This window comes from Schistocerca serialis, chromosome 7, assembly GCF_023864345.2.
Source record: "Schistocerca serialis cubense isolate TAMUIC-IGC-003099 chromosome 7, iqSchSeri2.2, whole genome shotgun sequence".
NCBI classification, from domain to species: domain Eukaryota; kingdom Metazoa; phylum Arthropoda; class Insecta; order Orthoptera; family Acrididae; genus Schistocerca; species Schistocerca serialis.
In genome coordinates, this window is record NC_064644.1 from 533,214,949 (window position 1) to 533,503,306 (window position 288,358).

Consider the following 288,358-nt stretch of genomic DNA (forward strand, 5'->3'; position numbering starts at 1 on the left):
AAAGTAATAGAAATCCTTTCTGTCCGTACAATGTGTATGATGTGAAGTCGTTATCATCGAACTAAATTTTGAGTTGAGGGCACAAGATCGTTCCTTTTATTATTCCTGTGTAGTACATTAGCACAAGGCGTCATGGTTATTCACTGTCACCTTCATGCAAAGTATATATAAGGGCGTTGTTAGTGTTGTTGCCCCAGATGATAATTAGACGGAATATTTGTCAGGATTTGTAAGCAGTGGGTCCTCGAGGTATGGCAATACGCGTACACGAGAAGTGAGTTTAATCAGTTTTATTAACAATGGCTGATTTTAAAAAACGCACGTCATGTGCATCCATCATCACTCTGTCTGACATCCTAATTACGGTCGTATCGAAAGGCTCCATGGTGAGCTAAGAAAAGAGACATACTTGCGCCTGAGGCCGCGCTAATTAATATGGCGTGCTGAGGACGGCGGCCAGTGGCTTACTCCCTGCGTCGCACTGCGGCCGGACACACGTGTACTGACCAAGCAGATTGTCAGCATTCTAGTTAGGTCGGCTGGCGAACACGTGTTACGTACCATACGGCTGCGTGCAACCCATAGACCCTTACATTAATTTAATTAAATGGATGAAATGAGCGAATTTTAAACGAAGAAATGAGATTCTCTTTTGATCTGTGATTATTAAAACCCAAAGAATACACATATTTTACATAGAAACAATAAGATTTATATTACATGAGTCATGTGCTACACACATCACTGTCATAGAAAGACTTGTTCTTCAGAGTAGTGATAGCAAAGATTGACTGTGCCTAATAGACAGATGAAACATAATGTATGGAAGCTGGCAATCTGTAACAGACAACTTTCATCAGACTCGCCTTGAATTTTAGAGCAGATTTGGTAGGTTTTCCATAGAATCAATTTGCAGAGCACGCTCCAGGCTGATCGCTTAAACAAGTCCAGTAGGCAGAAACGTCATTCTCATTCAATAAAATGTGAGAAAACATACTTCTTAAATCATCATAGCATTAAAATAGAGCTTAGGACACAGAGTCCTGATAACTAATAATATATCAGTGCCGAGAATAATTGTTTTTATGAAAATAGTTCCTTTTAAAATAAAAAATCTATTAAAGTGTTCAAACATTTTTCACATAAGAAAACACACGTACAGATATGAAATGCATACTGAATTGAAGTGGATGTATCCATAGATATCAGTCATTCAAGTCCACGCAGATCTATTAGCTTGTAACTTAGGTACGTACCATTCAACAAATAAAAGTAATCTGCACTCAAGATGTGACCATGATAGGGTCTGAATCGTTATACACTAGTGCAAAAACTGTCCCAAAAATTTCAGATTCAAAAAGTGTAGGAAAACACCTAAAATTTCCAATAAATTCGTTTTAAAATTCGATTATGATGTGGTCGAAATAGTCATACCTTAATTCAAGAGTCAGTGTAAGATATTATTTTAGCATATGGCCTCTCTGTGGCCTTGATGTCTGGAACCGCGCGACCGCTACGGTCGCAGGTTCGAATCCGGCCTTGGACATGGATGTGTGTGATGTCCTTAGGTTAGTTAGGTTTAAGTAGTTCTAAGTTCTAGGGGACTGATGACCTCAGATGTTAAGTCCCATAGTGCTCAGAGCCATTTGAACCATTTGTGGCCTTGATGAACACACAAGCTGGTGTGAGCACTCTTGAATAAAATATAGAAATTATATAGAAATTACAAAATTGAAGAAGTGTAGGAAATTATTTTAATACATGGCCTTGTTGTGGGCTTGATGGACACAGAAGCTGGTGTGAGCATCTTCGAATAACACTATGCAATAAAATAAAATTTTTTTCCTGCTACTCGGTTGAAAATATGTTCCTTATGGTAATTCATACGCACTGAATACAGAACTGCAGTCGTATTTGCTCTGGCACATAAGGAAAAAGGAATACGTACGTGTAAAGCTTATCAAGGGTAATGCTATTAACTATGATGAATTGTGAATGTCAGAAATTTTAGGGAAATTAATGTGAGTACATTGGGATGAAAACACTAAATATCATAATTAAGAAGTGAATTATAAATGTTTATGTACCTCTAAAATGAGTCACGGATCTTAGTTACACTAAGATTGACAATATCTGGGTTTAAAATTGTGTAGAGCTTCTTGCTTTCCGCCTGTGAACATCTTGCTTTCTGCAAGAAACCGACAGTAATCCCCCCATCATGTTCGGATTGAAGCGACCTTGATATCTAGCTTCCGTGGTGGACATCTCCTGGTGGAATCTTTCACGGCTCCCATATCTGCCGGAAAGAAGGTGAAATGTGAATGCAAGAAATGCATCTTTAGTGACATTCGGCAAACGAGGTTCTGGGAGACTGTTAGCAAGTTGTCTACAATTCCTTCATAGATGTTTGGTCTGTAGTTCTCAAGAAAGTTGTGCACCACAAGCACAAATGCGTCCCAGGCTGCTGGTTCTCTTCCCGTGAGCTCCAATCTGAATTGTGGATCTCGAGTCAACTTACGTATTTGTGGTCCAACGAAGACTCCTGCTTTCAATTCTTCATCAGTTTTCATCTTTTCAAACTGGACTTTTAGGAGTACTAAAAACCCACGATTTATTTTATTCATCGCTGCAACAAACTGTTTCATAAGACCCAGTTTGAGATGGAGTGGAGGTAGAGAAATCTTATTACGATGCACAAGAGGTACACGTTGAACATTGTGCTGTTCGACTACAGGTAGATTTATGGGTGGCCAATTTTTCACTATGTAGTGATTCTTGTCATCCCGACTATTTCACAGGCAAGGAAAGCACATGTGCTTTGTGTACTCAGTGCATTCCAAACAGAAGGGCTACAATCTTCAAATAGCCGCAAATATTACAATAACGCTCAGACTACTTAATCAGCATCAAGAGAGTGTTTATTGTTTCGTACTGGGAGATGAAGAAGCTTACACAGGACAGAGTAGCATGGAGAGCTGCATCAAACCAGTCTCAGGGCTGAAGACCACAACAACAACAACAGTGCCGGTACGGTGTATACAACCGCTGAAATGGTTTCTCCCGTCACGACCAGCCAATTACAACATTGTCATTCGTGGGGATTTCTAGCTTTTTTTTAAAAAAAAGTACCAGAACAGCAAGGCCATTTTGATTAGTGTTACAAGGCCAGATCAGTCAATCATCCAGACTGTTGCCCATGCAACATTAGTTTATAACACACAAATAACGCAGGGCTAAACTCGTTACAGTGAAACATAGACTTGGTGTATGGCAAGAGTGTTTTTGTTGTTAAACAGCGCATTGGAGAAATTGTTTAATGCTGGATGTTCATGTGGTTTGTTTAAATATTGCACTGAGGTAATTGATATATGTTAAAATTATCATATGTCTTTGTGATATTGGGATAAAATCGACAAAATTTTAATGAAGTACCCTGACATTGTAAATAGCAATGAAGGAAGGTGGTGTGCTTGGAGCACGTACGTAGCATGAGTATATTTGTTGTTAAATAATAAATTGCAGACATTTCTGTCAGTATTTGTTAAAATACCAACTGTGGAAACGTCGCTTTCTTGAAGAGTGGGAGAAAATCTGGAGAACTGTAGCAAAGAGCCCCAAATCCGTAAACAGTGTCACATGTTGACACGTATGCCAACAATAGTATTGGGTGTGATACGCTGCTGCAAATTGCGAAAAAGGAAAACGAAATTGCGAATATCAACTGAATTTGCGGTTTCTGCTGCTGCTAATGATCAACTGAGTGCCACATGTAGGCGGACTGTTAATGCGAAACCAATGGGAACGCACTACAGGAGTGGGGGAGTGGAGACCGACGTTTTTGGAAAATAAATAATGGCAGTAAATGACATTTACGGGCTGCAGCTATAGCAGCTAGCCCTAAATCTCGAAAAATGTAAGAACAAACCTGTAATGCTCGGATGCAGTGTCCATCTTGAAACAGTCAAGTCGTTTAAACATCTGGGGGCAACGTTGCAAAGCTATATGAGGTGGAACGAGCGTGTGAAAACTGTGGTAGGGAAGGAAAATGGTCGACTTGGAAAGGAGTCCGTATACAGGACGCTGGTGCAACCTGTTCTTGAGAACTGCTGGAGTGTTTGGTATCCGTACCAGGTCAGATTGCACGAAGACGTCGAAGCAATTCAGAGGAAGGCTGCTAGATTTGTTACCGGTAAGTTCAGGAAAGGCTCTAAGCGCTATGGGACTTAACATCTGCGGTCATCGGTCCCCTAGAACTTAGAACTACTTAAACCTAACTAACCTAAGGACATTACACACATACATGCCCGAGGCACGATTCGAACCTGCGGCCGTAGCAGCAGCGCGGTTCCGGACTGAATCGCCTAGAACCGCTCGGCCACACCGGCCAGCCCGGGAAGTTCGAAGAAAATGAAAGTGTTACGGAGATGGTTCGGGAACTCAAATGGAAATCCCTGGAGGGAAGGCGGCGTTCTTTTCGGGAAACGCTATTGAGAAAATTTAGAGAACCGCCGTTTGAAGATGACTGCCGAACGATTCTGCTGCTGCCGACATACGCCGCGTGTAAGTACCACGAAGATAATTAACGAGAAATCAGGGCTCATACGAAGGCGTACAGACAGTCGTTATCCCATTGCTCTGTTTGCGAGTGGAGCAGGAAGGAAATAACAAGTAGTGGTTACAGGGTACCCTCCGCCACGCACCGTTCGGAGGCTTGTGGAGTATCTATGTAGATGTGGATGTAAAGAATAATTAGATCCAAAACTAAGAGCCCAAACGAGCGGTTCATTTAAGTTGGGGTCATTAAATTAAGTTAGGACAATTAATCGGTTTGTTTACGTTAGAGTGAATATTTTATCCCAGAACTCACATACCTCCATTACACTTTGTTGTAATATGTCGTGTTGGGATAATGATTTGATTTGTGGGTCGTGTCTATTATGATTATTTGCTTGTTTCGTTGTTCTGTACTCGTCCGTTTCATATCTAGGTGTAAAAGTAAAACAGCCTGGATATCCTCGAAATTTAATGCCTGTTCGGCATTAATTCCCCATGTGAGGAGAAATACCTCCGAATTTCTACGACAGCAGTGTAAAACTTTGTGCGATGTCTAATTAAATAAGCCTAACCTGAAGTCCCTAGACGTGGACTAGAATAACCTTAAACATGCGCAAAGTAGTATTTTGAACAACTAGTTCAGGAGCCCAATCGAAGTATAAATGGTTGCAAAAATATACTTGACCACTTAGCAACAAATAATCCTGACGAAAGTGGCAACATCATGACATATACGGGGATTGGTGACCACAAGATTGTTGCAACTAGACCGAATATCTTAGCATCCAAACCAGCCAAAAATAAATGCAAAATACACGTATTTAAAAAAGCAGAAAAAATTTCTCTTGACGTCATCGTAGGGTCTGTCTACCCTCCTTACAATCTGACTACATAAGCCTAGACCAGACGTGTATTGGATTCGAAGAAATAGTATCGACGGCAGTTGAGAGATACTTTCCAAATAAATTATTAAGGGGTGGTACTGATCTCCTATAGTACACAAAACAGGTCAGGATAATATTGCAAAACGGAAAAAGTACGCCTAATTTAAAAAAGCGCAAGATCCTCATGATTGGCGAAGTCGTACGAAAGCTCGAAATTTAGAGCGAACTTCAATGCGAGATACTTTTCATAGTTTCCAGAACGAAACTCTGTCTTGAAATTTGACAGAAAACACGAAGAAATTCTGGTCATATGTAGAGTTCACCAGCAGCAAGATGTAATCAATACCTTCACTGCGCGATAACAGTGGTGATGTTATTGGTGACAGCGCAACTAAAAGCATAGTTACAAAACACAGTGTTCCAAAACTCCTTTACAAAAGAAGACGAAGTAAATGTTCCAGAATTAGAATGAAGAACAATGTCGCTATGAGTAACCTATAAGTAGATATCCTCGGTGTAGCGAAGCAGCTTAAAACTCTTAAGGATGGCAAGCCTTCCGGTCCAGATTATATACCAGACAGGTTCCTTTCAGAGTATACTGATACAACAGCTCCATGCTTAGCAATCATATACAACCACTCGCTCGTAGAAAGATCCGTAGAGAGTGGAAAGTTGCACACGTCACACCAATACCCAAGAAAGGAGATAGGGGTAATGCTCTGAACTAGAGATCCATATCACTAAAGTCGATTTGCACTAGGATTTTGGGACACATACTGTGCTCGAACATTATAAATCACCTTGAAGAAAACGATTTTTTGGCAAATAGCCAACACAGAATCAGAAAATATCGCTCTCGTGAAACACAACTAACTCTTTATTCTCACGAAGTAATTTTGTGCTATCGACAGGGACGTCAAATTGATTCATTTTTTTTAGATTTCCAGAAGGCTTACGGCACCGTTCCTCACAAGCGACTTTTAATTAAATTGCGTGTCTATGGAGTGCCGTCTCACAATCAGTTGTGTGACAGGATCGTGATTTCCCGTCAGAAAGCCATTGAGTAAAACAGAATTAATATCTGGCTGTCCCCAAGGAAGTCTTATAGGTCCTCAGTTGTACCTGATCAACATAAATGATTTATGAGACAGTCTGAGCAGTCCTCTTATATTGTTTGCAGGTGATGCTGTCATTTACAGGCATTTAATGTCACCAGATAATCAAAACGAATTGCAAACTGATTTAGACAAGAATTCTGAAGTGGCAGTTGGCTGTAAATCAAGACGTGTGAAGTCATCCACATGAGCACTAAAAAGAAACCTCCAAATTTCAATTAGACGATATATATTACAAGTCTAAAAGCTAGAAACTCAACTAAATATTTAGCGATTACAATTGTGAATAACTTAAATTGGTACGATAACGTAGATAATGTTGTGGCGAAAGCGAATCAAAGACTGATATTTATTTGCAGAACACTTAGAAAATGTATCTGGGATCCGCATCAGATAGGACTGACAGAAGATATTGCAAAAGTTCAGAGCAGGGCAGTTCGTCTTTTATTTTTGCGAAATAGGGAGAGTGCTACGGATATGGTACACGAATTGGTGTGGCAGTCATTAAAACAAAGGCTTTTCTCGCTATGGCGGTTATCTTCTCATGAAATTTCATTCTCCAACTTTCTCCTCAAAGTGTGAAAATATTTTTTTGGCGTCCATCTTCATATGGAGAAATGACATCATCATAAAATAAGAGAAATCAGAGCCCGCATGGAAATTTTTGAGTTTTTGTTCTTTTCCGCGCGCTTCTCGAGAGTAGAACGGTAGAGAGGTAGCTTACAAGTGGTTCGATGAACCCTCCGTCAAGCGCTTATTTACGAACTGTTGAGTAATGATGTACATGTAGATATACATGAATAAAAAACTAGATAGCCTCAAAATTATTTATGAAGAGTCACTTGTTTAGGTATCAAGATGCCTTCACGAGTTATCATCTCACTGTTTTTGTCATAATTTGTAATATGGATGATGCAAAGGGGACAAAGGAAAGTAAAAATTAGCTGAGACTTAGGCTAATAGACTCATTAGTACTGAAAGTAAGAGCTTAAACAATTGACAGAGTTAGCCAGAGTCATTTATTTCACCATTACAAACAGTCACGTAAAGTGGTAGCAAAAAGTTCAGACAAGACTGTAGCGGAAGTACTCTTGAGGCACCTCTCTGCTCTCGTAGATCTGCGATATGACACCTGCAGAAGCCTTCGGCGTCCTCGTTCTGTTCGGGCTGTCGAAATCCACCTCGTACAGCCCGAATTTTACTCTGGAAAGAAATAAGATTAGTAAGAACAAGCTACGACACATTTGCGAATAAAAACAGAGATCCGGGAAGTGTAGAATTCCTTTATGTCATTCTGATTGGTGATCAGAATCTTCTTTCTCTCCTTTGACACGGATTATGGTCAGTGGAGACCATTTTCAGATATTTTTAAAACATATCTAAATACGATAAAGCCAGGGTGTCATCATCAAACATACGAACAAAATCAGCTGAAATAAACGAAAAAATGAAAGGAAAAATGTAACCTATAGAAATGAAACCTGACGCTACAAAATATCATTTACCACAGATTTGTTAACCAGTATGAGGAAGAGTGTGTAATAACAGAGGAAAGGCAGCTGAAGAGACAACGAGAGGAAATCCAGTCTCGACACGAGACAAAAAGAAACAGAAAATGAAAGAGGTAAGGAGAGTCTTGATAGTGAAACCCCTGTACTGGTTTCTCTACAGCTACGGTTATACGTAGACCTACTGTCCGCAAGCCGATGCACATTGCATAGTGGAGGGTACTTTGAATCAAAATTAGTGATCTTCTTTCCTATTCCACTCGTGTATTGGACAAGGGGAACGTGTCTGCCTACACTACTCTGTGCGTTACTTAAACTCTCTTTATCTTGTTCTTATCATCCCTACGCGAGATATACCATACTGTAAGCACAATGCTCACCCGGTCTTCCTACAGTACCTGGTCTCTACAGTTACGCAACAAGTTTCCTTCAGAAGTAAGTCGACTTTCTTCCAAAGTTCCCATGTAAGTTCCCTGGGCATCTCTGTTATGTTTTCATATGAGGTGTACAGACTTGTTACAATCCTAACGGCGTGTCGCTGAGTTTGTCTGCTGTCTGTAGTCTTACGTGCTTGATAACGAGTCCAAACGGTGGTTCCAAATTATAGAACTTCTCCCACTAACGAATTCATTTATAGACGAACTGCATTTCCATAGGATCCTTCCAAAAGTGCACTGTTCGCATTTGGTAATACTGCTTTTACGCGCTCGTCCAAAATCACCTCGTTTGATTGTAACACTCAGAAATATTTATGTAATGTGACGTACTCAAGATGTTCACTGCTGACCTTGTAATCGGCTGCTACCACGTTCTTTGTCCTTGTTCATTGCCAGATAACAACAATCTATCTGCGGCATGATGATAACGAAATTAAACTGATGATAACGCAGAGAGCTCTGATTTCGTCTAACACGAAGAGCGTTTGTATCAGACACAAGTCACAGCGTAGACCTGCAGACCTGACTGCGTATATATATATATATATATATATATATATATATATATATATATATATATATATGGGAAAGGATTTATAGTTGTAACGGGACATCTTACTCTGGCATTACCTTTCCCCAACAGTAGTTGTCGATACCACCATTATTTTTCGAATTTTGGAAATATGAGTGTGTCAGTTGCTTTCCTGAAAACTTTCACATAATTTTGTACACAGTATGTTATATTTCAAGCTTAAATTTATGAAAAGCAAATTACTTTATAAAAAATTTTAGTTCCGATTTTGTAATGGATAAGTACTAGTTCATAATGTACAGTTAAAATTATTTTTCTTAGAAATATTTGCACACCTGAATGTTCTATTATTAATTACGCAATCCTGGTCTGTTTACTGTGTTTATTTTTGGATTCATTTATGAAATAATAATCGAAATTAAAGCTAGTAGAAATCCATTTGTTACGAAAAATTGTAAACCTTTTGGAATATGATTGTTTCCGCAGAGTGTGAGAGTTGTAAGCGTGCCTCTGATGTGATCGGACGTATTTTTGTGCGAATAATGTAATTTTGGCTTTGTTAATGTAAAAAATCAAAATACTGTATGATATACTATTCAGTGTGACGAGTCACGCTATAAACTGTGTCCCTGCGTTGGAGGACTTTTTTTGGTGAATTCGTGGAAAGCGATACCTACCATCATGCATAGTGCCAACAGGAAAAATTAGATGGGTAGATCACATAAGTAATGAGGAGGTATTGAATAGAATTGGGGAGAAGAGGAGTTTGTGGCACAACTTGACAAGAAGAAGGGATCGGTTGGTAGAGCATATTCTGAGGCATCAAGGGATCACAAATTTACCATTGGAGGGCAGCGTGGAGGGTAAAAATCGTAGAGGGAGACCAAGAGATGAATACACTAAGCAGACTCAAAAGGATGTCGGTTGCAGTAAGTACTGGGAGATGAAGAAGCTTGCACAGGATAGAGTAGCATGGAGAGCTGCATCAAACTAGTCTCAGTACTGAAGACCAGAACAATACTAAAATGTGAGAAAATATATTTACGTAAAAAATGCTGCAACAACAACCATCTATTTCGTGCAAACCAGCCGTGAGAACCTGATGTGATATTTTCACCCTCAAGAATCAGACCGCTAGACAAGAAGAACTGGAGCCATCTCAACATGACAAGCTAAGTAAACTTGAAAGTTTATTGTAATCTTCGCTCCTCTCAAATCTTCATAAAAGACTTTAATGTGGACAATATATGGTCGTAGGAAGGAGGATGGAGATTACATAATTACAGTATCTGATCAAAAGTATCCAGACAACCGTATGAAATAAGTGGTTGATCACTAGATGTCACGAGAGGGGGAGCCGCACTTATACATGGAGCCAGGAAGGGTTGCGTTGTTAGTCGAGAAACAGCCACAGCCGGATTGGTCGGTCAGAAGGCCTCAGTGACCCAGAACATAAACTAGTCACTGGGGGTCACCAGAGTAACATATCCATCGGCGACATTTAAACCCTTCTAAAGCTCATCAAGTCGACTATTGGTGATATGACAGTGAAGTGGAATGTGGAAGGAACCACCAAAGCTAAACCAATACCAGACAGACCTCTTATACTGATGGACCGTAGACCATTGCACAGGTTGGCTGTAAAAAATGTATGAAATCAGCTGGAAGAATCATTCGTGAGTACAGAAGTGCTACCAGCTGTCCAACTACAACAATGTCCGTAGAGAGTTAAAGAAAGTTGGGTATAATGGTCGAGCAAACTGCTCACATGTCACTTGTCTCTGTAGTCAATGTTATGAGACGCCTGAAGTGGTGTAAAGAGTAGTTCTACTGATCAATGCGTGACACGAAGCGAGTGATTCGGTGTGACTAATCACGCTATAAACTGTGTTCCTCCGTTGGGGGAATTTTTTTGGTGAATTCGCGGAAAGCGCTACCTACCATCATGCATAGTGCCAACAGGAAAGTGGGGAGGAGGTGGTGGTACAGTATGGGGGTGCCTTTCGTGGTCAAGGTGTGGTCCCCTTGCTGCACTTAAGAAAACGATAAATGCGGAAGAAAAAATTCCGGAACGATGACTGTACCAGCATGACAACCAACCCCGTCATAAAGCAGCAAGTCAGTGAGCTGCTGTCAGTAACATTCCTAAAACAGACTGTCACGCCCAGAATACCGACTCGTAGCAAATTCAGCACCTTTGGGATAAGTTAGAACATCGACTTTGTTACAGAATCTGCGTCCAACACGAATGCGTTTTCTGGTTTCGGCTCTTGAGTAGAATGGTCCGCCATTCCTCCACAGACATCATACATCTCATTGAATGTGTCCCCAGCTGGGTTCAAACCGACATGAAGACGCAGGGTGGACATACTCAACGATAATGCCCAGTAGTAGGCGTCCAGGTACTGTTGATTATATAGTGTATGCACAGGCGTAGCTGAGGTGCTGTGTATGCCAGATCTTGAGTTCTAATTATTGAATGAAGACAGGTATGTCACAAGAGGGTATACGTATTGCAAACTATTGATTAAGATGGTTTTGAAGCAATCAGCGGGTGTGGAAAATACCGACTCGGTTCCGCCCTAACCGAACATGTAAAAGAAAAAGATAATAAGCGAAAGTTAGTCAGTTCAAGAACCTTGAAATCCGAAGAATTCTGTACTGCTGATAATGTGCCAGTCACATGATGAGTTTTGATTCTCGTTCACACTCAATAGTATTTACCGCGGACGAGAGAGAGTTCTTTGCAAGACCTATAACAATAGTTTTGACAATGCCTATGTTTATCATTGCTTATTGCCGAAGAAAATTCTTAAGATGGCTAAAACACTACTGCTGTTTCCAAATTCCATTATGAGCAAATGCAAAGGAAAAAAATGCGTAAGCACTCACGTGAATCCACTGTTCCATTCCAGGTTGTCCATAAGACTCCATGCAGTGTAGCCGATTACTGGTATGCCGTCTGTGTTGGCAGCTTGTAGAAGAGCCGTTAAGTAAGACTGTAATGTACATCCCACATATTTAAAATGCACATTTTACGGAGGTAAACTGCTAATGTTAACTGCGACAGAAACTTACCGTATAGTAATCGATTCTGTCGGTGTCATTGAGGCCACCAGAATTTCCCAGGCCGTTTTCTGTCACAATGATTGGATAACCTGGGTATTCGTTAGCGATCCAGTTCAGCAGGTTGCGGAATCCCCATGGGTATTGCTGGAACCATAGAAAATGAAGCCTTATTTAACATAAATATGAACATGAGCGAAGCGGCTCTGAAATGGTAAGACCCCTAGACAAAAAATTTGTCGTCCCACAGCGCATACACAGATGATTTGTTAAGCCTTCACACGTGACGCAGCGGTCGAGTCACGCGCTCAAACCGCACGCGCACTGCCTCTACTTTTTTTATCCGAGTACACAGTAGTAGCGACCAGCGGGACATTTATGTTTCAAGCACCCAATGTATGTAAACATGCATAAACGTAAGAACCTGAGAGAGTGGCAAAGAGGGGCAATCTGTTTGGCCGTGCCCAAATCCGTACGTTGTGTGAAGTTGCTGGATTTGTTGGTTCTTTGCAGTGGACCGTTTATAACCAGCGATGTTACACACGGGCCCACGAAACGCGACGTCAAAATTGTGGTCGGAAGAAGATCCTGAGTGGGAGGGAAAGGATACCCGTTTCACAGCTTGTGAATTAAAATCGCTTCCAAAACGAGAGGAATTGCTGCAGTCAGTGAACGAAAGTCCATTCCTTGCTGTTAGCGAGAGGACATAGCGACGGGAACTGCATGCAGTGAACATTTAGAGTCCGTCACCGTGCTCACGTCGGTGCATAAAGACAAAGTTCATCGGTCTGTAAGTATATGTGATTCATATTGTGAACACTCCTCCACCCTATTACATCTCTATTGACCGGAAATATAATCTGGCTTGGATCCCACAAAAATTTCATGGAACATATTGGAACACCGGCTAAAATGCCATCAGCATTCCCGCAGTTTGGAGGAATTATGCGATCAAATCCTCAGCGAGTGGATTAATCTGGATGCGGCGTACCTACCAAACCTAACCGAATCCAGGCACTTACTAAGTCCTGGGGCGGAATTACACGGTATTTACTGATGCTTGTAATGATCTCTCTAGAGGTGACTAATGTTTTGACCGGTAAGATTATCAAATATTCGCCAAGTGATTCACAGAAAGTACATTACTAGCTTAACTAATCTAATAAATGCCTTAGAAGTGTGGTGTCCTTCTCTTTCTAGAATGAGATTTTCACTCTGTAGTGGAGTGTGCGCTGATATGAAACTTCGCAGGAGAGCTTCTGTAAAGTTTGGAAGGTAGGAGACGATGTACTGGCAGAAGTAAAGCTGTGAGGATGGGGCGTGAGTCGTGCTTGGGTAGGTCAGTTGGTAGAGCACTTGCCCGCGAAAGGTAAAGATCCCGAGTTCGAGTCTCGGTCCGGCACACAGTTTTAATCTGCCAGGAAGTTTCATATCAGCGCACACTCCGCTGCAGAGTGAAAATATCATTCTGGAAACATCCCTTAGGCTGTGGCTAAGCCATGTCTCCACAATATCCTTTCTTGCAGGGGTGCTAGTTCTGCAAGGTTCGCAGGAGAGCTTCTGTAAAGTTTGGAAGGTTGGAGACGAGGTACTGGCAGAAGTAGTATAGTTGTGAGGACTGCGCGTGAGTCGTGCTTGGGTAGCTCAGTTGGTACAGCACTTGCCCACGAAAGGCAAAAGTCCTGAGTTCCAGTCTCGGTGCAGCACACAGTTTTAATTTGCCAGGAAGTTTCATATCAGCGCACACTCCGCTGCAGAGTGAAAATCTCATTCTGCAAACATCCCTTAGGCTGTGGCTAAGCCATGTCTCCACAATATCCTTTCTTTCAGGAGTGCTCGTTCTGCAAGGTTCGCAGAATCTATGGCAAATCTGCCATACAAAAATAGATATAAGACCCTGAAAAACGTCATAGGATAGCACATTGCATTGCCTACCTGGATCTACAAGGCTGTTATTGTGCACGTACTTATTTCGTGGTAGGACGAGAGACTTAGCTAATCACAGCAAACTATCACACAGACCGACACACACAGCAGCATCAGAGGCACGAGAATAACTAATACATTCAGATGTAGACACTCAACTAGACTCAGGGAACTTTCTTTTGGTTTGCATTAGTCACAAATTGAGATTCAATCATTAAGGAGTATCTCCCGTAATACCAGCCGTAGAAGTAAGCCCCAGTCATTAAATTAAAGGCCGCAAAACAACGCACATTTTCATATACCATAGAGTTCTCTAAATCATTAACGTTTGTTAGTAGATATTTTAGATTTTGCTGAGGTTATCATCCAGTAAGAGGTGGAAGAATAGAGATGAACTATTTTCGCAAATTCTCGTATGCTCTCGTTAAACTGAACTCGCGTCCTGCCTTCCTATGTAAAATTTATTGCAGTCGTGAAATTCGATTTTATATATGCATGGGCTTGTCTATATCGGTAACTTTGTTCATACTGAGTGAAGTTTGTAGCGGAAATTGTTGTTCGTTCCATGTGAGTATTGGATGCTTGTGTTGTTCGTTAGTGCGTTTAATATGTGTGCTATTGTGCCTAAATATGTTATAAATATATATATATATTGGTTAGTCCTTTTTTGGTGCTTCTGTGAATAACTTTATGACCTTGTGAATTATTTATTGGGCAGGTGTTGTTTCTCTTTCGTATGTTTGCATTAGTATATCTGGATTGAAACCATTTTGTCGTGCTATACATCGCAATGTGTCGCGTTCTTCTTGTATGGAAACGTGGTTTAATGGTAGATTTTATACTCTGTTGATCATGGCTTGGAAATATTCCTCCTTGTGTCTCTGGGTGGCGTACTTCCAAGCTGAGTCGACGAGGAAAAAGGGTCTCCGTGTGATCGTTTCCGAACGCAGTTGTAGATGGCATCGAGTCTGCATTATTGCGGCGTAAAGTCAAGCACCGGGACGCGAGTCGGAAACGAGGGAGCAGAGGGCGCTGTGAAGAAGCCGTCAGCCAATCGCGCGCTGACCGACCCCTCTCCGTCTGCAGCTCGTGGTCGTGCGGTAGCGTTCCCGGGTACGATTCCCGGCGGTGTCAGGGATTTTCTCTGTCTCGTGATGACTGGGTGTAGTGTGATGTCCTGTGGTTAGTTAGGTTTAAGTAGTTCTAAGTTCTAGGGGACTGATGACCACAGATATTAAGTCCCATAGTGCTCAGAGCCATTTGAACCATTTTTGACCCCTCTCCAGGACGACAACGCGACGGCAGCGGCCTCTATGAGAAGAGGACACAAGCGCAGAGGCGACTGGTCGCGGCCCACTTCATCAGGAGCATCAAGATTAGGCACTTCAAGATTAGCGACATAGGAACTGCATACACCGAAGAATAATTTTGTCTGTAGCCCTTTGCTTACAACTCATCTGTGTAAATAAAAAGTTAAGTATTGTCATTATTTTCTGTAATAAAACTCATGAATATGATTTGCTTAAATTGTTATCTAGCGATCCGAGAAAGCAGGTTTTCTAGACTTCCCATACTTGACGACTAGGCAGGATTCAACATGCATGACATGCGAATTTTTTAGTGGACGTCAGCGCAGGACTTTAATCCTTGTACTGTGCAGTGGCGACTTGGGTATATCCCGCGAGTATCTGGAATAATGAATTTTACTTTTGCTAATTACATAATGCTAGAACTTTATTATTACATTGGGGGATGGAACTATATGGACTCCCGAATTTGAAAGAGCTTCGACGAATCTGGAACTTTGAATAATTTTTAGGTATGGTGAAGTGATTACTTGCTTATTTTTCTAGCTCCTTCACCTCGTAACGTTATCCGGATTTCAAACTAATAAACGTTACCTTAAGTAGCCTGCGTCCACAACCACCATTTCAAAATAAGATTCTATAGCCCTATATTAGAATTTCAGAAAGCAGTAGGAGAAATGGACTTGCAGGCAGCCGCTTCGATCGTCATGGTGGAGGAAATTATCAGCAGCGGTATATCCGCAGCGAGAGGAAGCAAAGTACAGATGCTGATCAGCAGACTTTGTACGAACGTCAAGGATTTATTTTGAAACCTCTCACAGTATCTGATGAAGTGCGGGAAGTGGTACAGTGGATGGCGATCCCTCCGTCGGATGTGGAAGTTAAACTCGACTGCCCCAACCGTATAACCCGAGAGACAGTTCGATACGAAACACGAAACCGCTACATTTTTTCCTTTTTTTTTGTGGGAATAGTTCTTGAATACTGTTTTCCGAGAACAGCAGTGCTGTAAGTAGGCTGCTTAGGTTCTTATATTGGTAACGCCACCGCCACGTAGCGCTCTGTATGAAAATCACTGGCTGTGCTGTGTGCAGTCTGTGGCTGGGTGGCATTGTTGGAATTTGCTATTGTAGTGTTGGGCAGTTGGATGTTAACAGCGCGTAGCGTTGCGCAGTTGGAGGTGAGCCGCCAGCAGTGGTGGATGTGGGGAGAGAGATGGCGGAGTTTTGAGAGAGGATAATCTGGACGTGTGTCCATCAGAGACAGTAAATTTGTAAGACTGAATGACATGAACTGCTATATATTATGACCTTTGAACACTAGTAAGGTAAATACATTGTTTGTTATCTATCAAAATCTTTCATTTGCTAACTATGCCTATCAGTAGTTAGTGCCTTCAGTAGTTAGAATCTTTTATTTAGGTGGCAGTAGTGCCGCTCGCTGTATTGCAGTAGTTCGAGTAACGAAGATTTTTGTGAGGTAAGTGATTTGTGAAAGGTATAGGTTAATGTTAGTCAGGGCCATTCTTTTGTAGGGATTATTGAAAGTCAGATTGCGTTGCGGTAAAAATATAGTGTGTCAGTTTAGTGTTGATCAGAATAGGTAAAGAGCGAAATGTCTGAGTACGTTCAGTTCTGATCAGCTGTTTGAAAATCAAATAATGTAAGAGGTTTATCAGCACAGTAATTGATTAATTTTTCTAAGGGGACGTATCAGTGCCACCACGGGTATTTCTGCACAGTTTTTTCACACAGACTGGCATGCATTTATTCATGTTTATTCCAACCAAAAGAAGTCTCCGAACAGTAGACTACCCTGTTCCCTCTTATCTTAAAACACAGCAGGTCCTCACAACGACGTCATTTTTTTGTAACACTTCCGCGTTCGATGATTTTGTTATAAATGAAATCAAGGGTTTCACAGCTGTTTTGAGCGGTATGCACCGAAACAGTCCTTCAGCCGGACTCCAGAGGAGCCGTCGCTTTGAACGGACGACCATACCGGAACACGTTTTGCAAATTTCACGAGACTAGGATTTTAGCCAAAGGCACTATTTGTCGTACGTGCTTTTATACAAGCAACTGAAAATCATGCACACTGTTATAAGTTTAACAGAAACGGAAACTGAGTTATAGCAAATAATTTTGGATGCCTACTTTGCGCAACGAGAAGAATTCCAACGATTGAATACTTGCAACCAGTAACTGTGGTTAATTATTGACTATTATTAACTGAAAAGAACTCATCTGCCAACAGAATGCTTACGACATCATCCGAGTAGTCGTAGCGGGCAATGCAGGGTGGTCAGAAAATGTCGGAAACGCATGTAGGGATGTTGCAGGGCAGGCTGTACTGAGACATAAATGTTAAGAAAAAAACTCGATACGTTGTGTCCTTTCCCAGTTATTTAGAATTTAATTTAGCCAGTCAGGTCGTCGAGGACGCAAATTAAATTTCCAGCTGACCAAGCAAAGCACTCTGTGGGCAGCACAGCCCCAGGCAGGCTGCTCTAAGGCGAGCGCGCGACGCCCCGGCCGACTGATTTCAATGATAAATAACTCGGAAACGGCGCAAAATATCGAATTTTTTTGTCCATTTTTATGTCTCAGTACAACCTGCCCTGCAACATCCCAGCAAGCGTTTCAAATATTTTTGTCGACCCTGTGTAGAGACAATATACGAAATTTCTGGCTTCTACTTGAGCTTTCTTCATAGTTGCCAGTGTTTCATCTCAGAAGTTTCTCGCAGATAAGGATGAACGAATGTGTATAGCTTCATGCCACGATGCTTTAACGCGGTACTGATTATTACTATCATTTTTATTTCAACGTGAATCTGACGATAGTAATCTACCAAAACGCATAACTTACAGCTGATGTGAACAAATAACGATCTAAACAATGCTTTCATTTTATAAAAATATGCTTATTGCTATATATACAAAAATCCAATAAGGAATTTACTTTAAACTATGTGATCAAAAGTATCCGGACACTCCCCCAAAACATACGCTTTTCATAATAGGTGCAGTGTGCTGCCACCTGCTGCCAGGTACTCCACATCAGCGACCTCAGTACTCGAACGTGGTCACTTGCGTCATACGTCTCTACGAGAGATTTCCACACTCCTAAACATCCCTAGGTCCACTGTTTCCGATGTGATAGTGAAGTGGAAACGTGAAGGGACACTAAGCACCACAAAAGCGTACAGGCCGACCTCGTTTGTTGACTGACAGAGACTGCCGACAGTTGCAGAATGTCGTAATGTGTAATAGGCAGACATCTATTCAGACCATCACACAGGAATTCCAAACTGCATTAGGATCCACTGCAAAGACAGTTAGGCTGGAGGTGAGCGTTTGCTCATAACCCACACATCACTCCAGTAAATGCCAAACGACGCCTCACTTGGTGTAAGGAGCGTAAACATTGGACGATTGAACAGTGGAGAAACGTTGTGTGGACTGACGAATCACGGCAAACAACGTAGCGATCCGATGGCAGGGTGTGGGTACGGCGAATGCCCGGTGAATGTCATCTTCCAGCATGTGTAGCGTCAACAGGAAAATTCGGAGGCGGTGGTGTTATGGTGTTTTGCGTGGCACTATCACACCACAGGCCTACATTCATGTTTTAAGCACATTCTTGCTTCCCACTGTCGAAGAGCAATTCGGGGATGGCGATTGCATCTTTCAACACGATCGAGCATCTCTTCATACACGGCAATTATATCCCTGTAATGGACTGGCCTGCACAGAGTCCTGACCTGAATCCTATACAACATCCTTGGGATGTTCTGGAACGCCGACATCGTGCCAGGTCTCACCGACCGACATCGATACCTCTCCTCTGTGCAGCACTCTGTGAAGAATGGGCTGCCAGTCCTCAAGAAACCTTCCAGCACCTGATTGAGCGTATGCCTGCAAGAGTGGAAGCTGGACTAAGGCTAAGGGTGGACTAACACCGTATTCATTTCTAGCATTACCGATGGAGGGCGTCATGAACTTGTAAGTCATTTGCCGGCCGGTGTGGCCGTGCGTTTCTCAGCGCGTCAGTTTGGAACCGCGTGATCGCTCCGGTCGCAGGTTCGAATCCTGCCTCGGGCATGGATGTGAGTGATGTCATTAGGTTAGTTAGGTTTAAGAAGTTCTAAGTTCTAGGGGACTGATGACCTCAGTCGTTAAGCCCCATAGTGCTCAGAGCCATTTGAACCATTTGTAAGTCATTTTCAGCCAGGTGTCCCGATACTTTTGATCGCATACTGTGCTTGATCTAACCTCAGTTAGAATTACTGAAAGTCGCACATCTGCCGGAAGGTCTTGTACAGCTTACTTACCCCACCGCCGACACTGATGACGCCCGAGTCTCTGCTCTTGGATGGGGATATTCCAGCTTCACCTGACGTTACGATACTCGTGAAATAATGATTCACTCCAAAGAAGTCGGATGAACCTACAACAGAGTTTTATTTCTGCTATGAATAAACATTTCGGAAGAGAGCGTTTCCTTGAGGGGTACACATATTAGCATTCAGTTAAAGCTAGAATCTATTTTCATTATGCTTAACACTCTGTGAGATAGTCTGCACTTTGTACCTGCACAGCGAGTGAACTAATGTGTGCGAACTTAGCTTACCACTTTGCGCGCAAATGGACAAAACATCTGAACTGCCTTCTCAAGCCCAGGGTGTTAAACAGACATTATATATAAATATAGCCCTTTAAGGCAGGTAATATCAGGTGCGGATCGTAACAAAATTCATTAGAAATGCTGCTGTCACGTAACTAGGAGGCATGAAATAATAAAAGTGAAAGTTAGGGGTCTATTATAGAAATACAAAACAGCTATACCCTTTTTTCTACATATAATTTATCAACTGTGCTTTCAGGTGTCTAGTGATACACAACAATCACGTTCAATTACTTTTGACACTCAAGAACAAAATATTTAACTCTTGGACATTCGAACTGACGATTGTTAAAATCGTTATCTCAATATACGAAAAAAATTTTATCACATGAAAGAATTATTAAAATCTTCATTAGCTCATTTAATCTACAATGTCGTAGCTGGTCAATGCACTGAGTGAGTTGGAGGAGAATTAATTTACTTTTTGAACCAATGAAAAAACTCCCATGTACTCAATGTGAGGGTAGGTTAGTATCCAAGCGTTTGATATTCAATGGTAAAAGCGTATGCAAGTTGGAGTGAGCAAAATCTCGACTCAACATTTACTGTGGCCTAATGTATAATGGTACTTCACCAAGCGGAATCTGCAACGGCGTTGTCTCTATGCTGGATCTGAAACGCTAATTCCCTACTTTGGCCTTCACTGGATTCACTCAGTCTCAACTTTACTGCGTTGCGTAGAACGTTAATTTTTCCCTAGTTGAAATAATGGCTATTGCACACTCGCTAACGGTTGGAGCGACGTGCACAATTTCTTTGCCCGCAAAAATTCCTGCAGCAATAATTAACTACCTCTTTTCTATCTGTCGCCACGATAGCAAAGCTCTCTACGTCCTCGCTATTTTCCACACACTTGTACGATCCGCTGTGAAACGAGAGATATATCTAGAAATTTTCGTTCTCAAAATGCTTTTATATAAAAAGGATCTCTCCATGGCGTCACGTCTGCGTCGCCCAGTATTGCTTCAGCCAATCGCCGTCTCGTTAGAGGTGAATTTTATTTTTCTTGCTGGGCCGCAGCCTAGCCCTGTTAAAGCCGTCCAGCCACTTATGGTCGGTCCCTGCCGTATTTACGTTAAAAGGAATAATATATTGTTGTGGCCTTATCCGTTTTTGCGCTGAAGCTAGCCGTTCTCTTGTTAAGTGGTGATTCCGATGCCATTAACCAGCTGCTCGGTTCGTTTCAAAAATGCATTTCACTTTAAGCTGTTTATTTATGCGCCTGTCCATATTGGTAGATATTGTTTTGTTAGTTTTCGGTACATGAGATTAATACAATTGCCTTATGTTGATATTGATGTGTTGGCAGAAGAGCCAACACCGTGTTGCTAGAGGAGGCCGAAATGCACGCGTTTAAGCTCACGCAGGCTGGCGTGGGGTCTGGAACAGTTAAAGGAGTTGAGTCTAAGAAATAAAGTAGGGAGCTCTTCGAATACTTAACTTTAATCCATAATTGGAGAACATCGCTCTTGATGATACGTTAATTACAATCTCAATATAAACTGGTAATGGCGCCTTGCTAGGTCGTAGCAAATGACGTAGCTGAAGGCTATGCTAACTATCGTCTCGGCAAATGCGAGCGTATTTGTCATTGATCCAACTCTGGCAAAGTCTGCTGTACAACTGGGGCGAGTGCTAGGAAGTCTCTCTAGACCTGCCGTGTGGCGGCACTCGGTCTGCAATCACTGACAGTGGCGGCACGCGGGTCCGACGTATACTAACGGACCGCGGCCGATTTAAAGGCTACCACCTAGCAAGTGTGGTGTCTGGCGGTGACACCACAGATATAATATAATTATTATTTTCTGAGGATCTCATGCTGTATCGTACTGTCGTTATGGATCAAACTCATGTAAGGTCCGTGAAAGCCGGACGCCTTACAACTCGTATAGTATCAGGCGGTTACAGTAATGCACTCCCAGTTCACATAAAGACATAGAATCGTGTTAGTTTTAAGACAACATGAGTAATAGTGAATGTTGGCAAAAAATATACGTAACATCAACAATCAATACATGAAGTTCATTCAGAATTTTTTTTGCTTTGACTGCACTTACAGCTAATTGATGTGGTAAGTACAGTTGATTCTTAATCATTTTAAATTATATTAAATTAAGCAGCTGCAGGCACATTTGCAATGAGTTCTTTTTGTATAAACAAGCTGTGATAACCTGATTCTCAAAATCTTTGGAATAATGCAATACATATCTAACGTAACACTGTAATAGAGTCGGAGAAAGAAAATCCCTAACAATTGGCACCGCTGTTGTTAGGTTTCGACTATGAAACGCAAATGCTACAGGCGAAAACAGTAGCCGCATATACATCGAGGCGCAAAAAACTGATAAGCAAAATACTATGACCACTGCCCATTGGACATTAGACCACCTGGTGGCGTTGTGGGGACGTAACGTGGTAATAAAGGTATATAATCTGAGTAGACACCTAGCGAAGATATTGGCTGCCAATGGGGAAAACCATAGAGATAAGCGACTTTGACAAAGCGCAGATTATTATTACGCAGATCCTGTGAACTAGTATTTCTGGTCGAATTTTACGTGCTATTGACGTGAGCATCTACGGAGAGAGTGGAAGGACAGTGAAACTACCACTAGGCGCTAAATGGTCGGACGTCGAGGCATGTTTGCTCTGTAAAGTAGGATAGATGGCGATCTCCGGCATCTTTGCTGAAAAAGCACAATGCTACTGCATGCAGAAGTGTTTTGGAGCACATCGTTCATCGGACATTGTTGAACATGGAACTCCGCAACGGACCCACTCCCCCACCTTCCGTGTCCACACGTTGACCCAATGACATCGTCAATTACGACTGCGCAGGGCACCGTTGGGATTCGACCGTCGACACGTGGACGCTCTTCGGGTGAAACACATTTTTTCTACCCTACGTCGCTGTGGAGACGTCCAGAACGCCGTCATCTTGGGGAACGGCTCGAAACGTGCAGCGCACCACGGGAGCAGGCTGGTGGGAGCAGTGGTATGCTATGGGACACATATCCTGCACTTGCGTGAGACCTGTGGTAGTAATCGAAGATACGCTGACAGCTGCTAACCACCTGAATCCATTGATGCTTGGTGTCTTCCCCGACGGCGATGTCATCTTTCAGAGGTATAATTGCCCATGTCTCGGAACCAGAACTGTGCAACAGTTGAAGAGTATTATTGTGAACTAACGTTGATTTCTCGGTGACCAAATTCGCCTGAAGTAAATCCTGTGGAACTCATTTGGGCCGCTATTGGACGCCATCACCACGTACGCAAATCAGCTGCCCGTTATTTACATGAATTACGTGACCTGTGCGTAGACATCTAATGCCACACGCCTCCACAAATCTAAAAACAAACTGTCGGATCCCTGATAGGAAGAATCAGTGATGTATTTCTTTCCAAATACGGACAAAGAAGCTATTAAGCAGGTGGTCATAATGTTTTGGCTCATCATTGTAGAGTTGCGATGAAACCGAGCGGTATCCATAGAAACGTACACAAAATAGCGTTACGTGACAGATTAAGGTGTAAGTGCGAAGTAGCCACATCAAGCCCACGACAGCCGTCAAGGATTATGTTTCGCCGACTCGCAGTAGACGAAATCATAACTGAACCCACTATTTTTGCATTCTCCACTTGGCCCAGTACTCTTGCAATCACCATGATTACTCAGAGGACGAAGCAAAGTTCAACAGCCAAGAAGAACTGTAACTGTGAACGATTTTGAATTTTCGTTGGGATAACATGTACCATTCCAAAATTCCCTCAGGTATAAAATTGGAAATAATCCTTAAAAAATGGGTTCCTGGCAGGAAAATAAACAGTGTGAGCTCTATGAAGTCATATTCAAGTCTAGAAGACTGGCATGACGTGGTGAAGCAGCGGAGTTGTGAGGGACCCATACCAGTTTGGACTTACACGAGACATCAGATACATCTGTAGGCAATAGAGTGCAGCGCCAAAGATTAGTGGCCTGCTTATGTCACGGGAGAGCATAGGAAGAACTTCTTCAGGAACCAACACATCGCTTCTACGGTAATCTTGAGGGATTCCACTATCTGCTGCCTCCTGTATCTCATGAATGAACGGAGGAAGACGGATTCCCTTCCGTTTGAGCCCACACAAGCAACATTGAATTCTACACGGAGTTGTTCGATCTTCAGCCCTTGTACGAGTACATGAAAGTAACATCACTGAAATAGTGCATAGCTCTGCCCACTAGTCTTGTTATCCTTCGTTTGGAATGGAACGACCTGCGCCTTATTCCTCCTGCATGCCACCCTCCGTCGCTACGACAATCAGCAAGAAACTGATGGTAGAGGAGGGACCATTTTCTTTGCTTACCATTTTCAAACAAACCGTGCAGTATTGCAATGTTACCAGTTCTGCAAGCATAACAACAGTAGTACAAATTGGTTCCAATGGCTCTGAGGACTATGGGACTTAGCTTCTGAGGTCATCAGTTCCCTAGAACGTAGAACTACTTAAACCTAACTAACCTAAGGACATCACACACATCCATGCGCGAGGCAGGATTCGAATCTGCGACCGCAGCGGTCGCGCGGTTCCAGACTGTAACGCCTAGAACCGCTCGGCCACCCCGGCCTGCCAACTGTAGTACAAGCAGAGAACTTATCGTTGACAATAACAAAGGGTATGTGATTCTTCGTCCTGTGTCACTGGTAATAACGAATTCATACAGGTACCCCATAGCATTATCAAAACGAAGTTTGTGTTTGCTGGTGCATATTCTTGAGACATATTTTTGCTGATAGCCAGTCCTCAGAGCCTTATAGACATCACGTATATATAACTGATTTCCTGTCCATTCCAAATTTGTCAGTAAAGCTGTGACTTTGAAAATGCATCAAGGCTACATAGAGATCCATTTTATTATAAATTATTTACTGCGTCACGAATTGCGTTACGAAACGCCATTACATACTTCACTTTTATACTTTATTTACAAAGCGCGGAAAATGAACTTTCTCTAATTCAAGCAGATTTTTTTCCTTGGTGCTGTGATTTTCACAAAAACTAGTATGTGTGTTTAAAGCAATAGAATAGTATTTGTCCAACGCTTGATATTTTCTCGACACTTGTTTCGACAACAGAAGTAAAAACTTCATCTGTTGGGTCTCATACGAAATTTCACACTGCTGTTCAGTTGGTTGCAGAAACTCATGCTGACATCGTGACATTCTCTTGCAACCCTCAATGTAAAGTTCATTGACCACAAATTATTCATGGCTTCTTCCACATCAACGCCGACAGCACGCTATGAAGAATGATTGGAAGTTAACAAGGGATACTGGCGCATAGGGTGTCGATCTCTCATTTTATGGTTGTCAACCAAATACTGGCAGAAACAGTTTCTTCCAAAATTGAGAATGGACAAAAGGGGGTTGGATATTAGTGACCTCGGTTATGTGGGATGTGGCGATACGTGCAATGAAGATCCACATGTGCCAAATGTTAAGCACGAAGTATGCTTGAACTATATGAAAAATTTGCTTCTACTTTTCTAAACGAAATAACAAGAATGGGAAGAGTAAAAATAGTACTTACATTATTATATCTGATGCTCTGTAGAGGAAATCAATACGTTGAGCATCGAGGGAAAATGAAGACGGTAAAACAGCACATGCTTACCCCTGATGTATGCGATCTCCTCTTGAGTGAAAGTTGGCAACCGTGATCGGGGTCGCCCCTCTGCTGCACTGTTTGCATCTACCCTCTGACGCACTACAGCTGGGTAGTCGCCGTCTTGACTGTAGATGGGATGTGCGTAGAGTCCAGCCTGATCAACACCAAGGAATATAGATGGTGAAATTTGGTAAACATGCCAAATATTGCCAATTATTATTTCAACCACAGAAAAGGATTTGTTTATGAAAAACCAAATGCTATGGTATCAGCAAAGAATTTTATGTGACATGACAGCTTATGTGTAACCAGTAGATAATCAGCTATTGGCAGTTAGTATGGTTTCCTCTCCTGAAGTAAGAGTCCAAGACTTTCAGCTGGAAACATTTTAAATTAATACATTATGCTGTGATATTCTTCTCAGGTTTGCAACCAGATCTTCAAGTCAAGCTGAGACGATATTCCAGTGTTTCACCAAGCTGTCATCTTCAGGTGAAATCCTGCTGATGCTGCTGTGCAACCAGTGTTCCTAAACAGACCAGCAGAGAGTAATCTGCACATCTGCCAAATGCTGTTAGTGCTGCCTCCACTGCAAAATATACAGTAGTCCTGTCAGATTATGAGGATCCCTGACAGTTGGCAGCGCTGTTGCTGGCTTTCAGCTGCTTAGTGCTGCCTGCAGGCGAAAACAATAGTCATCTGTAGAACTACGACGACACTGAGGAGCTCCATAGAGACGTTTACGAAGTCGCCTTATGGGATTGGTTGACTTAAGCGGGCCCCACTGCAGCAGCTGCCAGCGATTCTCTTATGCCGATTCGTCTATAGCAGTGCTACCAGTCGTGAAGGCAAACAAAAACGAGGTATCACTACCACAACTCATCCTTAGATCCTTCTGTCAATGAAGCACGTCGTGTTTTAATGTATGTCAGCACTAGGTCCCACGACTTGCTGGGAGTATACAGCCCTTGACCCAATAAATATGTTCACTAGCCAGACTAATTTCAATAGACTGTCGCAGAACACAGTCCGAGATAAGAGAAGTGGCAGCAATCATCTGAGTCACATTAACTTTCATTGTCTTTCCCTTGGGTAACCAATGCTCTACCAAGCGGATTTTTTTGGGTTTTTGTAACATTGTGTGGTGGTACTGGTACATCCACCTGTACTCAACAGTAGGAATCTTACCACAGTGGCATGGAATCTTACAAAAACTGGACTTCTTTGACACCAAATCACCTGTATCAGAATCCAAAAAGACATTTACGATGGCTGGTGGGCGAAAGACAGTCTTGTTAAATTTCTTAAAATTCTCCGTATTTTAGCTGGTATGCTCCCAGTATATGGTAGGAAAGCAACTGATGTCGACTCACCTCGCTACAGTGAATATATGAACATGGAGGCATGACGGATCTGCCTCTCAGAGAATCTCTTCCACTTAAATACCGAATTTAGGAGTTCAATTTCCTGTGTAAAGCTTCCCGTGTGAGATATGGTATATGCTGTTTGTAGCAGCGACCTAAGAATCCCATTGCGTTGGTACGGTGTGTGATAGCTATACTGATCCAGATAGCGATCAGTATGTACAGGTTTGGAATATATACTATGTCTCAGAGTGTCATCATTCTGTTTGCAGACGAGAACGTCCAGGGATGGGAGCTTTCCATCAGTTTCCACATCCAGGGTTAAGGGAATTAAAGTGTTCCAAGGAACAATTAAGGACATCGGATCTATGTGGCCAAACTAGGTCCTTAACATTTCTCTAGAAATATCTTGGTTTTAAGGTTGCTGCCCTCCATAAATTAATTAGAATGTGTGGGCCATAAGGTACTACCCGTAGCGAGTCCCATGATGCAACACTGAGGACTCCCTGCTGACCCATCTGTAGGGGCCCCGGCTCCAGAGCAGCATTAGTTGGACGACACTCCGCAATACCAGCGTCTCCCCTGAATACGACGCCCAGGTGGGCCGTTGAAATACTGTGTCAGCTTGCCGTGAAGATCCGGCTGCAGAAGCCAGAAGACTAAGTTATAACGCTGGGAAAGCTTACGAAATCACAATGTGCAGGGTGGTTATAAGGTCTCAATCCATTTCTGATTGTAAGGAGTAACGGGTGTATTTATGTAATACATGATTATAATCATTTAATGTGATAGCATGGCCTGATGTATTTTTCCAAGATAATCAAGAAGACTACTTATGATAGGAGAATGTGTGGCTGTTGTTAATGCATGATTGCGACATGCGTGATTGTGCAGTTTATCTTATCTAGTCCGCCCCCGGTAGCTGAGTGGTCAGCGCGACAGACTGTCAATCCTAAGGGCCCGGGTTCGATTCCCGGCTGGGTCGGAGTTTTTCTCCGCTCAGGGACTGGGTGTTGTGTTGTCCTAATCATCATCATTTCATCCCCATCGACGCGCAAGTCGCCGAAGTGGCGTCAAATCGAAAGACTTGCACCAGACGAGCGGTCTACCCGACGGGAGGTCCTCGTCACACGGCATTTCTTTTCATTATCGTATATAGAGGCTCAATAGGAGTTCACTAGAAAATTTCATAAACAAACACCAACGAGGGCAAACATCCGGTTATTTGTTAACAAATTCCAAAGAAATGGAAACCTTCCCAATGAATCACACTACGGGAGAATTCTAGTTCCCCAACAGACTATTCAGTTAATCAGAAAAGCAATCGAAATGTGTCCTAATGCATCAAAACGTCGTTTAAGCAAAGATTTAAACGTTGAATTTGACAGTTTAGACTTCACGCTATAGAAATGCTTCACAAATTAGATAATGAAGATTATCCAGCTCTCAAAGCTTTGTGTTTTAATTTGACAGAAGGTGCACACAATGAACTTCTCATGGATCACAGTTTGTTTACTAATGGCGCCACATTCCACATCTTCGCAAAACGTAACAAATATAGCTGCCGTTAATGGATAAGGATCCACCTCAAGTTACCATCGAACGGGAAAGAGACACGAGTAAAGTGAATATGTGGTTTGAATTCACAAAGACTGTGATTTATGAACCCACCATGTTTGCAGAAGAGACAGTTACAGGACACATTCATCTTGATACGCTGGAACAACTCCTGTAACCTCAGTTCCAGCAAGAAAGCAATGCTGACACGGATGCAGCCCGTGATTTTGCTCTCATTGTAAGCGAGTACCTAAATCGAAGATTCACCTGAAGATGGAGAGGCAGAGGCTCAGCAAGGCTGTGGCCATCACGTTCATCTGATTCCGGACTCTTGGATTTCTCCCCTTGGTACTTCAGAGTGTATTCAAGTTAGGAGAGTTAACAAAAATATTGATCCTCCCACGTATGTGTCGCGAAAAGATCATCAACGTAAAATAAGAGAGATTCAAGTTCAGGTGCAGTCTTACCAATAATCGTTCTTTCAGTGAAACATTCGTGACTGGAACGTAAAAACGTGGGGGGTGGGGGTGGGGTGGGAGGGGGGTGGCGTGATAAAGAAAGTACACTCTGCCAAGCACCGCAGAGTGGCTTGCTGGGTACAGATGTAGATATAGATGTATGGTATGGTAGTCCATAATTAGAACTTGACAGCGACAGACTGAAAGTTCTGAACTGTCCTCGGGCATTTAGCCGAGTGACTATCCCAGAATATTTCAAAATAATTTTTCTCTCTGAAAGCCTGAAATCACACAACGGTCAACTTGTTTTCGAACTAGAAACACAGCTGTAGCAGATACCGTACTTACATCAAACTGTAGCTGTCTGTCTGCGGCTTCCAAGTCTTCTGTCGAATTTGATGCCGGTTCACTTCCCCCGATACTCAGCGTGATTCCTACGCTACCTGAAACAGATTGCCATTTAGATAATCACTGAAATACACTATGCAGAAATTCTCGGCTTCGATCTCAGGTTATCACCAGGATTTTTTCTCTTGCCATTTTCACTTTTTTCTCCTCTCGCAGTATTTGTTAAAGTGAAAAATATCTTTACGAGCCCCGTAGACGAATCCACTACTCCATGCTCGGAGTAAAGCTCAGACTGGTGCAGACCAAGTGTACAAAAGGCACAAGCTGGGAGAACAGACAAAAGCATGGAATTCATGGATTGTCTTGTCTCCAAAAGTGGATCATGGACTGCGTCCAACAGCTTTGGAATTTGGTCTTCCGTCTTGCTATCTATAAGATGTTGCTTGCCTCTATGTGCTTTTGTAGGCCCTCAGATCCAAGTCAATAAAGCCTTCAAACTATCCAAACACGCTTCGACTTTTACGGCGGAGATAGTGGCAAGCACACAGGTCTGTATCTTCAACTTCCTGCTTAAAATATATTAATCGTGTCCTACTCACAGTGTCCTTAAAAATATTCACCACCAGAGATACAATAAAGCAACCAACACTTACAAACAGCGTATGCTAATGGAATATGTCCAGCTGCATCTACATTGCCATATATAGACCACCTGATTGCTTGTGATGTTTGGAGTCACAGAAAATATCAGTGGCAAGAGATGTGGAATATGCCCCAACAAACGAAATGTGGAGATAATGCAGCATTACAACCTCAAGTTCCTTCAAGACCATTGTTTACGAGGACACACTTGGAGCGGTCAATGATTTCTACCATCATTCGACAGCACTTTATCCACGCATATTTTCTCTACATAGAAACTACTTTACCGGTTCTCATGTCTGTGAGTGTGATTCTGAGTTGGAAACTGATGTAAATCACTTCTTCCTCTCGTGTCTCAAATATGACTGTGGAAGACTGGTATTTTTGAAGACCCAGATGAATGTCAGATACCGTCTCAGTGAGCGTCTTCTATTTCGCTTAGTAAAGACGTTCACCTTTATAAAATGCAACATTTACTCTGCAGCAGAGCGCACCCTGGTATGAAACTTCCTGGCAGATTAGAGCTGTGTTGCGGACTGGGACCCGAATTTGGGGCCCTTGCCTTTTGCAGGCAAGTGTTCTTCCAACTGAACTACCCAAGCATGACTCGCGACCAGTCATCACAGCCTTGGCTGTTAATCTGCTTAAAAGTATAGGAAAAATGTTCAGGTTGTAATGGTAGTCATATTTTCATTAATGATTAAGATATTGTGTGAATTAATAATACAAAAATGCCTAATTTACTTATAATTCTATTTGTTAAAAATTTACTATGGAAAACATTGTGACACCTTGAGCCTTTAAATCTGTAAATATACATTAATGTATTTTCTCCACATACATACAATGGTTTGATACGCATTTGAGAGACGTCTTTGTATGTATAGGCCAATATCTCCATTTTGCATGACGGAGTGTATACGTCTTTAGGAAGTCACGTGTTTATATCATTGTGCAAAACGATCAATGGATGAACAAAACTGTTATTATTATTATTCTTGATTAAGATTATTATTATTCTTGAATAAGAACATGCATTTCCTGTAACTCCCCACCAGTCATTAAAACTTAAACTAACAATAAAAGCCTTGTGATTACTGGGTGTTGTGTGCTGCCCTTAGGTTAGTTAGGTTTAAGTAGTTCTAAGTTCTAGGGGACTGATGACCATAGATGTTAAGTCCCATAGTGCTCAGAGCCATTTGAACCAATTTTGAACAATAACATTTAGTTTAGGAGGATCCTAAAGATTAATTGGAGCTCAACTCCTTCTACTCCACTGATGAAATTATTAGCAGAACCTCCTGATGTGTATATAGTACTAATTATATCAAACAATGAGTGTCGTGTACAACCTGAATTCTATTCAAATTCAGAGCAGTAATGCCATCCTTGTAAATATGAGTTGTAAAATGATTTTTATGTTTCACATCTACATCTACATTTAAATACATATACGCAATCCACCATACGGTGCGTGGAGGGTACCTCGTACCACAACTAGCATCTTCTCTCCCTGTTCCACTCCCAAACAGAACGAGGGAAAAATGACTGCCTATATGCCTCTGTACGAGCCCTAATCTCTCTTATCTTTGTGGTCTTTCCGCGAAATATAAGTTGGCGGCAGTAAAATTGTATTGCAGTCAGCCTCAAATGCTGGTTCTCTAAATTTCCTCAGTAGCGATTCACGAAAATAACGCCTCCTTTCCTCCAGAGACTCCCACCCGAGTTCCTGAAGCATTTTCGTAACACTCGCGTTATGATCGAACCTACCAGTAAGAAATCTAGGATCCCGCCTCTGAATTGCTTCTATGTCCTCCCTCAATCCGACCTGATAGGGATCCCAAACGCTCGAGCAGTACTCAAGAATAGGTCGTATTAGTGTCTTATAAGCTGTCTCCTTCACAGGTGAACCACATCTTCCCAAAATTCTACCAATTAACCGAAGACGACTATCCGCGTTCCCCACAACTGCCATTACATGCTTGTCCCACTTCATATCGCTCTGCAATGTTACGCCCAAATATTTAATCGACGTGACTGTGTCAAGCGCTACACTACTAATGGAGTATTCAAACATTACGGGATTCTTTTTCCTATTCATCTGCATTAATTTACATTTATCTATATTTAGAGTTAGCTGCGATTCTTTACACCAATCAGAAATCCTGTCCAAGTCATCTTGTATCCTCCTACAGTCACTCAACGACGACACCTTCCTGTACACCACAGCATCATCAGCAAACAGCCGCACATTGCTATCCACCCTATCCAAAAGATCATTTATGTAGATAGAAAACAACAGCGGACCTACCACACTTCCCTGGGGCACTCCAGATGATACCCTCACCTCCGATCAACACTCACCATCGAGGACAACGTACTGGGTTCTATTAGTTAATGATACATGGCTACAGTGGCCTAAGAATTGTCATGTGCAGCTCAGTGTATTGAACATTTATAAGGGTTATAACAAATTTGATATTACCTTATAAGTAAAACACATTTACGATTTTTGCGCTATTGCACATCCATGAGAAGTATTTAACTTGAGATCTTATTAGATACATTAACATGGTTTTTCTTCGAAAATGTTTTTTGCGTAATATTGTTTTCTGACGTGTTCAGCTTCCTGAAGGATCCCTTGAGTGTGGATATATTGAAACGAAATGTACATCTAACCTAATTCAGTGTATCAGGCAAAGCGTAGCGATGTTTAAAATCATACCATTTTGCGTGGCCCTGTACTGTTCGTCGTACAGGCGATAGACGAGTCCATGGGCCCTGATCACGGTGTGGGAGGCCAGGTAGTCGCCGATGCCAGACGCGTTCTGCGAGGGCGCCTGACCGCCAGAAGAGGCGTAGCCACCGGTGAAGACTGCCGGCTCGTTGAACGTGATCCACCATTTCACCTGAAGAATCACGGCTGTCAGGGATGTGTCACAACAGGAAGAAACCCGTGTGACAATTAGTGGAGGCATGGGTACTCACTCTGTCGCCAAAGTTGTCAAACAGCACCCTAGCGTACTCCACGAAATAGTCGGCAAGGAGCGGGTTTGGCCATCCGCCGATGTATTGCAGTGCTTGTGGTAGGTCCCAGTGATACATCGTCACCTGTACAGCAAATGCTTCATAATTAAATTTATAGTTTCAGTCTCATACCATATCATATTTTGATTACGTTTCTCCAGTCATAAAATTGGCGGCTTTCTAATAAAACTAAAGCCATGCCTCTATACACAAGTTTTACAGTGGGAGTACCTATTTTCGATGGACTTTAACGAAATGTCCATGTCTCAGTAATGGCTGGCTGATCATGCTGTAGTTATTATTGCGTTAGGGCCTGACAGAAATTTCGATTTCCCAGCAAAAGAAGGTTCGGGGTTAGCAGTTTGAAATGTGCGCACTGCCACACGATGCGGTCACGTAGCCAGGTCAGACACACGGGTATGGGCCTTAATGCTGCAGCGCTGTGCTCCTCAACTTCACGTCGTGTACTTGAGTACCTTCTCTACAACGTGTTTTATGATTCCTGAGAATAACTTGTGTTATAGACTAGATTTATTACGGACTCTCTATTGCTGTGATAAACTACCGTGCGCTTACCTCGTGAAAGTAAATTCCACTAGCATATGTGGCTGTTCAGTTACTGGATATTAGATCCAAGTGAGCTTGTTCATTTGTCTGATTTAGTGACTGTCTGATTCTAACGCTTATCTAAACTCCTGACTGGTCCTATGCGGCATATGATCGATTCCTCTCTCGTGTCTACCTCTTCTTATCAGAGAAGCACATACACTCAACGACGTCAAATATTTGCTGTGTTTTGTCTTTTCCTTTCTCCTGCAGTTTCTTCCCTTTATACGAGGGTCACTCCAAAAGAAATGCACACTTTTTTTTTTAAATCCATCTTTTGTTCTACATGTTTGAAAGTTTTACAGTGTGTAGATACATCCTTGAGGAACAATATTTTCATTTCGCCACATAACTTCCATCCCTCTCAACTGCCTTACGCCATCTTGGAACCAGCGCCTGTATACCCGCAAGGTAAAATTCTAGACCAACCTGTTGCAGCCACTGTCTGGCAGCGCGCACAAGGGAGTCATCATCTTCAAACCTTGTTCCACGAAGAGAGTCTTTCAGTTTCCCAAAGAGATGATAGTCACATGGAGCCAGGTCAGGACTGTGAGGCGGGTGTTTCAGTGTTGTCCATCCGACTTTTGTGATCGCTTCCATGGTTTTTTGACTAACATGTGGCCGTAAATTGTCGTGCAACAGTAAAACATCCTGCTTCTGCCGATGTGGTCGAACACGACTCAGTTGACCTAGACGTTTCTTCAGTGTCGTCACATATGCATTAGAATTTATGGTGGTTCCATTTGGCATGATGTCCACAAGCAAGAGTCCTTCGGAATCGAAAAACACCATAGCCATAACTTTTCCAGCAGAAGGTGTGGTTTTCAATTTCTTTTTCTTGGATAAATTTGCATGATGCCACTCCAATGACTGCCTCTTCGTCTCTGGGGAAAAATGATGGAGCCATGTTTCATCACCTGTCACAATTCTTCCAAGAAATTCATCTCCACCATTCTCGTACTGTTCGCTGCATACCGTTTTTCTTGTTTCTTTGTGAACCACTATCAACATCCTGGGAACCCACCTGGCACAAACCTTTTTAACGCCAACACTTTCAGTATTCTGCAAACACTTCCTTCCCCTATCCCAACGTAGCGTGACAATTCGTTCACTGTGATGCGTCTGCCAGCAGTCACCAATTCGTTAACTCTCTGCACATTGGAGTGTGTGCAGTACGAGGCCTGCCGCTGCGAGGACAATCCTCAATATTGCCGTGCCCGCTTTCGTCACGCAACCTGCTTGCCCACCAACAGCAGCATCTCCATACACCTTTTTCAATCTCTTGTGGATGTTTCCCACTGTCTATTTTTCACAGCACATTAATTCTATGACAACACGTTGCTCCTGACGAACGTCAAGTGTAGCAGCCATCTTGAAGACATTCTGTGACGGCACCACTCACGGGAACAGGTTGAACTAAGTTTGAGAACAAGCGGGAAGCATGCATCTATTCACTGTAAAACTTTCACACATGCAGAATGAAAACTGTATTTTTACAAAAATAGTACAAAAATAGTGTGCAATTCTTTTGGAGTGACCCTCGTAAATCCCTCTGGTGATATGGAAGCTATTAACTGATGTTTGAACACTTCTCCTGCATCTCCTTTTAGTTAATGTACTACGTGTTCTTCTCTCTCGCCGATTCTGCGGAAAGCATCCCCATTGCTTATCACTACACTTAATTTTTAGTGTCCTTTTCCAGCACCACATTTCACACTCTTCGATTCTAATCTTTTGCGTTTTCCCCACAACCCCTGTTCCATCCCCAGACGTGCATTCTCATAAATTTCTTTGTCAATTAGTGGCTGTGCTTTACTATACTTGCCTTCTTTATGGAATGAATACTGCCTTTGCCTGTGGTAACCCAATTCTTGCTTCATCCATCATGCACGGCTTTGTTTCCTAGTTAGGTGAATACCTTCATGTCGCCTAGTAAATAGTCTCTAGTTTTGATGTTAATTTAGCTGCTAATCTCATTTCTGCTGCTTCTTATAACTTTTGGCTTTCTCTGGCTTACTCAGAATCGACATCTGTGCTCAGTAGCCTGTTCATTCCTTGCAACAGGTCCTGACTTATCCGCAGATTGGCTACAGGCGGCAATGTTGTAAATGAATCTTGACCTCCTTCACCCAATATTTGAATTAAATCTCTGAATATTTCTCTTTTTTCACTCATTACTTCTCCTCTGAAGATTTCTCTTATGTCACTCATTACTTCTTTGACGTACACATTCACCCGTGGGGAAGAATAGCTTCATTGTCGCTTTGTTGTTCTGGTCTTCAGTTCTTCACTTAACTACCGCAACCTGTATCCATGTGAAGTAGTTTACTGTAGTTAAAGCCTTGGTGTGCCTCCGTAATTTTTATCACTCGCCTCTTCCTCCCCACCCCCACCGTTCCCATTACCAAAATGACTATTCCATAACGTCTCAGGATGTGCTCTATCAACTGAGCTTTCAATCAAATTGTGCCGTAAGTTATTTTTCCCCCAAAAACAATTTAGTACCTCTCCATTAGTTATTTAGTCTACACACGTAAGCTTCAGCCTCATTCTCTGGCACTTAATTTCATATGCTTCTATTCTACTTGTTGCAAGAATTTACTATAAACGTTTCACCTCAGTACAGGTTACAGTTCAGACTAATACAATGAGAAAAGACTTACTACAACTTAATCTTATATTCGATGCTAGCAAATGTCAGAAACGCTTTTATCACTGGTGCCAGTCTTCGTTTCATATCCTTTCTACTTCGACTAACGTCAGCTGTTTGCTGCCCATACAGTAATACTAATCTACTACTTACAGTATCTGATTTTCTAGTCTAATTCCCACAGCATCGACTGATTTACCCCATTACACTTCTTTCAATTTTATCGATTGTCTCCTTATAATATCTTTTCAAGACACTTTCCATTCTGTTCGACTGCTCTTGCAAGGCATTTTCCGTCTCTGAAACAATTAAGTGGCTATCGGCACACCTCAAAACATTAATTTCCTCTCCCTGTAGTTTAATTCCCTTCCTTTACCGTTTGTTCAATGTACACACTGAATAACATCGTGGGTAGGATACAACCTTTTCTCACTCCATTCTCAACTACTGCCTGTCTTTCTTCGGCTCATGTAACTGTTATACAAGAACTTTCATCCTCCGTATTTTATCCCTGTGTTCTTCATTATTTAAAAGTGTGTATTCCAATCAGGATTGTCCAGTTTTCTCCAAATTTACAAATACTATAATAGAAGGTTTGCCTTCCTTCACTCTACCGTCTAAGATGACGCATTACCCTGGAGGTTCGTACATTTCGCCCGACCCCAAACCGACCTTCCCCAAGGTCAGCTTCAACAATGCTTCAGCAAATAATTCTTGTCAAATTTTGCAGCTATGTCTTATTAAACTGATTATTCTGTAATACTCAAACCTGTCGCCACATCTTTCCTTCGGAACTGCTATTATTACATTCTTCTATAAGCCTGAGGGGACCTCATCTGCCTCATGTGTTTTACACACTAAGTGAAACGGTCCTGACATGTGTTTCCTCAAGCGCCTCAGTAATTCTGAGGGAGTCTTGTAAGCTAAAGGTGCCTTGTTTCGACTTATGTGTTCCGTCAATTTTTTCTCTCAATATCGTATCACCTGCAGCATAGTCATTTACTGCCTCTTCGCTTTCCATAATACTATCTTCCAGTTCTCTTCCCTTGTGTAGCTCTTGTGTATATTTCTTCCATCTTTGTCTTTTCCCTTCTTTTCTTAGTACTGGACTGCCAGCCGAGCTCTTGGCACTCATGCAGCATTTTCTTTATTTCAAGGGCCTCTATAATTTTCCTTCAGGTGGCACTTATTTTTCCCATAATCACGCATGCTTCTGCAACCCTGAATTTCCCTCCGCCCATTCCGATTTTGTCACTTAATTGTCGATCATATTCTTCACAGGCTCTCCTCTGTCAACTTCAGCGGCTGCATTTTTATGTCTCCCCTTTCCCCAATTAAATTCAATACCTCGTGCGTTATGCGGAGATTTCCACAGGGTTATTTTTGACTTTTTTATCCTCACCTGCCGTCAGAAATCACTGCTCATAGCGACCAATTCGTTTTATATTTCTTTCCTCTGTTTCAGCTGATCGTTGCACAATGCTCCCTTTGAAACTAGAAACAAACTGTATCTTCCAATTCACCCAAGTCTTGATTTACTACTTTTTCAAATATAATCTCCAACATTTATGGTCGGAATCGTCATCAGCCCCTGGGACTGTTTTGTTGTTTAAGATCTGGTAGCTGAAAACCCGGTAGTTTAAAACGTGGTTTCGAAAGCACTTACTTTACATAACGTAACTAAAACCCTCTAGTGGCTAGAGCTCTCCTACACATGAACAACATTGTTTCAAGATTTTTAAACACAGTGTCTAATCATTGTGCTACATGCAAAATTCGTCCAGGAGGATTCACAGCATTATTAATGCCATTTTGAACTACAGTCATGTGCAATGAACACTAACGAACTTCTTTTTAGGTGTACCGTTGTAATTATTCATATTCTTACTTCCTTTGAACTGGGCTAGTTTATTAACAACAGATGACGTTGGAAGGGTTGTACTGTCAAACTATTGTTAAAATAGCCAAGGCTTACTGCAGGATGAAGGTCGTGTATTACTCTTAGGACAAGATTTTTTGGAACGATATCATCACTTATGGATATACTGACATCCCACAAACAACTAGCAAATAAGACTTGTAATATAAGTTAACGTATTTATTACTCGGTTTGCAAGACTTCCCAAGACCCACCATGTAAGAAATTTTGAGTCTAGTTGAGCATGAAACTTGAGTAGACTTCTTTCATTTTCAGTGCAAGTTCACGTGCGCATATACATGAAGAAAGAAACACTTTGCCCCGTTTATGAGTTCTTGATTACACACCAGCAACGTTTTGTTTGCTCAGTCCTATACCTATGTGTGTCCCTCTTACCATGGGCTGTATTCCGTTCGCGAGCAGCTCGTTGATGAGGTTGTTGTAGTAGTCGATGCCTGGCTGGTTGATGACGTCAAGGTCTCCAGTGGGCAGGATGCGTGCCCAAGAGACGGAGAAGCGGTACACGCCCGCCTGTTAGAAAATAAGTAGAATAATGTAAGCTAAATCGTGAAACCAGCATCACTATTCCTAAATACTAAATTGAAAGAGTACGGTAACGGTCTGTTAACTTCATCGTATGTGTCCTTCAAGAGTTGTTCTGCAATGTACAATAAACCACAATATGTGAAAAGTAACGGTAAATACTGTGTTGAGAGTAATAAATACACATCATTGTGTGTTAGAGTATGATATAGAGGTTTGTAATGAATGGGTGTAGTTCTAATTCGAGTGCTGAATTTACCGAAATATCACCGAAAGGAGCTATTTTATTACACAAAATTAGAGAGAATCATTTTTCAAAATTCCGCAGTAAAATTAAGAGAAGTAGTAAGTACACTACTGATCCTTAAATTTGCAACACCAGGAAGGAGAGCAAAACACGAAATTTTACGTATTGTGAACACACAGCAGAGCAGGAATGATACATGATTAAATTTGTAGATGATTTGGATGAATACAGATGCGAAAATTTGTCCACTAAGCTGACAATTCAGGCAGCAACATTGATTCTAACCTGGTTAGGGCATCCAGTTGACATAATCTAGGACATGTCATTTCATTCTGTCTCAGCCTTACGCTAGCTACATTTCACAGATTCGTGTTTGCTGGTCTGCTAGTCTCTCAACACCCCATGATCAGATGGTTTGCGTAGGTGAAAGATCTCAGGAATGTGCTGGCACATGAAACAGCTGAATAATCTTTGTATGGAGTTAATAGTGTCAGAGTTGTCACAGGCTCTTTTTCTGGTGGTCGCTCGAAATCACACATTGATTTTCAGATGGCAAGCTAGCGCGTTCGGCTTGTGGTATGCAAGGATTCCAAGGAGGTTGCATTCTCTGCCACAGCGAAGAGAAGTGGCAACAATCCCTGTTGAGTCATGAATGACATTCGGTGACAGGTAAGCCACGTGCACAGGTAGAAAACAGCCAGCTATTTCCCTAGACAGTTAGGCACTTGGCGCTCTGGGCCAGAACCAAAGACGGCCTACAGACGCCCAGAGACCCCTTGGAGTCACCCAAGAGGCAGCCCCATATGTATGGCACTAACTGAAGCACCGGCAGCATCAGATTTCGCAGTGGTGTGTAGACCAACAAGTAGTGGAGCTATTACCTAAATGTAGGTGAGACTTTGTGACTCTTCTGCTTCAACAGAGTACGTCTCAGGGTTAGTAGCAGTCGAAGGCAACATACTGCTTTGTCTGGGCTGCAAATGTTTATGGTACCTTTGCTCAGTTTTGATGTGACTTCATACCACTTCTGCTACATAGGGACTGAGGCAATGTGACATCAGGTGTGGCCTGATATAATGGAATTTGCCTCTGTGGCAGACTGAAATCTTGTACCATGCCACCTCAGCAATTTTCCAGCCCTGGCAGAAAAATTACTTGCAAAACTAGCTGGTCCATCTGATTACGAGTTGTGAACTCTGCCACAGGGGTGTTGGCATAACACTCCTTCCCCCTTTAGAAGATTTGGTCCATCAGATCCCAGTTTGCTGCTAAATCTGTGGTGTGTTAGAAACTACAGTGTACTGTTACATTTTTCTGTACACTTATTCACACTTTACTACCAAATGTCTTTCTTCTTAGTCCATTAGAGCTAATATTGTACTACTTAAACACTAGGGGTGAGCCACTCCGTTGCTTTACAATGAACTGGGAGTTTGGAAGCACTGTAGACAGACAAAGATTGTGTAAGCAAGGACAAGGATTACGACGGCGCCTAAACACAAGGATCCTATCACTACGACTTGATGTTGGTATCTACTGTGGTACTGCTGAATATGTTGGAATATTCTTTCTATGCTATGAGCTCATGCCAAGAGCTGAGTAAGGTTTGACTCAAGGTAGCAGACAAGAAGGTCAAGATCCTAAGAGTAGTACTTCTAAAAGGACTGTCAGGCAGTATTGCAAATGTTAAGTTTGAAGCTATAATCACTGTTATTGTTGCCAGAAGCCGAGAAGTTGGTACTGCGATACCACGCTGCATACCATTTGGTAGTAACTCGTTGCCTCACAGCTCTACACATTCTGTGTCTTTTGCCTGCTCTTGTTCATAACTGTTGCTGTTCATAACATAGCTGTACCACATATAGAGTACACCAAGTGAAGTCCAACCTTCTGAAAATAAGGTTGTGTAGCAGGCATGTATGATGAGGATCACTCCGCACCAGTCCCTCCTAGAAGTGACAGTATGGACTACTGTTGATGGGCGCACAGTTATTTTGATCTCTCTGACATCACTCCAATTCGTCTCTTGACATTAATGTATCTTTCTTCTCATCTTGTGTAATCCCAAAATTTCTTCACTCTGGCTTTTACAAATTTTCTAAAATTTCTCCATTTTATAGGCTTCCATGAAACATCTGCCATTGGTTTCTGCTAGTGTTACATATATTAAGACTTGGAGGTTTTTGCAGTCAGTATTGACGTCCATGTTGTGAGATGGCTATGTTTCGTCAGAATTTTTTCTTCGAGAGGTATAACCAATTACAGTGTAGTTGGCAGCTCCTCCCATGCCTGTTGCAGACCATCCAGAAATTGAGTCAGTGTTAGCAGGGTAGATGTAAACTGTCCATGGTGTATCACTTGCTGTAGGTTAGCTGCTTTATGCAAGCATCCTCAACACTATTGACAAAGGTATACAACAGACTTGCCATGTCCAAACAAGTGTCTAATATGTCTAACCAGACTTGTACCTTGCTCACATCACTATTCATCAAAGTGGTCGTTCTCCTTAACTTATGAATGTACAGTAACTGAGAAACTGTTTCATCAATTCTGATATAAAATTGGTGGCCTGGTCCATTATTAACGTTTCTGAACACCGATCCCCAACAAGGAACTATTCACAATGGTGTGAGTTACTGTTTAAGACTACTGAGTTGGAATAGCTGCCATTTGCACATTACATAAAAAATGTTCTACTATAGTCAGACTATTGCAAGTCCGTGCCAGTATGTAAGCAAACAGATTCAAGATTCCAGAATGAGATTTTCACTCTGCAGCGGAGTGTGCGCTGATATGAAACTTCCTGGCAGATTAAAACTGTGTGCCAGAGCGAGAATCGAACTCGGGACCTTTGCCTTTCGCGGGGAAGTGCTCTACCACTGAGCTACCCAAGCACGACTCACGCCCCGTCCTCACAGCTGCAAGGTCGCAGAAGAGCTTCTGTTAAGTTTGGAAGGTAGGAGACGAGCTACTGGCAGAAGTGAAGCTGTGAGGACGGGGCGTGAGTCGTGCTTGGGTAGCTCAGTTGGCAGAGCACTTGCCCGCGAAAGGCAAAGGTCCCGAGTTCGAGTCTCGGTCCGGCACACAGTTTTAATCTGCCAGGAAGTTTCAGACTCAAGATATCCGTACCAATCATTTCAGCCTCCATTAATCTCTGAAGTGGAATAGTCAGCTCAATGTGTACACAGTACACAGCTCTTCAGATACTGAGCCACATCCTTTTAACACATTCAATATCAGTACTGTTTGGCCACATGCCATTCCATGGTTCTCTGACCGTCATGCCTTGATAACACATGATCATGTACCTGGCTTGACACCTCCCCATGCATCTTTTTCGGAGCCATAACATGTATCTTGTCGCATAGTACATTGTGGAACTGTCACTGCATTGTAGAGAGTTTACAGTCTTCATCAGCTGTTTCCTCTGCCTGACACTCCACAATGGTATGTCCCACTCTCTGTAAAAAATAAACCATCCAGCAGAGTCCATCTGCATTCATGTGACTGTTCTCAGGTCGATGGACTATCTCGAATTCGCTAAGCTTCAGTGCCAATTGCGATTTCTGCTTCATAGATCAATCAACCACAGCAGCCATTAATAGTGACATGATCCATTATTAGAATAAATTTTCTACCATTCAGATATCAGTGGAAATATGTTACACCATAAATGGGGTTTTAACAGTTGCTTTCTTCATAGTAGAATATTTCCACTTTACTTAGCTAATGTGAGGCATAGGATATCGATTGCCCCACTCCAATTACTTCTTGAGTTAATACACAGCCAAGCACACAATTATTTGCATCACTAATCAATATGGACTTTTTTTCTAAGTTTGGAATGATTAACACCTGTCTAGTGGTCAACAATTCTTTCAGTCCTTTGAACATGTCTTCATACTCTGATTTCATTGAAATTTTATTGTGCATTTCTTTCAATAAGTACGTGAGCAATTTCTGCAAGTTTTGGGATAAGCTTTGTTAAGTAACTCGCTAAATGTAAACATGAGTGTAAATTTTTCCCTGTGTGAAGTGTATGGAAACCTTATTTAACATTCAATAATGTAGAATCCGTCCAAACTCCATCACAACTAATCATATGGCCCATATACTGTATTTTTTGTAATCTGAAGTGAGACTTCTTTAGTGGTAAGTGTGCTGCATGCAACATCTGGAACATTTCTTTTAGTCATAGCACAGGCTATCCTTTGCAAAGACAATTATGTCTTCCAAATACTGTTACTTTAAATCCGTCTTGTTTGCAAATTTTTTATTATTCATATGACCGGTTTCGGTTCATTCAGAACCATCTTCAGATCTGATATTTAAGTTACAGGAGTAACCCGTCCAATTTAGCAACTTTCACATGCTACTTTCGTTTTTGGTCAGTCCTCCAGAGCTGCTTCCAACTCCCCAGATTTATGGTGGAAAAGTATGTGCACTGCCCCAAATTGTCATAAGTTTCTTTTATATTTGGTACTGGATATGTGTCTTTAATCAGATGACTAATAAGATATCTGCAGTCACATCTTAAATGCTAAGCTTTGGTTCCATCAATACCTTTCTTCCCTGTGCTCGCCAAAGATTACAACTTTCCTCGATAATACTGTTCCGTAAACATTGGTTATTGAACTCCATCACCGGCTGTGGGTTATGAGGTAGAAGTACGGCTTACGATGTGCATTGACTAATTCCCAATTTGGATTCTTTGTTGTGTTACTTTTGGCACTGGCGAAGCCAAAAAACGATTAAACAGGTCTTTAAACTCCAACAAAATTACTCAACTGATAATTTTTCCATTCCTTTTGAATTTTTTATTTTCTTCCATAATTATACTGGTGACTTTTTTATAATTAGCGTCCGAATTCATCTTATCAGTAATATCTTCCTCAAGAATCTCCAAATTGGCGACCATGAAATCTGTGACAAGTCCATGTCTTCAGTCTCCAGATTATCTAGTCTGATGGACACCACCTGCTCACTATCTACCTTCTACATCTACAACTATTCTTATGACGCTGCAATAAGCCTCTCCAAGGCTGTCAAATGTATGAGCATTCCTTAATTCTTCATGATACATCACATACATTTTCGCATCTCCTGCATAACATAATTTAGCCATATCTAACAAGTGAGCCTCTGATCATAAACTCAGCTCCCGAGTTGTCGAAAGGTTATTCACAAGTGTCAACACACCCTCTCCTGCTTTACTAGCTGCACTAGTTTCTAGGTGGGATACTGATAAGTTGTACAAGGCTCTGGTCTCTTGTAATCACTCTAACTTCTTATGCTAGTCTACATTATCTGCCCTTATCCGAGGCACTTGCTCAGACTGAACCGCTCTGTAGTGGTGACCCCTTGTTCCCTACATTTACTCATTTCAAACCATGTGTATACAACAACAGGACAAAATAGAAGCACAAATATAGGAAAAACGTAATACTCATATCACATCACAATTTTGCCTACTAACGTTGCTTAATCCCTACATGTGAATACTAACCATGCACACTCTCTGGATTCTTCAGCAAACAGCCGATGGGTTTTGCATTTGAAACAGGACACTGCTGAAGATTGAGTGAATGGGGCATTATGCTCCAGGAAATTGCACTTCCGCACCTATCTAGGCACAAACCAGTATATCTTCCTCTAGTATTTTCTACCGATTCAAATCAATGCTTAGATAATTTTCATGACTCACTCTTTTAACATAACTCTTCAATATAATTGCTTCCCTATTGTCAATCACTGGAGCAAATAAAATCAGTTTGCCCTCATTCATCCCACTGAAACGAAGATGCTGAATGCTTACACACACGTCGATGGCTGTAATTGGCTATTTCTGTCAGCAGAGTAATAGTGTCAGAGTTGTGGACACTGTTATATGCCTGGATGATCGACTGTAGATGCCATTCAAGATATAAGGTGCGTACTACGATTTTCTTGGAAACACTCCATTAGCAATTAAAGTTTTTACGCACTGTGACTCTCGCACAAAAGCTGCTGGTGACAATTCGAACTCATGCTTTGAGACCCAGGTGGCCATGGTAACCTAAGCAAAACACAATGGATTATTCCAGAATGAGATTTTCACTCTGCAGCGGAGTGTGCGCTGATATGAAACTTCCTGGCAGATTAAAACTGTGTGCCCGACCGACACTCGAACTCGGGACCTTTGCGTTTTGCAGGCAAGTGCTCTACCATCTGAGCTACCGAAGCACGACTCACGCCCGGTACTCACAGCTTTACTTCTGCCAGTATCTCGCCTCCTACCTTCCAAACTTTACAGAAGCTCTCCTGCGAACCTTGCAGAACTAGCACTCCTGAAAGAAAGGATACTGCGGAGACATGGCTTAGCCACAGCCTGGGGGATGTTTCCAGAATGAGATTTTCACTCTGCAGCGGAGTGTGCGCTGATATGAAACTTCCTGGAAGATTTGGAAGGTAGGAGACGAGATACTGGCAGAAGTAAAGCTGTGAGTACCGGGCGTGAGTCGTGCTTCGGTAGCTCAGATGGTAGAGCACTTGCCCGCGAAAGGCAAAGGTCCCGAGTTCGAGTCCCGGTCGGGCACACAGTTTTAATCTGCCAAGGAAGTTTCACAATGGATTATGCTCAACATGCTGCAGGCAAGGACGCCGTTTCTGTGCGATACCTCAGTGAAGAACAGTGACAAGACACCTTGCTGAGTCATGAATGACGTCAGGCACCTGGTAAGTCACAGGCATAGGTATAGAACAGCCAGTCACTTCTGTGGGAAATCACATGTGTGGTGCAATGGACCCAAAACCAGGACCCATGGACACTCACGGAGGCCGGCTGGTGTCACCCAGGTGATGGCCTCGGCTGGCTGGTACTAGTTCAGGCACCACAGCACCACGTCTAGCAGCAGCCCAGCCCCTACACCAGCAGCTAGCAGGTATAGTGGGTAGATATGTAGACAAGGCTGGGTGGTCTGTCGCTGGTGGGGAGTACACCTTGGTGTTGGTAGCAGTCGAGGACAACGTACTGCTAAGTCTGGGCTGGTGGTAGGTTTTCCGAAATTTGTTATCGCCAGTCCCTACCTGCAGCATGTAGGGACCATGGCAATGCAACATCAGACCACAGAATGAGGTAATTATGTTCGACACTGTGGCTAGATGAGGTCTTGCCTCAGCAATACTCCAGCACTGGAAGCGAAGCTAAACTAGCCGCTAACTGTCGTATCTGACCAAGGCTTGCGAAGCTGTCTGGAGGGGTGTTGGTGCAGCAGGAGGTGTCACAATCGTTTGAGAAACATGCAATCTTTTATTATCTATGTGAAATATGTCACACAGTCCTCGAAAATTGCCCAAAACTAAGGCCCTTAACAAGTCAGAAGGTAAAGGCTACTACCGCCTCTATGAACCAGAAGCGTACCAATACCTCATACCGTCACATCAGGTGCTGGGTTGATAAGACTATAAAAAATGCAGTCTGGAAACGTTCATTCTCATCAGAGACACCACACAGGAATCCGTCCATCGTGAAGTTTACACACAGCGCTGACATTCGTCTGGAAACACGACGCATTGTTCCTCATGTGCCCACTCTTGTTGTTGCTCGCACCAGTGTTGGCCCACTTCTCTCTGGTGCAGGCAAGTGAAGCTACAACGATGACCGCCGTACTGACACTCCACAGTATTCCTGACGTCGTCGCACTGCCCTTGTGGATACTATCTTGCCAGAAACGATGCCGTTTCCTGAATCAATGTGGCTGTACGATCCAGCACGCCCTAGCAAACTACACTCATGCTCGCAAATTAAGAATAATTGCAGAATGTGGTGCCACACAACGTGGCACTACACAGAACTGGCGCTAATAGCGTACGCTCATAGGGAACATACATGACACAGATCTGTAAGTCCACGGTATTCGTGATGAGAAAACCGTCCTGAAACACATGTGCTACAAAACGCCACTGTTTCCTGTGCATGTACCCCGACATCAATATGGCACACGATCACCACGTACAGGTACAGAGGTCGCGCGACGGGTTGGCATACTCTGGATCACGTGGTCGAGCAGCTTCTGGGTTATAGCCTCCCATTCTTGCACCAGTACCTGTCGGAGTTCCTGAAGTGTCGTAGGGGTTTGAAGACGAGCAGTGATATGTCGACCGAGAGCATCACAGACGTGCTCGATCGGGTTTAGGTCTGGAGAACAGGCAGACCACTCCCTTCGCCTGATATCTTCTGTTTCAAGGTACTCCTCCACGATGGCAGCTCGGTGGGGCCGTGCGTTATCATCCATCGTGAGGAAGGTGGGACCCACTGCAACCGTGAAAAGGCGGACATGCTGGTGCAAAACGGCGTCCCGATACACCTGACCTGTTACAGTACCTCTGTCAAAGACATGCAGGGGTGTACGTGCACCAGTTATAATACCACCCCACACCATCAAACCACGACCTCCATACAGGTCCCTTTCAAGGACATTGTGGGTTTGGTATCTGGTTCCTGGTTCACGCCAGATGAAAACCCGGCGAGAATCACTGTTCAGACTATACCTGGACTCGTCCGTGAACATAACCTGGGACCACTGTTCCAATGACCATGTACTGTGTTCTTGACATCAGGCTTTACTTGCTCTCCTGTGACCAGGGGTCAGTGGGATGCACCTTGCAGGTCTCCGGGCGAATAAACGATGTCTGTTCAGTCTTCTGTAGACTGTGTATCTGGAGACAACTGTTCCAGCGGCTGCGGTAAGGTACCTGCAGTACTCCGTGGCTGACTGCGGACACTGATGGTGAGATATCGGTCTTCTTGTGGTGTTGTACCTGTGGACGTCCCGTACTGTAACGCCTGGACACGTTTTCTGTTTGCTGGAACCGTTTCCATAATCTTGAGATCACACTTTGTGGCACACGGAGGGCCCGTGCTACGACCTGCTTTCTTTGACCAGCCTCCAGTTGCTATAGTATTCTACCCCTCATAACGTTATCAATATGTGTTCCTTGAGCCATTTTCAATACAGAGTCACCATTAGCACGTCTGAAAACGTCTGCACACTTACTCGCTGCACCGTACTCTGACATCCACCAACACACCTTTGTGTATATGGACTGCTGCCAGCGCCACCGTGCAACGACTGCAGGCGAAATGCACCGCATGGTCATACGCTGAGGTGATTTAAACCCGCAAATAGCCCACCAGAGTATTGTTTCACCATGTATCAGTATTATCCTTAATTTATGAGCATGAGTGCCCTCACTCGTGAAAGTGAGGTGAGATACTGCTCCTGAACGCATAGATTCCACATTCGCATGACATTCGTAGGATTCCATCCACTAACAGCAGAAATACTGCAGACTATAAACCATGTGCCACAGCCGAATGCCGACACGTACTGGTAGACGCTTATCCTTGGACGAGGCACAACATCATTTATTCACAAATGGTTCAAATGGCTCTGAGCACTATGGGACTTAACTTCTGAGGTCATCAGTCCCCTAGAACTTATAACTACTTAAACCTAACTAACCTAAGGATATCACACACAACCACGCCCGAGGCAGGATTCGAACCTGCGACCGTAGCGGTCGCGCGGTTCCAGACTGTAGCGCTTAGAACCGCTCGGCCACTCCGGCCGGCATTTATTCACAAGCAAATAAGTTTCAAATGAGTGACTTAATGGGTTTTTCTTCTTTATATACAGAATGTAGATGGTGTTACTTTTACCTGTTTTGTGCGGTTGCTTTTAAATTCTAATCATTTGTATGTCCAAAAATGTACAGGTTGGACAAAGTGAAACTGGCCGGGATGCACCTTAAGACAGATAACCCATCTTAATAGAAATGCATCTGGCGTTAAATAGTGTAAACTACTTTGCTTATCTTAAGGCGCGTGAAAAGTTTTCCGGGCGTTTTATTGTTGACACCCTGTAGCACACTTCATGTGAATTTTACGTTTGTTGCATGCCTCGCCCTGATGCTGCATTTTTTCTAAGCGGCGGTGTACTTCATTAATGTGAGACTGAAGAATATCTGCTACGAGTGAGTTGCACCACAACACGGTACATTCACCGAGCACCACACCTGCGCAACGCCAGCGACTACTCACGTTGAGCGCCTTCAGCATCTGCACGTCCTCCTGGTACTTGTGGTACGAATCGCAGGCCACGTCGCCGTTGTCGCCATTGGTGCCGTACTCTGGGTGTTCGTGTAGCATGTGGTCCCAGATGTTCTCGCCCTTGCCTGCATACACAGCGATGTCTCATTGCAAGAAGAGAAGCGGATTTTTTTATGGCATGAGAGAGAAGACACTGGACTACTCGACACAGCAAGAAAGAACATGTAAGATAGCTGCCTGAGGCCATTGGAATTTATGAAGCTTTCTAAACAAGTCAGCTGCGTGAGAGGGACCGAGAAATGGCAGATACAAAAAGTGGGAAGCAAAAGCCTGAGATATAAATAGCGGATCTTACGCTTGATGGAAAACAATGCGAAATTATGCCAATCAAAAGCAGAAGTTAAGGCAGAGGGTCTCTTGTGTGCTTAAAATGGAAAGTGCCAGGAGTCACAAAAATCTGACGCGTGGGAGACAGCCTTTCACTGCTATTATGGCTTGTTTTAAACAACCGGAGTTATCATTACTTTGAATGTGGCTACGTCGTTTATTTTTCGCCCTGCTACGACAGTGAGCCGAAACTGTGTTACTGTATTGTTCTACAGACTCAGGTCGGAGCACATACAGTGTTCTTGGGGTGAGTGAGGAACAAGTGCACGTCAGAGCACTCCACTCTCCGTCTTTGCGCCTGAAACGACCGCTCTCAGCCCAGGTCCGTTGTTAGCAGTGGATTTCGTATCATCACGACCTTCACGTACATGGCTTCCCAGTTCTTCTCATCGCAGGATCTCTTGTGTTAGAGAGCCCACTGACTGCACCTCGTTACCAAGTTGCAGTCTCGGCCTGAGTACTCCAGCAGTAAAGATCGCGCATGGAAACGAACTGAAAGTAGCTCAGCGATGCGAGGAACAGCCAGAACCAACACATCGTTCGGATTCCATGTTGAACTGTAGCCGTCCTTTCTCCGGTTTGATTACGGGCGTAGGTTAGGGACACGCAGGACGCAACAATGGCGCCCAGTTGGTTCAAATGGCTCTGAGCACTATGGGACTTAACTACTGAGGCCATCACTCCCCTAGAACTTAGAACTACTTAAACCTAACTAACCTAAGGACATCACACACATCCATGCCCGAGGCAGGATTCGAACCTGCGACCGTAGCGGTCACGCGGTTCCAAACTGTAGCGCTTAGAACCGCACGGCCGGCGCCCAATTCAAAGACTTTTAGCAGCCCATCCACGCATACAAAATTATTATTATTATTATTATTATTATTATTATTATTATAGTGTCTCGGCTACCCTAGTACATTCCCCAGTCTCTTACGTGCCTCATGTTTATCATCGCAAAGTGAGGCACTGAAAATAAACAACATGTTTTTTTATCATTACGTTATACTTGCCTTGCTGGATGTGAGGCCCTAGGATTCATTTGTCATATGTTTGTCTCAGAGACAGAAGACGGTCTATTAAAATGAAGTGAGCTTGTCAGAAGTAAATGTGTAAACCCTTCTGAAAAGGTACTCATACTCACTGTAAACTCTTTTTATTGCCAATTATCTGTCAGTTTAAGCACCAACATTGCTGTAAATTTTCACATTCACGTAGTGCAGCCATTTTCCTCCTTTTTCTTCCCACATAAAGTGCCACACTGCACTCACGAAAGCTTTTACATGATTTCAAAATTTATGTCACTTTTTAATCTGAACATTGCTAAATATATACTTTATAATTTAGAGCGAAAAGTCGCAAATACACCACAAAATGGTGCAGTCAGGGGTCTAAATTTTCTGAATAAGAAGTTGTTTACTAAATGAACCTGCTTCAGTGAAATTTTTTGTTGCTGGATAATATTACATGTTCTTGAAAGTAGTTCCAATAAATTAGTATTTAAGCATTAGGCAACGCAATTCGAAAGTAAACATTTTCATGTCGAAATGTCTCTTTTACTATACCGCAGGATAAGTTTCGAAGGTATGAGCACTGCTAGTGAACGAAGTCTGCTATCGGTTTTCATCAAATCTACATTAATTTCATCAGCTATAAATTCGTACTGAACCCGACATTTGGACGGGACTTCGGATAATATTAAAAGGAAGAGACGCATGGGTTCGTAGACACTGTTAAGTAAGATCAATTCAGCATGAGGGTTTGTTGTAGATAAACTGAGAATAGCAAGCGAGCACACGTATAGTGAAGTTTTCTCAAATGAAGAGGAATTTAGAGAAATTTATTTAGAACACCCAATGATACAGAATATGGTAACGTAGATGTTAATTCACACTCACCATCCTCATTCCAAGCCCCTTCGATCTGGTAAGACGCAGTGGCGGTCCCTAGCAGGAAACCTTCCGGGAACTGGTTTACTGCCGTCTGTGCCGCAGCAGCAGCGAACAGTCCTGCCAACAGAGTTAGCTGCAGCATATTGTAAGGTCAATAGTGTCATGCAGCCTTTGGAGCTTGTGTGTGTGTTTTTATATATACATAGGCTCTGAAGTACCTCATTACAGTACTCAGCGACAAACAAACAAACTCGTCTATCACTGATTATCACTGGGTAAATCAGATAATTGACTCTTCTACAATACCTGTTTTTCGATTATTGGTCAATGTTATCAATAAAGGAAGCACGGCAAACGTGACTAGCAACAGTACGCACTGCGCAAGAGAGAGGCTAAAACAATCGATAGCAGGAAGTCTGAGGAAGACTTCGATTAGCAACTCTGTACTGACGTTTGGTTTGTGGGGCGCCCAGCCGAGCGGTCATCAGCGCCCGTACAAAGTCCCAATTTTATCACACTTCCAATTGGTACACGGTCCAATCTATTCACTGTCACGAATGATGATGATTATGATGATGAAATAATGAGGTCAACAAAAACACCCCGTCACCGGGCAGAGAAAATCCCCACCCCGGTCGGGAATCGAACCTGGGCCCCGTGATATAAAGGCAGCAACGCTAAGCACGTTTTTTTTTTTTTTTTTTTAAAAAAAAAAAGATCTCGTTTTGTTCCCTTTTGTTCGTTGCATCTTCTCGGGGCGGACGTCGTAAGACATCCATTGAAGTTCGTTGTTGATCGATTAACTCAGTTTTTTTTATTACAGAGGACAGTTAACCCTCTGACTGAACACGGTGAGCTACCGTGGCGGTAGACCACAAGCTGCGGACAACATCTCTGTACTGCTGGAGAAGTAGACTTTGGGTCGTCGTCCAATTAACTTGGTTTTGGTGTTCATTTCTTATCACCAATCACTTGAGGCTGATATCCTGTTCATATCCTAGTGTCTGCCCTTATTCCTTTTACAGGACGGTAGTTCTGTTTCGGAACTTTAAGCCAGTTACTTCGAATAGGTCATCGGAGGACCACTTCCCAATTTCAGTTCTTCATTCTTTCCTTTTCTTCCAGTATGCTTTCATCTGTCCACTATGTTTCTTCCTTCTGTCATCAGACCATTTTGAACGACTCTTTATCTACCCAGTCTTAGAATCCTTCCATTTTCAATACCTCTTTCCCGAAAGGCTTCTCTGTTAGTTATAACGTCTGTTTATATTTTGTTTCTTTCTAAAACCTTTTTCACTTCATTGACCCAGCATGTTGTTGACTTCTTACACCACAAATATTTGAAAATCTTATTAGTTAATCTACTGTCTTGCATTCGAAATAAATGTCCAAAAAATATGACTTCTTTTTCTCATTATGTTTGATATATTTTTGTATTTTGATATCTTTCATCATTACTTCGTAATATCCAACCCTCTGTTGTGTTTCTATGTTTTGTGGTCCTAATATTTTCCTTGTAATTCGCATTTCCAATACTTCTAATTTATCTAAATTATAGTTAAATGCCATGCATTCGCTGCATATAGGCATTCTGACTTCACTACTATGTTGTAATGTCTTAGTTTTGCATTTTTGGATAGGCACTTTTTACTGTAGAGGTCTTTGGTGAGACCAAATGCTCTCCCCACATTATGCAACCGTTCGTCTATTTCTGATTTTTCCAAAGCATTTTCTTGGATTATCCCCCTGAAGATATGTGAATTATTTTTGCTTTCTCTATTTGGCCAATATCTGTTCGCAGGAATCTTGGAGCACCCCCACGTTTTTTACAATTTTTTTTTCTACAGAAATCCACAAGGCAGTTGTCCTCTTTATCTCTTCCAGGAGATTTATATGTGTTGCAGCAGATGCCACATTTTCAGAAAGTATAGCAAAATTATCTGCAAATGAGAGACAGTTATTTGGATCTTTTGCAAGGCAAGATGTTGAGTTCAATAAATTTTTTGTTCCAAATCCTCACTGTTCCCAAAGCAAAAAAAAAAAGAAAAGAAAAAGATATATCACAAAAAATTTGAGTTGGTGGCAGGTATGGGGACAGCATCGTGGCCAGGCCTCTGAATTTTTGACCCCTGCCCTCCATGTCGGCACCTGCCTGGCACGCACTCGCACGTCATTGGAAGTGGCAATCTGTTATTTATTTTACTTTAGTTACTACTTCAGTTTTGTTCTACGGTTTAAGCCACATATGAGCTCACATGGGAATAGTGGAGCTGCTCAGTGACAGGAATGGGGGAGGTATTGTGGCCAGGCGTCTGATCTTCGACCCCTTATAAAATAAAATGCAAAAAATAAAAATGAAAAAATATGGTGCAGTAAAAAAAAAAGAAAAAAAATAGTGCAATTGTCAGCCTGTCAGCCTAATAAGAGGAGGTCCAGGTTCGAACTTCAGCCGGGCGCAAATTTTCATCTGCGGCCGTTGCTGTATTTCAACGCCCTGTGACAATGTGGGGGTCTGTCCTTCGATATTTAAGATGCAATTTTTTTTGACAAATACAAAAAAAAATGGCTCAATCAGATAGAGTGTCTGCCATGTAAGCAGGAGATCCGGGTTTCGAGTCCCGGTCGGGGAATAAATTTTCAACTGTCCCCGTTGATATTTATCAACGCCTGTAAGCTGATAACGGTCTGGATTTCATTACAATTTAATTTACGTTTAAAGCGCCTAGAAATAATTTTTTGCTGAATTTCATTTCAGAAGGATTCCAAGGTTTCTCGTATCCAACCTTTTGACTGCAGTTGTTGGGACTCCCCAGAACCCTTGGTCCCAATGCATTTCGTGACGCAATGGTATGTTTCTCCCTCGAGTTACCACCTGGGTAGTGTATTCATTCTGCGGACTTTCCATACTGCAACAGAGATTGCATTACATACAACATAAAGAACTGGATTCCAAGATAAGATCGGATTGTCAGTCCAAAATTTGATTTTTTTGTTTGTGGTTCACTCCACTAAGTTCTTCCGTTCTCTTCAACGTCAGGAATTAAATCAGACTTCCTCTCCTGCCTTCGAGAGCGTTGGCCAGGTTTCACCTGTAAACCTAGGCAGGGTCCCTCGCAGGGTACTGCCATTCGGAGGCAGATGGTCTGATGTTTTTTAACGAGGTTGTTACTCCTACCCCTCCTCCTTCTCCGTGACTTGCTACGTGGGGTCCCGTCTTTCGGATTGGTAATAGTGGAGTTATTATTATTAGGGATATTATCATACTTTTGTGCGTGTCAATTTTTTCAGTATGTGTGAATCAGTTAAAACTCAAAACTTTCATTTATAGTCGTAGTTCCTGATCCCACAGAGTAAATAGCAAAAAGGAATCCTTTCTTTCAGTGAGCGCAAACAGTAATGTGGACTTGCGGAGTGGAAATTATGTCCAGTATGTTCTCCATCGCTTTCTGGCTGACCGCAAAAAATAATTTTCAGGCGCTTGTAAAGAGCGCATAGACAATTTAGGTGTATTTTTATAACGTCATGATAAGTATCGACCATTTTGATTATTTACCCACAGCCGCAAATATGGTTTTAATTGGCCGGGAAACAGATCTATGAAAGTGATCGATACAAACTGGGAAACTCTGTTGTTACCAACAGGATAGCGAAATGAAATATGCCAAAACTAGCGCGAGAACAGTGTTAAGATTTCCTCGTGAATGTAGAAAGAAAATTTTGAATGTTAGCCACAGTAACCTTGAACGTGACGGAAAGAGGTAAGAAGACGACCGGCTATTAGAAATTATATCTAATGATAAGGATGATGTGAAAGCTACGATGGAACCACTCTCTGACGATGAATCCTCAGAATTAGAAATTGAAATTGACGAGAATGGTTCCGTTAAAGTAATAAACCTAAAATCTGACGGTGATTTGTCAAAAGTAGAATCGGAGATAAATTTCTGCGAAATTATAACCAATTTCTGATGATGATGAAGTTGAAGTCAAAAAAGAGAAAATGGAATTAACAGCGTCATCAGATGATGAAACTGAATTCAGTATTTCTGAAATTCAGCCAAGTCATGGAACGCTAGAAACTCCTTTAAAACGGGTTGAAATGTCAAGTGGCAAGCAAAAGAAAAAGGGAATCAATTACTGTTTTCTAAACTTGAATTACATCACAAAGAACTGAAATCTATTAATAAGACACTAAAGGATGAAATGAACTAAAAAATGAACAGCTTAAAATTATAAAACTCATAATAAACAACATTATGTGCAAGTCACAATAGGGCAACGGGTAACTAAATTGCATAGTGTTCCTAAAACCGAAATTGCTGAAGTTCTTAAAGACATCAGAAATACAGATTTATCAGAAAGAGCAGGCAATGAACTAGAACTTGGCTCTAATCGGTTTCGGAAAGTAAGTAATAAAGTAAATGTTTCTCAGAAGGATACTAAGAAACTAAAATCTGTGTGAAATTTTCTGGCAGAGTGGAGACAGCAGGACTACAAGTACAAATACTAAATACTAGTATTACTAGTACAAAAAAAGGAAACTCTGGTAGCTCTTGGTAATACTACCGTACATCATGTTGCTGCAGTTGACGCAGCTTTAAGCGAATGTCGTCAATTTTTACGTTTTGATCCTGACAAATTCATCCGTTATAGTTCTTGAATGATTTTGAGGATGTTTCACCAAATGCTTGCTCAGAATGTCAAAAAATTTCTTTTATAAGAAGTCATTTGTCAAGAGACGCTTTGCGATGGTCAGCTGACATAATGCTTAGGTGAAAAACTCTTTCTGAATTTAAAACGGCATTTCATAATGAGTACTGGTCGCGCAATAAAACATGATGATCTGAGAGAATTTTGGAGGGTTAAAAAGTTTCCAAGTCGTGTATGAGTCAAAGAATTCTCTAGGAAATGGATGTCACGGCTGTCACATTTAGTCAGCCGATGTGGCCGAGCGGTCCTAGGCGCTTCAGTCTGGAACCGCGCGACCGCTATGGTCTCAGGTTCGAATCCTGCGACGGGCATGAATGTTTGTGTTGTCCTTAGGTTAGTTAGGTTTAAGTAGTTCTAAGTTGTAGGGGACTGATGACCTCAGATGTTAGGTCCCATAGTGCTCAGAGCCATTTTGTCAAATCAAACAGAAATAAAGAAACCGGAAATGATGATCGTCTGGCTAAAAGAGTAAGCTGCCTTGGTATATTTAGAAAAGAATCATTTCTGCACATAGAGATAATGTGAAAAGATTCATTGAATATCTGAAAAGAGTGGAAAGAGTAGCTGCTGTTGAGGAAAAGGTGCAGAATAATAATAGGTCCTCTAACAGTCATATAAATAACCGAAATAGTAACAGTGGGAACGTGAATATTGGAATGGAAGTTCAGAATACACGATATAATTATCGTGGTCAAGGCTGTGGTGGAGGAAGACGAGACAGACAGCCACCGAGCTTTCGCAGTAATTATTATGACGGTGGCAAAAACAGGCGGAGCACAGAATGCCAGCCGATCTGATTCTGAATTGAATGAACGCAACAGGCTGTGGGTGGGAATATAACTCCCGTCTGGCGCTCACCAGGCGGTAACAATAACACAGCCAGTAACAAAAATACAGACCCCAGTCAGTCAGCACACGCAAACCGATGTCAGGGATGATGAAATAAGAACAGATGGTACCAGTAATGTTCTAAACCACTCTCATTATCTATTTGACAGCATTTTCAGCACATTAGAAAAATGGGACGAGAAGGAAAAAGAAAATACTACAGATAACAGGGAAGAACAAATTAACTGGTTTAAGCCAGATGAGGACGAAGATGAAGTAAAGGCTTACAATTTCGAGGCTAGTGGCAACTGAAGGATAAAGTTTCGGTAGAGGAAGTAGAGTCAGTTTTGCAAGGTTTTGAGGAGGAGGAGTTGTGAAGGGGTAGTAATAATAGTGAAGTCAGGGGATCTATTACCTATACTGACTTGTCACAAATTGTAAAAGCAGACGACGGTATATAGATATCAGCGTTGCACAGAGAGGCAGCTGCTCAGATGTAGAGACTAGTTTAGCTGACGTGCAGCAAACAAAAGTAGAGGATATCATCAATTGCTTTGATTTAAAAATGATGCACAAGTTGTAGAGGGCGGCTGCGGAAGTAGAGGTTGATCAACTCGTGATCTAAACACAAATGTACTTGCAACTGAACAAAATTACTTTAGCTGGAGACAGATTGAAAAAGATTTATTAGAAGGCTTTCATAAGGAATCTGTTCAGGCTATAATAACTCACCCTATTACAAAAACTAACATCTCAGGAATAATAGTGCGTTTTCTTCTTGATAATGGCAGTGAAGCAAGTGCTTTGTCCGAAGCATTCTTTGATTCTATTCCTAATAAGAATGAGTTAACTGACATGAAAGTAAGTGGTTTAAGAACAATAGGTGCAAATGGAAATGTTTCTGGACCAGTATAGTACGAAGATTTCATACCGACTGGTGTAGGTGACATAAAAATAGATCATCGTTGTTTGATCGTGTTCAAGTTAAGTGTCGAAATGTTGATCGGTAAAGGCCTTTTAAGTAAATGTATAGGAAAGACTGACTTTCATCAGAGCTACTTAGCGTTCACTTCACCAGATTCTCGAGTGATTGGAAATTACGTGAGGAGTAATAATGAAGCATAGGAGCTGACTCTTAGAGTAATGAGGAATAAGGAACACTTGCAGGGAGGTAGTGAATCCGGGTAAAATGTGCAAGGTATAATGTGGAAGAGAACTATATCCTCGAAGAAACTGGAGCTAAGGTACAGTTAACAAATAAAATTTCTGATTAACATAGGGCAGAATTCAAGGAAGTCTTCACCATTCATCACAATGAATTCTCTAATACGCCTAATGAAGTTAAAGTGTATCAATGACGTAAAACTTGAGAAGGAATTTTTCAAGAAACTTTACCAGATATATATTGTGAGAGAGGAAGTTATTAAGAAAGAAATTCAACATATGTTGGCATTAGGAGTCATTGAGCAAACAATTAGTGAATGTAATAATCCTGTTGTGTTTAAGCGTGAGGAAAGCGTAAGATAGGCGCTAGACGCACGCTGGCTGAATAAAATTGTAATAAGGGAGCAGCTGTGGTCTAGGGGCAGCGTCTTTCTATTAGTAATCAAAACGTCATCGGTCACAGGCTCTAAACCCGCCACCGCTTAAATTATTGATTAATAATCAGCATAGGCTGCTGATAATTCCGGTATAGGAAGTCAGCCTCATTCTGCCAACGGCATTGTCAAAGAAGGCGAAGGTTCAGGGCAGTCTCTTATCCTTGGGGTGAGAAACTGGAAGAATCAGCAATGATCAACGGCAAGAGGATGCAGAAGGCAATAGAAACCACTGCATTAAAGACACATAACGTGTATTCACAGGGTATGTGGCCTGTAATTGAAAAAAGTGTCATCATGATCTCTCCATTGGCAGAAGATTTCGGAATTGTCCCCCATTTAGATCTCCATTAGGGGCATGCCAAGAAGGAGGTGACCATGAGAAAAAGATTGTATAATAAACGAAAGGATAACGTTCTACGGGTCGGAGCATGGAAAGTCAAAAGCTTGAATGTGGTAGGGAAGATAGGAAATCTGAAAAGGGAAATATAAAGGCCCAGTATAGATACAGAAGGGGTCAGTGATGCGAAATGAAAAGAAGACAAAGTCAGATGGGTATAGGGCAATGTCAACAACAGCACAAAATGGTATAGCCGGCCGGTGTGGCCGTGCGGTTCTAGGCGCTTCAGTCTGGAACCGCGTGACCGCTACGGTCGCAGGTTCGAATCCTGCCTCGGGCATGGATGTGCGTGATGTCCTTAGGTTAGTTAGGTTTAAGTAGTTCTAAGTTTTAGGGGACTGATGACCTCAGAAGTTAAGTCGCATAGTGCTCAGAACCATTTGAACCATAGAATTCGGGCTTTGGACAGGGAATGAGAGAGGAGAAAGACTAATTGAGTTCTGCAATAAATTTCAGCTAATAATAGCTAATACTCTTGTTCAAACATCACGAGAGGAGAATGTATACTTGGAAAAATAACCGGGTGATACGTGAAGCCGGCCGGTGTGGCCGAGCGGTTGTAGGCGCTTCAGTCTGGAACCGCGTGACCGCTACGGTCGCAGGTTCGAGTCCTGCCTCGGGCATGGATGTGTGTGATGTCCTTAGGTTTGTTAGGTTTAAGTAGTTCTAAGTTCTAGGGGACTGATGACCTCAGATGTTCAGTCCCATAGTGCTCAGAGCCATTTGAACCATTTTTTTTGATACGAGAAGATTTCAGTTAGATTACGTCATGGTCAGACAGAAATTGCGAAATAGGATTGTAATGTGTACCCAGGAGCAGATATAGACTCAGATCACTATGTAGTAGTGATGAAGAGTGCGCTGAAGTTCAAGAGATTTGTCAGGAAGAATCAATACGCAAAGAAGTGGGAAACAGAAGTTCAAAGGGATGATGAAACCAGCTTGAAGTTCTTTAAGGCTGTACATAAAGCAATAAGGAATAGCTCAGTAGGCATTACTGTTGAAGAGAAATTGACATTTATAAAAAGAGCAATTACAGAAGTTGGAAAGAAAAACATAGATAAAACAAAGAAGGTAACTGTGAAGAAACTGTAGGTAAAAGAACAAGTACTTCAATTGGTCAATGTAGGAACAAGTACAAAAAAGTTCAGGAATACAGAAATAGTTGCTAAGGGATGAAATAAATGGGAAGTGCATGGAAGCTAAGACGAAAAGGCCGCTTGGAAAATGTGAAGAAATCGAAAAAAAAAATGACTATTGGAAAGACTGACTCAGCATACAGGAAAATCAAAAAACCTTTGGTGGCATAAAAAGAAAGGGTGGTAACATAAGAGTGCAACGGGAATCATGATGCTCCTTGTGAACTAGTATTGAAGCAGTAACTCCATAACCTCTTTTCAAACATGGCTGATTTTCCAGTCCTATTTCAGAGCTCTGTAGATGAAAAGAAAGCGTAGGCTGGGGCAAACATTCGTAAAAGAGCCTTGGACAGAAAAGAAAGCATGACGCAAATCTACTCCCACTACATTTAACATTGGTGGACTAGTGTTAGTCAAAAAGAAAGAAATATACAGGGTGATTCAAAAAGAATACCACAACTTTAGGAATTTAAAACTCTGCAACGACAAAAAGCAGAGCTAAGCACTATCTGTCGGCGAATTTAGGGAGCTATAAAGTTTCATTTAGTTGTACATTTGTTAGCTTGAGGCGCTGTTGACTAGGCGTCAGCGTCAGTTGATGCTAAGATGGCGACCGCTCAACAGAAAGCTTTTTGTGTTATTGAGTACGGCAGAAGTGAATCGACGACAGTTGTTCAGCGTGCATTTCGAACGAAGTATGGTGTTAAACCTCCTGATAGGTGGTGTATTAAACGTTGGTATAAACAGTTTACAGAGAATGGGTGTTTGTGCAAAGGGAAAAGTTCTGGACGGCCGAGAACGAGTGATGAAAATGTGGCACGCATCCAGCAAGCATTTGTTCGCAGCCCAGGAAAATCGACTCGGAGAGCTAGCAGAGAGCTGCAAATTCCACAATCAACTGTATGGAGAATCCTACGAAAAAGGTTAGTCAACGTCAACTACCCGAGGCGATTGATCGGCCGCCAGACAGCCAATGACAGAGCACTTCATCACTGGCCTCCAAGAAGCCCTGATCTTACCCCCTGCAATTTTTTCTTATGGGAGTATGTTAAGGATATGGTGTTTCGGCCACCTCTCCCAGCCACCATTGATGATTTGAAACGAGAAATAACAGCAGCTATCCAAACTGTTCCGCCTGATATGCTACAGAGAGTGTGGAACGAGTTGGAGTATCGGGTTGATATTGCTTGTGTGTCTGGAGGGGGCCATATTGAACATCTCTGAACTTGTTTTTGAGTGAAAAAAAAACCTTTTTAAATACTCTTTGTAATGATGTATGACAGAAGGTTATATTATGTTTCTTTCATTAAATACACATTTTTAAAGTTGTGGTATTCTTTTTGAATCACCCTGTATATTGAAATTTCAGTGGAAATAAAGAAGTTTAAGCATGTTTATAAAGGACCAATCAAGACAATTGGTAAGCCTCACGCAAATACTTACCGATTGGAATACCCAAAAAGTAAGAGAGTATTAGGTCTACAAAGCATTGCAGATCTGAAGCCATTCAAAATTGACAGTAATTACTACTTAGTTTCTGTAGGGAGTCCGCCACTCTCTGGCAGATACATAGTTTGGCGTACCATGCGGTCCCAGCTGAAAGAAATTTTATTTGTCCTTCAAGTTTCATTCTCTTCTTCTGTTCTATCTATAGTAAGTAAGGTATATAGGTCTTCATGTTGTACAAATGTTATTGCTTTGTAATTTCTTTCTAGTAAGTAAGAAGGATTCCTGAATGTGACTATACCCAAATGATGAATTATAAGAGAATACAGAATGCAATAGTAAATTCTAAATGTTAAAATAACAGTGGGTAACTTTTAGCACCAATGATAGAAAAATATTGGCTAAGGTAAAAAAATAATAAATGAGACCCACAAAAAGGTTTAGTAACAGTAAAATACAAATTCCTAAAATCTGGAAGCATAAACTCTGCATAAATTAATAACTTTCAGTTTTTGATGTTACTGAGCAACACTCATACAGTATTTCTTTTTAAAGAAACAAATCACCATTTGACTGTTTTATTATTTATTTATGTACAAACAAGGTTTCGGCCTTTATGTCATTTTCAAGTATTTGCTAAAAGCAAAAACTGCACACAGTAAGACGACGTAAAATTTCAAAATATGTAACATGTCCTAAGCAATGAATTAGTGTATAATTACGAAATATGTACTTATATTTTACGTCTTTAATAAATATTGGAGGACTCTTAAGATGTTGTCATGTTCAAAGTTGACCATAAACTAAGTAAAACATTGGCTCGCCACGAAACGGTAGACGTAAAATCGCCATCTGCTAACAGATCAGTTAATAATCGTGGGGGCTCATCATATTCAGTAAAAACAGGTTTACGTCGGTAAATGAAAAATGAAGAAATGTCCTTAAAACGTAATTATAGTGAAATCACAGTGGATGAGAAATAGAACAACTGAACATTCCGCTGACAAAGTGTCAATATATATGGCTATTAATATTAAATATCTTCAGATTATACGTAAAAATCTTTGGGATGGCTCTGCGCACCATCATCTTTGGAATATGAATACATTGGACTGTCAAAAACTGTAAGTAAACCTACAATAAGTTGGATGTGGAACTAAGTCTAAAAGGAACAACACGAAATAAAATTCAAAGACAGTGAACAACATATAAGCGCCATTGAATATGAAAGTAAAGTTAACAACAGGAACTTGGGGGAGTGTGTGGTGTGGTGGAGGTGGTGGTGGGGGAGAGGGGGGGGGGGAGACGATGCTGGCTGCAAAGAAACGGCGAGACACAGGAATATGAAACAGCAAGTCAAGGCTGGAGCATCTGTGGTCGAGGTGTAGCGTCTTTGGTTACTAATCAAAACGTCCTTAGTTCTGGATTCGAAACCTGCCAGCACTTAAATTTTGATCAATAATCACCATTGGCGGCTGAAGGCATCCGGCATAAGAAGACACTCTCATTCTGCCAACGGCCTAGTCAAAGAGAGTGGAGGAGCGGGCAGAGGTTCAGAGCCACAGGAAATGTGGCCTTCAATTTAAAAAGTGTCGTCATGATCTCTCCATTGGCAAAAGATACCAGAATAGTTCCATGTTCGGAGCTCTGGGAGGGGACTGCCAAAGAGGAGAAAAAGATTGAACAATCAACGAAAGGATAACGTTCTGCGAGCCAGGAGGTGGAATGTCAGAACTAGAATGTGGTAGGGAAGCTATAAAATCTGAAAGGGAAAATGTGAGGCTCAATCTAGATATGGAAAGGGCCAGTGAAATGAAATGGAAAGAAGACAAGGATTACTGCTCATATGAATATAGGGTAATATCAACAACAGCAGAAAATGGTACAAAGGAATAGGATTCATTACGAATAAGAAGGTACGACAAAGAGTGTATTACAGTGAACAGTTCAGTGATAGGGTTGCTCTTGTCAAAATCGACGGCAAACTGATATCGACAGTGGCAGCTCCGGTATACATGCCGACGCCGAAAGCTGAAGATGAAGAGCTAGAGAAAGTATATGAGGATACTGAAAGAATAATACGGTACATAAAGGGAGATGAAAATCTAATTGTCATGGGAGACTGGAATGCAGTTGTAGGGGAAGGAGTAGAAGAAAAAGTTACGGGAGAATGTGGGCTTGGGACAAGCAATGAGTGAGGAGATAGACTAATTGAGTTCTGTAATAAGTTTCAGTTAGTAATAGCGAATACTCTGTTCAAGCATCAAAAGAGGAGGAGGTATACTTGGAAAAGCCCGGGTGATACGAGAAGATTACAGTTAGATTACATCAAGGTCAGACAGAGATTTCGATATCAGATATTGGATTGGAAGGCGTGCCCAGGAGCAGATATAGACTGAGATCACATTGTAGTAGTGATTAAGAGTAGGCTGAAGTTCAAGAGATTAGTCAGGTAGCATCAATACACAAAACAGTTGGATGGAGAAGTACCAACGGATGCCGAGACACGCTTGAAGTTCTCTAATGCTAAGGATACCGCAAACTCAGTAGGAAGTACAGTTGAAGAGGAATGGACATCCCTAAAAAGGGCAATCACAGAAGTTGGAAAGAAAAACACAGGTACAAAGAAGGTAACAGCGAAGAAACCATGGGTAATACTTCAGTTGGTTGATGAAAGAAGGAAGTGCAAAAAGTGCAGGGAAATTAAGAAATACAGAAATACAAGTCGCTATGGAAGCTAAGACGAAATGGTTGCATAGAAAATGTGAAGAAATCGAAAAAGAAATGTCTGTCGGAAGCACTGACAAAGTATACAGGAATGTCGAAACAATGTTTTGTGACATAAAAAGTAAGGGTGGTAACATTAAGAGTACAACTGGAATTCCACTGTTAAATCCAGAGGAGAGAGCAGATAGGTGGAAACAGTACATTGAGGGGTAAGATCTGTCTCATGAGATTGAAGAAGAAAGAGGAGTCGATTTAGAAGATATAGGGGATCCAGTATTAGAATCAGAACTTATAAGAGCTTTGGAAGACTCAAGATCAAATAAGGCAAAAGGGATAGATGACATTCCACTAGAATTTCTAAAATTAGTGGGAGAAGTGGCAACAAAACGACTATTCACGGTGATGTGTAGAATGTATGAGTCTGGTGACATACCATCTGACTTTCGGAAAAATATCATCCACACAATTCCGAAGACTGCAAGAGCTGCCAAGAACGAACATTATCGCACTATCAGCTTAACAATCATGCATCCAAGTTTCTGATAAGAATAATATACAGAAGAATGGAAAAGAAAATGGAGGATGTGCTAGATGACGATCAGTTTGGGTTTCGAAAACATAAAGTCACGAGAGAGGCAATTCTGACGTTCTGGTTGAAGCACAACTGTAGCAAAATCAAGACACGTTCATAGGATTTGTAGACCTGGAAAAAACATTTAACAATGTAAAATGGTGCAAGATGTTCGCAATTCTGAGATAAATAGGGGTAATTTATGGGGAGAGAGGTGTAATATACATAAAGTACAAGAGCCAAAAGGGAATAATAAGAGTGGACGACCAAGAACGAAGCGCTTGGATTAATAATGGGATGTAGTCTTCCTCTTCCCCTCTCGCTTACTGTTCAATCTGAACATCGAAGAAGCAATGATCGAAATGATACAAAGGTTCAGCAATGGAATTCAAATTGAAGGTGAAGTAAGGTCAATGACACGATTCGCTAATGGCATTGCTACACTGAGTGCAAGTGAAGAAGAATTATATGATATACTGAATCGAATGAACAATCTAATGAATACAGAATATGAACCGAGAGTAAATCGAAGACAAACGAAAGTAATAAGAAGTAGCAGAAATGAGAACAGCGAGAAACTTAAAATCAGGATTGATGCTAACAAAGTAGATGAAGTTAATAAATTCTACTACCTAGGCAGCAAAATAACCAATGACGGACGGAGCAAGGAGGACACCAAAAGTAGAATAGCAGTGGAAGAAATGGCAGACCTGACCAAGAGAAGTGCGTTAGTATCAGACATAGGCCTTAATTTGAGAAAGACATTTCAGAGAAAGTTCGTCTGGATCACAGCATTTTATGGTAGTGAAACATGGACTGTGCGGAAAACTGGAACAGAAAAGAATCGATGCATTTGAGATGTGCAACAGGCGAATATTGAAACTTAGGTGGAGTGATAAGGTACGGAATGAGGAGGTTATGTGCAGAATCAGAGGGAATCGAATACGTGGAAAACACTGAAAAGGATAAAAGACAGGAATCTAGGACATGTGTTAAGATATCAGGGAATGTCTTCCATGGTACTAGAGGGAACTGCAAAAGACATTAGCTGTTGTGGTTTTCATTAGGTGCTTTTTCCTACTAAGGGGCAACTACTCTACGTTATACAAGAGTAATGCATTTTTACATATCTATGTGCATGTTATGATTACTACTTTCGTTCTTAGTTCTATTATATTTCATAAATATAGCACTGTGACTGCAGTCTCACGCTTTCTATCCACCTTGGAACCCCTATCGACCACACTCTCCCCACCATCTACCAAATCGTTCCCCTCATATCTTCTGGTCTCTTTCCCATGCTCTCATCCCCATTCTCCACCCTTCCAGCATTACTGTATCAACCTACCCCAGTGGATTACTATCTTTTCCCACACAGCCCTCCCCCCCCCCCCCCCAATTCCTCAATACTATTTTGTCGTTATATATCACAGTCTCTTGTCACCCCTCCCCACCCCTCATTGAGTCTTCATCTATTCGCCTAGGGGTAGGTCCGTTGAAGTTTCTTGGCCCCCCGCACCCCTTCCCACAACAAACCAACACCTTAAATTTGTCTCATCTCTCACCCTCGTTTTGATTTTTCCCACTTCAACATTTAATGAAATTTGGATTCATATGCCCGTCATTTTACTCAGCACCTCCTCCACATCCCATACATACACCCACCTCTAACGCTACTTTTCCCATTTCTCCATCTCACTACTGTCATTTGACGTTGCTCCATTTGATTTCAAAACCATCTCTTAATTACAATGTTAACCACCTTAATTTTCTTAATTTTGTAAGTCTTGGCGTAACAATGCATATTCCTGTATCTCTGCCATGACTCTTTAGCTATTAGCATTGATTTACCCCTCCCTCTCTGCCTCCCCCTCCCCCTCGTTCTTAACTCCTGTTGTTAACTTTCGTATTTTGTATTATCAATGGCGCTTACTATATTTTTACATGTGATCCAATGCCTTTGATTTGTATTTCGTTTTGATCTTTTTAGACCTTACTTCCTCATCCAATTTTATGCAGGTTCGCTTACAATTGTTGACGATCTGATGTATATGTGTTTATTACAAAGATGAGGTGCACAGGGCAACCACAAAGATAATTATGTACAGTTGAAGATATTTAACATTAACAGTCATATGATACTTTGTCATTTTAATATTCAGTTGTTCTATTACTCATAGTCTTTGATTTCACTATCATTACGTTTCAAGGACATGTGCTGATCTTTTATTTACCAATGGAAAGCTGTTTTTATTAAATATGACGTGTCCCATGTTTATTTACTGATTTGTTACAAAACGGTGATTTTACATCCGGCGTTTCATGGAGAGCCAATATTTATCTTAATTTATGGCCAACTTTGAACACAACAACATGTCCTGCAATATATGTTAAAGGCATACAATGTAAATACATATTTGGTAATTATACATCAATTTACCTTCAATGTATATTTTACCTCCTTTGAAATTTTAAGTGGTCCTACTGTATGAAAATGTTGCTTTTAGCAAATACGTGAAAATGACATAAATGCCGAAACCTGGGTTGAACCGAAATAAACAAAAAAACAGTCAAATGGCGGTGTGTTCCTGTATGACTGTTGCTCAGCAACATCAAAAACTGTTTCCTTACTAGCCTAGCTAGGTATTTGAGTATGTGTTTAAAAATCAACTGTTACAGGTAAAATTGCACAGGACCATAGAATGTTAGATCAAATTTTTCATCTTGTCGTTGTAATAATAACAGGCACCGCCAGTTGATATATGATGCGAGGAGAAAACGATTGCATTGTATTCGCTTCAGGTATCATAACGTCTTTTATGATATTTTCATCGTATTGACGTGACACAAGTTGTTCAGCCTCTGAAATTATTGCATAATATGCTACGATTAAGTCTACCTCTGTAGGACAGTGGTCGTCCTGTCTGATTACCATATGGATGACCCAGGTCCGATTCCTGGTGCCAGTGCTCCTTGAGAGGACTGGAATCTTGTGCCATTTAAGCAGATACTTAGAAGCAGCTGCTTCTCGGTTTCGGAGAGCGGCGTGCCGACACCGTGCATCCCCCCCCCTCCCCCAACAACGTAACAATACGAAAATTCATTGTTTATTTGCTAATGAGGAATTTCAATATAAATTTTGCTGCCTCATTAAGTGTTCAGTCTTGTATTCCACAATACAGGCTTAACTAATTTACAATTTTGAGTATTAACTTCACTCACTGAAAGTAACAAAATTTCACTGGCGGAACTAAAAACTAAAGATACAGTACGAATTGAGAGTGCGCCATTTCATTTATTCTGTAGTGACTTCTGCTATCTTGGTAAGTACGTTATTGTTTTCATATTAAGAGTAAATTCAGTTGCTCCTTTGCTTGAAGTAAGTTAAGTTCAATCATTCCATAATAAGAAGTAAATTGCCTGCAATTTTCCATATTATGCGTTACAGTAGCTTACGCTGAGTTTATTGAAAGCCATTTTTCACGTTACAGAGTTTCAGTTACAGCCGCTCATTTATTTAACCAGCAGCTTTATGTAAATTTTCTTTCAAAGTTTAGAACTTCAGATTCAGTAATTGCATACTCAGTGACGTCTGATTCATTTATCTTCTCGTGAACTGTTGCGTTGTGACAACCTTCTGTTACCACGCCAGTGATTATTTGCTTAATTTTCTTTGCCATTACTTTCTTTGTATTCTGTGTATTCACTGCCCTAGGGGGTAGGTAACCATTTAATTATCCCTTTCCTGCTAATCAGTATTTTTTGTATTATCAGTAATTTTTGTATTAAAATATTACGTGTTGCTCTTTTCCTCCATGTGTGGTTCGTGAGTGATTGCACTATATGCCACCCATTTTAAAATTACTGTCAGTATTTAGATTAGCTTTAGAAAAGATTCTTCCTGCTAACAACTATTGTTTCCCTTCGTTATCAATTGTCTTACTCATTGTATAATTTCATTAGGCATAGGCGGTCACAGTCAATTACATCGCAGTCCCGTAGCCTGATTAGGAAGAGGGGTGTTACAAACGAAAAGAGCGGGCAGCACCACACCTCCAGGAAGACGGAGTTCAGCGCCCACTGCCAACACTGCCTTAATTACCCGTCCATCGCTGGTCGGTCCCAGTTCGGTCGCAGACATCGACAGCTTCAGTACTTCTGCTACTGGTAATAATGGGTAAAGTAATTGCATGTAGGTGACATTGAAAGCGCATTAAGCCACCTCATAATCAGAAGTTATGTTTCTTTCCTTTTAGAAATATCGTGTTCTACCTTCCGCATGAACCATGGTCGTTGCAGTTGGAGGGGAGACTTGTATGACTCAGCGAAACAGATAGCCGTACCGTAGGTGCAACCACAACGGAGGGGTATCTGTTGAGAGGCCAGACAAACGTGTGGTTCCTGAAGAGGGGCAGCAGCCTTTTCAGTAGTTGCAGGGCAACAGTCTGAGTGATTGACTGATCTGGCCTTGTAACACTAACCAAAACGTCCTTGCTGTGCTGGTACTGCGAAAGGCTGAAAGCGAGGGGAAACTACATCCGCAATATTTCCCGAGGGCATGCAGGTTTACTGTATGGTTAAATAATGATGGCGTCCTCTTGGGTATAATACTCCGGAGGTAAAACAGTCCCCCCATTCGGATTTCTGGGCGGGGACTACTCAGGAGGATGTCGTTATCAGGAGAAAGAAAACTGACGTTCTACGTATCGGATCGTAGAATGTCAGATCACTTAATCGGGCAGGTAGGTTAGAACATTTAAAAAGGGAAATGGACAGGTTATTGTTAGCTATAGCGGGAATTAGTGAAGTTCGGCGGCAGGAGGAACAAGATTTCTAGTCAGGTGAATACAGGGTTATAAATACAAAATCAAATAGCGGTAATGCAGGAGTACGTTTAATAATGAATAAAAAATAGGAGTGCAGGTAAGCTATTACGAACAGCATAGTGAACGCATTATTGTAGCTAAGATAGATACGAATCCCAGGCCTACCACAGTAGTACAGGTTTGTATCCCAACTAGCTCCGCAGATGACGAAGAGACTGATGCAGTGTGTGATGAGAAAAAAGAAATTATTTAGATAGTGAAGAGAGACGAAAATTTAATAGTCATGGGTGACTGGAATTCGATAGTAGGAAAAGGGAGAGAAGAAAAAGTAGTAGATGAATATGGAATGGGGGTAAGGAATGAAAGGAAGCAGCCTGGTAGAATTTTGCACAGAGCATAACTTAATCATATCTAACACTTAGTTCAAGAATCATGAAAGAAGGTTGTATACATGGAAGAGGCCTGGAGACACTGGAAGGATTCAGATAGGTTATATAATGGTAAGACAGAGATTTACGAACCAGGATTTTAACTGTAAGACATTTCCAGGGGCAGATGTGGACTCCGACCACAATCTATTGGTTATGAACTGTAGCTTAAAACTGAAGAAACTGCAAAAAGGTGGGAATTTAAGGAGATGGCACTGAAAGAACCAGAGGTTGTGGGGAGTTTCAAACAGAGAATTATCTTACGATTGACAAGAAGTAGGGAAAGAAATACAGTAGAGGAAGAATGGGTAGCTTTGAAAGATGAAATAGTGAAGGTAAAAGACGAGGGCTCGTAGAAATCCTTGGGTAACAGAAGAAATATGGAATTTAATTGAAGAAAGGAGAAACAATAAAAATGCAGTAAATGAAGCAGGCAAAAAAAAAATACAAACGTCTCAAAAATGAGATCTACGGGGAGTGCGAAGTGGCTAAGCAGGATGGATAGAGGAGAAATGTAGGGGCATATATCACTGGGGGTAAGATAGATACTGCCTACAGGAAAATTAAAGAGACCTTTGGAGAAAGAAGAACCACTTGTATGAATATCAAGAGCTCACATGGAAACCCAGTTCTAAGCAAAGAAGGGAAAACAGAAAGGTGGAAAGAGTATATAGAGGGTCTATACAAGGGTGAAATACTCGAGGACAATATTATGGATAAGGAAGAGGACGTAGATGAAGATGGAATGGGAGATATGATACTACGTGAAGTGTTTGACAGAGCACTGAAAGACGTAAGTCGAAAGAAGGCCCTGAGAGTAGACAAAATTCAATTAGAACTAGTGATAGACTTGGGAGAGCCAGCCCTCAGCCCTGACAAAACTCTACCATCTGGTGAGCAAGATGTATGAGACAGGAGAAACACCCTCAGACTTCAAGAAGAATATAATAATTCCAATCCCAAAGAGAACAGGTGTTGACAGATGTGAAAATTATCGAACCATCAGTTTAATAAGTCACGGCTGCAAAATACTAAAACGAATTCTTTACAGACAAATGGAAAAACTGGTAGAAGCCAACCTCGGGATAGTTCAATTTGGATTCCGTAGAAATGTTGGAACATGTGAGGCAATACTGACCCTACGACGTATCTTAGAAGATAGATTCAGAACAGGCAAACGTACGTTTCTAGCATTTGTAGAATTACAGAAAGCCTTTGACACTGTTGTCTGGAATAATCTCTTTTAAATTTTGAAGGTGGCATGGGTCGAACACAGGGAGCGAAAGGCTATTTACAAATTGTACAGAAAGCAGATGGCAGTTACAAGGGACATGAAAGGGAACCAGTAGTTGGGAAGGGAGTGAGACAGGTTTGTAGCCTGTCCCCGATGTTATTCAATCTGTATATTGAGCAAGCACTATTGGAAACAAAAGAAAAATTCGGAGTAGGAATTAAAATCCATGGAGAAAAAATAAAAACTTTGAGGTTTGCTGATGACATTGTAATTCTGTCAGAGACAGCGTAGGACCTGGAAGAGCAGTTGAACGGAATGGACAGTGTCTTGAAAGAAGGATATTAGATGAACATCAACAAAAGCAAAACGAGGATAATGGAATGTAGTCAAATTAACCTTCCGTCGGGCGCGGCTGTTCAAATTGATTCACCTCGAAGTTTAGTGGAAATTATTTGTCAACGAGTGGCAGCACTGACGCCTACTCGCTAGTAGCTAGCCTTTTCCGAACGCTTGTCATTCTTGTGTGCTTCAGTGTCGATACGACTGCTCTGTTGTCGATACATGTGCTGAGTGATCAGTTTGATACACTGCGCCCGTTCGTGTTGCATTTCAACAATTCATTTCTTTGGTTATCAACATGAAATGAAATATCGTGTGGCTAGGGTCTCCCGTCGGGTAGACCGTTCGCCTAGTGCAGGTCTTTCGATTTGACGCCACTTCGGCAACCTGCGCGTCGATGGTGATGAAATGATGATGATTAGAACACAACACCCAGTCCCTGAGCGGAGAAAATATCCGACCCAGCCGGGAATCGAACCCGGGCCCTTAGGATTGACAGTCTGTCACGCTGACCACTCAGTTACCGGGGACGGACTTATCAACATAACTTAGTAAGTTTAATCGTCAGTTAAGAATGTTTGAGTATCAGGTATCAAATTGATACACTGCGCCTGACCGTTATTTTATAGGAATTTTATCATTTTAGGTGTGAGACACTTGATCATGGCAGGCTACAGTAACGCACAACCTCCTTGACCCAAATCATGTTGCAGAAATACAAAAAATGTTGCTCGAAGAGGATAATGATGAAGTTCAAGAGGATTTTGAAGATGAAGTAGACACAGATTATGATGACGCAGTTGAAGTTCGGCAGGAAGATTCAGAAACAGAGGAAAACGACAGTGAAAACGACGAGGAAGTACTTGATGAAGGCCAGCATTATTATACTGGAAGGGACAAAGAGACAAAATGGAATAAAGTTCCACCATCGCATAGAGTACGTTTCAGGGCCCACAATATTATTCGAGAGTCACCTGGTCCTATAGGTGCGGCGAAACCATTGAGAACGCCTTTGGAATGTTGGGATTGCCTCATAGATGACGACAATTTGTCGATTATAGTTCTGTATACCAATCAGTATATTGAGAGCATCAAAGCTTCTTTTCAGCGAGAGAGAGACGTAAAACCTATAGATATTATTGAATTAAAAGCTTTCATTGGTCTTCTGTTTTTGGCTGGCGTCAACAAAAGTAACAGGCAAAGCTTAGGAGATCTGTGGGGAAGTGATGGGGATGGAATTGAAAAATTTCGTCTCGTTATGAACGTTTAAAATTCATCATGCGGTGCCTTAGATTTGACAATCGTGTGACTCGCGATGAAAGGAGAAAATTAGTCAAGATAACAGCGATTCGGGAAATATTTTCTCTGTTTGTACAGAGTTGCCAGAAATCCTACACCCTCGGAGAAAACGTTACAGTAGATGAGAAACTTGAAGGATTCCGTGGAAGGTGCAGTTTTCGCCATTACATACCTAGCAAACCAAACAAATATGGAATTAAGATATATGCTCTTGTGGATTCCAGAGTATTTTATCTCTATAATCTGGAAATATACGCTGGGCTGCAGCCAGAAGGATTGTACCACGTTAGCAATGAACCTTCAGATGTTGTTCTGCGACTATGTGAACCAATTTATCAGTCAGGTCGAAATGTGACAGCAGACAATTGGTTTACTAGTCTTGGTTTGTAATCTTTTGTTGGGACGATGAAGAAAAACAAGCGTGAGATTCCTCTTAGGTTTGCTACAAGTAAAGGCAGGGCTGTCCATACTTCACTTTTTGGCTTCAAGAAAGGTTGTACTCTAGTTTCCTAAGTTCCTAAAAAGGGGAAGTGTGTTATCTTGCCTTAAGTTTGCATGAAGATAATTCAGTAGATGCTGACACTGGAGGTAAACAGAAGCCATCCATTGTATCATTTTACAATAGCACCAAAGGTGGAGTCGACACTACAGATAAGTTGACCGTTTCATACAATGTAGCAAGAAATGTGTGCCGTTGGCCCATGGTCATATTTTTTGCAATGATCAATATGAGTGGAATCAATTCACAAGTAATTTATTATGGCAACAACGAGAATTTTATCCGAAGAAAAAATTCCTGCAGTAACTCTCACATGCGTTAGTTCTACCTCACTTGGTTCGTAGATGCTTGGACATCTCAGGAATTCACAGAGATCTTCAACTGCGGCTACAACAATATAGGCCAACGTGTGAAGAAGAAGCAGAAGACACAAGCAGAAACGAAGAACAAGGGACTGGGATCAAGAGGAAAAGGTGCAATACCCGCACAGAAAAAAAGACTGACAAAATATTGTTGCAAAATGTGTCAGAAGCCTATCTGTTTGATACACATTGAACCTTTTTGCTCCGAATGCGGAAAAATTCCGCATTTGTTACCACAGTCAAAAAGTGACGATGAAACAAATGAATGAGTTGTAATATCACTGTTGTTCTGCTCCAGTGTCATAATAGCCTTTCTGTAAAGATAATTGTCATTTGTAATGTGTTTTATTAGTGAAATATAATGAAGAAGCAAATGAAAAAGCGAACGTTTTTATCTTTTGTTACTAAAGCCCAACATTGACGATAAGAAATCTTAATGATGAATATTTCTACTGCAGTTGTGCTCGTATGTCATCTTTCTCTTTCTTTAAATATATTTGGCACTTATAATATGGTTTGTGGACAGAATTTAATAAATGATCACGTGAGTAAACGGTGGGATCAATTTGATACACCGCGCCCGATCTCGCTGCGACAAACACCGCGCCCGACAGAAGGTCGCCGTCACCGGCGAGGGAAATAGATTAGGAAATGAGACACTTAAAATAGTAGATGAGTTTTGCTATTTGGGGAGCAAAATTACTGATGATTGTCGAAGTAGAGAGGATGTAAAATGTAGACTGGCAATGGCAAGGAAAGGGTTTCTAAAGAAGAGTAATTTCTTAACATGGAGTACACATTTAAGTGTCAGGGAGTCGTTTCTGAAAGTATTTGTGTGGAATGTACATCAATGGAAGTGAAACGTGGACGATAAATAGCTTAGACAAGAAGAGAATACAAGCTTTCGGAATGTGGTGCTACAGAAGATTGCTGAATATTAGATGGGCAGATCACATAACTAATGAGGAGATACTGAACAGAATAGGGGAGAAGAGAATTTGTGGCTGAACTTGACTAGAAGAAGGGATCAGTTCGTAGGACACGTTCTGAGGCATCAAGGGATCACCAATTTAGTATTGGAGGGCAGCGTGGAGGGTAAAAATCGTAGAGGGAGACTAAGAGATGAATACACTAAGCAGATTCAGAAGGATGTAGGTTGCAGTATGTACTGGGAGACGAAGATGCTTCCACACCGTAGAGTAGCATGGAGAGCTGCATCAAATCGGTCTGAGGACTGAAGACCACAACAACCCAACAACAACATCAGTTCAAAGTGTTATGTAGAGATCATTTTGGATTACCACCACCGGCCTTCGAAAGTTCTCCCCTTCCCTGTTAGTGTCGGCGCTGTCTCCCACAGTAGCCGACACAACATTTAAAAGAGATCTTTGGGGTACGCACATCGGTAGATAAAAAATTTTTGTTGGGCAGGTACTTATACCATATCTCCAGAGCCACTTGAGAGTTCAGAGGCACAATATCTGAAATGTGTTTTATCAAACATATTATCAGAAAAATTGCCTTATGGGGCACTTCAGACAGCACTGAAGACACACGAATGTTGCATGATAAATGTCGGTCTTTTTTGACGATAACGATATAAAGTTCAGGGTCGAGAAACAATGTAGTAAACTGAAAGTGATGTGAAAGGTAAGCTGATGGAAACCCAATAGAAATATCCACGGTGTGGTTCGACACTTTCTTGTCGCACTTCCGGAGCCGATTAAAAGATGGTCGTGAGTTCAGTTCCACCTTTGCACTAATACGAGGGATAAGGGGGTTGGAACTAAAATAGTGGCAACTATTTATTCACAACCGATACAAAAGACTTACATGTTTGACCTGTTACTGTCCCTCAAAGTAGTCACCAGCGTTGCGTAGAACCCGTTGCCAGCGATTTGTAATATATCGTTAGCAGAGCCTGTTCTGTTGATGGTGCGAATGGAGCGGTCTAAAGTTATGGTGATTCTCGTGTATGACTGTGATGGTGTTATCCTAACGCATTACGTTCCTCCACGGCAGACCGTCAATGCAAAATATTACTGTTCGTTTTTGGAGCATCACCTGCGAGCAGCTTTGCGAAAGAAGCGGCGACATTTTCTGCGCAACCTACCCATCATTTTGCACGACAATGCGCGGGCGCATACAGTGCAAGCTGTGGCTGCTCTGTTCGATCGATGGGACTGGAAAGTAATGTACCGTCCACCATACTACCCGGAATTAAGTCCTAACGACTTTGACTTGATTCCGATGATGACGGAACCACATCGTGGCATCCGCTTCAGGACTGCTCCAGAGATTCGACAAGCAGTAGACCGCTCCATTCGCACCATCAACAGAACAGGCTCTGCTAACGATATACTACGCCTTCCACATCGCTGGCCACGGGTTCTACACAACGCTGGTGACTACTTTGAAGGACAGTTACAGGTGCAAACATGTAACTCTTTTGTATCGGTTGTGAATAAATAGTTGCCACTATTTAAATTCCAACCCTCGTACATTAACGCCCATAACGTCATCCCACGATCTGTTTCTGATGCCGTGGAAGGGGTTTGCAGAATGTCTAAAACATTACGAAAAGAAGTGGCTGAATTCATTTATAATTTCTTGGACTTCCACTGAATCGGTATTTAAAATGTGCTGCATGTTGTTTGTAAGTAATTTTGTAAAACCTATTTTTTGTGTTTGTTATTGGTCGCTCCAAATCCACGTAGTTAGCAGTTCGTAACCAGGTCTAATGTTTTACTTCTCTGAGTAGACTCTCAGTTTCAGTGGATTTTTTTTTTTGTTTTTTTTAAGAATTCGTACTCAGAAATTTTCATCGAAATATGACTCAACATAATATTTCTTTCCAAACAGTCTCCACTTTCTGTACTAAGAAACTCCCATAGTTTGTCAGGCAAAAGCTTGAAGTAATGTAGAAACGGCAAACATAAAACCTTTCAGAAATTAAGTAACTATATTCAGTGTGTAAAGGAACAATCAGTATAGCTACAGTACATTTATGTCAATTACAAACGAATGAACTTCAGGAATAGGCCGTTTGCAAGCTACCGAACTGATCTCTCTAAGTAATGTCACGCTGCTATACAAATAAGAATTCAGGATATTTTCTTGCCCAAATAACAAAAAATAGGCCGGGTGCGGATAGGACTCACGCTATAAGGTTTCCGTAAAAAATTAACCATATATACAGACAGATCATTAATCCTGGCACTCAGAATCTGGACGATTTTAGCCTGTTTTTCGGCGATGAGATTGGAAAGACATCGGTCCCTGGAAATCCAAGGCGTACGAGAATGTCTGACGTCGGATAAAAAATGACAAAAAATACTTTTTTCGTGTTTTATAATTACAAATTAACATTTTATGGATTCGTTTTCCTTCACATGTACTGTTAAAACTAGTTTCTTGACAAATGTCATGATTCGAGGTCAATGGTAAGTACTCTATAGGTTTTGGTGAGTGAGTTCGCGAGCTGCAAAATATGTGACATGAGTGGCCGTATCTTTAGTTTCTAATCATGTATACGGTTACATTTATTACATAGAAAAGGAAGTATGGACCTCAGTACGAGACTTAAATTTCAACTCGATACGTCTACCCCTTCACGAGGAAAAGGGGTCTCAACAGACGGACGGATACGCAGTCGGATAACGAATAACAAAAATTTTTGTGTTATATAATGACAAATTAACACTTTTCGGATTTTCTTTTCACTTATACTGTTAAATTTTGCTTCTTGCCGAATTTCATGACTCTATCTCAGTGGAAAATATCCTATAAATGTTCATGGGTGGGTTTGCGAATATCAATAAATGACCGTATCTTTTGATTGCATTCTGATTGCATTGTGTTCTTCTTATCGCCAAATTAAAATGTCTCAGTTTTCGGATTTTTTTCTTTCCTTCTTCTCTAAAACCTTGCTTCTTGCCAAATTTCATTATTCTAGGCCAACGATAAGACCCCTATAGGTTTTAATGAGTGAGTTTTCGAGTATCAAAATATGTGACTTAAATGTCCGTGTCTGCATTTACTTAGAAGCTTCAATTTTTGACCCAGCCAAGGGACCGTAGACCTTAGTATGTGACATTTTGAGGAAAAGGGTAGTTAACAGTCGCACAGACGAACAGAGAAATTGACGGACAGCAGAGTCATCCTATAAGGATATAGTTTTTACCGATTGAGGTACGAAATTTTGAAAAGAGGCTCCAGTCCAACTCTGATAGAAACTTACATACACTGATCACTCAAAACATAACGGGCATCTATGTAACAGCGAGTTAGTTAACATATAGGACGTAATACGGCAGCGATTCTACGTGCATGTATACAACAAGCCATGGGTAGGTTTGTGGAGGTATGTACGAGGGTGAGTCAAATGAAAATCTTAAATTTGTAATAACAAATCGAAATTTTGCGCCGTTATCTTGGAAGTTGATAAGCGTGCTATAAACAGCGTGCAGAATGGCCTGTAGGTGGCAGCATAGCGCAGATGCACACATGCCGTCGTTGTATCAGTATAAAGATGGCCGCCCCACTTTCCACTTGCACCAGGGAAGAACAGCGTTCTGTTATTCTTCTTGCGTAGTGAAGGTGTGAAACCTATTGAAATTCATTGACGAATGAAGGTTCAGTACAGTGATGCATGTTTTTCACAGCAGCAACTCTGCGAATGGAGTAGGAAGTTCGCAAATGGTGTGACTTCAGTGGAAGATGCTCCTCGTCCAGATCAGGAACGAGGAGTTGTGACTCCACAGAACATTGCAGCAGTTGAAGCCATAGTGAAGGAAAACCGCCGAGTGACACTGAATCACATTGCAGCATGTTTACAGATTATTCATGGGTCAGCACACCACATTGTGCATGATGTGCTCCAGTTTCTCAAAGTGTATGCAAGATGGGTGCCACGGCAGCTGACTCCTGAAATGAGAGAACGACGTGTTGATGCTTGTGAAGAACTTCTTCGGCGCTTTGAACGAGAAGGTGATGGCTTCCTTGCAAGAATCGTTACTGGGGACGAAACTTGGTTTCACTTACACCAACAGGGAACGAAGAGAGCGAGCAAGGAATGGCGCCATTCCTCGTCACCAAAACCAAAGAAGTTTCGAACAAAACCATCAGCAGGAAAGGCAACGTTGACTCTCTTTTGGGGCGAAAAAGGCGTCATTTTGGAGCATTACATGCCTAGAGGGACCACTGTCACCAGTGTATCATACACAGATCTACAAAAAAAATAAATCATTTGCGGCCTGCAATCAAATCAAAGCGACGTGGATTGCTGTCAGCAGGTGTCCTTTTGCAACATGACAACGCAAGGTCCCACGGTGCCCGTACAGCAGTTGCAACAATCACAGACCTGCATTTTGAGTGTCTTGCTCATCCACCATACTCACCAGACCTTGCCCCAAGTGATTTCCATATGTTTGGACCACTCAGAGACGCAATGGGAGGAAAGAAGTTCCGTTCTGGTGAAGAGGTACGCCACGCGGTGCATGAGTGGTTGCGCGGACTACCAAAAGAATTTTTTTCTGAAGCAATTTATGCACTTTGTAAACGCTGGAGGACTTGCATTGAGCGTGGGGGATATTATGTTGAAAAGTGATACAGATTTTTTCCACTTCTGCACGTTAAATATTTAAAAAATTATTTAAGGTATTCATTTGACTCACCCTCGTAGTACCAGATGTCTACGGAAAGGTCACGCAATTACAATAAACTATGGGTCAGTGGTTCGTCGCCATGGAGCTGGCATCTATAGCGTCTGAGATAGGTGACTTCGAGTTCATGTCAGTTGAATGTGGTTTCTTGGATATTGATGTGAGTTCACTGTTATGCTCCTAAAGCCATTGTAACTCGATTCTGCACTAGTGAGAAGTAACAGTTATCCTGCTGGAAGAGAGCGACGCCTTCGGGGAAGACATCAAGCATGAAGGGATACAGGTGGGCCCCAATAATGGTCACGCAGTCCACAGCTGCTACGGTGCATGCTATTTTTATCCCATGTCCCGTGCAAGTCCAGCACACTACTGTCCCACCAGCTTGTGTCCGTGGCGCGTTCGCTTGGATGTTCGCCTGGATACGTTCAAGACCACCGACCGGCTGTAACAAGAAACGAGAGTCATCCGACCAGGCGATATGTCTCCACTGATCCATGGCCAAATCACGATGATTTTGTGTTCACTGCAATCGTAACTGACTACGTCGTCGAGTCAACACGGTGGTATGTAGGGCTCGTGTACAGTGGAATTCCGTGTTCGACAGTATGTTCTGTCTTCTCGTCCATTACATATAAACGTCTATCCCGTTTTTCAGAGCGGACAAGCCTCCCGCCTCCACGTCTTGGGATGCTGCCTGGATGTGCAACAATTCTTCGCGTACTCATCATTTCACCGTCCTTGGACCAATTTCCATAGATGCTCACGACAGTGTTTTCTTTTTTGTCAGTGATAAAAATACTTGAAAATTTTACCCTATTTCTATGGAATGCGTAATAGTATTTATTGCAATTCAGCGATAGTATGCATGAGTTGTGACTATTCATTTTTGCATCAAAGAAGGAATTTAATCACAACTGAAGGCTCCACCTAACACTTCGTTTATCAACTAAGTTTTTGCTTGAGTGTCATCTTGAAGGTGTGGAACTGAATCCCCAATCGAGTTTCATATGTGTTTGGCCTATTTGTCTATTAGCCTATGTACGACGCTACGTCAGTCAAGGTACTTCAAATATAACAGATACACGTCGTCTAGGGGTAGCGTCTTCGGTCCTGGGTTCGATCCCCGCCACTGCCTAAATTTTGATAAATAATCAGCATTGGCGGCCGAAGACTTCCGGCATAAGAAGTCAGCCTCATTCTGCCAACGGCCTTGTCAAAGAGGGTGGAGTAGCGGATAGAGGTTCAGGGCACTCTCTTGTCCTAGGGGTGGGAAATTGCCCCTAAAAGCGGAAGAATCAGCAATGATCAACGACATGAGGATGCAGAAGGCAATGGAAACCACTGTATTACAGACACTTAACGTGTATCCACAGGACATGTAGCCTGTAATTGAAGAAGTGTCATGATGATCTCTCCATTTGCAAAAGATTCCGGAATAGTCCCCCATTCGGATCTCCGGCAGGGGACTGCCAAGGGCGAGGTTGCCATGAGAAAAAGATTGAATAATCTACCAAACGATAACGTTCTACGAGTCGGGGCGTGGAATGTCAGAAGCTTGAACGTGGTAGGGAAACTAGAAAATTCGAAAAGGGAAATGCAAAGGCTCAATCTCGATATAGTAGTGGTCAGTGAAGTGAAGTGGAAAGAAGACAAGGATTTCTAGTCAGACGAGTATCGGGTAATATCAACAGCAGCAGAAAATGGTATAACAGGTGTAGGATTCGTTATGAATAGGAAGGTAGGGCAGAGGGTGTGTTACTGTGAACAGTTCAGTGACCGGGTTGTTCTAATCAGAATCGACAGCAGACCAACACCGACAACGATAGTTCAGGTATACATGCCGACGTCGCAAGCTGAAGATGAACAGATAGAGAAAGTGTATGAGGAAATTGAAAGGGTAATGCAGTATGTAAATGGGGACGAAAATCTAATAGTCATGGGCGACTGGAATGCAGTTGTAGGGGAAGGAGTAGAAGAAAAGGTTACAGGAGAATATAAGCTTCGGACGAGGAATGAAAGAGGAGAAAGACTAATTGAGTTCTGTAACAAGTTTCAGCTAGTAACAGCGAATACCCTGTTCAAGAATGACAAGAGGAGGAGGTATACTTGGAAAAGACCGGGAGATACGGGAAGATTTCAATTAGATTACATCATGGTCAGACAGAGATTCCGAAATCAGATACAGGATTGTAAGGCGTACCCAGGAGCAGATATAGACTCAGATCACAATATAGTAGTGATGAAGAGTAGGTTGAAGTTCAAGACATTAGTCAGGAAGAATCAATACGCAAAGAAGTGGGATACGGAAGTACTAAGGAATGACGAGATACGTTTGAAGTTCTCTAACGCTATAGATACAGCAATAACGAATAGCGTAGTAGGCAGTACAGTTGAAGAGGAATGGACATCTCTAAAAAGGGCCATCACAGAAGTTGGGAAGGAAAACATAGGTACAAAGAAGGTAGCTGCGAAGAAACCATGGGTAACAGAAGACTGCAACTGCTGTGTTCGGATGCAGGCTGAGTTGGCATCCCTTCGCTCCCAGCTTCAGGCAGTGTTGGCTTCGGTCACACAGCTTGAGACTGTTGCCAATGGGCATCACTGTGGGGGTCGGGATGGGGGTTTGTCGGGGACGGCCAGCTCGTCCCACGCATCCCCTGATCGGACTACGACTGTGGTTGCCCGGGATACTGCCCGCATTGAGGCTGATCCCTCACCTGTGGTAGAGTGGGAGGTCGTTTCAAGGTGTGGCAGGGGGCGAAAGACATTCCGGAGGGCTGAACGGAAAGCCTCTCCAGTTTGTCTGACGAACCGGTTTCAGGCTCTGTCTCAGGCTGATACTGATCTTCGGCCTGACATGGCTGCTTGTCCTGTTCCAGAGGTTGCCCCTCAGTCTGCAAGATCCGGGCAGTCGCAGAGGGTGGGCTTACTGGTAGTTGGGAGCTCCAACGTCAGGCGCGTAATGGGGCCCCTTAGGGAAATGGCAGCAAGAGAGGGGAAGAAAACCAATGTGCACTCCGTGTGCATACCGGGGGGAGTCATTCCAGATGTGGAAAGGGTCCTTCCGGATGCCATGAAGGGTACAGGGTGCACCCATCTGCAGGTGGTCGCTCATGTCGGCACCAATGATGTGTGTCGCTATGGATCGGAGGAAATCCTCTCTGGCTTCCGGCGGCTATCTGATTTGGTGAAGACTGCCAGTCTCGCTAGCGGGATGAAAGCAGAGCTCACCATCTGCAGCATCGTCGACAGGACTGACTGCGGACCTTTGGTACAGAGCCGAGTGGAGGGTCTGAATCAGAGGCTGAGACGGTTCTGCGACCGTGTGGGCTGCAGATTCCTCGACTTGCGCCATAGGGTGGTGGGGTTTCGGGTTCCGCTGGATAGGTCAGGAGTCCACTACACGCAACAAGCGGCTACACGGGTAGCAGGGGTTGTGTGGCGTGGGCTGGGCGGTTTTTTAGGTTAGATGGCCTTGGGCAAGTACAGAAAGGGCAACAGCCTCAACGGGTGCGGGGCAAAGTCAGGACATGCGAGGACCAAGCAGCAATCGGTATTGTAATTGTCAACTGTCGAAGCTGCGTTGGTAAAGTACCGGAACTTCAAGCGCTGATAGAAAGCACCGAAGCTGAAATCGTTATAGGTACAGAAAGCTGGCTTAAGCCAGAGATAAATTCTGCAGAAATTTTTACAAAGGTACACACGGTGTTTAGAAAGGATAGATTGCATGCAACCGGTGGTGGAGTGTTCATCGCTGTTAGTAGTAGTTTATCCTGTAGTGAAGTAGAAGTGGATAGTTCCTGTGAATTATTATGGGTGGAGGTTACACTAAACAACCGAACTAGGTTAATAATTGGCTCCTTTTACCGACCTCCCGACTCAGCAGCATTAGTGGCAGAACAACTGAGAGAAAATTTGGAATACATTTCACATAAATTTTCTCAGCATGTTATAGTCTTAGGTGGAGATTTCAATTTACCAGATATAGACTGGGACACTCAGATGTTTAGGACGGGTGGTAGGGACAGAGCATCGAGTGACATTATACTGAGTGCACTATCCGAAAATTACCTCGAGCAATTAAACAGAGAACCGACTCGTGGAGATAACATCTTGGACCTACTGATAACAAACAGACCCGAACTTTTCGAATCTGTATGTACAGAACAGGGAATCAGTGATCATAAGGCCGTTGCAGCATCCCTGAATATGGAAGTTAATAGGAATATAAAAAAAGGGAGGAAGGTTTATCTGTTTAGCAAGAGTAATAGAAGGCAGATTTCAGACTACCTAACAGATCAAAACGAAAATTTCTGTTCCGACACTGACAATGTTGAGTGTTTATGGAATAAGTTCAAGGCAATCGTAAAATGCGTTTTAGACAGGTACGTGCCGAGTAAAACTGTGAGGGACGGGAAAAACCCACCGTGGTACAACAACAAAGTTAGGAAACTACTGCGAAAGCAAAGAGAGCTCCACTCCAAGTTTAAACGCAGCCAAAACCTCTCAGACAAACTGAAGCTAAACGATGTCAAAGTTAGCGTAAGGAGGGCTATGCGTGAAGCGTTCATTGAATTCGAAAGTAAAATTCTATGTACCGACTTGACAGAAAATCGTAGGAAGTTCTGGTCTTACGTTAAATCAGTAAGTGGCTCGAAACAGCATATCCAGACACTACGGGATGATGATGGCATTGAAACAGAGGATGACACGCGTAAAGCTGAAATACTAAACACCTTTTTCCAAAGCTGTTTCACAGAGGAAGACCGCACTGCAGTTCCTTCTCTAAATCCTCGCACAAACGAAAAAATGGCTGACATCGAAATAAGTGTCCAAGGAATAGAAAAGCAACTGGAATCACTCAATAGAGGAAAGTCCGCTGGACCTGACGGGATACCAATTCGATTCTACACAGAGTACGCGAAAGAACTGGCCCCCCTTCTAACAGCCGTGTACCGCAAGTCTCTAGAGGAACGGAGGGTTCCAAATGATTGTAAAAGAGCACAGATAGTCCCAGTCTTCAAGAAGGGTCGTCGAGCAGATGCGCAAAACTATAGACCTATATCTCTTACGTCGATCTCTTGTAGAATTTTAGAACATGTTTTTTGCTCGCGTATCATGTCATTTCTGGAAACCCAGAATCTACTATGTAGGAATCAACATGGATTCCGGAAACAGCGATCGTGTGAGACCCAACTCGCCTTATTTGTTCATGAGACCCAGAAAATATTAGATACAGGCTCCCAGGTAGATGCTATTTTTCTTGACTTCCGGAAGGCGTTCGATACAGTTCCGCACTGTCGCCTGATAAACAAAGTAAGAGCCTACGGAATATCAGACCAGCTGTGTGGATGGATTGAAGAGTTTTTAGCAAACAGAACACAGCATGTTGTTATCAATGGAGAGACGTCTACAGACGTTAAAGTAACCTCTGGCGTGCCACAGGGGAGTGTTATGGGCCCATTGCTTTTCACAATATATATAAATGACTTAGTAGATAGTGTCGGAAGTTCCATGCGGCTTTTCGCGGATGATGCTGTAGTATACAGAGAAGTTGCTGCATTAGAAAATTGTAGCGAAATACAGGAAGATCTGCAGCGGATAGGCACTTGGTGCAGGGAGTGGCAACTGACCCTTAACATAGACAAATGTAATGTATTGCGAATACATAGAAAGAAGGATCCTTTATTGTATGATTATATGATAGCGGAACAAACACTGGTAGCAGTTACTTCTGTAAAATATCTGGGAGTATGCGTACGGAACGATTTGAAGTGGAATGATCATATAAAACTAATTGTTGGTAAGGCGTGTACCAGGTTGAGATTCATTGGGAGAGTGCTTAGAAAATGTAGTCCATCAACAAAGGAGGTGGCTTACAAAACACTCGTTCGACCTATACTTGAGTATTGCTCATCAGTGTGGGATCCGTACCAGGTCGGGTTGACGGAGGAGATAGAGAAGATCCAAAGAAGAGCGGCGCGTTTCGTCACTGGGTTATTTGGTAACCGTGATAGCGTTACGGAGATGTTTAATAAACTCAAGTGGCAGACTCTGCAAGAGAGGCGCTCTGCATCGCGGTGTAGCTTGCTCGCCAGGTTTCGAGAGGGTGCGTTTCTGGATGAGGTATCGAATATATTGCTTCCCCCTACTTATACTTCCCGAGGAGATCACGAATGTAAAATTAGAGAGATTAGAGCGCGCACGGAGGCTTTCAGACAGTCGTTCTTCCCGCGAACCATACGCGACTGGAACAGGAAAGGGAGGTAATGACAGTGGCACGTGAAGTGCCCTCCGCCACACACCGTTGGGTGGCTTGCGGAGTATCAATGTAGATGTAGATGTAGAAATACTTCAGTTGATTGATGAAAGGAGGACGTACAAACATGTTCCGGGAAAATCAGGAATACAGAAATACAAGTCGCTGAGGAATGAAATAAATAGGAAGTGCAGGGAAGCTAAGACGAAATGGCTGCAGGAAAAATGTGAAGACATCGAAAAAGATATGATTGTCGGAAGGACAGAGTCAGCATACAGGAAAGTCAAAACAACCTTTGGTGACATTAAAAGCAACGGTGGTAACATTAAGAGTGCAACGGGAATTCCAGTGTTAAATGCAGAGGAGAGAGCAGATAGGTGGAAAGAATACATTCAATGCCTCTATGAGGGTGAAAATTTGTCTGATGTGATAGAAGAAGAAACAGCAGTCGATTTAGAAGAGATAGGGGATCCAGTATTAGAATCGGAATTTAAAAGAGCTTTGGAGGACTTACGGCCAAATACGGCAGAAGGGATAGATAACACTCCATCAGAATTTCTAAAATCATTGGGGGAAGTGGCAACAAAACGACTATTCATGTTGGTGTGTAGAATATATGAGTCTGGCGACATACCAACTGACTTTCGGAAAAGCATCATCCACACAATTCCGAAGACGGCAAGAGCTGACAAGTGCGAGAATTATCGCACAATCAGCTGAACAGCTCATACATCGAAGCTGCTTACAAGAATAATATACAGAAGAATGGAAAAGAAAGTTGAGAATGCGCTAGGTGATGATCAGTTTGGCTTTAGGAAAAGTAAAGGGACGGGAGAGGCAATTCTGACGTTACGGCTAATAATGGAAGCAAGGCTAAAGAAAAATCAAGACACTTTCACAGGATTTGTCGACCTAGAAAAAGCGTTCAACAATATAAAATGGTGCAAGTTGTTCGAGATTCTGAAAAAAGTAGGGGTAAGCTATAGGTAGTGACAGGTCATATACAATATGTACAACAACCAAGAGGGAATAATAAGAGTGGACTATCAACAACGAAATGCTCGTATTAAGAAGGGTGTAAGACATGGCTGTAGCCTTTCGCCCCTACTGTTCAATCTGTACATCGAGGAAGCAATGATGGAAATAAAAGAAAGGTTCAGGAGTGGAATTAAAATACAAGGTGAAAGGATGTCAATGATACGATTCGCTGATGACATTGCTATCCTGAGTGAAAGTGAAGAAGAATTAAATGATCTGCTGAACGGAATGAACAGTCTAATGAGTACACAGTATGGTTTGAGAGTAAATCGGAGAAAGACGAAGGTAGTGAGAAGTAGTAGAAATGAGAACAGCGAGAAACCTAACATCAGGATTGATGCTCACGAAGTCCATGAAGTTAAGGAATTCTGCTACCTAGGCAGTAAAATAACCAATGACGGACGGAGCAAGGAGGACATCAAAAGCAGACTCGCTATGGCAAAAAAGGCATTTCTGGCCAAGAGAAGTCTACTAATACCAAATACCGGCCTTAATTTGAGGAAGAAATTTCTGAGGATGTACGTCTGGAGTACAGCATTGTATGGTAGTGAAACATGGACTGTGGGAAAACCGGAACAGAAGAGAATCGAAGCATTTGAGATGTGGTGCTATAGACGAATGTTGAAAATTAGGTGGACTGATAAGGTAAGGAATGAGGAGGTTCTACGCAGAATCGGAGAGGAAAAGAAAATGTGGAAAACACTGATAAGGAGAAGGGACAGAATGGTAGGACATCTGCTAAGACATGAGGGAATGACTTCCATGGTACTAGAGGGAGCTGTAGAGGGCAAAAACTGTAGGGGAAGACAGAGATTGGAATACGTCAAGCAAATAATTGAGGACGTAGGTTGCAAGTGCTACTCTGAGATGAAGAGGTTAGCACAGGAAAGGAATTCGTGGCGGGCCGCATCAAACCAGTCAGTAGACTGATGACAAAAAAAAAAAAGTTTATAAAATTCACTGCAGAAAATATGACTGGAGCTAGACTCATTGACTGTTGTGCAAAGATCAGTAGTTAAATGTGAGCTGGAATTATTCAATAATCACACATACATTTTGCAGCAAATCAATAAGTGTAGCTAGTAAGCGGAGATTCAAATATTTTCCTTCTACAACTTGTACTATTCCTACGCCCATAACGAGGCGACACTCCTGCAATTTCGAAGTATAACATTTATATACACATGCAGCTGTTTGCCATCCATAAATGCTAAGTCTACACTATATTCACTCTACTTTGTTTGATCCAGAAGCAACTCCTTTCTTCGCCTTCACCGAAACAATACTTCCCTTCACCACGATACAAACCCATTCAATCCTCCTGTTGTTTTGTTGTTACCGTTTTCAGTCCAGAGATTGGTTTGCTATTCTATGCTGTGCAAGATTCTTCATCTTCGAGTACCTACTGCAACCAACATCCTTCTGAATATGCTTAGTGTATTCATTCTTTGATCTCCCTCTACGATTTTTACCCTCCACGCTGTCCTCCAGTACGAAATTGGTGATTCCTTGATGCCTCAGAACGAGTCCCACCAATCTATCCCTTCTTCTACTCACGTTTGCCACAAACTCCTCTTCTCCCCAATTATATTCAGTACCTCCTCATTAGTTACGTGATCTACCCATCTAATCTTCAGCATTCTTCTGTTGCACCATATTTCGAAAGCTTGTATTCTGTTCTTGTCTAAACTATCGTCCATGTTTCATCTCCATACATGGCTACACCCCATACAAATACTTTCAGAAACGACGTCCTGACACTTAAATCTATACTCGATGTTAACAAATTTCTCTTCTTCAGAATGCTATCCTTGCCATAGCCAGTCTACATTTTATATCCTCTTTACTTCTACCATCATCAGTAGTTTTGCTCCCCAAATAGCAAAACTCATCTCCTACTTTAAGTGTCTCATTTCCTAATCTAATTTCCTCAGCATCAATTGATTTAATTCAACTACATTCCGTTGTTGGTGTTCATCTAATCTCTTCCTTTCAAGACACTATCCATTCCGTTCGATTGCTCTTCCAGGTCCTTTGCTGTCTCTGACAAAATTACAGTGTAATCGGCAAACCCCAGAGTTTTCATCTCTTATTCCTGCATTTTAATTCCTACTTCGAATTTTTCTTTTGTTTCCTTTACTGCTTGTTCATATACAGATTGAATAACATCGTGCATAGGCTAGAACCCTACCTCACGCCCTTCCCAACCACTGCTTTCCCTTTCATGCCCCTCAGCTCTTATAACTGCCATCTGGTTTCTGTAAAAATTCTAAATAGCCTCTCGCCCCCTGTGTTTGAACCTTGCCACCTTCAGAATTTGAAAGAGTGTATTCCAGTCAACATTGTGAAAACTTTTCTCTAAGTCTAAAATGCTAGAAACGTAGGTTCGCCTTTCCTTAATCAATTTTCTAAGATAACTCGTAGGATCACTGTTGCTTCGCGTGTTCCAACATTTCTATGGAATGCAACCTGATCTTCCCCGAGGTTGGCTTCTAACCCTCCTAAGCCACCCCAATTTATCACGTTTCAATGTTTTTAACTTCTCATTGGTTGCAACTTTCAATGCGTTCATGAGTGACACGAGTCACTAAATATTACGTGGAATTCACAGCTTTGGAAACAATAAGTCAGTTTGAAATTTAAATTATTAGAGACCAATTAATACGCTGAGTAGTTTAATATAAAATATGATATAGTTGGCTAAATTTATTGTGACTGACAACTGACAATTTTTCACAACACAACTTTTATTGATGTATGTTCACAAGGTTGATGACTGAACATACAAACAAAAGGTAACAATAACGAAAAAAAGGCTCCTAATTGAGGCAAACAAAAGTTGACATCTTATTTTCCACAAAGGTTCGTGGTCACACACTCACTCCAATTCCGAGACGAAAACGTAATCTTCGACGATTGCAGTACATGAGGTCGACATCTGGCATGAACTGAACTTTGGGCTGGTTCTAGCCCCTAAATAGCTGTCTCCAGCCAATCAGGTTTCGGCGTAGTGGTACTTCCAGCAGGCCATGGCTCGAGCTCCCCCTGCAGGAAGTAGTGCTCGGAATGTCTGTTTCCATTATCTTGTGTGTAAATACCGGGTGTTTACCACGGTGCTTTTGGGTACGCCTTTGGGAATAGACAACCTCGTTCTCTGTGGTGTTATATGGGTTGCCGGCCCTCAGGGGCTACCTTGGCTCGGGTATAACGAAATTCTTATCCATGACATGATAAATTTAAAAAATATGATTGTGCACAAATTGAATCATTGTCATTAACTTCAACAGAAATTATACTAAGGACACGTATATTGTTTTTATTTATTATTAAATGTGTTTCGTGATTTGCTATCAAGCATCATTAGCTACTCAACCACTAGGGTTTCGTAGCGTGCTATGAAGCGAGATATTCTACCGAATCACTAAATTAGAACAACAACACTTAAAGACAGTTACACATATTCACAAGTTAATGATGCTCAGTGAGTGTACAAATGCATGGATATAGTTCGTTAATTCCGATGACTAAACAAATATGTTAATCGAGAATTACTGTGCGAGACCCGGAACCATCAATGTAAGATCAAGTGAAATGCCTTTCATAGACGAGAGTAAATAAATCGTAGTGATTAACTGTCGAAGAATTTGCAACAAGCTTATCGACACACAAAATTGATTGCAGTGAGATTTTTGGGGGAATTTAAGCGTAAATAGAAATGATAGGCTTACGGGAATTGAAGCTGCATTCGAAATTGTTTGGGCAAAACAAACTTACAGTCGGCTCTTTCTATCGACCTCCAGATTTCCCCCAAACGCAACCGAAAACTTCAGAGAAGACCTCAGTCCTCTAGTACATAATTTCCGAGTCGTAGAATGATCGTCAGATGAAGTTTAATCATCCAGCAATCAATTGAGATAATTACAGTTTTGTTAGTCATAGGCGTGACAGGGCTTCCTGCAAAACCTTACCAGGTGCCTTCTCTGGAAACTACACAGAACGGATAGTTCGGGAGTCCGCTCATGATGTAAATATGTTTGATTTAGGGGCAGCAAATAGATGTGACCACTTTGAAAATGATCAGATTGAAACTAGTATCAATAACTATGGACCAGTTTTAGCAACAATGGCTACAATTGGATAAGAGGATGTAAGTATGACTCAACTTTAAAAGAACAGTTGACAGCACAACGAACAGTTATGAACCTAGTAGAACAGTTCGTGATGATAAGAACTCTCCATGGTGCACAAAGACTGCAAAGCACCTTGCAGAGAAATAGAGACAACTGTATAATAGACGTGAAGCAAAGCATAGATCGACATACTGAAGTAAACGCTTTTGGTTGTCAAGAAGGCAAGGTATGAAGGCTTCAACGAATACCGTAGCGGAAATTTAGCGAAAGGTCCATCACAAAATGCGAAAAAACTATCTGGTCATACGTAAAGAATGTAAGAGTCACCGAAGATAGTGTCCACACACCCACTGATGAGACAGGAAACGAAACTGAGGGTGACAATGCAAAAGGATTCCAGTTTTAAATTTTTCTTTGTAAAGGAAAATTCAGGTAAATTCATCCAATTTAAATCTCGTACCGTTGAAAGAAATGTAACCTACGAGAACGTGCCTTCAAATTTTTTATGTGAAAAATCTTAACGGTTTTTATGTTAAACAAAATTTATCACCGTTCTACATCTTTATTCTTCATATCCACAAATTAATTTCTCATCAAAATCGCTCTGGCGATGAAAATATTTCTGCTAAAGAGAGGCCAGTTTGTTGATACCGTCACTATAGAATGTTTGACTTTGCTGCTGGAGCCACAACGTTACCTTTGCTTCCATCGCTACATCACTATCAAAGCGAAGTCCGTGAAGATGTTCTTTAAGTATCGGAAACGGATGAAAATCTGACGGAGCCAAGTTGGGACTGTATGGAAGGTGATCGAAGACAGTGTCCGGAGGCATCAGACTGTTGCAGTTGTCACCGCATTTGTATGTGGTCTGGCATTATCATGCTGAAGGACAGAGTGCTCCATACGTGGACGAGTCCTTAGAATTCGAAAGTCGATTACAGCACATCATTTCACACGCACCGACATATTTACGTTATACCGCCATGCTACACCCTATAATTCGGCGAACTCTATCTGCAAACAAGTTGACATGAAGAATAAAGATGCAGAATGCTGATATTTGTTTCATTTAAAAAGTTTTAACAGTTTTTACAAAAAAATCAGATGCATTACTTTTTAGCACGCCACGGTAGATATTCGCGTCAGTGGCTCTGAGAAACAGAATTGAGCAAAGATTCAGGGCCCAGTGGAATTACTGTCAGATTCTGTACTGAATTAGGAGCTGAGATAGTCCTTTTTTTGACCATAATGTACCGCAGATACCTCGAACAAAAAATATGTCCAGTTGGTGGAAGAAACCACACGTCACACCCATCCACAAGAAAGGCAATGAAGTGATTTTCAAAACTGAACCGTAATATCCTTATATGTAATTCATTCACTGTATAATCCTAGAACATATTCTTAATCCAGATTTTATGATGTTCCTCGAACAGAATGATCTTTCCTTGCCAGCCAACACGGAAGTAGTAGGCACCTGCCGTTCCTGGTGCGCCACCCTCAGACAAACCTTCCAATTCTATTTTTAGCCATTGACCCACTGTTCTGGTCAGTTCTATTTTTAACCTAAGACCTTCTTTCACACCTGGGATATTTTTGTGCATTATGTTTTAGCCTATGACCTACTTTTTTGTGGGACGTTCTATTTTTAGCCTACATTTTCCTGGAACACAGGGTTTCAGTCATGTTTTATGCTTATCACCTACATTGTCCCATGAAGTCACAAAATTGGTGGTTGCCCACCTTCTCAACCACCTACACCCCCAGGCTAACGTCACAGTCGCAAATGACAGACAGAACCTGAGGGGGAGGGGGGCGGGGAGTTTACACCTGCTTAGAAACCTTGCAGTTCTACTCAATATAGTTCGATTCAATGTTGTTGTAAACAAGTACATACTATTTGGCCGATTAGTGGTCGAAATTCAGAGGTGTTGGAATTGCTTCAAGTATTGAGTTTACAGAAGTCATTGACCTAGAGAATGAGCAGCAGTGTAGAATTCTTTGTTTAAATCAGATAGAATGGAGATGTTTGTGTGAGAATAGATCACCACAGCACACAACCCACAAAAGAGGAATCAAAGTTTTCTCCAGGAGCAGCGCCAACATCAACAGCAGCAGTTGTGTTACCACCTCAGTAGTTACCATGTTTGGTAGGGCAGCACTGAAACTACTGAATGGTGAAATTACACACAATTTTTGTTTAAAAAAAGGAAAGTATTAGAAACATGTGAAGTTTGCTTTCTATTACGAGGGTTGGAACTTTAATAGTGGCAAATATTTATTTACAGCTCGTACAAAGTAGAGATGTGTTTCAAATTTCTATGCTGCTCATTTTTGGAACACAATCTACGACCAGCTTAGAGACAGAAGTGATGAGACTTTCTGCAGGACCTGACCATCATTTTGCAGGACAATGCTCAAGCACGTACAGTGCAAGCTGTTACTGATTTCCTTGACTGATGGGGCTACTAAGTGCTATACCACCTACTGCACTCTCCTGCCCTCATGAGTTCAACTCGAAGGAAACACTGCACGGCATTCGCTTCAGAACTGCTACAAATTCGTCGGCCGCTCGAACTGTCAACACAACTGGCACTGCTAAGAGTATCCTACCACTTCCACATCGCTTGCGACTGGATATACACAATGCTGGTGACTACTTTGGTCAGTAAAACTTTGAAACACGTATCTATTTTGTAGGAGCTGTAAATAAATAATTGCCACTATTAAAGTTCCAACCCTCGTATATAGACGCTCCATATATTGATTTTCATAAAATAGTGTTTCGATAACTGTTCATTGCGATGTACAACCATATTTTATACTTTCAAAATATCAGAGGGTTATTATTGAATATAAAATAAAAAATATGAATCTGGTTTATGAAATGAAAATATCACAAGCAAAACATGAAAGCAAACTTTCATACAATAGCTTTATGTTAATTAACCATTTGCATAGCATACATTTATCGATATATTACTATTATGAGTATGTAGTGTCAAACACTAACAGCATATAAGAGTGAGTTGTCAAAATCATAAATGTTCCGATCTCTCTTCTGACGAAGAGGTTGACACCTGGGTGAAACCACGATTCTATGGCAACCACAAACATTTTTTTCTTGCAGCAGCGACCGTCTTTTCCCACTGAGTGACGGAGAGAGTAATGGGATTAATTTTTAAATAGTATACAGTTTACTTACTTTTTCTCATCTGTGTCGTTTTCGGTGTCTGCGCCTTAAATATATACAAGCTTAAGTAATGCTTCTCTCTCCTGGGCCTGCAGCTTGGTTCTGTCAAAGCAATCCTACCTCCATACTCGTCGAGAAAACTGCGGACTGCACTATGGATATCCAAGCACTGCTACGTCCGTACTCGTCGAGAAAATTACAGATTTCATGTGTATGGTCGTATAAACATATGATGCAGATAGGCATCTACATCATGAGCCTTACAAACTACAGTGTATTTATTACTATACTGATTACATGCTCATTAACTTAAAGTTAGCAAAGCAGTGAGTAATTGCATGCCCTGTAACTGCAATCGAAACTATGCAGCAGACATCATAGTGACTCACTGTCGCCATGACTGTAAATCTGAGAATATAGAGACCATCTACACATAAAGACGTCAATATATATGGGCGTCAAAGCACACCAACTGCTTGCTCGTCGAAAAAACTACAGACTGCATGACTGTCATGGTATGAACACCTGAAACAGGTAAACTGTTGGAAAAAATTAGTACATCCTTTAGAGGTTTACAATGCACTCAAGATTTATTGTTGCAACAGTGCATATGGAGTACATGAAATGATTAAATTTAAAGATCAATACCACAAATGGTTCTGAGGTATTAGGTATCGATCCATGTTGAAACACCCATATTACTACGCGATGTAGCCCTCTTGGGCGGCAGTGCAGTCGCTGACTGTGTCATCCAGTCGATCATACCGATGGGGAATACAATCCTGGGATAAGTGATGTCATGCCTGCCAGACCGTTTTTCACAGTTCCGTAGGAGTTCTTGGTTAACGAGTCGCACGTATTACGTTTCGTCGCGTTATATCCCCCATGTGCTCATTTGGAGATTTGTCCAGAGATCCTGCTGTCCGAGGAAGTTCTGCAAGTGTTTGGGAGAGCATTACGCTGTTGGAACAACACGTCACTTTCTTGTTGCAAGAACGGCAAAAGAACGGGTATAACAATATTCTGCTCATACCGAACACTGGTTAGGGTTCCATCCAGAAACACCAAAGGTGCACGAGAGTTGTAACTTAACATGCCCTTGAACATAAGACATGCGGTGTGTCTTGGGTGAATGCACCCTGTGAAAGAGCAACACCAGGTCTACGTTGTACGCGCATGCAGGCCGAATACGCTTTCATTGCTGAAGACCACGGCGGGCCAACCCATCTTCCAAGTGATCATCTGATGGCATCAATCGAGCCGGGCACCTCGATGCTGTGACGTGAGCGTGAGATGGGCAAGAGATATGTGTGCCCAGAGTCGCATTGCTAACAACAAGTTTGCAACAGTTCGTGTTGACACGTCTAGGCTCACAAGCCCTGTTATCGATGCTGTGGTAGCTGTACAATGTGACACTCCTACGCTTATAATACGACGATCCTAGCGGCGTCTGTGATGCATGGACGTCCAGGGCCTCTTGCACGGGTGTGACAATGTTCATGTAATCACTGATACCAGCGTCGTTGGACAAATGGCGCAGCACGTCTAGCTTGTTTGGCAATTCTCAAAAAGGGGCCACAATTTCACCCGTTCCGAACTCGCTCATTTGGCTGTAGCAACCACAAATGCGTCTCTGTGGCATGATTGCCTACTTGTTTCACTTATTTGCACCAGAGCCTTCTAGCTTTGAGCATTCTCTACCAAAGGGTAGACAAAGATGGCGCTCTGGTAACTATGCTGTCTGTTTCTTGACGACGTTGAAACCGTTATCAGTACATCTACTATTCTGCCGCTGGCATACGCCGTCATCAGATCAAAATCGGCGTCATCCTTCCAGATGTGCTAACTTTTTCCGGCTGTATAGATGTCTGCACCTATATCTCAGGACTTACATATTGCAATGAATCTGCTACTTCGTTGATCACATGATCATTAACTTGGAACTCCCTGACTGGTTCCGTCTGCCTGTGCGTGGCATCCGATGCTTTGACTCTCCGCCTGCTTTACGCCTATGTTGCTGCATCATTGGTTATACGGTGAAATCTTGACGTGTTGTACCAGCAAGGCAGAATGTGGATCGGAATACTATCTATTTTGAATAGGCAGATAATCGCAGTCTACACCCCACCCCCTGCCCAAGCCCTCCCAGCCGCATGGTGATCTTCACTGATATCAGCTTAACACTTTCCCGAGAAGAATCTAACTATTGCTACAGCTTTGTGTGGATGTCTATAAACTTATTCTACGTAAGAGTCGTATTATCGTATAAATTTCCTAGCAGCCATCGAGTGTACATCTGCTTCTCACGGTTTTAATTTTAAATGATTATGCTGTGCTACTTGTTTCAGTGTGCGTTATTGCTGTAATTGTGTTAAAATAACGCACTGTGCTACCCGTTAGTCATTTAAAATAACGTCTTTACTAATATACTTTATAATGTAAACGACAGCTGCTGAAATATTATCTGTGTCAATCCTAAATGGTGCTTGAAAACAAAAAAAAAGAGGGAATATTTAATTTGAGGGTGTAGTGTGACTTACATCAGGTGCAGGCCTGATGTAATAATTATAGTTACATTCAGACTGTCACTTTGCTTGTATGTTTGAATGTTCGCCTGCCTAGCGTAGTATTTTAACATATATTTCTCTGCAGTTATAATCCTGATCACATTAGTTTTATGTCGGTTCCTTAGGCCTACCTTCTCAAATGTCAACTATTATTAGGCATAGAAGACTAGCATTGGTGTATACACTTAAGAATTTGGGGCTCTAATATCGAAAAAAATTTTTACATTGCATGCATTTTTGCAGACATTTTAGAATACTCGGACCCCTACACATTCTTCAGGGCCATGCACTTCACCTGGGTTTTAACATCCGTATGTTTTATCAGTGGAGCCATGTGTTGGTGACAGTGAGGAATAGTAATTATACGAAGACTATACTTTCAATGTATCTACAAGGAACCATTTACTGGTGGCAGTAATAAACTCAAAGACAGTCATGGTACAAAGAATGAAGTTTGCTCATTTTCTACAGTGCTGCCATCTGCTGGTGGCAGGAGCACTCGCTTTGTGCAGTGGACACATCTTCTTGTGACAGGAGTAGCTGGGATGTGACACAGGACTTGCTTTTATTTCTCATTTTCAGTATTTCTGTGATATTATATAAGTTAAAACTCATTTTCGATGAATATTAATTCCCAATTCGTATATATCAACATTTGCTTGTAAAATATAAATAATAAATGGGGAACCTGTATCAATCGATAATAAAAGTTACCTTATACAGAATCACAGTAGTGTGAAATGAAAGCAGGTCCTGTTTCACAACTCAGTCAGGTCACGGACGACGAGGACGGAGTTCGCGATGCCGACGAGCGAGGACGACGCGCGCGCGGCCGGGGCAGCCGCCTCGGACGCGCTGGAGTCGGCCGCTGGTCGGTCGGTTGGGCCTGGCCCGCCGGACGCTCCAGCGGCCGCTCCACACAGGACGGATCCCAGGTTGACGACCCAGGCTACGGCACCGGTTCATGACAGGATAGAACGACGATCGACAGGCGCTATTCGACCGCAGAAAACTACACACCACACGACGAAACCATATTCGGACGTCGGCCATACATCACATCACGACGGACGCAGCAATGAAGACGACCGCCAGGACTACGCCAGAAGGCTCGATATATGTCGGGAGGAGGACAAAGAAACGCTCAAGGACATACAACGCCTTATCCGCTATTCACGGGAAACGCAAGAGCAGGAGAACGACACATGTCTGGCATCTCCATCTGTGGACTCAGATGTCGAATCACAGCACTCCCACCAAACGGTCGATGACGCGGAGATGGCAGCGGCCTTTCCAGCAGACAACGACAACGACTCCCTACACGCAGAGGGGGACTTTACGCTCGTACACAACAAACGGCGCAGAAGCAACGCATTAGCCAAGAACTTAGCCAACCCGGCTAAGAGACGAACGGAGACCATCCCCACAACGAACCGATTCGCCCCACTGACACCTCAAGCTGCGCCTCCATCAACCAACAAGCCGCAGGGACAAACTTCTAATGCCGCAGAAGCCGTGGACAGAGACAAGAATGTGCTTCGCAAAGTGCCCCCAGTCACAATTTATTACACAAAGGATTACGTTCACCTCAACGAAACGCTCAACGGACTTCTAGAGGGCAACCTTAAAGCTATATACCAAAAGGACCGCATCAAATACCACTTTGAGTCCTTCGAAGACCAAAGGCGTGCAATAAAATTCTTCACGAACCACAACTTCTCCTATTTTACACATCAAGCACCAGAAGACAGGGAACTGAAAGTAGTTGTCAAACGCCTTCCGGCGGAAGTTACCGAAGAACAACTTTACTATGCCCTCAAGGAAAAAGGCTTCAAAGTGCTACAAGTCTACCAATTTAAGGAACGCGACGAGAAGACGAAACAATTGATACCGCAACCTGTGTACCGAGTCACCCTCCCATCCGGAAAAGACAGTGACAAGATCTATGATGTCAAATACCTGCTCTACACACGAGTGATAATCGAAACCTATAATAGTAAAGAAGGACCAGTCCAGTGCCGACATTGCCAACGTTTCGAGCATACAGCGAACTACTGCAGCATGCCAGCACGCTGCGTCCGCTGCGGTGGATCCCATAAATCATCGAATTGTACCCATCCTAGGACGGCGCCCCCAAAGTGCGCCAATTGTGAACAAGAACATCCAGCGACCTTCCGTGGCTGCCCCAAATTTCAAGAACTCCTACGGAAATATACTAGAAGGACGCCAAAGAAGTCGACCCCACAACGGCCTATAATTTTTAAGAACTCGGCCATGGCTGCGATTCCGGCCACCCAACAACAAGCGGCACCTCTCCCTGTGGAAACAATCGCCTCTCGACCACAACCGGCACCCAGAGTGACTCTACGGCAGACAAGACAACAGCGCACGTACTCCGAAGCACTACATGCCCATCCGCCGACTCCAACACCAGCGGAGACGTCATCTGCCTGGTCGACCACCTTTACACCAGCGTTAACAGATATTCTTCAACTACTCACCGCCCTCCAGCAGAAGCTGACGTCTATCCTCTCGCTTGTAGAAAGCGTACTGACAGCTTTTCAAACACCCTAAATGGATAGACGGCATCACGCGAGGAATCTTAACTTCTGCATTTGGAATGCCAACGGCCTGAAACCGAAGAAAATAGAATTCACGGACTTCTTACATCGCCACAAGATAGACGTAGCATTTGTCTCCGAAACACATCTTCGCGAGTCAACCGACCTGCGCTTGAGGAACATGCACATCTACCGGACGGACAGACGGGACCAACGGGGTGGAGGGACCGCAGTTCTGATCAAAAAATGTATTCGTCACCACCAAGGACGTTTACCTCAACTCCAGACTTTAGAGGCCACGGCAGTAACAATCCACACGACGCTCGGAAACATTACCTGTATTGCGGCTTACCTTAGCCCAAAGAAGCCTCTCCACCCAGAAGATCTTTACTCCGTTACAGAGGGTTACGACAAGATCCTCCTTGGAGGGGATCTTAATAGTAAACATGTTGCCTGGAATTCCCGTAAGACTAACCCAAAAGGACATATGTTGTTTGCACTGGCTGAGAATTTACATGTTTCCGTCCATGGACCACGGGAACCGACGAGGATACCTTACGTCCAGACACAAGACGCTGATGTTCTAGACATCGCCATAATCAAGAACATCAATCCGAATCTCCATCTGCGGACGCTGGATGATCTTTCGTCGGACCACAGACCGGTGTTAGGACTCATAGAGAGGGCTACTTTGCAACTCCCACTGCCGACGACAAGAACTTACGACTGGCAGCAGTTCCAAGCGTACCTCAACAACAATGTGCGACCAACCCAGGTTGTTACTACAAGAGAAGCGATTGATGTGGCAGTCGCAGTACTCACGAAGAAGATTACCAGTGCGAAACAACGAGCACTCGCGGAGCACCTGCAACCGGAAGTCAATTATGACGAGTTTCCACCACCACTGCAGGAGCTTAAGACAAGGCGCAATCGCTGTCGGAAACGATGGGTCCGTTACCGTCATCCGGACGATCGACGGGAAACTCACAGACTAACCCGAGAACTCCGGCGGAAGGTTCAGGACTGGAAGCAACACACATGGGAACTCAAAATGGACAACTTTCTATTACGCACCAAAGATGAATGGCGAATAGTTAAAAGTCTCAGACAGCAACAGCCCCCCAAAAGGGCAATTCGAGGACCCCATGGCCTCTTGTACGACTCACTGGCGCAGGCGGAGCTGTATGCGGATACATACCAACAACAGATGACTACGCCCCCCACGGAGGATGGAGATGATGCACTCCACCGTGCAGAGGAGGCCACAGCGGCGGAATGGGAAGCTATTCGGGACGCCCCGACTAACACTATGCCCCGGCTGACAACGCCGGAGGAAATTCGGAGGATTATCAAGTATAGCAAACACACCTCACCTGGAGCAGATAGAATCAGCAATACGGAATTGAAACACCTCCCGAGAAAGCCTGTTGTGCTTCTCACCCGGATAGTGAACAGCTGCCTCAGGATTGGATACTTCCCAGAGGCATGGAAGATTGCCAGAATAGTGCCAATACCAAAACCGGGCAAGGATCTCTCACACCCTGGCAGCTACAGACCCATAAGTTTACTGTCGACGCTGGGAAAGGTACTGGAACGTGTCCTACTGAAACGCCTGCTGGACATCCTTGTGGCACACAACATCATCCGACCGGAGCAGTTTGGCTTCCAGGCGAAGCTATCGGCTGAGTTACAACTACTGCGCATCACGGATTCTATCCAGGACAATTTCAACAAGAAACGACATACTATTGGAGTCTTTCTCGATATAGAGAAGGCTTACGATAAAGTATGGCAACGCAACTTGATCGTCAAGCTCCGACATACCACTCCCCTACCAGACTGCTATTTAAAACTTCTCGACAATTTTCTTCAGGATCGCAGATTATATGTTCGCATTGATGACAAGAATTCAACAACACGGCCTGTCCTTGAAGGACTTCCACAAGGATCGGTCATCTCTCCACTGCTGTTTAATTTATATATTAACGACCTCCCGACGGTGCCACATGTTACTGCCAGTTTCTATGCCGACGACACAGCGCTCCTGACTGCAGGCACCAGAATGGACCATCTCGTCACACGGATGCAGCGCCAACTAGATTTAGTGGACCACTGGACCCACATGAACAAAATAACGGTCAATGCGGAAAAAACCAAAGTTATTGTCTTCACACGTCGGAGACCCATCGTCAATGACCGCCTGCGGATATCAGACCAGCCACTCCCCTGGGCAACAACTGTAAAATACCTGGGAGTGCATCTAGACGCCAAACTGTTGTATAGTCATTACATCATGGAGAAGAAGACGTCTGGCCTCAAAATGCTGGGAGCTCTCCTCCCCTTTCTGAAGAGCTCATACCTCAGCCAACGCACGAAACTCCAGTTGTACCATGCCACAGTCGAACCATCCATTTTGTATGGATCGACCTCTTGGGGTACTACGTGTGCCACGAACTACAAGCAGTTACAGGTTGTACAAAGCAGATGCCTGCGATGGATCACAGGAGCCCAATGGTGGATCCGAAATCAAGACATTCATCGAGCCTTAAGCGAATCTTACCTCTCAGACAAGGTCAAGGAGAAGGCACGAACCTTATTTCGGAAGTTGGACATGATACGTGACAGTACACCACAACTCACCACAGTAGGGGCGGTAGAACCCTTACGCAACCACAAATATAAAGTACCGAAGGCGATAGTATTTGAGCCTCCGTAAATGATATCCCTACGTAATTCTCCATAATTTACGGACATATCGTCCGTTAGCACTTCTACACACATGTTTTCAAACACACACCAAAAGCAGCGAGTTAAAGGACCCTTCTGTGTGCCCAAACTAAAGCTGAAAGAAGAATAAATAAATAAAGAGAAAATTTTTACCCCTTCCATTCCCTACAGAAGTAAAAATCAACGAAGTTGATCAGACTTCAGCACCACCACAAAAAAAAAAAAAAAAAAAAAAAAAAAAAAAAAAAAAAAAAACCAAGTCAGTTACTCCTGTTCCAAGCAGATGGCTCCATCGTGCAAAACGAGTGCTTCTGTCACCAGCTGATGTCAGCACTGTAGAAAATGAGCAAACTTTGTTTTTTGTGCCACTACTTTCTTTGACGGACAGTGTGGCCGTGCCGTTCAAGGCGCTTCAGTCTGGAACCGCGTGACCGCTACGGTCGCAGGTTCGAATCCTGCCTCGGGCATGGATGTGGGTGATGTCCTTACGTTAGTTAGGTTGAAGTAGTTCTAAGTTCTAGGTTACTGATGACCACAGATGTTAAGTCCCATAGTGCTCAGAGCCATTTGAACCATTTTTTTTTTCTTTGAGATTATTACTGCCACCAACAGATGGTTGCATTAGATATATTCATAGTACATTCTTCATATTATTAGTAGTTCTCACTATCACCAAGAGATGGCCCCACTGCTGGAAAACGCAATATAGTCGTAAATTAATTACTTTACACATCTAAGATGTTACAAGATCGTAAAATATCTGCATTCAGTTCAAAAAGTACTGTGTTTACACTAATTGTCTTGATTTATACTAATTATCTAGGTTATGTTCATGAAAAATCGTTGTAAGGCTCAAATCAATTAATGTGATATCACAATTTATTTTTCCCTTTGTTGTCATTTTATCCCCTTTGTCCGATATGGGCGTGTGTTAGGCTATCAGTGGGTATGTTTTGCCGCTCTTCAGCCTTATGATAGGAAAAATTTTAGAACATGTCATACAACTAACCCTTGGAATTCCTGTAACTGCGAAAGTGTTGCCAGTGCAGTATTTTGTGCGTGAATTGACCTCTTTATGTCCGATAAATTTTCCATGGGATTTATGTGGGGCGATCTGCGTGGCCAACTCATTCGCTCCAGTTATCCAGACTGTTCTTAAAACCACCTGCGAACAATTGTGTCCTGCTGACATGACGTACTGTCATCAACAACAACTCCGTTTTGCTCTGGGACCATGAAGTCAGTAGATGCAAATGGTCTCAAAATAGCCAAACGTAACCATTTCCTGTCAATGATCGGTTCAGTTGGACCAGTGGACCCAGACCATTCATGTAAACACAGTCGACACCATTATGGAGCCACCAGCAGCGTGCACAGTGTCTTGTTGACAACAAGACTCCTTGACACTCTCTAGTCTGCCCCACACTCTAACCCTATCATCAGCTCGCCCCAAATGAAATCGGGACTCATCTGACCATGCCACGATCTTTCAGTTGCCTACGGTCCAACTATTGTCACGAGCCCAGGTGAGATGCTGTAGACGTTGTAGTGCTGTTAGCATAGGCATTCGCGTCAGTCGTCTGCTTTCATAGCCCAATAGCGCCGAATTTCGCCGCACTGTCCTAACTTATAAGTTCGTCGTACGTCCCACATAGATTTCTATGGTTCTTTCAAGCAGTTTTTCTTGTCTCTTACTACTGACAACTTTACAAAAACGCCACTGCTCTCTATCATTAAGTGAAGGCCGTCACCCACTGCATCGTCCGGTTTTGAGAGGTAATGCCTGAAAACTGGTATTCCCGGTACGACTTCCGAAATGGAATGTGCCATTCATCTAGCTCCCACTACCATTTGGCGTTCAAGAACCGTTTATTTTCGTCTTATAGCTGTAGCACATCGGAAACCATTTCACATGAACCCCCTGAGTACAAATGACATCTCCGCCAATGCACAGCCATATTATACCTTGTGTACACGATACTACCGTCATCTGTGTGGGTGCATATCGTTATTCCATGACTTTTGTCACCTCAGTATAAATCCTCTACTGCACAGATACACAAAAACCACTTTGTCCGGTTCATATCCTCCATTATGTAGATGAAACCACCTTCTTCGTCCTCTGCCATATCCTTCAGAAATCCCAACGGTCCCTCCATCTCCATCTCTGCCATTTCACTTCCTGGTGCAACCAGTGGCTCCTTGAAATGAACGCCACCAAAACCCAGTCAATAAAGCACCCGCAGCTTCCGGCCAACAAGTTTTACCTTACCAGTTACTATCATTCTATTGAGTTAACATAGACACCAAAATACCTTAGGCTAACACTTGATCACCGACTAATATGGAAGCCCAATAAACTAACCATTCGACAGAAAGCCCACAATAGACTAAAATTACTAAAACTCCTAACCGGCGTACAGGTAAATCGGTAGCTATATTCTGTCTGCATACAGTAATAATAAGCTACTCTGCAACAGATAGGAAACAAAACACAAGGGAAACATTGTTGCCCACAATACGGTCAATGGTACAGCAAGTCTATATCTACATCTATATCTACATGGATGCTCTGCAACTCACACTTAAGCGCCTGACAGAGGCTTCGTAGAATCACCTTCACAATAATCCTCTGTTACTCCACTCTCGAAAAGCGCGCAGGAAAAACGAACACTTACATCTTTCCGTGCGAGCTCTGATTTCCCTTATTTTTTATGATGAGCGTTTCTCGCTATGTAGATCGGCGTCAACAAAATATTTCCGCATTCGGAGGAGAAAGATGGCGATTGAAATTTCGTGAGGAGATTCCGCTGCAACGAAAACCGCTTTTGTTTTAGTGGCATCCAGCCCAAATCCTGTATCATGTCCGTGACACTCTCTCCCCCATTTCGAAATAATAAAAACGTGCTGCTCTTCTTCGAAATTTTTCGATGTGCTCTGTTAATCATGTCTGGTAAGGATCCCAGACAGCGTAGCATTACTCCAAAAGAGGACGGACAAGCATAGTGTAGGCAGTCTATTTAGTAGATCTGTTACATTTTCTCAGTGTAATTCCAATAAAACACAGTCTTTGTTTTACCTTTAGATTTCCTCAACCTTTTGCCTTTAGATTTAATTGATTTATCGTGTAACGGAAGTTTAACGGATTCCTTTTGCCACGCATGTGGATGACCTCACAGTTTTCATTATTTAGGGTCAACTGCTAATTGTCACACCATTCAGATATCTTTTCTAAATCGTTTTGCAATTTGTTTCGATGTTCTGATTTCTTTACTGGATGAAAACGACAGCACCATTTGTAAACAGCTGAAGACGACTGCTCAAATTGTCTCCTAAATCCTTTATATACATAAGGGACAGCACGGGACCTATAACTCTACCTTCGGGAACGCCATAAATGATTTCTGTTTTACGCGATGACTATCCGTCAGTTACTACGACCTGTGACCTCTCTGACAGGAAATAACGAATCCAAAATAATGGTTCAAATGGCTCTGAGCGCTATCAGTCGCATAGAACTTAGAACTACTTAAACCTAACTAACCTAAGGACATCACACACATCCACGCCTGAGGCAGGATTCGAACCTGCGACCGTAGCGGTCGCGCGATTCCAGACTGTACGCCTAACGAATCCAGTCACACAACTAAGACAATATTCCGTAAGTAAGGAATTTGACTACAAGCCGCTTGCGTGGTACAGTGTCAAAAGCCTTTTTGAAATCTAGAAGTATTGAATAATTTTGAAATTTCTTGTCAATAGCACTCAACAGTTCATGTGAGTAAAGACCTAGATGTGTTCTCTTTGAGGTAATTCATAACGTTCGACCACAATATGCGTTCCAAAATCCTGCTGCATATCGACGTTAATGATATGGGCCAGTAATTTAGTAGATTACTCCTACTACCTTTCTTGAATGTTGGTGTGACCTGTACAACTTTCCAGTCTCTGAATATGGATCTTTCGTCGAGAGAGGTGTTGCAAATGATCGTTAAATATGGAGCTATTGCATCAGCATACCCTGAAAGGAAGCTAATTGGTATACATATTGGACCAGTAGATATACTTTTATTAAGTGATTTAAGTTGCTTCACTACTCCGAGGATACCTACTTCTAAGTTACTCATTTTGGAACCTGTTCTTGCTTCGAATTCTGGAATATTTACTTCGTCTTCTTTGGTGAAGGAATTTCGAAAGGCCGTGTTTAGAAACTCTACTTTCGCAGCACTGTCGTCGATAGTTCAAAATGGTTCAAATGGCTCTGAGCATTATGCGATTTAACTTCTGAGGTCATCAGTCGCCTAGAACTTAGAACAAATTAAACCCAACTAACCTAAGGACATCACACACATCCATGCCCGAGGCAGGATTCGAACCTGCGACCGTAGCGGTCGCTCGGTTCCAGACTGTAGCGCCTAGAACCACAAGGTCACTCCGGCCGGCGTCGTCGATAGTATTTCCATTGCTATCGCGCAGAGAAGGTATTGACCGTGTGCTGCCGCTAGCATACTTTACATACGACCAGAATCTCTTTGGTTTTTCTGCCAGGTTTCGAGACAAAATTTCGTTGTGGAAACTATTATAAGCATCTCGCATTGATGTACGTACCAAATTTCGAGGTATTGTTAAAAATCGTCAGTCTTGGAGATCTTGGGTTCGTTTAAATTTGGCATGCCTTTTTCGTTCTTTCTGCAACGGTGTTCTGACCTGTTTCGTGTACCAAGGCGGATCAGCTCCGTCGTTTGTTAATTTATTTGGTTTAAATCTCTCAGCTGCTGTCGATACTATTTCTTTGAACTGAATTTAATTTGATAGAGTGGAGATTGTATCTCAGGAAGCCGTCAAGTATATTTTTGTCTTCTCTTTTGAATATGTATATTTATCGTTTATTTTTGAATGACTTGGGGGTTACAATATTCAGTCTCTCTACGATAACACTGTGTTCACTAATTCCTGTATCTGTTTTGATGCTCGTTATTAGCTCAGGATTATTTGTTACTAAGAGGTGAAGTGTGTTTTCACAACTGTTTGCTATTCAGCTGGGCTCATGCACTAAATGCTCGAAATAATTTTCAGAGAATACATTTAACACAGTTCCGGATAATGTTTTATGCGTACCTTTTGGCTTAAATACGTATTTTCGCCAACATATTGGGATGAATTAAAGTCATCACCAACAATTACTGTACGAATCGGTTAAGTGTTTGAAATTAAACTCAAGTTTTCTTTTAATCTTTCAGCAATTGTATCATCTGAGTTGGGAGGTCGGTAAAAGGATCAAATTATTATTTTATTCCGGTTGACAAGGATAACCTCTACCCTTACTAACTCAGAGGCACTATCTGCTGCTTCTAAGAGCAACAAACACGCCACCGCCAACTGTGTTTAGCCTGTCCTTTAGGCAGCTTTAAGTGCCTATAACGATTTGAGTATCAGTGCTTTCTGTTACCAATTGGAGCTCTGGTACTTTCCCCAGACAGCTACGACAATTTACAGCTACTATACCGATGGTTGCTGTATCAATGTTCTTCCTACGTTCGAGCTGCACCCTTTGAGACTGAGGCCCTTTGTATATTTCCCAGAGACCCTCTAATCTAAACAACTGCCCAGTCCACGCCACACAGCCCCTGCTACTCGTGTAGCCGCCTCCTGCTTGTGTGGATTCCTGATCTATTCAGCGGAACCGAAACCCAAACACCCTACAGTGCAAGTCGAGGAATCTGTTGCCTGCACCGTCGCAGAACCATCGCAATTTGGTACTGTCACACAAAAATCACGAAATTTGTCAATAAATTACTCTATTAGGCTATTACTTGCAGCCATTTTTTGTGAAATATGCTATGATGTCATTAATTTATACACACCACACATGGGATTCACACGCTATTTTGCCTCTCGAAACTGCACTATCAATCTACGTTAAGAAATCTGCGTCGCTCTCTATGGTTCTCCACGTCCATGTAGCAGTCATAGGAGCCATCCCGCTTTGGTACGTCTATGAAGTTTGCTACATGGAGCGTAATGTTCGCTTCCAGTTGACAATGTACGACACCTAGCGTTTTGCTGTATGATAAGACAGAGTTAAATGTTGGTGATTTCCAGTTATAAAGTAGAGAAACTTTGTGTGTAAACAATGAGTTATATCAGCCTTTTCAACCACTCTTTTACGCAATATAATTCCGTTACTTCAGCAATTATTCGTAATTCCCCACCGCTCTCACGATTCATTGAAAGTGGGCTTGTGTCATTTGCAATGATAGCAATAATTGGCACACAGTATCATCGATCATATTTTCTCTGTTGTATACCATAATGCATTATCTGCGACCCTTCAAAATGGTTCTTGAAAACAAAATAAATGCGTATATATTTAATTTAAGGGCGTAATGTGACTTACATCGGAAGTAACCCTAATTAGTTACTTTCAGACCGTCAATTTGCTTGAATGTTTGCCTGGTTAGCGTAGTATTTTAGCTAACACTTTTTTTTCTGCAGTTATAATTCTGGTCAGGATCGTTTTATATCGAATCCGTAGGCCCACCTTCTAAGACGTCCACTATTATTAGGCATGGAATACTAGCATTGGTGTACATACTTTAGAGTTTTGGGTACTAATTTCGCAAATATGTGGAAATTAACTTGCACCTGCTTTTACACTGCAGCTATTTTCGCAGACGTTATAGAATAATATGATCCCTACAGGTCGTTTGAGCGCCATGCACTCCACCTGGCTTTTAGATTCACCCCCCCCCCCTGCCCCACCCGAATCCTCTCCTAACTTCTTCCATCTTGTACACTTCCAAATATCCTGTGCTAGTCGTAATCTCGACGTTATGCACCTGCTTATTTTCCCCATGCTAACTGATCCTCGTTCTCTTCTGCAGCTCTATTACTGCAATCTCCCAACTCTAAATCTCCACATCCTCACCCACCAAAACTTTAATTGGCTTTCCTTGCCTGACCATGAGATCCGCCCTGATATATACCCATCCTACCAGATCTAGAAAAACCCATCCTTCATCCCCTGGTCAATACTTCGTGCCCCTCCACTCCTTTCCACCCATGTCCTAAGGCTTGCTCTGGAACTGTGCCCCTCTTCATTATCCCAAATCCCTTCTCCAAACAGCCCTCTACACAAACACCCTATTATGCATTACCCCAACTGCTACATTCCCGTGATATTCCTATCCCTCGCAGTCTACAACCACTCATCACTTCATTCGACAGTGTATCTATTTCAATCAGTCAACACATTAGCTTTTTACCATTTAACTTATGCAACTCCCCATCTTTCTTTTGTAAGATGTAAAACATTCATTTTCCATTCATCTCTGTCAGTATTTCTATTAATCAACAACTCAGCTTTTTATATTTTTAGTTATGCAATGACGATCTGTCTTTTCATTGTGTCAGACATAATTTTTTCAACCACCTTGTCCAGTTTTATAATACGTTCTAAAACTTTTGATCTCATATGGCTGAAGAGGGCAGAACATACTCATTGATAGACTCACTGATAGACGAAGGGGATGAAACAACAATAAAGGGAAAATATATTGTGTCATCACATTATTTGAGCCTTACAGCGCTTTTTTGGGTATTTAACTTCAACTAACTCCTAGATAAGTAGTGTAAGCACTGCAATTTTTACATTGCCTGTGTATTTTACAGGCATCTTAGGATGTTGCAACGTTTTAGACGTGGAAAAATATTAATCTGTCACTTCGATGTGTTTTTTAACAGTGAAACCATCTGTTGGTGGCAGTGAAAAGTGCTAATGTTTGAAGAATGTACTGTCAATGTATCTGCAAAGCAACCATCTATTGGTGGCACTAATAATCTCAAAGAAAGTCACGGTAGAAAAATGAAGTTTGCTCATTTTCCATAGTGCTGCCATCTGCTGGCACAGGAGCACTCGTTTTGTACAGTGGAGCCATCTGTTGGCGACAGGCGCAACTGGGTCGTGAAACAAGACTTGCATATATTTCACATTTTAAGGATATCTGTGATATTACATGTACTCAAGGTAAAACCCATTTTGCATAATTACAAATTCCCAATTCGTTATTTATATTTTACAAGCAAATATTGATTTTTTGTTATTTGTAGAGAATTACGCTATCTGCGAACATTTATTAAGATAAAAATTCAACGCTTACGTTCAACGTTTACGTTCAACGTTTACGTTCAACGTTTGCGTTCATCATCAGCGTTCAACGTTTGCGTTCATCGTTCAAGGTTCTATGTTTACGTTCATCGTTCAACACTTACGTTCAACGTTCAAAAATACTTAATTTTTTCTCTATATTTGCCCTCATTAGCCTTTCTTGACATGTCGATTGCGACGAAGCCGAATTTGTCTCTATTGCAACATCTACTGCACAGCTCCTTAAAGTCGTCAAACTTCAAATCACCACAAAAAAAATGCATGTTAGATATGACACAAATTCGTGTCGTCCTGCCTGAAAATGTTCAAAAAATTTAGTTTGTCCTGCACAAGCTGTTTAAGCATTTTTGAGTATGTTTGACTCAAATAAAAACAATCTATCCCCTAGTGCGTCCTCTCGTAAAACATTCTCTGACTATGTCTTGATTTTCGAGAATGAAGTCGTCGAAGACTGACTCATCTTGACATGCATCCAATGGAATAATTTCATCACTGTTTTCGATAAATGTGGCAATCTCCTCACTGTGCTGGACGCAGTCCAAAACCTGCTTTAGCTGGTGCTGCTTTAGCCGTGGCTGGTCTTCTAATTTTCTGCATCTTTTTATAAATTCACAGTACTTTGGCTGCTCGAAACTTTTGGAGTACACAAACAAGTGGTTGATCTTCTTGCAATTCAACCAGCCGAAGGCCAAAATGTAGTTGCCTATCATTAATGTTGTTTTTTCACACCCAATTATCGCACATCGGATTGAATTTGGCAAAAGTTGACCATGTTTGTTCTTTGACTTCTTTTTTGCAACCCTGACTTTTGGCTCCCAGTCTGTGCGACTGTCAACGACGTCTTGTCTACGACTCATTTTATTAGAATTTTTACCTACTTAAATGAGTATCTTGTCAGTCTAAAGATTGTGTTGGCAGTCGTCTATTTCCACTGAGTGGTATCTCGTCTGTTCTGAAGAAGCGGTTGACTGTCCCAATAAGAAATTTAAAAGCTGTCTCGTTGGTCGAATTCTACTCAACTTTTTTGACAGCAAACATCACACTGAAAATTAATAAACTTAACTGCGACGGAGAGACAATAGAAATTCCTCTAGGTCAATACAGTTTAAAAATTTAGATAGATTCTATCTATTAGAAGCCTAATATTCACATCAAGGCAGATGAAACTTCGTTAAATTATACATGGATATAGCAGATAGTATTGGAAGTGTGCTTGGATTTAGTGAACAAACTGTTGAAGGCAATAAAAAGACTGTTATTAACGATGTTCCTAAAATTATTCCATTTGAACTGATCAATATAAATTTCAATCTTGCTGATGGGATGTTTGCCAAGCATACAGATCATTTTCATAGAGAAACCAACATCATTGCCTCATTTAGGCCAAATGCAGAATTTGGAGGGCCAATTATTTATGAGCCACCTTATCCCGTATATGTTCTAATTTTTGACATAGTTCAAGACTTAGAAGCCACTGTAACTGAGGAAAATGATCGTTTGATCACCTTCAGTGGTGCCTGTGTCTCCATAATTTTAAAAATGGATCAGTGAAATTTTTTCGTAAATAAATCATCGTCAGTTAATGTGGTTATAGACTACATCATGAATCACATCGAGATCTATCAATTCTACTCATTCCCCGTGAATGAGAAGACAAAAAATAACTTGAATCTCACCAACAAGGATACTGAGATTAACATCAAAATTGGTGATGGTTGGGTCTATGTAAATCATGCACAATTATACATGAACTTTGAGGTTGTTAAAGTTGATGGGTCAGACTATCCAACATACGATGGGAAATCCCATAAAAAGTTTATCGACAATTATGTGGCAAAACTGTTCGATGTCATCAATATCATCAATATTTTGTCTAGATTCGAGCATCCTTTTATTTCCTCATCAGTTCTGTTAAATTTGGTTTAATCTCTTGCTGATGAAAGATGTATTGGAAGGACACATACTATATACTGAAAAAATATGGAGAAAGGAACGAGAAGTACTGTATGCACTATCGCTGCTTGGAGGAGTTTTTAAAGATTACAAAGACATCATGTGGGAAGTAGACTTAACAAATAATTTTTACTTGGAGTTCAAGTGCTGGAGATGTGCTTCTTAGATGGTCTGATTACAATGTCGCTGGAGTTGAGATAAAAGATACACTTCCTCTGGAAGAAAAATTCTAGTTCAAAATATGGACATTTATGTTCCTGTTGTTAGATATGAGCCAGAATATTCGGTTGAATTAGAACAAGAAAGGCTTAAAAACCTAAAAATTCCAATCTCCTTCTTTGAGTCCCAAACAACTGAATTTGCTGGACTACAGGGAAAACTAAAATTTGATCTGGACATCATAAACTACCACAATTCTGCCGAATTTGATATGCCCTGCTTCATCTTCGTTGTTTTCCAAACCAACCGAAAGAATAATCAGGTGCTTGATTATTCATTGTTTTATCATGTCAAGTTGCAGAATATCTATGTCAAAAATGGAAGAAACGAAGTTTTTCCTCAATAATTGTGGAATCTTGAGCCACCAAATAGGTTCTTGAAGGCTTACGATGCATTCAGAGATTTTAAGAGAATAACGCACTTAAGCAACGACGTGAACGTGAATACCCTCAACTTCATTCAAAATTACCCGATCTATGTGATCAATATGTGCAAGAGAATGAATGTCCTAACCACTCAAAAAACAAAGATGAAATTATGCGCATTCTTCAACGAAAATGTTCCAAACAATACGGTCGCATACGTGATTATGTATGGTAAGAAGAATCTGACTTATGATTCGCAACACAGAATACTTGCTGAGAATTTTTGAAAAAATCGATCTATTTAGCAGTGTCAGCTGTACAACAGCTGCTTCTCCCTGGAGCGGCCTCGAGTTATCTGGTCAGTGTCGGCACGCTTCCTTCTTGACCTCCGGTCGCTGATAAAGAGAACTGACCATCTCAACACACGCGCTCTGCCGAGCGGCACGAGGAAGTATTTGCGTAACCTGTTTTGCTGTCTCACTCCTATATCTACACTGCTCGCACATCGTCAGAAGTTTGCCTCCTTGCGTATTCTGCAGTCCTGTTACAGCAATTGAATTAGCGACTTTTAGAGTCAAATTCTGACCTGACGCAAATTATATTTATCGAACTGTACGAAGCGTAGTAAAGACATCTATGAGCATTAGTATGAACTAATTAAATTTCAACTTTAGTCGCTAGATGTCTCATTCGCGGTCTCGAAAGTACTTCATCACTGAATACAAACTATATATATAATCTTCGAATGTTTCGTAACCTGGTACGTAGACAGAAGGCTTTTGCCATTATCTCATGCAGTCATCAAGCGTCAGTGGTTTGAGGAGAGCTAGCCATTTGACAGAACATTTTATATCCTCGCTTCTGAACGACTTATCGCCATCCTTGGGCGTGTTTCAACCCGAGTAATGGAGCGGCTCTGTTAATTCACAAATGGGACTCCGTGCTGAGTTGGCGCACAGAAAGCAGAGGCCTGAAGCTCTGTGATCACTGAGTGGAAGATGTTCTGTAGGGTATGTTTTGCACTTTTTGACAACGAATTTATTTTCGCCTACTTTTTTCCCTATGTAAATGGAGACTGTACTCACGAAGCTCAACAACGGAAGTGCCTCGAAAGAGATTAAAAAAATAAGTGAGCTGGAGATAAATGTTTTATACAACGTTACTGGGTGTAAATACTTGAACACCAGATATGGTCAAAAAATTTGCATGGAGCTCAATAATGACTTTGAAGACATTTTACCAAACAGGTATTCGAAGTTGATTCCTGAATGTGATTTTCAATGTCTTGAAGATGGACAGTTGGAACTGAAGTATAAGGGGCTGAAGAAACTGAAAAATAATAAGAATGAATTTCATGATATAGAGTTCACTCTGTGAACCTTTTTTCCGGTATTGAATTTTGTCTTCTACTTCCAAACAGCTAAAGCAGTGTGGTGACTGTCAATTTTTATAACAATATTGTTGCTGCTGTAGAGACTAGCATTCGTTTCGCTCTATTTATTGGGTGAACGTAAGAAAATAAAGATGTGAACGACGGTGAACGAAGGTGAATGCTTGCGTTAACCTGAGAAATTTTTTAGAGGAAATTGAGCTGAGAGATTGGGTTAAAGTAGAATACTTCTGTAGGTTCCGGATTATTAGCCCCTGGATCACTAGCCCAGTTTCGGCTAGATTTAGCCGAAAGTGTGCTAAGTGGTCCAGGGCTAATGGTCGGGAACCTGCAAAAGTATTCTATTTGTGTAATTTCACGCTCCGAAGCTAAGAACGCTGTACCGTCAGCGTAAAGGCTTGCGGAGACGTTATTCCAATGACAGGTCGTTTATGTAAATGTTAAACAACAACGGCGATGAAACGGAGTCTTGTGGAATGCCAAAGGGAGGACGCTTCATGGCAGACTTCTTTCCTTTTATTTGAACAAACAGCTGTCTTGCAAGTAGCTATCTATCTGTTTAACGTAACAGTCTTCAAGAGAAGTATTAAACAGTAACTTTTCCAACAACTTCTAACACCACACTCTGTGATAAGCCGTTTCAGTATCGACAGATATTACGGCCCTTGATTTAGAGAGGTTAAAATTTGTGTGTACTGACTTCGTTATGCGGAGTAGTTGCAGTTCGGCGGATAGTCTTACTTGAAAACATGACTGTTCCGGAGGATGATGTTAAGTTGTTCAAGGCGATCTGCGAGGCTGGCGAGAAGGACGCGTTCCAGCACCTTAGCCATCGTCCGCAATAAACTACAGCGTGTACATAAAGTCCAGCAACACTTTCAATTATTTATTGCACTTGAATCAAACATTGTACAGATATCACACATATGTCATTTTGAAGAGCAATCATGAACGTTTTTTCATGTATACCGCCACAGCGTAGTTTGGTAATTTGCCGATAGTCAGCGCTAGTCGTAAACATGGAGAGTTCAGGTGCGGAGCGAGCTTTCTGTGTGTTGGAGTTCAGGAAATGGCCTCCCCGATCACCAGATCTCAATCCGTGTGAGTTTTTCTGTGGGGACACATTAAAGATCTGGTATATGTACCGCCTCTATCACGTAATGTAGCAGAGCCCCGGCAGAGAATACGGGAAGCGACTGCCACAGTCGACGATGCCATGCTGGAAGGGGTATGGCAAGAATTAGATTATCATTTTGACGTCTGCTGGGTCACTCACGCATATCGAATGTTTGAAAAAAAAACTTTAACAGCTCCTCTTCAAAATGCAATATGTATGACATCTGTACAATGTTTAGTTCTTGTGCAATAAATAATTGAAAGTTTTCCCGGACTTTATGTACACCCTGTATTTGATCGATAGTTGGCTGTTCGTAAGTGAACCTTCCCAGACTTGAGGATGGGGACCACTTTGGCTACCTTGAATGCGCCGGAAAATAGGCGAGGAAAGACAGCTATTAATGATGCGCGTGAGGAGAACATGAGGTTCACTCTACAGAAGCTTTAATTCGACGTTGTCCATGAAATCGTACCCAGGTGAGTTAGCCCTAGCCCGGCGGATAATTTGCCTTACTTCTTGCAGCGTCGCCAACACTGGGCGGTCCTGTAGCGGACTACCACGAGAGTCAGCTAAAAGTGAGACGATCTTCTTTCTACTGCAGCCGAACGACGGCCGAGGTACGTCCATCTGGTGCTCTTAAATGTCGGCGTATGATTCTGGCTTAACAGCCTGGTAATAGCGAGGTCCGTTTTGACCTCCCATAGTTCATTCCCATAGTTAAGATCCTTTTCAGGTTCTTATCTTTTGGAGGTATAAATTTCAAGATCTTTGAGCGCTTCAGGATGCCATCCTTTGTTTGGTCTATGCAAAATCTCCATGTTATTGTCGATACTAGTGATTTTATGATTATGTGTTTCACTGTGTACCAAATGAAGTTTCATTTTGTGTAAAAATACGTTCACTGGATCGAGTTACAAATGATCGACCACTTGTGCGTTATAGTTCTTTTGATAGTCATCACATGTTGTCTCTGATATTGGGTAGCGCGAAATTGGAATGCCCGCCGGAGCAAATGGACCTCGATGGACGGTAGAGGACAGCGTCGCTGCAGCGCTGCACTCGCCGAGTGAGTGCGCTACCGTCTCGCCACGTAAACACACCGGCCAATAATGCTCCCCGCGATCGGCATAAATACCGCCGCACGTCGACCGCTTAGCCTCCCTCGAACTCCAGAACGCCTACGACCGTGTCTGGCATCCCGGGCTCGTCTAAAAACTCGAGACCCACGGCCGTCCCATCAGTTTCGTCCGTCTCGTTGCTTCCTTCCTCTCCCATCGTCCCTCCTATGTTCCTAACCACAATACCAACTCCCATACTTTCTATCCCAACAGCAGCGTGCCCCAAGGTTCCATCCTCTCTCCTCTCCTCTATCTTCTGTAAAAGATACTGCAGATGTGCCCAAACCCCCATACCACCCTCCGCCTGTTCACTTCCTCCAATTTGCTGATGACACCACCTTCCTGCCCTTTATGCTACACTTCAATGATTTCTTCAAACCCACCTCGACCAGTTCACCACCTGGTGCCACCAGTGGCTCCTTTGCATCAACCCTTCCAAGACGCATGCAATCATCATAGGTCATACCACCTGCTCCTTCCAGCTCCACGATTTTTGCCTGACCTTTTAGGGTCATCTATCCACTTGCTCCTGCTCGCTCCACGATTTTGGCCGCACCATTTACGGTCGTCCTACCCACCTCACCCCTACCGTGAAATACCTTGGCGTCACCGTTGACTGCCACCTCAACTGGACTCCCCATCTCCTTATAATCCAACACAAAGCCCACAGTAGACTCCGCCTCAAACTCTTGTCCGCCTGGACATGGGGACTGCATCTTTCCACCATCATTCACACCTACAAATCCTTGATCCATCCCATCCTTTGTTATGCCAGCATCGCCTGAATATCCGCCCCACACAGACTCTATAAAGCCCTTCAAATCCTCGAACGCCATGCACTCCTCCTCGCGTTCGGTATCCACATCCTGTCCACCCACACACGGATCGTCTATGACCTCATCTCCTTCCCTTCTTCTTTTCCTCGAACATATCCACATCCTGTACATTGTCTGTAGACTCGATTCCCTCCAACCCCTGGTGCCTTCTATCCTCTCTGCCCCCAGCCCATCGTTGTACGTTTACTGTGGTGTCCTGCTCTCTCTCCATCTTCACACCCTCCACCTCCTTTCCCAATGCAACTTATAGCCCCTACCCCTCCCACATGAAGAACTTTGGCCTGATATCTACCCCTCCTACCAACTCCAAGCCCACCTTTTCCTCCCACTCCTCTGGGCTCCTCTCTACTCCTCTTCCCCTGAGTTGTTTTAGCCTCCCTCCTCCGCCCCCCTTTCCAGCGCAATCCTCCTGCATCTCTGAGCTTCCTCCTGACTTGCCTTCCCTCTCCATTTCCCACCCTACACGTCTCTTGCCCCTTGGTGCAGCCCCGACCTCCTTGCTTTTCCTCACATACTCTCCAGCCCCTCTGCCCTCTCTTCTTTTCCCTCCTCTAAGGTCCCCCCCCCCCCCCCCCCCCACCTCCGGGCAGTTTTTCTCTTCGTTGTGTGTGCTCCGGCTCCGTTTCATACAATGGTTTTAAAGTGTCTTCGTTCTGGTGTGTGGAATACTGTGGCCAACCTCTAACTTGTGCTTGTGACTTCAGTGTTTTATACAGGTTACGCAAATCGCCGTCTATGTTTTTTAACTCTATATGAACTTCTTTTCAACTGTCCCACAATGAACGTCTCCGTGTGTGTGTATTTTAACCCCTACTGTCTCCCCTTATTATGTTCTTAAGTCCCCCTTTATCGCCTTTTATATGTGTCATATTCATCTTTTCATTAAATGTATCACTCGGCTGAAGGGCAGCTGATTATGTCGCTGGCAGCCCTCCCCTCACCCATATGGGCAGGGGAATGAAATCACAATAAAGACAAAAAAGTCCACTCAGTCTTTAGTGTATTTCTTCTGATGCACACTATCTCCACCGTACTGCTGACTATCCGCCGACGACTTTACTTGATATTGGTTTTCCTCTTTGGTCTCGATTTGGATTGTGGCTCGTACTTGACCTGTTGACATCAATGTGTCGTACATTCGTTTTATTTCGTTATTGCATAGGTTACTACTGCCTTGCTTTTGTTGTGTCGGGTCCGACGTTCGGTCTACCAGGCTGCTCGACTCCGGCGAAGGTTTGAGTCCCGTCCGCAGACGATCTTCCCGCATTGGGTAGTCATTGTTTCTCTTGTTTTTCTGACGTGTGCACGGGTATCCAGCCATTCGCGGGTATAGCATTATCTTATAAACAGCGGTGTGTAATTATATAATCTTTCTTCATGAGCCGTTATCAAAGCCACTGTCCCAAACTATTTTCTTTTCTAAGGCTAACATTTAAGTTAGATTTACGTAGGGAGCTTCCAGTTTTATCAGAAGTTGTGCTATGGTATGTCATGCTGAAAAAGAGTCAGATTTATTTCTTAATTTGGGTTCGTATTGTCTACGTTTTAGTTTATTGCACATACGCGTAACTATACAGGTGTTGTATCCGTTTACTCCAACAACTATGTGACTGACAGATTGAAATCAAGTCCTGCTCCACGCAATTCGTTCCTCAGATCATTCTCTCAGCCACAGTTTTCAACAATGATTATTATCGGACTATATGCTTGTCCATTTATCTCTCAGATTCTGTATGTCACTTATTAGACGCCTCTACGCGTCAACACATTGCAGAACATCGTTCCTTTTTCGATCAGTCCATATGTTCTTCAACAGTGTCCATTAACACGCTTTAGAGGCTCCTAATCATTTCACTTCTGTCCACCCTATTGTTCACGATTCTGACCATTACCGTGGTGTTCTCCAAACATATATTTCAATGAATCATTTTCTGGTCTCAGAGTTTATATGATTAAGCCATACATAATTTTGTTACTCTTTAACCCCTTATTTGGCACAAACGGGAATATTGTGAAGAAAAAGTATTAAGTTACTTAACTTAGGTACTTATTGACATGTGACCAATTTTACCTGCATCATCGCCCGCGATAGGCGTACGGTAACCTACAATAAAAGAACTGTAATGTTGTTCCTGTAGCTGAAAATGGTTGATTTTCTACTATTCCACGTGAAATATCTTAAAACAATTCCTTTTTTTCTACAAAGCACAGAACAATACCACATTTTCCGCATTTTTCGGGCAACTACCCCTGAGGGCAAAGTCGACATCTCAGCTTTGGGCCCATGCTCTGATCAGAGACCAAAACTGTCATGTCCTATATCATTCACAGAGCTACTGTTTCTTCTTCTGACCTAGTTGTCCATCCAATAGTCGAAGCTAGGCTTCCTCTTCCCAGAAAAGAAAAGTCCGTTTGCAGTGTCCCAGGCACGAATTCGGTAAAACATACGTATAGTAACTTACCTTCAAGACCTCATATTTTCTTTTGTTCGTAGTTTTCACTGCACGGTTCAAAACAGCGCCATAAAACCGAATGAAACCACTACACTGACGGCTGATGCTCATATAACCTTGCAAGATGTCTGCGAAAAATGCACAGAGATATTCGAAACTTCTCACCAGAGCCAACAGAATAATACTGTACATGAGAACTTAAATGTTGCTGGCAAGCACCATTTCCCATCCAAGGACAAAATCTCAAACAAGTTGCAGGAAACAGCGTGCAATTTAATTGTTGGTTGACAGCAACATTGCCAAATAAAAGGTTATGACTGGGAACGTATCAGTGTTAAAATCATCACCTTATTCAAATAAGAATTGACGCGTGACGCAAGACAATTTTTAAGGCATCATAATAGTATTTGTGGTCAGTGCATAGGGTTATATCATACCAAATTTTTCTTAAAATACTTCAGATGAAGGCAGAAATGTTTCCTACAGAAAAGCGACTGACTGAGTGACTATTAACTTCGTACTCATAATGAAGGAGTCGGCTGGTGGTTAAATACCTCCATGATTAACAGACATCTTTCTACAGCAGACGTACAAGTGGCCTCAGAGGCTGCCTCATTTGAGAAGCGCTACATTGCCCCAGAACGCTAATGCAAAAAAAAAAAAAAAAAAAAAAAAAGTCAGGTATCAACTGCTGTAATACTGTTTTCAGCAACAAAAGTCAGACATACGATTATGAGGCAGCATCAGCTATTTAATTCAACCGCAGGTCTGTTTTTTATTGCCAGTCAGTACGACAGTTTACGAGTTTTAGTGCGATGGTTGTGTGCTCTTGCATGTTGCGGTTCGTCTTCTCCATTTGCCTGCTTGGTACTCTCCTACAAGGGCGTCTGGTGTGTGTTGATTGCAGCAACTGGTAGCTATGGCGCTGAATGCATCACCTCCGAAACCACCTTCATGTGTTCACAAGCTGTCTGAACAACGACAACAGTGAGGAACCCAAGTGATACCCGAACCAGGAAGCGCTTAACTTCGGTGATCTGACGGAAACCGGTGTTACCACTGCGATAGGCCGTTGGCTTCAGTGCAGCTTATTATCAAAATAAATAGTGACACTGCGCTATTTCCAATGTAGTTGACTTTAGAGCTTACAGCTTTACTGCTTTAAGTGGTAAATATCACAAATGAATGACGTCCAGTGAGACTCAGGTGAGTAAGATTTTAAGCTTGTATAGTTCTAGTTACAAATTCATACATATACGCAGGAATAATTTAGCCAGTAGCAACGCTTTTCAGCACAAAAGGCTTAACGAGACTGACTGCCGCCTTACGGCAATAACTACATCAGCCAACTGTGCTTGTCCGGCAAATTTTCCTTAACGCCCGATACCCTGCTCTGATCCAGTTAAAAGAATGTTTTCTTTTGTGCAGGCCGTTTAGAGTCACTACCGCCATCTAGGATCATATTATGTTTGTCTCAGGTAATCTTGGTATGTGTATGGGTCAGTGACAGATCTAAATTTTTTGTAATTCGGCCCTAGTTGACCATAAGACTTCCGTTTGTTGTACATCGTTATCAGCGGTGTGATTATATGAAGAAGCAATAATCCACAGACATGGAAAAGCTACATTAAATTGTTGGTCCTTGCAGAGGACGCTGGAGGAGAAAACTGGTAGACTGTCGTTACGAACCGCACTTCCGTGCACCATAGACGTTAATGAAAAATTCAGGAATTGTTCCACTGTGGCCGGCCAAGGGAGCCCCGAAACATTGTCACAGGGTTTGAACGAGATAGCAACGCAAAATAACCTCGCGGTACCTGGCGAGAAACAAGGGGGAGTCGACTCTTGAATGCGTGACTAGGCAAAGGCCAACCGGGACAGTAGGACGAGCTGCAAGTCGTAACTAGTTAATGGTAAAGCACTGTGTACATAGCAGTGGATCGGGAAGCAGCCACACGAGCCATATAAGTATGGGCTTCTCAATACCCAAGGTAGAGCAGGGCTACAAATCTGCATGTCGCAGGGCGCCGGTAGCTGGACTTTGTTATTTTCCACTACCTATGTAGCAGTCTTTGCTACCGAGATGCCTTCTAGATCTGCATAGGGGCTATTAATGAGCAGTTTCGTTGATAATTAGTGCCAGAGGAGCCTTCTGAAGTTGTACGGCAGAGGAGACTCCTAAAGATTTCTACCTAATTACTTAATCATCCTCACCGTGTTCCGTACTCCGTAGCACTTACAGTTTGCAGGCCGGCATTAGTTGGAGGTCTAGAGGCAGCCCTCATTATCTTCCACTCAGAGAATAGTGAGATAAGACCCCTGTTATCGGAGACACGTGTCCTGCACTCCCCTCTCGGTGCACGACACTGTGGCGTTCGAAGCAGCCTTAGCTTCCATGAGCAGCTGATCTTAACTTACTGGTTGCCAGGTCGTCTCTCCTTGCCATCCCGCTTCTTTTTTCTTTGCTCATCTTTTCTACTCGGTTGTAATTTAGGACGTGGCACTATATCTGAGTTTCGATGATGAAATAATTAAAAGCAGGTCCATGCCAAATGAAATGGGCCATATCTAATTTCCGTAGAAGTGATTTAGTATAGACTCATGAATTACGTACAAGAAAAAGAAACTGGAATTGAAAACACTGTCGGCTCAATAACATATACGCTGCTGTGTCTTGTCTTTAAATGTCAATATGTTGTCGTGGATTGATGTGACACGTGTTTCTAGTTGTAGTTTGATATACAAAGTACAGAAACATATGAAAATTTGAATAACAAAGTGTAGTGCTTTAGCATAATGCATTCATTAACACTCAAGAAAATAACTTCATTGATTAAGAGAGTGAGCCAAAGTGCTTTATTTATTCATTACAGAAATGCAGTATATATCAGAGAACAACGCAAGTTGTAGTAACAAATTCAGTGAATAATATAGCGGAAGTATTCCTCAGGAACTTCCCTGCTCCCGTAGATCTGCGATATGAGAGACACAGACTCCTTCGACGTCCTGGTTCTGTTAGGGCTGTCGAAATCCACCTCGTATAGCCCGTATTTTGTACTGCAAACAATGACAACTGGTAAGTCTTTGACATGCATATATATTAGGTTTACCTACGTTTGTGTAATTTTCACTGTAAGGTGTATATATATACACAGTACATAAACCAACAGGAACGTGTGCTACTGGTAAAACAAAGGTAATGGTTTTCAAGATCTTGTAGTCAGGGTCAGATCACAATTAAAATTTCTTGCAGAACTGATAGAAGGAAACGTGTGATTTTTTTACAGAGGAATATGTAGCCTATGTGCAGTGATTACAACATGCAAATTTAAGAAGGCAACATCCCTGTATAACGTTTTGTCGGTGTATGGACCATGTCAAACCGAAGATAAACTCGAACTTTCGAAGGTAATCACAAATTCCTTCGTCAGGAGACGTTTGCTGGGAGCAAAGGTATTTTTCCGCGCATCTCAATACCTTTGGATATCACGTCGTTGGAAATCCCGTCATAAATACTGAGCTAAGCTGAATCTGCAGCCCTCTGTAATTGCTAAAGTGTTGCCCAAGCAGTATTTTGTGCAGAAACTGAGATCTACATTATGTATCATAAATTTTTGTTAGGATTCATGATGGGCGATCTCTCTCGAATTTCTCAGAATGTCCTCCAAACCAGCTGCGAACATACATCGCTGTTTGGGAACATGAAGTCAATGAGTGGCTGAAAATGGTCTCCAAGCATCAGAACATAACCATTTTCATTCAATGATCGGTTCAATTAGACCAGAGGACTCAGTCCGTTGCATGTAAACACATCCCTCACCGTTATGGAGGGATCACAAACTCGCACGCTGTCTTTTTGACAACTTGGTTCCATGGCTTCTTGATGTCTGTGCGACACTCGGAACCAACCGTCAGCTCTTACCAAGTGATTCGGGACTCATCCGACCAGGCCACGTTTCTCCAGTCGTCTAGGGCCCAACCGATACGGTCGCGAGTCGGCCGCAGTGGTCTCGCGGTTCTAGGCGCGCAGTCCGGAACAGCGCGACTGCTACGGTCGCAGGTTCGAATCCTGCCTCGGGCATGGATGTGTGTGATGTCCTTAGGTTAGTTAGGTTTAAGTTGTTCTAAGTTCTAGGGGACTGATGACCACAGTAGTTAAGTCCCATAGTGCTCAGAGCAATTTGAACCATTTTTGATACGGTCGCGCTCTTGGCAAAGGCAGCCGCATTGGTATGTGCTGCCGCAGCCAAATGTCACCGCACGTTCCTCGTATGTCCCACATTGATTTCTGCGGTTATTACCGGTGTTGCTTGTCTGTTAGCACTTACACCTCTACCCACATCACACAGCTCTTACAAGGGGAGACCGCCAATTGTGAAATTCAGATTCGATTCATACTGCGCATAATAAAAGCTCATGGCCAGAGGTGTAATGTGGCAAAGCACCAAGATACACTTCTCAGCCGTTGTCGAGAAAATCGACAGTTAAAAGAAACCGTTGCGGTGAAATACTCTCTACGATTAATGATTTTCTACAGCGTCATAGCGCAGCAGGCGGATCGCTCTCCAATTGTACCGCCTCCATTTTTCCGTTTGTTTAACAGGGTGTACCAAAGCTCTCACGTCCGCACTGATTTTCGAAGTTGTTGTAAGTTGCGCTAGGGACCGCATCTACCTTCTTTCGAAGTTAGCAGGCAACTACGCTGTTATGGGGCGGCTCGTTTCGGCCCATTCAACATCTGTCCTTCAAATGTAACGAGCGAGTAACGGAGTTTATATTTCAAACCTGCCACAGCAAGTTTGTGTTCGTGGGGTCTCCATTCTAATTCGAACGTTTGACTTACGCTATACGTATTCGTTTCTACGTCTTCCGTTAACTATACGTGGTTAACATTATGAAGACAGTTAATAACATTTGTGAAATACAACTTTGTTTGCAGAAAACATAATGATGTTCGAAGTCGCCAGTTTTTCCACGACAAACGACTTTCAACAACTTATTATATGCATAATTGTTGCAACTGATTGCCGGGAATTATATATATATATATATATATATATATATATATATATATATATATATATATGAATTACAAAAAACAAATACTAAAAAAAACGTTGCATTGGACGAGATTCGCTCCGGCGACCTTCGGATTACGAACCCGAGCGCATACCGCTGCACCACCAGGCTGTAGAAAATTACTAATCGTCAAGAGTATTTCACCGCAACGGTTTCTTTTAACTGTCGATTTTCTCGACAACGGCTGAGAAGTGCATCTTGGTGCTTTGCCACATTACACCTCTGGCCATGAGCTTTTATTATGCGCAGTATGAATCGAATCTGAATTTCACAATTGGCGGCCTCCCCTTGTTAGTCTCTGAGTGAAGGCCGGCGGCCACTGAGTTGTCTGTACTGAGATGGTGTGGGGTAGTGGCTGATTTTGATATTCTCGGCACGCTCATTCTCGTCACGGTCTAGACACTGTGGATCTCAGAACGGTGATTTCGTTAACGATTTCCGAAATGGAATGTACAATGCTTCTAGCTCCAGCTATCATTCCACGCTGAAAGTCTGTTAACTCCAGTCGAGCGGCTACAATGACGTCGTAAATGCCAACCTGACTGTGGCCTGCCACACGACCTGACAACCGAGATTAGTGGTCTCGGTTGCCATTTCGTTTCGTAGCAGGACCTCTTTGGTTGGCATCGGCGGCGCCCTTACAGCATAGCGGTACGTCGATGGTACTCAGCGCCGTGTCTTGTTGCCGCTCGTGGCAGACCATCCTGGGCTTTCATTTCAGCAATATAATGCCTACCCGCACGTGGAGAGAGTTTCTTCTGCTTGTCTTTGCGTTCGCGAAACCATACGTTGGCCAGCAAGTTCGCCAGATGTCTCCCCAATGGAGGGTGGTTGGAGCGTTGCGGCCAGGGCTCTCGAGCCACCTCTGGACGTCGATGACCTAACGCGCCAATTGTGTTGAATTTGCACGATATTCACCAGGAGGACATCAAATAACTCTACCAATCAATTCCAAGCCGAATAACTGCTTGCATAAGAGCCAGAAGTGGACCAAAAGTTATTGACTTCGTCAGTTTGTGAAGCTTGATCTCATGAATAAATCACAAAATTTTCTGACTTTTTATCATTTGTTTGTCTGTACATGAACATCAGGCCTATTGATTTCTGTCCCATTTGGATTACTCCTTCGCGGTGCGATGGTCTTTTCCTTGTCTTAGATTATATTTTTGTATTTCCGTGCCTTTTTCTTTCTATGTTCAGTCACGTAAAACTCATTATGTTTCTACAGTGTATTCGAGATCGACTTCAATCTTATAGAGTCCTTAGCTTATCTCCACATCAGAAAGAAATCCATTGAAGTCTGCTAGACAATAGTCTGCACAGCTTCGAGGTTACTGGGCAGTTGCAGTTTGCCTAAGAACTGTATATTAGAGGAGTTGAATTATGTTCGAGGTTTTCTGTTTCGTTCGCATACTATAGTGAAAGACCTGTTTATGGTGGAATCGGCAACGTCAATGAATGAAAGTAAATACGTTCTCTCACAGAACCTAGGTACAGTTTGCAAGTTCTCACTCTTCGCACATTGTTATTTGGTTCTAGAAAGAAGGAGGAATAACAGGGAACTGTCACTACAGAGTATTACCAAAATGAAAAGTAACATTAGATGAGATGGCGGAGAAAAGAATCAAAACAGTATAGATGGGAAAGCTGACAAATATTTAACTGCGCGGTGTTGCACAAGAGGAGGACAGCCTAGGTGTTTCAATAAAGGAGCTGCAATAATGAAGTCATGAAAAGTATTAGAATAAAGCTTTTGGACGGAATGTTCCAGAAGACGTATGTTTGTTATAAAGGAATATTTAGAGTTACCCTTTTATTCGTCCAAGATGCTTGACGTAAAGAACTTGTAGTTCAGTTATGGAACAATGCTGCGTGTTTGAAATTTCTGAAGAGATGCAAGCATTTATTGCTAGCTGTAGTCTGATGTACACTCCTGGAAATGGAAAAAAGAACACATTGACACCGGTGTGTCAGACCCACCATACTTGCTCCGGACACTGCGAGAGGGCTGTACAAGCAATGATCACACGCACGGCACAGCGGACACACCAGGAACCGCGGTGTTGGCCGTCGAATGGCGCTAGCTGCGCAGCATTTGTGCACCGCCGCCGTCAGTGTCAGCCAGTTTGCCGTGGCATACGGAGTCTTTAACACTGGTAGCATGCCGCGACAGCGTGGACGTGAACCGTATGTGCAGTTGATGGACTTTGAGCGAGGCCGTACAGTGGGCATGCGGGAGGCCGGGTGGACGTACCGCCGAATTGCTCAACACGTGGGGCGTGAGGTCTCCACAGTACATCGATGTTGTCGCCAGTGGTCGGCGGAAGGTGCACGTGTCCGTCGACCTGGGACCGGACCGCAGCGACGCACGGATGCACGCCAAGACCGTAGGATCCTACGCAGGTGCCGTAGGGGACCGCACCGCCACTTCCCAGCAAATTAGGGACACTGTTGCTCCTGGGGTATCGGCGAGGACCATTCGCAACCGTCTCCATGAAGCTGGGCTACGGTCCCGCACACCGTTAGGCCGTCTTCCGCTCACGCCCCAACATCGAGCAGCCCGCCTCCAGTGGTGTCGCGACAGGCGTGAATGGAGGGACGAATGGAGACGTGTCGTCTTCAGCGATGAGAGTCGCTTCTGCCTTGGTGCCAATGATGGTCGTATGCGTGTTTGGCGCCGTGCAGGTGAGCGCCACAATCAGGACTGCATACGACCGAGGCACACAGGGCCAACACCCGGCATCATGGTGTGGGGAGCGATCTCCTACACTGGCCGTACACCACTGGTGATCGTCGAGGGGACACTGAATAGTGAACGGTACATCCAAACCGTCATCGAACCCATCGTTCTACCATTCCTAGACCGGCAAGGGAACTTGCTGTTCCAACAGGACAATGCACGTCCGCATGTATCCCGTGCCACCCAACGTGCTCTAGAAGGTGTAAGTCAACTACCCTGGCCAGCAAGATCTCCGGATCTGTCCCCCATTGAGCATGTTTGGGACTGGATGAAGCTTCGTCTCACGCGGTCTGCACGTCCAGCACGAACGCTGGTCCAACTGAGGCGCCAGGTGGAAATGGCATGGCAAGCCGTTCCACAGGACTACATCCAGCATCTCTACGATCGTCTCCATGGGAGAATAGCAGCCTGCATTGCTGCGAAAGGTGGATATACACTGTACTAGTGCCGACATTGTGCATGCTCTGTTGCCTGTGTCTATGTGCCTGTGGTTCTGTCAGTGTGATCATGTGATGTATCTGACCCCAGGAATGTGTCAATAAAGTTTCCCCTTCCTGGGACAATGAATTCACGGTGTTCTTATTTCAATTTCCAGGAGTGTAGTTTGAGATCCAAGTATTGAACATTCTTGATGTTGATCACAGGCGAAACAGAGGAAGAAATCATTTTAGTGTTAGGACTTTGCTGCAGTTGTATACAGTCAGCATTAAGGTACATTTACAACAATATAACACAGATGAGGTCAATAGGCCTACACAGGAAGAAAAGCGGAACCGTTTGTTAACCTCTAAAGTATTCCTGAGAGAACATTCTTCCATATTAACTTTTCCAATCCTTAAATAAATTTTTGAACATAGCTGCAACCCCTGTCCACAATACCAGCAGCTCTTAGCGGCTCGCCATCTGACAAGTGTTCATGACGTCGCCTTTCCCGCCGAGATCTTTTTTAATATGTGACTTGTAAGTACTGCATCGTTTCGAGTCAGTACAAACTTTAATTTTATTAATGTACTATATACCTAATGTTCTAGTACATTTAGTCTAATTCTGAAGACGACTCATAGTAGCGTCGAAACCAGGTCAATTTTGACTTAATATTTGTTACCGAGGGCTTATTTGCTACTATATAACCTTAAATAAATGTCCGCTATTTATTTCTCAGCTATCTTTTGTACTCCTTTGTTGCACTATCTCAGAAATTCAACCGCATAGTTTTCAAACCTCACGTAACGAAATGATCGGTCTCAAATTCTTAGCTGATATTAAGCAATTTTCTGTTAGTCCATGGGTTGAGATACTCAGTCACTTTTATTGCTGTACTTGTTGTCGTATTACGTTTCTGGAAGCCTGACTTACATGTTTTCGCATCGATAAATATTAAGACAATCCAGTATCCGTTCCTGAACAAGGTACGAAGTGTTAGACAATGTTCATAATATCCTATTGTTGTTGTTGTGGTCTTCAGTCCTGAGACTGCTTTGATGCAGCACTCCATGCTACTCTATCCTGTGCAAGCTTCTTCATCTTCCAGTACCTACTGCAGCCTACATCCTTCTGAATCTGCTTAGTATATTCATTTCTTGGTCTCCCTCTACGATTTTTACCCTCCACGCTGCCCTCCAGTACTAAATTGGTGAACCCGTGATGCCTCAGAACATGTCCTACCAACCAATCCCATCTTCTAGTCAAGTTGTCCCACAAACTCCTCTTCTCCCCAATTCAGTTCAATACCTCCTCATTAGTTATGTGATCTACCCATCTAATCTTAAGCATTCTTCTGTAGCACCACATTTCGAAAGCTTCTATTCTCTTCTTGTCTAAACTATTTATCGTCAATGTTTCACTTCCATACATGGCTATACTCCATACGAATACTTTCAGAAACGACTTCTTGACACTTAAATCTATATTCGATGTTAACAAATTTCTCTTCTTCAGAAACGCTTTCCTTGCCATTGCCAGTCTACATTTTATATCCTCTCTACTTCGACCATCATCAGTTATTTTGCTCCCCAAATAGCAAAACTCCTTTACTACTTTTAAGTATCTCATCTCCTAATCTAATTCCCTCAGCATCACCCGACTTAATTCGACTACATTCCATTATCCTCGATTTGCTTTTGTTGATGTTCATCTTATATCCTCCTTGCAAGACACTGACCATTCCGTTCAGCTGCTCTTGCAGGTCCTTTGCTGTCTCTGACAGAATTACAATGTCGTCGACGAACCTCATAGTTTTTATTTCTTCTCCATGGATTTTAATTCCTACTCCGAATTTTTCTTTTGTTTCCTTTACAGCTTACTCAATATACAGATTGAATAGCATCAGGGAGAGGCTACAACCTTGTCTGACTCCCTTCCCAACCACTGCTTCCCTTTCATGCCCCTCGACTGTTATAACTGCCATCTGGTTTCTGTACAAATTGTAAATAGCCTTTCGCTCCCTGTATTTTACCCCTGCCAGCTTCAGAACTAATCAGCCAGTAAAAGCATGGTGACTTTCGGTCATTATTATTCAGTGTAGGTTGAATTAAATATCGTTTCCATTGAAAAGAATATGTATGGTTAACAAGATTGAATTCGAACACCTCTGTAAGAACTGAAATAATAATTTCGGTCATGGTTACAATTATGTCAATGCTCACTTCTTCATTTCCTATAGCCTCTGAAGAGATTCTCATGATGTATAAATCGCTTTGGTGTTTCTGTCTCAAAATGGAGCAAGAAAATACACAAGAACTCACGTGAAACCACTGCTCCATTCTAGATTGTCCATGAGACTCCAAACATTGTAGCCAATCACTGGAACGCCATCAGTGTTGACAGCTTGCAGAAGCGCCGTCAAGTAAGACTGCAACCAATGTGTAAAATATTTAAAGATTTGATTTTACGGAGTTAAGCTTCTAATGTTATCAATATCTGAAGGCAATGATCGGAACTCACCGTCAAGTAATCCATTCTATCAGTGTCATTGAGACCACCATCATTTCCCAAGCCGTTTTCGGTCACAATGATAGGATATCCTGGATATTCATTGGCAATCCAGTTCAGTACGTTGCGAAATGCCCAAGGAAATTGCTGGAACAGGAAAAAGTGAAGGTATGTATGTATCGTAGGGCTGAGTATAAGAGCACGGAAACAAAGTTATATTAAAAGATCAGAAATGAATGCTCACGACGAGTGAGACATGGCTACAAACTGGTTTCATAATTGTGGAATCTCTCTTTCCCTTGCCGTCTTGGAAAGCTGAATGCAAAATGCAGAGGAAGCTCATATGTTTCCTGATGACAAGTTTTTAGTGAAACCATTGCAAGCCAAGGAACAGATAAACACAGGTGTCTTACAGGGTAGTGTACTCGGTCCAGTTCTGTTCTAAACACATACATGAATGGCTATCCAGAATGTATAGGACACACACGAAAATGTCTCGTTGCTGGTGTCAGTAACATCATATTTATTGGTAAAATACGGGAACTGTTGTTAGAGAAAGCAAATGAAACCCTGATGTATGTTTATGGCTGGGTAGTATGTAATAAACTGAAAAGTTTGTTGCACTTTTGGACACTATATAAGTTATTCATGTAGTAGTGATTATTGAGGAAATACCTATAGTTTTATGTAGAAAGAATACGTCTACCACATATCCCTGGCCTACAGACAAGAAGTAAAATTTCAGTTTACTGCAGAAAAGACACTTCTGCTGGGGAAGTGTGCGTGAGATGTCAGTACAATAAGCGTTCTACAACAGACAACTCACCATTAATGTAGTTAATATACACAACATGAATGCCAATACAGCAGAATATATATCGGCGCCAAGAAAATATTTTCATACTCTGAGGAGGAAGGTGGTGACTCTGTATTCGGAACGTGCACTCACACCAAGTGTTCTTTTCTCTCGCCTATAATCACGTTTTTGACACACACGAACCACTGTTGTCAGAAGATGCGAATAATGTCGTTTTCTCTTCACAACAATGCAATTTATCCATACGACATACTCTTCCGACGTTCGTCTGCCTGCAGAACAAGTTCATGAACAAACAATGGAGACAACGCCATTTACTACTTATTTCGAATTCTATTAGTGGAATTTTTGTGTATTTAGTTCTCAATTACACACTGAGCCAAAACTAGCTTCCAGCACATGAGGTCCTCCGCTAACAGTGGAACACTTACTATCTTACATAATAAGTTTGAATTTTGAGTACTACACACGAACTGCAATGGAAATGTACCTGAGAACTTCGGAAGGTAAGCTACACAGTTCGTATCACGCTAAGAGCATCGCGAAATTAGGGTGTGAATTGTCAATACAAGGTACACGTTCCGGGTTTCCCGCAGATAACTTTGCTGCAGTGTGGATAACAGTATCATCTCAGTGCCCGATTGAAATGGTGAAACAACTAGAAATGTACTTCAAAGCTGAAGTACGCGTGACAGTAAGATCCTTGTTGGAAAAAAATGGAAATGAGCATATGACATCGTTGGCCAGGAGGCTCCTATTCGGGGAAGTTCTGCCCCAAGTACAAGTCTCATTTCATTCGACGCCACACTGGGCGACTCGAACGCCGGTAGTGTTGATGAAATGATAATGAAGACAACATAATACCCAGTCCACGAGCGGAGGAAATCTCCAACCCGGTCGGGAATCGAACCTGGGCCCGCTTGCATGAGAGGCAAGCACCTTACCAGCCAGCTAATGGGACGGACTACTCTTGTTGGGGAGACGTCAGAATTGCACGTAGATTCGCCACGATGCCTGCGCCGGATCGCTGATTGCCATCAGCTATCGGCTAGTTTCTCTTTCCTATTTACTGCTAATGCTCTTTGTCAGAGAGGTTAGTGAGCGCAGGGGGAGAGTCTTAGGAGGGATGTGGGGTAGACAGCCTCATCTCGTCTGTCAATGCGAATGGTCAAGCAGTGAGTTCTGCATTGGCTTGGCACTTGTTAGCGTACGGCGTGTGCTTTTAGTGGGAAGTAGTGGCCTGTATGAGGAAGTACTCGTAAACACGCCCGGCCTTGCTGGAGAGCAACGAGTACGCCGTACGCCGCTACTTGTGAAGGATTCAGTACGGGCTGTTGGCACGGCACAACGTGCTAGTTGCAACCCGTAAGGAATTAGGGAATGACGGCCTCGGTGTTTCTGTGAGATGCACGGGCGAGATTCGTTAGAGGCTATCCATTCCGATTTTGCTAGATCAGCATTGAAATCAGCAGCCTGGTGCAATGTTGAGCATTATTATTTGCTTGTGCAGACTACTACGAAAGTGAGTGCCACCTCCTCAAGACTATTCCACTATCGCCAGCTGTTCTAGTTAGTCGTTACGCAACTTGAATTGCCTGACTGTACATCTTGATCTGATCTCTGTGTCGGCTCAATCTGCCCCTCCCTATATTAAGATATTTTATGCACTGTTTCGTTAAAAACTTCACGGAGAGGGTGTTTGCTGTGTACGGTTTGTCTGGCGTGTTGTTATCTCACGTGTGTTTGTTTAATTATCGGCTGGGGCCGCGAATTGTGTTCAGTAACAAAACGTTTCCTTCCGGTGCCAGCTTATTAACGTGGGGCCAGCAAAATTTTCGTTTAGGTTCCCATTTCTGCTATTACTGTATTTAATTATCAGTACCGGCCTGTAAGTGAATGTTGTAGTCTGTTGTAGACTTGTGGACACTCCCACTCTAAACTGGTGGTTCGCGAGTCGGGTGTAGTATACCGGCCAGGTCATGTATGAGCGAAATGTGAAGCATCTCCCTCTAATTTAGACTTGAGAACGAAATCTTCAGCTATTTTATTGCCGATCGTAATTATCATCTGTGGATATTTTGAAGTCTACCTGTTTCTGTGAGTCCTTTGTTAAACCTTTTGCTTCTCGTTAATTATTCAGTCAAATACCTTGTTGTTAAATATAGTATGTTTAAGATAGCCCTTCAGGCCTGTTTCAAAATTAGCTTTTCAAGTACCAGTTCATTATTGAGTTTCTAATTGCATTTCCTTAATTACCCCTTCATACATTATCGGTTGTGGTAGTGCCAATTTCTTTAAATCAGCTCTTCAGACGTTATTGCTTGTTGTTTTCTGTTTTTTTAAAATCAGGCCTTCTGGCGTTAGCTTTTGGATTTGTTGTATTTCCGTCATCGTTTGTTTTTTGTATAGCTCTTCAGGCAGTGTGGATAAAATTTTATCTGGCTAGGTTGTTACCAGTGGAATTAAAATAACTTATAAATTATTAAAGATCAATAGCTTAAACTGTCAAGTCTGAATTAATTTTAAACAAAGTTTGTGTTACCTACCCATCAAGTATGTGCAGGTGAATGAAAACCGGCCCAACCCTTCCTTTGGGCGCGTGGCACCGGGTTCGATACCTGTCGACGTCTATTAATGTTCTAGCGTTACATAGCGAGGATGCAATGTAGCCTCGAGCCACCGTGAAATGGCGCCAATGATTAAACCAAGGACGCACAGATATGGGTGGTGCACATCGGGGGTACAGACCTTGCACTATACGATTTCCATCTTTTCGGCAAGCTGAAAGAACACGTAGGGGGAAAAAGAATTTCTAACGTTCACACAGCGGTTCTCGAATGGCTTCGTCACCAAGGAGCGGATTCCTATCGACGAGGAACTGAATATTTGGTAGGACGTTCCGACCCCTGTTTACGCAAAATCTGTAACTGTCTTGAGGAACAGTGTCATGTATCTGTGTCACATTTAAGTGTAGTTCAGCATTCAATAAAAGTTACGTGGTCTGCCGTAACAATGTGTGACTTATTTGCTGAAGGTCCTTCGTCCTTGCCTATACCAGTAAATGAGAAACGTGTGCCCTATAGCTACGATAGCTGATTTATGTGATATGTCATCAATGCATATCGATGACAAATGCGTCTATACAATCACTGCTGTCACGTCTAAAATACTTCAACTGATCCAAATACCACTTTCAATTATTTATCGTCGCACTTGTAGCTGAGCACTTAGTGTCAGACTTCCGCAGCTTGCGTACCTCAGTACTGACACTGACGACGTTCGAGTCTCTTCTCTTGGACGGAAACGGCCCATTTTCACCTGATGTCACGACGGTTGTGTAGTAATGGTTCACACCGAGAAAGTCAGAGGAACCTGTAACAGAGTTTACGGAAGAAATAATTTCACACAAGGTTTAACGAATTAATCTACAGATAATTATAGAGCCTACACCATTACACTTAATGCTCGTAAATAACAGAAATAGATTGAAAACGGCGGAATGAAGTCTCATAAAAAAGAAATTTGTACAAGTCATATGAAACTTCACTGACGTGACTAAAGTCGTGGGATAGCGGTATGCACATATACACGTACATAACGTATAAAAGGATAGAACAGTGGCACTGTTACTTTTTGTACTCAGGTGATTCATGTGAAAGGGTTTTCGACGAGATTACGGAAGCGCGACAGGAAGTAACAGACATTTAACACGTGATGGTAGTTGGAGCTAGACCCATGGGACATTCCATTTTCGAAATCCTTAAGGAATTCATTATTCCGAGGTCCACAGTGCCAAGAGTGTGTGGAGAATACCAAATTTAAGGCACTACCTCTCCCCACGGTCAGGATAGTGGCAACGGCCTTCACTTACCGACCGAGAGAAGGCGTTTGCGTAGTGTTGTCAGTGCTAAAAGATCACCAACGCTGCGTGAAATAGCCACAGAAATCATTGTGGGACGTACGAAGAACGCATCTGCTAGAGCAGTCGGCGAAATTTCGCGGTAATAGGCTATGGCGGCAGATGATCGACACGAGTGTCTTTGCTAACAGCACGATTTGGCCTGCAGCGCCTCTCCTAGGCTCGCGATCATATTGGTTGGTCCATAGACGACTGGATAACGGTGGCCGGGTGTGGTAAGTTCCGATTTCAGGTTGTAAGAGCTGATGGTAAGGTTTCAGGGTGGCGCAGATCCCAAGAAGCCATGCACCCCGGCTGTTAGCAAGATACTTTGCGAGCTGCTGATGGCTCCACAATGGTGTGGGATGGTTTTACATGGCATGGTCTGGGTCCTCTGGTCCAACCGAATCGATCATTGACTGGAAATGGTTATGTTCAGCTACTTGGTTACCATTTACCGCCGCTCATGGACATCATTTTCTCAAACAACAATGGAATTTTTATCGATGACAATGCGTCATGCCGCTTGGCCACAATTGTTCGCGATTTATTCGATGAACATTGTGGACAATTCGAGCGAATGCCCATCGAAAATTTATGGGACATAATGAAGAGGTCAGTTCGTGCACAAAATCATGCACCGTCAACACATTCCCAATTATGGACACTATAGTGGCAGTATGGCTCAATATTTATGCAGGGAACTTCCAACGACTTGTTGACTCCATGCCACGTCGAGTTGCTGTACTACGCCGAGGAGACGGAGGTCCGACACAATATTGGGAGGTAAGTCATGGCTTTTGTCACCTTAGTGTGTGTGGTTCCAGAGACCATTTCAAGTTCAAACATTATGATGTATATATGCGGATTTAAGCGACGAATGGAAATTTTTATCAAGGCTGGGATTCAAACCTAAGTCTCCCGCTCACTGGGCAGATGCAATGACCACTGGGCTCCACTGGCACAGAGTCTTTGTGAAAGTGCATCGACTCCTCAATTCCAATTCCCATTCACGCCTCACCCCACTTGGTTTTTCCCCTAAGCTTGAACTGTACTGGAGGGACTCTCCCACTGTATTCCAATAGCACCTCACCATTGAACGACACCGAGCGAGGTGGCGCAGTGGTTAGCACACTGGACTCGCATTCGGGAGGACGACGGTTCAATCCCGTCTCCGGCCATCCTGATTTAGGTTTTCCGTGATTTCCCTAAATCGTTTCAGGCAAATGCCGGGATGGTTCCTTTGAAAGGGCACGGCCGATTTCCTTCCCAATCCTTCCCTAACCCGAGCTTGCGCTCCGTCTCTAATGACCTCGTTGTCGACGGGACGTTAAACACTAACCACCACCACCACCACCATTGAACGACACGGGGGACCCTGCCTGAAACCCAGGCTTATCTGATTTAATCAAATGAAACTTTATGGCTCCGGAGACCTTTCCAACTCTGAAACGTCTGTGATGTATATATGCAGACTGAAACGGCGAACGAAAATTTGTACCAAGTATTGGATTATAACCAAGGTCTACTGTTCATTAAGCAGATGCACTAACCATTACACCACTCGGCCACAGTGACTTTGGAAGTAGATTAGCGTCCCTCCCTTTTTAATCCATTATGGATGTTTGAGACTTGAAAAGGGCTCTGGAACTATATAATTTCATTTCATTAAAGCACCTATGTCTAGGTTTCAGGCAGGATCCCCATTTCGTTCGATATTGGGGTGCTTTTCCAGTAAAAAAAAAAAAAGGTTCAAATGGCTCTAAGCACTATGGGACTTAACTTCTGAGGTCATCAGTCCCCTATAACTTAGAACTACTTAAACCTAACCTAATGACATCACACGCATCCATGCCCGAGGCAGGATTCGAACCTGCGACCGTAGTGGTCGCGCGGTTCCAGACTGTAGCGCCTAGAACCTCTCGGCCACACCGGCTGGCTTTTTTCCAGTACAGCTGGAGACCCTCTGCAATGCTCTTAGAGTATAGGGGGAATCCCTAAAGGGCTGTGGCGCGAGCGGTAATTTGGTCTGAGCAGGTGGCCTGCTAGGGTACTCCATACAGTTATCGAAAGACACTGTGCCAGAGTGAAGTAATGGTTAGCGCATGTGCCTTGTAAGCTGGATACCCAAGTTCGAATCCTGGCCTTGATGCAAATCTTCACTCGCCACTTCATAATTTAAAGTAACATATAGTTATATACTGTTGTTCAAAGGCATGTACAAGGACAATATCTAGCAAGAATCTTTTACATGTAAAGATATTTCATATTTTAATTTCCATAGTATTTTCCGACAGTGCTTTTAATTTCTTTTGGGAGGCTCCAAATATATTTATGATAATGGATTGTAAAGATACCTGGACTGACTTCAGCCGCGCTGCAATAAAATCACGTCTGAAAACCATTACAATAGTGCATAAAGCTTTCTACTAGAGCATCTGGACAATGTCGTATCCAGACACGACCATCGACCTGGTAAAGGATAAACTCGATTCTTTCGACCAAGCGACACATTCCTATTTATCCACGGTCCAGTCTCGATGAGCCCTCCATCCAAGCAGTCGGAACTGACATTGTCGACGGGTCAAAACGGGAACACTTAATGGTCGTCTACTTGGAACCCCAGATTGGACAATGCGTTCTGAAGGGTATATTCCGAAACGCTGCTGCCTGCAACAGTAGTGTACTCTGTCACCAAAGCTGCCATAGCCCACCATGTATTCTGCTTTACAGAGGATGCAAGCCCTTCGTCCTCCACAATCTGTGACGTGGCAGGGGCGTCCAACAGTTCCTCGCCTGTTAGTCGTTTCACGATACTTGAACCACTTTCCACAGGTTCCTACGACAGTAGCTCGTAAACTGCCACGAGCCTCGCTGTTTACGAGATCCTCGTTTCTAGGCACCAGGCCATAACATTCTGCCCTTTGTCACAGTTGCTTATGACAGAGTTTTGTAGACCGCTGTAGTTATTCATCATTCGTCTCTACCGCCTTTTCTTTTCCTTGCCACTTCACGTACCCACAACGCATCAGGCGGTATTCGATTTCGCGGTAGGCGGTGAGCATACCTGGGCTTATCAGTGTTTAACTACTGCACTCAACTGGTCTTATCAATTCACATTCGGGTTTCGCGAATCCGTATAACATTTTCTTGTGGCCACCTACACCGTCCATCCCAAAAGTTCCAAGACTGATTTTAATCTTGGCGCACAAGCAAGGTCAGCGTAGTAGTGGCTACTTGAACTAACAACGTTAAACAGTCCACTAGTGGATTTCGAACAGGCAGCGTTAAGTAGTGGATATGCAGCGATTGTGTATCAGTGTTGATGACTTAAGAATCATAACAGAGCAACTTTAGAAAAGTGTGTGTGAAATCTGTCCCACACACCTAGACTCCTAAAGAAAAGCAACGATTCCCTTACGTCTGTCGCTACGTTGTTGAAATGAAAAATCCTGAAAATTCTTTTCTGAAGAAAAAAAAAAAAGTCGTCACAGGTGATGAGAGTTGGTGTTATAAATACGAATCTACCACAAAACGACAAAGTGGAAAACGTCTCATGAACCGTCACCGCTCTGACGACATAATCGGCATTCCAGCCAGTGTGACCTTCGAGTTGGAAAACATCCTAAAGAAGGACTTTGCTGATAGTTTCACATTGCTGTATGTTTCTTTTTACGCTGTACCCAAGTGAGACTATGACCATGAAGTATTAAATCCACCATCTTAACTTTTCTCTATTTTATTGATCCAGTGTCGAAACTTTTTGGACTGATAGGGTTATATACTGCTCGTAAATCACAACCTTTCCTGAATATAACTCATAACGATGAGACAATGAAATAGTTTGAAAGTTACCATGTGATAATGTGCATGGCATGTAATTGGTAACAATTTGCACTTACCCCGCTTTTGTATGTTTTCCAACCAAATTCTAGGGTGGGGGGTGAATTTTCTTACATTGGTATGTTTCACACCTAGGAACACAGATTAATGTTTAACATCCCAACAATAATTAGTTCATTGGAAATGGAGCAAGGGAATAGGGACAGAAACAGATCTTGTCTTTTCCAAAGAAATATGTCTCTACACATCAAGCGATTTAGGAAACCCATGGAACATCTACCATCTGGATGAGGATGTGAGTCTCCATGAACGCTGGGCTGAGATGGGCACGTACAGGTAGCAACCACACATATAGAGACAGGCAGGATATAAACCACGGCAGCAGTACAGATACAGCAAATATCATTCACGGCATTCAAGATATGTTTGGTACAACATGAAACATTTACAGGCAGACACATAGCATTACCTGAACTAAGTCTCTGGTCGTGCCGGTAGTGACACACTGCAATGTGACTTACAAGTTAGCAAAATGAAATATATTTTACATTTAAGCTTTTATTTTGGGTTATTTTAGTCCCTACTTGGATCGTTAGAGCACAGAAAACTAGAGATCATATCCTAGTCTCGTCGGTGAGTAACATTTTAAGGAACTAAAACGAAGTACAAGTCTCATGAGTAAGGAATGCAAAAAGTGTGTCTTCGAATTTAGCATGTAAATATAGACTATGTGGAGGATAAGTGTGCATGTTGTGGAAAGGATAGCAGCTGCTGCTTGTGGCACTGCTGTTGAAGCATATGAAGAAGAAGGAAGGAATAAGAAGAAGAGCCGGCCGAAGTGGCCGTGCGGTTAAAGGCGCTGCAGTCTGGAACCGCAAGACCGCTATGGTCGCAGGTTCGAATCCTGCCTCGGGCATGGATGTTTGTGATGTCCTTAGGTTAGTTAGGTTTAACTAGTTCTAAGTTCTAGGGGACTAATGACCTCAGCAGTTGAGTCCCATAGTGCGCAGAGCCATTTTGAATAAGAAGGAGAAGGAAGCAAAATGTACAATTAAATGATTATGTTAATCTTGCTAAAAATGGCATTTTGTTGGAGATATCGTACTATGTACCCTGCTTTGATAAATTTGGAGTTGGTAAATGGACGCAAGCTCACCTCTGAGGTATGCAAGCTCTTCCTGAGTGAATGTTGGCAACCGTGAGCGGGGCCGTCCCTCTGCTGCACTGTTGGCGTCTACCCTCTGACGCACAACGGTCGGGTAATCCCCATCTTGGCTGAAGATGGGGTGTGCGTAGAGTCCAACCTGATCAACAACAGATAAAAATAATCAGTATTCTTTCCTCGTAGCCAGTTTATTGATGCTCGTGTCAACATCTTGACACAGAGTGAAACAGGTGAATGTATAATCAAAAGGTATACAAACTGGATTTTAAATACATCTAGAGATTTCAGACATAGACACAGTGCCATATTGTCGACTGTTTAACGGAGGTCCGAGTGTATGGCACCGGCACCTAGATAAGTGAGTGGCTCCAAGACCTTTTCAGTAATAGACCCCAGTGCGTTAACCTGGACGATGAGTGTTGATCAGAGACAAAGGAATAGCCAGGAGTGCCGTTGGAAAATGTGGCAGAACCGTCTTGTCCTCTAAATACATTAAAGAAATCAGGGATAAGGTGAGAGCAACCTGCAACTGTTTGCTAATGGCGCTGTAGCGTATGGGAAAGTGACTCAACTCTGAGTGACTGCAGCTTGCTCTAAAGCTGGGGAAATGAAGATAAGTAGGGTAAACATACCTGTAGTGATTGTGTACAGTATTAGCGATGTACCACTTGATACAGTTACATTCGCTTAATATCTGGTGTGTAGTGCTGCAGAGTGGCGTGAAACGTAATGAGCACTCAATCGTAGAGGTGGCGGATGGTCGCCTTCGGTTTATTGGGAGAATTCAGTCAAGTGTAATTCATCCATAAAGGAGACCGGGTACAAACCACTAGTGCAACTCATTCTTGAGTACTGCTAGAGTGTTTGGGATCCCCACCAGGAGAGATTAGAGGAAGACATCGAGACCGTGTTACTAGGTTTGTAGCCGTTTGCTTCGGTACGTATTACATAAATGCTCTGTTAACTCGATGGGAATACCTGGAGGGGAGAAGATGTTCATTTCGCAAAAATCTATGTAGGAAATTTAGAGAACTGGCATTTGCAACAGACTGTGTGTCGATTTTACTGCCTCCGACATACATCTTGCGTAAGCACCGCGAAGACAACATAAGACAAATCAGGGCTCGTACAAAAGCATACAGATGGCGGTGTTTCTCTCGCACCATTTGTAAGTGGAACAGGAATGAGAGGCACTAACAGTGGTGCAAGGCATCCTCTACCATGCACCGTATAGTGCCTTGCGTTGTGTATATAGTTATAGATGTAGAAAAAATTAAAGAATCGGAATATTTTAATGATGCATGAGCACCAAGAATTTTATGTTTCATGGCACTTCATAGCTAAATTCTTGGATGCTCACAAGACATGTCTTTGCTGTTATTGACATTTCGCAGTCCCTTTCCTTTTTATTATGTGAGGTAGTATCCAATCACTCACAAATTGAAGTATTGTTTAAAAAAGGCGGACCAATAAAGATAAAAATATAATTCGACAGTATTACTGAATAATCCAGTGAAATTTTTTCTAAAAAATGACAGCTCACAATTCAGATGTATGCTGGAAGCTCCTGCGAATGTAGTGCGGCATGTTAGTACTCCATTTAGCCTTGTACGCAACAAATAATGAGAGCGATATCTCTCGAAATTCGCGTAAGAAACATTAATGAGCAGGCTCATTTATCAACAATAAACAGTCGTCTGTGTGCATTACAGACGTTCTTTCACGTAGTGCTCATGAGGACATTAATACGATCCACTTATAAGTTTCTAGGCTCAAAGTCAAAACTGTGTCATCCATTAAAAGTAACCAGTAGATAAAATCTTTGCGTAACTGTAGACTCTGATCGTTAACGACTATAAGTACTTTGAAGGATGCATAGCTCAGTTTTTCACAAATAATTCATGTATACTGGAAGCATGGATTAATACTTCATCCCATGAGAGACCACGAGCCAGAAACCGTACCAGTAGTCACAGTAATCACTCCTACATCACAGAAACTGAATGACAAGAACTGAACTGTTCACGATTAAGGTAGCTTGTGATAATAAGCAGTAATACGATCAATCACTGGAAAAGGACGAAACATACTTTCAAATTAGTAATAAAGAAAAGCAGATGAATACGTGGGGCTAGTGTGGCAGTTACAGTACTTACATCGAACTGAAGCCTTCTCTCTACAGCTTCCAAATCTTCTGTCGAGTTTGAAGCTGGTTCTCTTCCCGAAACAGTCAACGTGATTCCTACGCTGCCTGTAACAGATTTTGATTCGGAAAATTAATAAAATACACTACTTTCACTTAGCACAATGAACGTTAGACAGTATTTAGTAACATTGAAGTATGCTATGCATTGTTTACTCGTCATAGCACGAACTCCATAATCATCTACTGAAGCATACTCGCAAATGCCGCTAATATCACAAGAAGAGAAAATCGGTTAATTTACTACCATAAATTAGTGAGGGATATACCTACTATTATCATTTGTGAGTAAGTTCTAAAAACATTGTACTGTCAGACAGGAAAGAACACTCCTACTTTTTTAATGGCCAGGTCCTTCCTGTCGGAAGATTCAAATTGAATCCTGGAGACTCAAAAGTCCGATACGAGAGCCGACTTGGCGCCCACAAGCGAGGCAAATATGAGTCGCTCCAGCGGGAGGGTTAGTCATAAGCTCGTGTCTGCACGATCGTTTTGCACTTGACGCAATCTCTAAGGCGTGGGGAGGGTCTATTTGCCCCTGCTATTTCACTGAGTAATGTGGGCCAGGGCAGACGGGGGTGGTCCATACGATGCAGATGTCCTAACCACCGCAGGCGACGTTGCTTGAGCGTGGCAGTGATACTCTGTTGTTTTGCAGTTTTCAGAACCATATCATTTGTCACATGATCCTTCCATGACATTCCCAAGATGCTTCCCAAGTACCGCAGGTGAAACGAGTTGAGCTTTCGTTCCTGTTTGGCATACGACGTCCAAGTCTCAGCTCCATACAGGAAAGTACGCAGCACACATGATTGATACACAAGCACTGTTGTCGACAATGTTTTTGTAGTCCCATGCTCGTGTGCGAAACTACCGAAAGTACCGGCAGCCTTTCCTATTCTTGCATTTACCTCGTCATCCAGAGAGACATCTTCCGTCATTATTGGACAAAGATACCAGAATTTCTCGACTACCTTCAACAAGGAGCTATCCAGTTAGATGGCAGGCGGATCTGTGTATCCTTGTGCCATGGCAACAGTCTTCTTTACGTTTATGTACATGGAGCTGTTGCAGATTGTATTGAGTATGTGGTACAAATGCAGCATCGTCAGCAAATAAGAGGCTATTTACAAGCAAGTCCTCTCAGAAGCGCTTGGATCTGAGTAGAGAAATGTTGTAGAGCTTCCCATAATCTCTAGTATACAGATAAATGCCCAGGTTAGTTTTACCAAAAGCAACTTCGAGGGGTGCTGAGAAAAAATATTTAACAGAGTGGGAGCGAATACGCAGCCTTGACGAAGCCCTCTTCTCACAGCAAACGTGTCAGATGTGATTCCATCGAAGACCACAGCACCTTCCATACCTTCGTGAAAAGCCTTGATCATCTTTAAGAGCTTTGGAGGACACCCTGTCATCAAAAGTACTGCATACATTCTTTCTCTGCTGACGAAAGCCATGTTTAGGTCGACAAAGTCAATGAACACAAAGGTTTTCTGCTCGCGGCGCTTTTTCTGAATTTGACGGAGTGTGAAGATGATGTCAATTGTAGGGGACGAAGCCCACATTGGTCTTCAGGGTATATACTTTCGGCAAGCTTCTGAAGTCTGCCCAGCACCACACGGGCAAACGTATTTCCAGGTATACTCAGAAGTGATATTCCACAGTGACAGTAGCAATCTCCGCGATCACCTTTACCTTTGTATAAAGTAACAATATTAGCATCTCGCATGTTTTGCGGCACACTACCCTCAACCCAACATTTCATTAAGAGGTTGAAAAGCAGCGGAAAAACTGCCTTCAATTTTACAATTTCTGTGGAGATGTCCTTCCCAGAGAACTTTCCACATTTGAGCTGTGCAATTGCTCTTTGAAGCTCCTCCATAGTAGGTGTGGCATGCAAGTCATGGTAAGGCGTCATCTGAGGAATTTCATCCATTTGCTTTGAAATAATGTTGATGGGATGTGAGCAGAGGCTGCAGTAATCCTCTACCCAACGGTGCAATTGACGATTCCGATCTGTGATGACTTTTCCATCCATTTCCTTGAGTGATACGCTCTTCTTTGGAATGGATTCAATGGCCCGTTTGATGCCTGGGTACACACCACCAAAGTCGCCAACATCGAAACACTCATGTATGCCAGTGCAAAGTTGCTCCCAATAGGAATTTCTGCCGTTGCCGACAGAGCGTTGAGCAGCTGTCTTTACTTTGCATAGCTCCCTGCGTGTGGAATTGCATGGGTTTTTATGCCAGATGACAGTGTCCTGACCCTTAGCGTCAAGGAGAGGTTTCAAGACATCCACGTTCTCGATGAACCAATCCTGGGATTTTGCTTCCAGATTACCGAACACGTTTCCAGCCGTAATGGTAATAAGCGATTTTAGCCTCTGCCAGTCTTCAGAAATAGGAGCGGCTGGGTCCGAGGGATCTCGTCACTAATTCTTGTACTGCAGCAGCGTTTCTTGTTTTGGAAATAATTAATTTTTGTTTTGCAAGGTGTTCTGGCAGAGTGCAACTTTTTAGTCATGAAGCGCACTTCTGTCGCTACTAGTGCGTGATCCGATCACAGTCTCCACTAATAAAAGAACGTGTATGAAGAAAGTAGCGCAGATCTTTCCTTTTAGTTACAATAAGATGTAGTGGGCGCCAATGTTTTGAGCGGAGGTGCATCCAGGAAACCTTGTGGTTCAGTTTGCCCTTAAGGTATTTTGCATATGATCGAAGAAAAATGAATTATTCAGAGCGAAACATCTTCGTTTCTGTTAGGTATCTGTGCAATGTGTTTACTATGACTTTCTAATGACTCCTGCAAAGAAAATTTCCGTTTGGATTTTTTTCAGTGTGGTAGCGTACCCAAATATTTGTCGAACAAGAATGATGACTGTGTGAGTGAAGTGTGCGGAGTGTTGTGACTCCAATGGCATCCGAATACATATGACCCTATAAGAGTTGAGGTAAGTGGGAGGTTTAGCCGATACGTAAATTTTTTTATGAATTCATGAATATGGAAGAAACACTTTCTCGATTCTCTGTGGTATACTGTGTATTTGTGTGGAAAATGGTTAGGTTCTTTACATACAATGCTTAAATGACTAATAATAATAATAATAATAATAATAATAGTGACCAAAGAACACTTAATACAAGGAACGTTTAACACACCGTTCTGTGTTGCCCTGTACTGTTCGTCGTAGAGGCGATAGACGAGTCCATGGGCCCTGATCACGGTGTGGGAGGCCAGGTAGTCGCCGATGCCAGACGCGTTCTGCGAGGGCGCCTGACCACCAGAGGTGGCGTAGCCACCGGTGAAGACGTCCGGCGCGTTGAACGTGATCCACCACTTCACCTGCAGAACCGTTGTTGTCAGAGATGTGTCACAACAGGAAGAAACCCACGTGAGAAACAGTAGAGCTGTCGCTACTCACTCTGTCTCCGAAGTTTTCAAACAGCACTCTGGCGTACTCCACGAAATAGTCGGCGAGGAGTGGGTTTGGCCATCCACCGATGTACTGCAGTGCTTGCGGTAGGTCATAGTGGTACATCGTCACCTGTACAGCATATACCTCATCATTAAATTTGTATTTCGAAATCCACACCATATCGTATTCGTATTACCTTCCTCAGTTTTATGTTTGTGGTTCTTGTTAAATCTGAAATCAAGTTCCCTCCGTGCATATATTGTATTTACAGGTATAAAAAATACATTCAGTGGAAACTTAAAAAAAAATGGCTCTGAGCACTATGGGACTTAACATCTATGGTCATCAGTCGCCTAGAAGTCTGCATCTCGTGGTCGTGCGGTAGTGTTCTCGCTTCCCACGCCTGGGTTCCCGGGTTCGATTCCCGGCGGGGTCAGGGATTTTCTCTGCCTCGTGATGGCTGGATGTTGTGTGCTGTCCTTAGGTTAGTTAGGTTTAAGTAGTTCTAAGTTCTAGGGGACTGATGACCACAGATGTTAAGTCCCATAGTGCTCAGAGCCATTTGAACCATTTTTTCCCCTAGAACTTAGAACTACTTAAACCTACCTAACCTAAAGACATCACACAACACCCAGTCATCACGAGGCAGAGAAAATCCCTGACCCCGCCGGGAATCGAACCCGGGAACCCGGGCGCGGCAAGCGAGAGCGCTACCGCACGACCACGAGCTGCGGACGGAACCTTCCAGATTAATCATGTTTTAATACTGATTCTTGTTCTAATTATAGTAATTTTTGTTTCCCGGTCTAAAAGTGTTTACGATTGACGAAAAAAACGCATTGCACCAGCATTGTGTAGATCATGTGGGCTACTCCACACACACGAAAATGGGCCTAACTGGTGGACCATCTCTTCGCCTTTTCCTCACTTCGTTACCTGCAACATATTCGCCAACAAATTATCACGGGATTGCAGAAAACTTATCTTGAAGGTTAGAATAACTGGCTAGTGGCTGGCTGAAAGCAGGCCAGACACAGCCCGAAGCTCAGTATCCTTGGATGTTCCACAGTGTGACATCTAGAGGGCTTGGCGACGGTTTCGATACACAGAAGATGGATTCAACCGCCTGAGGAACTGCAAACAGCTTTGAACTGTGTCAGGGTGAGTTTTAGTAGGTTTAAGCAACTAATGAACAAATAGGGGCTACCGGACAGTCCTGAATCTGAGCACCGGAAAATCCAATCAATGGACCAATTACCTCGCAGATTGAAATTCTCGATTTCCAAAAAAAGGTTGATTTTGATTACCTTGAAATTATAAAGGATATAATGGGATATGGTAGAAATTCGTCGAGTCATTGAGGTATGTGGGCGATTCGTTCGTATTCGAATCGAGATTAATGATATTTTTTCACAACAGGTACAGTTACAGACCAAGGGATCCCTTTGGTAGGCTTCTCTCTATGTGACGGCGATGGAAGCACCACTTCTATGATTACAGGCCGTCTCTATGGGGTGAAGGTCACAGGAAATACGCACGCAGATAATCTTAGATCCACTTTAGATGATGAACAAGATGAGGAGAGTGCGAACAACGTGCTCATCGACTATCAAAGATCGACGTGAGGCACAGTTTGACTTGACCAGGACCAAAGCTATAGTCTGGGCGACACTCGTGGCTCCAGACAATCGATAAATTATCACCACTTGGCCTGATATTCACAGCGCCTCCCACGTACGCGTTAGAGCTCGACTGCTAGGAGAAGATCCTTCAAAAAGCCGTTACGCAGTCAGATACACTTTTTTTCGAAGTTCATTCATATAGATGTTGTCCTACCTATATCTGAATATCATGCCAGCACTAGATAACCTAACAAGATATTCACGGAAGTGTCACACGTATTAGTTACAAGTGCGAAGAATTGTCCAGGTGAAGATTTTACCCCCTAACAATACAGCTGTTTCGTTAGATGTCATAACAGGAACAGAAAAGACCTTGCTTAAAACATACAGGGTGTTCCAAAAAGGTACGGCCAAACTTTCAGGAAACATTCCTCACACACAAAGAAAGAAAATATGTTATGTGGACATGTGTCCGGAAACGCTTACTTTCCGTGTTAGAGCTCATTTTATTACTTCTCTTCAAATCACATTAATCATGGAATGGAAACACACAGCAACAGAACGTACCAGCGTGACTTCAAACAATTTGTTACAGGAAATGTTCAAAATGTCCTCCGTTAGCGAGGATACATGCATCCACCCTCCGTAGCGTGGAATCCCTGAAGCGCTGATGCAGCCCTGGAGAATGGCGTATTGTATCACAGCCGTCCACAATACGAGCACGAAGAGTCTCTACATTTGGTACCGGGGTTGCGTAGACAAGAGCTTTCAAATGCCCCCATAAATGAAAGTCAAGAGGGTTGAGGTCAGGAGAGCGTGGAGGCCATGGAATTGGTCCGCCTCTACCAATCCATCGGTCACCGAATCTGTTGTTGAGAAGCGTACGAACACTTCGACTGAAATGTGCGGGAGCTCCATCGTGCATGAACCACATGTTGTGTCGTACTTTGTAAAGGCACATGTTCTAGCAGCACAGGTAGAGTATCCCGTATGAATTCGTGGTGGTGAATCGAGGAAGTACAGTACATACTGACGAAACTAAAATGAACTCTAACATGGAAATTAAGCGTTTCCGGACACATGTCCACGTAACATCTTTTCTTTACTTGTGTGTGAGGAATGTTTCCTGAAAGTTTGGCCGTACCTTTTTGTAACACGCAATATAAGTAAACTGAACCTCTCATCATTGTGTGAACATTATACTGTTGAAGAGAATGTGGCCAACATACGCCTACGCAAGAACATAATTTCCAATTGTAGCTGTGTCAGCAAACGTATTTACGTATCAACATGAGAACTGCGATAAATGTGACAATCGTAAACCATGTTTTACCGTCTGATTGGATTTTTTTCTTGGCGCTAAACTGTTCTAGCAAGTCTCCTGTGTAATATGTATGTTGGTACGTTGTAACCTAAGTCGAGATTTTGTGATCTGAATATCAGTCAGCGCTTACCTAGCCTCAGGCTTTCATAAGTCTTCTTCCTTCATTTCCAATTAGATTTAAGCATCGTTCCCTGAACATGTGAAAGCATACTTCTCGAACAATAGATAGACCATACCATCCAGCCGATGCTGCAGAAGAAAACTTAGGAAACTGTACAGACGTGAGCTGAATATTTGCTCTACACGTAAGTTCGTATATGCTAGGAGAGGTAGATTGTTTTAATTTGCTAGATATGCCCGACCAGTGAATCACCAATTGTAAGCTGAGAGAAGAGCGTGCGGGATCAACGACTCAGTAAACAGACGAGCGAGTGTCCCATACCCTCGGCCACAGCCAGTATGCAAGAGGCCGAGTCTAGCGCTATCTGCAGAACACCTAATGTGCTGCTGCCTACCGTCACGTCCTAAAGCTATTCAGTGTACACAACCACCAGCTGGGTCGAGCTACTCTTCTCTCTCCTAACTCTCATACAGTCCGCTGTTATTACTACTGTTAATATATCCAACAAAAGAATCAGCGTACGGTGAAAATTGATTGCTTGCCCACCCCAAACACGTGCATGTGTCCCTCTTACCATGGGCTGGATTCCATTTGCCAGCAGCTCGTCGATGAGGTTGTTGTAGTAGTCGATGCCTGGCTGGTTGATGACGTCAACGTCTCCAGTGGGCAGGACGCGCGCCCAAGAGATGGAGAAGCGGTACACTTCCGCCTGTTCATAAACAAGGAGAATAGCGTGAGATACTTTACGAAAATAGTAAGCGTTCTTCTGAAAGACAACATTGTAAGAATAGGAGAAGAATATCATTAGTGTAGCTTAAATTACAAATGACAGATGACACATGCAAAAAACAAGTGTTGGTGGTGGACTTTTGCAAACGTAAGAGTTCAGTACAACTGAAGGTTGTTTTCTAATTTCGTACTCGACAGGAAAAAACTGTACAGGAATGGGCCTCTTAGGAAAACGGTGGATGTAGAAAGATGTTAATAGATTTAACAGCACCATGTACTACGTGCAGCAGACGAACAGTCCGGAAAACTTGACTGTGTGTGTCAGTATGACAATGCACCCTCTCATAAAGCATCGTCTGTGAGGCAATGATTTGTGGACAATAACATTCTGGACACGTACTGGCACGCCAAGAGTCCCGACCTCAGCCCAATGCAGTATCTTTGCGATGAGTTGGGACGTGGACTTCTCCGGTTTCGGCTGTCGGGAAAGAATGGGCGAATGGTCGCCACACCTCATGTTAATGTTCAGAAAAAGGTAATCAACTATTGGATTTTGTGGAACATAAAATGTGAATATTCACGTCGAATCAATTTAGAAATAAATGCGTAAGTTTTCTCTCTCTCTCTCTTTTCATAGACACAAAGTAGAAAAGAGGTGTAAAGGTTTTTTCAAATCACCGCTACCAGTCACAAACTCTGTGGACTATTGTATTACTTATTTATGTTTCGAGCGAATACCTCATCTACAGGCTAAATGGCATTACAAAAACAACGGCAACCCATTTTGTAAACCTGTTGTCATACTGTAGTATCCAACACAAAAGTTTAATGTGGGGCTAATTGATCGACGAAGTTGAGTAACGTGGCCTCACTGTTACTTGGCCTTAATCCCTCACATTTCTCGCTATGGTAACATTGAAAGGTAATGTCGTGTTCGACATCCATTGATGTTGTACACACGTTATATAAGCGTGTTCGTCAAGGCATGTCGTCAAATCTGAGGAGAATCGGGTGTGTTAGCATGAACCCATGAATACTTGAGAAGAAACGCTGACGGATGTGTCAGAATGAGTGGTAACACGGAAGTAGCTCCTGAAATGTGAAAAGATTTACCTGTTTTAGGACAGAATCACCCATATCTCAACAAGTAATTATTTCTGGACATATGTTTACAGGATTATTTTCCAATAATGGGCGATGATCTAAAATCAAACTACACTGTAAAACTCCACCCCAATAGCAGAAAATTATTTTTCTAGCTTTCCAAAGTCGCTGGATGCAGTACAAAGATGTCCAACGTAGCTACTCCCTGCCGCCGTTGGATAAGCAGCTGCAGCAGCAAGTCGTATACTCCTAGCTCACTCATTTGTTACATAGATTAATTCTTAATTTCTTTGCGTGTTTTTGGTACTTGCATTGTTTAATTCATAAATTTCGGGCGTATTATAGTATTTGAGAGTTGTAGCATCGCGTTTTAGTACCTGAATAGTGTAAAATCGCGTAGTCTCCTTCCGCCGCCGAGCAGTGTGTCAGCAGTGCGCAACTAGCAGCATTACTGCATTTACTAGGAAATCTTGTATTTTAATAACCGTTTAAATTTTGTCGATTTGTTTGCGCTCTCTGTAGATTAGTTCAGACGTTCTTTGCAAAACAGTTTTTAGCATGGATAGGGACTCCAACTGCTGTGTTCGGATGCAGGCTGAGTTGGCATCCCTTCGCTCCCAGCTTCAGGCAGTGTTGGCTTCGGTCACATCACTGTGGGGGTCCGGATGAGGGTTTGTCGGGGACGACCAGCTCGTCCCACGTATCCCCCGATCGGACTACGACTGTGGTTGCCCGGGATACTGATCGCATTGAGGCTGATCCCTCACCTGTGGTAGAGTGGGAGGTCGTCTCAAGGTGTGGCAGGGGGCGAAATACATTCCGGAGGGCTGAACGGAAGGCCTCTCCAGTTTGTCTGACGAACCGGTTTTAAGCTCTGTCTCAGGCTGATACTGATCTTCGGCCTGACATGGCTGCTTGTCCTGTTCCAGAGGTTGCCCCTCAGTCTGCAAGATCCCGGCGGTCGCAGAGGGTGGGCTTACTGGTAGTTGGGAGCTCCAACGTCAGGCGCGTAATGGGGCCCCTTAGGTAAATGGCAGCAAGAGAGGGGAAGAAAACCAATGTGCACTCCGTGTCCATACCGGGGGGAGTCATTCAAGATGTGGAAAGGGTCCTTCCGGATGCCATGAAGGGTACAGGGTGCACCCATCTGCAGGTGGTCGCTCATGTCGGCACCAATGATGTGTGTCGCTATGGATCGGAGGAAATCCTCTCTGGCTTCCGGCGGCTATCTGATTTGGTGAAGACTGCCAGTCTCGCTAGCGGGATGAAAGCAGCATCGTCGACAGGACTGACTGCGGACCTTTGGTACAGAGCCGAGTGGAGGGTCTGAATCAGAGGCTGAGACGGTTCTGCGACCATGTGGGCTGCAGATTCCTCGACTTGCGCCATAGGGTGGTGGGGTTTCGGGTTCCGCTGGATAGGTCAGGAGTCCACTACACGCAACAAGCGGCTACACGGGTAGCAGGGGTTGTGTGGCGTAGGCTGGGCGGTTTTTTAGGTTAGATGGCCTCGGGCAAGTACAGAAAGGGCAACAGCCTCAACGGGTGCGGGGCAAAGTCAGGACATGCGGGGACCAAGCAGCAATCGGTATTGTAATTGTCAACTGTCGAAGCTGCGTTGGTAAAGTACCGGAACTTCAAGCGCTGATAGAAAGCACCGAAGCTGAAATCGTTATAGGTACAGAAAGCTGGCTTAAGCCAGAGATAAATTCTGCCGAAATTTTTACGAAGGTACAGACGGTGTTTAGAAAGGATAGATTGCATGCAACCGGTGGTGGAGTGTTCGTCGCTGTTAGTAGTAGTTTATCCTGTAGTGAAGTAGAAGTGGATAGTTCCTGTGAATTATTATGGGTGGAGGTTACACTCAACAACCGAGCTAGGTTAATAATTGGCTCCTTTTACCGACCTCCCGACTCAGCAGCATTAGTGGCAGAACAACTGAGAGAAAATTTGGAATACATTTCACATAAATTTTCTCAGCATGGTATAGTCTTAGGCAGAGATTTCAATTTACCAGATATAGACTGGGACAGATGTTTAGGATGGGTGGTAGGGACAGAGCATCGAGTGACATATACTGAGTGCACTATCCGAAAATTACCTCGAGCAATTAAACAGAGAACCGACTCGTGGAGTTAACATCTTGGACCTACTGATAACAAACAGACCCGAACTTTTCGACTCTTTAAGTGCAGAATAGGGAATCAGTGATCATAAGGCCGTTGCAGCATCCCTGAATATGGAAGTTAATAGGAATATAAAAAAAGGGAGGAAGGTTTATCTGTTTAGCAAGAGTAATAGAAGGCAGATTTCAGACTACCTAACAGATCAAAACGAAAATTTCTGTTCCGACACTGACAATGTTGAGTGTTTATGGAAGAAGTTCAAGGCAATCGTAAAATGCGTTTTAGACAGGTACGTGCCGAGTAAAACTGTGAGGGACGGGAAAAACCCACCGTGGTTCAACAACAAAGTTAGGAAACTACTGCGAAAGCAAAGAGAGCTTCACCCCAAGTTTAAACGCAGCCAAAACCTCTCAGACAAACAGAAGCTAAACGATGTCAAAGTTAGCGTAAGGAGGGCTATGCGTGAAGCGTTCAGTGAATTCCAAAGTACAATTCTATGTACCGACTTGACAGAAAATCCTAGGAAGTTCTGGTCCTACGTTAAATCAGTAAGTGGCTCGAAACAGCATATCCAGACACTCCGGGATGATGATGGCATTGAAACAGAGGATGATACGCGTAAAACTGAAATACTAAACACCTTTTTCCAAAGCTGTTTCACAGAGGAAGACCGCACTGCCGTTCCTTCTCTAAATCCTCGCACAAACGAAAAAAATGGCTGGCATCGAAATAAGTGTCGAAGGAATAGAAAAGCAACTGGAATCACTCAACAGAGGAAAGTCCACTGGACCTGACGGGATACCAATTCGATTCTACACAGAGTACGCGAAAGAACTTGCCCCCCTTCTAACAGCCGTGTACCGCAAGTCTCTAGAGGAACTGAGGATTCCAAATGATTGGAAAAGAGTACAGGTAGTCCCAGTCTTCAAGAAGGGTCGTCGAGCAGATGCGCAAAACTATAGACCTATATCTCTGACGTCGATCTGTTGTAGAATTTTAGAACATGTTTTTTGCTCGAGTATCATGTCGTTTTTGGAAACCCAGAATCTACTATGTAGGAATCAACATGGATTCCGGAAACAGCGATCGTGTGAGACCCAACTCGCTTTATTTGTTCATGAGACCCAGAAAATATTAGATACAGGCTCCCAGGTAGATGCTATTTTTCTTGATTTCCGGAAGGCGTTCGATACAGTTCCGCACTGTCGCCTGATAAACAAGTAAGAGCCTACAGGAATATCAGACCAACTGTGTGGCTGGATTGAAGAGTTTTTAGCAAACAGAACACTGCATGTTGTTATCAATGGAGAGACGTCTACAGACGTTAAAGTAACCTCTGGCGTGCCACAGGGGAGTGTTATGGGACCATTGCTTTTCACAATATATATAAACGACCTAGTAAATAGTATCGGAAGTTCCATGCGGCTTTTCGCGGATGATGCTGTAGTATACAGAGAAGTTGTAGCATTAGAAAATTGTAGCGAAATGCAGGAAGATCTGCAGCGGATAGGCACTTGGTGCAGGGAGTTACAACTGTCCCTTAACATAGACAAATGTAATGTATTGCGAATACATAGAAAGAAGGATCCTTTATTGTATGATTATATGATAGCGGAACAAACACTGGTAGCAGTTACTTCTGTAAAATATCTGGGAGTATGCGTGCGGAACGATTTGAAGTGGAATGATCATATAAAATTAATTGTTGGTAAGGCGGGTACCAGGTTGAGATTCATTGGGAGAGTGCTTAGAAAATGTAGTCCATCAACAAAGGAGGTGGCTTACAAAACACTCGTTCGACCTATACTTGAGTATTGCTCATCAGTGTGGGATCCGTACCAGACCGGATTGACGGAGGAGATAGAGAAGATCCAAAGAAGAGCGGCGCGTTTCGTCACAGGCTTATTTGGTAACCGTGATAGCGTTACGGAGATGTTTAATAAACTCAAGCGGCAGACTCTGCAAGAGAGGCGCTCTGCATCGCGGTGGAGCTTGCTCGCCAGGTTTCGAGAGGGTGCGTTTCTGGATGAGGTATCGAATATACTGCTTCCACCTACTTATACCTCCAGAGGAGATCACGAATGTAAAATTAGAGAGATTAGAGCGCGCACGGAGGCTTTCAGACAGTCGTTCTTCCCGCGAACCATACGCGACTGGAACAGGAAAGGGAGGTAATGACAGCGGCACGTAAAGTGCCCTCCGCCACACACCGTTGGGTCGCTTTCGGAGTATAAATGTAAATGTAAATGTAAATCTAAATACTTTCGGCTAACTCTGAACATGAAAGAAATTCATAAATTTTATGTTGGGTAATGTAAGTTTAATTACACACGTAACTGAGATACAGTAATTTTTTCCAATATTAGAAGTTGATGACGATAATAAAAAATATGATGGTGAAATTGTATGACAGTTTACTGTGTCCACCAGAATGAATCACAGACTACCTAATGTCACTAACATCGACTGTAGAGGAGGGCACCTCATTGCATAATAATGCTCCAGGCCTTTTGGGGACCCATTATAGCTGCAATATTACGCAACAACAATGAAATGTGCCAATAGATAATTCGATTTTTGAGATGAATGCTCATAGCTTACAAATCCAATGAAGAGCCTTAGGCGAGGTTCCTTAACTACGAGGTCAGTAATTTGGTTCTGATGTCTACCGGTTACAGAGTTCCGCAGTGAACGTTTGACACCGTCAACCCGACTCCTACTGAAGCAGCCTCTGCCAGAACCGTGCACGCAGAGACTGCCAGATTTATGCCTGACTTCAGAAATTCTTCCTCGTGTTCGGCGCTGCATAACTTACCACGCCGGCTCAATGCCGTGTTCTCCCCAGTAAAAACAAGTACCACAGCACTCATGTAAATATCTGCCTGCTAGTGTCCTGTTTATATTGAAATAATGATTAACAGCCACGAAAATCATTTCTAAGATGAGCCTTAATACCAAGATCAAAACGGTGTTTCCTTTTCCAACTTTAGTGTGTGAAGGAAAAATACACTCCTGGAAATTGAAATAAGAACACCGTGAATTCATTGTCCCAGGATGGGGAAACTTTATTGACACATTACTGGGGTCAGATACATCACATGATCACACTGACAGAACCACAGGCACATAGACACAGGCAACAGAGCATGCACAATGTCGGCACTAGTACAGTGTATATCCACCTTTCGCAGCAATGTAGGCTGCTATTCTCCCATGGAGACGATCGTAGAGATGCTGGATGTAGTCCTGTGGAACGGCTTGCCATGCCATTTCCACCTGGCGCCTCAGTTGGACCAGCGTTCGTGCTGGACGTGCAGACCGCGTGAGACGACGCTTCATCCAGTTCCAAACATGCTCAATGGGGGACAGATCCGGAGATCTTGCTGGCCAGGGTAGTTGACTTACACCTTCTAGAGCACGTTGGGTGGCACGGGATACATGCGGACGTGCATTGTCCTGTTGGAACAGCAAGTTCCCTTGCCGGTCTAGGAATGGTAGAACGATGGGTTCGATGACGGTTTGGATGTACCGTGCACTATTCAGTGTCCCCTCGACGATCACCAGTGGTGTACGGCCAGTGTAGGAGATCGCTCCCCACACCATGATGCCGGGTGTTGGCCGTGTGTGCCTCGGTCGTATGCAGTCCTGATTGTGGCGCTCACCTGCACGGCGCCAAACACGCATACGACCATCATTGGCACCAAGGCAGAAGCGACTCTCATCGCTGAAGACGACACGTCTCCATTCGTCCCTCCATTCACGCCTGTCGCGACACCACTGGAGGCGGGCTGCACGATATTGCGGCGTGAGCGGAAGACGGCCTAACGGTGTGCGGGACCGTAGCCCAGCTTCATGGAGACGGTTGCGAATGGTCCTCGCCGATACCCCAGGAGCAACAGTGTCCCTAATTTGCTGGGAAGTGGCGGTGCGGTCCCCTACGGCACTGCGTAGGATCCTACGGTCTTGGCGTGCATCCGTGCGTCGCTGCGGTCCGGTCCCAGGTCGACGGGCACGTGCACCTTCCGCCGACCACTGGCGACAACATCGACGTACTGTGGAGACCTCACGCCCCACGTGTTGAGCAATTCGGCGGTACGTCCACCCGGCCTCCCGCATGCCCACTATACGCCCTCGCTCAAAGTCCGTCAACTGCACATACGGTTCACGTCCACGCTGTCGCGGCATGCTACCAGTGTTAAAGACTGCGATGGAGCTCCGTATGCCACGGCAAACTGGCTGACACTGACGGCGGCGGTGCACAAATGCTGCGCAGCTAGCGCCATTCGACGGCCAACACCGCGGTTCCTGGTGTGTCCGCTGTGCCGTGCGTGTGATCATTGCTTGTACAGCCCTCTCGCAGTGTCCGGAGCAAGTATGGTGGGTCTGACACACCGGTGTCAATGTGTTCTTTGTTCCATTTCCAGGAGTGTATTATTCGTATTTGGGTACGTTTTGTAAAGTGGTTAGCCATCAGTCCAGACATAGAACAGAACAGAAATATTTTGTTATTATCATTCACATTTGGACCGTACTGGATCAAACGGTCTACAACACGGCCCATTCTCAGCGCTTTGTTTCAGTTTTACTTTGTGCCCACATTAGTGTCATTCTCTGAGAATGGGCTCTTTTCGGTAGTCTGACCAAATTATTCCGATCTTCTTGGGTTTTTCTGCTGGGCCAACTCTCCAGTCGTGAATTTATGCCTGCGTTTTTCCCTATCCGGTATATTAAGTTGTGTTACTTCTGCTTCCTTCCGATCTTCTTTTGCCGCACCGACCCATTTCATTGTGTCAGTTTTTAATTTACTGTCGATTTCGTAGAATACGACAACCAGTGTAATTAATCTGGTTGGTTTCATTCTCTTAATATGTCCATAGAATTTCATATGCGAGTACAAATTGCTATTCTTTTAAATTTCTTTATCTGCTCTTTCCCTGTATGCGGCATAATTTGGACATAAAATTGACTATGACTCAGTTGTAGTGTCTAAGTCTGGCGTATTTGGCGATGCATTTTTTGTTACCCATTACATTAAAAGAAGTTTTGCATCACCTCGGTTCCGAGAGTTCCGGAACCTGTACAGAAAATTGGAATAGAGATCAACAAAAACATCATTTCCGCCCTATTTATTGCTCATGGAAACCACACAATGCTTGTTGTGCCACCATACAGCGAGACCTTCAGAGGTGGTGGTCCAGATTGCTGTACCCACGGTACCTCTAATACCCAGTAGCACGTCCTCTAGCATTGATGCATGCCTGTAGTCGTCGTGGCATACTATCTGTTGTGGACTGACAAGACAGCCAGTCCAAAGTGACGGGTAACCGAAAGGCACGCGCTTAAACTCACGCAGGCTGGCGTGAGGTCTGAAACAGGATACGTAATGAATGCTATAAAGAAATGTACGTAGCTGCTGGAATACTTAACTTTAATCCACAATTGGTGAACATTGGTCTTGTTACTGTACATGCTTCATTGGATACATAGCAAAGGATAAATGGCGCCTTGCTAGGTCGTAGCAATTGACTTAGCTGAAGGCTATGCTAACTATCGTCTCGGCAAAGGAGAGCGTAATTCTCAGTGAACCATGGCTAGCAACGTCGGCTGTACAACTGGGGCGACTGCTAGTAAGTCTCTCTAGACCTGCCGTGTGGCGTCGCTCGGTTTGCAATTACTGACAGTGGCGACACGCGGGTCCGTCGTATACTAGCGGACCGCGGCCGATTTAAAAGGCTACCACCTAGCAAGTGTGGTGTCTGGCGGTGACACCACACAATCCACAAGTTCAGCAAGGCATTGTTGGTCCGGATTGCCCCGCTCCTCAACGGCGATTCGGCGTAGTTCCCTCAGAGTGGCTGGTGGATCACGTTATCCATAAACAGTCCTTTTCAACCTGTCCCAGGCATTTTCGAGAGGTTTCATGTACGGTGAACACGCTGGCCACTCTAGTCAAGCGATGTCGTTATCCTGAAGGAAGTAATTCACATGATATGCACGATGGGGGCGCGAATTGTCGTCCATGAAGACGAATTCCTCTCCAATATGCTACTGATATGGTTGCACTATCGGTCGGAGGATGGCATTCACTCATCGTACAGCCGTTACGGCCCCTTCCATGACCACCAGTGGCGTACGTCGGACTCACGTAATGCCACCCCAAAACAGGACGGAACCTCCACCTCGCTGCACTCGCTCGACAGTGTGCCTAAGGCATTCACCCTGACCGGGTTGCCTCCAAACACGTCTCCGACGATTGTCTGGTTGAAGGCATATGCGATACTCATCGGTGAAGAGAACGTGATGCCAATCCTGAGCGGTTCATTCGGCATGTTATTGGGCCCATCTGTACCCCGCTGCATGGTGTCATGGTTGCAAAGATGGACCTCGCCATGGACTTCGAGAGTGAAGTTGCGCATCATGCACCCTATTGCGCACAGTTTGAGTTGTAACACGATGTCTTATGACTGCACGAAAAACATTACTCAACATGGTGGCGTTGCTGTCAGGGTTCCTCCGAGCCTTAATCCGTAGGCAGCGATCAGCCATTGCAGTAGTAGCCCTTGGGCGGCCTGAGTGAGGCTAGACAACGACAGTTCTTGTCTCTCTGTATCTCCTCCATGCCCTAACAACATCACTTTGGTTCACTCCGAGACTCCTGGACACTTCCCTTGTTGAGTGCCCCTCCTGGTGCAAAGTAAGACTGCGGAGGCAATCGAACCGCGGTATTGACCGTCTAGGCGTGGTTGAAGTGCAGACAACACGTGCCGTGTACCTCCTTCCTGGTGGTATGACTGGAACTGATCGGCTGTCGGACCCCTTCCGTCTAATAGGCGCTGCTCTTGCATGGCTGTTTACACCTTTGGGCGGTTTTAGTGATATCTCTGAACAGACAAACGGACTGTTTCTGTAATACAATACCCACAGTCAACGTCTGTCTTCAGCAGTTCTGGGAAGCGAGATGACGCAAAACTTTTTTTGATGTGTATATAAGCCTGAAAGCTGTATTGCGAACAGGAATTTTATACCTACTCTTTTCGAGGCTTGTTTCCTAAATAACATCGCCTACATATTTCAATTGAGAAAATATCGATTATCCCGGATTTAGTTTTTACAATTTTGAGTGACAGAGTTTTGCTGGAATGTATTTTGCTTTCCTTTTTTTCAAATAATATTTGGAACGCTAGCCTTTCTCCGGTTTCTCTGAGAATTTCTATTTGTTTCTGCGCCGTTTAAATGTCCTGATCTAGAAACGGCAAGTCGTCTGCGAAGGTGAAGCAGTCTATCCTAGTATTACTTCCTCCTGCTTTGATTAGTTCGGCAGCTTGAACTCTGATTTTAGCTGTCGCCACTAAAAAGTAATTCAGACTGCCGATCACCTTCTCCCACTCCTGTTTTAGTTTTAAGAAGTTCCGATATTTCTCCGTTGTATTTTACCTTGTAATACAGGCCTTGTTGAATCAGAATCTGGATGAGAAACTTATGGTCTCAAACATTTCTTGGAAATAAAATTATTGTAATTACGGAATTTGTATTCCTGCAGCTGGCACGGCTAATCCAGTTACCTTTTGTTAATGAAACATGCCACACCGAAGTGTAACAACTGTTCTGTAATCAATCAAAGTAATGCCCATTAATTAGCTGATTAATTTGGGGTTAAAGCACAAATCCATTGCTTCACTAAACCGCTGCCCAACTTGGGGCTGTGAAGTGGCTCACTTCATGGCATGAATTACACATCCAGTGTAGTAGAGGTAATGAACAAGATAAGTGACTACAAGCTCTTTGCTGAAATTAAAATTATTACCATGGTTATAACAGGACGTGTTTTCACTGATCTATTTGTAATTATTTATGGTAATGTATTACTTGTTGTAATACTAATTAATTATGATGTAAAATACCTAAGGTTCAAAAAGCATCACTTTTTATATGCTGATATCAAAATTCCATCACAGCTTTACTTTCAAGAATGGGTATTTCAGCACTATGAAGTGCATATCATTACATATCTCAGATGTTGCTGTGAATGACCACTTTAAGTTATGTAATATCTTTATCGAAGATGAACTCCTCCGTTTCATGAAGGTCACAACGACAGCTTTCTCGTCGTGCTTATACCGAATCTTCATAATTAAATGCGTGTGCTGTGTTTGTACTGTAGTTTCACCAACATTTTAACGAAAACAAGGGAAGAAAAGTGTTACAAAATGCTATAATAAATATCGATGAAACAGTAAGTATTCCATTAATTTTTGTTTGAGTAGAACAAAAGATGAAAAGCAATTGAATCAGATACGGTTGACAATACAGATTTATGGAAATACGGGAAAATATATTAATGTGAAGATAAGAGGCCTCTGCTGCAACTGAAACGCATCACAACACTGTAGATTCACCGAGTACCACACCTGTACAGCGCCAGCGAGTACTCACGTTGAGCGCCTTCAGCATCTGCACGTCCTCCTGGTACTTGTGGTACGAGTCGCAGGCCACATCACCATTGTCACCATTCGTTGCGTACTCCGGATGTTCGTGGAGCATGTAGTCCCAGATATTCTCGCCCTTGCCTGCACGCACAAATAGGTATCGTTGCAGTGTGCTAAATATTTCTACGAAATGACGGGAGCTGTACATAATACACGTCAATTCCGTGAACTAGGTAGTATGAAACAATTATTTTACGAGTACCAAGGGTATATCAGCAGTAAGCCCTTAAATTCGATTCTTCAATTATCTTTCACTCAAACATCAATCCATACTGTAATGAACCGCTCTGCAAACAGTGGCATACAACCGATCTTCTATTGGTTTACTGTCATCGTCAGCTGTCAAGGTGGTTAACATAGGCTACATAATGACATATGAGGCTATAAATGATCTTAAGTTCAGTACTGAATTTTGAAGTCACAGATATAACATTTTTAATCAGCTGAATATGGTTTTGTCGAAATAGTGCCACATAGAAAACGGATGCTTGTCCGTCATCTTTTAGAATACCGTTGCGCAGTGTGGGATCCTTACCAGATAGGATTGACGGAGTACATCGACAAAGTTCAAAGAAAGGCAGCACGTTTTGTATTATCGTGAAGCAGCAGAGAGCGTGTCACTGAAATGACACAGGATTTGGGGTGGACATCATTAAAACAAAGGCGTTTATCGTTGCGGCGGAATCGTCTCACGAAATTTCAATCACCATCTTCCTCCTCCGAATGCGAAAATATTTTGTTTGACGCCGACCTACAAAGGGAGAAACGATCACCATAATAAAATAAGGGAAAGCAGAACTCGCACGGAAAGATATAGGTATTTGTTTTTTCGGCGTGCTATGGGAGATTGGAATATTAGATAACTGTAAAGGTGGGTCGATGAAGCCTCTGCCAGGTACATAAACGTGATTTGCAGAGTATCCATGAGGATGTAAATGTAGATGCACCCGGAACGATACTTTGGCAACAGTGTATTACTCGTGGACTGAATGTCGCTTCACAGAGAGGATGTCATTTGTTGGCCATGAAAAGAAACCAGCGTCTGCTACCAATCTGTAACCCTCACTGTCATCTATCTGCGGGAAAGTGACTGGCTACAGTGGTATGGCAGAGCCTAAATATGCAACAGCCGCGTGAGAGCATGGAAATATATGAAATTTTCTACACGGTTTGGCGGTAAGAAAGAAGAAATAACGGCTCGACCAAGCAATGGCATCTGAAGAAGGGGAAGGCAAACTTCTAGGAAAAAGAAAAGTTCGGGCCTATGGGGGAGAGTACTAAATTATGCAAATGATACTGAAAAATGCAGACATTGATAAGGACATTGTTAAGGAAGGAAGGCTGTCCATGGTTCATGTGTCTGAACTCTGGCCAAAACACAGTTCCATTCGTGAGTGTGTGTAGTGAGCAATGTTCATCACGTCAGAGCATTCTTCGTATTCACTGCAGATGGGATTATTTTTAGTTGAGATCGCAGCAGAGATCGCGATCGATATGCGCATGACTTCACAGTTTCTCCCAGCTCATCGACAGTGCACAAATTCTAAGCGATTACAGTTAGACTAGTACATTGCACAGTCAAGCGTGTACACAACGTTCGGCTGCTCAGTGTTACATTAAAACTGAGTAGAGAAATATTTTCTAATTATATTATACATATGTGGTTTTTCTAATAAAATCTTTGGGAATTTTTTGTCACAATGAATTATATTTCTCTCAAGTATAGACTCGTATGCTTATGCACTAGAGTAACAATCATTTGAACATACTAGTAGTCGTGCGATGGTGAAAAAAGCATATCCATGTCAGTTGCTGCTGGAACTCTGCAGTCGATTATTCACATATACACTACCAGGCAAATAGATGTAAGGAGTGAACATAGACATACAAAGTGTAAGACGCCTTCAGTGTTTGAACAATTTGGATGGAAAGGCGCTTACTGCGCTGAGACATTGGGAAAACAAGAAGGATGACAGGAAGGACACTCTTGGAATGATTTCATGTGTATCTCAAGACAAATCACTGCACAGACTTCAAGAGACCTAGATAGGTACCTGATTAATCTTAATCTGCGAAAACGTGCTTAAAAATATTAATTGCTCGTAAAATGATTATAAGATGGCATACTAGAGTATATCGTCTGTATCAAGAGTGAAGCGTGTAACGTGTATACGATTGTGAAAAACAGTCGGTGACCACTGTAAGACATCTCTATTAACAGATAACTGAGTACCCAGTGTTACCTGAGTGTGTGTTTATGCCAGTATTGTATTATTTCATCTCCTCCTTCCTCCTCTCTATTCCACCTACTACACTCCATCTCTCTCTCCACCTCTTCAACTCTCCCCTCGCTCTCCATCTCCTTCTGTTCCTCCCCCTGTCCATCTCCTGCTACTCCACCCTGTGTCTATCTGCTCTCCCCCCTCTCCCCCTTCCACAGTAGATCTGCTCGTCTTCCTTTGATCACGTGCTCCTTCTCCGTCTGTCAATCTCCTCCTTACCCTATACAATTCAATCTCCTCCTCCCTTCTCTTTGTTCATTCTCTTGTCAACCACTCTGCCCATCTTTTTCTCCCTTTCTCCCCAGTGCACTGCCTCCCCCTCTCGCTGTTCAACTCCTCAATACTCCTTCTCTCCATCTCCTCGTCTTTCCTTTCCTTGTCCATCTCCTCCAATCCGCTCTTTCTGTCCATCACGCCCTCTTCCCTTCCTCCTTTACCTCTCACTATCTACTTGTCCCTCTTCTCAGTACCCATCTACCGCTATCCATTATTTCTATCCTTCTCTTTCCTTTCGAGTAAATACATGCCAAATATATTTCGCATACATTTAACGTATTTCAGATATATTTCTATACATATTTCCACTCGATCTCTAATAAAGTTCGCCTTGCAATTTCATTTTCAGGCAGCCCAATGTTTATGACATCGTATCTCCTGAAATAAGCGTCGTGCAATTATATAAAGTTGTTGGTCTACAAAATTTGTCGCGAACGTAGTTAGCAGTGAAGAAGTAATAAATTACAACGTCATGCTTCATATGACAGTTTTACTGCGTGAAAGGCAAAAATGTAGTATGCGTGAAACCTCTTTTCCTTTCATCATCTTTCTGGGGGTTGATAGGTAGGAAAAGCTTCTTAATGGTTTGGCGTTATGTATAAACTATGCTGGAAGTCGCTGAGTGCTGTGAACGAAGTATGGAATTCGCACGTCGTGGCCTGACAACGCGTTGTCAGCCCCACCCCCACCTCTCTGATAGGCAGGTGGTTCTTACTCTTTTAGTGATTATCTTCTGACAGTAAGTGATTTGTGTACCAAGTTTGGTTGAATTCGGTCCAGTGGTTTAGGGCGTACATAACTGAGGTGACAAAACGTCATAGGAGACCTTCTAACATCGTGCTGGACCTCCATTTACCCCGTGTAGTGCAACAGCTCAATGTGGCACAGGCTCAAAAATTCGTTGGAACTCTCCTGCAGATATATTGAGCCATACTGCCTCTAAAGCCGTCCATAATTGCGAAAGGGTTCCCGATGTAGGATTTTGTGCACGAAGTGACCTCTCGGTTATGTTCCATAAACTTTCGATAGGTTTCATGTCAGGCAATCTGGGTGGCCAAACCATTCGCTAGAATTATCCGGAGTATTCTTCAAACCAATCGCGAAGAATTATGGGCCAGAGGCATGGCGCGTTGTCATCCATAAGAACTCCGCCGTCGTTTGTGAACATCAAGTGCATGAATGGTTGGAAATGGTCTCCAAGTAGACGAACATAACCATTTCCAGTCAATGACTGGTTCAGTTGTTTCAGAAGCGCCGGTCCATTCCAGTAAACACACCCCACACCGTTATGGAGTCACCAGCAGCTTGCACAGTGCCTTACTGACAACTTGGGTCCACGGCATCTTGGGGTCCGCGCCACACTCGAACCTCACCATCAGCTCCTAGCAACTGAAATCGAGACGTATCGGACCAGGCCAGTGTTTTCCAGTCGTCTAGGGTCCAATTGATATGGTCACCAGCCCTGGCGAGGCGCTGCAGGCGATGTCGTGTTACTAGCAAAGGCACTCGCGTCGGTCGTCTGCTGGCATAGTTCATTAAAGCCCAGTTTCGCCGCACTGTTCTAACGGATACGTACGTCGTACGCCGCACATTGGTTTCTACTGTTATTTCACGCAGTTGTGTTTATCTGTTAGCACTGAAAATGGTTCAAATGGCTCTGAGCACTATGCGACTTAACTTCTGAGGTCATCAGTCGCCTAGAAATTAGAACTAATTAAAGCTAACTAACCTAAGGACATCACACACATCCATGCCCGAGGCAGGATTCGAGCCTGCGACCGTAGCGGTCGCTCGGTTCCAGACTGTAGCGCCTAGAACCGCACGGCCACTGCGGCCGGCTTAGCACTGACAACTCGATGCAAATGTCGCTACTCTGTGTCGTTAAGTGAAGGCCTTCGGCCACTGCATTGTCCATGGTGAGAAGTAATACCTGAAATTTGATAGTCACGGCTCACTCTTGGCACTGTGCATCTACGAATATTGAATTCCTTAACGAGTTCCGAAATGAAATGTCCCTAGCGTCTAGCAGTAACTGCTAATCCGCTTTCAAAGTGTGTTAGTCCACACCGTGCGGCCATAATCACGTTGGAAACGCTTTCACATCAGTCACGAGAGTACAAATAACAGGTGCGCCAATGGACTGCCCTCTTATACGCTGTGTACCCGATACTACCGCCATATGCATATGTGTACATCGCTGTCCTGTGACTTTTGTCACCTCAATGTACACGCATATATACATATAGATACATATATCCATTTTTATAATAAATGTATGTCATCCACGAAATTCCAGTAACAGATTTGTTATAAATTTACGGATTTACGTACTGTTGCGATTTTCTCTTAGCTATATGCCACCATTGTTACAAGATCAACACAAAAGCTTTCACATAGAATGAAGATTTATAGACCATTAACTGTTTAAGAATCCCGATAATAATGTAGATACAGTATTCTGAAACATGTCGTTCAGTTAAAGTGATCAGTTATTGGCATATTTTATTTCCAGCGATATTCGTAAAACAAATTCTTTGTAAAGGCCAGTCTAAAATGTATGCCATTCAAAGTTACACAAAACTACTACATCAGATCATTTTGACTCTGTTTAAATATTAGCAAACAGAAAGCTTATAAGACTGGAAGTGACCATATGTGTAGACGATTGACTATGCAGGTTACTCTTTCAAGCTATTATTAGGCTCCAAATGAAAAGGACTGTTTGCAGATGTTATGCTAATAGCTGTGGTACATCGATGTAGACAACCTGAAGGTTAAAAATTCATTAACGTCTATGATACACTCACCATCTTCATTCCAGCCTCCTTCGATCTGGTAAGCAGATGTGGCGGTCCCTAGAAGGAAACCTTCCGGAAACTGGTTGACTGCAGTCTGTGCCGCAGCAACAGCTAACAGGGCTGCCAACAGTGTCGCTTTCAGCATTTTCAGAGGTCAGCGTTGCCACGAAGCGTTTGCAGCCGGCGTCTTATATATACGCTGTAAACCACTTGATTACATGACTCATCGTGGAAGTGACAAAGTGATGAACGTTGGCTATCGCTGATTATTACCGCGGGAATCTGATTACTACTTGGTTCTTGCGCTTTAGTGATCTCCGGTTGGTATAGCAGGTTATCAGTAAGTGATAAAGGAAAAATACGAGTACGCTTGAGTAGCAATAGTGCGGTTGACAAAAACTATTACTAAAATGATAGGTATGAGACATTTTCATAATGGTTAAAGACTTTGATCAATAATATGTCTGCTACGATGTACTTGAGAAGCAAACTTCGAATACTTGTGCAGTCCTCGTGATTTAGCGGTTCACTGTTCTCCTTAAACAAGTTGAGACCACTTCTCAGTTCTGTGTTTGCGTTTACGTAACATTACACTCTAGCCTAATTTCCTTTCATGTTGTTGTTGTTGTGGTCTTCAGTCCTGAGACTGGTTTTATGCAGCTCTCCATGCTACTCTATCCTGTGCAAGCTTCTTCATCTCCCAGTACTTACTGCAACCTACGTCCTTCTGAATCTTCTTAGTGAATTCATCTCTTCGTCTCCCTCTACGATTTTTACCCTCCACGCTGCCCTCCAATGGCAAATTTGTGATCCCTTGATGCCTCAGAACATGTCCTACCAACCTGTCCCTTCTTCTAGTCAAGTTGTGCCACAAACTCCTCTTCTCCCCAGTTCTATTCAGTACCTCCTCATTAGTTATGTGATCTACCCATCTAATCTTCAGCATTCTTCTGTAGGAATTTTCCTTTCATAGGCACATCAAATTAGCAAGTGTTGTACAGTGGCTTTGAGCGCCTGGTGTCGTATGTTATGCCATTTACGCAGCTTGAGAGAACACTTGTGCACTGTAAGAATAATGTCTGCGAGCGGGAAAGTCTCGTTTGATTGGGAGGAGCAGTAGTTGGAGGTAAAGGAAAAAAAGCTGTAGAAGATGGAAGACTGTGTTTGGCATGTTATTCCACCTTATCATCAATGAGATGTGATATAGAGACGATGTGTCACAACTCTACACAGCATAGGTCTGTTACCTTGTAAGGCGCTTTCTGCTTAAAGTTCTGTGAGAGCTCAGACTTATTGTCACAAGGCAAACTTTCTATTGCACCCCTTCCCCCTTCAGATCGAATGGTAAATGGCCCAGTCGACAAACGCGTCAAAAACTGAACATAAATCAAGTACAAAAACAGGAGGAAGGTGTACTGAACTGTGAACAAAGAAGAAAATCAATACAGCGAACAGTGTGAGCTGAATATCTGCAATATTGTGCGATTTCTAATAGCGCCGGCGTCGTGTATACGTGGTTACTTACACTGCTGGACTGCGTAGGGGGAGATTCGAGTTCAAATCTCCCTTGTGCCCCACATATCTTTTTATTATTATTATTATCTTCTTTTCAAACTGTCCGTCCGGTCATTAACGTGTCTGTTCGCTTTATTTAAATTTGTATCTCTGTTGTGGTGTAACATTCGTTTGCAACAACGATTTGTTTTTAAGGAAGGGAGCTCCAGACGTACGTACCTCCTGTTTGTTCTACACACGAACCACGTGTTATGACTCCTGCGTTCCGTCTTGGAAGTTTTGACTGTTGAATTCCTTTGTTGTAATAATGATCACACCCGTTTTTTTCTGTTTTCATTTCTGTGAGAAGTCTATGCGGTATCTCTCCTGCTGTCAATATGCATCACATTTACTTGCGACTGTAATATATTCCCATAACATGATTCATGTTCTATAACTTGTGTATACTACAACAATTGCCAATACTTCAGAAAAAGAACACAGTAGTTAATGACCGGACGGAAAGAACATAATTTGGTGAATAAAAGAAATCGCTGGGGAGATTTGAACACAGATCTCCCCTTTTTCAGTCCCACACCGTGACCACACAACTGTGATGCCGGGATTCTTGAAATTCACTCGGTGTTGCCCATCTTGAGCTTCGACGGTTCGCTGTTTAAATTTTGCTTCTTTTTTCACTGTTCATCTCTTTCCTGTTTCTATGCTTGATCTGTGTTCAGGTTTTGACGGGATATTCAATGGGCCATTTTACCGCTAAATCTGAGGGCGATGAGGTGGGCAGGTTCCCTTGTTAGTGTTCCCCACCGTCATTCTTCCTACACTACGTTAGTCAGAATTGCTCGTTGGACTATGTGTATCCTTCACAAAATATTCTCCATTGTTGTTGCTGCAATCTTCAGTCCTAAGACTGATTTGTTGGAGCTCTTTACGCTAGCGTATACAGTGCAAGACTCTTCGTCTCTGAATAACTAATGCAACTTCCACCCATTAGAACCTAATTACCATATTGATAACTACGTCTCCCCCTTAACAATTTTTACCCTTCATACTTCCTTGGAAACTGCTTATTCCGTGTTGCTTCAGGATGTGTCCTAAAAGCCGGACCTTTTTCTCCGATTCTATTCAGTAGCTACTCATTAGTGTTTAGATCTAATCATCTAATTTTCAATTTTTTTCTGAGGGATGTTTCCAGAATGACATTTTCGCTCCGCAACGGAGTGTGCGCTGATATGAAACTTCCTGGAAGATTAAACTGTGTGCCGGACCGAGACTCGAACTCTGGATCTTCGCATTTCCCACGAAAAGTCTCGGCCCGGCACACTGTTTTAATCTGCACGGAAGTTTCTTCTCTGGCTTGGCATTTCGAAAGCTTCTATTCTTTTCGTGTCTGAAGCTCTGCCGGCCGGTGTGGCCGTGCGGTTCCAGGCGCTTCAGTCTGGAACCGCGTAACCACTACGGTCGCAGGTTCGAATCCTGCCTCGGGCATGGATGTGTGTGATGTCCTTAGGTTAGTTAGGTTTAATTAGTTCTACGTTCTAGGCGACTGATGACCTCAGAAGTTAAGTCGCATAGTGCTCAGAGCCATTGGAACCATCTAAATCTCTTATAGACCATGGTTCACCTCTGTAGTAGACAAATACCTGTAGAAACGACGTCCTAGCACTTAAATTTGTCAGGATGTTAACATACTCCCAGAAATCATTTTTTTCCCATATTGTACAACATACGTTCTCTGTTCATCAGCATCATCAGTAATATCACTACTCAAATAGGAAACCTCCACCACTTCATTTAGTCCTTGTTTCCTAATCTAATTCCCTCAGTAAGGCCTCATTTAATTCTACTACATTTCATCACCTATGTTTTTCTCTTGTGGATTTTCATCTTATAATCTCTTTTCAAGACGCTATCCATTCCGATCAACTATTCTTCGAAGTCCTTTGCGCTCTCTGACAGAATTACAATTTCATCAGAAAACCTAAAAGTTTTCATTTATTTTCCTTGAATTTTAATTCTCTTTTCAAATTCCTCCTTGATTTTCTTTATTCCTTGCTCACTGCACGGACTGAATAACATGGGGTAGCTACCCGTCCCACTCCTTTTGCAAATACTGCTTCCGTTTCATATCTTCTACTCTTATAACTGCAATCTGGTTTCTATAAGGTATTAATAACATTTTATCCCTGCTGCCTTCAAAATTTCAAAAAGTATAGTCTATTAAACATTCTCAAAAGATTTATCAGAATCTACATATGCTACAGAAGTAGGTTTACTTTACTTCAGCCTGTCTTTTAAGATAAGATGCAGCATTAGAATTGCCTCATCTGTCCCTATATTCCTCCGACACTCGAATTTATCTTCCCTGCGGTCTGCTTCTATCACGTTTTCCATTGTAAAAAATTCGTATCAACAATTTGCAACCTTGTCTTATCGAACTAATGTTTCTACAGTGTTCACACCTGTCAACAACTGCCTTCTTTGGAACTGGGCTCATTGCATTCCTCTTCAAGTCTGAAAGTACTTCTCCCGTCTCGTATACCTGCCACGACGGATCTTGGTGACGCTGCTAGGACGAACGTCTCACTGTCTTGACGGATCACATAGTCATATACGCTGTTTCTTTGGGTTACGAAATTTTGCCCAGTGAAGAGTGTCAAAATAGTGACGGGCTAATAGCGCCATGTGGATGAAGTGCTGTGCCTCACGTGACCTTGCCAAATTCCTGTGCGGACAACCTTTTTGGCCAAAGCGTGTACATCTTCAGCTAAACTTATCCATGGAGGCAGGTTGATAAACTGAACTGTTGCAAGTGTTTATTTTACACCTTACAGCAACATCTGAAGTTCCTAGTGTCTATTGCAAGTGAGGGACGATAGTCTGAATTCGCCTGCATAGTCTCAGATACCCCCGCTGTTTGTTGTACAATGAGACAGGTAGACACGTACCTGGCAAACTGCTCCCCTTGGGGTTTCGTATAACAACAGTTTCACATAAGGCCATAAGACAAATGTTCTGGGAGTGTGATACGAGTATTGTATCCACCACGGAATAAGAAATGTGCTTCCTATCCTGTGATGAGGATATGTGTTCTTCAGGTTCTGACAGACGTTCTTCCCGAAGTCGGTTGGTGCACTGTCGTGTTGTCTCGAGGTCAACGATTGGTACAGTCCCCAAGAACTATGGCGAGCACATCTCGAACGAACATAAAGCAACACGAGCATGTCATAAAGGGTCACTAGTAATAAGCTCCTGTTTGCTTGAACTCTTACAACTGCAGTCGAAAAGTCGCTAGACAGTCTTTCCTGGTTTTCCTACACGGTGCGGTGTGTGGATTTTCAGCAGTCCAAGACATGGCTTCTGTGGCAGCATCACTATGGCTTGAATAGTGGAACAGGACTAGGTCGTACACAATACAAATTTTACAGAGTTTGGACTGCAATAATGCACTGGATCTTTCACTGACAAGATTAAAGTTCGGCTTCAGACTCTTTTCGCCCACTGGTTGCACACGCCATTGATGATAGCGCTTCACACTACGTTCTTCGAAGTGTGTACTTTAAGGGCAAGTTGACCGATAGTTACTGATAATGATTTTCCAACACGCTACAACAGCATTTAATCTAATTCTTCTGTGTGAACAACTCTCTGTGGGGACGTTGGCAGTAATATTTAATTCAAAATAATATTCACGACAGCATTGTATGTGGAATGTAACTGAACTTTGATCCTATTCTCGTAATACTAATAAAAAAGGAACCAATCGTTAGTAAAATAATAAATAATTATTGTCACCCACATAACTCAAGATTTTGTAAAAAACTATATCTTAAACAATACCCATGTAAAAAGATAACGAAAACTCAGTCTTTTGCTACCTATGATTTTGTAGAAAAAATTCTTCTTCTTGTTCGAACTGCTGTACTCATAGGATGTGACTGATCTCTCGTAACACAGATGTCTGTAAAAAACTGTATTACGTAGCTAACCGATATTTGAAAATAGAGTTTATGTGTTATTGAAATGAATCTTCATTGTTTGTAGTTTTATTTAATTGCAATTCTCATGCTATATAAAAAGTTTGATGCGCAGCTACCAAAGAGCGCAGCCATTAGCGTAGTTTATTGGTAAATGGTGAATATTAATGTGTCTTGTAACATTGAGAAAAATTTTCAAATTTTAATGCATCTAGTGAAGGTGAGAAAAGATTTAATATATATTATTTATTAAGAGTGAAATATAGCCTGAAGCAGAATCGATAAGTGATTGTCTTATGTTAGCCGCCATCTTGGTGAAATATTGCAGCGGCAGTTTTAAACTGAATTTCTATACAGACATAAATGTTGTTGGTTTTAATTGCGATATTAATTGTGTACTGGTGGCCGAGGACCCACTGTGAGCTAATAAAGTTCAGTTAGACTGTGAATACAATGAACGTCTATGAATGCAAACGACATCTTAAATAAAAATTCTTATCTGCTGATGTATGAAGCCTGGTAGTTTCTTAACAACTGTAATGAAATATTTTGACAGGAAAATACATTAGTGTTGTGTCCGTGTGGTATTGTGTGACAAAACTGTTCATTTTGCTTAATGAAAAGTGTTGCCACCTCGAATAACACTAACGTTAAATTTGATAAACGATCAGCAACAAGCAAAGAGTCCTTTAAACAACAGCACTATAATTACTAAAAATCGTTAATCTTGCTTAGTTCAGATTACTTATCATACATTTAGCTTATTTGCTGATTATAACTGTTTACTTTTGTGGATGAACTTAGTGACATTTACAGTGTTTGACAGACAACATTGCTACACGGTCCTAGGCGTATATTTCTTTAACAAAATAACGTTCATTAGCTAGGAAAAGCAGTGATTAAATAAAACCTCATGTTACATTAATAATAAATAACTAATTTTATTGTAATCTTCATGTACTTGTACAACACACGCATATTACACCACACGTCACATGGCACAGATCTCTGTGACGTAAGTTGTACAGTTTCTGGTAAGACAGACGTCGTTCCATAAGAGTGTTGCCTGTCGCGAAATATTTCTCCGTACATTCGTCCAGCTTTCGGGGACCGTTACTCTGTGGCTTCATAGTAAAATTCTCAGATTCAAATCCTCTGCTAAAAACACAATTTCACCTCGAGAGCCTTGAGACACCATGTACGTTGGGGAATAAAATGAAATGATGGTATCGCACAATTGGCCAGAAGACCCCATCTGATGTTGTTTCGGCTGGCTTTCTACTTGACGCCACTTCAGAGACTTAAAGCGTCTTTGTGATGAAGATGAGATGAAATGATTAAGACAACACACCTTGTCCCCTGGTGAAGAAAATCTTCTACCTGACCGGAAATCGAAGTCTGGACCCAGCAATCTAGAGGCAGCATTGCTAACCAGTAGACCACGAACTGTAGGCTCTGGACGAATAGTGCTTCAGTAACATAGACCTGGTGTTCCTCAGAAGGATTCAGAGGAGTGATCTCTAACAGGCATGCATGGTGAGACCCACAAATACAGGTCATTGAGAATTCACGACAGCTTCACGTGCCTTGGTACACCGTTTGCGATATGACTGGGAAGTGGTAATATCAAGAAGGTGGTAAGGTAAAAGTATCTTTTTTTTTTAGAATTAACGTATAAATACTACTGAGCTGTAACAGTAAATACAGGAAATTATCTTGAGAGATCTTTGCATGCCGCAGGGTGTAGGGGATACACTGAATGTGAGAGAGAGATCAATGAGAGTATCATTAGTGGAGAGACGTTGTAACTGTGTTTTAATCTCGACGGAGGATGTACATAGTCAAAACGCTGACATCGCTTGCAGAAAATCCGGAGATCCGGTCGAGGCCTGGTTTTCAGTGGCTTTAATAAAGCATTTAAGTCGAATATCGGGATACTTCCTCTAACAACTACACGGTAGATGTTCTCCACCATCCTTATTAAATAAGGGTCTGTGATCTGTCTACAGCGAACACTTTAACGATACATTAGTCTTTAGTTCCCCGTTATTGTCTTGTTTTGGTTTTCGTGGTTCTGATTCTTCCGATATGTTAAGCAGGAGAAGGGACAGTGAATCAGAGAACGTCTTAGGTGGGTCTTGAGTCATGGAAAATGAGTGTTCGGTGTGAGAAATCGGGTACCTCACCTGGCACTCAGAGAGCCGTGTGTAGACCTTACGGATGACAGTGTATACCGAAAAGTGTCATGGGGGCACTGGAATGGAATGATGGTATGGAGGTGTTTCTCCAGTTATGGAGTGAGACCTTTAGTTTTAGTTGGTAAAAATACGCATGCAAAGGGATAGGAGGAGGAGGAGATTAGTGTTTAACGTCCCGTCGAACAAAGGGATAGGAAATCATTTTACACTGTACCATGCCTTCCGCACGGCTATCTGAGGTGGAACTTTTTATTTTTTAGAAAAGTAATCATGTTCCTGATCAGAATGAGTAACCATTGTACTGGTGTTTGCATGAAATTCAGTGAATGTACAGGAACATCCTGCATAATGTGGCGACCTTATGCCTTCTCAACACATCTAACGTGACGTAGAACCATTGCTGTACCATATCGTTTCCCACCAACACTCGGATCGGAATTACAAAGTAACTGGCAACTAGTGGTTTGAAGAACAGCTACCATGGCAACAACCATTCACAGTCTGTGTCTGGCCACGAACTTCCGTTCTGTTTATCGTTGTTGCACCACTCTGTCCCTCAGGTGATAAACTTCCACACACAATTGCAGACAAGGGTAAGCACCGGTAACGGAGAACCTGTGATTCGTCATTTATATTGTCTCTCTGTGTGGCGTGTTAGTTTCACGCGAAAGGATGTCGTAAACTATTTGTGAAAGGGCGTAGCGGAGTGATACGGTTATTGGTACCATGCTAAACAGAAGTCACTACTACACGCCACCGTTGGATGTATCGAACCGACAGTATCGACCCCTCCCAAGCTCAACTGTCAATTATTTTATTTTGAACGAAGTATTTTATTCACGATGATCCGGAATTATGTGGAACTCATACCGCCATTACTGTATCGGAACGCTAGCGAAAGTGGCCTGCGAACAACACCTCTTGCGACAGCAAAGGTGAAGGAAAACAACAAGGGTGTGGGCTTTGAAAACCACAGCAATCGGTTTCTGGAGACTCTTGATCAAGTACCGAATGTGTCATGGAGATCTCGCTATTCAGCTTGCATTTATCTCGTAAGTTCACCAACAGTTGTCTTCATTTAAGAGCATAACATTTCTGACTCGCTTCTTCCAATGCGTTTGTAAATTTTATTGAAGCGTGAGGCATTGGACGATTGCTGCTTGGAACAATAGAACCTCTCTTCCGCAACTTTAGGCACCATATCTAAGAAACCTATCTTACTGTAAATGACATCTTGATTGAAATAATGTGTAAAGAATGTATTGAGAAGAAAATATTACAAATTGTTAATGAAGTCATTGAACTAGTCGAACCTATATTAATACAGGGTGTTTCTCATTAACGTTTAAAAACCTCCCTAGCGACGTAGATGATGCTGAGATAAGCAATTTAATATAAAACACATAGAACCGCAAATGAATATGTAAATAAATAAATAAATAAAAATTTTAAAAAAATACACTTGAAACCCGGCGGCCGAACTTCCCAGAATGTGGCAGTGGGACGGACTCACTGAACATAAATCCATGTATGAAGCTGTAATAACTAGAAAGTTATTGACATTATTGGCATTAGCGTTTATAGTACATTGTAACAACCGAATCCATCACGAAAGTGATACAAGTGTCACACCAGCTCAAAGAGGATAATGCCTTCAATATAATGAAGAAATTATTTTTCTAATGAAATAACTATAACAAAATGTAATAAAGAATTTAGTTTATTTACGTAAGTAGCGCCACAACTATGAACTGCTCCACCGAGACGCAAATGATCTTATCGGCATGAGTTTTTTTCTATAATATTCCAGTAGCTTTCGACGTTTATTGAATTGTAATTGTAATTTATAAAATAGGTCAAGTTGGTGTTCTGACGAGAATGCCGAATTTGGAGATTTATGAGTTTTAGATTTGTTTAAAATTGTTAAAATAATGCATAAATGAGTTTTTTAAGAGATTGTAAAATGACTGCAAAGAATTTCATGTGTTTTATCATAAGTAATTTATGAAGTTGTGAAAACTACTAATGGTGTTACAGGACGAAAGTTTCTTCACTGAATCGGGGGAGTGATCAGAGCCAGAGCTCGTGATCTCTTGTATATGGTGTGTTGCTGAGGTATTCCGTGTGGAGGCGGTAATGCTGTGCTCGGTCCGTATGCCGCGAATGTTATTTTCCTGTACAGGGACTTGTACCCTGTGATTTAGGGCATGCTGTTGGGTGTAATCCTGCGTCTGCACGAAGTGATACCAAAATTTGCACTGGTTGTTGACACGTTTCAGTTATTCAGTGAGTTATGATTTTTGGCCAACATTAACATACGTCGTGCTTCTCTAAAAATGATTAAAAGAGATTTGCTTAAAACTTAAAATCAATCTGTTTCGAGGAAAGAGATTATCCTTCAGAGTTTTAACCAACAGATCCGACCTCAGTACATCTTTTCTTAAAATATTCGCTAATATCTCACTTCTAATGTAAGGCTTTTGTGTTAATATTATTATGTTGTGTTGCTGGGCTAAATAGAGACCGTGTATGGCCACCCCGTATTGATACTAGCGAGTCACGCTCGAAGTTAAAGACCGTACATTGCCCACACCATGGGGAACATGAGATAACGTCGTACGGTGAGCATCATAGAGAAGAATGTCGGGGATTACAAGGAGATACAGGGAAACAATTAAAGGTATCCTGGAACAGATAGTGGTAGAGGACGTAGTTATTTCTTTAATGGGAAGTAAATGGAGATTGGTGGGAGATGTAGCAAGGCAAATGAGTGATGGCTGGACCAAAGAAGTTCTTTCCAGCACTTCTAGAGATACGGGAAAATCGGAGGCACGTATTAATAAGACGCAGATGGTTCCAATTAGGAATAAAGCCACAGACTACGATGCACGGGAGACAAGGAGTTTGACACTGATAATTCTGATGGAATAGCCTGAGATGACAGTAAATTGTCATTATTCAAAAGATATGAGTATTGAAATAACACTTTCCCATGGAAAAATTCCCCATGAAACCTCAAACAACATTTTCTCTGGACCAAAAAAAAAAAAGGCTCTGACCACTATGGAACTTAACATCTGAGTTCATCAGTCCCCTAGAACTTAGAACTACTTAAACCTAACTAACCTAAGGACATCACACACATCCATGCCCGAGGCAGGATTCGAACCTGCGACCGTAGCAGTCGCGCGGTTCCAAACTGAAGCACCTAGAACAGCTCGGCCATTCGGACGGCGAATTAAAAACACAGCTAATATTTTTTCTTAACTTTTGGCATCTCGACATAACTTCGACACTCTTTTTAGATGATAGGATCATGTCTTATGTAGATTCCCGTTCTTAGATTCAGACTGTTTATATCGGCTCGATGTAGTGTGTAGTCTACCCTGTGTTAGGTTTTAAAAGGACCCGAAGTCATTAAATAAGTCACATTTGTTCGTGGGCTAATAGACAACTTGAAATATCACAATTTTCTGTGAAATTAACTTGTCACTCGACTTGTTCAACACTCGTATTAGCTGAAAAGTACGAAAGTCAAGTGCTTCTTTCCCGGACACTCTTTCGGGAAAAATATCGAGTTGGTCTTTCCAATACAGATGAGTAACAGGTATAGAATGGGAAGATGACGTTGCGTAATCTATAGGAAACGTGTCTATGGCTCGTACAGGGCAGTCGTAGAATACTGTGACGAGTTTGTCACTCAAACTAAGAAATATGTCTAGGAAGTAAGGCATAAAGTGAGCTGTAAGTATAATAGTCATGGTTGACTATTGGAACTACAAACGACTCTTACTTGCAGCCTGCTTCAGCTGAAACAACAATCCTATGTAGAAGTGGTACAACGCGGAAGCTGTAAGAATCCCAAATGTAGAGAGCAACGCGATCAGCTGTCGTGTTTGAGCGTCCGAGGTACTGTCTTTTCTTCTGCTAACCACACATTCCATTCTCCAGCATACAGTGCCCGGTTACTTGTGGCGAACACTGAGCAAGCCTATCTCTCAGAACTCCCACTGAACGTGTAAGGGATGTATTTAGTCGGCAGATTCTCCTTTACGGTTCCCGGGCAACCGATGTTTATTACATGTTGATTACACGCAAAACCGCATTGCTGTAGAAAAATTATGAATATACCTAAGCCATTTTAGATGTCGCACATCAATGTTTATTCGCTGTCATTGTTTCACATTGTACTAAATTCTTAAAGTTAGAGAACATGTGTTTTGCAATCGCAGTGCTATGTGTATTAGCAGATACATAAACGATAATACAAATTAGATTTCAGTCACATGTATCCTCGTTGGATTGCAGTTTTTGCAACAGTTAATAAATAAAAAAAAAATAAAAAAAACAGTGCCGTGTCAAATGTTAATGATAGTTGTTAAGAGGAAAAAAAAAATAGACATATGTCAACTTCGCCTAGTGCAGAGGAAGAACAATTGGAAATTACGCCTTCGTTTCAGTATAATTAACAGCACTTAGCTAATTTTTTTGTTTATTTCTGTCTGTAAACTTTGCTTAGTAGAGATATGCAGGCGAGCAGTAACGAAGATTCGTGTTGATTGCAATTGTTCTTCAGATCCAAGCAAAATTCAAATACAACGGAATTTATTCTGTGGAATAGTTAGAATACGCCGACTGAAATCACAATGGTTTCTTGAACGCGTACCACTGGCTCCCTGGAGTACTGCTGCAAGTGGACGCTGCCAGCATAACATCCATGACCTGTGTCATTCTTCACAGAAACTGTTAGAACTGGTGTATTCAGTATCAATAGACTCGTATTAACACTACAAGATTATGAAATATTATTAGTCGCAATTATTAAGTGGTATGCAGTCAAATAAATGTATGTTATTGACTCTTCACGCTAGAGATACTTTTCTCCTTGTGATCGATGGCAATTGACTCTAACAGAGTAATTTAAAATCCTTTAATCAGGGACTCAGTTTCGGTTATAGCGTACACAGACGACACGATAATTCTACAGAGACACAATATTTATATAGAAGAATTAGTGTTGAAAAATTGATTTTCCACAATTCGTGACAAATCGAAATGCTTTTCAGTGAGGAATGATAGACATTACAGGTCATTCTAAAAACGCATACTTCGATAAGCTAATCTAGATACAGACCAGCCGACAAAATGCTAGCTTACTTTGCGTCATTTCCCCGTGCACCGAGGAAAGGAATTATTGTAGTGAACCGGACTCAATGGTACACAACAAATACCGCGAGTGGCTGCTACTACACAGGCGCAACCACTTGAACGACCCACAGAAGGCAGTCAAAAATTCTGAAGATTTTCTGCTTCCGCGCCATGTCTATATGCAAGTCGTACTCCTCCGCTGATAGCGTAGACAGTCACCAAAGGGAGCATCTCAACCGTGGACTAATTGATTCCACCTTGTACTGACAGAGGTGGAAATTCTTCTGCCAAAACAAGACGAGCCGCCGACACACACACACACAGTTCCAAACTAGCAATTCGACACTCCAGTTCAGTGTCTGCAGCCAACTGCGTACAATACACCGTAAACTGCATTCCGACTTAGCAGTCACTGTTTACGGAATAACTGGAGTATCAAGAGTGCAATCACTACCATCAACACAAGGTGGTATCTTACACTCCGAAGAGAATAGCAAAGTTACACTTACGGGAAAAAATTGCAATACCAAAATTTACTTAGTGTAAAGTAAGGAAATTCCAGGGATACATTTGTCTAGGTAACACATTTACGTGGTTAACAGTGAAAGATCACAGGATAATGCAACCACGAGATAAGCTATCGCAAAAATAAACTGCTGGTACATTAATAACCACTGTAACCGCCAGAACGCTAACTGTTAACGTGTAGACGTGCATGCACTGTGCTGTACAGGTGCCAGATGTCAGTTTGTGGGATAGAGTTCCACGTCTGTTGCACGAGCTCCGTCAGTACAGGGACGGATAATGCTGGTAATGGATGAAGCTGGAGTTCTCGCCCGATAATGTCCAATATGTGCGCGATTGGAGACATATCTGGCGATCGAGCAGACCAACGCAACATGTCGACACTCTGTAGAGCATGTTGGGTTAGAACAGAGGTATGTGAGAGAGCGTTATCCTGTTGGAAAACACCCCCAGGAATGCTGTTCATGAATGGCACTACAAAAGGTCGATTCACCAGATTGCAGTATACAGATTTGCACTTGCCTGGCCACGTGGAAGCTCTTGTTTTATTTATTTATCTATTTCCTTTTAGGAGGTGACTTCCACAAGATTAACGTCTTCTTCCAACTTTTATAACGTGGCAGGGGCTTACAAAAAACCTGGGACCAACACCAGCAAATGTGATTTTCAGGATAATGTTTTCAAGACCAGAAAGATTTCCGAGGGTAAATACTACCTTACACATCCGTTGTACCGAAACCAGAAAAACTTCTGTGATTATTCTGCGAAATATAGAGCACTTTCACATTTTACAAGGGAAACACCCCATTGCACCACCCTCAGCTTTAGCGGTAAGAGGGCCCAGTGGACAGACCGTCAGCCCGTCGAAAACTGAACACAGGTCAAACATGAAAACAGGAGGATGTACTGAACTGCGAAAGAAACAGGAAAATATAAACAGTGAACGATCCAAGGACCAAAAGTGCAATATAGGGCAGCCTGTCACAGCAGGGTGTCGTGGTGGAGAGACAAAAAGTGGGTACAGAGTAGTCTTGCCAAGCGAGAGAGCCGTTTTCAAACATCCCTCGCGCCAATTTTTTTTTTTTTTTTTTTTCGCCTTTCGCTGTATATAAATTTCTGTCTCGCGGTGTAATGTCCACGTGCAACGGCGAGGTGTAGGGTAGAGACATACAATGACAGTTGATGCTGCATAACTACTCTGTTAGCAGCCGAAAGGAACTTGCTTTCGAATGGGAACCGCAAACGTTTGATGACAAGGCGACAAGTCAACTGAATCCTCCATCAGAAAACACGTCTGGTGGGTCGCGCGCGGCATTATCGACATACGTGTGTCATATGATAGGAATCTCTTAGCGAGACACCTAATTTGTACGCCTGGTAAATGTGTCAGATACACCTTCTTTACCGCTTTAGTTGTTCGTGTGAATGTGAATGTGATCGCTACCAAGGAAATGATGAACACATAGTAAGTTCTGAAAATATAATAGTTTGGCTCATAACCTACAAGAAATGAACGTAACAGTTTCACAATCACGCAGTTTCTCTGTGCTTCTCGAAACATATTTTCTTAACATTCTTGAAGTCACATTCCGTTTTTGGAAGTTTTGACTCCTGAATTCCTTTGTTGTGGCATAGTTCACACTCGTTTATTTGTTGTTTTCACCTCTGTGAGACACCTGTGTGGAATCTCGACTGTTCTCACTGTTCACACAATTACTTACGGTGCTAACCTATACTTACCACATGGCTCATATTCAATGTCGAAGGTGTAGTATGAGAACTGCCAAGGCTACAAAAAGAGAGCAAACATTTCAATGACCTTGGACGGTTCACAATGTTATGAAAAAACAAAATGAAAATGAATGGTGGTGAAAAGTTTGACCACGTATTGTCCACAGTGACCACTCACTCATTGTGTCAGGCTGCTCTGTTTTGCACTTCTTGTTCTTGAATCGTTCCCTTTTTGTATTTTGCTTTTTTTTTTCACAGTTCAGTGCAACTTGTTCCTGCTTCCGTGCCTGATGTATGTCCACTTTTTGACGGGCTGTCCATTGGGCCAGCTTACCACTAAATCTGATGGGGTGACCGATGGTGAGTTTCCCTTGTTAGTAATTCTTGAGAAACGGACTAAGAAATGTATACATTGAACCCACAAGATTGTCGTGTCCCTGGAAACGTTTTCGCTGATTTCACAAAGGAGCTTCAGCGAGGAAGACTTCCTTTTTGCTTCATGTATCGAAAAACTTTCGTTAAAACGACTGAAAACAAGTCTCGTACTTGTGACGTTTCCAGCCTTATTTCGTGTTTGTGGTTTAATGTCATAAGTTTGTGACCCACTATTGAGTCTTGCTCTCTAAGTCGCGGAGTCTCGAGTTCGATTCCCAGCCGGAACAAAGGTTTTCTACGTTCCGTTCTGGGTGTTCGTTTTTCCTGATCACATCTCTTCATCACCATCAGACGTACAAGGCGGTGAAATGGCGTATATTGGAAAGACTTGCACCATGTGGCCGAAAAGAGCCAAAGGTCATCTCCCAGGCAGTACCACAATACTTAACATTTCCGTTATGGCTTTTCTGGCAACGGCCCTGCCACAGTGGAGACACCGGTTCCCGTGAGATCACCGAAGTTAAGCGCTGTCGGGCGTGGCCGGCACTTGGATGGGTGCCCATCCATCCGCCATGCGCTGTTGCCATTTTTCGGGGTGCACTCAGCCTCGTGATGCCAATTGAGGAGCTACTCGACCGAATAGTAGCGGCTCCGGTCAAAGAAAACCATCATAGCGACCGGGAGAGCGGTGTGCTGACCACACGCCCCTCCTATCCGCATCCTCACCTGAGGATGGCCCGCATCTCGTGGTCGTGCGGTAGCGTTCTCGCTTCCCACGCCTGGGTTCCCGGGTTCGATTCCCGGCGGGGTCAGGGATTTTCTCTGCCTCGTGATGGCTGGGTGTTGTGTGCTGTCCTTAGGTTAGTTAGGTTTGAGTAGTTCTAAGTTCTAGGGGACTGATGACCATAGATGTTAAGTCCCATAGTGCTCAGAGCCATTTGAACCATTTGAACCTGAGGATGATACGGCGGTCGGATGGTCCCGATGGGCCGCTTGTGGCCTGAAAACGGAGTGCCGTTATGGCTTTACAATACGTTACTCAGGAACCTCTATGCATAGTCAAAAAATTACATCCTTCATTGCATGTCATGAGCGGTCTATTGCTGGAATAACGCACCAGGGACATGTGGCCGCGCACCTCAGGTGTAATTATTATTTTATTTGCAAGTGCACGCTCATGCCCATGGACGATTGTTATCTAAGGAGATTACTGACTAGTTGATACATTTAAGAAATCTATTCTGTTATAAGATACATTCATAGCAAGTTCCATCAATGGCCAGATAACGTCAGAGTTAGATGACAGTGCGATTCGGTCATAACAGATAAAGTATCACGTGTGTACACGTAGTTCCCAGGTACAATGAAACCACTTCAGACGAATTTCGAGTTCTGGATTACCCCAGCCTACAATTCATTGAAGTAACTAAATTAAACATTCTCTCATGCAATCTTGTGCAATAATTTAAACATCAAATTATAAAATGCTTTTCCTTTATGTAAATTAGCAGGTAAGAGCTATGCTGAACAATACAGTGGGAAGCACAATAAAGTTTCCTAACTAAGAAAGTGAGAAAATGAAATGTTTTGTGACTTTACGGTAATCGTTTGAGCTGATGAACACTGCATTACAGAGTGTGAGAATGAGGCAGTAGCCATTTGGGATTCAAATTGTTATCCCTTACTATACTAGCCCGAGAGCATAAATGGAGTGATTCAGAATTTTTTCTATCTCAAATTATCTGTGCAGGTTTAATTAATAACGTGACGCACATTTACTGCTGTCGTTGGGTGTTTTGAAGGGTAAGTACACATTTTTCTTTAACTGTAAGGGACTTGAAGAGACTGGAGACTGTAAATTTGGAGAAAGTTTGGCGATGAAGATGGAGTATGACTTCTGCAAAAGGGGAGAAGTTAATACCATGTAGCATGATGACAGGTATTTATTATCGAGTGACACATTTGATATCAGATTGCAGCGTTCAGCGACAAACGTAATCACAAGGTTCATAACGTAGAAAATCTCACATGATGGTACAGCAGCTCAACAATGAACTAAAGAAGCAGTTGAATAAATCATGTTTCTCATTCACAAGGGACGAAATTCAATGATTGAGAACAAGGATCATAACAGCCCCAAAGTTAAGGGCTCACCCAAAAATCCATAAACCAAGTTACTACGAACCATCCAGGCTACGAACTTATGAAAAATATTAATTCGATTTTACAAAACCAATTACAAATTTCAAATGTCTTATTCAGTGAAAAAATAGTTACCAAACAATTCAAGGCATCAAACATCTTCAAATCGCAGACAATTCAAAACTTATTTTAATAGATTTAGTAAACTTACACATCAGCCTTAGTAGCAAAGAATTCATAGATTGAATTACATATCTTTTATTAAATTACCAAGCTGCATCCACAGTAATTCTTGAATACTAATAACTACTCATTTATACACTCCTGGAAATGGAAAAAAGAACACATTGACACGGGTGTGTCAGACCCACCATACTTGCTCCGGACACTGCGAGAGGACTGTACAAGCAATGATCACACGCACGGCACAGCGGACACACCAGGAACCGCGGTGTTGGCCGTCGAATGGCGCTAGCTGCGCAGCATTTGTGCACCGCCGCCGTCAGTATCAGCCAGTTCGCCGTGGCATACGGAGCTCCATCGCAGTCTTTAACACTGGTAGCATGCCGCGACAGTGTGGACGTGAACCATATGTGCAGTTGACGGACTTTGAGCGAGGGCGTATAGTGGGCATGCGGGAGGCCGGGTGGACGTACCGCCGAATGGCTCAACACGTGAGGCGTGAGGTCTCCACAGTACATCGATGTTGTCGCCAGTGGTCGGCGGAAGGTGCACGTGCCCGTCGACCTGGGACCGGACCGCAGCGACGCACGGATGCACGCCAAGACCGTAGGATCCTACGCAGTGCCGTAGGGGACTGCACCGCCACTTCCCAGCAAATTAGGGACACTGTTGCTCCTGGGGTATCGGCGAGGACCATTCGCAACCGTCTCCATGAAGCTGGGCTACGGTCCCGCACACCGTTAGGCCGTCTTCCGCTCACGCCCCAACATCGTCCAGCCCGCCTCCAGTGGCGTCGCGACAGGCGTGAATGGAGGGACGAATGGAGACGTGTCGTCTTCAGCGATGAGAGTCGCTTCTGCCTTGGTGCCAATGATGGTCGTATGCGTGTTTGGCGCCGTGCAGGTGAGCGCCACAATCAGGACTGCATACGACCGAGGCACACAGGGCCAACACCCGGCATCATGGTGTGGGGAGCGATCTCCTACACCGGCCGTACACCACTGGTGATCGTCGAGGGGACACTGAATAGTGCACGGTACATCCAAACCGTCATCGAACCCATCGTTCTACCATTCCTAGACCGGCAAGGGAACTTGCTGTTCCAACAGGACAATGCACGTCCGCATGTATCCCGTGCCACCCAACGTGCTCTAGAAGGTGTAAGTCAACTACCCTGGCCAGCAAGATCTCCGGATCTGTCCCCCATTGAGCATGTTTGGGACTGGATGAAGCGTCGTCTCACGCGGTCTGCACGTCCAGTACGAACGCTGGTCCAACTGAGGCGCCAGGTGGAAATGGCATGGCAAGCCGTTCCACAGGACTACATCCAGCATCTCTACGATCGTCTCCATGGGAGAATAGCAGCCTGCATTGCTGCGAAAGGTGGATATACACTGTACTAGTGCCGACATTGTGCATGCTCTGTTGCCTGTGTCTATGTGCCTGTGGTTCTGTCAGTGTGATCATGTGATGTATCTGACCCCAGGAATGTGTCAATAAAGTTTCCCCTTCCTGGGACAATGAATTCACGGTGTTCTTATTTCAATTTCCAGGAGTGTACATAAACAATGGACAGAATATGACCACGAAAAAACAGTTTTCCACTTTTTTATATGCGTTCTACGCTTTTTCAGTTGACACATTCCTCGTCATAGCATTTATAATGAATACCATCTATGAAGCACGTAACTAACTGCAGTCTTAATGACTTTTACGTGCCGGCCGCAGTAGCCGAGCGGTTCTAGGCGCTACAGTCTGGAACCGCGCGACCGCTACAGTCGCAGGTTCGAATCCTGCTTCGGGAATGGATGTGTGTGATGTCCTTAGGTTAGTTAGGTTTAAGTAGCTCTAAGTTCTAGGGGACTGATGACCTCAGAATTTAAGTCTCATAGTGCGCAGAGCTCGTATATCCACAGTGGAAACTGTTGAATTAGGAGAATTTTTGAGTTTATGCTCTCCCACCACTATTTCATACTCAGTAGCAAAATGTATAAACAGGACGTAGCCCTATAGTTGGATCTTTGCAGACATTTTCTTTAACCACCTTGAAAACAGACTTTTGGACAACATTTACATCACGCAGAAGAATGTGCAAGGCTGCAGATATTTACATAACACGTTCATGGTATGTAAAGGTACTTAAGAAGAAAGGGAAACAGAATCAGAGGTTTTTACTAAAACATTGGCTTCACAATACAACAATTCAAAGATAAAAAAAAAATTTAGACATGACAGTAACTGATACAAACTGGTCCCTGAATACTAGTGCACACAGATAACCAATGTACACTGACACTTTCACAAATAAATCCACAACACTTCTCAAATCACATAAAAAGCTGTCATCAGAGCTTACTTATGCAGAGCACAGAAATTCCCAGTTAGTGGTTCAGCCTGTTGGACAGAAAACAACATTATCAGACCCACTGCACGGAACAGTGACTATCATGAAAGTAAAATGGATGTATTTTCGTAATATGTAACAAAAAACAAAAGAAAACGAACTGACATGGTCACCACTCATAACAAAAAATAAAGACATAAATATTCATTTCAGACAAACTAACCAAGCTATTTACCAAAACAAATGTCATAATCACTTTTGCCACTACCAAAAACTTACAGAAGAAACTTGTGGATGACTCCTAATAGTCAGTTGCGAAACTTATCACATCACGAATTTATATATTAACATACGGTACATGCAATATATTGACCAAACGGGTAGATATTTTGAAACAGTTTTCAAGAACATATTGACTGCTTCATATCTGATAAATCAATAAATCAGCTATGGGGGAGCATATAAATGAAATACGACGTGGTATTGAATTAAACAACGACCATAAAGGTCTGCACACTTTAGAGAAGATGAGAAAAATTTATATCTTGGAGGAAATGGAAATATTCATCCATGACCAAAAGTGGAAAAACGAAATTAAGGTTTTCAGTAACTCACATTTTTTCATCAACTTCACTCCAGCACTCGAAAATTGAAAGTACGAAATAATTAAGAATATATATGAATCTGTGTTCCTGTAGCAATATATTTGTAATTCTTCAAAGTAATCTTCATTCTGTCGTGTTTAACGTCAAATTGTCCCAATCTCTCTTAGTGTAACATATTTCCTCGACCAACATCAGAGACGCAACAACAAGCTGTGTGGAAGGCACTACAAGTGACTAGCAACAGCGTGATCGAAACATCGATAGTTAGATCGACACGAACTTATTTCTATTGCACAATAGGGTTCATTGTGATGTCGTATTCTCAGTATCCTCTGCTAGTTTATTAACAGAGACGAAGTAGGTCCATAGCAATGGAAGTTACTGAACACCCAAGAAGTAGACAGAGATTTCATGTGAACAAAGTATGTGATTATGTTTTAAAAAATGTATGAACTGCAGACCAACAATGAAGTGAATATTGCCTCTATTGGACTATCCTTTTCTTCCTACGCAGGATGGAACGGCACATATCAAAAGTGTGAACAAGTTTGTGGACTAAGTGTACTTACGTTAAATGTTTTTTGTGTTGGCATCGTAATACGATGATGATGATTGTGTCTTGAAACATTTTGCTTCATTTTATACACTGATCACCCAGTACATTATGGCCGCCTACCTAGTAGCCAGTATGTCACCTTAGCCACGGGTAACAACGACGACGCGCATGACATCGAAGAAATGAGGTCTTCGTAGGTCGCCGGAGGGATTTGGCACCAAATCTGCACACACAAGTCTCCTAATTCCCGAAAGTTCTGGGGATGAGAGCGATGAGCTCTGACGTCACGATCCATCGCATCTCATATGTGTTCGATCGGGTTCCGATATGGCGACTTGGAGGCCAGCACATTAATTGGAACTCGCCAAAGTGTTCCTCGAACCATTCTATCACACTCATGGCCATGTGACATAGTGCATGCCACTACCGTACGGCGGCGTGATCGTCATTAAATGGCGTACGTGGCCTGCAAGGAGTGGTCGATGCTCCTTGGCCTTCACGGTGCCTCGCTCGAGCTCCACTGGACCCATGGACACCCAGGTGAATGTTACCCAGGTGATAATGGAGCAGCCGCCAGCTCGTCTCCGTCCCGCAGTACAGGTGTCTTGGAGCCTTTACCCTGGAAAATGACAGATACGCGCGCTCCCATCGGCATGATGAAGAATGTATCGGGATTCATCAGACATGCAAGGCTCTGCCTCTACGTCAACGTCGAGTGCTGATGGTCACGTACCAGAGCCAGTCGTAGCCGCCGATATCGTGTGCATGGATCGTCGGCTGCGGAGGCCCAGCGTTGTTAGTGTTCAGTGCACTGTGTGTTCAGACACACTTTTACCCTGCCGAACCCTAAAACCTGATTCTATTTCTGCCAGAGTCCGCCGCCTGCCCCGTTTTACCAGTCTGCAATAGCCTACGATGTCCGACATCTGTGATGATGGGTGGATGCCCAGCCTTAAGAGGGCTGGACATGTTTTCACCTTGGTTGCGCCACGTGTTGAAGACACTAACCGTAGCACTCCTCGAACACCTGACACGTCGCGTAGCTTCCAAAATGCCTGTGCCGAGCGTCCAGGCCATCACAGTCCGCCCTCTGTCAAACTCAGACAGATCGCGTGCCTTCCATATTCTACACATGGGCAGCTCACTCACTGATACTATATGCACGGTACGTGTGCACCAGTTGGTGGTGGAATCGCTTGGATGGGTTTATATCGATAGTTGGTCGGAGAACGTAATTTTATGGCTGATTAGTGTAATTTTAGTAAGCCAGCAACAATTTTGTGAATGTTAGCGATCTCTGAAGAATCCTTTCAAAATGGTTCAAATGGCTCTGAGCACTATGGGACTGGACATCTTATGTCATCAGTCCCCTAGAACTTAGAACTACTTAAACCTAACTAACCTAAGGACCTCACGAACATCCATGCCCGAGGCAGCATTCGAACCTGCGACCGTAGCAGTCCCGCGGTTCCGGACTGCAGTGCCTAGAACCGCGCGGCCACCGTGGCCGGCCAAGAACCCTTACATACTGCCGTTTAAGCGAAGAATCTATTTAACGATTTCAAAAAAAGCAACGTTCTATTTGAAAATGAGATAATAGGATATACGTGGAAAGAATAAATTGAAAACTATATTATGGAGAATATGTCACAGATGTTTCAGATTCCACAACCACGATGGAAGAAGTGGGAAAAGAATTTATAGCACCATCGTTTACTTGATGAGACTTCGACGGCGGTTTGTACAACTTGAACAACGGTAAAGCGACTGGAGTAGATAACACCACTGATGTGTTATTAAAAGGCAAAATTCTTCAAATTATACAGCCTTGGCGTTAGTAAGTCATGCTTCACGAATTCTGCTAAATGATGTTAAAGGATGGATAACAGCTACGCTCAAACAGCGTTTAACAATATCAAGGCCGTTGCTCGGTGTTTTGCTGCCGAAGACGAACTGAAAAATGAAGCCCGTTCTTTTTTACTACTATCGGTCTTGCCTATATGCCCCCCCCCCCCTGCAGTTAGCACATTTTTTAAAAACATAAACGCAATAAATATTCCCAAATTCTTCTTTTTTGCACTCAATGTTTAAAATTTCCCAAAATAAGTGAAATAATAAGAATGTACTGAACATTTTAAACAACAACTAACTGAATACAGGTGTGCAATGAAATTTGGCATCAGTTGCTTATTAAACTTAATTACGAGAAAATGTACTAGTAAAGATGCAGAACTATTTTCTGGTGAGAATGAATTTTCCTTGAAATTAGAAATCAAGCTATAGTCTACATTTACACGTACATGCATACTCTGTAAATCACACTTATCTATTATTCCACTCTCGAAAAGCGCGCGGAAAAAACGAACACCTATATTTCCAAAGCGAGCTCTGGTTTCCCTTATTTTATTATGATGATCGATGTTTCCCTATGTAGGTCAGCATCAATAAAATATTTTCGCATTCGGAGGAGAAAGTTGGTGATATAGATTTCGTGAGGAAATTCTGCTGCAACGAAAATTTCCTTTATTTTAATGGTGTCCATCACAAATCCTGTATCTCGTCCGTGACAATCTCTCCCCTGTTTCGTGATGATATAAAACGTGCTGCTTTCATTTGAACTTTCTCAGTGGAGTCCGTTAATCCTATCTGATAAAGATAACAGATCGTGCAGCAGTGCTTTTAAAAAATGAAGGACAAGCGTAGTGTGGGAAGTCTCTTTAGTAGATCTTTTTATTTTTAAACTGTCCTGCCAATAAAACGCAATCTTTGATTTACCTTTCCTACAACATTTTATATGTGTTCCTTCAAATTTAAATTGTCCGTAATTGTTCAAAAATGGCTCTGAGCACTATGGAACTTAAGTGCTGAGGTCATCAGTCTCCTAGAACTTAGAACTAGTTAAACCTAACTAACCTAAGGACATCACACACATCCATGCCCGAGGCAGGATTCGAACCTGCGACCGAAGCGGTCGCGCGGTTCCAGACTGTAGCGCCTAGAACCGCTCGGCCACACTGGCCGGCCTGTAATTGTTATTCCTAGCTATTTAGTTGAATTTACGACCTTTAGATTAGACGGATTTATTGTGTAAATGAAGTCGGATTCCCTTTAACACTCATCTGCTCCCACTTTTCATTATTTAGGGTCAACTGCCAATTAGCGCACCATTCAGATATCTTTTCTAAATCTTTTTGTAATTTGTTTTGATCTTCTAGATGATAAACGACACCAATCGTGTGCAAACAACCTAAGATGGCTGCTCAGATTGTCTCCAAAACAGTTTATATAGATAAAGAAAAGTCGAGGGAGTATAACACTACCTTGGGGAACACCAAAAATCACTTCTGTTTTACACGATGACTTTCCGTCAATTACTACAGCGTCTGTGTGGCGTGGGCTGGGCGGTTTTTCTTGTTAGAAGGTCTAGGAGAAATACACTCCTGGAAATGGAAAAAAGAACACATTGACGCCGGTGTGTCAGACCCACCATACTTGCTCCGGACACAGCGAGAGGGCTGTACAAGCAATGATCACATGCACGGCACAGCGGACACACCAGGAACCGCGGTGTTGGCCGTCGAATGGAGCTAGCTGCGCAACATTTGTGCACCGCCGCTGTCAGTGTCAGCCAGTTTGCCGTGGCATACGGAGCTCCATCGCAGTCTTTAAACACTGGTAGCATGCCGCGACAGCGTGGAAGTGAACCGTATGTGCAGCTGACGGACTTTGAGCGAGGGCGTATAGTGGGCATGCGGGAGGCCGGGTGGACGTACCGCCGAATTGCTCAACACGTGGGGCGTGAGGTCTCCACAGTACATCGATGTTGTCGCCAGTGGTCGGCGGAAGGTGCACGTGCCCGTCGACCTGGGACCGGACCGCAGCGACGCACGGATGCACGCCAAGACCGTAGGATCCTACGCAGTGCCGTAGGGGACTGCACCGCCACTTCCCAGCAAATTAGGGACACTGTTGCTCCTGGGGTATCGGCGAGGACCATTCGCAACCGTCTCCATGAAGCTGGGCTACGGTCCCGCACACCGTTAGGCCGTCTTCCGCTCACGCCCCAACATCGTCCAGCCCGCCTCCAGTGGCGTCGCGACAGGCGTGAATGGAGGGACGAATGGAGACGTGTCGTCTTCAGCGATGAGAGTCGCTTCTGCCTTGGTGCCAATGATGGTCGTATGCGTGTTTGGCGCCGTGCAGGTGAGCGCCACAATCAGGACTGCATACGACCGAGGCACACAGGGCCAACACCCGGCATCATGGTGTGGGGAGCGATCTCCTACACCGGCCGTACACCACTGGTGATCGTCGAGGGGACACTGAATAGTGCACGATACATCCAAACCGTCATCGAACCCATCGTTCTACCATTCCTAGACCGGCAAGGGAACTTGCTGTTCCAACAGGACAATGCACGTCCGCATGTATCCCGTGCCACCCAACGTGCTCTAGAAGGTGTAAGTCAACTACCCTGGCCAGCAAGATCTCCGGATCTGTCCCCCATTGAGCATGTTTGGGACTGGATGAAGCGTCGTCTCACGCGGTCTGCACGTCCAGCACGAACGCTGGTCCAACTGAGGCGCCAGGTGGAAATGGCATGGCAAGCCGTTCCACAGGACTACATCCAGCATCTCTACGATCGTCTCCATGGGAGAATAGCAGCCTGCATTGCTGCGAAAGGTGGATATACACTGTACTAGTGCCGACATTGTGCATGCTCTGTTGCCTGTGTCTATGTGCCTGTGGTTCTGTCAGTATGATCATGTGATATCTGACCCCAGGAATGTGTCAATAAAGTTTCCCCTTCCTGGGACAATGAATTCACGGTGTTCTTATTTCAATTTCCAGGAGTGTACAATATTGGCTTCAGTGTCAACGGATACAGGTCGATCATAGGAAGAATGTAGGTATGGGAAACATCGGTATAACAAAAAAAGTCGTAGCTGTGTTGGGAAAGTACCAGAGCTGCAAGAGCCAATAGAAAGCAGTGATGCTGAAATCGTGTCAGACACTGAAAGCTGGCTAAAGCCGGAGATTAGTTGCCTTCACTATCACTGTCGGTAATGCGGTTTTCGGCTACCAAAAGGAGAAACTGCATATAGACAGCCTTCCAGGTGGAGCTTGATGCTGGGTCTCCCGCTCGGGGATAGACTGGGCATATGTCTCCCTGGGTCCGGGAGCCCTCAACTACTGTCACATCTCTTCGTTCATTTGTGGGTTGTTGCCCCCTTGGCTGTTCGGGCTAGCAGCATCGTATGATGTATTGGAGTCGGCGAAATCTTGCAGCCGTCTTCGTGTGTTGTGAATAATTACTTAATTGACTGTTACCTGTCAGTGAAGTGCACCAACGGTATTTTCTGCCCTGTGGCCGTTAGCACTCCAATTACCTGCCCTGGCCGTTAGCGTAGTTTGTAGGCAGTGTGCCTTTTCCTCGTCCTGTTGTTGCTGTTCAGCACGGCGTGTAGATCGGCAGCCTTTTAAGTTTCCATAATGAGATTTTCACTCTGCAGCTGAGTGTGCACTGATATGAAACTTCCTGCCAGATTAAAACTGTGTGCCGGACCGAGACTCTTAAGTAGTTTGGTTCATATTTGCTTAGAGTGGTTATTTTTCCCCTGGCTGTTTTTATACGCCAATTTCTGGTGACGCATTGCTGTTCGTATTCTCGTCCTTGGCCGATCATCTCCACCTTTGTGCCGTTGGTCGGACAGAACGGAATTGGTTAAATTGTTAGTTGGTCATTGGGCCGTACCTAGTTTGGGTTGCCATCCGATTACTTAACTTCAACTCTTGGCTGCCTGTCTCAACTCACCTTACGTTTGAGGTACCTTCCCAGGCCGACTCTTGGAACACTTCTGTGCACCACTTGTTCTGATTGTTTTTAACTGTGATTCTCATTTTAGTTTAAGTATTGTGTGAGGCCTTTGGCTGTATACTAATGCAGTTTCTTCTTCTAATTTTACATAAAGGCCTTCAGCCATGTTGCCGCCCGGAGTGTCCGAGCGGTTCTATGCGCTACAGTCTGGAACCGCGCGACCGCTACGGTCACAGGTTTAAATCTTGCCTCGAGCGAGGATGTTTGTGATGTCCTTAGGTTAGTTAGGTTTAAGTAGTTCTAAGTTGTAGGGGACTGATGACCTCCAAAGTTAAGTCCAATAGTGCTCAGAGACATTTGACCATTTGAACCTTCAGCCGTGCTAATTAAGATTTTGAGAATTGACTGTTTTAGAAAATAAATTTTCATTCTTAGAAATTGTTCTATCTGAAATTGTTTGTAATCCAGGCCCTAAGCCGTTAGCTGTTCCATGTGTTATGTGTGACCTTCAGCCGAGGATTTGTGTGAACCCCTGAATAAGGCTTTCTGCCATGTGTATTCTCTAAAGGAAATTTTTTTATAAGATGCAAGGGGTTTGTTCTAAATGATTTATCTCACTTGTTCAGGTCTTCAGCCGTTCTTGTGATTGCTGTGTGGTTTTGGGCCTTCAGACCAGAAATCATCTCAAGTTTTCTTTAACTAGGCCTTCCGCTGTATTGTTTAGTTGTCATCTTTTAAGCAAATCTGTAAATAAATGGTTCTTAGAAAAATAAAGTTGTGTGTTTGATTGTGCAACTCACAGGAACAGTTTACGGCCCCATCCACAACTTTAACCTTATCCTGTGCGCTCTCTGACTATCTACCCAACAGGTCTCACAGACATAATATTACTCAGCCATAGCAAAGCATACTGGTCGCTTTGGGGAGCTACATATGGTATAGAACTGGTGCCAAGAACACATCTGACTTTTGACAGCTAGAGTAACTCATCGGAGTGAAGTGTTGTGCATGGGATCAACCCAGTACGATCACTGGGGGTAATGGCAACAAGACGACTATTAACGTTGGAGAAATATCGTCCACACCATTCGGAGGATTACAAGAGCCGAAAAGTGCGAGGATAGTTGCGCAATCAGCTTAACAGCTCAAACATCCAAGTTGCTGAAAAGAATAATATACAGAATAACTGGAAAAGGGCCCGCATCTCGTGGTCGTGCGGTAGCGTTCTCGCTTCCCACGCCCGGGTTCCCGGGTTCGATTCCCGGCGGGGTTAGGGATTTTCTCTGCCTCGTGATGGCTGGGTGTTGTGTGCTGTCCTTAGGTTAGTTAGGTTTAAGTAGTTCTAAGTTCTAGGGGACTGATGACCATAGATGTTAAGTCCCATAGTGCTCAGAGCCATTTGAACCATTTTTTTAACTGGAAAAGAGAATTGCGGATGTGACAGATGACCATCGGTTTGGCTTTGGAAAAGGTAAAGGCACCAGAGAGGCAATTCTGGCGTTGCGGTTGATAACTGAAGTAAGACTAAAGAACGATCAAGTCACGGTGTAAGACACAGATGTGGTCTGTCACCCCTACTGTTCAATCTATGCATCGTAGAAGCAGTGACGCAAACAAAATAAAGGTTGAAGAGCAGAACTAAATTTGAAGGCGAAAGGATATGGAGGGTACGATTCGCTGATGAGAGTGCTATCTTCTGTGAAAGTGAAGAAGAATGACAATATCCACTGAGAGTGAATCGAAGAAACACGAAAATAAACAGAAGTAGTAGAAATGTGACCAGCGAGAAACTTAAAATGAGGATTGGTGATCAGAAAGTACATGAAGTTAAGGAACTCTCCTACCTTAGTAGTAAAATTGCCCATGATGGTTGGGGCAAGTTGGACAAAAATATCCGACTACACCAAACAGAGAGTTCCAGGCAATTAAAAATCTACTAGTATCAAACGTAGGGCTTAATTTGAAGAAGAAATGCCTGACAACGTACGCATTGTATGGTAATAAAATATAGACTGTGGAAAAACTGGTAAAGAAAAGAATCGAAGCATTTGACATAGGACTTCTGTTAAGACATCATGGAATAACTTCCACGGCGCTACAGGCAGCTGTACAGGGTAAAAACTACTGTAGAGGAAGACAGAGGTCGGAAAACATCCAGCAAATAACTGAGGGCGTAGGCTCCAGATGCCGCTCTGAGATATAGGGGGTGGCACAGGAGAGGAATTCGTGGTGGGCCACATCAAACCAATCAGTGGTCGGTCCTAGACCACAAGGACAAGTGCAAGTGGCGAGTATTACATTCTTCATTCCTGTGGCCACATTGTACATAGTTACTTCACAAATTATTCTTGAGGGAATTTTTGTTCTGTCGTTGCAAACACATTTTTTTTTCTTCAGACCCGATTTCATGAGGAAAAGCATCATGTAATAATACCCGATTTCTTGAGGAGAATCATCATGTAATAAGTTACTTACATTTAGATTGTCCTTAAGATCGAAAAACTGTTTGTTAACAATATGCTGTTTTGATTTTCGCTTGATTTCTCGCTTACACTGGGAAATGCCGTCTGCTAGCACATCGTCTTGTCAAAAATATCGCTTTCAAACGTAATAGGGATGTTGGATTGCTACTGTCAGTTGATGGCTGTTTATCTCAACCAATTTCCAAATTGATGCTTTGAAGGAAACTGCATGCAATTAGCCTTTTTATTCTTTGTCTGCCTGTGCACTGTACTCGCCTTCACGCAGATTACGTTAATATAGTAGCTTGCGATTTTCAGTTTGTGACAATGCAGCATCGCCCTCACCGTCTAAAAAAAGGCACAATTTTATTTTTCTCGTTCAGCTGTTAGAAAATGATAGGGGCAGTGCTACATTTACGTGGATGCACCATGAATTGGCCTTTGTCTGAAAGGAGGTGGAAGCTGTGTTGTGTACGGCCGGCTGACTTCAGGCTGGTTTTCCAAATTGCACCTGTGGCGATGGCTGCAACATGACTCTAGGTACGGAGGAAACCCGTACCAAGACCGACGTGACCGCGTATTCAGATGCACAACATCCTCCAATGGAGGATGAGTGGCGGATAGTGGACCGGTTTATACCCATTGGAGAATGAGTGGTGGATACTGGTAGGTTCAAATATCTCTAAACGGAAGGCGAATTTAGAAACTGGGCACATGGCTGCATTATAACGCCATTACAGTAGATACGGGATACTGGCGTGTGTAGATAACATGTCTCAGCCAGCACGGCATACCTGGATTGTTAAGTCAGTTTCCAATTTTCTTGCTAAGTTACAAAGTGTGAGCCAGCCGAAGTGGCCGTGCGGTTAAAGGCGCTGCAGTCTGGAACCGCAAGACCGCTACGGTCGCAGGTTCGAATCCTGCCTCGGGCATGGATGTTTGTGATGTCCTTAGGTTAGTTAGGTTTAACTAGTTCTAAGTTCTAGGGGACTAATGACCTCAGCAGTTGAGTCCCATAGTGCTCAGAGCCATTTTTTTTTTACAAAGTGTGGAGTAGTTAGTCATTCAGTGATCCAATGTTAGGCGGATAACAGAGCCCTTCAAGGGAACAGCACACAGGGGAAAATGCCAATGCCACGGTGGACGCCGTACGCTTGCGGGATGTCTCGTTGTCTTGTCCAATAACTCCAAAGTGCCTCTCAATAGGTCAGGCATCAACTGTACGCAGAAAGTGATTACTGGGATAACAGAGTACAAGATGTGTGTACGTGGTTTTGTTTGGATTAGAGGAACCCCTCTTTAGGGAAAATGTTGGTCTTCCTGCTGAAAACGAAAAGGGATCAGCCACATTACCGTTAGAGGTGAAGTTACAGATTGCAGATTGGAAAGACAAAATGTTATCAAGATATTAATAAACTGCTGCAGTGTTCACACTGGTTTCTTTTACCAAATGTAATAATGCACACATAGTACTAGCTACAGAATGCTGGGTGAAACCAAAAGTAAAACAAAAGCAACGAAACTCTAAATTCAGACTAGAATATATATTGAAATGATAATAACTCTGTGATATCAGGTGACGTTATAACCGATTACGAATGTGAAATCTGACTAAAGGTTGAAACGTAACTGTTTATTCCGCCGTTTCATTTCCCCCAATTACGTTTTGTTCCGAGCATACTGCGAGTTTTATCTTTGCTGTACTCTAAGCAGGCCGGCTATAATCAATTTCGACTTACTGAAACAAACTCTGTAGCAAACTCTTTGCTCGGTCACTGGGGCTATTTTAAGTCGCTGAAGCCATTTCTTGTCTTTATCAACGACAGCCGTTTGCGTGTTGCTGACCATGTGATTGCGCTCGTCAGAAGAGCATTCATCTCTTATCCTATGTTCAAAGTGCGGATGCTGATACATGAAGTTAGAGAGTAGAGTCCGTATTGCGAAGCTGAAAGGAAGATTGCCTTTATCTGACGGAGACTCATAGTTCGAATATCTCTGAGCGAAATGCGAACGTAGAAACTGGGCCCATGGCTGCATTTCAGTGCCATAACAGTAGATACGGGATTCTGGCCTGTGTAGATAACATGTCTGACCCAGCAAGGCATACCTCGTTTGTTAAGTCAGTTTCCAATTTTCTAGCTAAGTTACAAGCATTCAGAAGAGCATTCCTGTCTTATCCTATGTTCAATGTGCGGTGGATGCCGCTTCATGAAGTTAGAGAGTAGAGTCGCTGCCGTATTGTGATGCTGAAGGGACGATTGCGTTTATCTCACGGAGACTACAATGAGTAAAAAATTGGGTGAGGCTATTACGATTTACTTGCTTCGATCAAGACTAGTTGTTATGGTGCGGTTAGCTTGACATTGCTAAGTAAAGAGAATTTCGCGAGTGGGTATCGGGTCGCATGGTTGTGTACAGTGACATAGCACCTCATAGCCTGCTTGTATGTAACTTATTGGAAGCTGTTTAAAGCATTGTACTATACTTTATTTCACTTCAAGATACTGTAATTTCCAAGATCTAACACTCTCCGGAAGTGTAAAGATTATTTTTTACTCAGTAAGAATTAAGAGCTGTGAAGACATGTTGCTTCTTCTCGTGGGTCTAAATGTTTCAGTTGTGGATTTAAATATTCCATCCGGACTGTGCAGTTATTTACTTGCGCTCAGTGACAATATACTGCTTACTAATTCATCTCTCGCTTTCATTTTACCACAAATAATTCGTCCTTTGTATTCGGTCTTTTGAGTGTGATATGTTGCTTGGACGTCGTCTTGTTATTTGTCTAAACTCGCTCACTAAGTGACTTATATGCAGTCTGATGGACAGTCAGTTCTTTGTTGTGCTGCCAGTAAGCAATGTTGGTAATTCTTCTATGCCCGGTACTACGTTAAAGGTGCTGATGTAGGTTGTCGACATGTGCTGCTGTACTGATTGCAGTTTGAAAAACATTGTACTTATATTATTTCACTCACTAATATGATGTCATGTAGAAAAGAGAGTGAGGATTTATAACTCACATACTGGTTAATTTCCAACATCTGACACCCATTATCCATAGACACTGTCAGCTTGCACATACACACTCTCAGCATTTGGTGATGGAATATACAATTAGTTTGAAGGTAGAATAGCTGACATCCACTGCGCATATGCAATGTCAGCTTCTTATGTTAGAATACTATTTAAGATCCAGTAGTTGAGGACTATTGGCAGGTTTTCGTGTATACTTGTTTCAAATGGCTCTGAGCACTATGAGACTTAACATCAGAGGTCATCAGTCCCCTAGAACTTAGAACTACTTAAACCAGACTAACCTAAGGACATCATATCCATGCCCAAGGCAGGATTCGAACCTGCTACCGTAGTAGTCGCGCGGTTCCCGACTGAATCGCCCAGAACCGCTCGGCCACAGCGACCGGCTATCTAAAGTGATTACTGACGAGCTGATACATATAAGAAATCTATTTAAGGTTTGTTGTAAGATACATTGAGACAAGTTTCATCAATGGCCAGATAACGTCTGAAGTATCTGACAGTGCGATTCAGTCGTAACAGATCACGAATCACAAACGTGTGTGCAGCCACTTCCCAGACACAACCAAATTACTTCAAACGAACTTCGAGTTCTGGGCTACCCAATCGTAGAATTCATCTAAGTATCTACATTAAACATTCTCTCATGCAATCTTGTGCAATACGTTAAAAATTAAATTTTAAAATTTTTTACTTTCTGTAAGTTAGCAGCTAGGGGCTATATTGAACAGTACAATGGGAAGCACTATAAGGCCGATTTCCTATCTGAGAAAATTAGAAAATGAAATGTTTTGTGACGTTACGGGAATCGTTTGAGCTGATGCGAACTGTGGTACAGATTGTGAGAACGATGCAGTAGCCATCAACTTGCTATCCATTACTGTAATAGCCGCGTGAGAAGATTAACAAATCAGCTGTGGAGGAGCACATTAATGAATTATGACATGGTATTGAATCAAACAACGACCTTAAAGTTCTCACACTTTCGAGAAGAGCAGAAAAATTCGCATCTTGGAGGAAATGGAAATATTCATGCACGACCAAGAGTGCAAGAACGAAATTATGGGTTTCAAGAACTCAGGTTTTTTCATCAACTTTAATTCAGTACTCGAAAACAAAAAGTACGAAATAATTAATAATATATATAAATCTTTGTTCCAGTAACAATATTTTTTTTATTCTTTTGTGTTTAACGGTAAATTGTCACAATCTCGCTTACTGTAATATACGAGTATTTCGTCGACCAACATCAGAGACGCAACCACAAGATGTGTGGAAGTCACTGTAAAAGACTAGCAACACCGTGATCGATTCGTCAATAGATAGATCGAAATGGCCGGCCGGTGTGGCCGTGCGGTTAAGGGCGCTTCAGTCTGGAACCGCGTGACCGCTACGGTCGCAGGTTCGAATCCTGCCTCGGGCATGGATGTGTGTGATGTCCTTAGGTTAGTTAGGTTTAATTAGTTCTAAGTTCTAGGCGACTGATGACCTCAGAAGTTAAGTCGCATAGTGCTCAGAGCCATTTGAACCATTTAGATCGAAATGAACTTGCTTCTATTGCAGAATAGGATTTATTGTGATACCGTATTCTCAGTATCCTTTGATAGTTTGTGAACAGAGACGAAGATGATCCAACGACCATAGTAATGGAAATGACTCAACACACAAGAAGTGGACAACCATTTCATATGAACAAAGTATGTGATAATTTTTTGAAAAAGGTGTGAACTGCAGACCAACAAACGAAGTGAATACTGCCTCTATTTGGCTACCCTTTTCTTTCTACGCAGGATGGAACAGCACATATCATAACAATGAGCAACAACTTTGAGGATTATGTATACTTGCGTAAAATGTTTTTTTTTGTATTGCTATTGTAATACGATGATGAACATTCTGGTTCATTACACACACACACTGATCTGGAAGAATGTTATGAACACCTACCTAGTAGCCAGTATATCCACCTTTGGCACGCATAGCAGCGACGATGCATCGTAGCATCTAAGAAATGAAGTCATCGTAGGTCGGTGTAGGGAGTTTGCACCATATGTGTCCAGACAAATCACCTACTTTCCGAAAATTGATGAATGTAACTTTGACACAGAAAGGGGTGAAATATGCTGCTGCAAAACCCTTTGACAGTCTACCGAGGAAACCAAATGTTTGAAAGGTATCACATTTGTTTTTCCCATGAAGTTTAGTGATATTTCTCCTTAACAGTTCATTTCAGTTCCATTAAGTAATTCTTGAATACTAATAATATGGTGTCACCGCCAGACACCACACTTGCTAGGTGGTAGCTTAAATCGGCCGCGGTCCATTTAGTACATGTCGGACCCGCGTGTCGCCACTGTGTGATCGCAGACCGAGCGCCACCACAAGGCAGGTCTCGAGATAAGATATAGCACTCGCCCCAGTTGTACGACGACTTTGCTAGCGACTACACTGACGAAGCCTTCTCTCATTTGCCGAGAGACAGTTAGAATAGCCTTCAGCTAAGTCCATGGCTACGACCTAGCAAGGCGCCATTAACCGTATCTGAAGATAGTCTTATTTGTATTATCAAGAGCGATGTACCACAAGGATAGAATAAAGTTAAGTATTGGAGGAGCTGCATACTTTTCTTATTAGAATTCACTACTTATCCTGTTCCAGAATTCACGCCCGTCTGCGTTAGAAAGCGTGCATTTAGGCAGCCTCTATCTACAAGGTGTTGGCACATTTACCAACACATCAAATAATTACTCATTTATACACAAACAATGGACAGAATATGACCACGAAAAAACAGTTTTCCACTTTTTGATATGCGTTCTATGCTTTTTCAGTTGATACATTCCTCGTCATAGCATTTATAATAAATACGATCTATGAAGCACGTAATTAACTGCAGTCTTAATGACTTTTACGTCAACAGGACTGATGATGTCAGTGTATATTCACTCCACCAGCAGTACATTAGTGGAGTGGACTCTACTGTATCCCCACTATCCTTCCCCACTTCCTAATGTATTGACATTTTTATTTTCAAGGAATCCATTGCCTGAAATATCCCATAACATGTCTGGTTTAGTGACTTGCAACTCTTTCGTTTCCAGAGGAGATAATTTTTTATCTCAAACTCATGGATTTGACGGTTTCCCTGATTCTTGAAAGTTTGTGCAGTCGTCCTGGAAAAGCTCTGTATAATACGACCTTGCGGAATACAGGTTACGATCATGGCTCCGACGGGGGCCAAACATTTATAGTAATCACAATTTAACACAAGGTTCTTAAGGAGGTATGCAGATGGCAACATGAAAGACAAGTGTAGCGTTCAAACTAGTCAAGATGGCTATGGCAGAAACGTTATTGTTCGATACATTTATATGAAACAGCCAGCAGACAATGTCTGTAACTGTTAGCCTACAAAATACACTCTCTGATGACAACCGTCCAGTCACCCATTAGTAAACATTAATATGGAGTGTGTCTACACTTCACGTTTATGGCAGCTTGAACTCTGATGGGGACACTTTCCATGAAGTATCTGAGTGTTTGTGAAAAAAACAGACTACGTACTGATGTTGACAGCTGGTGTCTGGAGCGAAGTAAATGTTCTAACTCTTCCCAAGGACGTGCCAGCGGGTTCAGGTCAGGACCGTGGGAGCTGACCAGTCCATTTCAGGAACGTCATTGCCCACAAACTATTGCCTCGCACATGGAGCTTTAGGACACAGTACACTGTCATGTTGATACAAACAATCGCCTGCGAACGCTTCCTCTACTGCAAGCACCACAGAATACGGAAAAATATCTTCATATCTTTCCACATTTAGAGTATTGTTAAGCGCAACGAGGGGACACGAAAAACACCCTCATACTGCCACACCATATTCTCCAATACTCATAGCGGCAGGTAACGCTCTCCAAAAGCCAGGTCCTTCCTTCCGATTGCGGCAGGGTATAGTGGGATTCACCTTTCCAAATAACTCATTTCAAGTCATCCACTGTCCAGTGGAGTCACTCCTTACTGTATTTCAAGGGTCATCTCCATCTACAGAAATGTGTGGCTTATAAGGAGCGGCGCGTATTCTAATTAACTCCCTACGCAAGTGATATGATTGTTCGACTGTTGGTAGCACTTTGGAACTCTCAAGTGATTCCTTCCACTGATTACATGCTACTTTTTACAACCACTCTCCGCAGTGCTGGACAGTACCTGTCCGTCAGTACCAGAGGCTGCCTGGCCTCGGTTCAGCTATGGTTGTTCCTTCGCGACTGCAGTTTCGCAATGACGTCACCAATAGTCGACTTGGGTAGCTTTACAAGGGTTGAAACGTCCCTGATGGATCCGCTGTTCACGTGATATCCAATGATTAGTCCACGTTCAAAGACACCGAGCTTCCCTTGATCGACTCATTCTGCCATTATCGCTTCTCTACCGACAACACAATAATCCCCGGCCCCTTTATATTCGCGGCTACGCTTCTCTTGACATCTAATGTGCAATTCCGCCTAACACAGGACTGTTCGGATACCTCTGTCCATCCGGTGTATCAGCATACAGGGAGGTCACGCCATTAGAGAAAGGTGGGAAATTTATGGAAGCACTGAAGAGATTAGCCGTTGGTGCAAAACTTGGTATCTGAGCTTCGACATACCGTAAGGTGTGATGGCACCCTAATTAAAGTAGCCTGCCCGGCTAGCCGCACGATCTAACGTGCCGCATCCCCAGCGGGAAGGCGTGCCGGTCCCCGGCACGAATCCGCCCGGCGTGTTAGTGTCGAGGTCCGGTGTGCCTCCCAGCCTGTGGACAGTTTTTAAGGCGGTTTTCCATCTACCTCGGCGAATGTGGGCCGGTTCGTCTCATTCCGCCTCAGTTACACTATGTTGGCGATTGCTGTGCAAACACTGTCTCCAAGTAGGGCCTACACGTACACCATAATTACTCTACCACCAAACATTTGGGGTTACACTCATCCAGCATGAGAAATTCCCGCAGGGAGGTCCACTGGGGGCCGAACCGCACATTAACCCTGGGTTCGATGTGGGGCGGCGGTGGGGTGGGTGGACTGCTGTGGCCTGTTGGGAGGTTGTGAACCACTGACGGCTACCTCGGGACGAAGCCTCTCCGTCGTTTCTAGGTCCCTGGTTCAATACACAAAACACAACTTAGGTTAACAGAAAACTCAGGGGAGATTGGAAGAAATGCTCCATGATTTTGATGTGTTTGTTAATGCACAGAAACATCGTGACAGAACTGCGGAGTAAATCCCGCTGGTAGACACCGCATGGAAGGCACTGAGAAATACAGAGAATTTAGTTTTCGTAACTCACGAGAGCCTATGCTGTAGAACAAGTCACGGATGATGTTACTTTCACAACATAAATCTTTCTCATCGACTAAGAAGGTAAAATGAAAGAAATTGGTGCATATTGAGAAAAATGATGGATGCAGCAGAAAAATAATGAAGAGGGGGAAAAATCTGGTACGCTATGTGTTGTGTTGGCAGAAGAGCCAACACCGTGGAGGCCGAAATGCACGCGTTTTAGCTCACGCAGGCTGGCGTGAGGAGGGAAGGACTATACTGCCGTGATATCTGGAACGTGACAAGGAATTAGAATTCAGAAAGCGGACGTAATAATTTTGATAGTTAACTTTAATCCATTAATGATTCACAATGTTATCTGTTCAGAATACATTCATAGGCGCCTTGCTAGGTCGTAGCAAATGACGTAGCTGCAAATGAGAGCGTATGTAGATAGTGAACCATCTCTAGCAAAGTCGGCTGTCCAACTGGGGCGAGTTCTAGGGAGTCTCTCTAGACCAGACCTGCCGTGTGGCGGCGCTCGGTCTGCAATCACTGATAGTGGCGACACGCGGGTCCGACGTATACTAACGGACCGCTGTCGATTTAAAGGCTACCACCTAGAAAGTGTGGTGTCTGGCGGTGACACCACACTATGGTACTCCCCCTTTCCCCCTCCCCCTCCCCCCCCCCCCTGCAGAACGTGCAGGACGTACGACTAGATACAAACGATTTCTCAGAAAATTTTAAATAAATGTTGCTAGAGGTAAGATATTGAATCTCACTATGAATCTCTTTACACTTGCCAGTGCCACACTCAAGCTCTTGTTTTATTTATTTACCTACTACCTTGTAGGAGGTGACTTTCACAAGATTAACGTCTTCTTCCAACTTTCACAAAGTGGAAGGAGCTTACTAAAAACCTGGGACCAACATCAGCAGATAACTCAGTGACTTTCAGGACAATGTGTACAAGACCAGAAAGATTTTCGAGGATACAGACTACCTTACACATCTGCTCTACCGAAAGTTAAAAAACTTTGCGATTATTCTGTGAAATATAGATCACTTTCACATTTTACAAGGGAAACTCCCCATTGCACCACCCTCAGATTTAGCGGCAAGAGGGCCCAGTGAAGACCGTCAGCCCGTCGAAAATTGAACACAGGTCAAACATGAAAACAGGAAGAAGGTGTACTGAACTGGGAAAGAGACGGCAAAATATAAACAGTGAACGGTCCAAGGACAAAAAGTGCAATACAGGGCAGCCTGACTCAGCAAGGTGTCGTGGTGCAGAGACAAAAAGTGGGTACAGAGTAGGACTGCCAAGACAGAGAGCCGTCTTCAAACCTCCCTCGCGCCAATTTCTTTTTTTTTTTTTCTGTCTCGGGGTGCAATGTCCACATGCAACGGCGAGGTGTAAGGTAGAGACATATAATGTCAGTTGATACTAGACAACTACTCTATTATCAACCAAAAGGAGGTGGCTTTCGTATGGGAATCCCAAACATCTGATGGCAAGGCGACAAGTCAACTGATCCTCGACCGGAAAACGAGTCTAGTGTGTCGCTCGCGACATTAGCGACATGTGTGTCATATGAAAGGGATCTCTTATCGACGCACCCCAGATAAATGGGTGAGATATGTCTCCTTAAATGATTTAGTTTTTCGTGAATGTGAATGTGATCACTCCCAAGGAAATGATGAAAACATAGTAAGTTCTGAAACCATAATATTTTGTCTCGTAACTTGCAACAAATGAATGCAACAGTTTCGCAATCACAAACTCGCGTTCTGTTTCTGGAAGTTTCGACTCATGAATTTCATTGTCGTAACATGGTTCACACTCGTTTATTTGTTGTTTCCATCTCTGAGAGACAACCGTGTGATATCTCGCCTGCTCTCACTATTCATCATAATTACTTGCGATGGTAACGTATACTTACCACTTGACTCATTCCATGCCCAATGTGTAGTATGAGAATTGCCAAGACTACAAAAAGAGAACAAACATTTCAATGACCGAACGGACACTTCACAATGTTGTGAAAGAAGAAAATGAAAATAAATCGCTCGAGATAATTTTGAACACACGTCCCCCGCCGCTGCTGTGTCAGGCTGTTCTATATTGCACATCTTGTTCTTGGACCGTTCACTGTTTCTATTTTGCTTTTTTTTTCACAGTTCAGTACAACATCTTCCTGCTTTCGTGTGGATCTATGTCCTCTTTTTGACGGCCTATCCACGGGGCCACCTTACCACCAAATCGGAGGGGGCGAGCGATGGCGAGTTTCCCTTGTTAGTAATTCTTGTGAAACGGTCGAAGAAATGTATCCTCTGAACCCACAATGTGATTTTCACTCTGCAGTAGAGTGTCCGCTGATATGAAACTTCCTGGCAGATTAAAATTGTGTGCCGGACCGAGACTCGAACTCGGGACCTCTGCCTTTCGCAGGCAAGTGCTCTACCAACTTCTTTTTTTTTTTCTTTTTTTTCCCTCTGCCAACCTTTTTTTTTATATACAGATGGAAAAAGGCGTCTGTCAGTTACGACAAACAAAATTAGAATGTACATCCGTAGCAACAACAGAACAAGAGTTTCTTCTAAACTATGAAAGAGAATTTGAAACCAATAATGTGGTGATAGATAATAAAGAAAGAAAAACGTAACCAAATCCCGCACGCCATTCCATGTGCATGGCCCATCTGAGTACAGATTCCATGTTCCAAATTGGTACAACATTTCGCAGCGTTTGGAGCTCCATGACGGCGGTCATCCTCTGCCCGGTACTCCCCAACTGTGAGGGGGGTTATCGAAGACACTGCGTAAATAGTTGGCAAATAGTTCTCGGTATCGGGGTGTACACTCAAGTGTGCTATGACTGTCCTGGAGAAATTGCCAGTAATCAAGCACCATCTTCTCATCATCTCGAAAGAGGTAGTATATGGACATGCCTTTAAACCATGTGAGAGCATGAGTCTTCGCAGGTGGGAAATAAGTATCCTCTGGCCAACTGAGCTACCCAAACACGACTCACGACCCGTCCTCACAGCTTTATTTCTGCCAGTACCTAGCCTCCTACCTCCCAAACGTCACAGAAAATCTGCTGAACCCACAAGCTTGTCTTTTCCCTGGAAAAGTTTTCGCTGATTTCACAAAGGAGCTTCAGCGAGTAAGACCTCCTTCTTGTTTCGCGTATCGGAAAACCTTCGTTGAAACGACTGAAAACATGTACTTGTAGAGTTGCGAGCCTTCTTTCCTGTTTGTGACTTAATGGTAGAAGCCTGTGACCCACGGTTTGCTGTTACTGCCTCTAAGGCGCAGGGTCCGGAGTTCGATTCCCAGCCGGATTATAGATTTTCTGCGTTCCGTTCTGGGTGTTCGTGTTCCTAATCACCTCACTTCATCTCCATCAGTCGTGCGAGTCGCCCAAAATAGCGTATATTAAAAAGACTTGCACCACGTGCTGAAAGAAACCCAAGGTGTTCTCCCAGTTAAAAGTTCCGTTATGGTTTAACAATAAATTACTCAAGAACGACTATGCAGTCACAAAATTACACATTTCAGTGCATAACATGAGCGGTTTGTTGCTGCCATAAGCTACAGACACTATGACGGCGAGGCTGCTGTGTATTTACTAATTTTTTTTTTTTTTTTTTTTTTTTTTTGCATGTGCATGTTCATGACCGTGATCGATTGTTATCTAAGGTGATTATTGACGAGCTGAGATATTTATGAAATCTATATAAAATTTGTTGTAAAATACATTCATTGGAAGTTTCATCAATGGCCAGATTCAGTCGCAACATAACAGATAACATATCACAGATGTGTGTGCACAGCCAAATCACTTCAGACGAATTTCGAGTTGTGGGTTATCCCAGTCGTATAATTCATTGAAGTATCTAAATTAAACATTCTGTTATACAATATTTTGCAATAATTTAAATATTTAATTGTAACATGTTTTCCCTTCAGATATGTCTGCAGGTAATGGGAAGCACAATGAAGTAGAATTCATATAATGGAAAGTTGGGAAATGAAATGTTTTGTGACTTTACGGAAATCGTTTGAGCTCGTGAGCAATGCGTTACAGAGTGTGAGGACGATGCAGTAGCCATGCTGGGATTCAACTTGTTATCACTTACTGTACTAGCTGGAGAGCATAAATGACGCTTTTCAGAATTTTTTCTCTCTCAGATCGTCAGTGCAGGTAATGAGTCACCATATTTCATTGATAACGTGCCCCACATTTACTATTGTCGTTGGGTATTTTGAAGGGAAAGTAGATTTTTTTAAAACTGTAAGTGACATGAAGACACTGGAGTCTGTAAATTTGGAGAAGCTTTAGGAAAGAAGATGGAGTATGACTTTTGAAAAAGGGGAGAAGTTAATCCCATGTAACATCACGACAGATGTATATTATCGAATGACACACATTTGGCATCCGATTGCAGCGTTCAGCGACAAACGTAATCACACGTTCCATAACACCAGAATGTAAATAGTACACCTGATTTCTTTGAGAGTAACCACATACAGAAAATCTCGCGTGATTCCACACAGAAGCTCAACAATAAACTAAAGAAGCAATTAAATAAAACATTTTTCTCGTTCACAAGGAAAAATTCAAAGGCTAAGTACAATGACCACAATAACCCCAAAGTTAACTGCTCACCCAAAAACACTTTAAACAGGTTCCTATCAGGTCTATTTTAAGTGCTATGAACCATCCAGGCTCTGAACTTATGAAAAATGTACATTCTATTTGACAAAACTATTTTCAAGTTTCATATGTCTTATAGTAAAACAGTACTTACCAAACATTTCAGGGCATCAAACATCTTCAAATCCTAGGCAGTTCAAAACGTATTTTCATAGATATAGTAAAATTATACAGCAGTATTCCTAGCAATGAATTCATAGACTTAATTACATATCATTTATTAAATTACCAAGCTATACCCACAGCCGAAATAGTCGAACTAGTAGAATTACTAGAGTTTGTGCTCTCCCATTACTATTTTATAATCAGTGGCAAAATGTATACAGAATACGCAGACCTGGCAGTGGGATCTTTGCAGAGTTTATTTAACCACCTTTAAAACAAACATTTGAATAACATTTACATCAAGCACAAAACTGCGCAAGACTGCAGATATGTAGATAACAAGTTCATCGTATATACTGGTGCTGAAGAAGAAATGGAAACAGATTCAGAGATCTATACGAAAACATTAGCTTCACAATAGAACTCAAAGAAAAAAAGAATTCATATATTACAATAACTGATACAAACTGGTCATTGAACGTCAATGCATACATGTAGCCAGTACAGGTGTCTAGGAGCCGTTGCACTGGAAGACGACGCGCGCCCTCCCATCGCCATGATGAAGAATGTATCGGGATTCATCAGCCCATGCAGTGCTCTGCCGCTTCGTCAATATCTAGTGCTGATGGTCACTTGCCCATTCCAGTCGTAGCCGCCGATATCGTGTGCATGGGTCGTCGGCTGCGGAGGCCCAGCGTTATTAGTGTTCAGTGCACTGTGTGTTCGGACACACTTTTACTCTGCCGAACCCTAAAACCTGATTCTAATTCTCCCTCATTCCTCCGCCTGTCCTGTTTTGCCAGTCTGCAAAGCCTATGATGTCCGACATCTGTCATGATGGGTGGATGCCCAGCCTTAAGAGGGCTGGACATGTTTTCACCTTGGTTTTGCCACTTGTTGAAGACACTAACCGTAGCACTCGTCGAACACCTGGCACATCGTGTAGTTTCCACAGTGCCTGTGCCGAGCTTCCAGGCCATCACAGTCTACCCTCTGCCATACACTCAGGCAGATTGCGTGCCTTCCATATTCCACGCACGGGCAGCTCACTCACTGATACTACATGCACCAGTTGGTGGTGGTATCGCTTGTATGGGTTTATATCGATAGTAGGTCGGAGAACGTAATGTTCTGGCTGAATAGTGTAATTTTAGTATGCCAGCAACAATTTTGTGAATCGTAGCGATCCATGAAGAACCCTAACATACTACTACCGTTTAAGCGAATAATGTAGTTAACGATTTCGAAAAAAAAGCAACGTTCTATTTGAAAATGAGATAATACGATATACGTAGAAAGAATAAGCCAAAAACTATATGATGGAGAATACGACACAGATGTTTCAGATTCAAAAAATGGTTCAAATGGCTCTGAGCACTATGGAACTTAACAGCTGTAGTCATCAGTCCCCTAGAACTTAGAACTACTTAAACCTAACTAACCTAAGGACATCACACACATCCATGCCCGAGGCAGGATTCGAACCTGCGACCGTAGCAGTCGCGCGGTTCCGGACTGAGCGCCTAGAACCGCTAGACCACCGCGGCCGGCGTTTCAGATTCCATAACCACGATGGAAGAAGAGGGAAAAGAATTTATAGCACCATTGTTTACCCGATCAGACTTCGACAAGGTTTGTACAACTTGAACAAGGGTAAAGCGACTAGATTAGATAACACCCCCGATGTGTTAATAAAAGACAGAATTCTTAAAATGTTACAGCCTTGGCGTTACTATGTAATGCTTCACGAATTCTGCTGAGTAATGTTAAAGGATTAATAACAGCTGAGCTCAAGCAGCATTTCAGACAAGATCAGGGCCGTTGCTGGGTGTTTAGCTGCCCAAGACGAACTGAAAATGAAGCCCGTTCTTTTTTACTACCGTCGGTCTCCCCCCCATCCCCCACACATCCCCTGCGGTTCACACATTTTTTTTGCCCTCAATTTTTGAAATAGGAAGAACGTAATGAACATTTTAAAGTATAACTAACTCAATATAGCAGTGCAATGAAATTTGGCATCAGTTACTTATTACATTTAATTACGAAAAAATGGACTAGTAAAATTGCGGAACTATTTTCTGGTAAGAGTGAATTTATCCTTGAAATTAGAAATCATGCTTATGTCTACATCTACATATACATGAATCCTCTGCAGATCAGACTTAAACGCCTGGCAGAGGGTTCATCGGACCACCTTCACAATAATTCTGTGCTATTCCACTCTCGAACAGCGCGCGGAAAAAACGAACATCCATATCTTCCAGTGCAAGCTCTGGTTTCCTTTTTTTGTTATAATGATCGTTTCTCCCTATGTAGGTCAGCGTCAACAAAATATTTTCGCATTCGGAAGAGAAAGTTGGTGATTGAAATTTCGTGAGGAGATTCCACCCAAACGGAAATTTCCTTTGTTTTAATGCTGTCCATCGCAAATCTTTTATCATGTCTGTGACAATATCTCCCCTATTTCGTAATGATCTAAAACGTGCTGCTTTTCTTTCAACTTTCTCGATGTACTCCTCTAATCCTATCTGATAAAGATCTCAGATCGTGCAGCAGTGCTTCAAAAGAGGACGGACAAGCATAGTGTGGGCAGTCTCTTTAGTAGATCTGTTACATTTTCAAAGTATCCTGCCAATAAAACGCTACCTTTGGTTTGACTTTCCTACAATATTTTCTATGTGTTCCTTCAAATTTAAATTGTTCTTAATTGTAATTCCTAGGTATTTAGTTGAATTTACGACTTTAGATTGAACTGAGTTATTGTGTAACTGAAGTTAAACAGATTCATTTTGGCAGTCATATGGATGACCTCCCACTTTTCATTATTTAGATTCAACTGCCAATTTGTGCACCATTCAGATATCTTTTCTAAACCTTTTTTCAGTTGTTTTGATCTTCTGGTGAGATTAATAGACGATAAACGACAGCGTCGTGTGCAAATAACCTAAGACGGCTCTTCAGATTGACTCCAAACCGTTTATATAGATAACGAATAGCAGAGGGAGTATAACACTACCTTGAGGAACACTAGAAACCACTTCTGTCTTACTCGATGACTTTCCGTCAATTACGTCAGCGGGTAGCAGGGACTGGGTTGGGTGACGTGGACTGGGCGGTTTTTGTTTAGAGGGTCTCGGAGAATTACAAAATGGGCTTCAATCTCAAAGGATGCAGGTCGAACATAGAAAGAACGTAGATACCGGAACTATCGGTATAACAGTTGTAAATTGTCGTAGCTGTGTTCGGAAAGTACCAGAGCTGCAAGCGCCAATAGAAAGCACTGACGCTGAAATTGTGTCAGACACTGAAAGCTGGCTACAGCCGTAGATTAGTTCAGCCTTCACTATCATCGTTGGTAATGCGGTATTCCGCCACCAAAAGCAGAAACAGCGTATACTTCTTTTTCTTTTAATTTACTGTACTGTAAATTCTAAGCGAATTGAAAAGTCCACGGTGTAATAAACAAAAGTCGGCTTATTTGTTCATTTCACCGATATCCTTCGAACAGAATAATAACGATCTGCACTATCAACTCATTTCACTTGTGCACTGTATCGATCTGGAGACATAAGCTTCAATATATCCCCTCAGGGTTAAAAAAAAATGTTTTTCTTTCCTGTACTTGAGACAGAAGCGCCATGAGTTGCTGATATGATTATGACGTCCCACTGGTCTTTCCATACTGGGAGAAGAATACAGAAAATAATGTCATCTTTTTTCAGTCTTTATGCCTCGACGTTAAGAGTTCGCGGTAATCGTCTGTTCATCCTTATGGTACCACGGAGTCTAGGTTTGTTCCTCAGTATTAACGCTGGAGTAGAGCTACTGTTATAATGTTTATCCTGGTGCCACATACCAAGATAAGGGCCAAGAACTGCGAGAACAGATTCTTAAAACTTCCTACCTTCACCTGTGTAAACCTCTTGTGCCGCTCTTACACAACGTCCTAGTAAGTAATCCATAACTTTGAACGTTTGTACGTTTGAAACCTCATACGTCCTCTTTTTCATATCATCCCCTCGTCCGAAGACAACTGTTGCTTTGGTTTGTAAAGTGTCCTGAATTTATATGTAAACTGAGGGTGGAGAGGGGGAGAAAGAAAAGAAAAGGAAGGGGATCAGTGCTGTCAGCTGCATCGGGACGTTACGTGGAATCGGCGGCGACGAGTGAAAATGTGTACTGGTACGGGATTCGAAGCCGGGATCTCGTACTTACTGGGTAAGTGCGATAACCACTCCACCATCTGGGACACAGCGGTATCGCAACTTCTCGGAATATCCCGTTCCCATCATAATAAAATCCTCTCCGTTCCACTGCATCGCTCAGTCACCTTCTCCAAGTCCTTTACAGTAGCGGGAACCCGACTCTGGAATAACCTCCCTCGTTCTGTTAGAGAACTTAAAAACATGCCCAGCTTCAAAAAACAGGTAATGACGTATCTACTTAAGCAACAGTAATGCCTTCCTCTGTACATGAATGCACTTCACCTCATTACTTCCCTCTTTCCCCCTCCTTAAATCTCCCTTCTCCATAACTCGCTATACTAGTAAACATCTACTTTACACACCAAGATATTAATGTAGACTCGACAGCAAAAAAAGTGGGTCACCCCTGAATTCCAACGATTAGGCTGCACCTGAATGTATGCAACCAACATAGCATATCTATGTTGCACATAGTCGCAACCCTCCACACTACAGTCGTAAGATACACAATGGGTACTGCTAGAGACCACTAGAGAACACCAGTCTTTATGACAGTCCATCTAGATGTAAAGTAACACCACAATAGTACAGAAGAGATCAGACAGTCCATAACGTTTGTAAACTAAACTTAATTACAATAAGTGACATTTCAAATGTTATGGGACAACTAGTTTTGTCACATAAATCGTTCAGTAATCCTTAGGCACAATTAAATATTTGAGACAGTATATGGATTTAATAAAGTTGTATGGCAATTGGAAACAAGTTCTTTGCTGTCTAAAAGGTTTACCCAACACATGCTGAACGTCGTTCAACGTTCAACGGGGAGTGGTTTCGCATCAACTTTATGTAATGCTAAGCAGTTAAAAGAAAACGTGATTAATAGAAGCAACCACTCTACGAAAATCCCAACATTAACAGCGAATCACAAGTAATATCATTGTTCACACTACACATCAACAGTTACTTGTACACGAAGTTGTACTTTAAATGACATGACCAACGTCTTCGTTCTGGTTCCGGATGCAAACCCAGAACGTAAAGCCATTGTTAACCAAGCAAAGCTTTGTGCCTTATCGAGACTCGATCACTAGGCAGAAAGAGACGTCAAATATTGACGTTTCCACCGGTATCAGTTATCAATTCTCAACTTGAACGTAAATGACGATAATGCTTGTACGAAAGCAGGAATCCTAACATGACAATTACCTTCTTGGTAATTTACCTCGAAAGACGTTGTATATTGTAGCATTGTCAAGGAACAAAGGATGCACATGTTTAAAATTGAAATGCCATCATGTAACGCTGGGGACAAGGATGCAAACCCAGCAACTAATCGGATTGTTGAATAAGTACGTAAAATCAGAATGTAGATATCACAGTTTGTCACCAGTAGTGGGGTTGGAACCTTAAATGACGACTGAAGTTGTATTGTCTGACCGGGATTCGAACCCGGCGCCTACCGCTGTCGTTGTCTAACCAGGAACAGACGAGAAATGTCCAATGTTGGTCCACCATCAGAGAGATGTGCACGCGTTTAACTAGAAATAAGGTGACGAAAACGTCTATGCTGACTGAGAGTCGAACGCCGCACACATGGTTATGAAGACACGTTAATAATCAACTTCATATTCAGTAGTAGCTAGTAGTAGCATGTTTAGTTGCAAACCTTAAGGTTTTACTCATCCCTAGTAACGTGTTGACTAATATCTGCGATATCATGATGTTAATTTACAACTGGATTGACTCCCGTAAAGAGCAATGTTCTCTAGTAGTCGTGTATCATTGAGATGTAAATGAAATGCCTCAGCAGAAAGTAATTTCCGTCGTGCAGCACGTATTGTTTCAGAGACGCTGAGTTCATGTTATAAGTGCACAAAACGTGTATTATATACTAAGTATATACTATTATTTGGAGAAGCTGCCGCCAAACCTGTTTACTTTTACATTCCGCTTAGTTGTCGTGGTTGAATACAGGTTTTCTTAAGGCTACATACACTCCTGGAAATTGAAATAAGAACACCGTGAATTCATTGTCCCAGGAAGGGGAAACTTTATTGACACATTCCTGAGGTCAGATACATCACATGATCACACTGACAGAACCACAGGCACATAGACACAGGCAACAGGGCATGCACAATGTCGGCACTAGTACAGTGTATATCCACCTTTCGCAGCAATGCAGGCTGCTATTCTCCCATGGAGACGATCGCAGAGATGCTGGATGTAGTCCTGTGGAACGGCTTGCCATGCCATTTCCACCTGGCGCCTCAGTTGGACCAGCCTTCGTGCTGGACGTGCAGACCTCGTGAGACGACGCTTCATCCAGTCCCAAACATGCTCAATGGGGGACAGATCCGGAGATCTTGCTGGCCAGGGTAGTTGACTTACACCTTCTAGAGCACGTTGGGTGGCACGGGATACATGCGGACGTGCATTGTCCTGTTGGAACAGCAAGTTCCCTTGCCTGTCTAGGAATGGTAGAACGGAGGCGGGCTGCACGATGTTGGGGCGTGAGCGGAAGACGGCCTAACGGTGTGCAGGACCGTAGCCCAGCTTCATGGAGACGGTTGCGAATGGTCCTCGCCGATACCCCAGGAGCAACAGTGTCCGTAATTTGCTGGGAAGTGGCGGAGCGGTCCCCTACGGCACTGCGTAGGATCCTACGGTCTTGGCGTGCATCCGTGCGTCGCTGCGGTCCGGTCCCAGGTCGACGGGCACGTGCACCTTCCGCCGACCACTGGCGACAACATCGATGTACTGTGGAGACCTCACGCCCCACGTGTTGAGCAATTCGGCGGTACGTCCACCCGGCCTCCCGCATGCCCACTATACGCCCTCGCTCAAAGTCCGTCAACTACACATACGGTTCACGTCCACGCTGTCACGGCATGCGACCAGTGTTAAAGACTGCGATGGAGCTCCGTATGCCACGGCAAACTGGCTGACACGACGGCGGCGGTGCACAAATGCTGCGCAGCTAGCGCCATTCGACGGCCAACACCGCGGTTCCTGGTGTGTCCGCTGTGCCGTGCGTGTGATCATTGCTTGTACAGCCCTCTCGCAGTGTCCGGAGCAAGTATGGTGGGTCTGACACACCGGTGTCAATGTGTTCTTTTTTCCATTTCCAGGAGTGTATTTCCATCATACTTATCACCCTGCCATGGGAGTCTTAAGTGAAGAACATTATTGAATTTCGTATCGTTGACGGTCGATTCGAATTTCTTTAGAGACGCTTGTATTGTATAGCAGTTTGGCAGTCAGAAAGCCGCGATCTACGACCACAACTTACTGTGTCGAGCTGCCAAGAGGATTTGATGTGTAAAGGTTTTCTTCTGATTCTGTTACAGAATTTTTCTGGGAATTCGCAGCTCCATGAAATAATACACAAAAGAGGCTTGCACGCACTGCCCCTACGACGGTTAGAACTGACGATCTTCTTAACCGTTGGAACACGAGACACGCGCGGTACCACGGGGCTACGGGCACACTGATGCCAACGTACCACTCTCGTCATGATATTGGTCGCTCAGCCTCATAACGCATCGTGAAAGATATTAAAAGTTGTCACTTATGTGTAGAATAGTATTTCTTTAGCCAAAAAATTGAAATTTCTGTCTCAGTGCCATAGTTTACGTGAGGATTATATACCACGAGTCATTCAAATGGAAAGGGAATATCAAGTGAATTTAGCGAGTCAGTTCAGTTCCATACGCGGAAGTGATTGCACTGTCACAGTGTCGCCAAATGTTTGTGACGATGTTGCCAATTCTCAGCTGTGCTAGGAACAGCTCTGTAGCGTTATAGGAGGAGAATCCTGTGCTCGTGTCATAGGAGGGTACGGAGAGGAGGCGCGAGGTTTGGTTAATTTGCAGCGTTTTCTCCTACCAGCTGTGTCAAACAATCAGGTGTGTAATCTGCCATCACGATTACAGTTTCCCACAAAATACATACGAATAAAACACTTACCTTGTTACTTTGTTACAAAAGATTACTTCAGTACAATAATAAGTCTTTGGAAATCAACTTTGCCAACCTGATACGAAAAGTAAGATAACAAACACTTTGCACCTCGAAATCGATTGCATCTATGTGCAGTCTTGTGATCATACAAGTAGAATTTCATGAATTGCACGAGAATGTAGAAAAATGTTGGTGCGAATTGAACCTGTAAGAAACACAGTTACCTAATTATTCTGTACCACGTAATAATCAATTCATTTGATAATTCAGAAGAGAAGAAACTAAAAATTATGCCCATTAAGACAGAAACTAAAGTGCAGATACGGGCACTGTGCAGATCTGCGCTTTTTCATCTTCAGATCTATACAAATAATGTATACTAACCAGCGTATTCATTGCTTTCGTAATGTTTCCCTCTTGTTTAGTCTTTTTATGATGAACTGGATCCACACTCATGAGTCTGAATTTTTCTTTGTATCCTTCCATCTACTATCTTTGTGTGTTATCGTTCAGTGTTCGAAAAGCAAAATATTATGCCTGCTCCCACGAGGTATTGAAATGAGGTCGCGAAAAGGCTAACGAATTATAACCAAAATACAGTGAGACGCCAATTTGTCTGTCGTCATGGTGTTAAGTGGACAGAAATAGTTGGGTGTTATTGTCGTCTTTTCTTATTGAGATTTTCATATTATCCTGACACAAGACGCCGAGATAAATGTGTATATTCTCAGTGACGAAACATCCCACATTCCATTCATCCTGATCCATTCGTTACGTGCATCAGCGGCAATGAGTGATAGGAAAGCTGTTGTGGGATGATGAATAACAATAACAATGGTAGTAATTACAAATCAATAATCAAGGATGTTTACTGCATTACAGACGATTAACAAAATAACCAAGAATGGCTGAGTGTTTAATTGGCGCACTGTGTAGGTGTTCTTACCACTTTGTTACTGAATTCTGTTCTAGTTGTTTGCAGAGAGAAAACAAAGAACCCTGTACCCATACATATCGCTAGTGCAACGAGATATTACCTATCAACTATCCTTGCTTTACATCACGAGACGAACATGGCGTCACTGAGCTGATATTTGAAATACATTTCTGTTTTCTGTCTCTGTCTCTCTCTCTTTTTTTATTTTTATTTTAATTTTTTTTAAGAAAGCGTCGAGAAGCGCGATAATAAGCAAGCAGGCATATAACCTGTTTACAGTTATTTTCATCGGGATACATAATGCAAAAATACAATTTTTAAGTGAGTTATTGCGTAATTCCAGTTATTGACAGTCTATTCGTGAGCTTGCTCGCATTCAGTGGGGTGAAACCATTCACAGAAGCAAGCAAAACACAAATATTTCTTGCACCATGCGCAACACATAAACGAAATCTCACTGCACTGACGTGTTGTCCCATATATTGCACGGAAAACATATCTGATTTGATGACCATAGATGTTAAGTCCCATAGTGCTCAGAGCCATTTGAACCATTTGAACATATCTGATTCATGTTGCTAAATGCAGCTCTATCACATATCAATTTGGAAGCGTACCAAGCGTATAAAAGTATATCTTGAAATATGCAGAAAGGTACATAGAGGTATTCGACTGAAACATAGCGATGACCAAGATTGTAACTGGGATCGACAGCATCGTCGTCTACCACCTTGACATCTCGAACGGTGACAGTGCTCGGCCGGTTACTTACGTTTACTGGTATCAAAGCTACAGCATTAAAACACAAAAATGTTAATAACGCGAAGATCATTAGTTTTGGAACCCATAGAAAGTAAAGCAGTCATCAGTCGCAAGAGTGCTTTGAACACCACAGTGCTTTAATAAGCACGGACTTGTTGGAGGTGATATGCTGTTGCTTTCATCCGACCTTTTAGGTGACTTACCTAGCCAGTTAATAGGGGAACCTACAGGTTTACGTGGCTTTCGGACCACAGTGCAACTCGCCATTTTTCACATCAACAAACTCTGCCCCAGGGGAAATATGTGTAAAACGGCACATAAAAATCGTGGGACTGGTGAGGGAGCGAACTTGAGACCTTCGTATCCATGGTCTTGCTCTTTATCACTTTGCCACCATGCAGCCAACACTGCGGTTTCTGCTTGCCATTAAAATTAAGGATCTCTCGTTTGAGTCTGCGTTGGCACTTGCGTGTCCCTTAGGAGACCTTACCTTTGGGATTACCCTCGTATACGTGTGTGTAAACGCCTTCCAAAGCCCACTCAAGGAAGACAAGGATACCTAGTCTAGCTTCAATATTACAAATACACCTCAGTTTGTGGATGAACGCAGACTTAGGTTGATAATCATTTTGAATATTTATAAGTACTGCACCCACTGGTGTGAAACTCGTTTTCTACCAATGATTCCCACAGCTACAGGAACACTACTTTAATACCTCTTACACAAAATACTTACGCAGTGTTATCAGACGAAAAGATCAACCTGACACAAACTGTGGGAAGTTTGTTTTACAACCTTCGTACCTGGATAAAGAGCTTTTCTTATTTGAGATATCTGTGAACGTTGCTGCATAAGACGATTTAAGAAGAAACTAAATTCCTTCAGCTACGCCAATGTTTAAAGAAATCGTGTTAACGGCACTAAATCGTGGTTTATAAATCGGTTACCAGCCGCACTCTGCCGCATTCCGCTGGTTCGAAGGCAAAAAGCTTACTGACAAATTTCACAGAAGGAAAAGGGGGACGAAATGTCTCCCACTCGAAGGTCATGTTGTTTTACTTAAATGATTACAAAATCGGGTAAAACGAACAATGAGGTTGTCAGTATAAGCCTATTACTGTTGTCAATATGATGTTGCACCGCCCAGGGTCTGTAATGATAAAGGGCCCGTTTAGGTCAGGCATATTGTACGCAGAAGTGGAAGGGAGAGCACCACTAAATTCTACCATCTGTATGCATTGCATACACATAGAAATTACTGTTACAGTGTACTTATGGAGCCCAATGAGTGAATTGCATATTTTCCGGTCAGGAAGAGCACTGGCAAACAGTCTTCGCTACATTACGTTACTTAAACTGACGTCACTTTGAGCTAGAATTTATGGTCAGCGACAAGTGTAAGAACAGTGAGTCGGATGCGGGTTTTGCGACTGTGAAATACTTTCCTTACATTATGGAAGCGAATATTAAATTTGAACTAATATTGCGAAAATTTTGAACTTGGATAGCTTAGAATGAAAATCGTTCTGTTTATTGCAAAGGAAAACAATTGATTTTCTAAAACATTCTGTGTCAAACACAACTTGAAACAAGTCACGTCGACCAAATCATATGGAAGAACCGACAGCGACGTGTATTGGAAGGCAGTAAGATCCCATGGCTTTTGGTTTGGCAGTATTCGACAGCCATTTCTAGGCGCAAGTAAATGAAGAAAGACAGCGCGTTTTCGTTATCAAGTAACGTCTTCATTAATTACTTTAGTTTGAATGTGATCTACGAGTAATTGCTGATGTTTGATATTAACATGAAAAGGATTCCGTAGACAGGGAAATAACTTGTTCTTGGGCAACTACTTCTGTAATGACCAAAAGGACTTAAATGGTCTTAAAAAAATGGTTCAAATGGCTCTGAGCACTATGGGACTTAACTTCTGAGGTCATCAGTCTCCTAGAACTTAGAACTACTTAAACCTAACTAACCTAAGGAAATCACACACATCTATGCCCGAGGCAGGATTCGAACCTGCGACCGTGGTGGTCTCGCGGTTCCAGACTGTACATCTACATCTACATCTACATTGATACTCCGCAAGCCACCCAACGGTGTGTGGCGGAGGGCACTTTACGTGCCACTGTCATTACCTCCCTTTCCTGTTCCAGTCGCGTATGGTTCGCGGGAAGAACGACTGTCTGAAAGCCTCCGTGCGCGCTCTAATCTCTCTAATTTTACATTCGTGATCTCCTCGGGAGGTACAAGTAGGGGGAAGCAATATATTCGATACCTCATCCAGAAACGCACCCTCTCGAAACCTGGCGAGCAAGCTACACCGCGATGCAGAGCGTCTCTCTTGCAGAGTCTGCCACTTGAGTTTATTAAACATCTCCGTAACGCTATCACGGTTACCAAATAACCCTGTGACGAAACGCGCCGCTCTTCTTTGGATCTTCTCTATCTCCTCCGTCAGAGCGATCTGGTACGGATCCCACACTGATGAGCAATACTCAAGTATAGGTCGAACGAGTGTTTTGTAAGCCACCTCCTTTGTTGATGGACTACATTTTCTAAGCACTCTCCCAATGAATCTCAAACTGGTACCCGCCTTACCAACAATTAATTTTATATGATCATTCCACTTCAAATCGTTCCGCACGCATACTCCCAGATATTTTACAGAAGTAACTGCTACCAGTGTTTGTTCCGCTATCATATAATCATACAATAAAGGATCCTTCTGTAGCGCCTAGAACCGTTCGGCCACTCCGGCCGGCTAAATGATCTTCAAGCACATGTGTTCCAGCAGCGGTATGAAGAAAATGATAATAATAAGGACGGTGATAATCGAATTATTCGGTAACATCACACTTCACAGAGGATTTTCTGGAACTAAGAAATTTCCTGAATTAGTGAAAATTTCAAAATGGCTTCAAATTGAGGCTATGACGCCTAGAAGAGTCTTTAAATCCTGATGACATGAGAATAGCATAATTTCCACGTCAGAAGCTTGCTTCTACTTAACCATTTAATAGACTCGCGTTTTTTTCCCACCGTGACGAGTTTAGTAAGCTAAGCACGTCATCCGTTTCAGCACACTCTTGAGGCTGGGAAATGTGGCCACAATGGTCTGGTAGAACGAACTATCACAAGTGCAATGCGTGGGTTCAGGCATTTACTTTTAAGAGGCACAAACAGATTTACTTTACCTCTGGTAACCTCAAGAGAAAGCTGTTATAATCCAGACTCCGCATTAAACATCACGTTCCTTCATTCCAAACTGGGCAGAGCCGGTTTACGTTGGAAAAAGACATAGGTGGAGGTCAGAGTAAACAGAAATACTGTCACCAGTAAACTTACTTACATTAGAAAATTTTATTTTATTTGATGAACTGATAGCCGTCTAAAGGAACAGGGCTCTTATTTTACTTGTACTTGATTGAACTAGAGACGTTGAAAAATTTGGTGCTGGACTGTGATTAGAATTCGTATCTCCTCTTTCGAGGATCTGAATCTCTCGGAACAGTACAGTTCAATCATTTCATTCCTTTTCCCAAGACTGCAGTCTTCTCTAGGTCTCCTCCAAAGGTAAGTACGTGGGTCCGAATCCTGATCCAGTACAAAAATATTCATAATTTCATTTCCAACCCTATCACGTGCACACCGGCCTGCTAGTGAAAATTAACGTGCATTTTTAATGTCTGTTCATGTTGCCAACAATTTCTGGACAAACACGCACACATCTTACTGTTGGTGAGTAAGCAATTGATACTTAAGCAATATTCGTGGACAGTAAAGATGAACGATAGGAGTGCGGTTCGATTGACGCACAGGCACAAAAATTTGTATCCTTATTTTAGATTAAACACCTAGCAGCTGGCAAGAAAAACCGATACGTAATATTTGATTTTACTTAGTTAACAATCCGATAACGTCTTGGGTTCGTATCTCCGTCGCAGAACTTCACATCATGCGCCTCATCTTTAAATTCATACACACTTCGTTACTTCTGAATTGAGGTATATCAGACATCTTTCATGGTTAGTTAACAGGGATGAAAGGGTCTTGATAGGAGTCCCGGTTTATTACAAAAACTGTCGTCTGTTATTTTCAAGTTTAGATTTGGTTACTGATATAGGCGAAAATTTCGGTACTTCATGACTCTTCATGGATAGTCAGCAATATGATATGACTAGATTAGATTAGATTAATACTTGTTCCACAGATCATGAATACGACATTTCGTAATGATGTGGAACGAGTCATTTTAATGAAAGATTTCTTTACAACAATTTTTACCCCCCCCCCCTCTCTCTCTCTCTCTCACACACACACACACACACACGCACACACACATTCTCTTTTTATTTTTATTTGTTTGTCGTGCTCAACTATCGGCGAGGCACGAAAGCGTCCGTGAATGAGTTTCTTAGTTTTGCGTACAGTTACCTAAGAAATATAAGAACAACTACGAGAGTTACTGATTTATGATGCATAGTAGCAGTCAGTTCTGAGTATTATTAGCAACTAAGCTCCGTCCCTAAACCTAGTTACAGAAATGCGAATCAGACGCATTACGTATTCCAGGCCGTAGCAGCCGCGTCTTTGAGGCGCCAGCTATGGTCACTTCCCAGCCCACTGTAGGATCACATCGGTTCGTCTTCTTCCTGCTGGTAATGTAACTGAGATATGGCAACAGCGCAAGGTATGTTTGGCAACTCTGTGATCGACGAGTTACTTCCTGTTGTGCACGGAATTAAGCCTCAAAGTTCACTTGATTTCTCGTGTCATTTCCATTGCAACACCTGAGTTGTTATCGCTTGAGGTGTAACAGAAGATTGTAAATTTACGGTTTTCAGCCCAGCAAAGTCATTGAACGGGGCAATCGCCACTAATCTCGTCCTGTAAATAGCGGTTTACGAGTTCTAGACAGTATTCGCCTCGTAAGAGAAAGGCGCAAACAATATCTATCCGCTAGCTCTGTGTTAACGTGCTGACCTGTAGAAACGCGAATGTTATAGTTCGCGGTTCCAGCATCGCTGAATGTAACTTTTTTATCCCTTCTGTATAAGAGCTGCAAGCAGTCACATGAAACATCGATAACGAAATCGTAAGAAAATACTTTCAGCTCATAGTGTAGTGGTGAAAAACTTACAATGCTGCACAACAGGTAACGCCTCTTTCCGCTGCTGAAAAGCAAATTTTGGGTTTCTAGGAATACTTAAATTTATTTATGAAATGCCACATTTGCATACCTGTTGAGTATGACACAGCATACCATTTAAACACAGACCCAACCGAAATCTAAGTGAGTAGTATTTTACTAATTCGTGCAGATAGAGGCATGCTTGTGTACAGATACTCAGTTTTGTTAAAACAGACTTACTTTCGTCGTAAGGTTATCGTGGGTAGTTTTATTTCATTTCTTACAATACAGTGCACAGTTTTCGTAAGGTTTCTTTTAGTGTTGTTAAAACAATACTAAACATGAGAGAGAAATTAATCATCAGCGATATATGCGAATTCTCTGATGTTATCTATAACAGTCTGACAATGCACATGCAGTTTATTGATTACATACATGTAGAAAACTTGTTCTGAGTTAAAGCTGTCAAACAAGCTTTGAGCGCATCTGCTGCCTGGCCGTCTATTAAACCTGAAAAGAACAAAATGACGCAGAAGTTAGCCTTTTTTCCACATACGACTATTTTGGGTTGAGAAGTGGAAAGAATTATGTTCAAAGTTCCATTAAATTGATAACTTCAGCAGACAGCAGAATTGCGTTTTAATAAAAATGTGGTAGCGAATGTAGTAGAACACGCGACGTCTTAGCAAAAGTGCGCGACGTTTACCGTTTCGCTACTAGCTGTGACGTAGCTACAGCACCTCTGGAAGTGAACAACAGTTCCTCCAGTACTTCGGCATTCCACAGTGCTATGAGATAATGCATATGGCCGGATCTAGACTTCTGAGAGACAGACAGTTACAGCATTTCTTTTGCACAGCACGATGGTTTCAACAAACAGATAGCGCAATAGAGTAGCTCAAATGGAAAGGAACGCTTCCTATTTAAATTTCTGCATCCTACACTGTTGGCAGTTCTGTGTAGGTGACAGTTACGTTATTTTATTTCGGTGATTACAAAATAGAGTCGAATGTATGCACTGGGTAGCCAAGGCAGCTAGTTCATGGCGATTCGGTCAACCAAGTAAATAAATGTACTAAACATCCTGCAAACCACTACAGGGAGCCTGTGTGTCAGAATCCTCATCTTGTGTGCCGCAACGGTGGTACGTTAGAGAAAAGGGTGTGGTGGTCTGTTGGACTGATGATAGTTTCATATGATCTTGGTCTCGGTTCGATTCCAACTTCTGGCGATGGTTTTTGATAGGGAGAGGCAGATTCTAGTCTCTTCTGGCTACGCCAAGTGAAGAAGGTACAATGGCATTGTGGTCTAAAAATCACGTTAAACATGATATTCCTTCTCTACCAAGTAGACGTTAGGTGGTACCACAATAAAGTAAGGAGTGGCGACATGTAGAAACTCTATCACCAGTAACCTTTCTTATACTAGTTATTTATTTCTAGTGACGAAACAAACCCTGTGTATCGTCACAGAACACTTATTCCGTCTTTTATGTGAGCTTCTGTATGTCGATAAAATTGGTTCTGAACTGGGAATGCAACTCAGACCGCCCTTAATGCGGAGTTTGATCCCTTCGTGACAATACAGCTCGACTGCGACTTGTTTGTTCAAAAGTGCAGATTCCTCAACATCTCCACATTTTGCGCATGGATGGGTTGGAATCCTGGCCCAGCACTAAACTTTTCGCTATGTATTTTCAAGCTCTAGCATGAGAATGCCTGTCTGCTGGTGGATAAAAATTTTTATTTTTAATGCATTTTCATTCGTTGTCAATACTAACGATATCTGACGTGTTTGACTCCCACTGAGACACAGAACTATTTGCGAGATCACTGTAAGTTCAAGGATGTTATTCCGAGCTGCTGGTGGAGAAAAATTTGTTAGCTGACGTCTCTTTGTGTGTAGTCAACAGCGATATGTGTGGGGTTCGATTCCTAGTCAGCACTGAACTCTTTGTCATATTATTTCTAGTTCAAACATGCTCACATGTCGCTGCTGGTGTAACAAACCCATACTTAACGTTTCTTTTCTCTAGAATATAACAGCGATATGTGCCGGGTTGGAGTCCTGGGAAGGAAAAATTAATGTTTCGTCTGGCCTTTTCAGTTAATACATCTAGCTACCACCGAGAAAATCGGATATGTCAAAGTAGATTGTGCTTCGATAACAATCCGAATAGGTGCTGGGTTCGCATCCCTGTCACAAGCTTTATATGATGGCATTTCAATTTTAAACATGAGCATACCTTGTTCCTTGTGAATGACACCATATTAAACGTCGTTGGGGGTAGTTCCCAGGACGGTAACTGTTATGACAAGATTCCCAGTTCAGTACAAACATTTTCGTAATTTATTTTCAGGATCTGAATTGATAACTTATACTGGTGCAAACGTCTATACTTCACGTCTCTTTATGCCTAGTGATCCGGTCTCAATAAGGCACAAACAGCTTAGTTAGCAATGGCTATAGGTGCTGGGTTTGAATCCAGGTCCAGAACGACGACGTTGGTCATGTCATTTAAAGTTCAAATTTGTGTACACGTAGCTGTTGATGTGTTACGAGAACAATGATATTCCTGGTGATTCGCTGTTATTGTTAAGATTTCCTTAGAGTGCTTGTTGCCATTAATCGCGTTTTTCTACTGGTTCGTCCAGTACCCAGTTTCCAGAGCCACTCGCCGTTGAGCGACCTTCGGCACGAGGATGGAAAACCTTTTAGAGAGCGAAAAACTTTTTTCCAAGTGCCGTACAGCTTTGTAACTCCATATATTGTCTCAAGTATTTAATTCTGACTAAGGATTACTGTACGACATATGTAAGATAATCCGTTTTCTCAGAAGTTTTGGAATGTCATTTGTTGTAATTAAGGTTAGTTTATGAGTGTTATGGGGTGTCTCATCGCTAAGAACGTGTTTTCTAATATGTTTTGTATGACGATATTAGTTGACGCTAAGACTGACTGCCATAAAGACCTTTGGTCTCTTAGTAGTCTCTTGCGGTACCCATTGTGTGTAGTCAAACGACTGTGCCCCACGGGGTATTGGTGTTTAGAGGACCTGCAACACAGTTACGTTATGTTGGTTGTATTTGGAAGTGACCCACTTTTTTTGCTGTCAAGTGTACATCTGCACAAACCTTCATTACTATTGCCAATTTTTCTCATGTTTATCATTATTATTTGATTTTGTTTTTTTACTGTTATTATTATTGCTTTTATCATAATTTGTATGTATAGCACCTGTTGTAAAAATACTGCCAGCATTTACTTTATTAGGTCTTAGTCATTACTCTTTATACATATTGTCACTAGAATAATCTAATTTTCTTATTTAAACTACTGTCATGATGTAACTCTGATGTGTGAAATGCTGCATGTATGGAACACTGGTCCGATGTAAGAGAGGGCCTGATGGCCCTAATCTGATCGGGTTAAATAAACAAATAAATAAATATCTGGGCTCGCCTCACGCACAGCCCACACTCCCACCGAGCGCCACCTATCCGCAGCCCTGTCCATTTCCTCCATATTCGCTCTTCCGAGATTCTCACAGGAGGTCAGACGTGTTTGTGCATCCGCACTGAACAAGTTGCATTCATTTCCCAGGCCAGTCAGGTGTCCGAAAGAACAAACACCACACATTCGTATAATGTCCTGAATTTATTGAGGAATTAATACATCGCAGATTGAACCTTGAAGCCTTTCAGAGTTATTCATCAATTTCAAGTGGCATAATGTCCTAATTAGTTCAAATGTATTGCGAACCAGTCTGTGGGGAAAAAAACTGGGGTAGCTATTAGTGGGTGTTGACCAATAACTTTACCATCTATCTTTTCTTGTTTGTTCCATTTGAAGAATTAGCCCAAGTCATTTCGTCATTTCTCTGGGAAACACGAGACCTCCCAAGTGCTTTAGGCGACGTTTTACGTTCCACCGAGATTTAATCAAGACAGGTGCACAGTTCCGTGTAAAATAATTCAAACAAATCGTCACCAAAAATCAGGCTGATCACAGTGGCTAGAGCCACTTTGCGTTGGAAATGTACTGACCCTAGGAAGACCTTCAAACGGTTACAAGTGTGGTTTAATGTTAGTTTCACACCGATAATTGCTGTGAGTGTGAAAACACGAAACTTTCGTAACACGAGTATCACCACCATTATTGTCAGAATCACTTTGCAGCTCTGTCATCTCACATTCCGTTATAGTCTTAAAAATATAATAGTCAGTGGATTCGCCCTCAGAAACATAAATACATGCTTTCACACAGTTTTGCGTGCTATATCTGAGCCCAGATGCAACGACAGTTAAGGACAGGCAGAACTGCAATACCTTTATTAATAACGCACAAAGAAGCAAAACGAAAGTTGATTTTTCGTAGCATTTAAAAGGGTTTTTCGAAGAAATTAATAAATAAAGTAGTGAAAACTCAACAACGTTCAAGAGCCAGTATACACAGAATACTTGAAATGATATCGTTGAACAATTCACAGTTTGTTATTTAAGCTAAAAAAACACAAAAAAGAAAAGAATAGTACAACACTTGCAGAAGTTCTAGGTGATGACAAGGGAAAATGAACAGTCATTTATTGATGTATGAAAATGGACTAGTACTCGACTAAATAAAAGAAAGTTTCATTCCGCAGTAAGACTCAGTTAGGTGGGATCGAAACACTTACAGCAAGCAGATATCTAAAATCGACAGTGAAAAGTTCGATTAGGTAATCGACCGGAGTAAGTCTGAGTCCGCCAAGCGACCAGACGCTGTTAGGCTCAGTCTTGACGGAAATCGGCACAGTAAACAACTGTATCCTGAGAGTCGAATAGTGCACCAAAGTGAGATCCCATCCGGCCAGGTGCAGGTCGCAGCGACGATTCCCCAGCAAAATGACAGTTGTAGGCTGCGGTGTGACTGCTGCAGAGAGCTGCGGCGCGGACCTAAATAGTCAGTAGTGCAGTAACTACTTCTGATTGGCTGCACTTGTGTCCTCGGTGGCAGGAACAGTGCACCATGCGCGCGCCTCCAGGTGGTGGGTGCGCATCGAAGTGTTGAGGTCGCCCCGGGGCTGGCACCCACTGTTGACCGAGGTACGTGTCTTGTAGCGCGAGGCGTGCGCAGGGTGGGCTGATGTCGCCGTCAGACTAACTAGGAATACTGGCTAAAACCACCGAAAGTATATCTGCGCATTCATTTCCTTCGGCTTTCTGAACTGTACGAAATACCAGACTACACTCGTATTGCTACATAAACAAAAGGTACATGACAGCAATCACGTTTACTACATTTCCTACTGGTGTAAACACATTAGTAGACGAAGTCTACTGGCAGTATTTAGTGAACATGAATTATCACGCGATATGCCACCAACAGATGGCTCGCGAAACCCAATTAACTTTAGATCCGTCCTCAGTGTGTTAAGCTCTTCCATCAGCTGTTGACGCACATTTGAACTAACGACTACCAATATCGCACAGCAAATCGAAGATTGTTGTGTTCTACTTACACGGATTTCTTTTTACCCCATGTTGTGGACATGGACTATGTAACACAAGCTTCACCGGGCTGAGCCGTGAGTGGCTCCTGTTCATGCCGTATATTGCTTGTCATCTTTTCTTTATAGTTCCCTCGCCTCGTTTCTTATTCTATTTACTGCCGTCACTAAGCTATTGGCTTGCCTGCCCGTGAGTGGCAGCAGCAGCGCTTATCGATAAGAGCACTGTCGTATTATCTTTGGAGCGACCGCTAGTTTTTCCGGGTCGTCGTGTGTCGGGAGTTCAATCGGGACGGAGCAGCAGTGAAGTCCGGACAGCCGTAACTCGCCAGACCGTCGCCGCCACACATGACTTCAGTGTGAATGAGCTTGGTTGGTCGTTCGGTCGCTCGTCTCGTCGGACGACGTGTATTTGGTCGCCGACCGCTTCTGGATTCTCTGTGTGTGTCGACATGTGATTCGGCCTTGTTGTTCCACAGTGACTGATTTTAGTGTTGTTCGAGTAGTCTGTGGAAGTGTTTCCGCGGAACTGTGTGTGGCTTGTGTGGTTTGGCAGAGCAGTTATTTTAATGGTGTCTGCGTGCTGGATTGAGGTGAGTCGGTTGGGAGGGAGCAGTAAGCAAGTCTCCACGGCACGAGGGCAGGCCGGGGCCACTGGAGGTGTGCACGTGCCGTCGGATCGTGAGGCGCTAGCTGCGAGAGCGACAAGTTCGTTGCCCACCGAACCTGGACGCTGAAGACGATTGATCAGTTAATCTGTTATGAAATCTCAACTACTGTGACATCTCTTCGTTCATTTGTGGGTTGTTGCCACCTTGGCTGTTCGGGCTAGCAGCATCGTATGATGTATTGGAGTCGGCGAAATCTTGCAGCCGTCTTCGTATGTTGTGATTAATTATTAAATTGAGTGTTACCTGTCAGTGAAGTGCACCAACGGTATTTTCTGCCCTGTGGCCGTTAGCACTCCAATTACCGGCCCTGGTCGTTAGCGTAGTTTGTAGGCAGTGTGCCTTTTCTTCGTCGTATTGTTGCTGTTCAGCACGGTGTGTAGTTCGGCAGCGTCTCCAGAATGAGATTTTCACTCTGCAGCGGAGTGTGCGCTGATATGAAACTTCCTGGCAGATTAAAACTGTGTGCTGAACCGAGACTCGAACCCGGGATCTCTGCCTTTCACGGGCTAGTGCTCTTAAGTTGCCTGGTTCATATTTGCTTAGAGTGGTTATTTTTCCCCTGACTGTTTTTAGACGCTAATTTCTGGAGCCTTATTGGTGTTCGTATTCTCGTCCTTGGCCGATATTCTCCACCTTTGTGCCGTTGGTCGGACAGAAGGGAATTGGTTAAATTGTTGGTCGGTCATTGGGCCGTACCTAGTTTGGGTTGCCATCCGATTACTTAACTTCAGCTCTTGGCTGCCTGTCTCAACTCACCTTACGTTTGAGGTACCTTCCCAGGCCGACTCTTGGAACACTTCTGTGCACCACTTGTTCTGTTTGTTTTTAATTGTGATTTTCATTTTAGTTGAAGTATTGTGTGAGGCCTTTGGCTGTATATTAATTCAGTTTCTTCTTTTAATTTTACATAAAGGCCTTCAGCTGTGTTAAATTAAAATTTTGAGAATTGATTGTTTTACAAAAAAATTTCATTCTTAGAAATTGTTCTATCTGAAATTGTTCCATGTGTTATGTGCGGCCTTCAGCCGAGGATTTGCGTGAACCCCTGAATAAGGCTTTCTGCCGTGTGTATTCTCTAAAGGAAATTTTTTTATAAGATGCAAGGGGTTTATTCTAAATGATTTATCTCACTTGTTCAGATCTTCAGCCGTTCTTGTGATTGCTGTGTGGTTTTGGGCCTTCAGACCAGAAATCATCTCAAGTTTTCTTTAACTAGGCCTTCATCTGTATTCTTTAGTTGTCATCTTTTAAGCAAAATGGCTCTGAGCACTATGGGACTTAACAAGTAAGGTCATCAGTCCCCTAGAACTTAGAACTACTTAAACCTAACTAACCTAAGCACATCCATGCACGAGGCAGGATTCGAACCTGCGACCGAAGCAGTCGCGCGTTTCCAGACTGAAGCGCCTAAGACCGCTCGGCCACAACAGCCGGCCTCTTTTAAGCAAATGTGTAAATTATTGGTTCTTAGAATTGTGCAACTCACAACTTTAACCTTAACCTGTGCGTTCTCTGACTACCTACCAAACAGGTCTCACGGACATAATATTACTCTGCCATATCAAAGAGCATACTGGTCGCTTTGGAGAGCTCCATATGGTATAGAACTGGTACCAAGAACACATCTGACGTTTGCCAACTAGAGTAACTCATGGGAGTGAAGTGCTGTGCATGGGATCAAGCCAGTACGATCACTGGGGGAAATGGCAACAAGACGACTATTAACGTTGGTGTGTAGAATGTATGAGTTTAGCGATACACCATCTGACATTCGGAACAATATCGTCCACACGATTCGGAAGATTACAAGAGCCGACAAGTGCGAGAATAGTTGCACAGTCAGCTTACCAGCTCAAGCGTCCAAGTTGCTGACAAGAATAACATACAGAATAACTGGAAAAGAGAATTGCGGATGTGACAGATGACCATCAGTTTGGCTTTGGAAAAGGTAAAGGCACCAGAGAGGCAATTCTGACGTTGCGGTTGATAACGGAAGTAAGACTAAAGAACGATCAAGACACGGTGTAAGACAGAGATGTGGTCTTTCACCCCTACTGTTCAATCTATGCATCGTAGAAGCAGTGACGCAAACAAAATAAAGGTTGAAGAGCAGAATTAAAATTCAAGGCAAAAAGATATGGAGGATACGATTCGCTGATGACAGTGCTATCTTCAGTGAAAGTGAGAGTGAATCGAAGAAAGACGAAATTAAACAGAAGTAGTAGAAATGTGAACACCGAGAAACTTAAAATCTTAAAATGAGGATTGGTGATCAGAAAGTACATGAAGTTAAGGAACTCTCCTACCTTAGTAGTAAAATTGCCCATGATGGTTGGAGCAAGTTGGACAAAAATATCCGACTACACCAAACAGAGAGTTCCAGGCAATGAAAAGTCTACTAGTATCAAACGTAGGCCTTAATTTGAAGAAGAAATATCTGAGACCGTCGGCATTGTATGGTAATAAAATATGGATTGTGGAAAAACTGGAAAAGAAAAGAATCGAAGCATTTGACATAGGACATCTGTTAAAACATCATGGAATAACTTCCATGGCACTAGAGGCAGCTGTACAGGGTAAAAACTACTGTAGAGGAAGACAGAAAACAACCAGCAAATAATTGAGGGCGTGTTCTGCAAGTGATGCTCTGAGATGTAGGCGTTGGCACAGGAGAGGAATTCGTGGCGGGCCACATCAAACCAATCATTGGTCGGTCCTAGACCACAAGGACAAGTGGCGAGTATTACATTCTTCATGAAAGTCTCTTCGGGTTTTCTGCCGGATCCTAAGCAGAAAAAGCATTTTCCTGAAGATGGCGACCATTTGGATCGCCGAAATATCGAGTCAAGTTGATTTTAGGATCCGGCAGCAAACCCGAAGAGACTTTCAAGACTTATTACGCCGGGAAAGCCTACGTAATCACATTACATTCTTCATTCCTGTGGCCATATTGTCCATAGTTGCTTCACAATTGTTGAGGGTATTTTTGTTCTGTCGTTGCAACTACATTTTTTTCACCAGATCCGGTTTATTGAGGAAAAGCGTCATCTGTGGACTGTAATAAGTTATTTACATTTAGATTGTCCTTAAGATCGAAAAACTGTTTGTTAACAATATGCTGGTTTGATTTTCGCTTGATTTCTCGCTTACGTCGGGAAATGCCGTCTGCTAGCACATCGTCTTGTCAAAAATATCGCTTTCAAACGTAATAGGGATGTTGGATTGCTACTGTCAGTTGATGGCTGTTTATCTCAACCAATTTCCAAATTGATGCTTTGAAGGAAACTGCATGCAATTAGCCTTTTTATTCTTTGTCTGCCCGTGCACTGTAGTCGCCTTCACGCAGATTACGTTAATATAGCAGCTTGCGATTTTCAGTTTGTGACAATGCAGCATCGCCTTCACCGTCTAAAAAAAGGCACAATTTTATTTTTCTCGTTAAGCTGTTAGAAAATGATAGGGGCAGTGCTACATTTACGTGGATGCACCATGAATTGGCCTTTGTCTGAAAGGAGGTGGAAGCTGCATTGTGTACAGCCGGCTGACTTCAGGCTGCTTTTCCAAATTGCACCTGTGGCGATGGCTGCAACACCTCTAGGTACAGAGGAAACTCCTAGCAAGCCCAATGTGACCGCGTATCCAGATGCACAACATCCTCCAATGGAGGAAGAGTGGCGGATAGTGGACTGGTTTATACCCATTGGAGAATGAGTGGTGGATACTGGCAGGTTCGAATATCTCTAAGCGGAAGGCGAACGTAGAAACTGGGCAATGGTTGCATTTTAATGCCATAACAGTAGATACGGGATACTGGCGTGTGTAGATAACATGTCGCACCCACCACGGCATACCTCGTTCGCTAAGTCAGTTTCCAATTTTCTTGCTAAGTTACAAAGTGTGGAGTAGTTAGTCATTCAGTGCTCCAATGTTAGGCGGATAACAGAGCCCTTCAAGGAAACAGCACGCCGGGAAAAATGCCAATGCCACGGTGGACGCCGTACGCTTGCGGGGTGTCTCGTTGTCTTGTCCTAGAACTACAAAGCGCCTCTCAATAGGTCAGGCATGAACTGTACGCAGGAAGAGATTACTGGGATAATAAAGTTGTGTGTATGTGGTTTTGTTTGGGTTGGAGGAACCCCTCTTTAGGGAAAATGTTGGTATTCCTGCTGAAAACGAAAAGAGATCAGCCACATTACTGTCAGAGGTGAAGTTACAGATTGCAGATTGGAAAGACAAAATGTTTACAAGATATTAGTAAACTTTTGCAGTGTCCACACTGGTTTCCTTTACCAAATGTAAAAACGCTCACATAGTACTAGCTACAGAATGCTGGGTGAAACCAGAAGTAAAACAAAAACAACGAAACTCTAAATTCAGACTAGAATATATATTGAAATGATAATAACTCTGTGATATCAGGTGACGTTATAACCGATTCCGAATGTGAAATCTGGCTAAAGGTAGAAACGCACCTGTATATTCAGCCGTTTCATTTCCTCCCATTACATTTTGTTCCGAGTATACTGCAAGTTTTATCTTTGCTGTACTCTAAGCAGGCCGGCTATAATCAATTTCGACTTACTGATACAAACTCTGTGGCAACAGCTTTGCTTGACCACTATGGCTATTTTAAGTCGCTGAAGTCATTTCTTGTTTTTACCAATGACAGTCGTTTGCGAGTTGCTGGCAACGTGATTGCGCTCGTCAGAAGAGCATTCATCTCTTATCCTATGTTCAAAGTGCGGATGCTGATTCATGAAGTTAGAGAGTAGAGTCCGTGCCGTATTGTGAAGCTGAAAGGAAGATTGCCTTATTTGACGGAGACTCATGGGTGAGGCTATTACAATTTACTTGCTTCGATCAAGACTAGTTGTTATGGTGCGGTTAGCTTGACATTGCTAAGTAAAGAGAATTTCGCGAGTGGGTATCGGGTCGCATGGTTGTGTACAGTGACATAGCACCTCATAGCCTGCTTGTATGTAACTTATTGGAAGCTGTTTAAAGCATTGTACTATACTTTATTTCACTTCAAGATACTGTAATTTCCAAGATCTAACACTCTCCGGAAGTGTAAAGATTACTTTTTACTCAGTAAGAATTAAGAGTTGTGAAGACATGTTGCTTCTTCTCGTGGGTCTAAATGTTTCAGTTGTGGATTTAAATATTCCATCCGGACTGTGCAGTTATTTACTTGCGCTCAGTGACAATATACTGCTTTCTAATTCATCTCTCGCTTTCATTTTACCACAAATAATTCGTCCTTTGTATTCGGTCTTTTGAGTGTGATATGTTGCTTGGACGTCGTCTTGTTATTTGTCTAAACTCGCTCACTAAGTGACTTATATGCAGTCTGATGGACAGTCAGTTCTATGTTGTGCTGCCAGTAAGCAATGTTAGTAATTTCTCTACGCACGGTATTACGTTCAAGGTGCTGATGTCGACGTGCGCTGATGTACTGACTACAGTTTGTAAAACATTGTACCTATATAATCTCACTCACTAATATAATGTTATGTAGGAAAGAGAGTCAGGATTTAAAACTCACATACCATTTATTATCCAACAGCTGACACCCAATATCCATAGACACTGTCAGCTTGCACATACACACTGTCAGCATATACCAGTAGTTTGAAGACAGGCTAGCTGACACCCACTGCGCATACACAACGTCAGCTTCTTATGTTAGAATACTATTTAAGATCCAGTAGCTGAGAACTATTGGCAGGTTTTCGCGTATATTTGGTTATAAATGGCTCTGAGCACATCGGAGGTCATCAGTCCGCTAGAACTTAGAACTACTGAAACGTAACTAACCTAAGGACATCACACACATCCATGCCCGAGGCAGGATTCGAACCTGCGACCGTAGTGGTCGCGCGGTTCCAGACTGAATCGCCTAGAACCGCTCGGCCACACCGGCCAGACACTATCCGGTATCACTGCACTGACTCCTTAGCACGTTGTTTTGTTTCAGGTCCCCAGCTGTAGCTTAACATGGAGAAACAATAGAATATTTCTCAAATACAAAGGAAACGAAGAGTCAAATTTTGGAAGTTGAAAATAAATTGGATGCCTACATCAGGTGTTTGTAAACTGTACAAAATTCCCTGAACAACTCTGACGTATAAAAACAATGGAAAATAATCACCTCAAGGGGAGATGGTTTCCTGCCGTATACTGGGTGAAGAAAATAGGTTGGTTAGGGAAGTAGAGCTTGTAGAGTCGAAGAATTGATTCACTAGTGGTCGAAGTCAACGAATAGGTGACTGCTTGCAAAGCTGAAAATGGATATTCCATTCAAAGATGGGATACCTGCAAAATGTGGATAGAACTGATTTTGCAAAGACACCCAGAAATTACCCAAAGAATTCCAGAGACAATGAGTATCAAGATGCTGCATGATGGTGACAATGCTGATGGTGAAGAGTGTTGTTATGAGGAGGAAATGATGCTGATGAGGAAGCGGACACTGATGAGGGAGACGATGCTGGTGAGAACGCTGATGAAGAACAAGAAGAGGATGACTACAGTGAGGAAGACGCTCTTCAGTGAATCATTGACAATTATCGACTATATCTATTGAAATAACGCAGATGAATTGGCACAGCGATTACTTTTCTTGGTACGTTGAAAAGTAGTAGGCAATAAATCACACGACAATTTTAATAACTTCTACTGAAGAGGAACATCAAGAAGCATCGAATAACACTGTTTGAAGTTTACAACAGGTGCTGAAGAAAAGCTGGAGTGACATGTAGTGTCCACTGCGACAGAACCATGTTAGCAGAAGATGACAGAAGTTTTGTACTGCAAATAGTTAGAGACGAAGAGGGTTGCACAGGATAGAGTGGCATGGAGAGCTGCATCAAACCAGTCTTTGGACTGAAGACCACAACAACAACACATGACTCATATTATATAACCAGTGTATAGCATGAAAACTGTCAAGACTACAAAAAAAGAACAAACATTTCAATGACCAAACGGACAGTTCATAATATTGTGAAAAAACAAAATTAAAATGTATGGCTCGAGAGAATTTTGAACACGCCTCGACCACTGTGACCACTCACCCACTGAGTCAGGTTGCTCTGTATTGCACGTCTTGTTCCTGGACCATTCACTGTTTCTATTTTGCTTTTTTTCACAGTTCAGTACAACTTTCTCGTATTTTCATGCTTGGTCGGTGTTCAGTTTTTGAATGGCTATGCAGTGGGCCATTTAATCAAATATACAAGGGGTGTGCGATGAGATGTGTCCCAACTAGTAATTCTTCAGAAATGGACGAAGAAATGTTTAGACTGAACCAATGAGTTTGTCTTCTCCCTGGAAAAGTTTTCGCTGATTTCACAAAGGATCTTATGCGAGGAATTCTTTCATGTTCCACGAGTCGAGAAACTTTCGTTAAAACGACTGAAAACATGTGTCGCACTTGTAAAGGTACCAATGTTCTTTCGCGTTTGTGGATTAATGTCAAAAGTTTGTGGTCCAATGTTTAATATTGCTGCCTCTATATCGCGGGGTCCCGAGTTCGATTCTTACCCTGGTCTGAGATTTTCTAGGCTCGATTCTGGATGTTCGTGTTTCCTAATCATCTCACTTCATCTCAATAATACGTGCAAGTCGCCAAAATAGCGTATATTAGAAAGACCTGCACCACGTGGCCGAAAAAACCCCGAGGTGTTCTCCCAGCCAACAGTACAATACGAACATTTCCGTCGTGGATTAATAACACATTACTCAAGAATCACTATGCTCGGTCAAAAAATTACACATCAGTGGTCTTTCCTTGCCATAACGCGAGCCGGTGGTGTAATAACTAATGCTTTCTTCTTTTTTTTTTTGCATGTGCATGCTCATGACCGTGGGCGATTGTTATCTAAGGTGATTATTGACGAGCTGATACATATAAGAAATCTATTTAAGGTTTGTTGTAAGATACATTCAGACAAGTTTCATCAATGGCCAGATAACGTCTGAAGTATCAGTGCGATTCAGTCATAACAGATCACGTATCACAAACGTGTGTGGACCCACTTCCCAGACACAACCAAATCACTTCACACGATTTTCGAGTTCTGGATTACCCCATCGTAGAATTCATCGAAGTATCTACATTAAACATTCTCTCATGAAATCTTGGCAATACGTTAAAAATTAAATTCTAAAATTTTTTACTTTGTGTAAGTCAGAAGGGAGGGGCTATATTGAACAATACAGTATGAAGCACAATAAACCAGAATTCCTATCAGAGAAAATTAGAAAATGGAATGTTTTGTGACTTTAGGGGAATCGTTTGAGCTGATGAGCACTGCGGTACAGATTGTGAGAACGATGCAGTAGCCGTCAATTTGCTATCCATTACTGCAATAGCCCGAGAGCAGATTAACAAATCAGCTGTACGGGAGCATATAAATGAATTATGACATGGTATTGAATCAAAAACGATCTTAAAGGTCTGCACACTTTCAAGAAGAGCAGAAAAATTGACATCTTAGAGGACATTGAAATATTCACCCACGAGCAAAAGTGCAAAAACGAAATTACGGATTTTAGGAACTCACATTTTTTTATCAACTTTAATTCAGTACTCGTAAACAGAAAGTACGAAATAATTATATATGAATCATTGTTCCAGTAACAATATTTTTTATTCCGTCGTGTTAACGGCAAAATGTCACAATCTCGCTTACTGTAATATATTTCGTCGACGAACATCAGAGACGCAACTACAAGATGTGTGGAAGGCACTGTAAAAGACTAGCAACACCGTGATCGATTCGTCGATAGCTATATCGAAATGAACTTGTTTCTATTGCACAATAGGGTTTATTGTGATATTGGATTCTCAGTATCCTTTGCTAGTTTGTGAACAGATACGAAGAAGATCCAAGGACCGTAGTAATGGAAATGACTGAACACACAAGAAGTGGACAGCCATTTCATATGAACAAAATATTTGATTATGTTTTAAAAAATGTGTGAACTGCAGACCAACAAACGAAGTGAATACTGCCTCTATTTGGCTACCCTTTTCTTTCTACGCAGGATGGAACTGCACATATCATAACAAGAGTAACAACTTTGAGGACTAAGTGTACTTTCGTTAAATGTTTTTCGTATTGCCTTGTAATACGATGATGAAACATTTTGGTTCATTACACACGCTGATCAGGCAGAACGTTATGAACACCTACCTAGTAGCAACAACGCATCGTAGCATCGAAGAAATGAGGTCATCGTAGGTCGGTGTAGGGAGTTTGCAACCATATCTGCCTACACAAATCACCTAATTCCCGAAAATTGATGAATATAACTTTGGCGCAGATAGGGGTGAAATATGCTGCTGTAAAACCCTTTGACAAATGTTTGAAAGGTATCATATTTGTTTTTCCAATGAAGTTTAGTAGTATTTCTCTTTAACAATTCCTCTCAGCACCATTAAATAATTCTTGAATTCTAATAACTAGTCATTTATACACAAACAATGGACAGAATATGACCACGAAAAAACACTTTTCCACTTTTTATATGCGTTCTATGCTTTTTCAGATGACACATTCCTTGTCATAGCATTTATAATGAATACGATCTATAAAGCACGTAACTAACTGCAGTATTAATGACTTCTACGTCAACAGCACTGATGATGTCAGTGTATATTCACTCCACCAGCAGTACATTATTCATGTGGACTCTACTGTCTCCCCACCATCCTTCCCCATTTCCTAATGTACTGAAATTTTAATTTTCACGGAATCCATTGCCTGAAATATCCCACAACATCTTTGTTTCAGTTACTTGCAAACATTTTAACACATAGTTCTTAAGGGGGTATGCAGATGGCAACGTAAGAGACAAGTGTAGCGTTCAAACTGGTCAAGATGCTTATGACAGAAACGTTACTGTTCGACACATGTATATGAAACAGCCAGCGGACAATGACTGTAGCTGTTAGCCTACGACGTACACTCTCTGATGACAACTGTCCAGTCACCCATTAGTAAACATTAATATGGAGTGTGTCCACACTTCACGTTCATGGCGGCTTCATCTCTGATGGGGACGCTTTCGATGAAGTATCTGAGTGTTCGTGATAAAGCCAGACTATGTAATGATGTTGGTCGCCGGTGTCTGGAGCTAAGTAAATGATCTAACTCTTCCCAACGAGGTGCCAGTGGGTTCAGGTCAGAACTGTGGGCGGACCAGTCCATTTCAAGAATGTTATTGCCCACAAACTATTGCGTCACACATGCAGCTTTAGGACACAGTGCACTGTCATGTTGATACAAACAATCGCCTGCGAACTCTTCCTCTACTACAGGTACCACAGAATACGGAAAAATATCTTTATATCTTTCCACTTTTAGCTTAATGTAAAGCGCAACGAGGGGACCACACCGTAAACACGGAAAACACCCACATACCGGCACACCATATTCTCCAATACTCATGGCGGCAGGTAACCCTCTCCAAGAGCCAAGTCCTTCCTTCCAATTGCGGCAGGATATAGTGCGATTCGCCTCTCCAAATCACTAATTTCCAGCCACCCACTGTCCAGTGGAGTCATTCCTTGCTGTGTCGCTTATCTCCGACTACGGAAATGTGTCGCTTATGAGGAGCGGCACGTATATTGTACTACATTCTTTTTAACTTCCTACGCAAGTGATGTGATTTTTCGACTGTTGGTAGCACTTTGGAACTCTCATGTGATTCCTTCCACTGATTATACGCTACTTTTTACAAGCACTCTCCGCAGTGCTTGACAGTTTGTTAATGCACAGCGACATCGTGACAGAACTGCCGAGTAGATCCCGCTGGTAGACACCCAATGGAAGGCACTATGAAATACAGATAGTTTAGTTTTCGAAACTCACGAGTGCCTATGCTGTAGAACAAGTCAGGGATGATGTTAGTATCACAACATCTTTCTCATTGACTAAGAAGGAAAATGAAATTGGTACATATTGAGAGAAATGACGAATGCAACAGAAAAATAACGAAGGGGGGGGAAATCTGGTACGCTATGGAATCCCTCCCCCCCCCTCACCCCCAGCCCACGACAGTACGTAGTTCACACATGCAGAACATGCAGGATGTACGACTAGATACAAACGATTTCTCAGAAAAGTTTATATAAATGTTGATAGAGGTAAGATACTGAATCTTATAGTAGGCAATAAGTCATATAACACAGAAATAATATCTACTGAAGAGAAACGTCAAGAAGCATCGAATATTGTTTGAAGTTTATAATAGCAGCAAAAGAAAAGCTGTAGTGTCATGTAGTCTCCACTGTCACAGAACATGTTAGCACTTTCAGCAAAAGATGACAAAAGTTTTGTACTGCAAATAGTTACAGACGAAGAGGCTTGCACAAGATAGAGTGGCATGGAGAGCTGCATCAAACCAGTCTTTGGCCTGAAGACCACAACAACAGCAACACATGACTCATATTATAGAACCAATGTATAGCATGAAAACTGTCAAGACTACAAAAAAAGAATAAACATTTCAGTGACCAGACGGACAGTCCACAATGTTGCGAAAGAATAAAATGAAAATAAATCACTCGAGAGAATTTTGAACACACCTCCTCCGCCGTTGCTGTGTCAGTCTTTTCTATATTGTACATCTTGTTCTTGGACCGTTCATTGTTTCTATGTTGCTTTTTTTCACAGTAAAACTTCTTCCAGCTTTCGTGCTTGATCTATTCCCTCTTTTTGGCGGGTTATCCACTGGGCCACCTTGCCACCAAATCTGAGGGGGCGAGTGATGGCGAGTTTCCCTTGTTAGTAATTCTTGAGAGACGATCGAAGAAATGTATACACTGAACCCACAGTGTGATTTTCACTCTGCAGCGGAGTGTGCGCTGATATGAAACTTCCTGGCAGATTAAAACTGTGTGCCGGACTGAGACTCGAACTCGGGACCTTTGCCTTTCGCAGGCAAGTGCTCTACCAACTGAGCTACCCAAGCACAACTCACGACCCGTCCTCACAGCTTTAATTCTGCCAGTACCTAGCCTCCTACCTTCCAAACGTCACAGAAAATCTCCTGAACCCACAAGTTTGTCTTGTCCTTCTTGTTTCACGTATCGAAATACCTTCGTTGAAACGACTGAAAACATGTACTTGTAGATATACCAGCCTTCTTTTGTGTTTGTGACTTAATGTCAGAAGTCTGTGACCCACTGTTTGGTGATACTGCCTCTAAGTCGCGGGGTCCCGAGTTCGATTCCCAGCCGGGTTATAGATTTTCTATGTTCCGTTCTGGGTGTTCGTTTTCCTAATCACCTCACTTCATCTCCATCAGACGTGCAAGTCGCCGAAATAGCGTATATTAGAAAGACTTGCACCACGTGCCGAAAAATCCCCAAGGTGTTCTCCCAGTCGAAAGTTTCGTTATGGCTTAACAATACATTACTCAAGAACGACTATGCAGTCACAAAATTACACATTTCAGTGCATAACAAGAGTGGTTCGTTGCTGCCATAACCCTCCAGAGACGTATGACCAAGAGCCCGTTGTGTTATTACTAGTTTTTTTCTTTTTTTGCATTTTCCTGCTCATGACCGTGATCGATTGTTATCTAAGGTGATTATTGACGAGCTGAGGTATTTATGAAATCTATTTAAAGTTTGTTGTAAGATACATTCATAGCAAGTTCCATCAATGGCCAGATAATGTCTGGAGTAGCTGACAGTGCGATTCAGTCGTAACAGATAACGTATCACAAATGTGTGTGCACCTAGTTCCCAGGCACAGCCAAATCACTTCAAACGAATTTTGAGTTCTGGATTACCCCAGTCGTAGAATTCACTGACGTATCTAAATTAAACATTATCTTAGGCAATATTGTGCAATAATTCAAAAATTTAATTGTAACATGTTTTCCCTTCTGATATGTCTGCAGGTACTGGGAAGCACAATAAAGTAGAATTCATATATTGGAAAGTAGGAAAATGAAATGTTTCGTGACTTTACGGGAATCGTTTGAGCTCGTAAGCAGAACGTTACAGAGTGTGAGAACGATGCAGTAACCATGCTGGGATTCAACTTGTTATCCCTTACTGTACTAGCCCGAGAGCATAAATGACGCTTTTCAGAATTTTTTCTCTCTCAGATTGTCAGTGCAGGTAATGGGTCATCATATTTAATTGATAACGTGCACCACATTTACTACTGTCGTTTGGTGTTTTGAAGGGTAAGCAGATTTTTTTTTTGAACTGTAAGGGACTTGAAGACACTGGAGTCTGTAAATTTGGAGAAGCTTTGGGAAAGAAGATGGAGTATGACTTCTGAAAAAGGGGAGAAGTTAATCCCATCTAACATCACGACAGATGTATAATATAGAATGACACACATTTGGCATCCGATTGCAGCGTTCAGAGACAAACGTAACCACACGTTCCATAACACCAGAATGTAAAGAGTACACCTGATTTGTTTGAGAGCAACCACATACAGAAAATCTCGCCTGATACGACACAGAAGCTCAACAATAAACTAAAGAAGCCGTTGAATAAAACATTTTTCTCGTTCACAAGGAAAAATTCAAAGACAAAGAACAATGACCCCAACAACCCCAAAGTTAACGGCTCACCCAAAAACACTTAAAACAAGTTCCTATCAGGCCTATTTTAAGTGCTATGAACCATCTATGCTATGAATTTATGAAAAATGTACATTCTGTTTGAAAAAACTATTTACAAGTTTCATATGTCTTATAGTAAAACAATAGTTACCAAACACTTCAAGGCATCAAACATCTTCAAATACTAGGCAGTTCAAAACGTGTTTTCCATAGATATAGTAAACTTATACAGCAGCATTCGTAGCAATGAATTCATAGACTTAATTACATATCATTTATTAAATTACCAAGCTATACCCACAGCCGAAATAGTTGAACTAGTAGGATTACTAGATTTTGTGCTCTCCCATTACTATTTTATATTCAATGGCAAAATGTATACAGAATACGCAGGCCTGGCAGTGGGATCTTTGCAGAATTTTTTTTAACCACCTTGAAAACAAACATTTGAATAAAAAGTTTCTGCAGACTTTAGAGAAGAGCAGAGAAATTGACATCTTGGAGGAAATGGAAATATTCATCCATGACCGAAAGTGGTAAAACGAAATTACGGGTTTCATCAACTTCATTTGAGTACTCGTAAATAGAAAGTACCAAATAATTAAGAATATATATCAATCTGTGTTCCATTAACAATATCTTTGATATTCTTCAAAATAATTTTTATTCTGTAGAGTTTAACGGCAAATTGTCACAATCTCTCTTACTGTAATATATTTCGTCGACCAATAACAGAGATGCAGTCACAAGATGTGTGAAGGCACTGAAAGTGACTACGTGATCGATACGTCGATAGTTAGATCGAAACGAACTTAATTCCAATGCACAGTAGGGTTGATTGTGAGGTCGTCTTCTCAGTATCCTTTGCTAGAACGGCACATATCAAAACTGTGACAACAACTTTGGGGACTAAGTGTACTTCCGTTAAATGTTTTTTTGTATTGCCATTGCAATACGATGATGAAGGCTATGTTGTTGTTGTTGTGGTCTTCAGTCCTGAGACTGGTTTGATGCAGCTCTCCATGCTACTCTATCCTGTGCAAGCTTTTTCATCTCCCAGTACCTACTGCAACCTACATCCTTCTGAAATGAAGGCTATATCTTGAAACATTTTGCTTCATTAGGTAGATCAGGCTACCTAGTAGCCAGTATATCCACCTTTGGCAAGGGTAACAGCGGCGACGCATCGTGCCATCATATCTGAACACACAAGGCACCTAATTTCCGAAAATTTCGGGGATAGGGGCGGTGAGCTCTGACGCCACCTTCCATCGCATCTCATATGTGTTCGGCCGGGTTCAGATCTGGCGACTTGGGGGCCAGCAGATCAATTTTAACTCGCGAATGTGTTCCTCGAACTACTGTATCACACTCCTGGCCATGTGACACAGTGCATTATCTTGTCGAAAAATGCCACTACCGCCCGGAAAATTGATCGTCGTGAAAGGGCGTACCCATCTGCAATCAGTGTACGACGCTCCTTGGCCTTCATGGTGCCTTGTTCGAGCTAAACTGGACCCATGGATACCCAAGTGAATGTTCCCCATATGAAAATGGAGCAGCCGACAACTTATCTCCGTCCCGCAGTACAGGTGTCTAGGAGCCGTTGCACTGGAAGACGACGCTCTCCCTCCCATCGGGGTAATGAGGAATGTATTGGGATTCATCAGCCCACGCAGTGCTCTGCCGCTTCGTCAATATCTAGTGCTGGTGGTCACGTACCAGATCCAGCAGTAGTTGCCGATATCGTGAGTATGGGTAGTCGGCTGCGGAGGCCTAACGTTATTAGTTTTCAGTTGCACTGTGTGTTCAGACGCACTTTTACTCTGCCCAGCATTGAAACCTTATTTTAATTCTGCCACAGTCTGCCGCCTGTCCTGTTTTACCAGTCTGCACAGCCTACGATGTCCGACATCTGTAATGAGCGGTGGATGCCCAACCCCAAGATGTCTGGACGTGTTTTCACCTTGGTTTCGCCACGTGTTGAAGACAGTCATCACAGAACTCCTCAAACACCTGACACGTCGAGTAGTTTCCAAACTGCCTGTGCCGAGCCTCCAGGCCATCACAGTCTGCCCTATGTCAAACTCAGACAGATCCCGTGCCTTCGACAGTCTACACACAGACAGCTCACTCGCTTATACTACATGCACCGTAAGTGTGCGCCCTTTGAGGCTTGTATGGCTTTGATGGGTTTATATCGATAGTAGGTCGGAGATCGTAATGTTCTACATCTACATCCATACTCCACAAACCACCTGACGGTGTGTGGCTGCTTAGTATAATTTTAATAAGCCAGCAACAATTTTGTGAATCGTAGCGACCCCTGAAGAACCCTTTCATACTACCCTTTAAGTGAAGAATGTGTTCTTGTTGTTGTCTTCAGTCCTGAGACTGGTTTGATGCAGCTCTCCATGCTACTCTATCCTGTGCAAGCTTCTTCATCTCCCAGTACTTACTGCAGCCTACATCCTTCTAAATCTGCTTAGTGTAGTCATCTCTTCGTCTCCCTCTACGATTTTTACCCTTCACGCTGCCCTCCAATGCTAAATTTGTGATCCCTTGATGCCTCAGAACATGTCCTACCAACCGGTCCCTTCTTCTAGTCAAGTTGTGCCACAAACTCCTCTTCTCCCCAATTCTACTCAATACCTCCTCATTAGTTACGTGATCTGCCCACCTTATCTTCAGCATTCTTCTGTAGCACCACATTTCAAAAGCTTCTATTCTCTTCTTGTCCAAACTTGTTATCGTCCACGTTTCACTTCCATACATGGCTACATTCCATACAAATACTTTCAGCAACGACTCGCTGACACTTCAATCTATACTCGATGTTAACGAATTTCTCTTCTTGAGAAATGCTCTCTTTGCCATTGCCAGTCTACATTTTATATCCTGTCTACTTCGACCATCATCAGTTATTTTGCTCCCCAAATAGCAGAACTCCTTTACTACTTTAAGTGTCTCATTTCCTAATCTAATTCCATCAGCGTCACCCGACTTAATTCGACTACATTTCATGATCCTCGTTTTGCTTTTGTTGATGTTCACCTTATATCCTCCTTTCAAGACACTGTCGATTCTGTTTCAACTGCTCTTCCAAGTCCTTTGCTGTCTCTGACAGAATTACAATGTCATCGGCGAACCTCAACATTTTTATTTCTTCTCCATGGATTTTAATACCTACTCCAAATTTTTCTTTTGTTTCCTTTACTGCTTGCTCAGTATACAGATTGAATAACATCAGGGAGAGGCCACAACCCTGTCTCACTCCCTTCCCAACCGCTGCTTCCCTTTCATGCCCCTCGACTCTTATAACTGCCATCTGGTTTCTGTACAAATTGTAAATAGCCTTTCGCTCCCTGTATTTTACCCTTGCCATGTTTAGAATTTGAAAGAGAGTATTCCAGTCAACATTGTTGAAAGCTTTCTCTATGTCTACAAATGCTAGAAACGTAGGTTTGCCTTTCCTTAATCTATTTTCTAAGATAAGTCGTGAGGTTAGTATTGCCTCACGTGTTCCAACATTTCTGCGGAATCCAAACTGATCTTCCCCGAGGTCGGCTTGTACCAGTTTTTCCATTCGTCTGTAAAGAATTCGCGTTAGTACTTTGCAACTATGACTTATTAAACTGATAGTTCGGTAATTTTCACATCTGTCAACACCTGCTTTCTTTGGGATTGGAATTATTATATTCTTCTTGAAGTCTGAGGGTATTTCACCTGTCTCATGCATCTTGCTCAGCAGATGGTATTGTCAGGACTGGCTCTCCCAAGGCCGTCAGTAGTTCCAATGGAATGTTGTCTACTCCCGGGGCCTTGTTTCGACTCAGGTCTTTCAGTGCTCTGTCAAACTCTTCACGCAGTATCGTGTCTCCCATTTCATCTTCATCTACATCCTCTTCAATTTCCATAGTATTGTCTTCAAGTACATCGCCCTTGTATAGACCCTCTATATGCTCCTTCCACTTTTCTGCTTTCCCTTCTTTGCTTAGCACTGGGTTTCCATCTGAGCTCTTGATAGTCATACAAGTGGCTCCCTTTTCTCCAAAGGTCTCTTTAATTTTGGTTGGTTGGTTGGTTGTTTTGGGGAAGGAGACCAGACAGCGTGGTCATCGGTCTCATCGGATCAGGGAAGGATGGGGAAGGAAGTCGGCCGTGCCCTTTCAGAGGAACCATCCCAGCATTTGCCTGGAGTGATTTAGGGAAATCACGGAAAACCTAAATCAGGATGGCCGGACGCGGGATTGAACCGTCGTCCTCTCGAATGCGAGTCCAGTGTCTAACCACTGCGCCACCTCGCTCGGTTCTCTTTAATTTTCCTGTAGGCAGTAGACCGTACCCGTGGTCTAGGGATCAGTCGGCTCTCAGCCGTGGCAGGGTGCGGACGGCCCCGCGCGCCGGCCAGTGCTCCGCTGCAGGCGTTGTTTACTTCCGCGTCGTAGCTTTCAAGCTTGCGTCCGTCCACCGTGAACAACATGTCGAGCGCTTACCGCCGTGCGACCCTTAAAGTTTCCTTCCCAGCTGAACATGCGCGACCTCGTGCACATGAAGTTGAAACGTTCCTACGTGAAGAAGTTCGTTTAGATCCCAACCACGTTATCGGAATCCATTTTTCGATCACGAATAGTGTCGTTCATATTAAAATGACAAACACCGAGGTGTTTGAAGAGATTATTCGCCGCCATGCCAATGGACTTAAGTTCAAATACTCTGATGATGACCACATCGGAGCTGTAACACTTGAACTCGCAGAGTACGGTCAACGCACGATTAGGGTGTTTGAACTACCTTTTGAAGTGCCGAAGCACGAAGTTGTCTCTGCGTTACAACCATACGGTAACGTCATCGGTTACGTAGAGGAAAAATGGCAAACCTTCACGACCTACCATGTCCTTAACGGTGTGCGTCAGGTCAAAATTGAACTGAAAAAACATATACCATCATACCCGACAATTGGCGGGGTGCGAGCCATTGTCATGTACGACGGCCAACCCCGAACATGTGCGGGTTGTGGACAAGAAGGCCACGTCAGATCCGCCTGCATGCGACGCCGCCTGATCCAGACGCCGGTCGGCGAGGAAGCGTCCCCAGTGGTGATCACTCAGATCCCTGTCACATATGCCAAGGTTGCCCAGGAAGGTAGCACCTCTACACAGGGTCTTCCTGCTCCGTTGACGTCGTCTGATCAGGTAGATGCAACCGCTACTGAGATTCCTTCTGAAGTGCCACAGACGCCAGATCCTGACCTGCCGCATCACCGCGGCACTGTGACTGAAAATGCTACTGAGATGGACCTACTTCTGCTTTCCTTCAGACTGGTCCGGAGTCAGACGAAAGCCACCCGCAATCAGACTCTGAACGACCTGTTCGAAAACAAGGGTCGACACGAAAGAGAAAGAAACGTAGCCGTACACCCCCTGATGAATCCATTCTACAGATGGATACCAGAGATGCAGAACCGAAGATAGACGACAAACCGCTCTATGATGACCAAAAGTCTGATGCGAACGACCCGCCACAGGCGACCACTGGCAACGAACACCCCTCCTTACTGGCACCGTCGCCCCCACAGGTCGACGTTGAAGGGAGTATATCCGCTGAGCCGAAAACTACGTCTCCTCTCCACGTGGATGATGTGCACAGCCGAAGCCCTACCGCAGTATCAGTCTCCTGGGCGGACGACGTGGAGATCGAAGGCACTGGGGTGGACGGTGCTGATGATGGGGCGCCCCCATCGGTTGCGCCCGCGCCCGCAAACTCTCCACAATAGCAGCCTCTTCAGCGGATCGGCAAGATCGACGACCTCTCGCTCCTGAAGAAGAAGCCCCACCTGTGCCTGTGGGACTCCAACACCAGCATTATCGTGTCCCAACGATTAACCTCGCGACCATTCGTGCGCCCCACAAACTAGCGCTGCTCCGCGATATGATTTATGATGCGGGCATAAATATTGCGCTTTTTCAGGAAGTGCATGTCGCCGATTTTTCACCACCACATGGCTTCACGGCGCATCTTTCTCCCGCTTCGGACACCGGTAGTGGTGTTGCCATCATCTTACGAGAAGGTCTTCCTGCCAAAGATGTCTTATACCTCCCCAACGGCAGAGGTATGGCCCTTACTCTCGCATCGTCAACATTTACGCGCCGTCGGGCTCCAGCTACCGTCGTGAACGCAATGCCTTCTTCGCGGATGAAGTTACACCCCTTTTTATGGGACCACACGATGACTGGGTGATGGGTGGAGACTTCAACTGCACCCAGCGACCTCAGGATCAATTGTCGCGTCACTCACCATGTGCAGCTCTGGAAACAGTCGTCAGGCGGCTACAATTTGTCGACACGTGGAGACATGTTCACGGTGATCTTTTGGGCTTTACGTACTACACTGCGCACTCCTCTAGCCGACTGGATCGCATCTACATCACTCGATCCCTAATTCAACACACTCGACAGGCTGAAATCTGGCCTGTTGCTTTCTCAGATCATGAGGCTTACTTCTGTGACGTTGTTCTCACAAGACAGGCAGTATGGCACGGACGTGGTTTATGGAAACTGAACACGGCACTTCTTAATTCACCTGACTGTCGACTTCTAATAGAAGACCCTTGGATGACATGTAATAGACGCCGTCCCACGTATCCGTCTACCTTATCCTGGTGGACCCAGTGTGCAAAACCTGCTCTTCGAAAAACCTTGATCCGGTATGGCAAAGATGTTGTCGCCTGGAGGAAGAGCACTATGGACTTTTACTACAGGATCCTACGAGAATGCTCCACGATGCCAGCCTCCCCTGAGCGCCATACAAAGATGAACCGGGCTAAGGCCCAAATCTCCAATCTCATGCGAAGGCATTTAGAAGGAGCGATAGTACGATCTCGTACTGCTGATCGCATGCCTCATGAACATCCATCGATGTACCATATCATCCAAGAACGCCAACATCGACGCCGAAAATTGATTCCCGTCCTAACAGACCAAGAAGGGCGTAGTTACGTAACCCAATCTGCAATAGGGAATGTGCTTCACGCCCACTACCAGCAGCTCTACGCCGCAATTCCACATTCCCCAGAGTTGATCGAGGAAGTCTCACAGCTCAACTTCGGTGGTATCCCAGGAGATGCGGCGATTGTCTTGATGTCAGAGGTGACTGATGATGAAGTCCGCGATGCGATCCGGGCAGGAACCATCAATCGCTCGCCAGGACCCGACGGTCTTCCCCTCGAATTTTATCGCACCTTCCGTGATTTGTTAGAGTCCACCTTCACCTCCATCTGTCGGGAACTGATGTCTCCGGAAGTGCCTGTGCCGGACGCTTTCATGGAAGGAATTATTATTCCTGTACATAAACCGCATGGTGGCAACAGTATCAGAGATTATCGGCCTCTCACCCTCCTTAACAGTGATATGAAAATCTTCACTCGCCTTTTGGCGGCACGACTTAAAAACGTTGCCCGATATGTTGTGTCGCCAGACCAAGCATCTTTGGGAGGGGATAATAATATACGCACGGCTTTATGCCGCTACAGGGATATGATCGCCGTTACCCGGGCACAACGCCTCTCTGGGGCACTTGCGTCTTTGGACTTTAGTCAAGCTTTTGATAGGGTTGACCATTCGTTCCTTACGGCCGTTCTCCACCATATGGGTTTCCCAGTCACCGTTATCAAGGTAGTGATGCGCCTTCTGCGGGGTGCCTCTTCCAGGATTATGTACAATGGCAGACTCACTCCTCCGATAAAAATAGATCGATCCGTACGTCAAGGTTGCCCTCTATCAGCGATTTTGTACCCCTTTTCCTTGGAATCCTTGCTATGTGGACTCAGACATCGTTTGGTAGGGTTGTCCATAGATCGATACCGATTCTGTTGCACGGCCTATGCTGACGATGTAGTCATCTGTTTACGTAATGCCGACGAGGTTCCAGTTGTTTTGACGTGGGTAGCGACTTACGGTGAGGCGTCGGGTAGCTCTTTAAACGTACGTAAGTCACAAGTTATGTTCATTGGCACGGGACTTCCCGTGGAGTGCGTTACGCCTCTCACCACCTTTGATACCATTCGCTGTTTTGGAATAGATTTTTCATCTGATCTCCGGCGTTCAGCCGCCATCAACTGTCGACGCCTCCTTTTAGTGATCAGAGCAGGTCTTATGGACCATCGCCTTCGATCCCTAGATATTCTCCAACGAGCTCGATATGTCAATATATATATCGCATCCCGAGTTCCCCATGTAGCACAAGTTCTACCTTTCCCGCTTACTGTGGCACGTCGCATGTTGGCAGCGATGGCATCTTTCGTCAGCTCTGGGCTGTTGTTCAAAATTAACTATGCAACCCTTACTCTTCCCCGCGAACGAGGTGGGATAGGTCTGTTTCATGTGCCGGATAGAGCTCGCGCCCTATTTGTCAGCTCCCAGATGACGGCATGGACACGTTGCCCAACGAGCCTCACTGGTCTCCTCCTGTCGGCATATTCGCCGGTCTCACTGTCAGCCCCAGTGATGATCTCGGATGTTCCGGCCCAGTTCCATTATATACGATACTTCTTTCTTGAACTCAGTTAGCTACGCATCACCTTACCAAGACAGCTTTTACTCAAGACAAAGGCAGTATACAATGTCCTCCAATTAGGTCGTCCACCTAACCCGATTGAACAAAAGTTCCCCCAGGTTGACTGGCGTCATGTGTAGCGCGCGGTTTTCGTCTGTTACCTTGACACGAATGGTCAATCTGTCTGGTACCTAACTGTCAATGGTAAGCAAATTAACCAATTCCGCCTTCATCGTATCCACCTCGCCCAATCACCTCTCTGTTCCACATGTGGAGTGCCAGACACTGATGAACATCGGTTTGTTTGCGGATCGGCGGCGGAGGTTTGGCACTTGATTCGTCGTATTGTCGCTTTTCTAACGCGGGACATTCCGGATCGGATTACTCCAATTTCATTATTATTTCCGGAACGTGAATATTTTCCTCAGACAAAGACCAATGCTGTGAATTGGATTCGCGGACATGCCATTCACTACCTATTTGAACAAACTGTAAACTCTGTACTCGATTTTTGGACATACTTCAATGACCGTCATTATGTCGTTGTCCGTCACCCAAAATACAAACAATTTTTCTCGAACTTCCTTGGGAGTGCTTTCCACGACCCGCCTCGCAGCTGGAATGTGTTAAGCCAAGAGAGAAGAAGGTTTCCTGTTTGAACCAATGAACATTTCTGAACAATTGAACGGAACACATCAATTTCGAGAAGACGTGACTCAACATATTACCAGCGGGGCGCAGAAGGCCTCTGATCGATTACACAAGAAAACTAAACCAAAAAAAAAACATAATGACAATAAAAATATAATTCAGGAAAAGGAAGGTTTTGTTTTGTTTGTAAGGATAGCCTTAACCTTGATTTCCCATATTTCCCCTCGTATATAGGCAGCCCTCTGGGGTAGGTTTCGTCAGAAGCCAACGCCTGAAGTGGACCAGATTTTTTTGTTATAGGATGAAAAGTGGCGGTGGCACTTGGCCCTTTTCTGTTTTTATTTTTTTAATTATTATTAAAGGGTTTTCAAAAAGAAAAGAAAATGTTAAAACAAAGAGAAAAAAACAACAAACAAAAAAATTAAAATAAAAAAAATGGTAGAAAAAAAAATAAAAAAGCAAAAAAAGAAAACAAAAAAAGGGGTAGCGTCTTTGATTCATAATCAAAACGTCTTCGGTCCCGCGTTCGATCCCCGCCACTGCCTAAATTTTGATAAATAATCAGCATTGGCGTCCGAAGACTTCCGGTATAAGAATACAGCCTCATTTTGCCAACGGCCTTGTCAAAGAGGGCGGAGGTGCAGATAGAGGTTCAGGGCACTCTCTTGTCCTAGGGGTGTGAAATTGCCCCTAAAGGCGGAAGAATCACCAATGATCAACGACATGAGGATGCAGAAGGCAATGGAAACCACTGCATTAAAGACACGTAACGTGTATCCACAGGGCATGTGGCCTGTAATTGAAGAAGTGTCATGATGATCTCTCCATTGGCAAAAGATTCCGGAACGTTCTACGAGTCGGGGCATTTTTATATTTTCTCCTTTCATCAATTAAATTCAGTATTTCTTCTGTCATCCAAGGATTTCTACTAGCCCTCGTCTTTTTACCTACTTGATCCTCTGCTGCCTTCACAACTTCATCCCTCAAAGCTACCCATTCTTCTTCTACTGTATTTCTTTCCCCCATTCCTGTCAATTGTGCCCTTATGCTCTCCCTGAAACTCTGTACAACCTCTGGTTCTTTCAGTTTATCCAGGTCCCATCTCCTTAAATTCCCACCTTTTTGAAGTTTCTTCAGTTTTAATCTACAGGTCATAACCAATAGATTGTGGTCAGAGTACACATCTGCCCCTGGAAATGTCTTACAATTTAAAACCTGGTTCCTAAATGTCTGTCTTACCGTTATATAATCTATCTGAAACCTGTCAGTATCTCCAGGCTTCTTCCATGTATACAACCTTCTTTCATGATTCTTGAACCTAGTGTTAGCTATAATTAAGTTGTGCTCTGTGCAAAATTCTACCAGGCGGCTCCCTCTTCCATTTCTTACCCCCAATCCATATCCACCTACTATGTTTCCTTCTCTCCCTTTTCCTACTGCCGAATTCCAGTCACCCATGACTATTAAATTTTCGTCTCCCTTCACAATCTGAATAATTTCTTTTATTTCATCGTACATTTCATCAATTGCTTCATCATCTTCAGTGCCACTTGGCATATAAACTTGTAATACTGTAGTAGGCATGGGCTTCGCGTCTATCTTAGCCACAATAATGCGTTCACTATGCTTACCCGCACCCCTATTTTTTTATTCATTATTAAACCTACTCCTGCATTACCCCTATTTGATTTTGTATTTATGACCCTGTATTCACCTGACCAGAAGTCGTGTTCCTCCTGCCACCGAACGTCACTAATTCCCACTATATCTAACATTAACCTATCCATTTCCCTTTTTAAATTTTCTAACCTACCTGCCCGACTAAGGGATCTGACATTCCACGCTCCGATCCGAGGAACGCCAGCTTTCTTTCTCCTGATAACGACGTCCTCTTGAGTAGTCCCCGCCCGGAGATCCGAATGGAGGACTATTTTACCTCCGGAATATTTTACCCAAGAGGACGCCATCATAATTTAACCATACAGTAAAGCTGCATACCCTCGGGAAAAATTACGGCTGTAGTTTCCCCTTGCTTTCAGCCGTTCGCAGTACCAGCAGAGCAAGGCCGTTTTGGTTAGTGTTACAAGGCCAGATCAGTCAATCATCCAGACTGTTCCCCCTGCAACTATTGAAAAGGCTGCTGCCCCTCTTCAGGAACCAAACGCTTGTCTGGCCTCTCAACAGATACCGCTCCGTTGTGGTTGCACCTACGGTACGGCTATCTGTATCGCTGGGGCACGCAAGCCTCCCCACCAACGGCAAGGTCCATGGTTCATGGGGGTAGGGTGAAGAATGTAGTTAACTATTTAAAAAAATATATCGATCTATTTGAAAATGAAAAAAAAATTATATACGTGAGAATAATAAGTTGAAAACTATATGAGGGAGAATATGTTACACATGTTTCATACTCCATAACCACGATGGAAGAAGTGGGAAAAGAATTTATAGGACCATCATTTACCTGATCTGACTTTAACAACGGTTTATACAACTTGAACAACGGTAAAGCGATTAGAGCAGATAACACCCATGTTGCGTTATTAAAAGGCAAGATTCTTCATGCTTCAAGAATTCTGTTGACAAGGGAACCTCCCCATCGTACCCCTCAGATTTAGTTACAAGTTGGCACAGTGGATAGGCCTTGAAAAACTTAACACAGATCAATCGAGAAAACAGGAAGAAGTTGTGTGGAACTATGAAAAAATAAGCAAAATATACAAACTAAGTAGTCCATGCGCAAGATAGGTAACATCAAGGACAGTGTGCGGTCAGGAGCGCAGTGATCCCGTGGTTATCGTGAGCAGCTGCGGAGCGAGAGGTCCTTGGTTGAAGTCTTCCCTCGAGTGAAAAGTTTACTTTCTCTATTTTCGCAAAGTTATAAGCTGTCCGTTCGTTCATTGACGTCTCTGTTCACTGTAATAAGTTTGGTGTCTGTGTTTTGCGACCACACCGCAAAATCGTGCGATTAGTAGACGAAAGGACGTGCCTCTCCAATGGGAACCGTAAAACATTTGATCGCAAGGTCATAGATCAACCGATTCTTTCACAGCAAAACACGTCTGATACATTCTATACGACACTGGTGACGGCATGTGCGTCACATGACAGGAATATGTTGTCGACCCACCAAACTTGTACACTTGGCGAATGGGTAAAAAGATTCTTCTACCTTGCCTGATTTAGGTTTTCTTGTGGATGTGATAATCACTCCCAAAAAAAGTGATGGAAACATAAGAGTTGGTTACATAAACTGCAACAAATGAATGCAACAGTTTCACAGTCGCACAGTTTTCCCTTTTAACGTTTTCAAATTTTTCCGTGTGTAGACCGTCAAATCCTGCATATGTCCAAGCAAATCTGAACATGTCCTTTAATTTTGGAGAGCATAGTTGATTATGTGTGAGTGCCTGAACTTTGATAATTGGCTGAAAATAAAAAACTGAACTTTTCACTCGAGGGAAGACTTGAACCAAGGACCTCTGGCTACGCAGCTGCTCACGCTAACCATGTGACCACGGCACTCCTGAGCTCACACGCTCATTGATGTTGCCTATCTTGCACATGGACTACTCAGTTTGTATATTTTGCTTCCTTTTTCATAGTTCCACACAGCTTCTTCCTGTTTTCTCGATTGATCTGTGTTCAGTTTTTCAAGGCCTATCCACTGTGCCAACTTGTAACTAAATCTGAGGGGGGTGCGATGGGGAGGTTCCCTTGTGAGTAATGTTAAAGGAAGAATAACAGCTAAGGACAACCAGTATTTAAGACAAGATCAGGGCCGTTGCTGGGTGTTTTTCCTAGACAAACTGAAAAAGGACGCCCTTTCTTTTTTACTACCATCGTTCTCCCCTATGTGCCCCTCCCCCCACCACCCCTGCAGTTCACACATTTTTAAAGGATAATCACATGTACTCAATTTCTTATTTTTTGCCCTCAGTTTTTGAAATTTCTAAAAATAAGTGAAAGAGGAAGAATGTGTTGAACATTTAAAACTATAACTAACACCGAATATAGCAATGCTATGAAATTCGGCATCAGTTACTTATTGTATTTAATTATAAGAAAATGGACTGATGAAGATGCTGAACTGTTTTCTGGACAGAATGGTTTTTCCTTGAATTTAGAAATTATGATATAGTCTACATTTACATCTACATGGATACTCTGTAAATGACACTTACATGCCTGGCAGAGGGTTCATCGGACCACCTTCACAATAATTCTCTGTCGTTCCACTCTCAAACAGCGCGAGGAAAAAACGAACACCTATATCTTCCCGTTCGAGCTCTGATTTCCCTTATTTTTTATGATTATCGTTTCTCCCTTTGTGTGAACAAAAGAAAAAAAAAGATTTTTGCATTCAGAGGAGAAAGTTAATGATTGAAATTTCGTGGGAAGATTCGGCCGCAACGAATATCTCTTTTGTTGTGTCCATCCTGTATCATGTCCGTGACATTCTCACCCCTGGTTCGTGGTGAACTTAACGGTGGTTCCGTGTATTATTATATTTTCTGCCAAAGCACCGAACTTGGTCATCTGGATACTCGGGGTGTTACTTCGTTTCTATTTAGCTAAAATTTTAGAATGAAAAGTAAGTCTCACCTTTTCAGCGTCCTCTTTCTTGCGATTAAATAAATAAATGACACCTTGTTTGCATTTTCTATTGAGAGTTCTACAATTTTTATTAGCCGTCCCAGTGGCGCAGTGGTCTATGCGATTTCCGTTTCGTATTCAATAACGGCTGCTTTAATTTTGAGGAGAGTTGCGGCAATCTTCGTCGAAGTAAGTAAGACGAAACTATTCCTCATGTTTTTGAAGACATTTGTGTGTTTTAATTCTTCTTCTTTCCCATTTTTATCATCATTTGCTCAACATTTTAGCTGTTTTATTTAAAATTAATTTTTTCCGCCCTTTACTGTCCCTAACATTTTGCCGCTCTAGGTGGTTGCCTAATCTTGCCTAATGGTAGAAACGGTCCTGGGCAAGAACAGTTTGAATTTAGGAAAGGAAAGGAAGCCAGGGAAGTTGTAATGGCACTGTGAATTATCTGAGAAACAAGAATTACGGTGAACATAAAAATGTATGCCACATTCATTGACGTAGAAATGACTTTTATTACAATGGACTACGAGGCTCTGTTTGGAAAACAGATTGTGATGGCCTTGGGGCTCGGCACGATCATTTCGGAAACTGCACGACTCGTCGGCTGTTTGAGGGGTGCTGTGGCGAATGTCTTCAACAAGTGGCGAAACCACGTCCAGGAATCGTGCAGTATGGCGACCACCTCTCATTACAGATGTCGGACTATGGTATATATCGGAGTCACACCAAAGACACATTTTTCACTAATGCATTCGTTAGCTTTGCCAACTCACAAATGTACTATTGGTTTCCAAACTAACCTAGACATCTACCTATGATAAAGACCAATCTGTCACCGAAGATTTATTTTTCGCTTTCACAAAAAAATGGTTCAAATGGCTCTGAGCACTATGGGACTCAACTGCTGTGGTCATAAGTCCCCTAGAACTTAGAACTACTTAAACCTAACTAACCTAAGGACATCACACACATCCATGCCCGAGGCAGGATTCGAACCTGCGACCGAAGAGGTCGTGCGGTTCCAGACTGCAGCGCCTTTAACCGCTCGGCCACTTCGGCCGGCTCGCTTTCACAGATGTTGGGTTCGCCTACTCACAGACGAAGTGCTGAATTCCAAGCTATACTACACACCATACTACACACAGGTCTACGCTACAGGTCAGTCTAGCAACACGGACACATTAGTCGCTATCACTTTGCCAATGTCTAGCCAAACTGTTTCATACCAATCTGACCTAGACCTTAGGCTATGATACGGACCAGTCTGTCACCACAGACATATTACAGTCATTGGCGTAATCAACTCACAACCAATCTGCTGCAATCGAAAATAGCCTAGATCAAGGGCTACAGTTCAGCACCATCTGCGGCATAGCCACGTTTTCCGCTATCACGTCCTTTGACTTCACTAACTTAAAACCTGCCACATTCAAAACTAACCTAGAACTTGGGCTACAGTTCATACCTGCCTATCACTAAAGACACGTTTTTCACTATCACACTAGCTGGATTCGTCAACTCGCAACTAAACTAGATCTCGGACTGTCTTACAGACCAACATCACACTACACACACGTTCTTCGCTAACACATTCATTAGCCCTGCCAACTCACAACTACACACCAAGCTACGGCAACGAGCAGCCTTCTACATTAGATACGTTTTTCGACATCACATTCGTTGGCCTCGCCAACTCGCAACCAGTCGCTTGCATTCAAAGCTATTCTAGACCTCGGGCTTCGATTAACACCAGTCTGCCGCCACAGACATGTGGTATTCGCTGTCAGGTTCTTTGCCTGCCAATTGACAATTAGCCTTGAACTCGGGCTATGGTACACTGAAGTCTGACACCAAAGAAGCGTTTTTCAATACCACATTCTTTAGATTCACCAACTTAGAACCAAATTGATCCTTTCAAACCTAAGCTAGACCTCGAGCTACAATATAGACCAGTATCTCATAACAGACACTTTTTTCTCTCTCGCATGTGTTGGAGACTCCAACTAACAATCAAGGAGTTGTGTTCATAACTAATGATACAGAGCAGTATGTCAATACGTACTTCTTTTTCGCCATCACGTTCGTCGGATTCGTTAACCCACAACCAAACTGTTGTTTTCCGAAACTAACATGGAACTCGAGGTGCGATACAGACGAGTGTGTAACATAAGGCACGTTCTTCGTTATGTCATTCGTTGGCTTCCTCAACTCACAACCAAACTTTGCATTACAAACTAACCAAGACCTCAGGCAATGAGTCTCACCAGACTGACAATACAGACATTTCATTTGCTATCACAATTGTTGGCTTCCCCAAGTTAAAAGCAAACTGTTGCATTCCAAACTAACCTAGACCTCAGGCTACAATGCAGTCTATTCTGTCAACACAGAGACGTTTTTAGTTGTCACGTACGTAGGATTCATCAATCCACAACAAGAATATAGCTTTCCAACATCACCTTCAGCTCTGTCTACGCTACAGATCAACCTGTCACTACAGAAATATTTCTCGAATACGCATTCGTTTCTTCGACAGCTCACAAGCTAATTTTTGTGCTTAGAAGTAACCTAGACCTCGGACTAAGACACAGACTAGTCTGTGCCCACAGACAAGTTATATGCTATCTAGTCGTCGGATTCAGTTACTCACAACTAATATGTTGCATTCTAAAATAGCCTGGAGCTAGGGCTACGACAGACATATATGTCTCCACGGACATTTTATTCACTGAAACAGGCCAGTCTGTGACCATTGACGCGTTTTCCGTTTTCAAATAAATTGTTTTCGCCATTTCACAAGTATAGGTTTGTGTTACTAAGTACCGGCGTCCTCTTGCTATGATACAGACCAGTCCATCAACAAAAACATACTTTTTTATATTACAATTGATGAACTACAACCCACAAAAAACTACTGCATTCAAAATTAACCTAGACCTCTGGCTACGGTACAGACTAGTCAGTTACTAAAAACACGTTTTTCACCATCACATCCGCTGGATTTCCCCAACTCACAAACTAAACTACTCTGTTCCCCAACCAACCTAGAGCACGTGCTACCATACAGACCAACGAATGACGTCAGCATCTTTTCGCTGTTATACTTGTTGGCTTCATGAACTGACTCACCCATCCTGTTGCGTTCCAAACTAACCAAGATCTCAGGCTATGATACAGACCAGTCTGTCACCACAGACAGTTGTTTGCTATCACAAATGTTGACTTCACCAACACAAAACTAAATTATTGCATTCCAGACTAACCTAGATCTTGGAGCAACAGTACATGTTTGGCACCAAACTCACGTTTTTCACTATCGTGTGATTCGCCAACTCACAAACAAGCTTTTACTTTCCTGCTGTATTCAGAACTGAACTAGACCTCAGGCTTCTAAACAGACCAACCAATCACCACAAATATGTTCTTCGGTACCAAATGTTTTTCTTTTGTCAACAGACATCGGAAGTGTTGCAGTCCAAACAGACTTAGACTTTGGGCTACGATACAGACCAGTGTGTCAACTCAGAAACCTCTTTTTGCTATAACATTTGATGTATTCGAAATCTGACAACGGAACTCCTGGACTGAATACTAAACGAGATCTCGGGCTACGCTACAGGTCAGTATGGCATCACAGATACACTTTTAGAATACACATCAACTGACTTCGCCAATTCACAACGAAACTGTTGCGCTCATAATAAACCTAGTCCTCAGGGTACTATACGAACCGGTCTATAAATTGTGAGTTGGCGAATTCATCTGTAGCCACATGTTCGTTCCTCCCTTATCTGCACTAGGCCTCGCCAAACCACTACCAATTTATTACATTCTAACCTAACCTAGACCTAGGGGTACGGTATAGACAACTCTGTCACCACAGACATGATTTCCGCTACCAAATTCCTTGGCATCGCCAAATCTTAAGAAAACTGAACCACTTCAGCCTAAATCGTATTTGGGATACGATATAGAGCAGTCTGTCAGCACATGTTTTTCTCTATCTTTATCTTTAGAATCAATAAATCATAACCGATTTTTTGTATTCCAAACTATATTAGACTTCAAGCAATGCTTCAGATCAGTCTGTCACATTGGAAATCTTTTTCGCTTTCTTATTAGTTAACTTCTCCAACCCACAACCAGACTGTTGCAGTTCAAACTAAAGTAGCGCTAGGACTAGAATACAGACTAGTCTATCACCATACAGACCTTTCGTAATTACATTTGTTGGCTTCACCAACTCATACCTCATAACCAATCCCATGTTTCGACGACTCTCAAGTAACTGCTGCAGTCCAAACTACCTCAGGCCTCGGACTACGTTAGACAGCAGTCCATCACAAAAAGCCTTGTTTTCGCTATCACAATCCTTGGCTTCACCATTTCACAACCAATCTGTCATATTGCATCCTTTTTCGTTACGGGTTTCCCTCAATTCGCAAACGCACAATCAATTTTTTGTATTAGAACTCTTTACTTATAGCTCGAGCTGCTCTACAAGCCAATCTGTCATATAAGTTGACCTCGCTAACGCACAAATTATCTGTCACATTAATAACTGACGCACACCTTGGCCTACGCTAAAGATTGTCAACAGAGGCAAGTTTTCGGCTATTACAGTCACAGACTTCGTCAACACACAAGTAGGCTTGTATATTCAACTCCAGCCTACAGTCAGATTGCAATACCGACCAGTGTGTCGCAGGTTTTCCGCTGTTACATTTTGGATTCGCCGTCTTACTAACAAACAGCTGCATTTCAAACTAACCTGGACCTCGGACTAACTGGGGTGCCAGAGCCCACTGTCTAGGTTAGTATGGCGTGCAACTGTTTGTTATGAGTTGAGGAAACAAAAGAATTTAATAGCGAAAAATGTGTCTGTAGTGACAGACTAATCCGTAGCATTGTCCAGTGACTAGCTCATTTTGGAAAGTAACAGATTGGTTGTGGGGCGCCAAAGTCAACGTATGTGACAGCAGGAAATCGTCTGTTGCAACAGACTGAGGTGTATTATAGCCTTGTATCTAGGTGAGTTTGGAATGCAACAGTTTAGTTCTGAATGGGCGAAGCCAACGTATCTAATATCATAAAATATTTCTGTGGAAGACTGGCAAATTCGTAGCGAGAGGCTTAAGTTAATTTGTGATGCAACAGTTTTGTTGTGAGTTAGCGCCGCCAGTGTTTATGATAGAGAGTAACGTGTTAGTAGTGACGGAGTGACCTGTGATGCAACCCGAGGCCTACAATAGCTTCGAATACAAACTTTGATTGTGAATTAGGAAAGCCAAAGAATGTGATAGCGATAAAAGTGACTCTGGTGACAGAGAGGTTTGTACGGTCTTGTGAGGTCTAGGTTATTTCCTAATTCAACAATTTAGTTCTGAATTGACGAAGCCAACGAATATGATAGAAGGAGACAGAATGTTCATTCAAAACTAGCCAAGGTCTCGGAATATGACACCCTCTCACAATAGACCCGTTTTTCGCTATCACATTTGGTGGAATCACCACCCACAAAGAAATTCTTGCATTCCAAACTATATTTGATCTCGGACGAAGATATAAACATCTGACATCACAGTTTTCCGCTACTGCACACCTTGGTTTCGAGAACTCGCAACCGAGCTGTTACATTTCGCCTTACCTATCCCTCAACCTACACTACAGACCAGTCACCCATCATAGTCACGCTTTCCGCAATCAGATTTGTATCTTTGCCATCTGACAACCAATTCCACAATAATCTAGGTACAGGGCTACGTTACAAACCATACCGTCACTACAGGCACGTTTTTCGCTATCGTTTACGTTTGACTCACCAGCTCACAACGAAACTATTGCATTCCAAACTATCTTCAACCTCGACTGACTTTCCGTTATCACATTCGTGGGCTTTATCAACTCACAACCAGTTTGTATCGTTCCAACCTATACTAGAAGCAGAGCTGAGCTACAGATCAGTCTACCACACACAAACACACACGTCTTTCGATATCACTTTCGTTCGCTTTGGCATCTCGCAAGTTATCTGTTGCATCCCAAAGTAATGTGGACCTCAGCTACCAAACGTATCACTCTGCCAGCATACTCACATTTGTCGCTATCAAATTCCTTCGACTCGCCTACTCACAGCAAAACTGTTGCAGTATAAACTAACCTAGACATCGGGCTGTGATACAGACCATTCTTTCACCTCAGACACGTTATCCTACATTCGGTCGCCTCAAAAAATCAGAACCATATTGCTATATTCCCAACTAACCTATACTTTGGGGTACGGTACTGAACAGTCTGTAACTACAAATACGTTTTCACTATCACATTCGTTGACTTCGCCAACACACCATCAACTGTTGAATGCCAAATAAACTTAGAGCTCGTGCAACGATACAAATTAGTCTGCAACCGCAGACATGTTTTTCGCTATTACATTCATTGGGGTTGCAAACTCACAGTCTGTTGCATTCAAAAAGAACCAAGACTTCGGGCTACGATACGGATCAATCAGTAACAACTGACAAGTCACATTAGTAACTTCTCCACCTCACAACTTCTCCAACTCACACACAATTTGTTGTATTCCAGACTAAATTAGGCCTCGTGGTCCAATACAAACCAGTTTGTCACCACAGACACGATTTCCCTATCATATACATCGATTTCGGCAACTCACAAGACAGCTGCTGCATTCTTAACTAAGACCTCGGGCTATGATACAGACCTGTCCGTCACTGCAGTTACGTTTTCCGCTATCACATCCGTTTGTTAGTCCAACATACTGCGAAAATTTTGCACAGCTACTACCCTAGACATCAGTCTGCACCCGAGAGACGTTTTCCGCTATCTCGTCCACAGGCTTCGCCATCCCACAACGAAACTGTTGCGTTCAAAATTCACCAAGGACAGGGACTCAAAATCACAGATATATTTTCACTATCACATTAGCAAGCTTGGAGAATGATGGAATTCCAGCTTAAACTATACCACAGGGTACGATACAAACAAATATCTCACAAGAGTCACGTATTTCACAAACACATTCGTTGCCTCTGCCAACTCGCAGTGAGTCATTTGCATTCCTAGATTTCGGACTACGTTACAGACCAGCCTGTCAGCACAGGTATGTTTTCCCTATCACAGAAATTGCCTTCGCCAACTATCAGTCAAACGTTGCATTCCAAACTAACCAAGATCTCACACTGTCATACAGACCGGTCACCACAGACACGTTCTTGGCTATCGCATTCATTGGCTTCGTCAGCTCGCAACCAAACTGTTGCAAACCAAACTAATGAAGACCTGAGGTCCGATACGGGCCGTTCAGTCACCACACTCGCGGTTTTCGCTGACATATTCGATTTGCCAACTCACAACCACACTGTTGAGACCGAGCTAAGCAAGATCTTTGGATACGATACAGACAAGTCTCTCGCCACAGACCAGTTTTTAGCTATTACATTCACTGGCTTTGCCAACTCGCAGCAGGGAAGGTGCATTAAAAACTAACCATGACCTTATTCTATGGTACAGAACAATCTGTCATCACTGAAAATTTTTTTGTATCGCGCCTGATGGATTCTCCAACTCACAAACAACCAGTTGCATTTCAGACTAATTTAGACCTGGATGAGATTTTCACTCTGCAGCGGAGTGTGCGCTGATATGAAACTTCCTGGCAGATTAAAACTGTGTGCCCGACCGAGACTCGAACTCGGGACCTTTGCCTTTCGCGGGCAAGTGCTCTACCAGCTGAGCTACCGAAGCACGACTCACGCCCGGTACTCACAGCTTTACTTCTGCCAGTATCTCGTCTCCTACCTTCCAAACTTTACGGAAGCACTCCTGCGAACCTTGCAGAACTAGCACTCCTGAAAGAAAGGTCCCGAGTTCGAGTCTCGGTCGGGCACACAGTTTTAATCTGCCAGGGAGTTTTAATTTAGACCTGATGCTACGATATAGACCAGACTGTCATCACAGACACAATTTTCCCTACCAGATACATTGGCGTCGGCAACTCATAATCGAATTCTAACATTCCAAACTATCCTAGACCTCAGGCTACGATAGAGTAACGCCTAACGCCATAGACTCGTTTCTCGCTGTGACATTAGCTATTTTCGTCAACTCTCAACCAAACTAGCTACTCTTTGGATAACGACACAGACCGATTTGTCACCACAGACAGATTTTTCACAATGACGTTTGTTCCATTCCCCAGCCCACAGCCAAAGTGTTGCATACCAAACTAACTTAGAACTCAGGATACGATACAGAACAGTCAAATGCTTCAAATGGCTCTGAGGACTGTGGGACTTAATATCTGAGGTCATCAGCGCCCTAGAACTTAGAACTACTTAAACCTAACTAACCTAAGAACATCACACATATCCATTCCCGAGGCAGTATTCGAACCTGCGACCGTAGCAGTCGCGGGGTTCCGGTCTGAAACGCCTAGAACCGCTCAGTCGCCGCAGCCGGCTACAGAACAGTCATTCAGCACTGAAATGTTTTTCGCTATTACATTCGTTGGCATCGCCATCTCACAACCATACAGTTGCATTCAGACTTAACCTAGATATAGGAGAACGACTGAGAACACAGTGTCGACACAAACACGTTTTTCGCTGTCACATTCATTGGCTCTGCCAACTCACAAGATGTTCCAATACGACATAACACAGACCTTGGGCTACGAAACAGAACGCATGAAGCAAAATCACCAAGTCACAAACTCGTTTTCCCATTCCAAACTAACCAGCCCGCAATGCAGAACAGTCTCATACCTCAGACGCTTACTTTGCTATTGCATTTGCTGGCCTCACCAAACCACATCCAATCTTTTGGGCTACGGTTACAACAGAGAATTTGGTTACGATAGAGACCGAGCTGTCAACACAAACACCTTGTACACTATTGCATTCTTAGCATTTAGCAACTCACAACCCAACTGTTGCATCACAAACTAACCTAAACCTCGGCTGCGACACAGACAAGAATATGACCACACACATGATTTTTCGTTACCACATTCGTTGGATTCGCCATGTCACAAGCTATTTGCAGCATTTCAGACTAATATAGACCTCATGGACTCGAAACTGACCAGTCTCTTACCATAGACAAGCTTTTCGCTGTCTCATTCGTTCGCTTCACCAGCTCACTATGAAACCGTCGCATACAAAAGAACACAAGAACTAAGGCTTTGATAAAGACCAGTCTTTCACTAAAGACACGCTTTTCGCAATAATATACATTGGACTCGCCAGCTCACAAGGAAACTGTTGCATTAATAAATACCCAAGATCCTGGGTAAGGGTAGTGACCAGACTGTCACCACAGACACGCTTTCGCTACAAAATTCCTTCGATTCCTCATCTCACAGACATATTCTTGCAACCGAACCTAACCTAGACTTTAGACTATAACAATGACATGTCTGGCGCCACAGACAGTTTTTATCCAAGACACACGCTGATTTCGAGAACTCGCATCCGAAGTGTTGTGTTCCAGCCCAACGTATACTTCGGCCAATAATAAAGACCAATCTGTCAGTACCGATCACATTCCTTGGCTTAGAGAACTCGCTACCAAATTGTTGCTCTCTAAACTAAACTAACACTTGCCCACGATACAGACCAGTCTCTCACCTCACACACATTTTTCGCAATCACATTGCCCGACTTCGCTAACTCACAACCAAATTCTTTTATTCCAGACTAACCTACAACTCTGTGTACGATACAGATCTCTTTGTGGCCACGGACACATTTTCACAATCACGTCTTTTCGATTCGTCAATTCACTGTCATAGTGTTGCGTTCGAGACTAATATAGAACTCGGGCTATGATACAGACCAGTCCGTCACCATAGACACCTTTCCGCACTCACATTCTATGGCTCTGCCAACTCACCTGATCCCGATCGACCTTAGAACTTCGGCATTGATACTGGCAAGTCTGCTACCTCAGACGGATTTTTCGTTATCAATTTGTTTACATCAACATCCGACAACAAAACTGTTGCAATCCAAAGTCAGCTACACTTCAGGCTACTCTGTCACCACAGACACATTCCTCTCTATCACATTCGTTGACTTCTCTACTCACACCAATTCCGTTGCATCCCAAACCAATTTAGACGTCGGTCTACGTTACAGACAGTCTCTCACCAGAGACACGTTTTTCCCTGTCACGTTTGTTGGCTTCACCGTTTCACAAGTGAACTGTTGCATTTCAAACTAACGCAGAATTCGGCCTACACTTTAGACCATTCTGTCACCACAGACACGTTTTACACTAACTCACAGGCAAGCTGTTGCTCTTAAACTAATATAGACTTAAGGCGACGATGCAGACGAGCTATGACATTTGATGGCTTCGCCCATTCACAAACTGTTGGTTTACTATGTAACCTAGACACGTTTTTCCTTATCTTCGGCTACAAATAAGCTAACTGTGGCATGCCAAACTAATCTACGCCTCTGACAGCGATACAGGCACATCTGACACCAAAGACAAGTTGTTCTATCACATTCGTTGTCTGTACCACCTCACAATTAGACTGTTACCTATGATATCAACTGGTCTGTCATCTCAGAACCATTTTTCGCAGTGACATTAGTTGGCTTCGCCAAGACACGACCAAACCGTTGCATTCCAGCCTGACCTATACCTCGAGCTACGCTACAGATCAGTCTCTCGCCACACATCGGTTTCTCGCGTCCACATATGTTGACTTTGCCAACAGACAATCAAACTGTTGCATTCGGAACTAAATAGCCTTCGAGATACAATACGCATCAGTCTGTCACCGCAGACACATTTTTCACCACCACATCCGTTGCTAGGGAGAGATCACTAACTGTTACATTTCAAACTAAATTAGACTCTGGGCAACAACACACACCAGTCTATCACCACAGACATATATTCGCTATTATATACTTTGGGATTCACAACCAAACTTTTGCTTTCAAAAATAACAAAGACCTCAGGCGACGAAATAGTCTAGTTTGCTACTATAGACACTTTTATCGAAATCTCTATCATTGACTTTTTGAACTCACAATTAAACTATTGTGTTCCTAACTGACATATGTTCGAACTATGATGCAAATCTGTCTGTCACCAGAGACATGTTTTTCTCTACCAAATTCGTTGGCTTTGCGAGATCGTAACCAAACTGTTACATATATTACTCGTCAATCTGTCGCCAAATACACGCTTTTCACCTTCATATTCGGTTGCTACGGCAAATGGCAATCAAATAGTTTCACTCTAAGCTAACTTAGACCTCAGGATCAGCAAATGTGTTGCATTCGAAGCTAACCTAGACCTCAGGCAACGATACAGACGAGTTTGTAGCCACAGAAACTGTTTTCGCTATCACAGTCGTTGGTTTCACTCACATACAACAAAACTGTTGCTTTCCTATTTAACCTAGATCTCGGGCAACGATACAGGCCGGTCTGCCACCACATACCAGTTTTTCACTATCGTATTCTTTGGCTTCGAGAACTCACAAGCAACCTGTTGCATTCTAGTCAACCTTAGAACCCGACTAAAATATAGACAAAACTTTCACTACAGACACGTTTTTCGCTATCACATTCGCTGGCTTCTCCAACTTTCAAACAATCTGTGGAATTACAAGCTAACCTAGGCCACAGGCTGTCGTCACAGACCCGCTTGTCACTATCACATCGTTGGCTTTGTCAACTAACAACCAAGCTGTTGCATTCTCAACTGTCCCAGAACTCGGGCTATGATGCAGCCCAGTCTGACAACAACGACGCGTTTTCCGATGTCACATTTGTTGCATTTCCCAACTCGCAACCCAATTATTGCATTTTAATTTGTTGTAGATCGTGGGCTATGCAGCAAATACTCGTAATCTGTTATCACCAACAAGATTTCCTCTATTATATTCGTTGGTTTTGCGAACTCACAACCAAGATTTTGCTTTTCAAAATAACGTAGACATCAGGTTTCGATACAGGTCATTGTGTCACCACAGACACGTTTTTCGCTATCACATTTGGTGGATTATGCAACTCAGAAGAGAACTGTTGCATTCATAAATAAAGTTTGTGGCTATCACATTCGTTGGGATCGCCATATCACAACAAAGCTCTGCTCCTCAAACTATTATAGCTCTCAGGCTACAATAAAGATCAGTCGTTCCCACAGACTGGGTTTTAATTAACACATTCGTTGACTTGGAAAACTCAAACACAAAATATTGCATTCCAAACTAATTTATACCTCGGGCCGCGATACACAATAATTTGTTACCACAGCCACGTTTTTCGCTATCGTATTCCTTGGATTCGCTAACGGACGACCAGACTGCTACATTCGCAACTTACCTACACCTTGGACTACTCTATAGACATGTCAGTCAATACAGACAGGTTTTTCGCCATCACATGCTTCACCAACTGACAACCATACAGTTGAATTCCAACCTAATGTAGACCTCTGGCTGTGATACGGGTCTGGCTGTCACAACAGATATGTTTTTCAATATCACGTAAGTTGGCTTCTGCAACTCTAAAAGAAATTGTTGCGTTCCTAACTAACAAGGACCTGGGGCTATAACACAGTCCAGTCTGTCCCCATACCATTCGTTGGATGCGATGTGCCAACTGACAACGAAACTGTTGCATTCCAAAGTAACCCGGAAATATGGCCACAATACAGACCACTCAGATGCCACAGACAAGTTTTTCGTTATCACGTCCTATGGATTGAAGAACCTACAACCAGTCTGCTGCATTCCAAATAAAGGTAGATCTCGGCTACGGGTCAAAGGAGTCTGTCACCATACACAAGTTTTGCACTATGACGTTCGTTCGATACGTTAACACACAACCAAACAGTTGCATTCCAAACCAGCCTACACCTCGGACTACGTTACATACCGTATTCGTTGGATTCGCAAGTTCAGAAAGAAACTGTTGCACTCGAAACTAACTTAGAACTCCAGCTACGTTACATTCTGTCTGTCACCGCAGACACGTTTTTCGCTATCACATTCTTTGAACTCTCCAACTCATTGACAAACCGTTGCACTCCAGACTGACTTAGAACTGGGGCTGCCACACGTAGTAGCGCATCACCACAGTCACGTATTTCGCTACCGTATTTGTTAGCTTTTCCTATGTACTACAAACTGTCATATTCCAAACCAACCGCCGGCCGGACTGGCCGTGAGGTTCTAGGCGCTACAGTCTGGAACCGAGCGACCGCTACGGTCGCAGGTTCGAATCCTGCCTCGGGCATGGGTGTGTGTGATGTCCTTAGGTTGGTTAGGTCGAATTAGTTCAGAGTTCTAGGCGACTGATGACCTCAGAAGTTAAGTCGCATAGTACTCAGAGACATTTGAAACATTTTTTCCAAACCAACCTAGAACGCTGGCTGCGAGACAGATCAGTATGTCACGCGAGACACAGTTTTCTCTAACAAATACGTTGGATTCACCAGCTGCCTATCAATCTCTTGCATTCCAAACTCACCTGGACCACGGGCTCCGATTCAGACAATTCTGCCACCACAGACACATATTTCGCTGTCGCATCTATTGACTTTCCAAACTCACAAGCTGCTGCAAATTGCAAACAACCTAAAACTTGGGCTACAACAGACAGCAGTCTGTCACCGCAGCCACGTTTATTCGCTATTACATTCCTTAGTGAAGTGTACAGGTCGTCTGGGCAGGATGGCTCGCACACGTTGTATTAGGTTTAGGCGCTCTGAGGTGGATGGAGGAACTGTGACAGTGCAAAGAAATTAGTGACACCCAAATGTATACTTAACTTGTACAGCAACTGGTTGGATGTCCTTTGCAGACAGATTCAGCTGAGCAGTGGACTGTCAAGGCGTTCGCTACTGAATACAAGACTATCTCCGTCCTGGGTACCATACAGTCAATTACTGTAGCAAACACTTGACCTTACGCGACGGCTATAGGCAACTTCACCTTTAGACTAAATCCCGTAAGCTGGTCTTCACGACCAACTGTAGCTATGAACATTAACCCTGGAATTCTGTACTAGAACTGTGGTATTCCAACGCCGAACACGACCCTGTTGCCTGTCGCCGCTGTGTATCAGAACGCCGAAATCCGCCTCATTGGTGGCGGTGCGTGGTTTGCTGATTGGGCCGCGTTTGTGGCTGGCGGCGAACTTAAAAGCACCACCCGTGGAGCCCCTCGGAAACTGTCTCAGAGTGCCAGCTCTGGCTACATCCATTGGCGAGGACACAACACTCCTTGCTCCCAATCCTCCTTACTGCCATTGTGTACTGTCGGCAACTGCTACGAGGGTGGGAGGTGGGGGTGTGGATGCAGCATGGAATCAAGGAAAGGGAGACGAGTCTGTAGCTGGTGCTGAGCCCCCACTCGTGGCTCGACATTCGCCTTGTGACCGCCCCGGGATGCCAGCCGAAAAACGAGGCGGAGGACACACTTCAGCACCCGATAGTAGCGTGCAATCATCGTGGTGTTGACCTGCAACGGTGTTATCATGTTGGATGGCGGCCCTTTGGTGGGCCACGCCGTGGAGTGGATCACCCCTGGAAGGCGTCTGTTGTCCATGTGGTGCTGGCTGAGGCGTTGGGGGCCTGGTAGTGGCGACGCAGGACCACGTGTCGCCAGCTGGAGTGCAGGCTGCATCATCTGGGCAGGCAAAGATCTGTAAACAGAGGCTCTGCGGCAGCATCACGCAATTACGAGGACGAGGTTTGTTCCAGTGCCGCCATGCAAACTTCCTGGGGCTGCAAACCTCCTGGACCCTGTATAAATAACATGGATCTACCTAACGATTTTACAATCCTGCCACGCTTCCAGGGCTTGTGTCTGCCGCACAATCTGAAAAAAATTGTTGGCTAGTTTTATACATTGCCTGAGTGGGAGGATCAGGCATCAGCCGTCATGGGTGGTGCAGTAGCGTAATCAGTGTGCAGAGGCGCCATCCACAGAGTAACACCACTGGTGAAAGGCTGTTGTGGGACTGTTAGCAGCAACACGAGAACAGCAGCAATGCTTGTTCCTGCATGTTGTGGGTCCGTAGAGCGTCCATCTGCTTTTTGATAGAGGGTGAAAGGGCGCATGCCGCTGGGTGCAAGAAGACCTCAAATGCTGCCGACAAAAAAAGAGGTCTCTCGTCAGTCACTAGAAAGAATTTCAATGCCAAATATGGACTGTTAAAACAGGGAAGTGCAACGTGTAGATTTTGAATTTATGGACATGACAAAGGAAAACCTGCTATACATGCCGACGACAATCAGCCAACGAATGTTGCAGTAGGGTCCAGCAAAGTCCAAATGAACGTGCTGCCAAGGTGCTTCTCAAGAAACTTTGAGGAGGGGCTGCCTGGTATTCAAAACAAGCACGGCACTGCGTCGTTATCTGTTCGATTTGGGCACCCATGCCGAACCAGATGTGGTATCTGCGAGCTAACTGTTTCGTGCGGACCACGCTGCAGTAGCCCTGGTGGAGCAAGCTGAGTACACGTCTCTGGTGAGCCTTTGGGATCTTCACACGCGATTGCTCTGATTCAGAGCGCACCAAAATAACACCTTGAATCACTGACAGGGGATACCGATGTGCAAAGTATCGGCGAATCGCCGGGCTAATGATCTGTTTCACTGAGCAAGGCCAAACAGTCAGATGTAGCACAAAGAAGTCCTTGAATCTGGGGCCACTGGCGTTGCCTGGGCGATCTTCCCGTGATTTAATGGAAATTGGTCAAAAACATTTAACTCCTGTACATCCATGTGACATCATGATGCTTCCAATGTGTCAACGTCTGTATTCGGTCCAGGGAAAGATGCGAGAGCCTGTATGTATTGACATACACGGATGTGGGCCTGTAAATTATCTCGTACTGATAATGCGAGAGAATAAGTGCCTGTCGTTGCAATTTTTGTGTAGTCCAATATGGGAGAGGCTTGGTTGTGTTCAAAATTTCAAAAAATGGTTCAAATGGCTCTGATCACTATGGGACTTAACTTCAGAGGTCATCAGTCCCCTAGAACTTAGAACTACTTAAACCTAACTAACCTAAGGACATCACACACATCCATGAGCGAGGCAGGATTCGAGCCTGCGACCGTAGCGGTCACGCCGTCCCAGACTGTAGCGCCTAGAACCGCTCGGTCAATCCGGCCGGCTTGTTGAAAAGTGACTGCAGCGGTTTGTGGTCAGTGACCAAGTAGAATTCCCTTGCATGCGTGTACTGCTGAAATTTAGTCACTCCATAAATGATTACATGATCCTCCTTCTTTGTATGTGTCTTGTTAAGAAGTTTGTTGGTGGAGAGGAATCGGATTTTGTAGTGCAGATTTGGCAGCGCTGTCATACCGTTATGAGGGATTACCTGGGTTTGTGTGGGTGAGGACGTTCAGACAAAGGTAGTGAGATGGGTGAAGATGAAGTTAATCTGGTTGCAGGAGTGGGTAGCTTACGTGTCGAGATGGGAGATGGAGTGGGCAGCAAAGGAGATTTGTTGCTATGTGTATGGATACAGATGGATGTTTGGAGGACGACTGAATTGAATCTGTTACGATCTTCAGCAGTGGGAGCTGGACAGAAAATTACTAGGGTGAGTGGGAGTATCAATACATCACAGTGGGTCAGTGAGCACAGATTTGGTAGGTTGTGAGCAGTTCAGGTGTTGTAGGTAGGAGGGGATGCCAGGTAATGGCACTCTTTAAGAAAAGGGAAGCTTTGCAGTATGGAGAAGTAGAGAAGTAGGTGAGTTTTACAATTTGCAGTAATGTGGTCATTGTAATGGAGACAGTTTTGGCATAGATAGGACTATGGATGGGATTTCAAACGTTCGACTCTTTGATAGTGGTGGTATTATCCAGGCTCCCTCTTTAAGGACGTCTGTGATGGCAGTGGGTTCAGAGAACACACTTATGAGTCAAACTGGGTCAAGGTCATTACTGACCTGAATAGCTTTTCAGACTTCTAAATCTAGATGGATGTTCACTTCAGTTGCAATTTCCCCATCTGTGATCTCAAGGTCAACCTTTGGGATCAGTGTGGTGAGGTGGGTGACAGAGAGGTTACAGTTGTTTGGCCCTGGGTGTGGCGGTGAGAGGTGTTAGGGAAGCTTTGGGGCCAAGAGTAATACGAGGAATTTAGGAGAGGAGGGCAATAAGAAAGTTGAGGTTCATGGACTTTAGTAATGTAGAATCTTTTCTTTGATTTGTTGTATGTGGAGACTTGTTAATTATTTTTGTATTTTGAGGGTGAGGGATTTGGCTTAAAGTAACTTTGGCTTAGGATTGGAGAGGATGAATGTGTGGATGGTAGGGGGAGAAGCTGGGGATGAGGATTTGTGTCCATATGCTGAGTGTCGTTAGGTTCAGTTTATGACTTTTGAGGTGTGGGATAGGAGAGTCAGTGTTTCGTCGTTTTGGAGTTTCTTGATGGCTGCTGAAGGGAAAATTATGGGATGGGGTGGTAGGATATGGAGTTGTTGATGGTTACCTGGGAGTTGCGCAGGTCCTTCAGCAGTGATGCTTGATGAGGTGATGCTTGTGGAGTCATGTGCTGCAACTGTTACTCGGTGAGCTGTGACATGGGTGGCAGTGGTGGAGATGTGTGGTCAGTCTTGGTTGAAAGAGATAAGGTAGAGGAAGCTGGGGACATAGAGAGATGCATGTGTAACTGCTGCAATAGGACAGGGTATGGTAGGTAATGGGGATGGATTGGAGGACACGCTCCATGTGGTGACAGTGGGAGCAGGAGATATTGCGTGGGATGTATTGACGGTGTGCATATTGGAGTGATTAAAGTTGTTGGTGATGTCAATGTGTACTGCACAACTTTGTGAGGGAAAATTGTCGGTACAAATTTAAGGACACGTTATCGTGTCCTCTGGACAGAATTCTGATTTCATTTGTGAGCCTACTTAACCTCGCTTGTTAACCAGAATAACTGACTTTTCCTTGTTACTATTTGTGCACTTAGTATGTATGAAGATCTTAATGTATGCATGAACAAGGTTTGTTGAATTTAATTATGAACTGACTGGACATAATGCACCTCCTCATTTTATAGAGTGCATTAACCTCCTTCCTCACCCAACTAGGTTTGAGAAAATATTGCAGACTGAGAGTCCTGCTAGAGGTAGGCTACCATCATGACAAATATTATAACAATACCCTAAAGATGCTTGTTGATTGCTAAAGAAATCTCATTGCTGTTTTTGAAGATTTTATATTTACACACTCACAACATGTTTCGGGCGCAGTCCATCATCTGGTGACCTGTCAGTAATTAAAATTTGAGATTAAAAACTCTTTCCATTATACAAATGCAAATATAAAAAATTGCAACCTTTAAAAAATTAAAAAATAATTAAGAAACTTTATTGTACTTGTTATGATGATTGCCTACCTCTACCAGCACTTTTGGTCTGGAATAAATAACATGATAATTTCTCATGTTCCTGAGACCCACTGATTTTCGCTGAAGATACGCCTTGGTGTGACAGAATGTATTATATTGATGTAGACAAATCGCCACACTAGAGTCGTGAACGAACAGAGTGAGCCCTACCCACTTTAAGAACAACATGGTATTTGATAGGAACCTATCAGTTCATTCATAATTTCCGCTTAAACATTCTGTATTTTGCTCATATTGTAGCATCTCGCAATTCAACACTGAATTTTGCTGTGTTGATCCACCTCTATGCAGTGTCGCGATTCTGTATTAGATAGATCAGACAGCACTTGATACGTTGAAAGGGAAGGAAAACATGTCATCGTTATTCTGACCCCAGAAAGAGCATAAGACATTCTCCAAAACTAAAGAGCCGACTAGCGCTAGCGATGTAGACCTTTGGTAGTATGAATCAACCTGATGGTACTCTTCACGGTACATTTTACTTTTCTACAATAGTTTCAAACTCGCTGAACAGGTGTTGTGCTGACATATAGTGGTACTATCTATCGAATTATCATATTAAGGTATTCGCAGTCCTCTGCCCCCTGGTGTCTACCTCTCTACCTCCAGCCCACTGCCAGGCCTTTACCATTGTGTCCTGCCCTCTCTCCATGCTGTCCACCTCATTTCCCAACATACCTTCCAGGGCCTACCCCTCCTGGATGATGAGCTCCACCCTGATATCTAACCCTTCTACCAACTGTAACCCCACCTTCCCCCTCCCCCTCCTCAGGGCTCCCTCTCCCCACCTCTTCCCTCCCCTAGAGCTGTTTTTTCCTCCCTCCTATGCCCACTCCCTTTCCAGAGCACCACTTATGCGCCTCTGCACTCCCTCCTGACTTGCCTTTCCTCTACCTCTCCCTCCCCACCCATATCCTACCCCTTAGTGCACCCCCTGACCCCATGTCTTCTCATTCCACCCCCTCCAGCCCTACTCTCTCGCTATCCCATCCTCTCCCCTCTCTTGCCTCCTCTCAGGCCTCCCTTCCCTCGGCAGGTTCCTCCCAGTAGTCTTTATACTTCGTCCTGTGTGCATCTCATGCAGTGGTTTATAGTTTCGTCATTTTGGTGTGTTTTAATACTGTGACCAACTTTTTAACTTGTGTGTGTGTCTTCAGTGTACTTGACATGCTCTTCAAATCGCCAACTGTGTTTTTATCTTCATGCAGATTTCACTAACTCTCCTACAATGAATGTGTCCATTTTATTGTCTATTTTAACCCACACTGTTTCCCATTATTCTCTTCTTATTTCCCCCTTCTTTATCGCCTATTACGTGTTTCATTTCAGTTTTTTTTATTTGTACTGGCTGAAGAGAGGCGGACTGTGCCACTAAAAGTCCTCCCCCGCGCATATCGGGCCGGGTAATGAAATTACAATAAAGAAAAAAATGGGCCACTCAGTCATTACTGTAGTTCATCTGATGCACACTATCCCCACCGTAATACTGACTTTTTGGAGACGGTTTCAGTTGATATTTGCGTTCCTCTTTAGTCTCTATTTGGATTGTGGGTGGCACTTGACCTACTGACAGCATTGTGTCGAAATTCGTTGCACCTCGTTGTTGCAGATGTTGCTATTGACCTGCTCTTGTTGTGTCGGGTCCAGTGTTTGGTTCACATTGTTGCTCGATTCCAGTGTGGGTTTTTCTGACGTGTGCACCAGTATCTGGCTACTCTCCGATACAACATTATTTCATAAACAGTGGTGTGTAATTACGTTCTCTTTCTCCATCGATGATACATCTAACCCACTGTCCCAAAGTATTTTCTTTTCTAAGGCTAACATTTAAGTTCGGTTTACATAGCAACCTTTCAGTTTTATCAGAAGTTATGCTGCGGTATGTCATGCTGAAAAAAAGGACATTTTTTCGTTAATTTAGTTTCGTGTTATCTACACTTTAATTTATTGCATATACACGTAACTATAGAGGTGCTGCATCCATTTACTCCCACAATTATGTGACTGACACCATGAAATCTATGTCTCCTCCGTGCAATTCGTTCCTTGGGTCATTCTTTCAGCTACAGTTTCCAACAACGATTATTGTCGGAATATATGCCCATCCATTTATCTCTTAGTATCCGTATAGCACTCCGTCTTCAGGCCACGAGTTGCCTACCGGGACCATCCGACCGCCATGTCATCCTCAGTAGAGGATGCGGAGAGGAGGGGCGTGGGGTCAGCACACCACTCTCCCAGTCGTTATGATGGTATTCTTGACCTAAGTCGCTACTATTCGGTCGAGTAGCTCCTCAATTGGCATCACGAGGCTGAGTGCACCCCGAAAAATGGCAACAGTGCATGGTGGCCTGGATGATCACCCATCCAAGTGCCGACCACGCCTGACAGTGCATAACTTCTGTGATCTCACGGGAACCGGTGTATCCACTGTCGCAAGGCCGATGCCTAGTTACCGTATAGCCCTTATTAGATATCTCTACTCATTAGCACATTGCAGTACATCGTTCCTTTTTCGATGAACCCATATGCTCTTCTGTTACCACAACATTTAAGAGGCTTTTAATCATTACGTTTCTGTCTGCCCCATTGCCCACGACTCGGACCATTACTATGTTGTTCTCCAATCGTAACTTTCAGTGATTTTTAGGGTCCCAGAGTTTATTTGATTAAGCCAAACGTAACTTCGTTACTCTTTAACTTCTTACTTGGCACACACAGAAACATTGTGAAGAAAAAATATTAAGATACTTAACTTAGATATTTAAGGACTTGTGAAATATTTCACATATACGTTATTTCAATGTACAGTGTGTTACCTTTGTCATCGCCCACAAAAGTACCACAGCGTTGTTCCTGTGGATGAAAATGGTCCCATTTTATATTATTGCATGTGAAATGTCTTAAAGCAATTCCTTTTTGCTACAAAGCACAGAACAGTTTCACATTTTCCGCATTTTATAGTCACCTACCCCTGAGGGCGAAGTCTGCATCTTTGCTTTTGGCCCATGCTCTGATCAGTGACCAAAATTGTCATTTATAGGAGATGCTGTTAACTTCTTCTTCTGGCCTTGTCAAAGGTAGGCCTCCTCTTCCCCGGGAAGATAAGTCCATTTGCAAAGTCAAGGTAAGTATTTGCTAAAACATTTGTATAGTAACTCACCTTCAACACTTCATATTTTCGTTCAAGTGTGGTTTTCTTTGCACGGTTATAAACAGTGCCTCAAAACTGAATAAAACCGCGACACTGATCAATGATGCTCACATAATCTTGAAAGATGTCAGCAAAACATGCACTCTATCCCAAACTTCGCACCAGAGCCAATAGAATATTGCTGTACATGAGAGCTTAAATGTTGCTTGCAAGCACCATTACCCATCCAAGAACGAAATTTGAAACAAGTTACAGGAAACAATGGGAAATTTAGATGTTGCTTAACATCAACATTGCCAAATAAAGGGTTAGTGTATGACTCGGAACGTACCTGAGTTAAATTCATCACCTTATTCAAACAGGAACTGCCATGTGACGTAAGACAATTGTTAAGGCATTATACAGGGTGATTCAAAAAGAATACCACAACTTTAGGAATTTAAAACTCTGCAACTACAAAAGGCAGAGCTAAGCACTATCTGTCGGCGAATTAAGGGAGCTATAAAGTTTCATTTAGTTGTACATTTGTTCGCCATTTCAGCCAATTAAGTTTTTGGTCCCTTTTTCTTCGAAGGTGCTACTGTAACTGGACTACAGTATCTGGAGATGTTAGAGAATTGGCTGTTCCCTCAGCTCGAACAAGAAGCACAACAATTCATATTTCAGCAGGATGGAGCGCCACCACATTGGCACTTATCTGTCCGTAACTACCTGAACGTCAACTACCCGAGGCGATGGATCGGCCGCCAGGCAGCCCGTGACAGAGCACGTCATCACTGGCCTCCAAGAAGCCCTGATCTTACCCCCTGCGATTTTTTCTTATGGGGGTATGTTAAGGATATGGTGTTTCGGCCACCTCTCCCAGCCACCATTGATGATTTGAAACGAGAAATAACAGCAGCTATCCAAACTGTTACGCCTGATATGCTACAGAGAGTGTGGAACGAGTTGGAGTATCGGGGTGATATTGCTCGTGTGTCTAGAGGGGGCCATGTTGAACATCTCTGAACTTGTTTTTGAGTGAAAAAAAACCTTTTTAAATACTCTTTGTAATGATGTATAACAGAAGGTTATATTATGTTTCTTTCATTAAATACACATTTTTAAGGTTGTGGTATTCTTTTTGAATCACCCTGTATTAGTATTTGTGTTAGACCTTACCAAATTCTTTTAAAACACTTCAGGTGAAGGTGAAAACGTTCTCTACAAGAAAGCTATTATCTGACTGCCTATTAACTTTGTACTTTTTGTGGCGGCGTTCGTAGCGACAAGCAATTCGCTGTAGAAACGGCTTACGAAGTCACCGCCACACTTTTAATAGCGGGCCGACCGGTCCGCTGGAACAGTGAACAGAAAGATGAAAACCCAAACACTCTGATTAAATAAAAGTCGGTACTTATCTTTATTAACGAAGATACAGCAACACAGTAGTGAACTCCGTGTCTACAGAAATCTGTCTAGTTCGAGTCGGAGCGGCTAGGTCAGCGTCGGCTGACGACAAACGACAACTCTGCTGCGATGAACACACGACTGACTAGCAAGTACACAATTCGGTGGCGAGTATACAACTGAGCGGCGAATACAGAACTGTCCTAGCGCTCGCGACTCCAGCGCTTAAGAAGCCAGAAGCCAGCGGTGGCGCGCGCAGACTTGCGGCGATTTCCTGTCTCGCTGGCGCTGCTTATGCGGACGGCGTCCGGACTTTGATGCTGCCAACCTTTTTGGCAGCGGGCTCGGGTGGCATTACTGGCTAGGATATAACAGTACTCATTATGTTGTGACTTGGCGAGACAGTCAAGCCACTACGAGGTAGCCGAAAGGTACGCGTTTAAGCTCACACAGGATGGCGTGAGGTCTGGAACAGGTCAAGGTCTTATAGTAGCAAAAAGAGTACGTAGCCTCTGGAATACTTAACTTTAATCCAAAATTGGTGAACATCGGTCTGACGGTACATGCATCACAAGGTAAATAGCAATTGATAATGGCGCCTTGCTAGGTCGTAGCAAATGACGTAGCTGAAGGCTATGCTAACTATCGTCTCGGCAAATGAGAGCGTAATTTGTCAGTGAACCATAGCTAGCAAAGTCGGCTGTACAACTGGGGCGAGTGCTAGGAAATCTCTCTAGACCTGCCGTGTGGCGGCGCTCGGTCTGCAATCACTGACAGTGGCGACACGCGGGTCCGACGTATACTAACGGACCGCGGCCGATTTAAAGGCTACCACCTAGCAAGTGTGGTGTCTGGCGGTGACACCACATTATGAAGTAGTCTACTGGTCGTTAAACACCTCCATGTATTGACAGACATCTTGCTATTGCAGACATAGAAGTTGCCTCAGCGGCTGCCTCATTTAAGGGTCGCTACATTGCCCCAGAACGATAATGTAAAAAAAAGTAAAATAAGAACTGCAAAAGTGTTTTCAGCAACAAGCCAGAGTAATATTATGATTCAGCATCGGTAACCTGATTCAACTGCACGTTATTTTCTATTGCCAGTCACTACGATATGTTCAGATTTTCAGTGCAGTGGTTGTGTGTTCATGCATGATAAGTAGCTAGCTTCTAAACAAAAAATTCAGAAATAATTGCACAATTGCTTCATTTTACTCTGGAGAAACCTAGATAATTCTTTCAGAATATTTATCCTACAGGCAGATACAAATTAAAAAACTTACCTTTGGACGAAGAATTTAGCTTCAGATTCACTGTGGAGAATATTAGACATCATTTTGTGGTTTGACATTGCACTTCCGTTGAATCGACAAAGTGAACTGTGGAATATGTGTTGCTTAGTCATTCAAGTGGCTGTGTCTGTTGCAGTTTACCTTTGAGGAATTATGATATACTAAATTACGATGTCAAAATCAGATGCATTAAGCGATTACTCATCTAGCACTTATCTGATGTGGTGTAGACCATGTCGCTTCTCGCATGTACGTGATTTGATGTGGTAGCGTCGTAATGAGACATCTATTTGAAATTCTAGTACAATTTCTTTTCTTTACAATGGTATAGTGTTGGTAAGAGACCCGTCAATGTCAGTTCACACAAATCTTACGTTTCCTGCAGTCTTTAAACTTCTTTCTTTCGTATGCATTTTAGTTTCTATGGACGAAATACTCACCCATATCGCTACATCTATTCTTACACAAATACCTCTCAGTCACTAACTGGTGCGGTTTGTGTTCCATCACTTGCCAGCTCGGTACCTTCTTTCAGCGGCGTCTGGTGGGTGTTGATTGCCGCGACTGGTAGCTATGGCGCTGAATGCACCTCGTCTGAAGCCACCTACATGTGTTCACAAGCTTGTCTGAACAACGATAACAGTGAGGTATCGGCCGCAAACCTCCCGGCCGCACTTCCCAATACGCTTGCCGCCAGTTCCGCAGCCGTGTTTCCTGCAGCCGCCGCGGTGCACGGGCGCGCTGCCTGCCACGATCGATTACGCCGCTGCCAATGAGCTGCAAGCATCCCCTCTCCGGAGCTCCAGCGGCAGGTGTGCGTGAAGTTCGATCATTCATGCACAGAGCCCATATTGTTTGTCTGTCAGTTGAATAACATAGACACACTTTCATAGTGACCAGGACTCGACTTCTTCCGAATACGCGTTATACTGAAGAGTGACAGATTTATAAATGCTTGATATCTGTGTATATTTCTACGTTCGGATTTACTTTCAGGAAACAGCAACAAAGTTATGTATTATTTTTACTATTTGATAAGAGCTATAGGATAAATTAATATCTGAATTCTCTTTTCATGAACGACATAGGTCCTCACTCCTGTATCCACTAAAGAACCACTCAGCTGCAAAGGAAGACATAACAAATGCAAAGAGACAGAAAGATATTTCCTGTGGCCTCGTAGTTGGTGGGTCGTATGGTGGCGGCTCTTGTGGTGGGAAGTACTACATCTCACTCCCGCTCAGTTTCAGAAGCTTATAGTGTCCTAACATCACCAATTTCCTGCCATTGGTTGTTCACATCTACGACCTCACGAAGTAAGCATAATCGGCGAGTCACGTAAGACGTAATACAAATGTTCAAATGTGTGTGAAATGTTATGGGACTTAACCGCTGAGGTCATCAGTCCCTAAACTTACACACTACTTAACCTAAATTATCCTAAGGACAAACACACACACCCATGCCCGAGGGAAGACTCGAACCTCCGCCGGGACCACCCTCACAGTCTATGACTGCAGCGTCTTAGACAGACGTAATATCCATTTTATTTCATGAACGGTTACAGATGCCGAAAGAACGGTTTTCGGCCAGTGTTTGAGGGTGGAAGGGCACGCATTTTATGTCCGATTAATGTTTTTAGTGTTGGCAGAGCAAGTACTTTTTCTTTTCTTTTTCATTTTTTTTCTTATGAATGGAACCGATACGTTTTATAACTGCATTCGATAGATTTTGAGAAGACAGTTATAGTGATATTGAGTTCGTTAATGTTGACGTTGAAACCTGTCGTAAAAAAAAAAAATCGAGAATTGTCCTGGAATTTGAGAACACGATGGCCGGAATCGGCATTAGCGGTACAAACACCGCCAAGCACAGTTCAGGCGCTATGCTGTGTCAGAATGTCAACACATTTGCCTATTCTCTTGTCTGCACTGCAGGCCGCTCATTTCTTCTTCGACATTCGCTGCGTGCAGACTTGTAAACCAGTGAGGAGAAGTTGGGCATACTACTTTTATATGGTAAACGTAAAAGAAATGCCGTGAAAACAGTATAGGAGTGTCTAACCTGCTCGCCATTGTCAGGTGCGACAGGCATTTGCACGAATTATTAAACGCTAGTGCGGGCAGGCTACTTGGACGTCAAATGGAGGACAAAGAAGAATACTGCAACTGACAGAGAACATGAAGAAGCTGTTCTGGCTACGACGTTAATGAATCCGCACAGTGGTACGAGACATACCGCCAAGGAATGTGGAATCAGCCAGACGAATGTTATTCGCATCCTGCACCGACAGAATTCCCATCGCTATCATCTGTCAGTATAACATCCACTCAACTACCGTGATTTGGAACTTCATACCGAATTTTGTCGGTTTGTCCTTCAGCAATTGAGATACAACCCTGCGTTTCTCCAGTTTGTGCTGTTTACCTATGAAGCAACGTTTACTTACCACACAAATGTAAATTTGCATAACCTGCACTACTGGGCAGCCGAAAAGCCACACTGGCTTCGTCAGGTGCAATATCAACGGCCGTGGAGAGTAAACGTATGTTGCGGCATCTAATGAAATTACATAGTGGGACCTTACTTCATCTCAGGCATTCTAAATAGAAATTCGTACTCACAGTTTCTGACGAAGATTCTGCCGGTTCTTTTTGTAGAGGTAACACTGGATATTCGACAGTGTATGTGGTGGCAACATGACGGTTGTCCAGCTCACTCGTCCCGCACTGCAGCGCAAATACTAAATGAGAACTTTCTTGGATGTTGGATAGGATGAAATTCGGTTGTGAAATGGTCTTCGAGGTCTCCAGATTTGCCTCCTCTCGATTTCTTTCTTTGGGGAGCACTCAAATATGCAGCCTATGACGAATCCCAAATTACGCCAGACGACATGTGTCGTCGAAACGCTTGTGCATTCTCTACCATATCATACACTGTAATCACATATTTTCACCGTTCTTTGCGATTTCAGTGGTTAAAAAACCTTGTTAGTAAATTATTTCTTTCATTCACGTGTGCATTAAATTGCACTGCAGTGTCAAATAAGTCGACAGCGTGTACTACTGGTAACACTATCATTACGTTCAGCATGAAACGACGTTTAGTTAAGAAGAAGATTTATTTTGCGGTGTACTTCTTCTTCTTCATCTTGGACAGTTTCCAGCCACTGGCTGGGTCTGTCGGGAACACAACCCTCTCCATCGCGTTCTGTCTTTCCACCATTCCCCCTCTTCCACCTTCGTCCAGTTCTCTCCTCTTCTCGTCACACATTCCTTCACTCCCTTCACCCATCTATCTCTTGGTCTACCTCTGGGCCTCTTCCCCTCCAGTTGCAGATCAAACATCCTCTTTGGAATTCTTCCCTCATCCATTCTCTTCATGTGTCCATACCACTGCAGTCTTGATTTTTCTATCCTGTCCTGTACTGGTTCCTCCTTTAGTCTTTCCCTCACATACACATTTCGCAATCTGTCTCGTCTTGTTACACTCAACCTGCTCCTCTGGAACTTCATTTCACTAGCCTGTATTCTACTTTTGTCGCTTTTGTGCATTACCCATGTCTCACTTCCGTATGCCAATATGGGGACAAAGTAGGTTCGGTATATAATTCCCTTGGACTTCTGTGGCACCTCGTTGCTCCAAATAAGCCCCCTAATGCATTTGTAGAACTGCCCTGCTTTTCTGCACCTTTCATTTATTTCCATTGCGTTTCCCCCCTTACTTTCAATCATGCTTCCCAGGTACTTGAAGTTCTCTACCACTTGTAGTTTTTCCCCTCCACAAGTTATATCCACATTTGGCCTATTCTTCTTCCTTGTTGTGACAATTATTTCACTTTTCTTTGCAGAGAAATGCATTCCATATTGTGCTGCCGTTGCCTACCATACATCTAACTGCTCTTGCATCTCCTTCTCGCAATTTTGCGGTGTACTGATGGTCGCCAAATTATTTTTAACAAAATGTTTAGTTGAACGAATGTATCCCATATTATATAATTTAGTTACAGCCACGAAACCGTGGAAGAAAGTTGAATGTCTGCTGCGAAAAATTATATTTCAGAAAATAGCACTGTTTAAATGTTAGTTTCTGTGATAAATATCCTACACTGTCGTCCAGAGAACGATTTTACATAAGTTCTTTTTGTCGCACCCACAGAGAACGGGTTATGATCCCATGCTGTGCGGTAAACAGCACGTTCGTATTCGTCCCACAATTATAGACTGAGAGTTTGAAATATAACAAAGTTACCTTTACATGATTTATTATAGTAAATGTACAAATACCAATATATGCCTCATATAACATTACCTCATGCTAAAAAGACAGCAGAACTTTAAAAATTACAGTTGTGTGTCCATGGTAAGGCAGAGTCATACAAGTGCGGTACATCAATAAATGCATCATGTGTCTGTTTTCCCTGCCCACTACATGCTGCCGGATGACATTCAGGCTGACAGAGTAATACGGAGGAATAGCACCAGATCGCAGCAGTCTCTTTACTAACAATAATAAATATTGTGTACGATTTTTAAAAACGTATGTGTAACAGTATTTGAAAGAATGCTAAGGGAATCATATAAAATGGGAAATAGTACAATTTCAGTCATATAAAAGGGAAAATAGACTATATAAAATATTTCGCCAGTTTCTAAGACTGTAAAAATTATTTCCAATAAGGAGTACAGTCTGTAGCTTATATCTAGAAAAAGCTGCATTATAGACTGGATAATACCCCTAAGTTTTATTAAAATATTGATGATAATTTTGTTCTTTTTTCATAACATTGGAATGCAATCATAGTAATTAGTAGTTCTGTACCTGCTTTCTTTCCACTCTTGTAATCAATTATATCGCTATTTATCTACATTTACATATCACTGTGTATTGCCTTATGAAGCCAACAAGTGTGAAAGTATGCCTCTGTAAATTATTATAGTATCGCATCTCAGTAACACACTATTGCGCTATTACCAGTGTAGCTGACTTTACAACTTACGGCTTTACTGCTTTAAGCGGTAAATATCACAAATGAATGAAGTCCAGCGAAACTCAATGTGAATAAGATTTTAAGCTTGTATAGTTTTAGTTACAAATTCAACATATACGCATGGATAAATTAGCCAGTAACAGCGCTCTTCAGCACAAACGGTTTTAGGAGACTGACTGCCGCCTTACGGCAACAGGTAGATCAGCGAACTGTGCTTGACCGGCAAATTTTACTGAACCCCCGATACCCTGCTCTGATCCCGTTAAAGGAATCTCTTCTTTTCTGCAGGCCGTTTAGAGTCACTACCGCCATCTATGATCATCTCATGTCTGTCTCACGTAATCTTCGTGTATGTACGGGTCAGTGACGGACCTAAATTCTTTTTAATTCGGCCCCAGTTCAGTATAGGACTTCCATTTCTTGTACTTCACATGAATACATCGTTATTAGCGATGTAATCATATGAAGAAGCAAACCTCCACTGACATTGAAAAGCTAGGTTAAATTGTTGGTCCTTGCAGAGGACGCTGGTGGAGAAAATTGGTAGAATGTCATTGCAAACCGCACTTCCGCGCGCCATAGACTTTAATGAAAAAGTCAGGAGTTGTTTCACTGTGGCCGGCAAAGGGATCCCAAAGACATTGTCGCAGGGCTTGGGCGAGATACGCAAAATGGCTTCGCGGCGACTGGCGAGAAACAGCGGAGAGTACACCCTTGACTGCGTGACTAGGCAAAGGTCAAAGCCGGCAGCAGGACAGAGCTGCAAGACGTAACTAGATACGTTAATAGTAGAGCACTGTGTGCGTACCAGTGGATCGAAAAATTCGGGAAACAAGCACACGAGCCATATGAATGGGGGTTCCTCAGTACCCAAGGTAGACCAGGGCAGCACAGACACCTGTGGACGCCGTCGGCATATCGCAGGGCGCCGGTAGCTGGACTACCTATGTGCCAATCAGCAATGGCGGCCGAAGACTTCCGGCATAAGCGGTCAGCCTCATTCTGCCAACGGCCTTGTCAAAGAGGGCGGAGGAGCGGATACAGGTTCAGGGCACTCTCTTGTCCTAGGGGTGGGAAATTGCACCTAAAGGCGGAAGAATCAGCAATGATCAACGACATGAGGATGCAGAAGGCAATGGAAACCACTGCATTAAAGACACGTAACGTGTATCCACAGGACATGTGGGCAGTAATTGAAGAAGTGTCATGATGATCTCTCCATTGGCAAAAGATTCCGGAATAGTCCCCCATTCGGATCTCCGGGGGGGACT

At 42.9% G+C, this 288,358-nt stretch overlaps 1 protein-coding gene across 1 annotated transcript; it reads right to left on the reverse strand.

Moving 5' to 3' along the window:
- Positions 1-7,590: 7,590 nt before the first annotated feature.
- On the reverse strand, positions 7,591-166,666 carry LOC126413215 (lactase/phlorizin hydrolase-like). Its single transcript, XM_050083112.1, has 22 exons — positions 166,531-166,666; positions 161,113-161,246; positions 149,296-149,430; positions 145,661-145,783; positions 145,398-145,581; positions 142,190-142,284; positions 140,025-140,172; positions 134,384-134,499; positions 130,323-130,457; positions 130,124-130,230; positions 54,268-54,304; positions 51,405-51,531; positions 49,111-49,244; positions 38,636-38,770; positions 33,027-33,149; positions 32,764-32,947; positions 29,397-29,491; positions 25,676-25,823; positions 19,665-19,780; positions 12,109-12,243; positions 11,923-12,029; positions 7,591-7,756 (listed from the first exon to the last, which is right to left on the reverse strand). Exons 1-22 carry the CDS (start codon positions 166,664-166,666, stop codon positions 7,618-7,620), a joined length of 2,793 nt encoding a protein of 930 aa, XP_049939069.1. The 3' UTR covers positions 7,591-7,617.
- Positions 166,667-288,358: the final 121,692 nt, after the last annotated feature.

What these genes read in the sequence shown, in the direction of transcription:
- LOC126413215 (XM_050083112.1), bottom strand. Translation starts at nt 166,666, where the DNA reads ATGCTGAAAGCGACACTGTTGGCAGCCCTGTTAGCTGTTGCTGCGGCA. An exon ending in AGGAGGCTGGAATGAAGATG is followed by an intron (nt 161,247 to 166,530) that starts GTGAGTGTATCA and finishes TTGTGCGTGCAG; the next exon opens with GCAAGGGCGAGAATATCTGG. An exon ending in TTGAAAACTTCGGAGACAGA is followed by an intron (nt 145,582 to 145,660) that starts GTGAGTAGCGAC and finishes ACGGTTCTGCAG; the next exon opens with GTGAAGTGGTGGATCACGTT.